Source organism: Leuciscus leuciscus (assembly GCF_965113295.1).
Source record: "Leuciscus leuciscus genome assembly, chromosome: 9".
Classification (NCBI taxonomy): domain Eukaryota; kingdom Metazoa; phylum Chordata; class Actinopteri; order Cypriniformes; family Leuciscidae; genus Leuciscus; species Leuciscus leuciscus.
Genome location: NC_138733.1, coordinates 16,927,565 through 17,140,253, shown reverse-complemented (window position 1 = coordinate 17,140,253; position 212,689 = coordinate 16,927,565). Strand labels below are relative to the sequence as shown.

General features: G+C 37.2%; 8 protein-coding genes and 4 long non-coding RNA genes across 30 annotated transcripts in view; 6 read left to right on the top strand and 6 right to left on the bottom strand.

Annotated features, from left to right (window-relative positions):
* Positions 1 to 2,022: 2,022 nt before the first annotated feature.
* arcn1b (archain 1b) lies at positions 2,023 to 9,640 on the top strand. Its single transcript, XM_082181034.1, has 10 exons — positions 2,023 to 2,226; positions 3,704 to 3,967; positions 4,052 to 4,231; positions 4,339 to 4,541; positions 4,621 to 4,785; positions 5,429 to 5,594; positions 5,774 to 5,921; positions 6,011 to 6,119; positions 8,263 to 8,467; positions 8,557 to 9,640. The coding sequence occupies exons 1-10, from the start codon at positions 2,224 to 2,226 to the stop codon at positions 8,644 to 8,646; spliced, it is 1,533 nt and encodes a 510-aa protein (XP_082037160.1). The 5' UTR covers positions 2,023 to 2,223; the 3' UTR covers positions 8,647 to 9,640.
* A 3,546-nt stretch (positions 9,641 to 13,186) lies between these two features.
* Positions 13,187 to 96,469, top strand: phldb1b (pleckstrin homology-like domain, family B, member 1b). Of its 12 annotated transcripts, none has more exons than XM_082180998.1 (26): positions 13,187 to 13,480; positions 29,374 to 29,469; positions 32,426 to 32,549; positions 34,568 to 34,738; positions 44,647 to 44,772; positions 50,543 to 52,044; positions 69,568 to 69,849; positions 70,940 to 71,086; positions 71,284 to 71,421; positions 72,218 to 72,277; positions 74,087 to 74,215; positions 76,220 to 76,375; positions 76,455 to 76,565; positions 77,303 to 77,392; positions 78,963 to 79,088; positions 80,363 to 80,521; positions 80,725 to 80,868; positions 83,601 to 83,717; positions 83,894 to 83,996; positions 85,411 to 85,696; positions 89,285 to 89,375; positions 89,477 to 89,623; positions 91,130 to 91,349; positions 92,045 to 92,130; positions 92,338 to 92,367; positions 94,643 to 96,469. In XM_082180998.1, the coding sequence occupies exons 1-26, from the start codon at positions 13,454 to 13,456 to the stop codon at positions 94,781 to 94,783; spliced, it is 4,809 nt and encodes a 1,602-aa protein (XP_082037124.1). In that variant the 5' UTR covers positions 13,187 to 13,453; the 3' UTR covers positions 94,784 to 96,469. The 12 variants fall into 12 exon arrangements, with proteins under 12 accessions (XP_082037124.1, XP_082037127.1, XP_082037128.1 ...); XM_082181001.1 differs by lacking the exon at positions 13,187 to 13,480 and adding an exon at positions 14,345 to 17,088; XM_082181002.1 differs by lacking the exon at positions 13,187 to 13,480 and adding an exon at positions 22,097 to 22,119.
* On the bottom strand, positions 47,679 to 49,288 carry LOC309507013. The gene is made up of 3 exons (XR_014208989.1): positions 48,974 to 49,288; positions 48,287 to 48,363; positions 47,679 to 47,848 (listed from the first exon to the last, which is right to left on the bottom strand). It is a non-coding gene; the product is annotated as an uncharacterized lncRNA (long non-coding RNA).
* LOC309507014 lies at positions 58,977 to 61,505 on the bottom strand. Its single transcript, XR_014208990.1, has 3 exons — positions 61,369 to 61,505; positions 60,688 to 60,806; positions 58,977 to 60,193 (listed from the first exon to the last, which is right to left on the bottom strand). It is a non-coding gene; the product is annotated as an uncharacterized lncRNA (long non-coding RNA).
* A 1,372-nt stretch (positions 96,470 to 97,841) lies between the features above and the next one.
* On the bottom strand, positions 97,842 to 118,708 carry LOC309506963 (alpha-2-macroglobulin-like protein 1). Its single transcript, XM_082181006.1, has 36 exons — positions 118,592 to 118,708; positions 115,437 to 115,620; positions 114,949 to 115,105; positions 114,770 to 114,822; positions 114,506 to 114,526; positions 114,228 to 114,396; positions 114,056 to 114,140; positions 113,806 to 113,929; positions 112,713 to 112,818; positions 112,520 to 112,632; positions 112,145 to 112,312; positions 111,810 to 112,034; positions 110,915 to 110,978; positions 110,661 to 110,806; positions 110,401 to 110,550; positions 109,395 to 109,574; positions 109,229 to 109,304; positions 109,018 to 109,150; positions 108,632 to 108,857; positions 108,390 to 108,516; positions 107,736 to 107,857; positions 107,385 to 107,436; positions 106,580 to 106,663; positions 106,246 to 106,422; positions 105,787 to 105,868; positions 104,976 to 105,132; positions 104,098 to 104,172; positions 103,806 to 103,968; positions 102,222 to 102,415; positions 101,896 to 102,111; positions 101,520 to 101,638; positions 100,378 to 100,468; positions 100,212 to 100,280; positions 99,188 to 99,293; positions 98,807 to 98,855; positions 97,842 to 98,010 (listed from the first exon to the last, which is right to left on the bottom strand). Exons 1-35 carry the CDS (start codon positions 118,687 to 118,689, stop codon positions 98,815 to 98,817), a joined length of 4,353 nt encoding a protein of 1,450 aa, XP_082037132.1. The 5' UTR covers positions 118,690 to 118,708; the 3' UTR covers positions 97,842 to 98,010; positions 98,807 to 98,814.
* An 8,638-nt stretch (positions 118,709 to 127,346) lies between these two features.
* Positions 127,347 to 134,179, top strand: atf5b (activating transcription factor 5b). Of its 2 annotated transcripts, XM_082181043.1 has the most exons (4): positions 127,347 to 130,239; positions 130,990 to 131,209; positions 131,472 to 132,606; positions 132,819 to 134,179. In XM_082181043.1, exons 3-4 carry the CDS (start codon positions 131,477 to 131,479, stop codon positions 133,003 to 133,005), a joined length of 1,317 nt encoding a protein of 438 aa, XP_082037169.1. In that variant the 5' UTR covers positions 127,347 to 130,239; positions 130,990 to 131,209; positions 131,472 to 131,476; the 3' UTR covers positions 133,006 to 134,179. The 2 variants fall into 2 exon arrangements, with proteins under 2 accessions (XP_082037169.1, XP_082037170.1); XM_082181044.1 differs by lacking the exons at positions 127,347 to 130,239; positions 130,990 to 131,209 and having other exon boundaries at positions 131,216 to 132,606.
* Positions 134,180 to 139,425: 5,246 nt separating this feature from the next.
* On the bottom strand, positions 139,426 to 148,554 carry LOC309506979 (uncharacterized protein). Of its 2 annotated transcripts, XM_082181033.1 has the most exons (11): positions 148,240 to 148,554; positions 146,219 to 146,340; positions 146,103 to 146,127; positions 145,976 to 146,022; positions 145,258 to 145,862; positions 144,471 to 144,576; positions 144,235 to 144,381; positions 144,091 to 144,151; positions 141,646 to 141,809; positions 141,472 to 141,555; positions 139,426 to 141,296 (listed from the first exon to the last, which is right to left on the bottom strand). In XM_082181033.1, exons 1-11 carry the CDS (start codon positions 148,424 to 148,426, stop codon positions 141,276 to 141,278), a joined length of 1,569 nt encoding a protein of 522 aa, XP_082037159.1. In that variant the 5' UTR covers positions 148,427 to 148,554; the 3' UTR covers positions 139,426 to 141,275. The 2 variants fall into 2 exon arrangements, with proteins under 2 accessions (XP_082037159.1, XP_082037158.1); XM_082181032.1 differs by having other exon boundaries at positions 139,426 to 141,555.
* A 12,871-nt stretch (positions 148,555 to 161,425) lies between these two features.
* Positions 161,426 to 171,923, top strand: pou2af1 (POU class 2 homeobox associating factor 1). 2 transcript variants are annotated; one of them, XM_082181075.1, is made up of 5 exons: positions 161,426 to 161,544; positions 167,454 to 167,569; positions 169,362 to 169,404; positions 169,479 to 169,750; positions 169,841 to 171,923. In XM_082181075.1, exons 3-5 carry the CDS (start codon positions 169,365 to 169,367, stop codon positions 170,159 to 170,161), a joined length of 633 nt encoding a protein of 210 aa, XP_082037201.1. In that variant the 5' UTR covers positions 161,426 to 161,544; positions 167,454 to 167,569; positions 169,362 to 169,364; the 3' UTR covers positions 170,162 to 171,923. The 2 variants fall into 2 exon arrangements, with proteins under 2 accessions (XP_082037201.1, XP_082037200.1); XM_082181074.1 differs by lacking the exon at positions 161,426 to 161,544 and adding an exon at positions 162,176 to 162,591.
* Positions 171,924 to 199,767: 27,844 nt separating this feature from the next.
* LOC309507017 lies at positions 199,768 to 201,621 on the top strand. Its single transcript, XR_014208993.1, has 2 exons — positions 199,768 to 200,048; positions 200,432 to 201,621. It is a non-coding gene; the product is annotated as an uncharacterized lncRNA (long non-coding RNA).
* On the bottom strand, positions 201,474 to 206,866 carry linc.pou2af1 (lnc RNA pou2af1). 4 transcript variants are annotated; one of them, XM_082181066.1, is made up of 5 exons: positions 205,729 to 206,866; positions 203,146 to 203,243; positions 202,850 to 202,898; positions 202,185 to 202,411; positions 201,474 to 202,032 (listed from the first exon to the last, which is right to left on the bottom strand). In XM_082181066.1, exons 1-5 carry the CDS (start codon positions 205,733 to 205,735, stop codon positions 201,706 to 201,708), a joined length of 708 nt encoding a protein of 235 aa, XP_082037192.1. In that variant the 5' UTR covers positions 205,736 to 206,866; the 3' UTR covers positions 201,474 to 201,705. The 4 variants fall into 4 exon arrangements, with proteins under 4 accessions (XP_082037192.1, XP_082037193.1, XP_082037190.1 ...); XM_082181067.1 differs by having other exon boundaries at positions 203,146 to 203,240; XM_082181064.1 differs by lacking the exon at positions 205,729 to 206,866 and adding an exon at positions 203,648 to 203,882.
* LOC309507015 lies at positions 204,441 to 207,641 on the top strand. The gene is made up of 2 exons (XR_014208991.1): positions 204,441 to 204,570; positions 205,678 to 207,641. It is a non-coding gene; the product is annotated as an uncharacterized lncRNA (long non-coding RNA).
* The window catches only part of pou2af2 (POU class 2 homeobox associating factor 2), a 13,093-nt gene continuing 7,423 nt past the window's right edge, over positions 207,020 to 212,689 (bottom strand). The window contains exons 4-6 of one of the 2 annotated variants that reach the window (XR_014208984.1): positions 212,284 to 212,585; positions 208,264 to 210,386; positions 207,020 to 208,228 (exon numbers count right to left, since the gene is read on the bottom strand). Coding sequence is in view for 1 of the 2 variants with exons in the window: in XM_082181059.1 (XP_082037185.1) it covers positions 210,006 to 210,386; positions 212,284 to 212,585 (683 nt within the window). In the remaining variant the exon portion in view is untranslated. Of the gene's footprint in view, positions 210,387 to 212,283; positions 212,586 to 212,689 lie in introns of both variants that reach the window. The other variant, XM_082181059.1, reaches the window with a different exon arrangement.

Below are 212,689 nucleotides of genomic sequence, written 5' to 3'. Positions count from 1 at the left end.
TCTGTAGTCCCCTAGTAATCCAAGGGTTTTTGCTAAAGCTATCCTTATATCTACATTGCACATATGGACAATGCCTTTCATATAATATAAGATATTTATCTAGAAAAGCTTCATATGCTGCATTTACTTCCCCGACATACACCTCTTTCCAGTCTTGCTCACTCAAGTCATTTCTAAATCTACAAATTGCCTCATCTGTCCTTTTTCTAACATATTTAGTCCTACAGCCAGCTTCCTTCTCATTGGGTATTTGACAATCCAAAACACAAAAAACAGGTAAATGGTCGCTTATATCATTGATCACCAAACCACTCTTGATTTTACTTTCTAAAACATTTGTAAAGATATGGTCGATCAATGTCGAACATGTTGTTGTTATCCGAGTTGGTTCGGTGATCAATGGAAACAACCCTCTACTGTATAGCATCTGCAAATAATCACTAGCTGCAACTTGTCTATTCACACTCAACAAATCAATGTTTATATCCCCACACAAAATATAGTTTTTCTTTTCATTCAGCTGACATAACACCTTTTCTAGCTGTTCATTAAATGTTTCAATTTTTGACCCAGGTGTTCTGTAAATGCATGTAACAACAACATTCCTCTTCTTTTCCATATCAATCTCCACTGTAATACATTCAAATAAATCATTAAAGGCTGTTGTCATACATTCTACAATTCTGCATTTCAAATCAGTGATCACAAATAGGGCAACACCGCCTCCCCTCTTATCTCTTCTACTGCAATGATATAATTCATAACCTTCCATACAGAAATCTACACCTCGAGCTTCATTAACCCATGTTTCTGACAGCGCTATGGCTGAAAATTTGTGTTTTAAAGACCTTAAGTATTCCTGGATCTTGATAAAGTTTGCATACAAACTCCTACAATTAAAATGTATTACTGAAAAATTACTGTCCAGGCTAACTGTCTCATTAAACTTTTCATCTGTATAGTAATCACACATGGAATTAATTGTATTAAAGCAGTGATTTTCTGGATCAATATTGCTTTCAAAATCATACAACTTGTAGTCTATATATTTAGCTCTTAACAGTGTGTAGCCCCTTGTAGGCCCAGAGAAATCAGTCTGAGTCATCATTTTCAATAAGCAAACAAATTAAATATATAAAGTGTATATTTTTCATGGGTAGCCTATAAACAGTGAACATCCCCCATATTATAAAATATAATCATATTTTAATATATATATAAAATAAAATAATAATATATATATATTACAACAAGATGTGAATTTCACATACTAGGCCTAGACCTTTTAAAAAAAAGTTTAGGGTTGTTGTTTCTTAAGTTTTTTAAAGAACTCTCTTAAGCTCACCAAATCTGTATGTGAAATATTATTACAATTTAAAATAACTGTTTTCTATTTTAATATATTTTAAAATATAATTTATTCATCATGGCAAAGCTGAATTTTCAACATCATTACAGTCACTTGATGCTTCAGAAATCATAATCTAATATGCTGATTTGCTGCTCAAGAAACACTTATTATTATCAATGTTGATAACAGTTGTGCAGGCTGCTTAATATTTTTGTGGAAACCATGATACATTTTCCAGTATTTTTTGACGATTAGAAAGATAAAAACAGCCTTTATTTGAAATTTAAATAACATTATAAATGTATTTACCGTCCTTTTTGGTCAATTAAATAGATACTCTTTTGAACGGTAGTGTATTTTCTTCTTTCTTATCCAGCATCTCTACAAGTGTATTGTTGTCATGCGCAGTAACTGTTCTCCGCCGTTAGATGTCGCCATCTCTCCTGCATCAACTCTCATCTGATTTAATTGATCATTAAAGTGTGTTTTGTGTGTGAGTGTTTATTTGAGGGGAATGAGTGTTATGTAAGTGTAGGAAAGAGAATGGACAAAGTTGTATTATAAGATCTATTATCTGATCCATATTCCGGAGCAGAGGGGGGCGGTAATGCACCAAAAAGCTGGATGCCAACCGCCGTAAAATTGGAAAGAAGAAGAAGAAGAACTCTCATCTGCTTCTGACACGGCGCAACTTTTTCCGGTTGGACTCTGGAGACGTGGCTCTGTTTCTTCAATATTACGAGTCAAGCTATATGCTACTGTTAAAACAGAGCATTAGTCAACACTTTGACATTTTCTGTTTTTGAAAGAGTTGGACAGACAGTGTCCGTGACCGAGCCCGCTGACGGATCCTCGTGTGAAAGGGAACAGAAATGGTATGACTGGTTTGTTTTGTGCATTTAGCATGATGGGGCTAGCAGCTAGCGATGTAGCTCATCGCTCACACAGTCTGAAACTCTTTTCGTTTTTTTAGTGTCAGTTACTAAACAGTGTCTATTCTATCTGTTTTTTGTTTTAAAAACATCTTACACGTAAGGAAACTTTGCTAGGTTATGATATCTGATACAGCTAGCCAGCTAAAGGTTAGCCAGCTAACTTATTGCCTTCAGAATTAATAACAGTTTAAGTAATTAACGAAAGTAAATAGCTGTTATTGTTTATATGATAAAATATTGATATAATAAATTGCTATTTTTTGTATTGTTTTATCATTTAGATATTGAATGTCTATGCAGATAACAGGTTGTATTTAACTGACTTTGACAATCCAAATGTTGACTTAATATAAATGATCTGTGGATCATGAAACATAAAAAACATAAATAATTATATTATTATGATTATATTATATATAAAATGTATACAAGTAAAATTTTGTATGTATGGCAGACCTTTATTATCTTTATTAACAGTAAGAAAACATTTTTTAGTCATGTTTACTGTATCATGTCAACCAATGCAGTCATTTGAATGCTTTTTCGTATCTTATAGCTGATATGCAGAATCTTTTTTTTTATTTAGTTTTATTTCTGGTGTTTGTCAATCAAAAATCACTATACAATAAAACATTGCATGCATTTGTGTGTGTAATATTATTTATTCACAATTAATTATGCAAATCTAATTGATTGATTGCAAATATATTTTGTCTTTGTTTTGTCCCATGTCTTACTGTTAAGCATACAACTTTACATATTTCTCATTTAAGAACTTGTTTAGTATTATATACTATTATAGTATTTAAGCATATTTGGAATTAACTTAATATATACAAATATAATAAATATAAAAAGCTTTTATTTTAGTGACTTTTTTTTATGTGCCTTTAACATTTCTATTTAGCTTTTTCCAGGTTTAGTGATTTTAATTCTTTAGATTAAACTTGTTTTATTTCAGTTAGTTTCTGAGGCAACATTTTTGTTTGTTTGTTTTTTATGCATCTAATATTAATATTTTATATCAGCTAAAATCAATTAATAAAAACTTTTCTATTGATTTGTTATTTTAATTATAGCATGTAAGAAATGTTTACACACACAAATTAAGTTTATATACTATTGAGTGCATGCTACTTCATCTTAAATGTTTTGATGCTCCATTTGTGTCATTTTATTATTTTCACTAGTAATGGTAAATGGTAAATGGACTGCATTTATATAGCGCTTTCACAGACCCAATGGCCACCAAAGCGCTTATGCAAGTTAGTAATGCAAGTTGATCATTTCTGAAATAAATGTTGTGCTGAAGTCTAATTTCTGAATGCAGTAATCATCATAATGATCAAAAATCCCAGTTTTCTTTTTAATTGTCCTTTGTCCGATTAAGTTTTGAATGTCCATGAAATCTTTGCAGGTGCTCTTGGCAGCGGCGGTTTGCACTAAGGCAGGAAAAGCCATAGTGTCACGACAGTTCGTAGAGATGACGCGAACCCGCGTCGAGGGCCTTCTGGCTGCCTTTCCCAAACTGATGAATACAGGCAAGCAGCACACTTTTGTGGAAACAGACAGCGTGCGCTACGTCTACCAGCCCCTGGAGAAGCTCTACATGGTTCTGATCACTACAAAAAACAGCAACATCCTGGAGGACTTGGAGACACTAAGGCTTTTCTCCCGAGTGGTAAAGCTTGCTTTTTTTATTCTCCCAATTATTGCGCTTCTTTGATGTATCTTGAATAAGTGATGGGTTTCCATATTTTTTCAGATCCCTGAATATTGCAGAGTATTGGAGGAAAGCGAGATCTCTGAGCACTGTTTTGATCTCATATTTGCATTTGATGAGATCGTAGCCCTGGGCTACCGGGAGAACGTTAATCTGGCCCAGATTCGCACTTTTACTGAGATGGATTCTCATGAAGAGAAAGTCTTCAGGGCTGTCAGAGAGGTCTGATATTTGATGAAACATCCAGGGTAAAATTACTCTCCGTTTTAAGTTTAAATCAAACACTAACTCAAATTTTCTGGGTTTCTCTCAATTCTGCACTTCAAAAGACCCAAGAAAGAGAAGCAAAGGCCGAGATGAAACGCAAGGCCAAAGAGCTGCAGCGAGCAAGACAAGATGCCGAACGTGCTGGGAGGAAATCGCCAGGCTTCGGAGGTTTTGGAAATTCAGGAATGAGCAGCTTCACATCAGCCACCATCATCACGGATACTATAGAGCCAGAGAAGCCCAAAGTGTCTCCTGCTACAGTCAGGTATGAGCTTTACCTGTGGGCCATGATACATGGAAATATATAAGTGTACAGAAGTTAATCTGCCCTGTTCTTCCTCTAGGCCAAGTGGTTCAAGCAAAGCACTGAAGCTGGGTGTCAAGGGGAAAGAGGTGGATAACTTTGTGGACAAACTAAAGTCAGAAGGAGAAAATATTGTCACATCCAGTGCAGGAAGGAAGGCATCAGAGGCATCTAAAGTCCTTCAGCCTCCAGTGAATATAGAGAGGTATTGCTTACTGAGTTTATTTCTGTATTTGACACATTCTACTCCCTATATTGTTATGCACCCTACCGTTCAAAAGTTTGCAGTCGGTAAGATTCTTTTTTTATAAATACTTTTTTTTTTAATTAAGTTAATTTTTGTAAATTTGTAATTTTAAAGTAAATTTTGTTAATCGAAAGTGAAAGTATAATGTTAAAAATTACGGATTTTTTTTACTTTGGTCATCAAAAAATCCTGAAAAATGTATCACGTTTTCCACAAAAATATTCAGCAGCACAGCTATTTTCAACATTGATAATAAAAATAATCAGCATATTATAATGATTTCTGAAGGATCATGTGATACTGAAGACTGGAGTAATGATGCTGAAAATTCAGCTTTGCCATCATAGGAATAAATTGCATTTAAAAATATATTAAACTACAAAACAGTGATTTTGAATTATAATAGTATTTCACAATATTACTGTATTTTTTTTTATCTAATAAATGCAATCTTGGTGAGCATAAGGGAATCCTTTCAAAAACATTTATTTAAATCATTAAAATCATATCAACCCCACACTTTTGCACAGTAGTGTATTTTATGATATTATTTTCAGCGTATGTCTGTTGTTAATGGCAGTTAATGAACTCTGTTTCCCAGTGTACACCTGAGGGTGGAAGAGAAGATGTCTCTGACCTGTGGTCGGGATGGTGGACTGCAGAACATGGAGGTTCTGGGCATGATCACTCTGAGAGTCACAGATGAAAAAAATGGCCGCATTTCTATACTCCTCAACAACAATGACAAGAAAGGAGCACAACTACAGGTGTGTGAGACACAACACAGCATGTCATGGTCTCAGCATGTATTTTGAAGGGGAAGTTGTGGACAGTATGGGATTTTAGAAAGATAAACTATGTTCTCACTCAGTTTTCCCACTGATTTAGATCTTCAAAAATCTTTCGTCTTGACCGTGTGACTCACATTCTTTCATTTATCCTTCAGACTCACCCTCATGTTGATAAAAAGCTGTTCACCACCGAGTCCCTGCTTGGTCTGAAAAACCAGGATAAGTCCTTCCCTCTCAACAGTGATTTGGGGGTGCTGAAATGGAGGATACAGAGCACAGATGAGTCTCTCATTCCTTTAACTAGTGAGTCTTATTTTCATACTTAAGGATTTTGTATGGCAGCACTTTCATGAACATGTCAATCATGCATGCATCCCATGTTGTCCTCTCAGTTAACTGTTGGCCATCAGAAAGTGGAAGTGGCTGTGACGTCAACATTGAGTATGAACTTCAGGACGAGGGACTCGAACTCAATGATGTTATCATTACTATTCCTGTGCCGTAAGTGCATTATGAATCATTCCCTTTTAATATTGTTTTATGTTTTTGTTTTTATTGTGTAAACATTTAATTATGCACCAATGTATCGACCAATAATTTGCAGATAAAGCAATTTTTTCATTTATTGGCCAGTGGCCGATTGTTTAAAAACAGCCGATGATCAGGGCCAATCAAAAGGGGGCAGAAAAATGTGTCGGACTGCAACTGATACTGTGTGCGAAGAAACTGTATCTTGTGTTGAATTTAAGACTGTCGAAGTTAACGTGACAATAACGCATTAACACTTAACATGAAAATTTCACTTTGAGGTTTTTTAACATTAATATGAGTTCCCCTAGCCTGCCTATGGTCCCCCAGTGGCTAGAAATGGCAATAGGTGTAAACCAAGCCCTGGGTATCCTGCTCTGCCTTTGATAAAATGAAAGCTCATATGGGCCAATCTGGAATCTTCCCTATATGTCGTCATATGGAGAAAGGTTGCCTCCCCCTTCTCTGCTTTGCCCGCCCCGAGAATTTGGCCCGCCCATGAGAAAATGAGCTACGACAGTGCTAGCACGATATTGTTTTTTCCTCGAGAGACATCATGGCTTGCAAACGAGCGAAGCATGGCAGTTGCTCAGTGTTTGGATGTATAAATGAACACAAAAGTCTTTTTTTAGTTCCTTCAAGTAATAATGGCAGAGGTCTGACTAATATAGTGGTGCTGGTTAGTGTCTGTAGCTGATATTTTATATATATATACATGACAGAGTGGACAAGCAGGTGTTGAGTAGAGGTTAATCTTCAGGAGTAAATCATGGGTTATGTGTAACATGACTTCAATATACGTGGACATGGAGAACTTTGTCATTAAAAAATGAGCCAGAGTAGTCTTCTCTAAACTACAAAGATTACTGATATAGATGCTAATACAGCCTTAGAACGATAGCAAATCAGAGCAACATGAAAAGCCAACAACGTAGGCTACCGTTAGCTACAAGATAATAACTGTAACAGCGCACATAAACCAACTAAATTACCGTATCCAGACACAATATTTTAAACTAACCATTCGGAGACGTCCTGCTGTAGCTGCTGAGTTGCAACTTCCAGGTGCTTCTCCATCCAGATCAGATTCTGGGTCAAACTGAGCGTGTCTACGAGCCATTGCGATACATCCACTGTAAACATAACCGTGGGCAAGCTGGTCAAGACCACACCCCCACCCTCCACCTTGCCCCGCCTCTCTCCTCCTCATTAGTATTTAAAACTACACAGAAATGGCACGTCCTAAGGAAAGCTCATTGTGGGACTGGCTCGTAACGCCCACCACACACCAGCTTACTGGTGGAGAGGAGACAGTATATAAAAGCATCCAAAAAGCAGCATGTCATAGGACCTTAAAAAAAAAAAAAAAAAGCGATGTTAAAGCAGGCTATATTTGACCCTATGGAAAGCTCAAGCCAGGGTTGCCAGGTCCGCTTTTTTTCCCTATACCAAACATTATTTGTAGCACGCCTCCCATGGGGCGATATGACCAAATTCTTGTTTCACGATATGATATGTATATCACGATTTAGTTATTTTATCTAATTTCTGTTATAAAAAATAAGAAAAAAGAAGCAAATTACAAACGTATTTCATCTCTCTGAAGTGTAAATAGTGCTATAAATTTACATAACCCGATATACACGATACAGCAAAATCTTTAACGATAGACATTTTATACCATGGTAATGATATATATCGTCATACCGCCAGGCCTAATGCCTTCTTTCCAATAATACCTAAGAGCTTTTTGCTATGTTACTTCTAATAAGAAACAAAGTCTCAGCTTTCAAATTCTTTCCATTTTATCACAAAATTCAAAACATAAATGGTGTTTTGACGCTCTTAAATGTGACATGACAGATTACTGTAGCGCCTCAGTTCAAGCAGCACCTACTTATGTGTAACTTGAAAATGAATAATCGGAGACCGCTGTCAGCGGAGAAATTTAGTATTGGTGCATCTCTTTATTTATTCATTAAAACTATGCATAATAATACAAATATATTTTAGAATATATTTAAAATATAATCTATTTTAGACTGATTTAGGATGTCAACTTTGTAAAAGGATTTCATTCTATCTACCATAAACTCTGGCTCCTCTGATTATGCAGGTCAGGTGTTGGTGCTCCTGTGGTCGGTGATCTGGATGGGCAGTATAACCATGACAGCAGGAAAAACTTATTGGAATGGTCACTGCCCGTTATCGATGAGAAGAACAAGAGTGGCAGCCTGGAGTTCAGTATAGATGGAAAACCCAACGACTTCTTCCCAATCAACGTTTCTTTTGTCTCCAAGCGTAACTTTTGTGACATTCAGGCAAGTTATGCTGGTTTATCTATGATATAATGCAACAAAAATGAGTCCTAGTGAGAAAGGAAATGACTACATATCGATTGTTTCCACAGGTGGCCAAGGTGACATACGTAGGGGGAGGCGGTCCAGTCAAATTCTCCTTAGAGACATCATTTGTTGTGGATAAGTATGAGATCCTGTAAATGTTTCCTGGTGGAGGATCGTTTTAACGGATCAGAGAGCGTGCTGTACGTTAACAGAGCGCTCAAAACATTCTCTGACATGGGCTGCAGTACTTCTGTGTGTGTTTGTCTTAAAGGAAAATAATCTACTTTTATATAAACTGGACTTTCAGCTGCTCAGTACCAAGTGCAGTCAGACACACCTGCCAGGAAAGACAAAAGAATAAAATACAGCACTGCACCTGAAGACATCAAGGGAAGATCAGTGTCATCCTACAGCAGATGTATTATAAGACCATATGAACCCTTCTGACCCTTCAAAGAAATAGAATGAAATTGGAAAATTATGTACTTGTCGCATAGGTTTTGTACAGAATTGCGATATAATTGACTTTTCTTTTTTTCAAACCACGTGATCTGCCCATTAGCAATTTGGATTTATTTCTAATTATCAAGGTTTTCTAATATGGAAACAGACGTAATATTGTAGTACCCAAAAAATATGTGGATGATGATCATAGCTGTGCTTGTGCAATTAGAACTGACACTGCATTAAATGTGCATACTCCAAATTCACACAATTCATCTCTTTAAAATGGCATTGATTTAACTGTACATCAACACAAAGCGCAAACGCTATTTGCCTTTTAGTATCTGCCCTTTTTTTTGTTCTGTTTATATTTATGTAATCATTAGTTTGAATATTAATCTTAAACAGGAAGATTTTTCATTCTCGGTTGTTTTGTAAGTAATGTTACACATAATCTGTTTAAATGTTTCTGGCTTTTTATTCATTGCTGCATTTATTTGGCTAAACAGGAAAATATATTCTCCCTGGCTTCCCAGATGTTATTAAGAACAGATTTATTTTTTTTGTATTTCCATAACGTAAAATACATTTATCAGCGCACACTCGATGATTACGGAACGCCAAGGGGAGGGTTACGACATTCCATTCTGCTGTAAGATACTTATGAATACCTTTAATCAATAATAAAGTCAAATTTAAATTAAAGTGTATTTTCTGAGCTCTTCCTGCCTCAATATGTGTTTTTGAATACTGTGCATGGTATATGTATTGGTGGTTCATGCTAAGGCAGGCTTCACTATTGCTTATGCTTAGAGTTAAGCTTTGTTTAAATCCCTAACCCTTTGTATTAAATTTAAATCAACCCGCACCAGACATGAATTATGCCTCAAATCATGTGACTTGTTGAGTAGTGGTGTGTTTAAGCACCTAGAACACCCCAGCAACCGAATAGAAAGAAACAGTTAAAAACCTTTCAGATGGTTGATTGTTTTGGTGTAAGATTTGTGAGTATTATTTGTAATGATAAATTGACTGCCCAGCCCTGGTTTGGTGGACTTCATTAGCTAGTGGACTGGGAGTTTGTTGTGGATTATACAAGCATGTGAGGAATCTCAGAGACAAGGCAATGGCATTCAGAGTTGATAATGCATTAGGTATGCTTGAGTAGAGGAGATTCCTGCCAATGAATCACTTCCTCAGCCAATTACTCAGAGAAATCATTTACATCTGCTCTGACGTGGCTTTTTGAAATACTTGACTCTGACTAATATTTTTGTATAATGATGCTAAACTGTATATTTTACTTTGTGCTTTGAGAGACTTAAAACGTCATAGCTATGTAGTTATGGAGCCCCTAAAGGGACACGATGATGGACACAAATATGAGATAGGAGAAAAATAAATAAAATTGCATTCCCCAGAGAAACTTGAGTTTGTTTGCATTCCACCGTGAAAATGTACGTTCGCTCGCAAAACTTTTAAGTTATTTGCGAGTGAATGCAGAGTTTCTCGGGGTAACGCAAAAAGTTTTGAGAGTAAATGCAAAGTTTCTCTGAACGCAAAATATTTGTGAGAGTGCTGTCAAATCGAATAATCTAACATAAAAGTTTGTGCTTATATAATGTTTGTGTATATATGTGTGTGTATGTATATACAGTGGGGAGAACAAGTATTTGATACACTGGCGATTTTGCAGGTTTTCCCACTTACAAAGCATGTAGAAGTCTGTAATTATAGGTACTCTTCAACTGTGAGTGACGGAATCTAAAACAAAAATCCAGAAAATCACATTGTATGATTTTTAAGTAATTAATTAGCATTTTATTGCATGACATACGTATTTGATGCATCAGAAAAGCAGAACTTAATATTTGCTACAGAAACCTTTGTTTGCAATTACAGGGATCATACGTTTCATGTAGTTCTTGACCAGGTTTGCACACACTGCAGCAGGGATTTTGGCCCACTCCTCCATACAGACCTTCTCCAGATCCTTCAGGTTTTGAGGCTGTCGCTGGGCAATACGGACTTTCAGCTCCCTCCAAAGATTTTCTATTGGGTTCTGGTCTGGACACTGGCTAGGCCACTCCAGGACCTTGAGATGCTTCTTACGGAGCCACTCCTTAGTTGCCCTGGCTGTGTGTTTCGGGTCGTTGTCATGCTGGAAGACCCAGCCACGACCCATCTTCAATGCTCTTACTGAGGGAAGGAGGTTGTTGGCCAAGATCTCGCGATACATGGCCCCATCCATCCTCCCCTCAATACGGTACAGTCGTCCTGTCCCCTTTGCAGAAAAGCATCCCCAAATAATGATGTTTCCACCTCTATGCTTCACGGTTGGGATGGTGTTCTTGGGGTTGTACTCATCCTTTTTCTTCCTCCAAACACGGCGAGTGGAGTTTAGACCAAAAAGCTCAAATTTTGTCTCATCAGACCACATGACCTTCTCCCATTCCTCCTCTGGATCATCCAGATGGTCATTGGCAAACTTCAGACGAGCCTGGACATGCGCTGGCTTGAGCAGGGGGACCTTGCGTGTGCTGCAGGATTTTAATCCATGACGGCGTAATGTGTTACTAATGGTTTTCTGTGGTCCCAGCTCGCTTCAGGTCATTGACCAGGTCCTGCCGTGTAGTTCTGGGCTGATCCCTCACCTTCCTCATGATCATTGATGCCTCACGAGGTGAGATCTTGCATGGTGCCCCAGACCGAGGGAGATTGACCGTCATCTTGAACTTCTTCCATTTTCTAATAATTGCGCCAACAGTTGTTGCCTTCTCACCAAGCTGCTTGCCTATTGTCCTGTAGCCCATCCCAGCCTTGAGCAGGTCTACAATTTTATCCCTGATGTCCTTACACAGCTCTCTGGTCTTGGCCATTGTGGAAAGTTTGGAGTCTGTTTGATTGAGTGTGTGGACAGGTGTCTTTTATACAGGTAACGAGTTCAAACAGGTGCAGTTAATACAGGTAATGAGTGGAGAACAGGAGGGCTTCTTAAAGGAAAACTAACAGGTCTGTGAGAGCCGGAATTCTTACTGGTTGGTAGGTGATCAAATACTTGTCATGCAATAAAATGCAAATTAACTATTTAAAAATCATTTAAAAAACGCTAAAGCATTGACATACAATTTTTCCTCCGTATATTTTTCCTCCCATCTCATATTTTTTCCATTACCATGTCCCTTTAAATAATTTCAACGTAATCTTTTTGTCCATTTATTTATTTTTCATGTAATTGTGTATTGAGAGGGATGATGTGCAGTCAAACTAAAATGACTAAAAACTGAAATAAAAAATTAAACTAAACAGAAAACAATCTAATAAAAATATATAAATTTATAAAAAAAAAAAAAAACGAACTATAAAATTAAATAAATAATACTAGAATAACAATGGTTGTGACGCTTTCCCTTTGTAGCATTACAACCCTTGATATTGTTTAATTTATTTATTTAGACAAATTAGTAGAGAATTTTAATATTGCCTGTTTATTGGTATATTTATTGGTCAAAACTTTGCAACAATAGACTTTGAATATCGGTGCATCTCTATGATAGCGCCAGGTTAACTGTTCTTTGTCGCTTTTATAATCCTGTCTTTAAATGTATAACTTTATACAATCTTTCCTTGTTGACTATCATAAATTTGTCTCTCTGCATATTTTACAAAGTCAAAGTCATGGTCACTGACCACAGCTTAAGTCCGTGAAATATGTGACCCATATCTACAGGGGATGATCTGAATGTGAAACACGGTCTTATCTGGTAGAATCTGACTCTATGTTTGATGTTGACTCTAATCCACGGGGAAAGTTTAGGGCGGGCTGAGAAAGCAGATTTAACATCTGATTTGTGGGTTTGATGAAGGGACTGAAGGGTGTAGGCTCAAAGAATAGGGATCATATCTGTGCTGACCTAATTTCCTATATGATTGCTCGCAATGGAGAAAAAAAACGAGGTGAAGTCTGGGGGGAGAGATGTGTGGACAGTGATTGTGATGGAGGAGGGAGTAAAGGTTGATATACAGACAGTAGTTCTCACACTGTCACAGTCAAATCAGTAGGTGACCATATGGTTTCCTTGAGAGGAGAAGAGGGGGTGTATCCCTCTTTGGGGTTGAGAAAAAAGAGGAGGGGTGTTAATGACCACTATCCCGGTCATAAAAGAGGGCGGGTCTTTATTTCGGATGAATGAACAAACAGATAAGTACTGAGCCAGGCTTTGTTAAAGGGTCACATGAAAGAGTGAGTGGGGGCAGAGGAACTAGCATGGGTGAAGAACTTACATGGTCACATGGGATTTTGCTATCAATCTGAGATTCATTAAAAACTTTATTTTAATTATTTACGACGGATTAAGTTTTTGGAGTTAATGATTTATGAGTTTTCTGGGGGTTGGTGATTTGTCTCGGTCTGAAATAGGCCATTCTTCCAGGTTGGCTAATATGGAATACACCATGTTCTGAACGTTCAGGATCCCAACAGACAGCAGTAAAGCCTTCACCATCCAGGATTCTAACATGTTGCTCAAGAAGGTCCGATTTCAGGTTAGTTCCATTATATTTCTGAAACCTAGTCACAAACTCTTAACAGTGATGTCAATAACTGGACACGTGCTTTTAGGTTTATGTATGATGTGATGTGTGAATCTGAATGCATGATTTCTGTTTTCTAGATCTAGTTAAAGTATGGTTTCCTCAATTTCTAGCATCTTTGAATATTTATATATTTGGAATTTCAGACAGGATAATGAAGTGATGTGATTTGCCTATATATATATATATATATATATATATATATATATATATATATATATATATATATATATATATATATATATATGTATATATATGTGTGTGTGTGTGTGTATGTGTATATATGTGTATGGGTCAATGACATGGCGTGTCAATTCTGGTGTCCAAAGCATATTCATAATATTAAAAATGTATATATTTTTAAATGCACTTCATAAAGTGTCTCAACTTCCCCCTCTTTAATTACTCATGTGAGAATTCATTATAAATAATTAATCTTTAAGGAGCTCAAAAGTCCCAAAATGTCATTCCGGGTAACTGTCCCGGCTTAAAATCTGAATACAAAAATCCGACAAAAATGTATGTATGTATATATATACATATATATGTTTCTGTGTATCTATGTGTGTGTGTATATATTTATGTATATGTAGCCTATATATATGTGTGTATATGTATTTATGTATGTATATATATATATGTGTGTGTGTATTTGCATTTTATGTAATGTAATATACATAAATATATTACAAATTATATAATACATAAAAATATAACTAATGTATACTTATATATAACTATTATTATTATTACTACATTAATTAACACTTTATTTTAAGGTGAAGTAGTTGTTACTACATGTACTACTTACTATAGTAATAATATTAAATGCATAATTTTTGCATAATTACAAGTAACTAACCCTAAACCAAACCCTAACTCTACAGTAAGTACATGTAGTTAATTAATATTACTCTGTACTTATTTGAGTAAGCACTAAAATAAAGTGTAACCTTACATTATCATTATAATTAACAGCATAATTTGTCACTATATCACAATAGTGAATTCAGTATATGTGTCTTCTGTGTGCTGAAAAATACTTCAAAAGCCAGAAGCTGATTTACAGTTTTTAGGGCCTTAAGGTGCTGACTAAATAATCCCATTCTTACAGAGGCCATCTCAGGGATGTTTTCCCGCAGTAAAAGTGAGAGCGAGAGTTAAGATCTTCCACACCTGTCATAAGACCCTCCAGCTGCCCTGCTTTCCCCCCACCGTGGTGACAAGCCTTTGAGCTGGACCTTTAACATGTGAAACACAGGAGGAAATTAGATGCATTCTGAGTGAGCATGAGGAATTTCCTTAGGAAGAAACAGAACAAACAGCAGTCTTACTGTCCTAGGAGTTGCATGGGTGCTTCTGTTACAGGCTTATTTGACACTTACATGTTATGTAAGGATAGGGGGAAGAGTAAAGTTGGCCAAATTTAAGCTGTATTTAAAAGTTCAGGATAGGCTAATGTTACTTTCTAGATTACTTGCATTAAGATTGCCGTATGGATTTGATGTACTTACCAGGTCCATTTATTGGTATTATGTGATTTATAGGTGATCAGTCACTAGAGGGCACTGTTGTCACATCATTCAAAATTGTATAAGCTGACACAATTTGCATCGCTTTTGATTGTGAAAATGTGTATTTTGAATTGTTCAATCATCTAGGGCAGTGTCTCTATTTCACTAATTAAAAACAAACTAAGTCTCAAAGGGAAATTGCTCAAAATGAGTCTCACAGATGTTTATTATTGAACTCAATAGGCCTAAAATCGCTCAAAGCGAAATTGTTTTTCTGCATAACAGTCAATCTCTTGCAAGGTTTCGTGTTCTTATCAAACATAAGCAACTTAACCTGCTGATTTGTCAATTGTGAAGATCTTTTTAGCACGGCATTTTTCTTGGTACATCAACAATTTCATTCAGTGACTTTCAAAAGGCTTACCTTTTCTGTCAAATTTCTTTCCAAGCAGTTCGCTAACCGCCAACTATAGCCTATGTTAAAGACATTTTAAAACTTACGTTTTTGTGAAGATTTCTAAATCTATCAGAACTGACAAAATAACGAGTTTGTGTGTTTTTCCAATTATCCGACACGGACACCATTAGCCTACCATTATCTGTGAGCATCCTTTTTAATCTTACTTTCGTGTTTATTGAAATGTTTGCAAATGCATTTAACATTTACTTTAAGAAAAAAAAACAAAAAACTTTACATTTGGCTAATTCAAGCCTTAATTACCCCCCCTCCCCCTCACAAGTTCACTTTCACAGTAAGTTCAAATAAATTGTGTTTCCCCAGGGACCTTATTGCATGAGACCACATATAATATTTCTTAATTTGTAAATATGGTGCTGTTGTGTAGGTTATAGCCTAAAAGCCAATTTAGTACACCACATAAGAAAAAATTTATCATAATTATGACATAAAAGTAGAAATTATGAGATACTAAGTCAAAATTAGCCAAAGATAAAAAGTGAAAATTATCATACACTAAGTCATCATGACTTGCATCATTATAGCTATATTTCAACTTTTTGTCATAATTGTCTTTATATGTCATCATTTCAACTTTTCATCTCATAATTATAATTAGAAAACCATAAAGAATTATGAAAGCGTAAATGATAAATGAAAAGTCATTTTCAAGAACTCTTCAGAAGTTCAGAGTGAATTCAGATGACACCACAAAACCCATACTTTTGAATTACTTAATCTTCATCCAAAGTGATAAATAAACAAGTGAGACGAAAGCCAACCTTTTTTTAAAGCATTCCTCATAATCTTTAAACATCAAGCTCTTATTGGCTGGCTTAGAGCCAGCAGACCACTTCAAAACACTCGACGTGCCCCTCCTATTGGAAAGGGGATAAATTATGCTGTGAATCGAAACAGAGAAAGGAAAAGAGTCAAGCTTGCAAATACAAACCGATGAGAAATAGAGCGCACTCAGTTGGAAGAGGACTAGTGTGTCCTATTTGAGAGAAGCACCTGATCCTGCAAGAGCATGCTTTTCTTTGGTGTAGTGCCAGTGAGAGTCAGGACTGACACAGGACTATACAAACAGTGACAAAAGCCGGACTGACCTCAGGTCTCCAGTGCTCTGGCACCTTCCCAAGAAACCCTCAGAAAGAGGAACAGCATTGTGGACGGATGCCACTGTCTTTTTGTGCACCTTCTGCAGAAAAGTGAGTTTCAGCCTTTCCTGAAATTGACTTATTTCTGCAGCAGGGGTCTCTGCAAGGTTGGTGAACAAGTGAGAAGTTCTTTGACTGAAAGAATGAGTGCCTTGTGTCAGGCTAGGAGTGGTTGGCAGAACAGGAAGGCAGAGAACGAGTGAGAGGGGGAGAGAGACAGTCACTGAGGGAGACGACTTTTGTCCCGTGCTGGGAAGGAGAATCTGCTGTGTGTCTGTGATGTTTGTGGTCGAACGTGTGCCAGGAAGAACCTCACAGCCCTCTACTATCCTCAAGACTCTATCCATCTTCATAATGTCTTGTCCATGAGGAACCATGTGTTTGCCTACTGAGGGTCTTGTTTCATAAGCTGCCAGAAAGTTCTTACAGGTAAGGTCTCCTGTACGGCTTATAAGAAACTTCACTTTTTAGACTGTTTAAATAAGTTTACTTGGTGGATGACAGTAACTGCTCAAGGGCAACTATTTTTTTTTTATGTTTTGAACTTCAAAATGTGTCTGTTGTTGGATATTAAGAACTTGTGTCTATGTAACACAATCTACTTTTTCAAGATATTAAAATTGTTGAATTTCATGAAACCTGTCAATAACATATGCAAAGTCCAATTTCTCCACAGTCAAAAGGAAAACTAAATAAATGTGTGTGTATATTTGAAGAGTTCAGATGCAAAAGCCTCTAAGTGCCATCTGAAATTTTCTTCTAGAATGATAATTTTTATCAAGCTTGTATATTTAAGTTCAGTAATTTCACTTAAATGGCAATGAAAATTACCTATGAATTGTCATTTAAGTGAAATTACTGAACTTAAATATACAAGCTTGATAAAAATTATCATTCTAGAAGAAAATTTCAGATGGCACTTAGAGGCTTTTGCATCTGAACTCTTCATTTATTTATTTATTTACTTATTATTTTTATTAAAAAGATTTTTTAGGGCTGTTAAGAGTTTTTTTATTATGCAAATGTATCCCTTTTTTTTTTATTAACATTTTTCCTTAAATTTTTAGCAAATACTAATGATTTTTTTTTTTTTACTTTTGAGCTTTTTGTTGTTGTCATTTTCGTTATTCTTAGTGGACATTTTAATATCATAATTTTTTTCCCGTATTGCAATAAGAGATCCTGTAATGCAATGTTTTTTATTTAATTACTAAAGACATTGAACTAAAGACAGCAAATACTAACATTAAGTATTAATATTCTCAATTAAATTTACATTTTAATTATAAGTATTTTTGACATTACAGGAATGACAATTTAAAATGGCAGGGGACATTTGAATAGCTGTCATTAAAATAATTTCTTAATGCAAACAAAATTTTAAAATATAGGCTTCATTTTATGTATGCAATCACTTTTGGGTGATTGTATACATAATATGTCAAATATTGACAAAAACAATCGTTGGGTTTAAAAATGTAACTGTTGGTTTGTCCATATTTCAAACAACCCAGCATTTTTTAAGAGTGATATAATTACTAATTTTGTCCTAATGTTGAGTTGAAATGACCTGGAAATGTTCTTGGCTGGATTTGTGAGATTCTGATCCAGAAACCTGGTCCACTCAAATCAGCTGTGATCCAAACATAGGTTGTTAGTTTTAGAAATCATTGCTGTTTAAAAAAATATATAAAACTATCAGTCCATGTGGAATGATGTTTTTCATAGCAGATATAGCATGAGATCCTGAAAGTTTTTCACTGCCAAATGCAGGCAAAATAAATGAGCTTTGTCCTTGTTTTTATCAGCGCTGACGACACAACTTAGCCCACATTGTGAGAATCTCAGACTATAGCCACTGGCCTCGGGAAAACAACAGAAATAGTATGAAAACAAGGAGGTGACAAGATCTGTGCCTGACCTTTCATTTACTAAGAGGAGAACAGATAGAAAGAGACCAGAGGCACCACACTGGAAGTGCCACGTTAGTAGCTCTCTCTCATCCTGATCTCCCACCCAAAACAGAGCAGTCCATTGAGCCAGTACAGAGACACAGGGAGAGGGGGAGAGTGGGGTCTTTCCATGATCACTTTAGAGGGTCAGTGGTGAGTGAAAAATGCTTCACTGGTTTTGATAATCAAGCCTCTGTTGTCCAGGTCATCTCTGTTTCCAAAAAAAAAAAGAGAAAAATAAGAAGAGAAATCACAGGGCTGAAAATGAGGGCTGAAATCACAGTCCCTGCCAATGACCGTGTGTTTTATTGGAATTGATTTGCTTGGAAGTGGAATACAGACACGTTCATTAGTCGTGTTTGCTAAAGCAAGCAGAACGATTGCTATTGCTCACTATGGTTAGGGACTTGCTTATTTAACTGAAGCACATAAGGGGCCATTCACACAGAAAACGTAAGATTTAAAAATATATTTATTTATTTTATCTTGAGCGCTGTGTCATTAGCAAAATACTGGAAAAGACACAAGACGCAGGCACAACAGTCAAACATGTCCTTCTAGCCAGGGCCTATAAACTAACTTTTTGCCACACCTGCCAGTGGCTGGTGAATTTACAGACCATAAATACTTTTTTACCAGCCATGAAACATTCATGTTTTCATTTTTAGATACCAGTGATAATTCACAACTCTCTATTCCAATTTCGATATACCACAGCTAAAACTACTATAAATTTAAAACATTATTAAAGATAAATAAACAGTCAGGAATAGCACAAACAAATACTTCAGAACAAAAGAAATAACCTGCTTTCAGGTACACACATAGTCTTCACTGTATAAATGAAACATAGATTCATTCTTATTAAAGTTCAAAAAGTGTATTCTGATTTTATCTGTCTTTTGTTGTTTGATTAACATTATACATCTGACACTGACATATTAACACTAATACACAGACAACAGTATAGGAATATTAGGCTGCTGTCACTTTAAGACTTGTATGTATCCAATAAACTGATACTTTACACGTTTTCTTTCTCAACTATTTACGTTCACTTAAGACATAACCGACTATGGTAACTACCTTGTGTAAATTTGTTCTTTCAAGCACAAGAAGACGTGAAAGAGAGCTAAATTCAATATTCACGTGTAGTCTGAGTCACAGCTTTCTTGGCGCGTGCTCAGATGTTTGCGCATATAAAACGTCCCACAGTGAGCGAGTAACAGATTGAGTTCCCTCGTGTCTTCTTGCGCTTGAATATTTAAATGATCAAGGCTCAAACGTTCGTGACGACACAGCACTGGCTCGTCAACTGTCCCGGCGTTGTTCATGTTCCAATAACTTTGCATTGTTAGAATTAATAAAAAATGTACCAGCCAACTGGTGATTGGTTTCAAATACTCGCCAACGCCGATTTTTACTCGCACTTGGCGCTTGCCGAGTGTTAATTTGAGACAATTTTACATAGAAAAACTATAGAAAAGCAGCACAATGGAATGCAAAGCATGCTCCGTGAACGACCCTTTAATTGTAAATAATAGGTTACATCAAATTGTGCATCGTCATGTCTGTAACACAACAATGTGCTATTACTTTCAGAACAGGTAATCAACCACTTAGAAATATCTCAGAACACTGTAGCAGCCGCATGTGCATGCGTGTGGCCCCACGACAACATCTGCACTTCATGATCGATTTTCCAAGATGTTCTTTCCCATGTCCTGCACTCGCTCTTCCTCTCTCTGTCTGAGATTTCCTCCAGACACTTAAACACATTTTCCTGAGCATCATTATTCACTGCTAACACTCCTGTGCTCAGCAGCCCTGTGTGGAATTTCATTTGGGATTTGAAAGAGCTCTCATGGAGATGGAGCCAGGGTCATTTTGTGAAATGTATTTGTTATCGGACTAGCATAATGGCAGGTCAGAATGAGAGTAAGAATGGCTCCAGCTGCGGTTAAAAGGTGGTGGCTGGAAAAGCTGTGCAATTTGGGTGATGTCATCCTTTTTTCTCACTGTCTACCTCATGCATTTACACTAAAACAGCAAAAATGTGACTTTAGGCTGGAATACACTTCACAACTTTTAAAATCTAAGCTGAAGCTAAAAAATCTGAGTCTGTGCCCATCATACACTAGCAGAACCTGATTTCAGCAAGTACAACATGATCCTGGATAAACATCTTTGTTGACCCAGGAACAACATTCCAATCAACAAATCAGATTTGAGGGACAAGTTTACAGTTTATGTCAAGTTTAGGCTTACAACCAGGGTTAGGTGCTTCTATATCATTGTTATTCAGTTATTATTTCCCTCTGATTTTAGAGATGAGTTATGGGTAGTGTTAGGTTTAGGGGTAGGACAGGAATGTTGTTGCAAGATCAGCAAAATATGTTGACCCAGGAACGCGTCTAACTCAGTGAAATCAAGCAAGCCATAGACTACGATATTTTCTGCAAAATCGGTCAACTCTGACTATCCATTATCTGCAGATTGGCTTGGACTTTCAGCAACTAGTGTATTCCAGCCTTTACTGAGATATAGTGAGTCTGAGACAAAAGAAGGACTGGAGGAAGGAGGTTGTTGACAATATTTCCATTAGGCCAAGAGATTTCCAAAGCTGTTTCCTTTTACTCTGCGTCCACCTCCTCCCATTCACTAACTCACAGCCCTCCTTCAGTTACTCTCTGGGAAGAACTCTGGGAATACACACTGTAGACCAGCTTTGGTTGACATCACGGTTTCTATGCATAGTTCTTGTGCATAGATCATCTGATGTCTGGGAGAGTGTGGAGAGACGGGACCCAGAGTCAGGAGGAGAGGGGTGAGTCTGGGACGCTTGCTTTGGCAGCAACCCATTGTATCTCAACAGCTTTTAATAGCACAGCAAAATGAGGTGTTGACGTCATTCTCCTTCTGCCTTGAAGCATTGAGGCCCTGCATGTTAGCCACTTTCTGCCACTTTCCAGCTGAGGTGAAATTCTTGGCTTTGAGCTTCTCACATTTTTGGATGGAGATTAAAGAGGTGATCTGAGCAGTTTTGCCAAGGAGTTTAGGGCTGGACACTGGCACCAATGCCTCACGCACCTGATCAAGGTCTGACATTATAGTCATGTGAATCTCTTTCTGACCCAAGGATTTTAAATGATACAGTACAAAACAAAGCTTTTGAACTGGATTGGCTGGCATTAGGCTTTGGACAAGGCATTGGAAATTTTGAAGAGCTGGTCGTGGCTTTGGAGCTTCTGTTTAGAGGATACAAGCATGTGTAATGTGCTAGCTTCATTGCTTAAGATCCAAATCAACATCTCTGCAAAGGTAAAGCAATTATTTGAGTATGAAAATAAAGAATTAGGTCTTGAACACTGACCGTGTTAAACAGGGCTTTTCTGTATGCTTTTTGCTCTGCGTAGGTGCTTGTGTCTATGAATTTGGAGTTTGGGTCCTGTGGTCCCCTGTGGAGGAGAGCCAGGCCCCTTCGCCACTCCTCTGCAAGGATTAAACGGTGAAAAGAACTCTTTGTGCCGGCTGCACTGGAATGCCTGTTGAGCCCAGTGTCTTTAGGAAACAAACAGCCAAAGTCAACGGAACATTTGAGCAAGTGCCTGTTGGAATATTGTGTTCACTTGAGCCCCTGCCCTGCGCAGCCCCCTCAACAGACCAGAGAAAGAGTGACTCACTCTCAATAGTAGCCTTCAAGCCAGGAAATTATTAGTCTGATGATGCGTTATTTGCAACCGAAAGTCAGTGTGTGCTAAAAAAAAAACCCCACTCTTTAAGGTATGCTATTTTTGCCTAAAATAATTGTGATTTATAATCTCAGAAATTAATTCATTAATAATCTCAGAATTGCAGCGCTCATTATGTAACTTTATTTAATGTGGCTTTCAATTTTGCAATTGTGACTTTATTACTTACAACTTTATCCATCAATTACAACTATATCTCATACCTTAAATTTTGTAATGTGGCTTTCAGTTCTGCAATAGTGAAACTGGCTTCCAACCTTGCAGAAAATGCTTCTAAATTATTGTGCTTTATGTATTTCGAGTTATGAGTAGGTCCTGAAATCATCTATTAATTTATTAACATTTTTCTTTGCTGATTTGAGGGGAAATTCTGCATAGTGACTTTAAAAAATAGTCAAATTACTTTGTTCGACTAGTGGGAGACAAGATAAAGTGTTTAAGACCTGTTACGAACAATCATTATTTTTGCAATTCTATTTGGTTTTATGAATTTACAAGCAAAAAAAGATTAAATTATTTCCTTTGAAGATTTTTGAAATTGTTTGACATTTGGTCTCTGCCTCTGTGAGAAGACATGGAGTGGTGTGCCATTCTCTGACTGCCTCATCCCACAGGAAACTCTCTATCCGATAGGAAGTCTACATATAGACTCAACACGCAGCAGTGGTCCTCCTCTACTGCCATCCTGTTTGTCATGTTTCCTCTCTACTGTTTAGGGACATCTTTAGTGTGATCTCCCCAGTGCCCACTTATATTGTTAATGACTGAATTATCACTGATGTTGATGCAGTTAGAGGTGCTACTATGTGTTTAGATGAGCGGTAAACTCATGTACTTGTGTCAGAATTTACCCTGCTGGGAATCCAATGATTTGGAACATGATAGCTGGTTTCCTAGACCAACTTAAGGTGGTCAAGCTGTATTTTTGGAATGTGGTCAATGGTCCGCTTGTTAACAACTAGCAAATTACCATCTTAGACCCGTTAGAAACTAGCTACCATGTTCCAAAACAACATCATCTTAAACTAGATTTTTCTCCAGTGTATGCCTGTGTAACCCCACCTCCTCTGGCTGGTTGTCAACAATACAGCTCTTTTTTGTTCTTGGATTCTTATCTCAGGGTTATATATTTCACTGACGCTGACATGAGCATGCACAGAGGCCTTTGATGGTGTTCTGGTGACCTTTGCCCATGTGTCTTCACTGTGCAGGTGGTCTGCCGGTTATTAGCTTGTAACCAAGCCTCTGCCTTTCTCAACACAATGAGTGATGGAGAAACCAGCATACCACAGATTTTACACAGCACTTTAAAGCATCCCACAATGCTAAATGATTAGGGCGCATCTCAATCAGCTCACTAGCTACCTAGGTTGTGAATCATATATCATGTACACACATATTTAGGCACTCATAAGGACCCTGGATCTCTACACATTGGGACACTGATGACTATTTTCAGCACCTTTACAACACCTTTGATGTACAGCTGGTATTTATGAACAACAGCAGCACTTATATCTTTCTCACATTACTTTTTTTTTTTAAAGCTAATTAAAGTACATTGATAAATAATTTGGGATTGAGATATTAGACCGGCCTTAAAATGGCCGACTCCCTGATTAGTGCCCCGACTGTTGAACTAGGGAGCTGATTGAGACGCATCCTAAGAGTATTAGCAAGATTAGCTTCTGATTAGCAATTTATGAGTAAGAACCATGGGCATAAAAAAAAAATTCAATTGGCGTGTTTAGACCTCCAGAAATGTTACATAATTTGAGTCTTAATTACATTGGGTGGGAGAATTTCTGCCCACACAATGCTATTTTAAGTCACGTTCTATAGCCCAGTTCATTTTCACATTCATCTACTTTGCAACATTTTTGTGGCTAGGTCTAAAAATGGAAGAAGCTATTTAGTCGGCCACATCCATCGCTGTGTTTGTCTGTGGCCATAATCATACACATTCACAGAAATGGCAGGATTTCTCATCTGCCTCTCAATTTCCTGTCTAGATATGCGTCTGTATGCTGCAGCACATATGGCCTGCTGCAGGGACAGATCTTAAACATGTGGGATGTTTTCTTCAGTAACATCCTCTGAAGTTTGGCATCTTTGGATGTGAAACGGAGGCCTTCGGCATTGTGATCACGGATGTCGTGCAAATCGAGTTCAGTAACGGCAAATAGCTGATAAGACATTTGTTTATTGTTACAGTCTGATATACGAAACTGGCAACATGTTGCAACCAGTTATTCTGTGTGTGCAGCAAATGACTGCTATTTTTCATGTTTAGCAGAGATTATATAATTATGTTAATTTTATGCATTCAGCATTTTCCCCCTGTGTTCATGACCCTATACCAGAACAGACCCAGATTTGAGAAGCACAGTATCTCAGAGCTTACCACCAGGTGGAGTTCTCTGAGCAGGCAGCTCACATAAGACAACCAACTAGCTATTGAAAAAGCTTATTATCTTCCCCTTTCTCTTTCTCTGTCCCTGTACTTTTAAGCTCAACTAAAATTCCACTGATGAATAATCCACAGAGCCTCAAGGCAGGAACTAGAAAGCTGTTATTACCCTACAACAGTCAGGACTCGCTGCAAGCGTCTTTACCACATTTCCTCACTCTTATAAACCAATTACAAATTTCTTCTCCTTCAGCATTTCCTGAGCATACAGAATATTATCTTCAAGGGAAATCCTTTAAATGAACCTCAGCAATATGTATGAGAGTGTAGATCACATGTGGTGGAACATCTACATTCCAAAAAGCACCATCATGTCTTTCCATTCAGAGATGTATCTACCATTAATCCGTGGCCTCCTTCCAGCCCACAGTGCTGTCATTTTGAAGAGCTGAATGTTGTGTCATCCACCTTTCAAAACAATCCAACATCTCTTCTCTAAACTTGATACTTAAGGATTATGAAAGCAAGCCAACCCTCAGGCATTGAACAAGTTTGAAAGAATAGTGTCACTGTAACATTTTCTTATACTTTCTTTCTCGTTTAACATTTTTTTTATGGTGTCAAGTATTTTTCTGACTTTTTCATATAATATTATATTATATATCGCAAATACACCCAGACAAGGGTGATCAGGACCAATCTTGCATCACCCTGAAGAAGTTTATTCTGCAATAAAAACCAGATGGATGTAAATTATTCCACTTATTATACGTCTACTTGCCACATAAGTAAATAATTAGGGGTTGTTTACACAACACCGTTTTCAACTAAAAACGTAAAACTTTTAATGCGTTTTGGCTATTCGTTTACACGCCAACATCGTTTTGAGTGCCTGAAAACGCAACATTTTGAATACTGGTTTCAAAGTGCAAGTTTTTTAAAACTGTCTCTGTGTAAACAGAGTCTCTCTGCGAATCTCTGAAAACGATGACGTTATGCATATGCGTATTACGTGTTCAATCCATAGTGTTTCATTGCCATCTAATGGCCTGGCAGCAGAATACAGCGTTTTTAGTCGTTTTCGTGAATCCGTGTGAATAGGGATCATTTTGACAATGGTGTCGTCAGTCGATTTAAGCATATCGTTGTCGTAAAATGTCATGTTGAAATGTTTTATTAGGTATTTAAATGCAAAGCTTCCGCAGAGAGAGCAGTTGCTAGCAAGCGGCAAGTTCAAATTATATGGACATTTGAGGTAGCCTGGTTAAAACCAGACCATTCTAAGAAGTAACTGAGTTATGGTCTGGCAAAGCTTCATTAATAACTCATTTCCAAAGGGGCGTCACCAACGGACGTCGCTCAAATGCCTCTGGGCGCAATTGGATAGACCTAAAACCAATCAGAGCGATCGTCATCGTGTAAAGCCATATGCTGCGTCCCAATTCGCCTAAGTTACACTACGCCATAAAATGTACTCTTTTTGTGAAGAAAAGGTATTTACTTTTGAATGTGTAGCAAAAAGGTAGGCAAGCTTTGGGACATACTACTTCGTCATTTTTATCGGACGGATCTGTCGCGTGCATCCCGTCACGTAAACTGCCCTGTCAATCATCTTGTCACAGTTAAAATCCTCTATTAAATCTAATTGAAATTCCTTCCGTTTCGGAGAGAAATGTAGTAGCAAGTTCATCTGCCAGTGGGTCTTTCATGGAGACTGTCCTCATGTGTTTGCAATTTGAATATAATAATGCATTTAAAAGTTGGTGCGCTTCACCAATGGACGTTGCTCAAATGCCTCGCAATTGGATAGACCTAAAACCAATCAGAGCGATCGTCATCGTGTAAAGCCCGCCTCAAAGTTTCTGATTGGTGCCTCGATTTGGACGGATTAGAAATCGGCTTGAATGGGCTCTTTGCCAGACTACTTGCAGAGCAAATCTAAATTTGCCGGAAGTTTGTCTGGGTTTTCCCAGGCTACATTTGAGGGATACGGTACAGTCATTCCATTTATTACATGACATTTTGCCACATAAATTAATTTGGGGATAAGGGATTTTGATTTGAAACTGTTTTAAAATCGTACCCGACTGTTATCTTATAATCCATTACAGTGTACAAAACAGTTCCAAAATGGTAGCAACTGCGTTTGTATGAAACGAGAGCGAGTCCGCGATACCCAAATGACATAATTAAATTATTGTACACAAAATATTGATTTGAGTTTTAATATTGTATTAGCTCCCCAAACAAAAAACTTCCACAAAGAAAAATCATTCCAAGCAAGCGTATAGCACTGAGTCAAGTAACCCGTATAAGCCTGTGCTATCAGTTTTTACCGGTCATTATCGGGAAATAACGTACCGCTGGATGGCGCGATTGACCAATCAGAATCAAGTATTCCACAGATCTGCATAATATAATATAATGTAATATAATAATCAAACTTTTTTTATTTATTAAAATCACTACACAAATTAAAAGAATCAAGATGATGTTTCTATGTAGATAACATAGATATCAATTAGAAAAAATATTTTTAGAAGCATGGATCCAAACATAAGATTTGTTCCTTCGCTTAGTTACATGTGAGCTACTGTTTGGAGTAAGTGAGCAGCTACATGCCGATCGACCACATCTCTTCATCTTTTTTCCATTGCGCTCTTCAGGCAGTGTCCACAGAGAGTGCTTTCCTATTTAGAGAGACAATCCCAGCCTTTATGCTTCAATTGGAAAAATGTGCTGTCCTTCACACTGTTTTGTCTGGTAATATGTGAGCGTTTGCAAATTGGAACAGATTCAAACTCTGTATAAAGGCACTAGAAGGGAAATGTGACTCAATGCCTTTTTATATTGTGCAAATTGGCTTTGATGAGCTAAGAGGCATGTGGCAATACCAGAGTTTTGGAGTGTGATCAAACCCAATCTCAGTCTGTCAGATCTTCTGTCTGTCTGCCTCATAGTCTTTGTATATTTCCCACATGATATACATCAATTATTACTCACTTGTGTTTGCTTCAACTTGTTAGGCTTCCTCTCTTGTTCATCTTTCATTGTAATTCGCCGTCTTTCTTTTTTCTTTTATGGAGCTCCATCTTTTTATTGACCAACGCAGTAACATCTGTTATCAGGGCTGTAGCCAACAGGCAGGAATGTGGGATTTAGCTCAAAGCAGCATGTATAGGCAGGTCCGTGCTGTTTTGAATAGGAGCAGGTATCCTCTAAATGAAGATGTTGAGAGACTAGAGAGACAGAAAATAGCAGTTACATTTTCTGAGGACTTTGATGCTGTAAAAGCTTGATCTTAATGCTCAAAAATGGATGCGTTGTGTTTGTTGGACACCTGGAAGAAGGTAAATTTGTAGAATTTATTTTGTATTTCACCTTTTAAAAAGGATATTTCTTATTTAATTTTTTTAATTCTTGATGGATACATGCTCAGTTGTTAAATATTTAAAACCTCATCAGAATTTCATGAGCAGGTCATTTAGTTTGTAGATCCAGTTTTTGAATTATAAGGCCTTTTTGTTCAGGTGAAGTGGTTTCAAGGATAAAAAGGTTAGATTTGTGTGAAATTTGATTCAGTGCCGAGCAATTTAAATTCTCCAGCCTTCAAAAAAGTGTTTTTGTATCTCATAACAAAGGTGCTATCATCGAATCTCACAGACTAATTACAGTAATTACCTCAGATTATGCAGTTCTGGGTTTCACTGAATTCATTTCACCACAAGCCTGTTTCTAGATCCTAGGATGCAAAAGTTACAATACATAACGCAGTTCCGCATGTGACTAGCCAACAGGTAAATGTATAAATTTAGCCATGGGAGGGATACGTTCTGCCCTGGTTGAAGTCAAAGCACAGTGAGTAAGAGCACTGGAATGTCAGGGCAGGAAGGTCTGTGCATGCGTGTATGTGTCAGGTCTCAGAGGAAAAGGCAGCTTACGGCCGATGAGAGTCAGTGCGAGTTGGGCCGACGGGGTAAATCAGCGTTATCTGTTTGTAAATGCCATTTGTATGAGTGCAGGCTCTATTCGTCAGGGCAGTGAGTCAGCTGAGGATGCAGACGGGGAATGCCGGAGGCTGCATGTCTCACACTTGCACTATTGTGTGTGTACTGTGGATACTTGCCTGGCATAGCATAGTTGTTATGTACTATAATTATAATTATAAAATAAAAAAATAATTTTGAAGGTTTCAAAACATCTTGCCGAAGGACTGCAGTTGAAAATTAGCCAGTAGGCTAATACTGGCACATTTACAGTAATGTTGATCAATGTGTGCTGTCCTTATAAAAAAAAATGAAAAAAAATACTATAGACAAGACACCAATTAATGAGAATATATGTGAAATAATGTAAAGTGGATCCAAAAAGGGAACGCTCACCCACAAAATTAAAATTCTGTAATCATTCACTCGCCCTCGAGTCAGCCGAAACCTATGATCTTCTTTCATGTAACACAAACAAAGTTAGTAGAATGTCCTAGTTGCTGTAAGAATAAGAATTTACTAACAAAACCGAGAGATATACTGGTGAGGATTGTAAACTGATTCGTTTGATACGATTTGTAAGGTCGCATCAACACTGTTTTTGTCTCTTGCAGGATTCTCATGTCCCCGAGCGAGTAAGCGACACACTGGTCATGGATAGTTTGAACCAAAATCTTAGCAGTGGACATCAGTCTCATCAGCTGCTCCAGGTGAGATCGAACTTTATTTAATATGTGTGACAACTAAAACATTCATACTCTTATTTGATAAGTAATATAAAATATGTTATATATATACATTTATTAAAGAAAATAGGCTAATACTTTTATTCAGCAATAAACTGATCAAAAGTGACAGTAAGGACATTTATAAAGTTACAAAATATTTATATTTCAAATAAATGCTGTTCATCAAATAATCCTGAAAAAATTACTACAAAAATCTAATTAACCCTATTAATATTGATAATAAAAAAAATTTCTCTAGCACCTAATCTCTCTCACACATCACACACGCACACACATATATATATATATATATATATATATATATATATATAAAACATAAAAAATTGTAAAATGTACATTTAATATATATATATATATATATATATATATATATGTAGAAATGTTTATTAATATGCACTGTCCCTGTAATAAAAAAAATAATAAAAAAGATTATATATATTATTTTTATATATATATATATAATTTACATTTTATTAAAAAAAAAAATTATATAGGCCTACACATTTATATACAGTATATATGCATGCGTGTATGTGACTGTGTTCTCGTATATATAGTTTATGAGGTCACAAATATTTATAATGACATGGGTATTACAATGTAAACATGTTTACACCTCCTGTGTCTTCGTAAACCAAAAAAATAGTGTTGTTTTTGTTGTTGTTTAATTCAAAAGATGCATAAAGTTTTCTGTGATGGGTAGGGTTAGTGTAGGGGATAGAATACACATTTGTACAGTATAAAAACCATTACGCATAATGGACAGTCCCTGTAAACCACATATTCAAGTGTGTGTGTGTAATGCTATTTTTGTACTCGTTTATTTATACATAAAGAATAGAACAAAAAATATTATATATCGTTATATATATTTTCTATTTAAATTTTTTTGGTATAAGCAAAACTTCAGCTCAAAGATTTTTACAGTTTATATGACAGTAAGAAGGTAAATCCAGTTCTAATAGCGACACCTTTGTTCAGCACAGAGGGAGCTTTTGTCTGACAGAAAGAACTGAGTGTTCATAATACGATGTGACAGTCAAAGTGTGAAACAGACCCTTGGGGGCATCATTGCCATCTTCACCTTCTGCTTCAACATGGCTGCTAACGTATTACTCCTCGTGATAGATAATCCATGGCAGATGTGTTGATGGTCTTACTTATGAAACACAATGATCATCTCTCACTCACATCCTGCAAACTCTGCCTTAACCGATTACACTAATTACCTCCTGCTAATCTTGTTTAAGCAGCCGGATTTATCCTAAACTCAAGCATATACCGCAGCCCTGAGGTGATGATATGTCTTTAGCAGATATTTGGGAAGGTGGGTGCACAGCAATTATCTGGAAGGCTGGTGTACGGTTAAAAATAATATGCCTATATTGCATAGGTCTGTGCAAAATGAAATCCTGTGCATATTTACATATCATCATGATTGTGCATTGAGCAGAATTTACCATCAAAACGAGTTGATGGATTCAGCTAATTTTCAGTTGAAAAATGATGTCATAGCATGATAACAGAATTACAGGGTATAGTCTTCCATTCCCAGTCATTACCAGTTCACCCTGTTGCCATGACAACCTCCCCCTTGCTGAGCCTTTAAGTTTCCACGGAGGTCTACTCTCAAGATGTAACTGAAGGTTCTTCTCTCACTAAAGGGTTGAAGTATGAGCACCTAACCGCCTGCAAGAGCTCAGCTAGAATTATTACTTCGGAACTTCTTATTGTTGTGAAATATCAAATCATCGCTGACTGTATTTATAATGTTTTTTATCAGCAGTGTAAAAAAAATGGCTTTTACCTCTCAGATCAGACACGAACATTAAAAGCAGCAATTCTGACTCCATTTTTGACCACAACATTTAAAGGCCTCATGACTTTTCCTGTTCTGTGTGATTTACTGAAAAAGGATTATGGATAAGGATATTAAAAATATATATTTTTGAATCATAATTTCTACCCAATACTCTATTTTAGTTTTTAGCAGTTTTAGTAAAAAAAAACTAATGCAAATAGAGTTTTACCATTTTATTCATGTACATGACTTTTCCAGGTCTAAATATCACTTTTAAAATTGGGTTTCCTATATCCAGGTTTTTCAAGACATTTAAAAGGAAAAACTGAATTCAAATAGAAATATCTTAATTTTTTGTTGCTTAACTTATTTTAATGCATGTATTTTATATCATGTTATATTATTTTACATTTATATGGAAAAGAGCAGCTTGGACATTCTACTAAATAAATCCCGTTGTGTTCCACGCTAAAAAGAAATGCTTGCTTCTTTATACACTATACAAAACAATTATGCAAAAAGAGTAAATCAGAATACAAAGTATCCAAAAAAACTGTAGGTGAAAAGTTCATAGATGACCTACGACTTCCACTAAGGGAAGTGCGCATCTGTTCGACATTTTACTATCCCATGAGGCCACGGGAGAGGAATTGTGAATGGTGGATAAGCCCATCTATGGATAAGCCCATAGATATCTATGGATAAGCCATCCACCTTATTTTGCAATGCGGAAGTAAGCTATTATCTGTGAATGTGTGAGATTTCAAATTCATTTGGTAAATATCTATAGGTAAATAACTAGAAGAATAAATAAAATGCAGTAGACTGTTTGCACAAATCAGTGTGTGTATGATTATGATAATATGATAATAATATGATAACAGAATATCAGTTTGCAATGTCAGGCAGCATAACGGACTGTTTTTGTACAGCTAAAATAACGGATGTCACCGGAAGCCTTGCTCGTTCAAGTAACAAATGGCCGCACCCGCTCTAACATTAAAAATAAGGTGTAATCGAGTACCTACCCAGACTGTCAGAAGTCAAAGTTCTATGGATTTAGAAACACATGAGGATGAGACAACGATAACATTTTGAATTTACGATACTTTTTAGAGCACTCCACTGGATTTGTTCGAGACCGGGAAAGCACTGAAGTTCCAAGCAGAGCGCCCCCATTTGGTCAGTCTAGGAAGTGGCCGTCTCAGTACAGCCATCACCCTCTTACCCCTGCCCGAAGGTAAGGTTGTTATTATATTGGTATATATTTATATGTCCACTCTTTAGTTTAGGGTCCGATTCTCTCTGTTAACTAACTATTAACTCCGACGTTTGCCTCAATAAACTCCTAATTACTGCATATTATAGTTAGTAAGATAGTTGTTAAGTTTAGGAATTGGGTAGGATATAGAATATGGTCCTGCAGAATAAGGCATTAATATGTGCTTTATAAATGCTAATAAACAGCCAATATCCTAGTAATCCCAATATCCAAATATCTGCATGCTAATAAGCAACTAGTTAATGAGAATTGGACTTTAAACTAAAGTGTTTCCATTCATATTAATGATATTATTATATTATCATACTATAAGGTACAGTTCTTCAGTGGACTGACTTTTTCAAAATGTTTGCAATCGTTTCTCCAAGCTTCTCCGTCTTTACAAACTTAGAAAGTTTGGGGGAAAAGTAGAAAGTTCTCAAAACACGATCCAATAATGCAATTGTGTGGGAAGAAATACAAACCTTTAGTATAATACATATAGGCCTATATACACAGATGGTCAAATCCCCTGCATCACCTCTGTGTTGTGATTGAAAAGCTAATAACCCAACCCGGAGCCTTAAGCAGCATGGGGTCTTTAAAAACACCCTCTCTTAATTAGAGAAACCCCCTCCTTCGCTAACCTCCCACCATCATCTCCACCTACTTACTTTCTCTGATACTGACAAGCCATTCATACCAGTGTCTCCTTTATCAGTGTCCATCTGCCTGAATTCCTCAGAGACACATGGAGTACTCTTTTTAGGCTATGAAAAGGGCACAGGAGAAGAGGTTTTGAATGCTTATTTAATTTATATTAGTCACTGTGCACTGTATTAATATTATAAACTGATACACTTAGCTTGTGTGATTCTGAGGTCCTCTCAGTTCACAGGCTTTTATCTCGTGCCTGATAACAGATGAGGGTGGACGGGGGCAGATGGGAAGCGGGTTGAGGAATGTGGTTCTTCTCTCTGACAAAGAGCAGGCCAACATCAGTGATTTCTCTTCAGTTTCATTTAACATTATAGGCATCACACTCTGCTGGAAGATGATCAATTACACGTACTGTTTATGTTTGAAATAATATATAATTGTTATTTATGGTTGTTTCTTCAACTATTTGCACGTTACATCTCTTAAAACATTATTCACACTCTTACTAGTTTATTGAATGTCCACTCACAACGTCTAACAGTGAATACATTTATTATAATTATGTACATAATTCACATGCGTCTTATATCAAGCTCTTCACTGACAATTTCATCTTCGTAGTAACTTAGTACACAAAATTATAATAAAGTTATAATTAAAAAAAATCTCTATTAAGATTGTTTGTAATAGACAAGATGCCATAGTCTATTTCTGTAAAAATGTATATAAATCATTTTGACACAATAAATATCGCTAGATATTTTGTTAGATTATTATTACATTATACATATTGTTATGCTGCATTTTCATTGAACATCTGATGAGTGTTAAGGCAATAAAATCTATGCAGATACCGTTCAAAAGTTCAAAAGGGTCAGTCAATTAAAAAAATTGCTGTTCATTGAAGAATCGTGAAAAAATGTATCACGGTTTTCACAAACATTTTAAGCAGCACAACCGTTTTCAACATTGATAATAATAAATGTTTCTTGAGCACAAATTCAGCATATTAGAATGTGATGCTGAAGACTGGAGTGATGTCTGCTGAAAATTCAGCTTTGCCATCTCAGGAATAAATTACATTTTGAAATGATTAAAATACAAAACAATTGCGATATTACTGTTATTTTACTGTATATCTGATGCAAAAAAACATCAAAAAATCGTACAGATGACAAACTTTTTGAACATTAGTGTAGACATAACAGTGCCTGGGTTTTCATTGACCGCTCTCCAAACTTCACCTGAGTTGTACTTTCAACCTGAAAATTTCACTAGATGTTGTCGAGAGCAAATAATCTTTGAAATCAACATCCTGTGGGGATTGTTTGTTTTAGGCAAGACTACTCTGGGTCACGGAGCCATGGACATCAGCATCCAGGGCCCAGGGATCGCAGCTCAGCATTGCTTTATCGAGAACAGGTCTGGAGTTATCACTCTGCACCCCTGTGGAAACCAGTGCAGCATGGACGGACTACTGGTCGCCAAACCTGTGCGCCTGTCTCAAGGTAGCTTTTGTTCATTTACATCAGTTCAGTCCTTCAGGACTTCATTCAAATCAAACATGGCCAAGAATTTCAGTCATTACTTGGTGATCCGCATCAGTCACGCCAAAATTCAAGCATGATTCTGAAGTGTAAATTCTATGAAAGGGAAACAATGCACCCAAACCGAAAGAAAGTATGCTCCTCCTCTGAGTCTTTTGTCTGAGGGAACAATTTGACTAGACAGGTTGGGGGGAGGGGTGTGTTTAGGGTAATCTTCATTGTGTGAGCTTCTAGTGTTTCACTATTGTTCAATACGTTTGCTCTGAAATATTTCATTTAATGATCATAGTAAAAGTCTCATTTAGTGCAGCCCGTGTTTTTATGATCTTCTATGTGTAAAGTCATAAAAGAGCAGGAACCTGTGGAAAGAATGTTAAATGCAGTAAGTGAACAGAAACCCCCTCTTGCCCCCCCCCCCCCCCACCCACCCCCCTGACATGCAGAGATTGGAGGCTCTGACTCAGGGGTGAGCAATTACACCTCCTCCTTCCCATCCCTAATCTGAGAGGGAAATTTGTTGCACCAGTGACGGAGACAGCTGTTCAACTTTACCACCCATCAGTGCGAAAGCGTGCAGGGGTTCAGGGACTTCAAAAGTGCTCGGATACAATACACCACCTCTGGGTTGCCATTCGCTGGACAGGATTATATTTCTGTGGAGATGTATGGTTTCTAGTGGAAGCCTCCTCACTACGACTGCGTGCGCCGGACAGCTGTTTGCACTGTTTCAAGTTAACGATAAAGAAATCTTATAAAGCATGGGGAATAATTGATGAATACTCCATGAACAAAGGATTTACCACGACCAAGCAAGTCAGTCTCTGCATGCTACAGTTGTAGTATAAAACCATGTGCTTTCCCATTTAAAGGGACAGCTAGCATGTTACCTACAGATGGGACGGGAAGTTGACTGTTTGGATTTAAAAGTAAGTGTATGAAGACCTGATAAATTGAGTAGTGAATAATTCAAAATAGATATTTAAAAGCAGCATTGCTGCAGATATAAGCTCTTTATTAGATACGTTGCCTTTACAATGTAGCATTGCATTATGTTGTTGTATTAACAATACTTTTATTCAGCAAGGAAGCATTCAATTGATAGTGCTAGTAAAGAAATGTATAATGTTATAAAAGATTTATATTTTAAAATGCTGTTCTTTTGAACTTTAGTTTAAGAATTTAAAGATTTCTGAAGGATCATGTGACTGAATCCTGGAGTGATGATGCAGAAAATTCAGCTTTAACATCACAGAAATAAATTACATTTAAAAAAATATATGAAAATAGAACAATTGCAATAATATACAATATTGCTGGGTTTTTTTTATCAATTACATGCAGTCTTGGTGAGCATATGGGATTTTTTTTTTTTTTTTTTAACATTTATCAAAACAGAAAATTGATGGATGATAGGAATAAGATAACTATAACTACACTAACATAAATATAATATTATAATATTTGAATACACAGGACGCATAATCCACAATAAACCGGTCCAAATCATGCAGAGAGGTTTTCTCTTCCATGTTGGCCGAGGCATGAGTGTGTGTGTATAGTGTTACACTTCTATTCCTGGTCAATGTGACCCAAGAGTGCTGCTAATCCTGTTTCTATGCAGCCCTTCCTCATTCTCCACACACTGTTTGCTCAGTCTGACTATCCACACATGCTTTTATTTGTCCTGAACGTGTACTGGCAACCCTGCTGGAATAGTTGACGGAAAGATAAGGCGATTTCTCCTTATTATTCTGCTTTAAGTACCCTGTTGTCACCGTGTTCATACATAACCTCCTCTGAACTAAATGTAAAACCATCTGCTCAAGAAATGGCCTCCATCTAAGAGGTTGGTCCATGTCTTGAAACTTGAAAGTCTTTTTTTGTGTGTCATCTACATTTTACATGCAGAATGATTTGTTACAATGCATTTTCATAGCCTTCACATGAGATTAAACACTTGGTGTCGTGATCATTGTGATTTATCTCATTTATATTTATCTTTGGCACACATAAGCTGTATCATTTATGGCTGTGAGCCACATGATTTCTGGTATGTGTGGAATTGGGGAAAGGTTAGAATGAAAAACTGGGTTGCTTTAGTTTTTGACCTTTCCAGACGCAGTAAAACTTATTGCCATGGCAACCGTTGAGCGTTCTTTTTGGCATTTTTGTCTTGACGTCTTCTGTCTCCTGTTCACATGCCTGTGTTTTGAGTTGGAACGATTTGGGACCCGTGACTCACCATTCTCTGTTCTGCCAGCTTTATTGAGATCTAAACAATAATGCAATAATTTATGCATTGGGTTTGACACAGATCCAGCACTTTTATTTTTACTGAAAGTGCATGAGGCAGATCTGTACTGCTCTGTTATCTGTGGTTTGGATAACAACTGGTGTGAATAACTCAGTCAAAAACGACCAAACTTTATATGCAGCCCTTTTCATCGCTGTGATATAACAAGTCAAGATGAAGAACTGGGTCTCTGAGTCACTATTGTTTCTTTTAGAAGAAATTTGAACTCTATCCACCATATTTGTGATGCACTACTGTTGTGCTATACAGTAAGGTCATCTGTTTTTGTATTGATTTCATGTGTTAAAAAATGAAGAGATATGGCATTTTTAAACTTATTTGGAAAGTTTGGTCTTGCCTAGCTCATAAAACACACTTAACATTGAAGGATAAATAACTAATTTGTAAACTAAATTGTACTTAAACTCTCTAAAATGTTACATTATTTATATTTGGGGTCTAAGAGATTTATAATAAATTATACAATTATAATAACAATATTAGTACTTAATTATATTATATAAAGATTTTTTTTAATTACTTTATATACAATTAATATATTGTAAATAATATATTATAATGTATTTAAATATATACTGTATATTTAAGTATTTTAACTAAAATAAAAATATAAGATGAACAAATAACAAATAATCTTTATTTTAAAAAATGACCTTCATTGCTATGTTTTTTTATTACGTTATATATAATTAATATATCGTAAATAATATATTATAATGTATTTAAATATATACTGTATATTTAAGTATTTTAACTAAAATAAAAATATAAGATGAACAAATAAACAAATCTTTATTTTTAAAAAATGACCTCCACTGCTATGTTTTTTTTAATAACGTTATATATAATAATATATTGTAAATAATATATTATAATTTATTTAAATATATACTGTATATTTAAGTATTTTAACTAAAATAAAAATATAAAATGAACAAATAACAAATAATCTTTATTTAAAAAAAAGACCTTCACTGCTGTTATTTATTACGTTATATATATAATTCATATATTATAAATAATATATTATAATTTATTTAAATATATATACTGTATATTTAAGTATTTTAACTAAAATAAAAATATAAGATGAACAAATAAACAATCTTTATTTTAAAAATGGCCTTCACTGCTATGTTTTTTTAATTATGTTATATATGATTAATATATTGTAACAATATATTATAATTTATTTAAATATTTACTGTATATTTAAGTATTTTAGCTAAAATAAAAATATAAGATGAACAAATAAACAAATCTATTTTAAAAAATCACCTTCACTGCTGTTTTTTGTATTATAATTAATGTATTATAAATAATATACTATAATTTATTTAAATATATACTGTATATTTAAGTATTTTAACTAAAATAAAAATATAAGATGAACAAATAAACAAATAATCTGTATTTTAAAAATGACCTTCACTGCTGTTTTTTTTAATTACATTATATATAATTATTATATTGTAATAATATATTATAATTTATTTAAATATACTGTATATTTAAGTATTTTAACTAAAATAAAAATATAAGATGAACAAATAAACAAATAATCTGTATTTTAAAAATGACCTTCACTGCTGTTTTTTTAAATTACATTATATATAATTATTATATTGTAATAATATATTATAATTTATTTAAATATACTGTATATTTAAGTATTTTAATTAAAATAAAAATTTTAGATGAACAAATAAAAAAATAATCTTAATTTAAAAAAATGACCTTCACTGCTATGTTATTAATTTATTAGTCTTGTCAGGTGATTTTGGCATGGTTACACTTGCACTTTCTTTAATGAGCTTGGCTTCTCACAGTGCAGTTATGGCTGTTTAAGAGGAACGGTGGGGAATCAATCTCTCTGATTAATGTTGGGGAGACGGGCTGTGCATGGGGAACAGACACTTTCCTGCTGTGCTTTCCAGATTCACGCGCCTCTCTCCTCTCTTTGTCATGCGCCAGTGAGGCCTGTCTTCTTGCAAATGGCCTCATGAATTTGATTACAAAATGGCTCTTAGTCATGCTTTGCTGGGGATGTCATCTATGACAAGGGGAGGTTATTTAGTGGTTTTGCTCTTCAGAGCAAGCCACACTGTTCTGGAAAATGTGTCTTATTTCAACAGAAATGTAAAAAATGAGTCATCGGTATGCTTTATACTTTTTGCGCAATATTTTTCTATTACTCCAAAGTTGCTGCAGATATTTAGTGGTTTTGAAATAGAGGAATTCACTATGATAATGGAACAATAAGTAAACATGAGTCTTGTCAGTTCACGATTCCTTAAATTTTTTTTTAAAGATTGTGCTTCTCTAAATGATTTGCATTTTTTAAAATGCCCCTATTATGCTATTTTAAAGGTTCCCAATTTTATTTTGGAGGTCTCCTACAATATGGTTATATGCATCCAAGGTAAAAACAAAACAAAAAGCTTTAATTTTCCCATTATATTGCACATCATCTCTTTTCTCACTGTAAATTAAGGACTCGATAAAGGATTCAGTCTCTCTAAACCCCTCCTCTCCGAGAGCCTGCTCTGCTCTGATTGGTCAGATGGCCCAGTCTGTTGTGATTGGTCTACTGCTTACAGTGTGTCTGGGAAATGAAACACCCATTGCAGATTCTTAGCTACAACTACAGTGTTTGAGGGCAGGACAAAGTAGACATTGTTCGCGGGCAGCCAAATGAATACCATAGGCTGACATTATGCTAATTTGTTACAAACTTACGTAGATATGTTACGGAAGTGAGACTGGAATTGCTGAAGATTCGTTTCGGCAGTTCAGAATACATTTTTTCTTTCAGGAGACAATAACTTTATTTGTCATGCACTTTGATATTTAATACTTTGCAGACCTTTTACATTCACAAACAGCTATATTACGCATTGGGTAATATTCAAGAGGAATACAAATTCTCTAAACTGCATGAATGGACCCTCATGCATTGTTTGGTGTGCCTCTCGAGATTCAGATTCATGATTTGCAAAAGTAATCTTTAGACCTCTTTGCAAACCAGTTTTAAGGATTCAAAGATTGATCAATTGATCTTTGGCATCACACAAACGCACAAAAATAAAGAAATATATACTAGTATAAATATAAACTGAAGGGAGATCTCAAAAAAGTGCTGATTCAAAGTAACCGAACTGAACAAAAGGTTCACTGATTCACTGAAGCTTTACTACTGTTAATTTCTTGCACTTTCCAAACACAAATGTAAGGAAAAAGGTCTGGATAAATGTATTGGAGTAAAAGACAAAATTTTCTCTTTAAAATACAGTGAAGTAAAATTGAAGTTAAGAAAAAAATTGTTTAGTAAAAGTAGAAGTCAAGTGAATAAAAATGTGTAAAGTAGAACTTTCCAAAAATACATATAATAAATGTATTTGTAGGCCTACTAAGTTACTACGCCTCGGTTTTAAAAATAGGTAAAAAGGCTTCATTGAAAGCACCATGATCACACATTCATACCTGCGGCGAGGGGCAGTGCCACAGGGGGCTGAAATCGTTATTCATTACATCTCCTTGACTTCCAAAAATATCTGTGTTAAAAGTATCCATAATGACTGGCAGAGAGAGGCCATCTATAAACAGCAGGGGAAACACTGTCCGTGTTTAACTTTGGATTTTACCCCTATTGGTTTTTCAAACTCAGTGCCCCCTTCAGAACAGAATCATCTGTGACTGGGCGGTTTGTGGGCTTGATGTCTGATGTTCTTTTGAATATTGTAATTGGGCATCATTCAGTAGATGCTGGCAGCACGTCTGAAACGCATGGCGTCCGCAGCGTAGATCGATGGATAGATTCCCTCCTCAGCAGGTGTGATTCTTGGCTCATGTATTTTCCCTTGTGTGCTGTAGTGTTGTAGATTACCCTCCATCGCTGCACTCCATAAATCTACTTTCAGACTCTTCACTTAGCATTGTGGGTAAATCCATCAACCTTTGAGGCACTGTAGTGGCCAATCTGAAAATATATAATGGGTTTTCAGTGATTTTCACTGACACCTAAAGTGTTAAAATGCAGGTTGGTCATTCACTGCAAGCTATTTTCTTCTTCATGAGACATTGTGTGTATCATATTAACTTATGTAATATTACTGCACTGTTCTCAGTATGGCGGACACCATGGGGATTTCTTACCTCCTGTTTTACTGTTGGTATTACTCTATCAATCATTTCGTGGATGCCAAGACTATAAACACAGACCTTTTCGCTTTCTGCCACACATAAACAAAGACATTATATTTGATATCCCACTGTTCTCTGCATAATAGGAGCTATGTGTTTATGTGAAATGTTGCACTGAAAGAAAGCTTACAATAGTGCTCAACCACTTCCTGGAACTTTGCTCTTCATAGTGATAAAAGGTAACTGATATACATAAATACTGCTGAACTATGCTCTGCAAAGAATGTTGCTGCCTTAAATGTTTAAGTACAATCAACTTGGATGTTTAAGTCATTTAACTTAAATTACATTAAACTGACTTAAAAAATTATTTGAATCTTGTATAACTTAAAAAAAAATTGTAAACTTATTTTGATGAGTCAAAGAAAAGTAAAAACATGTTGTCTTAACTTATTGATCGTAAAAATTATTTTCAGTGTGCCTGAGTAGTAATGAGGGTTTACATGGTTAGTAGATCTTAAGGGCGAATCTGCTACGTTTTTATAGTCATGGGGCAGTCGTGGGTAGAGAGTCAGACTAGTGGTTAGTCTAATGGTTAGAGAGTCAGACTAGTAACCCGAAGGTTGCGGATTTGATTCTCAATACCGGCAGGAAACGACTGAGGATCCAATTGCTCCCCGGGTGCCACATCAAAAATGGCTGCCCACTGCTCCGGGTGTGCGGTTTGCAGTGATTCTGTGTTCACTCACTGCTCCTAATGTGTGTGCACTAACTTTTCACTTTCTTTTTCTTTTTTTCCTTCTGTGTATTGATTGAATTGCAGTCTGAGCTGTGGTCTGGAGCTCATTTGAGCTCTGCTTACTGCTGGTTTCCCTCATGGTGGAACAGTGAAGCTCAGCTATGACAATGCATGATGTTTATTTCGTTCAATGTAAATTTGGGATATTTTGAGGCCCAGATAGACAGATAGATTTTCATTATTGGAGTCAGATGAAGTAACAAGGTAATGCAAATGAGAAAATGTATTTAATGTAATCTTGTCGTGTTGTGTGGTAGATAGATACAGATGGATAGATACAGATAGATAGATAGATAGATAGATACAGATAGATAGATTATATTATATTGAACTAAGTGTTTTCAATATCTGAATCTAGCCTTTGTTAAACCAACACACCGGAGGCTCTGATCTAGTGGAACACGTGTTTCGGGTATAACTCACTGTAATTTTAGAGTTTTGCAACCATTTCTCTTACAGCAGTGCAGATGAATTGCTCAAGCTTGCTTGCCATCACAAGCACATATTTACCACATTACTTAAATGCTGTGCATAATTTTTAATGGCACATTTGTACAATCACAATTTGAGCACAACGCTTGTAGTGTAAAATAGGAAGGAAGTGGAGCTGCTGTCGGTTTGTTATTTGTTGGCTTGTTAACATTGATTGAGCTGTCCAGAGCGGTTCGTGCTGATGCAGTGGATGCCACGGTTACTGTCTGTAAAAACAATCAAATATGATTTCGACAAGGACCAAAACATGACATATATGAAACAACATTTGGCTGATGTGGTTTACACCACAGACCTCAATATACTGTTGCTTTAAATAAAACATTTTTTGAGCAGGCATGTAAACAAGTCTTTTCATTAAAACACTACACTGTAACTTGTCTGTTCTACACGTGTGTTTTGTGTATTATGATTTTCTTGTTTATTTTCACCGATAGTTGACTTTGAATGTGCAGAGCACGTCAAGACTTGAGCAATCCTCTTGAAGAGTCTTGTTGACAACAGCCACCATCAGTTAACAAATCCATATTCTTTTATTCACTAACAACGTGAAAGAAAACACATCGATGTGAGAATAAGTACACAATTCACTTTACTTGAGCGGTTCTTAGTTTCATTGTGTGCTCTAAGCGTACCTTGTCCTGTCAGAACCTGAGGGGTAATCAAATGTTCTTCCTGGAACAAAAGGGCATCTGGCACTGTGCATTCATCACACATCTGCTACGGCTGGAAAGGTTTCCATGAGACCTTTACCTGCCTTCAATAAATACGGTGATTGGCCAGAATAGATCAGGCAGATTTATAAGTGTTTTTTGATGTTGTTGTTTTTTTGCCTTGTATAATGTGTTAACAGTGTTCAGGACTGATAAATAATAAAACAGATAAATGACAGATGTTATTGTATACTATAATTACACTGAAAAAAACAACAAGTAAAATTTACTTAATTTTTCTTTGGCAAGTTTTTGCACAGATATTTTTTAAGTAAATTTCACACGCATATTTTTTAAAGAAACTAAGTAATTTTATCCTGGTTAGTAAAAGGTTGAGTAATATCTGTTTAGTTGAAGTTTCCTTTGCAATACATTTCACTCAAACAATATAGCATTGAATTAAACCACACTTTTAAAGTATATGCTTTACTTACAGTAGAAACATCTAAGTAATTAAAACAGTAGATATTGTGTGAGACACCATATCTACATATCAGAAGTTATGCGTCATGTGAACGCAGAGACCTACTTGGTTGACAATACACAATGACGGAAACATTTGATGGATCGTCATTATTTATTCAAGGCCCAGTGCATGATGGGAACACCAGTGTCAGAAAAGTTGAGTAATTTAATTAATTATATAACGTTGATATTTACGCTTTCATTTCTACATGCTTGAATTGAGTACTGATATAGAATTTACTTAGTTTTTTTTATTCTTGCCTGAACTAACTTTTTCATGTAAATTACATTGTTTTTTTCTGTAGTATTTACTTCACCACAAAATCATTTTTATCAGTGTATGTAAGTAAAGGTAATCTAAAAAACAGAGAGAAATATGCATTCACAAATAAATATGCAATATCAATACATATTCAATATTGACAATACAATAATTAAAAAAAAGAATTGACCAATATGGTACTGATATATTAAAAACTTTAATATACAAGGCTTGATTTGACCTGCCGGAAATTAATTTATTTGTTAAAAGTGATCTTTATATGACAGATGGTTGGACAGAAGCGGCTCAAAAATAAGAGGCATTGGTGACATCAGCAAAAAAAGAATTATAAGACCAGAAACATGTATTAAGAAAGTAAATAGGGTTAATTTAGATCTCATGTTGACTTTAACTTTTTACACAGAGTTTGGCTTGTCTAATTTTCCCCTCACTCACCAAGCCAGGAGTCTGATCCGACACCAAAGTGTGAGATGTTCCTGCTTGTTCATGTAAAACGATGGCAAATATTCATTTCCCCCCTCCGTACCTCCCACATTGCGGTACAAAACTGGTTTAAAACTTCCAAGATCATTTGAAATGCTTTCTTCAGGCATATGTTTGATGTAAAGTGTATACACGTTCATTCTCAACTTCATAATAGTTGTTTTGGTTTGTGTGCAGGCTGTATGCTGTGTTTCGGCCAGTCCGCATTCTTCCGCTTCAACCACCCCGAGGAGGCTTTCCGAATGAAAAGCATGATGCCTGAGGGAGGACAGAAAGCCAGTGTGAAAAACTGGGCCCTCACAGGTAACGCAATATCCCACAGGAGAACACAACACACCATGACTCTGGCATGAATTATCTAACGCTTACCTCAAAGCCTGGTGTTAAGTAGAACGTCATTTGTGTGGAAAAAACATTCCTTCAGAGCTTAAAAACCTTGTGTGTACTGTCTGGAATAATAATACAAAAGAGTATGTGACATCTATGACATAATTGCATATAAATGTGCTTTACGTATGTATCATGTTTAAAATCAAAACAGAGAAAACAAGTGGTGTAAGAATAAGAAACAGATCCAGATTTACACATGGGACATTTATGCAAATTTGGGCTTACAGGGTGTTGCCACATGGCTGAATGGCAAGGTTTGTTTCAGTAGCACAGGTAGCAGCTTTCAGCTGGGCCCTACTGCATTTCCGTTTCAAACTGTTAGCAATACAAGCCTGCCTCGATCCCGAGTAGCACCATGCAACTTTTATGAGAAACTCATTCCTGTGGGTCTCCTGACAGAGCACTCTACATCTTCTACTCCCACTCACAGTGCTACACAGCAGCCAATGTTTAAACAGAGCATTTACAATATTTACTGAGTTGTTTTCCTGACTTTTCCTGTTGTGTGGCAGAAAAGGACACGTATAGCATATAAACACAGCTGGTGCAGTGCATTTCCTGAGCTGGTAATAAATTCTCTCCACCATGAAAGAAATTATTTTTATAAACAACATACGGCATTCCCATTTACCATTTATTTGTTCTTATTTACCCAGTGTCTAAATTATATATAAAACTACATAGCTAAAATATTTTTCAGACTTGCATAAAGCTGTTCATGCGCTTTTGGCATCTGATATTTCTTTATAGACTGATTTATAGAGGAAAAGAACCCCCTTCACACTTTCTCTGTGCCAGAGCTATTTCCTCTTGCATCTCTTTTCCAGTTCAGACAGCTTTGTTGGCCATGCTCTGCTTATTTAAAGTTGAGGGGTATCTTTTACAATATCTATTTTTATCTTGCCACCCACCCTGCTCTCCAATCCCCTCCTAACTGTTCCCCTCATATTCCCTCAATATCCGGCTGCCTCGTTCTACGTTCTTGATGATATCTCAGTATGACTCAGAGAAGCATGCAATATTTTATTGTTGTGTCTGATTATCCCACTTCTTCTTTGGCTACTTAACATAAATAATAATAATTATATTATATTATATTATATTATATTATATTATATTATATTATATTATATTATGTTATATTATATTATGTTATATTATATTATATTATATTATAAACTAGTATATACTGCATATCAGCTACCAGTTTGTGTGAGAAAAAAAGGAGCCTTTTTTATTTAAACCCACAGCCACATCAGTGTCCATTTGAATATAGCATGAAAATGTGCACTGTCGCTTTAAGAGTGTAGGCCCCGCCCCTGCAGCCAGCAGTCAGTCACATCAGCACCGTGGACAGGGGAGGGAGGGGGACTCAGCGATGGTGTAGCGGCGCCAGGCTCACCAAGCCCGGCTGGAATATCTCATCTGCGGCGTTTTACTCTTGCCTGGGTACCGTGTGACCGGCACCGCTGGTCTAGGTCTACACTCGGAATGCGGGAGCAGTTCTTTTGAATCTGAGCTCGGTTATGGGTTATAAACCAAACGCAACGGCTTAGCGTTTCCACAGGCGTGTTCTCATCTGTAAGTAAGCTACTGATCATTATAGACTAGAGGCTGTATGTGTCAGGTCGGCATACGGACGTATAACATATGTATCTTTTTATAGTCGAAGCTGACGTGTTATTTTGTGACATGGAATAATTAATGTATTATCTTCATCTTTGTGTTTGTGTATTCTTAAAACCGTTTCTTGTTCAGTGGGATTTTAATGGAAAATTAAGCCAGAGGCATCGTCAGCTGCTCTGACTTATTTCTAAACCACGATGACTATAAAAAAATAATAAATAACACTTGGAAAGGGGGTTGTGTTTTATGCATTATTTGTGAGGAGTTTGAACAGAGAGTGTTTTGTAATCAAGACAGAGATTTGTGGGTTAAACGAATTAGCTGGTAAGAGCAAGATTGATCAAGTTTTGGATGTTGTGAAATCTGTTTTGTGACTCACAATCTTATACAGACTATAAAGCACAAATCTAATGAGTTTGATAAGTGTTACATTTGGGGTGTCAAATCAAAAATTATTATTTTGTTCCAAATTGACAGGGAAAAAATCACAAGTTGGGCATTATTTTAAGTATTGATTAGATCAGAGGTTTTCAAACTTTTATGATGCCAAGGACCCCCAAATATTACGATTGTTTTAGGGGCCCTTTCCTAAAATATAAAGGATCCCTGTATTTTATACAGGCCCATTTGTAATGTGAGAAACATCGTTAGCATGATATTATAAAACATGTTGTCTAAAATTAAACAATTGACTTTTGTTTTGTAATTCTACTACAGCCAAGCAAATTATTAGAAATTATATATAAAAATTATTTAGAAATATAATAACAAATATATTTACAATAATCCCCACCCCCCCACACACTATTATACACTCTAAAAACTCCTGGGTCAAAAATAACCCATAATGGGTTATTTTTGACCCAACTCCTGGGTTAAAAAGGGACCAACTAATTTATGGGTTATTTCAACTCAGAAAATTGGGTTATGCTTTTTGACCCAAATTATGGGTTAAATACCTGAACCAAATGTTGGGTTTAAAAAACCCAACATCTGGGTAGAAATAACCCAAAAATTAGTTGATCATTTTTTAACCCAGGAGTTGGGTCAAAAATAACCTAACTTGGGTCACTACCCCAGTATGCCTTATTTCAGAAAATAAAACTTTGTTTTACATTATATTACACACTTCAAGCACTTTTACATTTTTATTGCATTAAATAAAAATCTATAAGAAAAAACACACACTTGGACATGTTTATTTTCATATTTATTTTAGGTCACACTGTAATAACAATATTAGAAATAAAAAATAGAAAAATAAACAACAATTCTCAGAAGAGCCTCAGGAATTTAAGCCAACTTTGGGGACAAGATTTTTGATAGTGTCCTCATCAAAGAGAAGAAATGCCTCCTCATCTATCTGAAAGACAGAAAACAAGACAACATGAGTATTGTTAATAAGTCGAGACAATTGTGAACCACTCACCAGACACTCTTTCATTATCAAGCTAACAAATAATCACTTTTAAGGTAATGCAGTGGCTTTTTATTTTATTTATTTATTTTTTTACATGGCCCAAATTGCTAGTTAACTAATGTGGTTCTTTTGCAGCATTAACATTACCCATTTTGTGTGAATGACATATTTTCTTTCTTTAAAAAGTGTAATGACAGCCCATTCTTATGCATAACAGCTTAAAGACAAGGCACAATAATATTTTAGGGTTGTACATACCCCACTGTCGAAGAAGTTGTGACTTTCACAAAATCTTGCACTGACACATTTAAGTCTTATAAAAAAATAAAAAAATGTAGGCATAGAGAGATGATATAAGGGCAATAAGAGTAAAATGCTCACCTCTAAAATTCTCTGTCAGCTCAGACAGCTGCCACTCAGTTAGCTTATCAGCGACAAAACTGTCCATTCAAAATGACCTGGAGAGCAATATAGAGGTTAGCAACAATTTGAAGACTTGACCCGCTTCTTTAACTCTCACTACTTCAGCCAGTAGAGCACTGTATAATATGATAAGCACGGCACAGCTGGTAAACATAACTCAACTATTGTGTTGCCTCGTCGCTCTGTAGCCGCGGCTATGGGGCTCGCACACCGGACGAGAAGCGCTGCGTCGCGTCTAGGACAACTCGAGGTATCGCTCACCGGACGTGCACTCTCTCAAGGGGCTCGCACACCGGACGCGAAGCGCTGCGCCGCGTCTTTAAAATTCGAACACATTATTCTCTATGAGTGTAACGGACACACACACACACACCGGCGGTCTGTCCGCGGCACCCAGCAACGGCTCAGGACCGTGTTCAAAATCGCGTCCGGTGTGCGATAACGTTACCTCGAGTTGTCCTAGACCTAGATGTTGTCGTGATAGCCGCGGCTACATGCCAACCACAGAATTACCACGGCTAACGCTAGTCTCAACGTAGCAACGTGTTTATTTATTTATTTTTTTAGCAAATGGTGCTAAACTAGCAACAGGGACATGGACACAGAAAAGTTAACATTACATCAACACTGAAAATACTCTCTTACCTTGAATATAGATGAAGTTGCACCGATGAAGCACAGGCCAAAACGGATCGAGCGCGAAGCGACGGTTATTTCAAACGACTGTTGTGAGAAAATTCCAGAACAACTGCGAGAGAGAGAGAAAGCCAACCCTATAACCCAGAACATGGGTTACTCTTTGAAAAATAACCCAGAAACCCAAACAACCCATAAATTGGGTCAAAATATTAGCCCTATAACCCAGAAAATGGTTACTCTCTGAAAAAATAACCCATAATTTTAACCCAACACAAATAACCCAGAAAATGGGTTGAAGAAATAACCCAGGATTTTTTAGAGTGTACTATGTTATTTGTATAAACCTGAATTTAAGTATTTCCCCAAAAAACAAAAAACATTTTGTTTAATCAAATGTATTTTAATTGAATTGTCTTTCATAGTAGAAATTGTTCCAAAGCAGCTTTACAAAGAACGTTACCATAATATTACCTTGCAGCCCCCTAGCTCCCCCTTGCAGCACCCTGGGGTTTCCGGGACCACAGTTTGAAAACCCCCAGTTTAGATAATTACCATCTTTAGTTTGTAGGTCTGTCTCAGTTTTAGCAGATGAACCATTTGAGATGGTCAGTTGCCTGAGAGATAGATTGAATTACCAGCAGGGCTGTCTGTGATTTAGCTATATGAGCACATATTCATTTGACGTTTATCCTCTCAGACTGGAGCCTGGCAGACTTTTTGGTAGCCACTTTTTCTACTTGAGCATTCGTCTTCTGTGGGATTGGCAGCAGTGTTAAACTTGGAGGTTGTTGAATGGGGCTAATGGATTAAATGCATCTCTGCAGTGCCAAAAGAGCTGCAGGTACTTGCATTAAAAGCTCAGGTGTAGTACTGAGGATAATAACTGGGGTTATGTGAGGAGAAGAAGCCAAATGCATCCACTTACTCTTAAGTGCCTTTCTCGTTTTCTGTACTCGGATTGGCTCATCTGGCTAGTGATGGGAATTCATTTTGAGAATTGATTATTTTGAACCGGTTGTTTCAGTTAACAAGTTCAGCATTTTATTTACATCATGTAATGATGTCATTTAGACACAAAATATTAAATGCTCCAAAACTTTGTCCCAGTTCAGTTTAGTTTGTTGCATGATTCAGCTAATAATAAACTAAATATTATTTGTTTGTGCAATAAACAATACTAAAATTAATTTACATTTATTGGCTGAAGCTTCTGTAACTCATTCATTAACAGTCATTAACATATTTCTAGTATGTTTTTTTGTAACATTTCTGCTATTACACTAATGTAACTTCCTTTTTGATCCGTCAGTCAAAACCTTAAATACTGTCCTAGTGCTCATTATCAGCTCACCTAATAGTTTGAAAGAGACTATTCTCGATTAAATTATTTGGTGATTTGTCGACAAATCGTTCAGACTGGCTTTGTAAACCATTTTCACTGATTCACTGAAAAGATGGAACGGTTTAATCATGAAACAATTATCAATCTACACCTGAACTGTTCATAACTGTAAAAGATATGCCTTTTGATTTTTGTGTATGGCAAATCCTTATAATTGTTATCTTTTCCTTCAGATTCTGAGAACTTGGTCAATGGGAACCAGCCGTCAGGAGCGCCAAAATCTCACTTGGTCTCCAACGAGAGAGTGCGCCCTGAGCACAGTGCCATTGTCAGTTCCATTGAGAAGGACCTTCAGGATATTATGGACTCATTAGTCATGGATGACCCTCAGCCCTCTTCCTCTGAGTCAAAGAAGCCCTCTGGTCATCCTATCTCCCAGTCTCCCCTGTCCCCCATGTTAAATGGAGGGGGCCGCTTCCTTCTCTCACCCCCAACGAGCCCTGGTGCTATGTCTGTGGGCTCCAGTTACGAGAATAACTCCCCTCCTTTCTCTCCACTCTCGTCCCCATCGGCCGCCAGCAGTGGCAGCTACACCAGTCCCTCGCCGAGTGGTTGTCAGGACCAGTTTCACACGCTTCCTCCTGTGCCAGTGAGGTCTTCTAGTTACAATTACACCAGCCAGCCACCCATACCTCAGCCACGGACCATTCTGCCCAGCTATTCCGGTGGCAGCAGTGGGCCAAAGGTGCCTGAGAGTCCCAGACTCCAGCGAAAGGCTCTTTTAGAAGCACCGCCAAGCCCAAAGCCAAGTCGTAGGGGGTTGAACCAAGACAGCTTGGTGGCTAAATCCCCAGACAGCCCCATACAGACTCACATTCTGCCCTTAGTCTCCATCTCTACTGCTCTGTCTGATGCCCCATCTGTCAGTCGGGTACCAGTTCCAGGTAGTCCCAGATTCACCCCCAAATTCTCCACCACATCCCCATCCTCCTCACCCTCTAGTCCCAGATCCAAAACTGCCATTGTTCTCCAGGATCGCCCCTCAAGTCCTTTCCGGGAACAGCCTCAGCCAGACCGCTCCTTGACGTCCAGCCCCTCTCACCAACTCTCCCCACCCTCGCGATCTTTCCAGCCCCCCTTAGACCCCATTGTCCACATCATTCAGGGTGGACCTCCACACCCGCATCCTCGCACACTACAGCCTCCAGAAAGTCCGCGGCTGGCCCGCAGGAACCTTGAAGGGAGCAGTATGAGGGAACTTCCCCCTCTCAGCCCCTCTATAGCCCGCAGGGGGGTTCCTGTGCTCCCAGGAGCTCTACCAGGAACCCTGCGAACTCCAGAGATTCCATGCCCAAGAATTGTGCCAGAGAGTCCCAGACTCCGACGGAAAGCAGGGTCTCCTACGGAGGAGCCGTTCAGTCCTCGTGGTGTGCGTGCTCGTAGTCCTTCACCCACCTCCGGACTGATGGGGGAAGGCAGTGGACGGAAGGGCAGTTTTGGGAACTCGCTGTCTTCGGCCTTCAGCCTGGGTTCTCTACCTGGGTCATCGCCCCGATCCAGTCCCAGAAGCCACCGGAAGATGTCAGCAGGCCACAGGGACCACCGGATGCCTCACCCAGGCATGAGGGAGCGCAAAAACAGCATTACGGAGATCAGTGACAACGAAGATGATCTTCTGGAGTACCACCGACGCCAAAGAGAAGAGAGACTCAGAGAGCAGGAAATGGAGAGGCTGGTAAGTGAGATGCACACTTAAAAATACATGCATTTATATAACAAAATATAAAACCAAGTGAGATTTATGAGAAATCTGACTTCACATATCCACTAAAATGTCCTTGAGACCGAAGTAAAGTGCAGTTAGCTCTGAGGAAATGTCTAGAGTCATTTGTTTGCTGATGCCCACTTGAAAGCCACATCATAGTATAAAGAATCTGTCTAAGTAATATTCCCCGTCTCTGTTTGTACATGTCATGTACGGTGCTGCCTCTACATGCCTTCGGATGATATGTAAATTGCAAGTTTCTGCAGTTAATATTTTCCAGAAGAGCTCCTCAGTGTACACTGATGGCTGAATCTAATCTTAACACACCTAGCAAGCATTAGCATTTGTGCTTTTGGTGAGAATGCAGGACATTTGGAGGAAATGCTACTACACGTCTCTGGCAGAACTGACACACTGACTAATCCGCTGTCATGCTGAGGCAGAGGGCTCTGATTTTACCATGGCAACCCCATTGTTTGTTGTCTCTTTTATTGAGAGGTGGGAGGGAACAGTAGACATCTTGGTCCGGTTTGCAGCCCAGAATGAAGCCGCTGAGACAAAGGCCCCTGTGAAGTTTTATATGTGTTTGTGTCTGAAACGTCCCTTGTCTGTTTCCCTTGTAATTACCCATTGTGGCTGTTTATTTCTCTCAGAAAAGGAGGTGATCTAATTGAGCGTACAAAGTTATGCTTCAATACTCACAACAGAGAGTATCTAGTATGTTATTTGCTAAGCATGTGCAGTTCTAGTAGATGCATTTAGTACGTTTATTTGGCTTTTTGCCGGTTAAATGTGCTGGAATAAATGTAGAAAGAATGAGCTAAAACAAATGAGCTCAACATGCCAATGACCTCATCCCCACAAATGTGCTTTCTCCAGAAAGGTTCAGTACAAAATAAGTCAAACAAAAAATGACCTTTGATACAGACCTTGTTCTGAAATATTTGCAAATTGTTGAGTGTATATAGCAAAGAATGTTTGCTTGGTGAAGTAAGATCTGACTTTCTATTTATTTTTAATTTTTTTAGTAACTATGACTGTCAGCCATTACATCACTCATTATCAGAACCATCTGTCTTGTGAATTGACTTTCACATAGATATTTTGACATGATCTGGTGGCTTCTGTGGTCCATTAACAAACAGCCCTCATCTGTTTAGGCGGTTATGTATCTATACAGCAGTTTGCATTTCAATAAAAAAACATCAGAGTGTGATGCATCTGACATGCGAATCAGCCACGTTGAGCTCATTTGACTGCCCGGTGGCTCTTGTTGAGAAGGAGCGGGAGACTACCTAGCATGACAAGCAGAAATGTGCTCCAGGGAGTGTTGCACTGGGTTTTGATTTTTGGGTTTTGACAGCTGACTGTCATACAGAAGAGAGGCCAGCCCAGGACTGTGGCAAAACATCACGTAGCATGGCACGGCACAGAAAGCATGTTCACTGCAGGAATCAGGAAGGAGACAGTGGTGTTGACCGCAGTCTGCTGACTAAATCTTAGCCTCCATGAGCAAAGGTGGCAGATTTCAAATCGGATACTTCCAAGGGGTCCCACAACTAGCTATGCAATGAATTTGAATGCTAACGGATTGGTTTTTAGTAGTAGGGGTGTACAGTTAGCTATTTACTAGAACATTTTTGAGTAATGCACCTGGATTTTTTTTTTTTTTTTTATGAAACACCGACACCGAATTACATTTTTTTTGGGGCTGAAAATGTTTGGTTGCCAAAATTTCAGTGCAACACTAATTTTGAGTAACTAGTCACTGGATTTTGTTGCATAAAATCTTTGAACAATACTCAGATCAAAATTACAAATATCTGCGTATTACGATTTATTATTATTTATCACAAAGTCAGATGCAACTAAACAGCAAGAAAAGGGTTTTCTTAAAGACTAATTGTCAGTAGGCCTTTATGTTCAGGATAAATATGATGTTAATGAGCTCTATGAAGGACACCACTTAGCAAACTAAGAGCATCTAAATTATTTGGGTTTTTTTCCAAGGAAAATAAATCATGAGTATGTCTCAAAACTAAACAGTTTTTGTAAGTATGTAAGTGTATAATTTTTCTTCATTTTTTGCATGTACAGCTGAGTGAATGTGAGCCAGTTCGGTGTGCAGTGCATAATTTATCATCCCTAAACTGCCACAAGGCTCCAGAGGCACACATGGTTACCTTAGATACAGCCTTGGCACACACACACTTGACATATGGCGTCAGTCACTAGAAGACTTTTCTGTCAGTCAGCTCGAGTGCCATACTGATGCCAGCCCTGCTAAAGATGACCTCGTTTTTTGAGAGCTCCCACAATGACATCACATTTCCATTACTCTATAAAACTGACATTTGCTGCACAGTGAAAGCAGAAGTGTCAGTGAGGATGCATACTGTTTTAGAGAGATAAGTTTATTTACTTAAACAGTGGATTTTTTTAAGGGGACATATCAAATTGATTAATCACGATTAATCGCATCTAACAAGTTTGTTCACATAATATGTCAATTAATCAATTTGACGGCACTAAATGTATTGTATTACATTATTTAATTTTATAATAAATATAAAATAATAAATATAATATAATGAAAAAACCTCTTTCATGATATGTCATGATAAACCTGAATTCAACCTGAATTCACCCTATATATATATATATGCACTGTATATACACAAACATTTATTATGTAAACAAACTTTTATGTTAGATGTGATTAATCGATTTGACAGCACTAATTATATTATATTATCAGGAGAATTTATTAGGATTTCTATTTGTGCTACCCTTGCTGACATTTTTAATTACACACACACAAAAAAACATTATGATATAACTCCTTTAAATGAACTGGAATGGTTGTAGGTTTATGAGGGATGATGACAGATTGATTGTAAGCTGTTCTACTATGAAGACATAACCACCTCCACACTGTTTTTAGGGCAGACACGGGTCATCTGCACAGGAGACACAAGGGGGTCTGTATGTCAAGCATCTGTCCCACTGCTCTCATGGATTAGCACACTCTAAATATATCAACTTTCACTGGCCACATTATGCAAAAACATCAGTGTTTGTAGCTGATAGACGGAAGAAGAGACAAGAAGTATCTATTGTGATGTGTTAACCCGGCATGCAACTGCGTTATGACCCAGTAAAGTGCAATTAGAATCTTTCGATGAAGATAAAAGCTGTATCCTCTGACACAGCAAGACGCATATGAGCTCCCTTTGGAGCATTTTGTAGATGGTTTAATGTGTTTGCTTCCTGTGCTCTTGCAGTTCAGTGTAAAGTGAGTTATCTGCTCCGGGACGGACGAGAGAGAGAGAATTTGGGTAAAAGAGACAGTTAACTGACTTTCTGTGGTGCTGATTATCTGGGTCAGTGGCAGTCTTTACTCATTCTGACTCGGCTCTTGTAATTAAGACAGTGAAGAACAACACTGAGTGCTCTTAGCAACAGCACATTTTGTTATATAAAGCAATGTTTAAGGATTCCCAGAATGATCTGTTCGACATCTGTGCAGGTGACCATGTAATCCTAAAAGACACAGCCATTGATTCTAGAGTTTGATGCTTTCATGAAGGGTTTTGTTTTGGTTAGATGTAGGCCTGTCACGATAACAAATTTTACTGGACGATAAATTGTCCAAGAAATTATTGCGATAAACGATAATATTGTCGTTCGAGACCATTTTCATCTAATATAATGATAATGGCATGATAATGGCATAATAATGCAGGTACACCTTTTCAAAGATCTATAAACTTTTATTTCTTAAGAATAATAAACATTGAAAACGGAAAACATTTTAAATGTCCACAAAAAATGAACAAAACAACCAAAAACAATAAAAGCAATGTCTGTTAACAAAAAAATTCACTTGAATAAATACCAAAAACAATAAATAAAATGGATGTAAACAAAATTGCACTTCAAAAATTATTAAACATTAGGCTCAGACATAAATAGTGATACATTCCATAACAGGCAAAACTGCCGGTTAGGACATTTGTAAACAAATTTTAAAAAGCCTCAACAGGCCATATCACACCATTTAGCACTGTCCTCCTGTTACTTTGTCGACTAAACAAACGCCCGAGTGATTGTGTAACTTACTGTCGGGAAGACGGAGATGCACTTTATTGCGTGTATATGCTACGCACTGAAAATACTTGGTTAGGATTAGGGGTGAGGAGTGCGTGCGTATTACACGCCATAAAGTGCGTATCATATGCACGCAAAAACTATTTTTGGCGTATAAATCAATATTGAAATGGCACGAGAAATAACATTCGTGGTATAGATACGCATTTTCATGAGATCGGGCTCGCTGTCGCGTTTGGCTTTGAAACCAACTCACAACTAGCGTCTTCTCTCTCTGCCGGCGCTTTCCCCTACAAAGACCATGTGACTGACAAGCGCCGCGGCGCCGCCTCCCCACACAAAGACCATGCAACTGACAAGAGGGTTCACTCCTCCTATACGCTAAGGAACCGAGAGTGGTCATCCAGTCTCTTTGGTAGAGAGAGAGAGAGACATGAGGAAAACAAACAAGCATGCAAATGGAATTATCGCCGCCGGAAAAATTATCGAGCTCATTTTTTGTATCGTGCGATTAATTGATTTATTGACTATCGCGACAGGCCTAGTTAGATGTTTTTATCCTATACTGTCCATCACCTTTAGTGATTATGTTCCCATGATTTAGATTAATAAAGACTAGTGACTTCATTAGTGGTGCAAGTATCACTATGACTGTTGCTTTCTGCTTATGAACAAACTCCAAACCCCAAGTATTAAACATCATTGCATAGATCGTCCCACTTGTTTTGTGGTACCACCACAAATGAAACCTCAAATAGTACAATTCGTGGAACACACTAACGATTTGTGGAGGATAAAAAATAAAGTCTCCATATCTACAGCCCAAAATATCCTAGATATCATAAAGCCAACATTCTACTTCCAAGAACACTCTAGCAACCACTTAACAACACTCTATACAGCAACTGCTCAGGAAACGCTAAAACTATTCAGAACACCTTAGCAACTACTTAGCAGTACTCTAGCAACTCACCAGGACACACTAACACCATGTGTACACCGAATGTAACAGCTTGATGCTGTCTACACTAAACACGACAAAGCGACCATTGTAAATCCATTTGTTCTTCATGTCAGAAGTTGCGCGAGTGCTTGAAGTATGTCAGAAATAGAATGGGGCATCAATTTGTTGCATCGCACCGCATCCAGTGTAGACCGCATCACTGACAGCATTGTCGCACCGTTCGCGTCTGGTGTAGACACGGTGTAAAACTACTCTGAACACCTTAGTAACACCCTAGAAACAACCAAGAAGACTGTTGAAACTTTTTGGCAACACCATAGCAATCACCCCAAACAACCTAGCAATCACTTAACTATAGCAGTCATCCAGAACATGCTGAAACAAGAAATGCAAACAGTGACTATTTTTGAAGTAGTTTTTATTTGTAAAAACTGTAAATTCAGAAATAATAATTGTCTTTTATTTTTTAGGATTAAACTTTGTAGATCATTTCGTACTTCCCCATGCAATATTACTGTAAATCTTTTTCATTTTTACAGTAAAAATGCTACAGTAAAAACCTGTTATATGGTTGACTGTAAGTCTTACCATATACTGTATTTACGGTAAAAAACAGAAGTCCCTGCATGACATCACACAGTTATAGTTTATATAAAGAAGTTTCTTCTAATTTTATGTGAACAGTGATGTATTTGAATAATATTTAGTATTTATTGCATTATTTTAGTGTCATGTGTTACCCTGGTGTTTCGTCCTTGTGTGTATGACCCTGTGCACCCTGAGTATATGCCATGATAGGGGATTCTTTTTTTATTTAAAAATTTTTTTTATGTCACACATATAATGTAAATGTGTGAGATAAAATTCTAATTATTCTTGGCCCCTTGTGCAGAGACCCTCCTCTCCCTCCGCAACGGTGTTTTAGATAAGAGCTGACAGTGAACTGTAACTGTTCAAAAGCGTGCCAGCCTGCCAGGGGATTCACACGAGAGACGGTTAGTTCTGTCCTCTGCTGCATCTCGATGATCTAAGCTTGGCCATGAAGCGACTTGGGGTGGGAATCTCTATAGGCACCTCACGATTCGATTTGATTACGAGTGCTGCGATGCGATGATAAAACGATTATCGATGCATCTTTCTTTTCTTTTATATATATATATATGCTACAGATTTTCTTTTTTCTCACTGTGTGACTACTTGGTATGTGGTTTATAACAGAATTCTGCGCCAAATTTGAATGCTTCCAATTAGATCTCGCTGCGATGTTATTGATTCTGCTGTGAATTCAAACGCGTTCTCACTGGATTTCCCAGCGCTGTGTAATAACAGTGTCGCGTAATTGAGATCGACCCACGAGCAAACCTATTCTGAGCTCGCGCCATGTCATGTTCATGTTCTCAACGTTCCGCGCAGCGCCGCTCAAACGAATAGTGCGTTTTCGTTTCACTTTCGTTTCGTTTGCCGATTGATGTTTCTCGTATGTAACAGAAGTTGCAGCTCTTATCAATTGGACAACGTGGTGGTCACACGGTCACACCAGTGCGACCTCTTGTCGCCCATTTGGTCGCAGTCTGCCCACCCAGCAAAAACTCGTTGAAAAGACGTTGAAAAGACGACATTGCCAGACGTCTAAACAACGTTAAAATTTGGTTGAAAAGTGAAAGGTGAAAAGCCGTCTTTTTCAGGTCGTTGAAAAGACGCCAATAAAAGGACGTCCCAATCGCGTCTAAATTAGGTTGTAAAGTGAGTTGAAAAGACGTCTTTTTCAGGCCTAATGTCAACCGTGAATTTATGATTATATTTAATATTCATAATAAGACAATTCATAAAAGATTTGCAAACCATTTATTGACACATCAGATACATCTTTCACATAAAAAACACTTTCCTGATCACATCTTAAGCCTGCATTTGATCAAGCATACTCTAAAAACAGTTATATTGTGAAATATTACTACAATAAAAATAACATTTCATAAATATACATGTAAATATATAGTAATGTGTAATTTATTCATGTGATGCAAAACTGAATTTTCAGCATCATTACTTCAGTCTTCAGTGTCACATGATCCTTCAGAAATCATTATAATATGATTTGATTATCAAAAAAAAAATATTATCAGTTGTACGGCTTCATATTTTTGTGGAAACTATGATACAGTTTTCAGTATTCTTTGAATAGAACTTTCAAAAGAACAGCATTTATTTGAAACATATTTTTTTTTTAAACAATTATAAAGTTTTTACTGTGACTTATCAAATTTTTCTTTTCTGTATAAACATTTTTTCAAAACAATAAATCTTAAAAATATTGAAAATGTTAATAAAACAGAACAATGACCAATTATAACCACATTAGAAAACAGTAAAGGGATAGTTCACACAAAAATGTAAATTCTGTCATTAATTACTTTGCCTCATGTCGCTCCAAACCATAAGACTTTTGTGGAGAACACAAATGAAGATATTTTTAACAGATGCCTTGTGTGTGCAAACAATTACGTCTTTATTCACAAATGATGTATCTCCGACGCATGTTGCGCCATGAGATCGCTGGCTCTCTCGCCAACACAACACTGATGAATCGTGGTGCTCCGTGAACTCGTGTCAGAGATGTATTTGTGAATAAAGATGCAATGTTTTTTTTTTGCACACACAAAGCATTCACTTCGCTTCATAAAGTTGAGGTTAAACCACTGGAGTCATATTGATTAGTGTTATAATGTCTCTAAAGCTTGAAAGTTGTAGTTGCATAAACTGTGAAATGGAGGGACAGAAAGCTCTCAGATTTCATTAAAAAGATCTACATTTGTGTTTCAAAGATGAACGAAAGTCTTACAGGTTTGCAACGACATGAAGGTGAGTGATGAAAATGTTTGGTAATGTTTGACGCATTAGGTAAATCAGTTCCTCAGGGGCACCAGTAGATCTCTGACTGATCTCTGATCTTCTGCTCCTTCCACCATCCCAATCCTGGATTATTGAGCCACGGCAGAAGTTTCCACTTTGAATGCTTTAGCCTGGCTGTTTTTTCTCCAGCATCTAAAGTGAGAAAGAAATCAATAACCAAAATGTAAAAAAACAATGGTTGTCCAAAATGTGAAGTATACACTTGAGTTTTCCCTCTACATGTACGTGTTTGCTTGATTAGACATTACCTGTCTAGCGACGTATGTTTATGCTGAAATATAATATTGGTTTGTGTTTTAAAATCACCTATCACATGTCATTTTGTAGCGAACTTGAGTAGCAAGTTCAAAGTATCGTGTGATTAAAGTTTTGAGCTTCAGAACTTCCGATAACATAGTGAGTTTTTAGGGAGCGAATGTTTCAGTGCACTGTAAGGATTTTGTGATAAAGACAGCCCTTAACCACTGACTACTGAGCTAGAGACCTGAGTGATATGCACCCAGAGTTATGCACCTTGATTAGCTTGTTCAGGTCAGGTGTGCTGGACTAGATTGGAGTAAACCTCTGTATGTAAGTGGACCTTGAGAGACAATGTTGAGATCTCCTGCAATATGTTCTGAACTTACAACACTGGTGTCCAGACCAAAGTTCTGCAGAGTTTCTGGTGATCCTGGATCAGCTGCTCAGGTCTGCTTAATTGGGTTTGGAGCTAAACTCTGTGATCAGGACTAGATGGCAAACAATACTGTAAAGGGGAGAAGACAAACAATATTATTATGCTATAAATAATTTGTTCTGTGTTCATCTGCTTACCTGTACAAAGTATGCATCATGAATAAGCGTATATTGAATTTGATCTTTTAATTACACTGTTTTACTACATTAATACTAACTACAAACCTGATAAAAATGACTGGGCAGTGGAGGAAAGCCTTATTTTGCCCTCCAGGTGGGCGTAATGGTGTGACGTCACGTGATAACTATGAATTAACCATACAGTGTGTACTTAGGTTAAATAAATTAGCTTATTTCCATGTCAGCAAAACCTTTACAAAACTATCAAAATCTCTCATCTAGACTACACATAAGATGTGATTAAAAGCCCAAACTTACAGCTCAAGTCTACAGTTAACCTAACATAACGTTACCTCTAGTTAGCCTAACTGTTGAGATGCTAACGGACTTTTGTGAAGACACTAAACCATTTCTATAAAGTAAATATTCAACCGAAGCGAGTCATTTACATGAAAGAAAGTGTCAGGAACATTTGTATGTACTATTTGTGTAATTTTATGCTCTAAACTTACCTTAAAGTAGTTAAAACAACAGTGAGAGACGGAGCTTCGCTGATTGTCAGTTGAGCTGCCCTCGTTTCCATGGTAACGCCCTCCGTTCCAGTTCAAATGCGGCTTGAATGTACAGCGCGCGCGCCCATTGAAACATGTAGAAGTCATGCACGCAGCATTTACATACATTTAGATTGATGGAGTGAATTATATGATAATCAGCTAAAATATCCTGAAACCTGATACATTATTAAGTGGATAGTAGGCCTGTGGGCATTGCAAACTGTAAATGGAATGAGAATATGAAAGCATTGAAAATGTAAAACAATGTTTGAAGTCATTTATAGGCTATATAGGCTACATATAATATATAGGCCTACCTTTAGAAATGGTAAACGTGGTGTAGAAACAAAATAGCAAAAACTACATGATATTTATGAACAGATGTAACACGAGGAACAATTAAGCTTCATGTTCTAAGTATTTTTAAATGTATTTTAAATATACAAAATGTATTTCAATATATTTAACAGTGCTGATATGTGAATATATTAATATGCAGTTATTAATAGGCTATTTAAGTGCTGTTGTTTATCGGGGTCTACGGTGTTTAAACTACTGTGATGTTTACTGTTTTTATGGATGCATTATAGACATATTTAATGTAGGCTAATTGTTAACAAATGTTCAGAAATAGGTGTAATAATATTCAGCACAAGCGTTTTCCAACTAGATATGAACCACTAGGGTGCACTTTTTGCTGGATTTATGCCAAATCATGTAGGTATGGTTTGCGAACGTATAGGTGCTTACAAATAATGTATTCCTGGGATGTGCAGTGACACGTAACTTTGAAACTATTTCTACAATCTATTTCTTCACTTGCTACAATAGACTTTAATTGTATTTATGCTATATTAGGGCTATATGTGGTCTTGGGCTAAATAAACAAAGCCAAATTGTCAACATATTTTTTTGGGGCTAAAATTGGACCAAATCAGACGGACCAAAGTCACCAAACAAAGCCCAATTTTCAACGTCTATGTTTGGGCTAAATTTGGACCAAACCAGACGGACCAAACAAAGCCCAATTTTCAACGTCTATGTTTGGGCTAAATTTGGACCAAACCAGACGGACCAAACAAAGCCCAATTTTCAACGTCTATGTTTGGGCTAAATTTGGACCAAATCAGACGGACCAAACAAAGCCCAATTTTCAACGTCTATGTTTGGGCTAAATTTGGACCAAATCAGACGGACCAAACAAAGCCCAATTTTCAACGTCTATGTTTGGGCTAAATTTGGACCAAATCAGACGGACCAAACAAAGCCCAATTTTCAACGTCTATTTTTGGGCTAAATGAAGACTATGACGGGCCGACTTGATTTAGCCCAAAAAACAACGTCTTAATGACGACTGGTGCTGGGTGGGTGGAGCCCTACTTGCATAAAGTGTGGCTCTTGTCCAGGTCCTTTTTCCCTTTAACTTCATAGAAGCCAAAGTTACGCTAGATTTTAATGCAGAGGGTGCCGGTCGGATTTCTCGCTCAACCTTGCGTCATGCGTCTCTGTTACGTGCACAGCTGCACGCCACAGACTGTGGCATTACGTCATCAATTAACATTTAGAAAATCGATTTTTTACATTTGTGATTCGATTCAGAATCGTCCACATCCGCATCGCGATGCATCTAATAATCGATTTCTCCCCCACCCATAGAAGCGTCACAGGGAGTCAAACCGATAAACCGGATGAGGCCATTGACCACAGGCTGATATCCTCACCTTTTTAATGCATTTGTACACATAACAGTCAAGGTCTAATATAAACCACTATTTATGGCTTGTTCTTTTGCCAGGTATCTAAAGGCCCTTAGAGAGTGTCCTGTTTTCACAGAGGATATTGCATCCCTCATGTGAATTATATGCCATATTCTGTACAATAGTAGAGTCAAATACTCAAGTTTACTGTATCTTGAGCCTATTAGAGCACAAATAGACCTTTCAGTCTACTTTCAGAAACACAAGCGAGAGTACATAATGACAGAACTTTCATCTTTGGATGAGCTGTTCCTTCAAGACTAAAATTTTAATAAAAAAATACTAATTTAGAACGTTTTTATGGTTTATCTCAGGCCTGATGAAGAAAAAGCAGACCGGTTGTTCATGCGTAGCTGTTTGTTTAGTCTAGGAATAGAGCTTTTAACAGCTTCTGTCAGATCTGAGAACCAAGTTCACGGTTGTGTTTACGCTCTTTGAGGCTATATGACATTTCCTCACAACCTTATTTAGTTTCTCAAATACTGCGCGTTTATTGATGGAGTTATCAATGAGCTGAGGACTAATGTAAAAACTCTCCATTGCATTTTTGGACTCTGGATGCTTCATTTTGAGGGTGAAGCAAGGTCCCCATGTTTCACAACTGCGTACGTCTAGAATTTTTTTTTATATTCCAAAAATGTAAGCTATTTTCCTCAAACTCTGTGTGAAGTTAGAGGTTCCCATCATGCTGAAGTGCAGCATGAACAGATACATCTGGTCCTGTCGACTTAGTTTGTCGTGTTTTTTTCAAACATATTAAATAAGAAAGCAGTTGTTTATGCTGGTTGAAATATCACATATTTCAGTAACAGAAATGGCATCCCAGGATGTTTACTGGAGGGCTTAAATTTACTGTGCTTGGTTTAGTCTGTAGTCTGTGTTTGAAAATATTGGGTTTTCTGCAGGCAAGCTTTGAAAAGAGGGAAGAGAAAGATTTCTTTAAAGGAGAAATACACATTTTGTTGATGAAAACAAAAAAACATGCCAGGTTAAAGTTGTCATGAAATGAAAGTTCACCCTATGTATTTGCTAAATGCATGCTATAGATCTTATTGTGAACAGTTAATCTGTGCATATTATTATTATTATTGTGCATGAATTTTATTGAATGGAAAATGTGCATTGTGCAATAGCCATGTGCTGGGAGATCACAATATCACGCTTTAAAATCTCTTGGATGTTTGTTTTGGATGCCCAGAACGGAAGCGATTTAAGTCTGTCTGGTTTAAGGTATTCTAACAATCCAGGCACGTCACAGCAGTAAGAGTGGCACCCACATTGACCCCGTCACACATTTAGAGACAGAAAAAGATCAGGAAGAGCAGGGGGAGAGGCTCCGACATGGCAGGGGGTTTGAGAGGCTCTGACAAAGGATTTGAGTTGCGTTTGTGTGTCATTCCAGACTGAGGGAAGACAGTGGAATGTAAGAGCTGGGATCATAAGGCAAAGCCTGTGTCTCCTGAGCTCTGATTGGTCGATGTGTGGTTGGAATGCATACAAATGAGTGAGCAGAAATGAGAGAGCTGGAATGTTTCTACAAATACCATCTCTTAGTTTTTGTTTGGGGTTCCAATGTTGCTAATAAGCATCCGTGTAAAATACTGTACCATTTAACTTCGGATACGTTCACACCACCGTTGAATGTGGCCCATTTTTTTCTTCTTTTTTTTTGTATGCTGTATGAATCAGACATTTTTAAGTCCTAACAGTGCCACTTAGTAATTCAGCAGTTATTCAGAATATTTTCAATGTTTTTCTTCTTCCTTTAATTCAGTGAAACTGAACTGAAAAGTTTTATATTAATGTTCTTATGGGAGGTCCATCATCTCGGATCACCCTCAGTTCAAACACTGTCTATCTGATTCAATCTGTCAATCAGTAATTTCAGAATTAATAGGATTTTTTTTACATCAGTCTACCTGGGCATAATATTAGGCTTGATTTACTTCTAAAATAATTTGTGAATTTTACTTTATGAAAGATTACACAAAAAAGTGCAAATGTATATTTATAAAATATATTTAGATTATACAATCATTTATATTTATTATATAAAATGTTTGTTTATTTATTAGTATTATTATTTTTAACTATTTATTAGATGTACATTATGGATATACTGTGACACTGGCTTTGAATAATGGCAGAAAGTGATACTAAAAGTTGTTAGACAATAAAGAGCAATGAATTGAGATTTTATAATTTGATACAATAAGAAAATATGATATTATATTATTGAAATTTGAACGTTTGAACGAAATTTGAAATCATGCCAATGTAGGGTGATCATTAAAAGGTCCTTTGAACAACTTTTTTTTCTTTTTTTTTTTTACATTTTCCTAAACTGGATTTTAGTACAAAATCCACTTTGACTTGCGATGTGATTGTAACATTTGCCGTTTTCCCCAAATGGACACACACCTGAGTGAGAACTTTGCCTTCAAGACACACGTTCACCAAAAAACTCATAGCTGGGAGATTTGTAAACAGAGGGCTACGTCTGTTCACTGCTGTCATCTGGAAAGTATGAAGCGCTTAACGGTTATCCTACATACCGGTACAGTGGAAACCGTCTATATTTTTCCGTCTGGGTTTCAGCATGCAGTGAATAGTAATTTTCACATTACCGGTATTTCTCCATCTGAGAGAACATCTGACCAGCACCCACGCGAGCCATGTTGTTTAGTGAGCACTGACCCCTGAGTGGGTTTCAATGAATGCCGTTTAAACTGACTGTGTTTGTTTTAAAGCCTTGATAGATAAAACAAGCCATCCACTTCAGTGAACCTCTGTGAACATTGATTCATATCATTAGCAGCCACCGGCACAGATGTAGTGCGGTTGCTTTATGTACCTACCGGCACAAACTTTGAGAAAGCAGACCAGAGAGTGTATGTGTGTGTGTTGGAGGCGGAGGGACTAGGGGCTTTATTTGTTCATCTGTCTCCGTGTGTGTGTGAGTTCTGGAGAGCTACTCAATGAGGAAACATCTGAGAGAACCACAGGACTCGAACTAGTGTGCGACTTTTAACACGTCACAATGAGGGTGAGTGAGTGCTTTTCATTGCATTCTTTTGTCAAGGTTAGTTTTATTGTGCATATAAAAGTGTATTTAAGTCTAAATGTACCATAAAACTAGTGTTTGATTACCATTATTGTACGTTTAAACATATTAAACTGCCATATTCAGTCAGTGTGCATATTCAGTAGTCTGTTGTTATTCAGTCAAATGTGTTATGTGACCAGGGCTTAAACAAATTCCTTCATGTGTTGAATTTGTGCTCCTTTACAACACAATTAAACAGCATATTGCTTTAGAAGTGTTCAGGTAGCCCCAGTTTTGATTGGAAACACTCATGAAGCTTGGCTATAAACTCTGGGATCAGAGGCTTAGCAGGCCTGTATGGAAACAGATCAAATGATTATATTCCCTCCTACGGTTCCTTCAGCCTCTGTGTGTTTCAGAGCGCTTTTAAAACTCAGGGTGTGCCACCATGATCTTAAACAATTTCCTTCCCCTGGGGGACCTGCTAATGATGACAACTACAGAGGGACCCTTTAAACTCATAAATGAGTGTTGTGCACATTGGGGTCTGCTGAAGTCCTGGTCTTAACTGGGACTAAACGTCTCTTTTAGAAGTGAGAGCCTCTGTGTTCAAAAATCTCTAAAATGGGTTATGTTGCTGTTGGCTTTAGTGGAGTGGCGTGAAGTGGAGATAATTAGCTGTTATTGTATACAGCAGTTGCTGGTGCAAATTGTAGTTGACAAGAAGTTTTCTGTGATATCACCCCTTCGGTATTAGAAGAGCCTGGAAGCCTGAGGAATGAAAGCTTTTCGTGATTCAGACGTGTAATTTTCTGGATGAGACACCGCTGTCAGGTGAAGACATGTTGATGTGATTCTGATGTGATTGAAAGTTCTCCTGTTTGAGGAGCTGTGGACTTTTAAAGCAATTCATGTCACAGTTGATCAGTTTCAATGGTCTCTCTGAGCCTAATTTAAACCAAAACACGTTGGCTCAAAAATGTATATTCAATCTTGTGTGCACACAGCTCTGAAAAAAAAAAAATGAAGAGACCAAAATTAGCATGTATCTGTTTGAGTCAAATGAACAAAGCCAAGCTGCTTGAATTTTTTCGCCAGGAGTGGCATAAAGTCGCTCAACAGCAATGTGACCGACTGATAGGGAGCATGCCAAGGTGCATGAAAGCTGTGATTTTAAATTAGGATTATTTCTCCAAATATTGATTTCTGAACTCTTCCTAGGTTAAAACAGTATTTTGTTGTTTAAAAATGAATATGCACTTGTTTTCTTTGCATTATTTGAGGTCTGAAAACATGGGATCTTTTTTTGTTATTTTGACTAGTTGCATTTTCTGCAAATAAATGCTCTAAATGACAATATTTTTATTTGAAATTTGGAGGAAATGTTGTCAGTAGTTTGTAGAAGTCAAAAATGTTCATTTCACTCATTATACATATAAATAATAAATCCAGAGAAACTGCTGATTTTGCAGTGGTCTCTTAATTTACAAAAATTATATAATGAGCTAGTACAACATGAATCCATTTTTCAAACCGTGTTTTTGTCTTATCCTGAATCACTACGGTACACCTATAATAAGTGTTTATATTCGGACTATTTTAGACTGGTTCGGGTTGCACTACTGCAGAGTTGGCCAGTACCTACGTGACTCGTCATAGACATAAACAGCGAGAAGTAGCTCCGACTACAATGTTCTTCCACAATGCAGCTCTGTTTATTAACTGCTAGAGCGCCAAAAGTTACGGACTGCAGCTTTAAAGCACTGATGGGAAAGAGCCATGGGAACAGTCTGAACTGATTCTCTGCCATGTTCCTCCTCTCAGTGTGATCTTGGAGATTTAGTGGGCTGATGATTACAGGTTGGGCTAATTAAGGGTTTGGAGAATACTCATCACAGTGCTCCACAAATCACACTGAGCTCATCGAGTCTCTAGAGCACATCAAAGAGAGCACACACAACCTGCTGGAATACCAGCCTGCCTCTTTTTGTTTATCTTCCTTTTCTGGTGTAGATTTAAACATGTGTAATTATTTTACCTCCTACGGCAGGGTTTCCTAGCCGGGGGTTTGTGATGGAGTGGCTTCTCAAGAGATTGAGATTTCATGAAAATTAAATATGTCTTTTTTAAATATACACTTAGTCTTTATACTCACCAAGGCTGCATTTGTTTGATCAAAAATACAGTAAAAAAACAATAATAATAATGTGAAATAGTACTGGAAATTGAAATAGCTATTTTCTTTTTTTATATACATTTAAAATGTAATTTATTCCTCTTTTTTTTAATGGAAACCAAGATAGTTTTTTCAGGATTTTATCATTAATATAAAGTTATTTGTTGGAAATAGATTTATTTGAAATAGTAGTCTTTTGTAACATTATAAAGGTCTTTACTGTCACTTTTGATCAATTGAATGCATCCTTGAATGCATCATTTTAATTTCTTTCCCAAAAAAAAAAACTTACCCTAAACTTTTGAGTATTGTATTTTATGGTATTGTATAAAATTAAAACAATAAAAACATGATATTACACAATTTACAATTGTACAATTCAAGATATTTATATGCTGATTAGCATTGCAAAAAATTAAGTAAATTAATAATTTAGGTCATAGGACAAAAGTTTGTAACCCCTGTCCTAGAGATAAAATACATTTTATAGGCAGCCAAATATTCACGTATTGATTGTCAGCCAATCACTGAATGATTTCAAATACATGCAAATTTCTCAGTGATAACTGGTCTCACAGTAATAATGTGCCGCAATTGCATTAATAAATTGCATTTGTAGGACCTAAACAGCATTTTTACATGCCTTATAACCACACAAAACATTACAGTAAGCATTTATAGATATTAACATATCCTGAAAACGGGAAAAGTTTATTCTTTCCATTTGTGTACCATATAGACTGTGCTTACACGGTCTAGAGCAAATGTCATGTAATGGTCAAAGGTCACACTGAGAATGTGTCTTTGAGGTGGGCTCGACTGCCTTAAGAGGGCAGCTGTTACCACATTCAGACCCCCCAGGCTGACACGACGTGAGTTGTGTGTAGTTGCATAGCGGTTTCCGTGTCTGCTGTAAGTGAGGGTCTGTTCTGACAAGCGCATTGCTCTGAGTGTTTGTATGTGCTGAAAACAGCGCCGCGTCCTCTCGCTTGAAGACAGGGCCCTGATAAGAGTCGCTCCAGACAGTGGCGCTTCTGTTTATTTCCTCTTCTCTCTCTTCAGATTGGCATCAGTTGGATGCTGAGTGCCAGAGGCTGGGGCAGAGGAAATTAGATAACGTGAGGGCAATTTTTGCCATCTCTGACTCATCTAATGTTGCTCCCTCTGTTGTGTTTTAGGAACGGCAGCGGCTGGAGACAATCTTGAACCTATGCGCCGAGTATAACAAGGGTGACGGGCCGGCGGGAGATCTGGGCAGGATGGGCGTCTCTGGGCTTGGCTCGAGGGACGGGCTTAACAGACGTCCTTCCATGGACAGTGTTAGCAGCGCTTCCCTGAGGGTGGCGCAGAGACATCGTGAAAGCCAAGAGGAGAACCTGAAGGAGGACAGCAGTAGCACTGAGAGTGCGCAGCAGGACCGACGGACCCTACCAGTTCTGCTAAATGGACAAAATGGACAGGTCGGACTCTTTTTCCTTAGTTATACCAGAACAGTTGTGGTTTTATTGGGTCATTGAATGCGTTTTCACCATTAGCAAAGTTTGTATCTACCTTTTAATCAATTCAACAATATTAATACTTATAATTGTATTATTAAACTACCATTTAAAAGTCTGGTGTCAGTAAGATTTTTTTTGGGAGGAATTTATAGTAAACCTATAGTAAAGTTACTGTAAAGACTTTTAGATTGTTACAAAAGAGTTTTATTTCAAATAAATGCTGTTCTTTTGAACTTTTTTATTAATCAAAGAATCCTGAAAAATATATATCATGATTTCCACAAAAATATTTACCAACACAACTGTTTTCCACATTGATAATAAGAAATATTTCTGGAGACTGGAGTATCGCCTGCTGAAAATTCAGCTTACATAGCACAGGAATAAATTAAGAGCCAGATTTTTTAAACAGGGCAAATTAGCGTGAGAGCGCAATTCCAAAAAAGCGCAGATGGGAGTGGAAAGTTCTGCGCGTGATCTACTGACGACACGCAAATGAAAGAACAGTCACAGCCGGATCATTTCCATAATGGCCAACACAATCTCCCGTGAGCAGCTCAAATTAGCGTCTGGTTTAAGACATGCCCAAAACGGGCACTAAATATGGCACAAATACCAGTAAATTGATGAGCTCAAACCTCAGTAAATCACCTTGCATGATTTAAATACTCTCCTACCATAAATTTTGTGTCTGAAAAGGGAAACCCCTACAAATGCATGCAATAAGGTCATCCGCAAAAATAACTGTCCACGCCTTTTCAAAGCTAATTCTTCACCGACAGTATATTTTTAACGCCAAAAGAGGGTTTGTGCTGGCGCAAGCTGTTAGTAAATCTGGCCTTTAATTAAAAATATATTTAAATAGAAAACAATTATTTTAAATTGTAATAATATTTCACAATATTTCACTGTAGTTTTGATCAAATAAACACAGCCTTGATGAGCATAAGAGAATTCTTTCAAAAACATAAAAAAATTCTTACTGACCCCAAACTGAATGATAGTGTACATAAACAGTAAATCACAAAAACTGAGTGTGATGTGTATTCAGGCAGAGGACTCTCTGGGATCGGGCAGCATTGGCCGTCTGGAACTGGGGTACCTGGAGGAGGAGCGGGTTCGAGTGCTGGCAAAGGTAGATGAACTCAAAGGTCGAATCACAGAACTGGAGCAGCAACTTCAGGAGTCCAAACAGGAGGTGAGGCGTTCTCATAAACATTTCTGTATAGCTGGTTAAATACACTGAAGAATATACAGGAAGTCCTTTCCTAATTATAGTGGATAAGAGCAGCAGGAAGTGATGCGTGGTGGAACAGAGAATGTCAGATGGATCTCTAGGGTGTGTTAATGTGGACTTTGTGAGAATTGCTGTATCTGACGTTTTGATCTGGACAGGCGGAGATGGAGAGAGCTCTGCTTCAGGGAGAGAGACAGGCCGAGCTGGAGCAAATCGAGGCCGAGACTGAGATTATCAACCAGCTGCAGCGCAAACTCAGCGAACTGGAGAACACCATCCAGAGAGAGAAAGACAAGGTAGGACACTCACACCACATACAAGCAAACAGAATGTAATTGTTCAATATTCAGACACACATTCCACAATAGGACATTTACCTTGCTGAAAAATCCAGCATAAACCAGCTTGAATTCCATGTTGTTCCAGGCTGGTATAGAGCTGGTCTAGCTATCATCACTCCCGCTTCCCATGCTGGTAAACAGCAAACCAGCAACCAGAATACTATTTTGTTCCCAACATGCAAAACAAAAACTTAAGCTGGTGACCATCAATGCTATATTTTTCAGCAGGATATACATTCATTTGTCATTTAGATATAAAGGTGCGGTCATATTTATCATTGTTCTGCAAATTTTCCAGTAATAACAGTTACTTACATTTATGTCAGAGGTCGCACGCCTCTGGAGCAACTAGGGGTTAAGTGTCTTGCTCAGGGACACATTGGTGTCTCACAGTGGATTCGAACCCGGGTCTCTCACACCAAAGGCATGTGTCTTATCCACTGCGCCACCACCACCCCTTGAAAGTTACTTGTAAATTTCGTGTGATGCCGAAAAATTTCAGATTTTGCCACATGAATTCACTGTGTTGACCAACAAAGAGCTGCTTGAGCTGATTTCTTAATGAGCAGTGCTTCATACATCTACACTACTGACAATAGACAATTGGCCCTGTTTTGCCCACGTAATTTGTGACCGCACCTTAATTGTGAAGTGAAGAGTTTCAAATCCCCGTCTGGATTGTGTTTTTGTATTATACTGTTGAGCCTCTCTGGACTGAACAGCCTTTTCTGGTCTCTGACATTCCTTAAAGGCATGCCATTCTGCCGGATGGCCACTCAAGGCCCATTCTGGTCTCAATTGCCATCCCAAGGTAAAAAAACAAAAAAAACAAAGCGCGACATTGCTCATCCAAACTAGCCAACCTCTTCCCATTATATCTGGTCATTCTACATTCTACAATAGAGGATCTGAAGATGATAGTCACATTTAAATGCAGTTCACTGGTTTAGTTTGGGCAGAAAACCAAGATACTGTTTGGTAATCAAGCATTCATTCACAAGAGGTATTGTCTTTTTCCTCTCCTTTTGTGGTGGTTCTCATCAGGTCCTCTACAAAGCTTGGCAACACTAACAAGCCTTCATTAACCTCTAATCTCCTCACTGCTTTTTCTTTCTGCACTCACAGTCTCTCCGTTTCTACCGCTCGCCCCCTCGAGTTCAAAACTGTTTAGCTTAGCGCAAACTCAGGCTTTGGGATTAGCGCACTGGCTTTGAGGGACAATAGCTCCAGTGGTGCGAGACTCGGTGACTGACAATGTTTGTCTTTTAGAAAGCCTTTTCCTGCATGCTGTTTTGGAAATCCAGCCTTTATTTCTTCCATTCATCTTGTTCTGGGTTTCTCTGGGTATTTTAGTATTTTTCAATTCTGCCAAGTATTAGGCTCTTGGAGAAATGCTTAAAGTGATAGTTCACCCAAAAATGTTTAATTCAGTCAATATGACATTTTGTATGACTTTCTTTCTGTGGAACGCAAAAGGGCACATTTTGAACACAGTTCTTTTTGTTATTTTCCATGCAATTACAGTGAATAGGTACCAAAGCTCAAGTTTAAAAAAAGGTATATCCCATATGATAGGTTTGTTTGACAGACAGACAGGCCAAAATCGAAGTTCTAATTTAGAGTTGTAAGTTGTTATTAGAGCTGATTCAGGCTAATTTTTGAATGAATCATTCTAAACAGTTTTTTAACCAAATTAACTAGTTGAAAAATTCTCCTTTTGTGTTCCACAGAAGGGGAAAAAAGCTCAAATGGGTTTGAAATGACATGAGGGTGAGCAAACAATTTCCCTTATTGGGTGAACTAAGAATTATTATTGATATAAAAAGATAAAGAGTTTATTCAAAGACTCTGCATCAATCTTGATTGGTCCATTGTCCATTCAGGTCTTTATTGATAAATTTGTTTGCTTTGAACCCATTTCCCCCCGTGGGGATGGCTGCCAACTAGCTCATGTTACCAGTCACTGACCGGCTGTAATTTGTACTAGATTGATTCTTGACCGCAATCGATCTGTGCAGTGTTCGTGCAAACATAGATAATTCCCCTATAAACATTGGAAATGGCTTTTCTTTAAACAGAATGTTGTTCTGTCTGTGCTTTGATATATAGATTTTTTGACGTGCTATAATTTTGCTCATATTGGTCTGGAAGAGAGCACAATGCATGAATTCAATGTGCATTAGAGTATCTCAGCATATGTAGACATAGAACTATCTCAGGACTAACTTAAAAAAAAAATGTATCTGAAGCATCAAGTATGATACTATTGCAAATCTTTCTTTTTATGATAAAAGAAAGAAAAAAAGTCAGCTTCATACTAGCCAGCTATTTCATGCCCTCTGGTATGGCATAATCTCATCTAAACAGCACATACCAGCAGAAATTCATTACATCTGAAATCTTTGATCAAGAAATGCCTGAGAACAGAAGTCTGTTTGGCCCTGTTGACGGCCTACAGTCCAGTGTCACGTAGTTCATAGTGTTTTATAAGGCTTAGTGTTCATCCTTTCTGGCTCCACCCACTCTGTTGTGACCTCTAACCTCGGACGCTTCTGCATGGCGTGGATTTGAGCTGTGTTCTCTTTCTCTCCCCTTCCCGGATGGTGTGTTTTCTTTCTAGGAGAGGGCTAATGTTGACGTGGAGCGGGAAGCCCTGGAGAGGCTTCAGGATGGGTACAATGAGTTGAAGAGCCAGCTCCATAACTGCCCTGAGTCTCTGAGGGAGCAGTTACAGGAACAACTCAAGAGGGTCAGTGACCGTCAGGAACATCAGCACTTTTCCAACTGCTTCCGCCCCACAGCCCTGGCTTCATAAACCCCACCTTCCAGATACACAACTAAGTTCTATTGGGCTGTCTATGCACCAAATCCATCATGATGATCCCAGCAGAAATATTATTCCATGTTTATTATTATTAGAAATAATTGTCACTGGGAACACCATGTTTTAAATCTTGTCTGCCTTAGTTTAGTGCACTGAAGAAAGGGTCTATATTTTTTTTTATTAGAGGTAAACTGGTGTTCAGTGGTGAAATGTTGAGAACTTTGCATGCTTTTGGGTGTATTATTGAGGTTTCTTTAATGCTGCTGTCTGGTGCCAAAGTAATAATACCATTTAACTTCATACTAATCTATTAATGCAGAAACTAACATAGTGCTATAGTATTGTTTTGACACCTCTCACTTCTCTCACATGATTTTCCCCCCAATCCAGTTAAGCGCAAAATCTGCCCCACAGCCGATTTCATTGGTCAGTGCAATCACGCAGTCACCTGTCAAAGCAAGTTCAGATTTCAGAAAAATAATGGATGGATTAGATCAGATAGGGTAAAGGGTTAGGATAGGGTTAAGTATTTGTTTCAGTGTGATGTAGGCAATCAGCAGCACTGTGATTGACATGACCAATCAAATCTTTTGAATTGCTTAGGGTGGAGTTTGCGCTAAACTTGTCTTGGAGAAAATTGTGCACTTCTCTCTCTATATACCACACAGATTGACTTCTGCCAAAAGATGTTTTTGGGATGTATCTTCTTGATTTGATTTGTGTATGAAGACACTAAAATTCAAAGCAGGACGTTTTTGTTTAAAATATGAAGAAATGTCATATCTGCTATTTTCCTTTTGATTTGCATGGTCAAAGGAATCTCTTTGGACAGTGCTTGGGCAGTGGTTTTTGATGACTAGCCCTTTTTGCAAAGAGAAATATCCCAAGGGTTGCACGAGAGAGAAGAGATGTCATTTGTGCACTGAGCATTCAAGCTTTACAATGTCAGAAACGCTTTGATGAATTGACAGCAAGGGTTTGCCAATGTCCTTGAGATCTGTATATAGAAAAGACAAGACTTCCCTATATTATAAACAGATTTCTTTTGCCTTTCATGAGATTCATTAATGTTCTGAAGGAAGAAGTCTCATAGATATTCCTCATTTTCCAGTTTTACCATCCCAGCTGAGTGTTTAAATTTTATTTGTTGTACTTGGATTTCAGTTGGATGGTATTATATGATACGATAGATCTTGAAGGATTATGGTTGAGATTATTATTTCCACATAGATCTGTGTGTAGCACAAAGTTTTTCAACTGGACCCCTGGGAATCCCTGAAGTTACTGCAGAAAGTCTTTGAAATTATATGTACATGATGTAAAGCATATAGAAATATATTAAGAATGTGTAGAAATATTCTCTATATTTCAAAATGTTAATATAATGTTAATATTTTTGATTAAAATAATTAATAATTAGATAATTCATTAATTAATTACATATTTTTTGTTAGGGGGTCCCTGGGCTAGATAAGATTGACAGCCCATAGTGTAGCATAACGTTCCAATCAGTTCCTCCCTGTGGTTTCTTAAAGGGATAGGTCACCCAAAAAAATGAAAATTTTGTCATCACTTTCTCACCACCTTGTTGTTCCAAATCTGTATGAGTTTCTTTCTTCTGTTGAACTCAAAAGAAGATATTTTAAAGAATGTTGGTAACCAGAGAGTTGACAGCACCCATTGACTTCCATAGTATTTTTTTTTCCTAGTATGGATCTCAGTGGCTACCGTCAACTGTCTGGTTACCAACATTCTTTCAAATATCTTCTTTTGTGTTCAACAGAAGAAAAAAAAACTGAGTAAGTGATGACAGAATTTCCATCCCTTTAAAGTGGCTCAGCTTGGCTGCTGCAGAACTTGCTCAGTGCTGTCGTTAATGGGATGCTTTGATTGGTTATTGACCCCATGCTCGGATGCATGTGTGTGTAGGAAGCTGAGACTCTTGAGGCTGCGACAAAGCAGTTTGAGGACCTGGAGTTCCAGCAGTTAGAGAAGGAGAGCAGTCTAGAGGAGGAGCGTGAGACCATCAGCCAGCAGCTGCTGCAGGACAGAGCCCAGTACCACAGCAGTGTCGCCAAAAGAAAGGTAAATAGCATACACGCATATAACAATGCATGGAACCACCAAGAGCATCTCAAACTCTTGTCCAAATTGTTGTTTCCAGGACAAGGTTGCAGCATTGGAAAGCCAGGCCAGTCAGCTGGGAATACAAGCTGCTCAGGAGTGTGAGAGGCTGGTCAAGGACAGAAGCATCACCTTGCAGCTGCTACAGAAGGTACAGGAAATGGAAATTACTTATAATATACACTTTTAATGTTATTCCTCAATTTAAGAACATTAAAGGTGGAGGACTGGCACCAAATTTCACCAAAAGCTCTTTCATCTCAATGTTAATGTTGTCGCTAGGTTAAAAAAATAAAAGAATTATCATTAAAGGGAAAGTTCCCCCTAAAATGAAAATGAAGTCATCATTTACTCACCCTGGTGTTGTTCTAATGACATATGCTCTTTTATGGACCACAAAAGTAGAATTTTTAACAAAACGTCCTGTTCGCGCTCGTCCATATAATTGAGGTGAATAGCATCAAGGTTTTTAAAAAAGATGTAAAAGCATCACAGAATGATCCCATGCGCCACGTGCAGTATATTCCAAGTGTTCTGGTGGTATATGATAGGGTTTGGTGAAAAACAAACCAAAATTGTATGTTTTATTTAATGAAATTCTTGACCTTGGCCAAGACGCGACTCTGTTAGCGCTGCAGTTCACTCCGTCTCATCCAGAAAAAGCACACAAGTTGTGAGAACTATTATTTCTGTGATGGCAAAGCTGAATTACTCCATTACTCCAGTCTTCAGTGTAACATGATCCTTCAGAAATCATTCTAATATTCTGATTTGCTGCTCAAGAAACATTTCTTATGTTTATCAATGTTGAACAAAGTTGTGCTGCCTAATACTTTTTGGAAACTGTGATCTTTTTTTTAACTGATTGATTTGGAATCTGTTTTTCAGGAAAAGGAAAGGCTGGCCAGTCTGGAGAGAAGATACCAGAGCATAACTGGTGGAAAGACGTTCCCCAAAAGCTCCAACACTATAAAGGAGGTAAGCAGGATTGTAATCATAAAATGCTTGATGTGCCTGTTACGCGAGGCTACAGTAAATAACTGCTGAATATCTGCTCCTCTGCTTGAAATAAGAATTAATTTGATGGTTAACATATCTTCAAAATGTTGTTGAGCTATTTCTGTGTAGGATCCTACCATGTGACCCTAAAATGGTTGATGTGGACCCATAGTGTGTTTCTTTGCAAGACATTTTGCAAATCACCTTAGTGAACTTTGTAGTTTGGCTTTCTTGGGCTAGGAAAGCTATAAGGTTTAGCTTTTTAGCCATATGTTCCTGATAGCATATGCATCCCATGTGCCAACCCGTAATAATTGGGTTAGCAAAACAGGAAATTAAATATTTTAGGCTCAGGATATTGTTTGACTTATAAACCTCCGCCCAGGATGTGCTTCACATCAGCGAGGCTGACCTCTTAGAAGATGACCAGCCCTCCTCCTCCCCCTTTCATGCATCCTCATTCCACTCATATCCCATCATGCCTCAGGAGGTAACTTAACTAACAGTCAGAGCATGCAGCCTGGCGCATCTAAAACTGCCAATATTGACTAATACGTGCTCTGAGAACATGGCAGTACAAAATATCTCAATTTGTGTTGCATTATTGAGAGCACTTGACTTGTTGGGATCTCAAGTTTGGAGGCTTCCAAAGGCAAATCACACTTCTTTGGAAGATCTGAATGGGGTTGATTGATTTTGTGTGTAGCCAAGACACTTATAAATCAGTTGAAATAGATTGTATTGTTTGGAAAGTAACCAATAAGTGTTTTGCAAGTTCATTATCAGAATCACTGTAAAGATTTTTTTCTTTCTAGTTTCATTAGTAAATCTATTTCATTTTTTTGCCATCACCTTAATTGAGATCAGAATTGTTTTTGTTCCAGATACACTACCATTCAAAAGTGTAGGGTCGGTAATGCAGTAATATTGTGAAATAAATGTTTTCTATTTTAATATATTTTAAAATGTAATTTATTCCTGTGATGACAAAGCTGAATTTTCAGCATCATTACTCATGTCTTCAGTGTCACATGATCCTTCTAATATGCTGATTTGCTGCTCAAGAAACATTTCTTATTATCAATGTTGCAAACAGTTGTGCTACTTAATATCTTTGTAGAAACCATGATAACATGATTTTTTGATGAAAAGAACACTTATTTGAAATAGAAATAATTTGTAACAATGTAAAAGTATTAATTTCTATTAAAAAAACGTAGTGACCCCAAACTTTTGAACGGTATGGTGTATATAAATTGATAGTTATAAAACTAGATAAAAAAAGTAGATATTTCTAGAAGTGTTGTTAGCTACTTGTTTTCAGAGTAGCTACTTTAAAAAAAAAGTATTTGATTGTAGTTGGGCTATATGAAATTTGTAATTCTCAAGAGTTCGATGGAGGCACAACATTGTTGGTTGAGCAAGGCATACCGTCACTGTAGGTGTGAATACGAATATGACAGAGATGCTCTTATGGGGTTTGAATGTGAATAAACTGACAGCTGAACTTCTGTCCTGCGTGAATGGTTTGGCTGTTAACGTGTCTCAGGAGTACTTGAAGATGTCGGATGTTTATAAGATGTATGGGAGTGATTGCCATGACATCCAGCTCGCCTACGCTTCCTCACATGGCCTCTCGCTTGCCCTTGACCCAGCTGTAACTGCCCCCCGTGAGGTATCATAGCTGCTCTCTTCTTTCTGCTTCTCTCTTTTCAGCTTTTTCCCTTTAGTGCTACTTACTTTTGTGTTGTAGTTTTTTCTGCTATACAATCATATACATGACCATCACCAAGCATTATAGTAGGGTCATACTTCGAATCGGGTGCTCTTTCCATTTTGAGAAGATAATTTATCATAAACATTCTGACAAATAATGTGTTTAAGTGTTAATAAATTACACTAAGCCATCTCAATTTAAATACAGCGAATATATTGTATTATAATGTAATATGAATTCCGATTATTATCATTAACTAAAACTATTCAAAACATTTGTGTTAATTAAAACAAAGCAGAAATAAAATAAATTACACATTCATGAAAAACTTAATGAAAATGACAAATGTTGCCTTGGCAACTAACACTAAAATTACTAGCTTGACATATAATTACAAACTGAATTCAAATAATAAAAATAAATTAACATAAATAGTGATGTTTTAAAAAAGAAACTAATGAAAATGACATTCTCATTACAGAATTACAAAAAAAAATTAAGTACAATTAATATGAATAATATTATAGTAAAAAGGTAGTTATAGTATAGTTAATAAAAACTGTAATAGTATATAAATAATACTAGATTAACACTGGTTTGGATATAATTATGCTTTCATGAAATTTCAAGGAAGATACAGTATGTGCATATAAATAATAAAGATAGAATATATTTTGCCTTCATTCAAATTTGCAAGTTGGAAACAGAGGTGGGACAGATAAAAAAAAATAAAGGGACACAAATGGCACCTGCTTTATAGAATGACCAAATATCTGATAAATCTCTAGGCTTGTTGCAATAAGGCTATCTCTTACATGTTAGGTTTTGTCCAAACCAGCTGCATTTTGTCATTCATTTTTCTGTTTCTGTAACATTGTTATATAGTTCTGCCCATAGTGAAATCTCATTGATTGAAATCTCACTCCACATAACTGTATATTAAACATCAAATATGTTCTAATTAGCTGTTTTCATTTTCACTGTGAACAAATAAACTACCCGCCGGTGGAAATCTGCCGCGTTGCACCTGGTTAGGACACAGTATAAGGGATGATGTTTATGTATTAAGAAATAGGGAACTGAATGACTTTGTTATAGTTAATTATGTATTCTAGTTACTTACATTCTTTACAGATGCTAAACTCTCCATAACACGTTGTCTTCTCTTTCCTGCTCTGCTACTTCCTGTTTTTTCCTCCTGCCTGTGTCCGTTTGTCACTCCTGAATTTCAGGAGTATGTGACCGTGGGCCAATTAAACCAGATCTATGGGATGCCGAAGGTGGAGTCTTCCCCTACCTCACCCATCCAATTACTTCAGCCTTCTCTCGCAGACTCCGCCTTCTCCTGCCTCCCCTCCCCTCATGGCTCCTCCCTCACTCTCTCCTTTGAGGTGTGTGTCTTCTCCTCTGTTCTCTCTCGTTTGATTCCTTGTTAGGGCTGGGTGTCGCCAACTACCTGTGTCATTCTGTCATTGTACAAATCATTCAGTTGCTCATTAACACTCTTCTCTTTCTCTCTCTGGCATTCCACCGTCCCACCTTTCTCTCTCCTGCTCATGCTCTCTGTACTAATGGATGTGCTGCGTGTGTAAAGCGTCAGTCGGACTGGGGCAGGCCTCAGAAGCCCGCTCTAGATTTAGATCGCTGGTACCAGGAGGTATTGGCAGCTGGAGATGTAAACCAGCTCTGCCCTCCTGCCCTCCCGGCTAAAGCTTTCTCATCACGCAAGCCTGTGCAGGTAACAGCCAAAAGCTCAGCTGTCATTCACCTTCTTCTGCTCTTCCACATTTTCATCTTCATATGTCCAAGTAAGGTTTTTTTGTGAGTTCCATGTTATTTTGTTTGTTTAGGCTTTTGGCTGTTCTTCATCTTAAGGTTTTCTGCCATCATCTGTTGTTGTACTATAATGCAGGGGTGCCCAATCCTGTTCCTGGAGATTGACTTTCCTGCAAAGTTCAGCTCCAACTTTGATTAAACACAACTGAACCTGCTAATAATAATCTTCAGGACAGAGATTGTCTTATTATTGGGAGATACGAGGGTCCATGGCCCTACCATTGGAGAAAGCATAACGGTTTAACTTGGATCACGTGTGCCTTGATAACCAATCACATTACAGCCTTGACGTCATTGAATTGTGCGACAATCAGTCGCTGTTTGTGGATACCACACTGTAAAAAAATTCTAACCCTCCCAAATCAAAAATTTCAAGTGACCGATAACATCTACATTTTTCAATTGGCCCAAGTGAAATTCTTGTTGCAATAGTCTGTTAACATTGGCTCAATGAGAAATAATACGTCAGACTAATTGAAATATTTAGATGTTATCAGTCACTTGAAATTTTTGACTTGGGGATGTAATTTTTTTTTACAGTGCATAGAAATAAATGAGAAGTATCATAGCACAATTGTCTGTGACTTATCTTAAAAAATAGCCTTTTTTTTGCCGTAAACTCTAAAAATAGATCAATCCAAAATGAATGTTTAAGAGCAAACATGTTGAAAATGAGCAGATGGGCTGTGGATTTGCAATTTATTCAGCCTAGTGAAGCCTCTCCTCCATTGGCCTCTTGTCTCCTTCCTCTTTTTTGCTTTTTCTGGCTAAGGTTGCAGGCTTGCCTTCAAGTGGCTTTGCTGATAATTATAGTCAAGTGTGTTGGATCAGGATTGGATCTGAACTGCAGGAAGCTAAATCTCCAGGAACAGGATTGGGGACCCCTGTACTGTTATGTCGAGAACCATCTATAGAAGAAAAAGGCCTTTTGTTAAAGTAATAGTTCACCTGAAAATGAACTTCTTTTTTACAAACCCTCGTGTTGTTACAAACCTGAACATTTCTTCAATGGAACACAAAAGGAGAAGTTGAGCAGAATGTCCGAGCTGCTCTCTTCTATTGCAATGATGAGAGTGTTTGGGACCAGAAGCAATTGAGGTTCAAAAAGGACAAAAAAAACACTTGCACTATGTAATGACTTTGAGGAACAGACTGAATTTTAAGTCATTATGCTTTTAAAATCTTGCTTGACAGATGTGATCACCATTCACTTTTATTGTATGGAAAAGAGCAGCTTGGACATTCCGCTTAATAACTCCCTTTGTGCATCATGAAACATAATTCTGGGGTGCGTTTCCCAACAGCATCGTTAGCCAACTATGGTCGCAAGTTTCGTTGTTATCAGCATAGTCCAATGATTTTCCCGAAACCATAGTTCCAACGAACATTCGCAAGTTCGTAAGAGTGATGTAAGAGAGAACCTGTGATTGATCTGGAAATAAAACAAAACAATGGAGAACAAAAATTGCAAAGCAGACTTCAGATGCCATGTTCACTATTTACAGCAATAATCAGACATTAATTTGATCTCGAACTGATTAACTAGCAGACGTTTTATACGTGACATTAATATTAACTGTGTTGAACGACGGATGTGCAATGAAGTTATAATGATTTCGGGAAACAGTCGTTACTAGCTAGTTAATTTCTCCAACGATACATCTTTCCATTGTGGTTAAGCGGCGAGTTATGCCGTTTTACCAGAAACGCACCCCATGTTTTGAAAGATATGAGAGTGAGTGAATGATGAGAGAATTAAAACAATTCTATAAAAAAGTACAAACAAACTTTTTACTGGTCATGCATGTTTGTTAGTTGATTGTTCAGTGAAGTGTGTTAAACTATACACAACTGTTAAAATGTTTTAATGTTTTTGAAATAAGTCTCTTATGCTCACCAAAGCTGGATCTATTTGATCCAAAATACAGTGAAAACATTAATATTGTGAAATTGAAATGTAATATTAAATATTACAATTTAAAATAACTGTTTTATACTTTTTTATACAATTTACTCCTATGTTGGCTAAGCTGAATCTTCAGCATCATTACTCCAGTCTTCAGTGTCACATGATCCTTCAGAAATCATTCTAATTTGCTGATTTGCTGCTCAAGAAACATTTCTTATTATCATCAATGTTGAATACAGTTGTGCTGCTTAATATTTTTGTGGAAACTGTGATAGCCTACTTTTTTTGTGTGAGGATTTCGAAGAAAAAAAGCATTCATTAGAAATATAAATCTTTTGTAACATTTTAAATGTCTATGCTGTCACTTGACTAATTTAATGCATATTTCCTGAATACAAGTATTCATTTCTTAATATTTTTTAAAAATATTAAAAAAAGCAGTCCTGTTTAGCATTTTAACAATGTTGATATAAATAAAATCAAATTTTAAATGTGTAGTTCACTCAAGTTAATTTAATTTATTCTACAGTAGTTCAACTTTTGCAATATGTGTGCTATATCATACTTAAACCAGATAACGGATTGTTTGACTTGTTAAATCTTATACTTACATTCAAATGTGCAATGAGTGAATGAAGGCTGAATTTTGTGTTGAACTGCACCTTTACTCTGTTTAGTAACTTGAAAAAGCATCACTTCAACTCACGTTAAGTTTTGGCCTGCAGGTGTACCGCTCTCGACTGGACAGCGATACCAGCCAATCGTCACTGAGACCGAAAATCAGCGCTGGTCTGTCCCCCACATACACTTCGGCTACGCTGGGACGCAACACTCCTGCCAGGGTAAATACTGCATTGACCTCTTCCCAGGGTAAATTCTCTGTTACACCCCTGCCAGGGTAAATAGTGCATTTACTCCCCAGTTATCAGAATCTCTTGCATCATTTAATGTGGCAATTTAGTCCCCTCCTTATTGTTAAATACGCTGGTGGAAATAATTGTTTGTTTTGTTTACCCAGAGTCCTCTGATGGTTGCCAACAGCACCGGGAGTCTCCCACGCAACCTGGCAGCCACCCTGCAGGACATTGAGACCAAGAGGCAGCTGGCTCTTCAGCAGAAAGGTAATGAGAACAACAGATTGACAGCGGATATTTTAGAGCAACACAAACAACTGATGAGCTGTCAAACTTCAAGAAATATCTAAACCGAAAATATCATTATTTACTCACCTTCATGTTGTTCCAAACCCGCATGTTTTTTTTAATTTCCACCATGATTTTTTTATTCTCATATTCATAGTGACCATGGGATGCCAATTTATCCATCTCTTATTTTGTTCTCTTCTTTGGTTTTGTTTTAACCTTGCCCTCAAACAGAATTCTTTCCCTCCATGTTTGCGTCCTCTTCCAGTACGGACGGTCCCACAGGTAGTAGCATTGGACTGCCGTTCATCATAATCATCATCCTCAATTCTAATTCAACATTTTGTGCACTTCCTCCCCCCATTGGAATGGGTTTGACAGTGTCCAAATGTTATTTCACCCCTAATGTTCTTTTTTCCGCTGTTGGCATTCTTTAGACTTATGTATGGGATTAATCGTGCATGGATTGGAAGATGATATCAGTGGTAATCTATAAATAAATAAATAGTTTAGATAAATGGTTTCATGCACTTTTGAAAGCTGCACTGCTAGTCAAAAGTTAACAGAATTTTTTTGTAATGATCTCAAAACCTTATGATTTAATTTGAGGGTTATGCTTTAATGCTTGAAATTACTTTTCATGCAAATATACATTGAACCTAATCCTATTTCTACTTATGAATGAAGACAAAACATTTTTCATTTTCTTTTCTTATAAGTTTGAATTCTAACAGTTTGATTCTGCTTTAAATAAAAATATTTTATTAGTTAAATTCTTTTTTTTTTTTTTATCTTTAATTTGTTAACTTTTTTGCAGTTACTACATAATTTCCATATCAAAGCATTTTATTTTATCAGTTTAATTTAGTTTTTTTCACTATTACTTAAAAAAAATGTGTGGTTACTACGTAATTCCCTAATCAGACAGAGAATACATTTTTTATTAGTTTATTCAGTTCAGTTATTATTTTAATTGTATCCATTACATTTTTTATTTGTTAAATTATTACATTTTGATGACAATGATTTATTACAATTATTATTTTTTCTTAGTTTTGATGACTTCAGTATTCTAAAATGTAATAAATTACGAGTAGATGAGTTTAAACTTTTGACTGGTAGTGTACAAATGGTTCTTGAATCATAGGTATTGCTTGGGCTTTTTATTCAGCACACATGCATTGCATATTTTATGTGTGTATGTGTGAGGCATGATGGAGCAAATCGTGGGCAAACTGTGCCATCCTAAATGGATGTGCACGAGTTTCAAAGCACTACTGTATGTAGTCTTGGCAGCTATCTTTGACCTATAAAATGCTTAGTTTGTTCAGTTTTGGGCACTTATATCCAGTTTGTTGATCTGACTCTCATATATGTGTTTTATCTCCATCAGGTCATCAGGTTATTGAGGAGCAGCGGAGACGTTTGGCCGAACTGAAGCAGAAAGCTGCAGTAGAGGCTCAGTGCCAGTGGGAGGCGCTCCATGGCTCTCAAACACATCTCAACATTCCCTTTTCCTCAACCTCGGCGCCAGTCATGCACCACTCCATCCTGCACCACACAGCGCCGTCTTCTGGGGAACAACCGTACGACACCCTCAGCCTGGAGAGCTCGGACAGCATGGACACAAGCATCTCCACTGGAAACAACTCTGCCTGCTCTCCTGACAATATGTCCAGGTTCGACATTTCCATGTGCTTTCCTAAATCATTTTCTCTGAACGCTTAGCCAATGGCTCTGTGACAGGAACTTGTGGCGGCCCTGTGGCTTTTCTCTACATGCCTGTCCCAAGATAAATTATCAACCATCTGCTTAATGACTTTTAGTGAGTACTCTCCAAATTGAGACTCCAAATCATATGAATCACATTTATTAGCATTTATTTTATTTTATTATATTATTAAAGCTCATATAAAATCAGTTTAATTATTTGTTTTAATTATTTAATTTTCATTTTTAATATGTAAAGCAAGGTCATATCATTTATTCTCATTTTAAACTGCATTTATCAGTAATTGTGAGGGTTTTATGTGAGTTTTTTGTGAGTATGACAAATTATATTAATTAAAATAGAAATAATACAGTATTTTTATATAAATATTGTAGCTTGTATAAAATTATAATGTACACTATTGTTCACAAATTTGAGGTCAGTGAGATTTTTTTCTTAAGTCTCTTATGCTCATAAAGGCTGCATTTATTTGTTAAAAAAAATACAGTTATACAGTTATAGCAGTCATATTGTGAAATATTATTCCAATTTAATATTACTGTTTTCTATTTTAATTTATTTATTCTATTTTAATTAAATTCTATTTTAATATATTTTAAAATGTAATGACAATGTTCAAAATTTGAAACCCGAAATCTTACAGTTTTACTGGGACTTGATCAATTGAATGTGCCCCTTGATGAATAAAAGTATTCATTTCTTTCGCACAAAAAATCTTCCTGAACCCAAACTTTTGAACAGTACCATATATTATTATAAATTTATATTACATTACATCCATGTGAAAATGTGTAAAATAATGTATATTTTCGATACATTCACATGGATGTAATAGCTCAGTGTGTAGGGAAGCTATGAATCATAATGCAGCAACTGTTCTTCATCCCGCCCACTTTCTTGCGAAAAGGAAAGAACAAATGAACGACTTTGATGCCTGAGGCTACAGATTAGTTTGTTTCTGGGTTAAACGAACTCTGTGAAGACACATTTAAGCTTGTAAGTTGTTGCTGGGTTAAACGGGCTGTGTAGAAACGGTCTTCTTGTCAGTTTCCACTTAACAGGGACAGTCAGAGCGCACATAGGACTAATTGGGCTTGCAAAAACGTCAACATCTGAATAGGCATCTTCCATAAACACATGCCTGAGGTTTTACTGTTTGTTGCTTAACCACCCTTCCTATCATAAATGAACTCCCTCTTCTTTTGTCTCTGCTCTTCATCAATCCCCTCTCTGCATATAAGAGTATAACCTTTGTACTTGTACATTCAGATATGGCAATAACGTGTCCTGAAATTTATAATTGACAGATTAGCAAAATGAGAAAGCAAATAAAGGTTTAATTGGTTGCAAAACCGACAATTAATGAGGTGCAAACACTGACACGTGACACCAAGGTTGAGCGAAATTCAGAATTCAGTTCATGAGTTTGATTTGAAGGGAGTTGGTCACGCCGCAGAGGATGTTAGAAAGCAATTTGATTTGGAATGACAGGAAAACGAATGCTCTAAATTGTAATTCAAAAAAAAATCAGTAGTCACATAACAGATTTTCTTCTTCACAAAAAATGCATAATTAATAAGGCAAGCCCGCTTTGTGTGTTTGTCTCCATTTTGAAGACTTCAGGGTAAATTAAAGCATTCTGTGAAATGTTGGGGATAAAGTGCATCAGGGTTTCAATACAATGAAATGCATGTATATGCATATACAGTATATAAAATGTATTTAAAAGCTAATTTATTGATTATTAATATTAATGATAATGATTAATTATATCAGTTTTTTGTGGAATTACCTAATATACTGTGTGTGTGTTTTGTAACCTTCATGGGTAATTCAGAAAATACTGAAAAAAAGAAATGTAATCTACTGTTTAAAAGATTAGGGTCAAAAGATTCTCCTCTACTCACCAAGGATTCATTTATTTAATCAAAAATACAGTAAAACAGTTATATTGTGAAATATTTTGCAATTTGAAATAACTGTTTTTTTTATTTAATATTTATTCATGCTGATCAGCATTTGTTTGAAATAGAAATAATTTTCTAACAATAGACGTCACAGTAGGCGGGAGTCACTGCGGTTACACCCACTGTGGAGCAAAAAGAGCGAGTGGCAGCATTTTGTGAATGCCGCGAATAACACACAAAACATCTAAAATGGAAAAGAGCTGTGCGATCGACTGTACAAATAGATTCAACAAGAAATCAGAGCTGTTTTACAGATTGCTGAAAGCTACAGGAAAGAGAAGCAAATGGATCGCTGCAATTCAAAGAAACTACTGAGGCAGAGAAACGTGGTTTTTGTGTCAGAGATATGTTACATTTTGGGGTAAAACCATACCCTAGTTCATATATTGTATTGACAATAAAATTCAATAAAAAATCAATTTAATACTTACCATCTTACATTCTGCGTAAATAAAGTTTTTGTCAGCGTTTATTAAAAAAAAACATCCATTATGATGATCCTTGTGTTCTACAAAAGGGGATGGTTAGATATTGTTAGACAAACCTATTTTTTAGGCTTTGCTTTATGTATTTCCCCGGCGTCTAAATCAATACACGTCAGGAAACACAATTTTTGGCAACATGTCAATGTCCATGGACCACTGGCTCTTTGGTGAGTTGTGAGGAACACTGTCGAGTCCAACTGCCTTTAATTTAAGAAGATGATCGTTTGTTTTCGCAGTTTCCTCTATTCAAAACTAGTCATGTTGCAGGATGTTTTGCCACTCAGTCCAGCGTGAAATTGATGTCAATGCATACCCTCTATATTAATGTATTTACTATCAAGGAATACAAGTATTTATTTATTTATTTAAAAAACGTACTGACCCCAAACTTTTCAACGGTAGTGTATTTAAAAACCTACAATTATAGCCGTAACATGAATTTCTTTGATGTCATTCCATTTTAAGTGTACTTTCTTATATTCATACCTGAATTTCAAAGGCATTCCCAATTCAGTTCTGAATGGCCCACAACCCAGTTGGACTCTGACATATTTTCTTAAGTTACAAGCTTTATCATGGGAAATGTGTGAAGATGTTGTAAACAAACGCCTGTAAAGTGCAGTGGAGCTGGACCGGGGCACAACGTCTTTGCAAACAGACGGCCTTCAGCTGTTTCTCTCTCAGGAGAGTATTTGTTTACTTGAAATGTTCTCGAGCTGTTTGTTTACTCTTGTCTTTATAAAGCTTCAAGCGAGCCTGGGATTCTTCTCAAGAGTAATCCACTACACATTTTCTTTTTCTGTGTTTATAGTCCACATGTGCTTCATTTAATGTTTCACGGCAGATGCTTGCAATCCAGCTGTATTTTCATATAGTATGACGAAATGTTTCGTAATCCACCAGTCTCACTGCTACTGGTCTCAATTCCATCATTCACCAAAGAGATGACCGAGGGGTAAATTCACTGAACGGTTGCGCAACGACTATTTAAATGGCTGGCTGTCTTGGTTCAAACATGCATAGTGAATTCCCCCCTCAGTATAGTTGATGGAGACTTTGACTGAAGTTTTATATGTTTCACAGTGCCAGTGGTATGGATGCGCTGAAGATCGAAGAGATGGAAAAGATGTTGAAGGAGGCACATCTGGAGAAAGCTCGACTCATTGAGTCCAGAGTGAGTCGTGCCATCTGTATACAGTCACTATCAACTAACAATATTCATCTTTCTTGACTTTCAGTCATGTCTAATAACCGCTGCCTTCTTTTGGCCCGCAGGAACGAGAGACTCAGACCCGTAAACTCATGCTAGAGGAAGAGAGGAGAAGAAGGGAGGTGGCGGAGAAGAGACTGCAGGAGGAGACGGTACACAGACAGCAGCTGATAGAGAAGGAGGTGAAGATGAGGGCCAAAAACTTCTCTCAGGTGAGTTTATTGGGATTCTACTTGGACTGACGATTTAACGGATTCATTTTGTGCAATTAGTTAATTAGGGGTTAGGGTTTTTAGAGATTATTTGAATTTCGTATGATTTTGAAAAACATTTATACCATTTTCAAGAAAAGATTACATTTATTGACTCTAAAAATGTCTAAACCATCAAGTAAAAAACAGTTTTCGTACACTTTACATGAGTGCATAAACATGCTTACATATAGTCGACAAGACGAAATGATATTGACCTTGACACACAGTCACCATGAGGGTCTGGTTGTTGTTGGTTGTACCTTGTAATCAGTGCTGGGAAGTAACTGATACTGATTACATGTAATCTAGATTATGTAATCAGATTCCAAAAAATTAAGTACTTGAAATTAGATTGTATTACTTTTTTCTTAAAAAAAAAACTATATCGCTTATATATACATATACAAAGTATTCTAGTTGTGTGAATTTGCACACACAGACCAGACACTTGTCAGGTGGCTATAATTATAGGGACATTGGACATTGGGAGGCCACAAATATTTGAACACTGGGTTTACAGAAATCATTTAACTTTTAAGGAGTGTTTTCACAACATTGCATATCGAATCAACTCCTGACGAACACATTAACTATTATGTGAATTATCAATGAGTAAGTAATTTAACCATGTATTGCTATGTTTTTAGAAGGCTTATGTCTATCAAACAAATTTATTGTAATTCTTTTTTAAATTTAATTTTTTATTTTTTATCCAGTCTGGGAAACTCTGACTTAATTTAATGTTTAATGCACTTCATGTTATTGATGATAAAGAATGGATTTTTTTAATACTTTTTTTTTTCATCTTGTATTTTTATATCAATATGGTACAATATTATCTTATTCAATTCAATGTGATAAACGAGTCACAAAGCAATCTAAAATTAATCAAAAAGTACTCCAATTATATTGCATAAAATGTGTAATGTAATGGGTTATGTTACTAACTACATTTTTTTTGTCATGTAATTTGGAAACAATAATTTCACTTTTTTTTTAATGATGCATTTAAAAATACAATTATTTCAGGACAGTTGTATCACCCTGACATGTTTTACCTTATGCCACACCAAAAAAATATCAAAAAGAATTTTAATTCAGAAAATTAAAAACATGTTCCTCATTAAAGTGGTGTTTTTAAATGATGGAATGTATGAACTGCATTTTTAAAAATAAATTAACTGGTAACACTTTACAATAAGGTTCATTAGTTAACATTAGTTAATGTATTAACTAACATGAACTAACAAAGAGCAATACATTTATACAGTGCATTAACTTTAACAAATACAACTTAATGTATGTCAATTTTAAAATTAAGATGAACTAAGTATTGTTCATTCTTAGTTCTTGTTAACTAATGAAACTTTATTGTAAAGTGTTACCAATTAACTGATAGGACAAAAAAACACATGTCATAAATCCTTATAACAAAAATATGAACCACATCTTGTTGATTTCCAGGCCCGTCCGATGACACGATACCTGCCCATTCGCAAAGAGGAGTTTGACCTCCGCTCCCACATCGAGTCCTCAGGTCACAGCGTGGACACGTGCTACCACGTGATTCTCACCGAAAAGATGTGCAAGGGCTATCTTGTCAAGATGGGAGGGAAGATCAAATCCTGGAAGAAGCGCTGGTTCGTCTTTGATCGCCTTAAAAGGACGTTTTCCTACTACGCCGGTATGTGTACCGCAGCGTCGCCTCCCAGCATCCTCCTTACTGTGCACTATGCTAATGCAACTCTGCAAACGTGTCGTTACGCTTTGGTCCCCCTGAGGTTGGGGAAAGAAACGAGGGCAGAACAAAGAGTGGATTGTGGGTGAATCCAGCAGTGGGGGGATACGGATAATTAGTAATTCTTAAGCTCACAGTGGCTGCCATGATTTCCGATAGCCTCGGGTTAGCTAGGGGCATACAAATAACCAGAAGCCCGTCCGCATGCTATCTGATGGTGATGAAATCTGCCGCAATGCTGAGGAAATCGTGCTCATCATCCAGCCGTGGCGCTCGGCAAAGCGTGAGCTCTCGCTCTTTATTTTTTTACGCGGACTGAAAATGAAGGGGTTGCACTGCAGTAACAAGGTCACATCGGTGCTTACCAGATCATTATTCTCGAGGGGAGTGGGGGCTTATTTGGTTTTGAAACCTTCGCTGTGCAAAACATTTGTGCTAATCAGTTGTTTTGCCTCGTTTTCCAGTAAAAATACATGGAAATGCTTGTTTTTCGGAGAACACGTCTTATTCGCTTTTGCTTTTTGGGTTAATGCATCTTGTTTTGATATTAAAAACACACTTTAGACGGAAATATTGCAATAAAATTCTTATTAAGAAAACGATTTTTTCGCAGCGTGACATCTCTGTTCTCCCGTTCACAGATAAACATGAGAGCAAACTGAAGGGCGTCATCTACTTCCAGGCTATCGAGGAGGTTTACTATGATCACCTGCGCAGTGCCACAAAGGTACGGCCCTCGATCAGACCCTCGCATAAGCACAGCTCACATCTCCCGCTGTTTTTCTGCTCTGCACTCCTATTGCACCATTTCATTTGATCTTTTTCTGTTAGCTTCTTTCTTCTCTTTTTTTTGTCTCTTGTGCTGTAACTCTGCTGTCAATGTTCCCCACCCTTCTTTTTCTTCATTCTTTTGCTTTGCCGACTGTTTTCACAGAAAGGATTTTTCAATCTGAATTTGACAAACGTACGTATCACTTCTCCACCACTATCGCCCTATCCTGCATGTTTGCTCAGTGGAAAAAATTGCTCTAATTCTTGCATTTTTCACACACTTAACGCATACCTTGTGTTGTGTTGTTTTAAATAACTGAACTATTTGCACTTTAACTGAGGCCAGTATTTAAAGTGGATATTTGTTTTTTTGCATAATTACTGAGGATGAGAGTATAATGTAATTTACAACCTGTGCATTTCCCTTAAGTGTTTCTCTGCTACTCCCACCTGTTATGAGATAAGTGTGTATATATAACATAATAACCCCACAGAAGCAGTTTTGTGGTATATTATACCCCATCAGCTTCACATTGTATATTGTGATAGCATAACATAGGCTAATTGACACTTTTTATTTCACAATTCAGATTTTTTTCTCACAACAGTAATTTTATATCTCGAAATTGCGAGTAATAAAGTCTTCATCTCACAATACTTTTTTTTATCGCAATTGCAAGTTTTAAAGTCTGAATTTTGAGATCAAAAAAGAAAAAAAATCTCACAGTTTGGACTTTTTTCTCGCAATTGCAAGTTTATAACTCGCAAATCTGAGTTATAAGGTCAGAATTGTAAGATATAAACACGCAAATAAAAAAATAATTGCGACCTTTTATCTCACAAATCTGACTAGCAATTGTGAGCTATAAAGTCAGAATAGTGAGATATAAACTTGCAATTGTGGGCAAAAAAGTCTCAAAAAAAACTTTTTTCTTGCAATTGCGAGTTTATTAGTTTATTAAATCTTTATTCAAATCGCAAGAGTTCAAATCTCAATTGTCAGTTATATAGTCTGAATTGTGAGATATAAACTTGCAATCGCAAGAAAAAAAAAGTCAGAATTTTTAAGATATTTCAAAAGTCCCAGTTACCTTATTATTCTGTGGTGGAAATAAGCATCTATAAGAATCCCTTTGTCATTTGAAAAAAAAAATGTTTTGCCTATTGAATGATGTAATATGGTCTGAAATGCACTTTAATAATGAGTGTTTTGTTGAGGAGAACTAATTATCATATTTTAACAAGCACCTCCTACTCTACTTATGCAGATGTGTTGAAATTAGAGAAGCTAATGATTAATCAATGATTATTAATTAAGTGGTATGACTTTCAATTAATCCATTTTAACTCAAGAGAGATCAGTAAACGCGTATCTGAGTGCACGCTGTTGCTTGTGCTGCATGTGACGTAGACATATAAGAAGCTTTGGCAAGCAAGCCCAAAGTAATCAGGAGCACCAATGTCATAATAGTGTGTTGGAATTAAACAGCTGGGTCAAAGGCAGTGCATCCAATCAAACACTGCAGCATTTTGGTGCCAATGTATCTGTCACTTGATAGAAACAGCCAAATTAGGTATATGCCAGCATGAATGTGACATGACCCCGTCCTCCAAAACCATGAGCAAAACTAAACAAGGTAAAAGAAAATACAACCATGACTACATTAAATGCAGGTTCACATCCAGCGAGGATAAACAAGCTTTGGTGAATTATTGAATGCCGAGAGCATGAAACCAAAAAAATTCAAAAGACATTAAAAAACAATATCAGTTTTACTACAATAAAACATAAACTTAAGTTGAAAATGTGAAATGTTATATGAAATATATAAATATTTATATATTTAAATGACTATATATTATTCAGAAATATTATATAATACACTTATCCATTCAAATTAGTATCAATACTTATAAAATAAGTAAATTATATTAAATGAAATTATACCGATTTGATTAATTCTAAATACATTAAAATACATTAAGATGAAAATACTGATACTTTAAATATCAGTACATTTGTTTAATTATATTAAAAATGTATATCATAAGTATTATCATTTTGATTGTAGTTATTAAATATATGTATTATAAAGTATAAATAAAACGAATATATTATAAAAATATGTACAAGACACATTATATAATACTTGAAAAATTATTAAACTATATTATATTAAATTGGATTCATACTAAATTTAAATGTAAAATGTATAAAAAAAAATGTATTATCAAAAACTATATTATATTTATTTGAATTGTAATTAAAATAGTGCATGTAGTATTTGGAGTCCTCCACATGCACTTTCCATGATTCATTAATTTTTAATTAAAGTCAATAAAAAAAAATCCTGAAAATCGGCATCCCTAATGAATAAATAGCAGATAATGCACATGCCTTGACTGAATAGAAGATGCGCTTCATACGTGGCTCCCTCACTGATCTGATTGTGTCTTTTTGAAAGCAGAGCCCCAACCCCTCCCTGACCTTCTGTGTGAAGACGCACGACAGACTGTATTTCATGGTGGCCCCCTCCGCTGAGGCCATGAGGATCTGGATGGATGTGATCGTGACAGGAGCCGAGGGCTACACGCAGTTCATGAACTGAGAGGGAAAAACGTACCCACACGTCAAAACGGAAACCGTTCGGCAGGGAGACTTTAAATAACCCACACCTGTTATTCCCAACGAGAGGAAAAACTTTATTTTGCTACTTCCTTTTTTCTCTTCTTCTCGTGTTTCCTGAAGATGTTATATATCCACTCAGCTGCACAGACAGATATCCACCAGAGGTTTTCCACGTCTGCCTGGATTGTAAAAGGGAGCCTCTAGAAGACGAAAAGACCCGGTGAACCAAACCTGCAGGTGGTGGCTCACTCGCCATCTACCAAAATGCCTTTTTGCCGTCAGAGATATTTTTCAGTTGCAGTTTATCTTGTCTGGATGTGCAGAAACATGTAATAGACTTTCATTTGTAACGTTTGTCCCACTATTTCTTTTCAAACATAATGGGAAAAATGCCAAATGACATCAAGCCATTCTGGAATAGTATTGCGCTAAAAAATGATATGGGATTGACCGACACGAAATGGCGAGAGAATTAACGTACGTTTAAGTGATGTTTTAAATTACATTTTCAAGAGTATACTATTCACATTTAAAGATCCCGTATCACAGAAACAAAGACTTAATCCACCAAAGCTCACCTACCAGCTCAGGAGTCTATATTTATTGTAGAGGGACATCAGCGACTCCTGTCCAACTGTATCCCACTGTGTTCCCAGCTTATTCTTTTAGATACAGAACCTCAAACACATGCACACACTCCACATACAACAGTAGAGTCTATTTGCCAAGTCCTGACAACTTGATCATGTGATTTGACTCCAAAGGGAGGCAGCCATCTCCTATCACTGCCAGCCTATGAGAGTTTGGGAATAATTGCCACAAACAGGAGAAAACGAAACAACATCATAATCATGCAAGTCATGCAGTGCCTTGATATTGTCCCATATTTGTCACTCTTAATATTTGAACTGTGACACTAGTGAAAAAATGCTGGAATCACATGCTTAAGGTGCGGTCACATTAGCGAAATTTCACTAAAAGGGTCAATTGTCAATAGTTGTAGCAATGTACGAAGCACAGCTCACACAGAAGATGCTTTCAAACCAGACAGCTTTCTGTTTGCCAATGTGGAAGATTCGTAAATCACAAACATTTTTGTGGGGAATTCTTTCGCCCTCATGCGGAAATTCCGATTGTGTGGATTCCTATTGAAATGACCGTATTTTGACACCGAAAAACTGCCAAACAACGGTAAATGTGACCGCATCTTTATTTCATGTGATACACAGTGGGCTTTACTGTTTTAGGAGATTGTGAACAGACACATACTGTAATTTAAATAAAGATGACCTATTTAAATCAGTCAGATACTGCTTTAATACAATTTAAGGAGCTATTCAAAGGTTTGAGTAGCTCTTCAAGTGTTATTAATGTTGACAGGTAGGCTTTTAACTAGTCTGCCCAACCTTGTGTTTGTTTTGGGGAAAATAAAAATGCTTATTTATGGTTAGCGAAGTTATCGAACAGCTATGACACTGTTTAAAAAAAAAAGACCAACAAAGTGTTCTGCTCTCTCCTGAAACCAAACGGAAATCTACAGAGAACTCAAATCAACGTGAATAATTAGTCTTCATTTTTGCGTGTAAAATGTCTGAGTACTATCACACAACTAGCTGAAAACAGTGTTGTAAAATGTTGAACATGAATACAGTCACAGTTTTCCTTGTTTCAAGTGTTTTTTGTGTTTATTTGCCTAATTATAAGCTATGCTAACACACACTTGCGGGAAAGACTGAGCCCAGAGGTCACAACTAAACTCGGACTTCAGATGTAAAAGGGCAAGTGATCCTCACTGCCGTAATTAACAATGCAACACAACACACGCAGAAGTCTTGCATCATAGCGACTGTGTTGTTTTCATGACACCAGACAAGAGAGTCGCATGCTAAATTAAAAAGCTGCTACTACAATAAGTTTAACCAAAGAAAGTTTGTTTTGATTGGACAACACACTGCATAACTGTTTCATAAATTAACCTTGAAATAAATCACTTAAAGAAGTGAAATATATTGCTGGCAGTGCGTGAAAATACTCTTTCATACACTTAAAGAAGTGAACGGCAACAAAACGTGTTTTTTTTAACAGCCACGACTAACATGTTTTGTAAGATACTATGGGGTGTGTTGTTGTTCTGGGGTGCAGTCAAAGCTAAATCAAGCAATTTACTTATAAGCCAAGTTCTGGCCTAAAAAGTCATGTTTAAGTTTGCATTAGGTTCAAAGTTATATTTTGCCGTATAATAATTTCAACAAATATGTGAAAACTGCCTTTCAAATGGAGGTTATCACTAAATATGGAGCAATTCGCTGCACGGTGGAACTAAAAACGATTTCAATCTCTTTAGAATTCAAACTTTGAGGAGAAAAAACTTAGCGAGTATCAGTTCAGTCTTTGAGCAATATGTAGGCAATACTTATTGAACTGTTTGGGGTTTACTGTACACTTTAGTCTCTGAAGTGAGTTGTTCGCTGATGCAATTTGTTGGGATTGTTTACTGAAATTATTTGGTAATTCCTGCAACGCTGGGAAACTGACACCATTTTAGTGGGCAGCAGTAGGAGAATATTCGCAATTAGCATTCTAACATGATATTACTGAAGTTAACAGGCATTTTGAAAGATGAATTCTTGCTGTTAAGAAGAGAGGATAAAAAATCGGAGTGGTTTTGAAGTGGTTTTTGACTGCTAATTTTAAAGACTCAAGGGGGAAAGCGGTACAAGATATCATTGGGTGTTACAACAGTAAACAAAACGTTTGAAAGCAGCTTTAATGTGTTGGCGATAAAATCTTGTTTAAAACTTCAGTTGCTGAACCAGAAGAAGAGATGAATTAATCCACAATGTCATATCAGTTCTACTTCTAAAAATATCAAGTGCTTTGAAATGTGGGTTGGGTTGTGATTTTCTGCTGTGATTTAATTCATGCATCAGATGGCTAATGCACCTTAAGGTCTAGTTTATTCTTTTAATATCCAGATATTTTCATATGTACAGTAATAATGATAACAGTAGATTATAAATAATAACAGGATGCAAATGTTTCAGATGCAAAAACTGTCAAATTGTTTAATAGCAACTAAAATGCATAATCAATTCTGCTATATTTTTGAAAGTTATAGAAAAACAGCTAAAATGATAGAAAAACAGCTAAAATAAGTATTAATTCCGTCTCTCCATATGCTCAGCCATCGGCACTTCAGATAATCATCTGAAAAACAACAGATCAAACTTTTAGCAAAGCCACATACATATGTGCTGATTTGGTGCTCAAGACAGTTCTTATATCAATGTTGAAAACCGCTTAAAGGGGCTAGAAGTACGAATTTTCATGAATTCATCATTTTTTATTGCCAATGTGTGATCCGCTTGTAATGAAACTTAAAAAAACTAGACCTTCCCTGACTTCCTAGATAGTCTATTGAAAGCCTGTAAATTTATTTTTATATTAAGGACTTGTGATATTTTTGCAGAGAAAATCAAAAGTATGTGACGTTTATGCGTGCTCCTGAGAGCCTCTTCCATATGACACATGAAACAAATGATTATGTTCAAGATAGGCCGAAAGAGCTATTCTGTACTGTAATGTCAATGTGTCATGCAAAGAGAAGGGATTAATTCAAACTATAATCTCAACTTTATTATCAAACTATCATAACAGTGTAATTTTAATGACCTCATCTGTCAACATGATGCCAGTGAAGCAGAATTGGGTTCAGTCTCTTGTATGTTACGGCATTAAGTTGCTGGCTGCAGTTCACTTAACGGCCACTGGTGTCGCTAATAACAAGGGTTTCTGAATTCTATATTTAGCCCCCTTTCTTATTTTTGTAGAAACCATGATAATATTTTCAGGATCCTTTGATAAATAGTTAAAAAGAACAGCATTTGTTTAAAATAGAAATCTTTTGTAACATTATAAATGTCTTTAAATGAATTTGGGTATTAAATTATTAAAATATGCTCATTCATTTTTATATAACCTGCTCAACAATTACTGTACTTACAGTGGTGTTTATGCACATGGGGAGGTGTAGTCAATCACAGCGAATTCACCTGGAGGTATAGAAACACAACATGTTTTTTTTTTGTTTTTTTGCACTACATTGTTGAGCTTGCCCCAATAAAATAAAAATGCATTATGCTAAGATTAAATACAGGCTCGTGAAACACAATTACACAACACATATATCATGATGTCACTAAGATTTATGTAAAACGAAAATTTCAAACATTAAAATGGAAATAGGTTTTCCCATTTTTTATTATTTATTTTTACTTAGATATTTTTTAAATGTATTATCATTTTTGATGGGTTTATAATAAAAACCCTCTATTGCATTTCCTTTCAGACTTTTTAGCGTGCACAGTGATGAATGAACACGTACTGATCTTGTAGTAATCATAGACTTTCACCACAGCTGGTTTCAGGTTCTGCACCGGGACGTCCTGCAGGAGCTGCAGGCTGACGGTCTTCACCTGCTTCTTTTTCAGCTGGACGAGAACAGAAAGTTATTTTAATGCAAGATTGCGAAGAGATTTATTTTCTATGGGGTACGGACATAAAAACATGTCAAATATACAGGGTTCATTTTGATTTCATATTGAATTTATCCCTTTTATTGTAACAAAAAAAAAAAAAAAAAAGACCATCTATGCCAAAATTTTAATAAAACATTTTGATGAAAGATTACGAAGATAAACAAATGTATAAGAATGTTACAATACGTGAACAAGGTTGATTTTGATTTCATATAGAAATATAGTGCATTTAGTGTCAATATCTACCCTGGTAATCCAGAGTTCTCGCGAGAGCACAAGTTGAATTTGCTCAGCGAGTTACTCTGGTGTCGAGTAATGATGCTCATTAAATATGCCCCTCTATCTGAGCTGCACCAATCACATCGGTTTATCTGATATAGGCGGGCCAGAGGCGAGCTAAACAGATGACGACAGCACGTTGAAGTCATTAGTAAACATTGCAAGATGGCTATGGATGAACACCAGTTGTTTGAAACGGCTTTGGCCGCTACAATGAACGAGTTAGACTTGGCTTTTTATCTAAAACAGGAACAGAAGATGCCGCTCGAATCGTTCCTTTGCAAGAAGGACGTTTTTGCTGTTTTACCGACCAGATACGGTAAGAGTATAATCTAACAGTTAGCTCCACTGGTAGTTAAGCGTATGGGGATTTATTGTTGTGATTGGTCGTAGTGTTATCCAATTGCGTGCAGTGAGATTTTCAAATGCATGCTTGGTGCCGCCCCTCGAGCTGGCCGATTTTCATTAGTCGACGCCAGACCATTAATCTTTCAGATTTAGGTCTGGATTTCCAGGCTAGTCAATATCAGCAATCCATCCCAAAAATGTTTCAAGCCCCTCAAGGTATTTGACTAAATCTAATACGCTCACCCCATCCAAATATATAATGACATGATCCTCGTCCAGATCCACTCGTTTGACGGTGGGGTCTTCCTTCAGCTGTGGAGACAAAGAAAGGGGGGATTGAGAGCGAATCAAACATTGCCTGCAGTACTTGAGTTCAAAAGAGTGCCAGAGCCCTTCAAGTGTCACTCACAGCCTTCAGAGACGTCTCATCCAGCTTAAACCCAGACAGAAGCCTGATGTTAATGATCACCATGTTGGTCTCCTCTCGTGTGCCGTCATACCTGTCATACAAGCGCTCCAACAGTCACAAACAGGGTTCACAACCACACATTGTTCGGCATGTAGTCTGACAGACAGCTAAGTCTATTAGGCCATTAAGTAGGTTCCATATTCATTCATTCTTTCTTTCTAGAATCAAATGTATACAAGTTACTAATTCATTTCCTTATACTTTACATTTAGCAGTATAATTCTAAATTGGATTATACATATACTCTATACATATATTTTATATTTTTATAGTCATTATCATTCAAAAGTATGATGTTGGTAAGACTTTTTACTTTTTTTATTTATTTAAAATTCTCTTATGCTCACCAAGGCTGCATTTATTTGATAAAAAATACAGTAAAACAGAAATATTGTGAAATATTATAATTTAAAATGACTGTTTTCTATTTTAATATATTTTCAAATATAATTTATTCTTGTGATGGCAAAGCTGAATTTTCAGCATCATTACTCCAGTCTTCAGAGGCGCATGATTCTTCAGAAATCAGTCTAATATGCTGATGTGCTGCTCAAGAAATATTTCTTATTAATATAATTTTGTAACATTATAAATGTCATTGCTGTTTCTTTTGATCAGTGTAATGAATCCTCACAAAGTAAAAGTATTAATTTATTGGGGAAAAAAACACTGATCCCACATTTTTGAACAGTAGTATATATTTTTCATATTTATAATTTTTTCTTCTCCTATTTTTTTGATTTGCATGCATAGGTAAATACTTTTATAGTGTTTTAGGGTGTATTACCTTATGTGTGTCACTATTGTTTTTTTTGTTGTTTTTTCATATGGAAAAGAGCTGTGTAAAAATATCTCTCACAGGTTTGAAAGGACATGATGGTGAGTAAATAATGACAGAATATTTATTTAATATCCCTTTAAATAATAATAGCATGTATAGTAAGTATTTAAATAAAAAGGATAAATAATGATATAACAAATAAAATTTGTTGCAAATAAGCATGTTAAAAGTGTTATACTCATGAGGGCTGTTGCCCTTAATTGAGACAGTAATAATTGTTTCTAACAGAAGAATGGCTCACCGGACAGTGGTGGTTAATGTAAAAGCTGCGTTTCTCGTGTTGTTGCAAACCCCAGTATTTGCTTTGACGCTGAAGGCCAATGAGTCTGGAGGAGGCGGGATATTGTAGTGCAAGGCGAACTGAGAGACAAATAACAGAAGGATTTCATCACTTACAGTAGCTTTTAAAAGAATAATTCACCCAAAAATGAAAATTAAGTCATGTACTCATCCTCATTCCGACCCCATATGACTTCCATGTATGATCCATACGAGAAGGAAGAAGGTTATACATGTTTGGAACAACATGAGGAGTAAATAATGACACAACTTTCATTTGTGGGTGAACTATCCGCTTAAGTTCTCACACTGTGCTTCATAAGAGGAAGCGCACAGACCTGCACAAACACACAGCCTTTGCCTTCTGCTCTGAGCTTGTATGTGCCAGTAGTTTGCTGAAGCTGTTTCTCCTGGTAAAGCAAGCGGTTGTTTCGGTTCACGGTGAACTGGTTTTTCTGGCCTGTGGGGGAGGTCACGGTGACGGTAATAGATCCTTCTGGATTGTAGGTGGCAGCACTGTACTTAGCGAGGGCCTGGAGTGCTACTACAGTATCCTGCTCACAGAAAAAGAGGGAGAGCAACACCACTTACAGTCATTAATGACAAAACACATAATAACAACTGAGAGGGGTCTAAAAAAGCTGCATGAGATGTATAACATTACCTGGGTAGAGGAGAAACCTCCATAGGCGTTCTGCTGCTTGCTTAGCCAGTGCACTATGCCAGCAGAGTAGTTTAGTCCAAATCCGGGTAGAGAGGGTCCCGAAAGCAGCGCCAGCAACACGTAAGCACTCATCTCTACCTCCACAGAGCCCATCGTCTGAGGATTATTAGCCATAGTCCAATATCGTCCAACACCTGAAGTGATAACAGCAAGAACACATAAGACTGGAACACCGAGGTCTTGTGATCGTGTTTTTAAAAGCTAATAATCTAGATCATGGGTTTTCAAACTGGGGTCCACAGAAAAAAAATAATTAAATAAAAATGAAATCTGTGTTTTCTCCTCTGTGAAAAACAAGGAATTGTGGACAAATTAAGAATTTGTTCCCTCAGTTTTGTTTAATCGTGGCCACAGTTTAACTACATTAAAACAAGGGAATGAATTACCACACTGTAAGAAACAAATCTATAGAAAAACAAATCATATTCTGGCAGAAAATTACCTATCCCCCGGTTTCACAGACATGGCGTAAGCCTAGTCCTAGACTAAAAGGCATGTTTGAGCTGTTTTAACTGAAAGCAGTTTGCACTGGCATATCTTTAAATATGCATATCTATAAAATATGTGCCATTGTTTATCTCAAGATGCTACCCGTAATGCTTTTTTTTCTAAGGAACGTCTAAGGAACGTTTATAAAAGTTACTTAAATGTCCTAATTAAATAAGGCCTAATCATGGCTTAATCTAAGCCCTGTCTGTGAAACCAGGCCTTAATGTAATCCGTTTTATGGACATTACCCTAAAACACAACGCAATAATTAAAAATACATGTAAAACACCTGTGAAAAATGAACATGAAAAATTTCTTCATATTAACATGAGGCTGTATTTTTACGCACTTTTTTCTGCAGTGTACAATGTGGCCATGATTGAACTAAAACAAAGGAATGAATATATAAAATATGGAAACGAAAAAATAAAAAGTGGCCAAAAATGAACATGTTGTGAGAATTAATTCTTAAAGTGATAGTTAACCCAAAAAATGTACTCACCCTCATGTCATTCCAAACCGGTGTGAATGACATGAGTTTTACAATCTCTTTATGAACTTTCTGAAGCGTCAAAATGGTAGCTGTGTAGCTGTCAATGGAGGGACAGAAATCTCTCAGATTTCATCAAAAATATCTTCATTTGTGTTCCGAAGATGAACGAAACGTATGGGTTTGGAACGACATGAGGCTGAGTAATTAATGACGCTTTTCATTTTTAGGTCAACTAAACCTTTAATTTGTGGCCACGATTATTTTATTTTTTTTCATGTGCTGGACTTCGTACTATAGAAATAAATTGAATTGAAATTTAATTGAAAATTTTACAGAAAATTAAAGACACAAGTAATAATTTTATTTCTTGGCTTCAATGAAGTATATAAGTTTAAGTAAATGTGGTAAATTTAGCAAATGCAAAATAGAAATGCCTTTAATATATGAAAAAATATAGGAACTTTCTATATATATATATATATATGTATATATGTATTTTTGGAAAATATACATTTTGCACATAATCTAAAGGTGAATGGTACCTTCTCTTCTGGCCTGCTGGTCCAGGTTGGAGAGGAGGTTCTGCCTCATCTGCACATCTCCAGCAAGAGTGAAGGTGTAGGACAGCAAGGCGGTGGCGTAAGTGTTGGTAATGTTACGCGAAGCCTCCTTTAGACACGCAAGGCTTCTCACCACCATGGCATCCTTACACAGCATACAAAAGACTTAATGAGTGTGTGCTTCCTTCATTAGTCACATAATCTATATTGAGTTAGAATGATCTGTAACTACAAGAGTCCATCCCTTAGGACCCATAAGGGGGGGTTTACTCACAGATGTCTGTACTCCTAATTCCAGTAGCGCTGCAGTGATGTATGCAGAGAGAGTGACTTCATCACTGATGCCACCCTGTAAGAGCAAAGCATCATCAAAGATCCTTCCCACCCTCAGCACTTCAAACTCCTCCACTTATTGCAATATAACTGACATTGCCAGAGTGTGAAATCATGGACCACCAGACTAAAAAGCCACTTTCCTCCCCATAAATGACTCTGATCCATTACCTCTCCCCGAATCATCTCCTCATCCCACTCATCGCTGTGACAGCTTTTCATCTCATCACATTTTTCTACCATATTTCTGAAACAGTATTTGATATTTATTTATCTGATTTTATGTAGAAGATCAGAAGATTTAATCGTTACTCTATGCAGATGACATTAGAACATCAACAAAGTTTTCTTAATCAGTATCAGTAGATTCGATGTTTTCCGGTTTAAACATCTTTAAAAAGAGATCTGAGAATAAAAAATGTGTTTAAAACAAAGGATACAGCTTATTATATAGCTTATACAGTGTATTTTAAACATGAACCTCACTAAATCCTGATACATAAACTCCTACTGCACACCGCAAAAGAAAAGCCCTGCAGATACCAATGTTCAGTTCATGTGTGCTGTCAACACCTATCAAATGAAACCTTGATGGATGGAGTTTTAATGGCTTGATTAAATATCTCTGCCTGAAAAAATAACATCTTGACTGAAACACTTTGATCACACTGGTTTTCCAGGCCAAAACTCTTATGAAATCAGGAAACCCAACCAGATAAAGTCCAGGTGAGGAGAACAACTAGACCTGATTAAACCGGCTGGTTTAAGATGTTTTTCAGCAGTAGATATAGGAACTGAGCACGACTCTTCTGTTCTCACCATCATCTCAATGTGGTAAAGCCTCCCAACAGAGGCGAAGCAGCCGTTGTCCATCTGCTGTTGACCCAGCCAATCCTTTGCCCTGTCGATGTTGTTCTGATCTATAAATATGTACCTCCTTGCCCCACCGAAAGTCTTCATCACAAATGCAGTTAGCCTGAGGAAACAATATAAATTGCTGTCAAATTCCTACACTTCAGTAAATCTTCTTTAAAGTCCTGTGGTGATCAAAGCTTTTAATGTTGTTTATATGTCTATGTGGTGTTTTTAATATGCTTTAAGACAAACCATGTGCAAATTCATAAGTCAACACCATTGCTGAGTATTTTCTCCTTAAAGGTGCATTGAACCAAAGAAAAGTCTCAAAAATGTGGTTTGGAATCTCTGGTGTTTCTGACAGATCACAAACTACCTAGTTACCAATAACGTCAACGTGTGATCGTCAATCAGTGGATCTCTGAGCTGCTGCGAGTGAGTGGAGGTGGGGCTAATTTGCATATTCATAAAACTGCGTATACTAAATGAGGCAAGTGGAGTTACATTCAAGCTATTTGCATTAAAAAAAAATTCAAGGAAAATAATGTTTAAATATGTCATTTTGGTAATCAAAGCTGAGTTTTAAAGAATACAATTTTGACTACAGGGGGACTTTAATAGTTTTCAGGAAGTTTCCTTGTGTATAAAGTCCATGTGGACTAAAAACACCTGACCAGAAAGGCATTAAATCCACATACGGGAAGCCAGAATCCACAGCACAGTAAGTCCTAAGTTAAGCAACTGAATGCTTTCATTGTCTCTGTTTCAGACTCACCAGGTGTTACCAGAAGGATCATTCATCCCAAAAGCGCTGTAAGATCCGTCATAATGCTGGTAAGTCAGCTCTCTCTGATAGCCTGCAACACAAAAAGGATGTTTTATTTTAAATTTTTTATTGGGGTTTAATATTTCTCTCATTAAGTTATGATTCACCCCTGAGTTTTTAATCAAATCCATCTGAGGAATGATGCAACGAGAGTTTTGGTGAGCTAGCTTGAAAAACGCTAAACTATTTAACTAATTGTCTACAAGTTGACATATTGTTAAAATATCAACATAGTTCATTTTTTATTTAAAAACTGCAAAAAACTTGACAGCAAACAATAATTTCCTAACAGTATTTATCTCTTCCCCAATAAATCTATTTAAACTTATGTTTTTATAAATAGTATTTACTGTTCCGTAAGATGCATTAATACACAATAATCTTTTATTTCATAACAGATTTTCTCACCGCCCTCCAGGAAGGTTCGGGCTCTTTCTTTAATCTCAGGAGTGAGTTGCCCGCTGCTCTCCAGGTACTGAAGGATGTAAATATTGGGGGCAAAAAGCAGCATGTTCTGCTCTCCACAGCCGTATGGCATAGCCAACAGATTACCAATGTTCTTCAAAGCACGACCCATAAGATCACCTAAGGTCCAAAGAGCCAAGGGCATACAACCATTAGTATGATTAAAAATCTGAAAACCTTCTAATGAGAGGAATTATATTTATTACATATCATTTCATATTTAAATGCTAATATGAGTGTACATCATGTACATCTTCCAGCATATCTTTAGGCTCACCCAGAACAGTGACGAAGCTTTTGGCAGAATCCTTGACAAAAACATTGGGTAGAGTGAGGGAGACGGATGTCTCCTGTGGACGGTCTAATGGAATAGAGAAAAAATGTCAAACACTTTCTCATGTTGTACTTTCATTTTCTCTAATTTCTTGTAAAAAAAACAAAACAAAAAAAACATGCAGTAGGGTTCAAATTGGAAGCTTTTTTGAAACTTTGAGTTTTTTAACATTTATCCATTGCAATACCTTGCTCTAGGCCCTGTTTACACCTGGTATTCGTCAATCCGATCACAAGTGGACGAGGCTAAATAAAGGTGTAAACAGTGTCTAAAAAGTTTTGAGCTTGTCCATTTTTTACCACTTCCAGAGGTAGTCGACAATGCATGATTCGAATGAATTGCTTTCGTAGTGTAGCCGCTCATGTGGTCAAATGTTTTCGAACAACCACAAAAGCCTGCCTGCCCTGCGCCTACTAACCTAACGCGTAAACATTATGGGAAGTGCGCTAGTCAGATGGGATTTTAACTTTCGTCCATTAGATTAAAAGATCTGAAAAAGCCCATACAAGAAGTGGTCGAAAGTGGACAAAAGAGACCAGGTGTAAATGGGAATGTGTCTCCCTCGTCTACTTGTGATCTGATAGACCACAACGCATCTTAATATCATGTATAAACAGGTCCATAGACTTGCACTGTAAGTACATTGCTAAAAAACAATGTTTGCTTATTTTTACAAAAGTGAAGATCAAATAATTCAAATTCTTTATTGATTAAAACAGACAACACAACACAGTGTAATGCCACTAACCTGTTAAGCAGATGAGTTCATTCTGAGTGACGGACTGTTTAGTTCCCTCCGCCTGAGATGGATGGATGGATGGATAGATTAATAAATAATAATACATAGAATAAATACATTTCACATTTGCATTCAATTACTGTTAACTATTTTACAAAGACCCAAAACAATATCCAAATAGCTATTATCTTAAAATATCCTTTAGAATAATAAACACAGTATGACAGATGAATTTGTGTTAGGAAAGTGATTATGTAACGTTCATTCCATGTTGACTTGTTAGCTTGTTGTTGGAGATTGAGTCACATGATTTCAGTAAGCCGGTTTTTAATAGCGCTCACATACAGTAAAGGCACGTACCTCCACCAGAACGCTCTGCATCACAGTATCAATTCTGCCTTTGTCCGGAAAAGTCACCACTTCATTGCCACACAGTTCTCGGGTTTTCACCGCCTCAGCGCGCACTGTAATGTTCACCTTTCCTGTAAAACACACACACACACACACACCAGTACACAATAATCCTTTGTGTGGATTTAAGTTACAGAAAAACAAAGTGCCCTGGGGCCTGCAATAATGCAAATATGTGACAGTCTAGGCAGGACCTGTTAAAGGGATAGTCCACCCAAAAAGGTTTCATTCTGTCATAATTTACTCATGTCCTGTATGATTGTCTTTGTTCTGTGGGACATAAAAGAAAATATCTGAAGAATGTTGGTAACCAAACAGTTTGGGTTCCCATTGACTTCAAGTTCCATCATATAGACAAAACCAAAACTGTGTGGTTGCCAGCATTCTTCAAAATATCTTCAGGTGAAAGAAATAAAAACAGGTTTGGAATGACATGAGTAAAATTAATGACAGAATTTTCACTATATCCCTTTAAGACATTCCTATTTTAAGTGTGATACAAAGCCCTGGTGCAAACATGAAATAAACTTTTCAGTTTGTGGAACCAATTTCTGTTTGTTTTTGCTCATATACAGTACATGGACGTTAAAGTATCTGGCTTACCCAGGGCAGAAGGCGTAACAATCCACTGAAAGGTTTTGCTCTCTTCAGAACACACACACTGAGTGTATGTGCAACCTTTACACGGCCGAGCGGTGAACTGCTGTGAGTCTGCCAGCGTGACCTTCACCTTTATTAAAAGACACATAGATTTTGTATGGTACCAGTCTACAGGAAACGGTTTTACTACAAACGCTTGCAAAACCACTCCAGGGCATGCAGGTAAACAAATTACCGGGCCTTACCATGATACATTTGGGGAGGTAGTTGAATACAGAGGCTTTGAGAGTGAATGTCTCCTCACGGATAACAGAGTAAGGGAGGGAAAGGCTCACAAAGAAGGGCTTGAAAGCAATGAGATTGGTGTTGGGGGCCAGTCCAAACCCGGCAGGGGATGTGCAGAAAGCCCCTGCTGCCCATTTAGTGATGGTGTCCGGGACAGTCTTTGCAACATCCACAGATCCTGATCTCCTGGTGAATTAAAAAATATATAGTGCTTCTGTATAATTTAAAAAGACTGTGCCGTATATATGGTTTACAGTAATCCAAATTGGCAAATAGTTCCAAAAGAGGGCTGCACATTATGAAGACCCCCCCCCCCCCCCCCCCCCCCCCCCCCCAAGATACATACCCCACAGGGATAAGATCCCATATCCAGGTTTCCGGAAAGAATTTGCGGATCTTCCCAGCAGGATTTCTCATATTTCCACCAAAACCCGATCCCGTCGGGGCCATTTCAACGCGCTCACCATCACCCACTGCAGCTGTTCGAATTGATAGTTTGTAAATCCAATATATAAAAAAGGGCATTTCTAAATCCTAAACAAAATCAAATTACTTACATTCCCTCATCAACATCTCAGTACAAACAACAGGTGCTTTCACATCCGAGTTGGTAGCGATTCTGATTCCAACTTCCTAGAAGAAAAGCAAGCTTTATGTGATGGATAGTGTACAGTGAGGCTGACATTGGAAGACCTCTGAAATAAGAAGTGTTGTTTATCTTACTCTAAAGATGTTGTAGACATCATCTCCGATGCTGTAGTGAGGGTAATAGATGCTGCGCCTGCTCCTCGCAAGTTCAGCAAATTCCGTCTCCAGAGGACGCCGGCAGGGGTAAGGCTCCATTATTTCCTCAATGTTGTATGGGTACCCCCACAAAAACTGGACTGGTAACATTCCAAAGACCTGTTGAATAATGATAAGATATTGATTTGTAGAATTGACAATGTTATCTCCTAATAATCCCTGAAAAACATTATTAAATTGCCATAAGAGTGTGAATAATATGAATAATATAAAAATCCAGTTTAAAGCACATGTTGCAAGTTCTTAGAGATGTACTTGTATTCATGTTTCATGTGATTTTGTGACATTTGTTGCACTTTCAAAAAACAATTTTCTATTTAATAATTAATAATTAAAATTAATGTAATTTGGTGTAACCAAAAAGTACAAAGTAATGACATATTTTCCTTACACTACATGCATTTTGATATTTTTTTATATTAATAAGCAGTGAAGCAGTTTTGTTAAATTCTTTTTAAAATATGTTAACAATATTTTAATATTAAAAAATATTTTATCAAAAATGCGTCACTTATTTATTACTGCAAATAATATTTCTAATGTCATGTGCAACCATCAAGTAATTGTTTTAAATATTAACAACCAGTGAAGTAGTTTTGTTGAAATATTAAAAAAATATTTTAAGAAATAATTATAATTGGTTATGCCAAACTACTAAGTTTCTTTTCAAGAATTGATTTCTTTTAATAAGGCTTTTTTTTTCATTATTAACTTGTTTTATGGACAGCTGTATCACTAAAAAAATGTACATCATGAGCCCCCAAAAATCTATCTAAAAATCTGAATTTTAACTGGGAATTTAAAAACATGCTTATTATGGATTGGAAGAAGTGTATTCAAGTGTATTCTTTTTTTTTTCCAACTCATTCAACTGTTGAACTCATCTATTAGTTATAGTTGTAATGTAAGTTATGATGTAACATACAACGGCTGCATTGAGCTCAGCCTCTGGCCTCAACAGAAGCACACTCTGATCGATGGCCCGAACGGAGCACAAGGAGCCAGGACTGGCTTTCAGGTTAAGAGATGTCTTCTCTCCAGGTAGCGCCGTGGGAGACGAGAAGTTTAAAGACACCTGTAAAAGCACAAGCACAGTCTCATCACACATTCATGATTAAAAAAATACATCAAAGCTTGAAGGGCACATTGAATTCTGAAATGGGAATTCATGTGGGATTTTCTGACCTTGTTTGGCAAACATTCTTCAATGGGGAAGTTCATACTGTCTGCTACTGCTTCTCCGCTGGGAAGAACTGTGTAAACCAACACCTGAGCGAATGGAGTCAGAGCTGCTGTCTTCTTCAGTGAGAATGTCAGCTCTCCTTTGTTTTCTATTATGAGAGAGAGAGACCATTTATGAAAGAAAAAAACAAAACAGGCACCATAAAAATACACTTGTACCCTATACAGAACAATGTTATTTAAAACAAGCTGTGTACCTTTTCCAGTCTTCACACTCACGGACAGACGACCATTTAAAGCCATGCTGCCTTTGGAAAGGACCTGGAAAGCAAAAGGTGGATAATTGCTAACAATTTATGCAATGCTATACAGAGCTCTACAGCTTGATTAACATTGCGATATTTTTCATCATCTTTTCTCTCATAGTGTAAAACAGAGTCACCCTGCAAAATTTAGGAAACCTTCAAGAAAAATTCAGTTTCTCAACCAAAAAAGGGGCAGAAACACTGATATTAAAATTCTGGCCAATTATTTTCATATTATGGCAGCAATGGCTGATATTAAAAGTCTAAAATCTTTTTGTCTAAATAAATTCAAATTAAGCATCACAACATTATACTCTACAGTATGAAAAAAATGGTTATTCATTTTGAGATTAGCTAAAGATTACATTTATCAATGTTTTTGGTGTTTTTTAAAATAAAATTTAAGTGAGCATTAATCTAAATGTAACATTTGGGGAAATAAGCTTGGACAATTAAATTATATAATATAAAGGTTATATTTAAGGTTCCGATATAAAGCTGTACAGATAAAAGTATGAAAAAATGGTTATTCATTTTGAGATTAGCTAAAGATTACATTTATCAATGTTTTTGGTGTTTTTTTTTATTAAATTTAAGTGAGCATTAATCTAAATGTAACATTTGGGGAAATAAGCTTGGACAATTAAATTATATAATATAAAGGTTATATTTAAGGTTCTGATATAAAGCTGTACAGATAAAATAATAAATCTCTAATATTGGCTATGACTAATATGGTACTGATATATCATGCTTCGCTGAAAAGGTCAAAAAGCTTGTTAACAATAAAACAAAGGACCAAGCAATAGATGGACAAATAAAAAAAGAATGTCAATATTAAACATACAATATAGAAGAAATCCAAGGTGTTCTGGCCTGGTTTCAGAGCATTGCCCTGAATGATGTAACTGGCCACCACAGTTGCATCACTGTTACAGCTGAGCTTCCCTGAAGCCTTCTTCAACATCAGGAAACTTTTGCTTTTGGAGTAAAAGGGTCTTATGTAGAGATAGCCTGATGGATAATATCTATTACCCCAATAATCAGTCCGCTCTTCTCCCCTATGTTGGACCTAATAAAAAAAAGTTTGCAAATAATTTTACTGCACATGTGAAATGTTACAGTAAACTGCATTATATACATACTGTAAACATCACGTTATAAAACAAAAACATTACTAACCTGTAAAGACACCGGTTTTTCTGACCACGCAGAAGTGTTGAAAGAGAAAATGGCAGAACCAGTGCTGTCTGTCATCAGTGTCACATTAACAACTTTTTCACCATTATCAGCAAAGACAATCACTGGCTCATTTTTCATCGGACTGGACTGTTGATTAGTGACCACAACCTTTAAAAAAAAACATGAAAAGAAAGATAAAAATGATTAGCTCACAAACAAATGTTACACTTCCTGTACACAGTATCGCTATGCTAACAGCTAAACAGGTTGTTAATGCTAATGCTGGTACAAACAGTTATGGTACTACAATTAACTTTATTCTAACTTTATAAAGATACTTCTGGACTGCAAAGTTACTTTTGGAGCAGCTGTTACCTTTCCCTTAAAGAGCAGGCCAGGCCTGTATGTTTCTGATGTGTCCTCAAAGTTAACATTGACATAATCACTGGTAAACGTGGCTGTTGTAGTAGTACCCGACACAGTTATGCCTGGAGGAACAAAAGACCATGTTTCATTACTCTGTATAGGAGAATTAAAATAGACAGCTGCGGTTGTTCTACACTCTCACCTGTTCCAGACTCTTCCACATTAGAATTCACTTCGAAATTTCCTCTGAATTTTAAGCCAAATTCGGTCACATTGACCACCCATGACCCACAGCCAGTCTTGTCAGTCTAAATAAGAATTAAATTAAAACAGTAATTTAGACTTTTAAAATACTAACCCTTGTAAAAAAAATAAAAAAAAGAGAAGTATACTTTAGCAATAAAAAAAGGGTACTTATTACAGAAATAATATACTTTTATAATATACTGCAATGTTTTCAGACATTTTGTATGATAATTGCAATTGAATGAAAGTCTATTACGGTTTCAATTTATATTAAATGCTAATAGCTGAAAAAGTGCTTTTTGAACCACTTAATATGACTTTAGTTTCATAATTACTATTGTTGCCAAATATACTGAGAAATATTATGGAAATTGAAATTTAACACATTTAAAATGTATTAACTTTAAATGTAATATTGAATAACATACTACAGCTAAAATTATATTCAAGGATTTTACATGTGCTTTAGTGTGTTAGCCAACATAATTATCTAAATAAGTTCACTTCTTTAAAGCATGAAAAAAGATTATTAAAAAATAGATATATATGTACTTTAAAGTAAAACTTTTAATTTGACATTATTACAAAGTTTGCTTTTTAAAAGTATACTTAAGAGTGTTAAGAAACATTCATGAAAGTGTACTCTCTTTCAGTACAGTATACTTAAGTGGCCTTTTATTTCATTAATATTATATTATCTGCAAGTACAGTTTACTTTTAATATTAGAAGTACACTACAAGTGCAAATTCAATACAACTAAGAGCACTGCTTCTTCACCAAGGGATAATGGTGTAAAACAGAAGTTTTTATATAGCATAATGCTGTTTATAAAACACTAGCAATTTGTGTCAGAAATACTGTTCACTAAGAAATTGCATAGAAAATGATTATCAGCTATTATGGCATTACTATTAGCTCATTGTTATTTCTTGGACTTGGGACCTTATGAAATATAAAGATGCTTAATAGGATACATGCTAATTAGTACAGTGTTTTTAGGATTACAACCCAAAAGGTAACGGTTTTGTGTGTGCAGAAGGTAACTCACCATCATTGAATACGATTTGCATATGTCATCCGTTTCATAAGGGCGTCTATAATGATAGTAATACCCGGAATTCCCACACACTTTAGCATTCACAGCCCCCTGCACAGGCTTCCCATAAGTGTATCTACAGACAGTGGAAAAAAATTGATCTTGATTTTTTTTTTTTATCAGGCTGAACATATCACTGAAACAAAGGTATGTGCCTAATTTTTTCTGTAAAGAATTTAACATTATTTGAACAAATTCTTACTTTGCACAAACTTTCAGAGTGACCTCTTTGTCCAGGGTGGTTATTACAGTTGGAAAATTGATGTTCACTTCATATTTTGGCAGAACTAAAAGAGACATGTGGGAAAAAAACTACTAAATATAATATCTGATCAATATTGGATCGCATATAAAAGCTGATTTCTAGTTCTGACCATATTCTTTAATTTCAAAGGTGTGTGATGTTTGTTGGTTCTTCTCATCCCAAGCAGTGATTGTGTAGAAACCCTGAGTGGCTTCTGGAGATACGGAGTGGAACAGGTCCAAAATTCCAATCCTTGTTGACTGATTCAACCACTGACCAATGCGATTCGAGTTAGGGTCCTAAACAACAGTGGCACATAATGAAAAAAAAAAAAACTTACAGTGCTTTTGCAACTGCATTTAAGTAACAAACAATGAACCAATCCTGGCTGCTTGAAGGTTTTTATACCTGGAGTTCTACAGTTTGAAACTGCAAGAGAAAGACAGAAGAAAATTATTTCAGTTAGATAGAAAATAAATACATTTATTTATTTAAAATAAAATAAAATAAAATATAAAATAAAATAAAATAAAATAAAATAAAATAAAATAAAATAAAATAAAATAAAATAAAATAAAATAAAATAAAATAATAAATTTTGTATATATATATATATTATTATTATTATTTTATTTATTTATTTATTTTTCATGTAAACTGAATTAAACCTACCACTTGATTGCGAGGCAAGAAATTGGAATCCAGAGACACAATGCGAAATTTAACTGGAGAAAATATGAGAGAATATTAACATGCAATACAGAAAGATTCACAGGTTCAGATTAGTAAATATGAGTACGAGTACTGACAACTGAAGCTATTGTGGAATAATTTGGATAGAGAAATATTACTTGTTTGTCCTGGCTTGTAGATAGGCCTGTCTGATTGGATGAAAATAAGATTTTGGGGGGGGTTTATGAGGATCTGAGTGGTTTTGTTCAGGGATATTGTGCCTCCTCGGATTGCAATGTTGACGGATGCCACAGATGACACAGTGACTAGAGGGACCTGGAAGATACAAAATAAAATAGGGAACAAGTACAACTCCATGATATAACTCCGCTTAGTGAATTGAAAACATCAGCAAGACTGCAGGGACCACGGAACAATTCCTTAGTGAAAAGAATGTGCAAAATGAATAATAAATGCAAGTTTTAGGGTTTTAGTTGCACAATAACGATATTTTATATCTCATCATGGATATGCTCTTTAACACTGATGTCATTTTATAAGTGTTGTTCAGACATGATGTATACAAAAGGCCTCTATAACATAGCATTACCAGATACACTCCAGTACACTCTGTTTTGTTAAGCTATATTGAGTAGCCTATACCAACCTTAAACGGGACGCATTTGTAGAAATCCTTTGTAATGGAGCCCTGTTGTAGAATGGTCACATTTCCACTGTCAGACCTCAAAGTTACCACTAAAGAAAGTGGTTCTTTGGGCTCATGGATCTGTGCACACAGAGTCTCTGTGCTGCCACTCACCGCCTGGGAAGTGACAGCCACCAGGTATATGCTAAAAAAAAGACAAAACACAGAGAAATATAGACTTACGAGTTTGGTTGATGCCGTATAAATGTGGCACTATGAATTACCTTAGAATTCAAAAATAAGAAGTATTATATTTAACCAAACAATACATTGTGCATAAGACAAGACATAAGTATGGAGTAATTACAAAAAAAAATTTAAATAGCATTATTTCAATTATCTTTTGTAACATCATAAATGTCTTTATTGTCAATTTATATTTCTCAGCAATTTAATGTGTCCTGGTGAAATTAAAATTCTTTAAAAAAAAAATGTTGGTAATGTTTCAGTTTCCACAGAAATTTTAAGCAGCAGCAGCACAACATTGATAATAGTAAGAAATGTTCCCTTTCAGTCAGTCACGACGAGTTACGTCAGTGACTGACGAAATGGGGGTTTCGCTAGAGCCCTATCAAGTCAAGTCAAGTCAAGTTTATTTGTATAGCGCTTTTCACAATACAGATTGTAGCAAAGCAGCTTCACAGTATTAAATTAAAATAATACAACAAAGTTTGTTTCAAGAGGAATTTATTGATTGATAAAATTAGATTAAATATCCACAAAATATCCCCAAGTATCACCTTCGAGTTATTAGAAAACGAGCCAATGATATGAAAATACCATGGGTCTGCGGAATTTGCATCGCGAACTCCGCCCCACCGCGTGGGTATAAAAGGAGCCGTGAGTGCAATCTCGCATTATGTTTCTTCTTCGGAGCCGAAGTGTTCTGTGTGGCTTCTCTTCGCCTTCGACAGCAACGAGCGTCTCTCTTCAGCAGTGTTGGTGTGACGGCGCGTTTCAGCGGGTTCACGTTCCTGCTGCTCGTCTGTGCAGTGACTTTGCTCATGGCTCGTGTTCTCCCCTGGGCGATTCGGCACTGCTGAGAGAGCTTTTCTTTTTCAAAAAGACGTCTTTTTAAAGATGTCTCGCCCGTGTTTCTGGATGTGGGCGCATGATCCATCCGGCTGATGGTCACGAGCGCTGTCTAGCGTGTTTGGGCTTTAATCATGCTCAGACAGCGCTCGTGGATGAGTCATGTTCTCATTGCGGGAACAATGACCATCGCGGTGTTAAGATCAAGACTCAATTACCTCCGTGGGAGTAGAGTCCCCTCTGCCACACCCAAATCTATCTCTTCCTCGAGAGGGGATACTTTGGCTGGTGGCCAGGGTGATCTGAGGGTTACAGTGTGGAATAACCCGACGAGTCTTCCTCGGGCCACACCCCCCTGCACATCGCCGTGGAGCTTCCGGGTGAACCTGGTTCCTTTCGGGGACCCAGTGCCAACGTTGCCCGAGTCGGATCCAGAGCTGATGGCCATGCTTGCCCGGGCAGCTGAGAGCATCGAGTTGGAGTGGCGCCCGCCGCCCTCCCCCGAGCGTTCAAGGCTGAATGATTGGTTCCTGGGGGTGGCGCGTGCTGGCGCGCTAACAGACATCTGTAGAGCTGCAGGCTGGGCGACACTGACCCTGAGTTCCTCCCTACACTGTTGATGCCATCACCAGAGTGATGCCCGCTTGGTCAGCCCTTGTGATCTGTTAGGCGCCTCTATGTGCATGGTTCCCCGGTTGGGCAACCCCCACATGTGTATTTCCACGGTAAGTCTCCTCCGAGCACGTGTTTTCCCTCTGCAAAAACCCTCTTGCCATCTCGAGGTTGAAACATTCCACCCTGCGGGTTGGTCAGGATATCTCTGAGTTCTCCATATGCATCCCGTACTCGGGTCATATGTGTTTTCTAAGTCCTCCCTGCAGATAGGCACTGTGTCACATATTCCATCTGGGATATGCTAACGTTACCCAGCATACCTTGGTATTGCTTAGCCTGGCCCTTCACTCGTACTAACTTCCACGACACTGGAAGACAGCCGCATTGGCGAGATTAGATTGGGACCCCCATTTCGTCAGTCACTGACGTAACTCGTAGTGAGTGTGACTGACTGAAAGGGAACGTCTCGGTTACGTATGAAACCCTCGTTCCCTGAAGGAGGGAATGGAGACGTTACGTCCGCATGCCACTGCCTCTGTACCGCTGAAATGGCCGGGGCGCACAGTCTTGGCTCCTCAGCAGAAACAAAATGCGAGATTGCACTCGCTGCTCCTTTTATACGCACACGGTGGGGCGGAGTTCACGATGCAGATTCTGCAGACCCATGGTATTTTCATACCATTGGCTCGTTTTCTAATAACTCGAAGGTGATAGAGCTCTCTAGCGAAACCCCCATTTCGTCAGTCACTGACGTACGTAACGTCTCCGTTCCCTCCTTCAGGGAACGAGGGTTACATACGGAACCGAGACGTTTCTTAAGCACTAAATCAGCATATTTTAATGAATTCTGAAGGATATTTAAAAAACATTTATAAAATCTTAATTATTCCAGTCATTTATTATTCCACTGTATGTAGTTCGTTATATATTTAAGTAAAAAAAAAAAAATTTAAGTAAAAAGTAAAGCTTTACAATTTATGAGGGAAAGGGCATTCCCAGAATTTCCTGCACACAAAAAAAATCACATTTTATTCTATTTAGCATTTTCAATTATTTAGTTAACATTTTAGCATTAGTTAGTGTTGTGTGAGACTAGTGGTGTTTTATGTTTGTATGGGTAACAGCGGGCTCTCTTTACATTGTTACTAAGTTGCTGGAGAGGCCAATATTGATATTAGCTCAGAGATTTAATAGATAAAACAAGCTGCCATTTTATAATACTATTTAATGTAAAATACGGTGACCAATGCTCGTCACAATGCTTTTTCACCCCCGTAAATAAAAAATAAAAAAAAATAAAAAAATTACAGAGTGAGAACACAGTGCAGTTGTTCTAAACTTTTCATCAGTGTTCACTGTAGTTGTGAAAGACGCGCTCGTGTAGTCCTCGACCTGCAGTTTTCCTCTTTACTCTACCTTCGGTTATCTGGTAGCCTATTTGTGGAGATAATAATCATAAAGGTTCTTACGGATCAGTGGCTCCACTCGTTAGGGAGCATTGAAGCAGCAGCAGCGACAGTAGCGAAAGCAGCAGCATCCTGACTCCTGAGCAGTTATTCCGGCACATGCGCAGAGAGCTCGCCCACTGATCCTTTCATTCAAGTGCGCACTTTTATACACCTCTGCCTCCTCCCTGTCGACCCCACCAAGGCAAGGAAAGTTGTGCAACTGGTATGAGTTTGATAAATTGGGAAAAATACCTCCTGTGTTGTGTAACAATAAATTGGAGTGATTCATTAAGGTCAGTTTTTGCAAAGAGGCTGAATGGGTTAGCCTACACTTTTTTTGTTGTTTGCAAAGATTACTTTGACAAACAATCTGTATTGATCATTCAGTTATTTGACACTTGGAAATGTTATACATTGCAAACAATAAAATAAAATATAAAATAAAATAGTTAAAGGACTTGTAATCTTTTTATCAGGCATACTATTTATTCCAATGACTTTTAACTCTTGTCCATCAAGCTTGACAAACCTTAAACTATTAGAATACATCATAAAAATACTGTTACTGTGAGGGTAAGAAAATAATCTTAGGACATTTTCTCTTCATCCACATGTTCATTGAGAATTCTATAATCATCAATATTCAAGTTGCATCCCACACAGAAATAATCCAATGTTTAGTATAATGTGTAGATTAATTTTTTTGTTAACACAGTATATGTTTCATGCACATGTTACAAAAATATCATTACTTTTATTGGTTGACAGTTACAGGTGTGACAACATAACAACCACTGCAGAAAAATCTGCATGTATCATGTTGAAGAACATTAGAAAAAATGCATGAAATATGAGCCGGCCACATACATTCAGTTTGAAATTGATGTCTTTGCAACCATATCAAGAGATTTAAACCCAAGTTTTGATTGTCATACATGGACAAAGACTCATGGCATTTAGTATTAGTATGTTCTGGAGCACAAACAGGGTGTGGGTTCTCACATGTGTATTTAGACAAATCTGGGATGGGGTGAAAAACCTTTGTTTCAATGACACCACCAATGTGGTGATTCAGTAACGGACTGGATAATTGGTAAGGTGTATCTCCTCCCACTTCCTGCTAAACAGGTTGTATAATTTTTTTTAATTTCTTTATGTTTGGAGATTAATGTGTAATTTGGAGACTTACAGAGTTTTTTTGTTGATGGCCATGCCAAACGACAGTGTTTGTTCTATTAGTCACAAGTTGTTCAGTACCAAAATGAATATTCAGCTAAACTCCCAATTTCTAAAAGGTGACGCACATGGGTCATTTCACAACAAGGAGCAGTTTTCCAAGCCAGAACCACCCACTGGTTAAATAAAACACATTTTTGTTGAGGCAAAAATAAGATAATAATCTATTTTGTATAGGTGCGAATGGAAATAACTAGATACAGCAGCAATCAATTTCTGTAATTACATGTTGACCCTTCCATCTTATCTTCTTAAACCTATCCATACCAGCAAACCTGTCCCTAACCGTACCCACATCCCACCTCAGAAGCAGCAAAAGTTTTCTGCACACATCTAACATTTCTGTTATGTACTATAAGTACATCTTGCCAATATTATTTGTATTTAATATTTAATACAAATATTGAAGTGTGACCATTTTAAGCATTTCATATTTTGTGTTCAAGTTTCTTTTTTAAGTGTTTATTTTTACTGTATGTTTATTCACTCCGGTGATACAGAACAGACAAGAACAACCACAACAAAAGGTTGGGGCAACCCAGGTTAAGTACAAATAACTGACTACTATGTTCTCTTCAGATCCTGCCCAACACTTAATCCTAAGATTTAACCTCTTAACCTCAACCACACAAATATTAATGAGGATTTACATTATTATCGAGTTGACTTGTGTTTGAATAATCTAAGCAGATCTGTTCATTGTAAACCAAGTGCAAATTTAAATAAGGACTATACAAATAAAATACAGATGAAATATACAATCAAGTTGTACAATTCATAATTCACAGGTGCAACCAAGTGCAAATTTAAATAAGGACTATACAAATAAAATACAGATGAAATATACAATCAAGTTGTACAATTCATAATTCACAGGTGCAGTTTTAAGTCATTTAATTACAGAATATTTGGTGATTTTGGTATTTTTCTACATTATTCAATTTTAAATTTGTTTTGTAACAATTGCATCACCAAGAAGCAGCTGTGCCATGGCTCCCTTATTAAGGATATGTCCTGAACTGTCAAATTCTGTGCGCGCGTGTGTGTGTGTGTGTGGGGTCCTGGTAAACCCTCTGTTATGGGGTCACAGATGTTATCCCCACAAAGATGGCTGTCACGGTGTGGTGCAGAAGAAGACGAAGAAGAGTCAAAAGTTCCAATGTAAACTTTTACTCACAATATAAATCAAACTGGTACATAGAAGACGGACAGAGGGTTCACACACACTTAATACAACATAGATCGGACTTTCTGAACAGATGGAATTTAAATACAAACACAGATGAACAGTGATTAACACAACACAGGTGAAACAGATGATGATTAACTAAACACAGGTGATACAGCTGAACCAATAACGAGAGTAACCATAGATACAAAGGAGTGGTGGGAAAAGAACAAAGGAGAACAGGAACCAAACAAAACTCAAACTGAAAGTCCAAAAAAACACTGACACGTGACAATGGCAATGTACAAAATCCATTTTTTTGATCCCCATGAGTGTCACATATGGTGGCTGTAATGAAGTGCACAATCACAAAGAATAGAACAAAACAATCATTTAATAATATTAGATTCATTATGGAAAACACTGGAGAATCACAGGGAATCAAAATAGCACAACCACACGAAACATCAATGACAACATTGAACTGAGGAAATGGAGGGCTTAAATACACAGGAAGTATAACTAAATAAACAACAGGTGAACATAATCAGTCACTAAGGGAAGAAACTTGCACAAACTAGCAAACTGGGGCTGCGTTTCAGTCCAAAATTGTAATGCCCTTCACTTGCTAACTTCCCTCCGTCTCGTTCACTCGGATGTACGTCATTGCGAGTGCCCACTACTGGCGGAAACTGCAATGGGCTGAATTGGAACGTCCTAAGCCCTTGATCACTTGGAATCAGCTATGTAGTTGATTTATTATTTACATTTGTTTTCCCTTTAAGAATTTGTTTAATGCAGCATCCAAATGTATATATGGTTTTTGGGTTGTTTTCAATTTAAAAAATTTGAATTAATATATCATAGAGTTGTTTGTTGTGGTGGTGATTAGACGAGATCTGTGGTGACGTCACAATCGTACTGCATTGTGGGACATATAGGTGCCTGAAGTGTACATATGAAGTAGACTCGCTCCCTCGGTCCAAATCGAGGGAACGAGGGTCTGTCCATCTAAACTTCCCTCGTCCACTTCACGAAGTGGAACGCACTTCAAAATGGCGGCGGGGATTCCCCCGAGGGGAAGTGCTTAGGGAAGTTCGCGAGTGCGTGTCTAAAAGTGGAATGGAACGCAGCATTGGTCAACTTACAATGACAGAGAACACAGGCAAACAGAAACAGGGAAAACAGAACCAGAACAAAATGTAACTAAACAGAACAGAACATACAAGACCATAAGGACGATGGCCCAAGGTGGAGTCGTGGGAGGGGGAGCCATGGTGGCTGATGACATCAGAGGAATGACTGACTGAGACAAAGCTGATGGAGGTGGAGACGGAGAGCTGATAGGACCACACGACACTGAAGGTTCAGGCGGGGCCACTACAACAAGAGTCCGAGGTAGAGCCATGGTGTCAGAGAATTGAGGCGGAGCCAGTAGGACCAAGTTGGAGTCGGAGGGAAGGCAAAGTCCGATTGAGCTGAAGGGGTGGATGGTGGAGGGTGGAGGGTCGAGGCGCAGCTGGAGACCTGGAAGTCCATGGCATAGGTAGAGCGACGTCTGACCAATACAGAGTCGGAGGGATGAGGAAGCCTGGTGTAGCCACAGGGGCCATGGTCCCAGGTGGAGCTGAGGGAGGGAGGAGCCAAGGTGGAGCTGAGTGGTAGCCGAGCTGAGGTGGAGTGATGGGCTCTGCGGCTGGAGGCGGAGCCATGGGATCCTTGTGCTGAGGTGGAGCTGGAGACAGGAAGGGCCAAGGCGAATCCAGGGAGCAGAATGGAGTCAGAGGAGGAGCTGAAGGGAAACTGTGGAGGGGGGCAGAGGAACTGGCTGTTATGGGCAGAAGAGGTGGGAGAGGGAGACTGGGACACACAGTGTTGCCGTTTTATGCACCTGGTCAGACTCTCTGTAGGGCTCATGCTCCGAAGTCCTCTTATCTGGCTCGTGCATCGCGGTGGGCTCAGATTCTCCATCTGCGGTGGGCTCTGGCGTTAGCTCAGTGCAGTATGTGGGCGGTGGCTGGCTGGGCTCTGGGTCCGGATTGTCATCACCTGATGTCATCCTCAGCAGGGCAGATGGTGAATGCGATCCGTTATTCACCAGCACCCACTCCAGATATGTCCCCCGAGGACCATTACCGGGTAGGCGTGCCTTGGTGCGTTCGTTTAAGCTGGTGAGATAGAATATGCACAGGGAATGATCTGTGAAGCTTGTGAGGTGTGCCAGATGTAGAAATCCTCTAGTGTGGTCCTCGAGGGATTGCTGCACCTGTTCCAGGGAGAGAACAGGACAGGAAATGGACAGCCGGTAAGTAAAAAAATTTTTGCGCACGATCACAAGGAACAGAACCAAAAAAAAAGTTTTAATAACAATAATTATTAGGGGAAAGAATGACTTCCGATGGGGCACTCCTTTGTTTGAGAGACTCGCTGTTAAAAGGCTCCGTTTGTGTTTTTTATTGGTTTTGGTTTTTATCGTCTGTCGCTTCTGTTTGGAATTGGAGTTCGACGCACAAGCTTTGCAAATTATTATGATGTGCGTGGATTGGAAACATTGGACACTGTTTTTGTGGATCTTTTTATGTGCTCAACCTGTTCGGGTAAGCTGAAAATCACTGCCAAATTAATATACCACTAACTATACCACTTATAAAGAATTATGCTTGGGCTGATCTTTTGTAATCAAGCAGGCATCTAAAATCATTGGGACCTCGCAGACTCAACCTTTCAAAAATGTATATCTGTGCAGTCAAGAGGAAAGCAGTTTCCATTACCAAATACCCCTCTCATCCTCTTTATTGCTTTTTTCAGTTACTTCCATCAGGTTGCTGGTTTAGAGCTCCTTTGGCCATAAAAACAAGGCTTACTGGAATTCTTTAATTCCCACTGCAATATCCATTTTAAATAAGGTTAAATAATTTATATTGATCTTTATCTTCTATTTATTTACTTATTTTTTAAGGTGTTTGCTTAAGAACAATTCTCTTTGTCTTTGTCTGATATATGTGATATGTATTGTATGTATCACAAGCGTTGCAAGGCAAGTTAAATAAGATCTAATCACAGCAGTATTCAGGCTTTATTTTAACAACAATTGCAACAATAGACAACTGAACAGAACCAAACACAGGGCTTAAAAACACAGAAAACAAAGGAGCTAATGAGATAATTAACAGGAACACAGGTGAATAGAATGAAGAGGCAAATCAAATCAATAACCTTGACAACCTACAAGGAGCGGGAGCATGGGAAATTTTCTAGCCATCAAGTAGCCATCAAGGACAGCACTACCTTCTCTGGGCATAGTTATGGGGCTTGAGTGACCTCCTGGCCGAGCTCTGGGGCTGGCGCAGACTCCTGGTTGAGCTCTGGGATGGGAGCGGACACCGGTGCTGACTCATGGGTTGGAGAGGGCTCTGGTGCAGACTCCGGGGCTGGAGCGGGCTCGTGACTGAACTCTGGGGCTGGAGCAGACTCGAGGGCTGGAGCGAACTCTAGACTGTGCTCAGGGGCTGGAGCCAACACTGGACTGTGCTCAGGGGCTGGAGTGGATGTGTGGGTGGCCCAGACACACATAGCAGCAGCAACATATATAGAAAGGACCACATCTTCTATAGCGCCAGAACTGGCTCTATAATTTCCCTCTTAGTGCAGGCTCAGGAACTTCACTCACTGGAACGGACTCGGAAATTTACAAACTGGAATAGGCTTGGGAATTTCCATCTCTGGAACAGACTCGGGAATTTCAGTCACTTGGCTGGTGGCTGGCATGCTGGTTCTCTCCTCGCTCTAGCTGATGGTAAAGGGGGAACCATTGCAGAGGAGTAGGTCCTCTGAAAAACACACACAGGCTGGAGTCATCATAGTGAACGAGCTCCTTCGCTTGCTCTGTGTATTAAAGCCCTGTGTTTGGTTCTGTTCAGTTGTTCGTTATTGTTGCGTTTACGTGGTTGTTCTGTCCTGTGAATTGTTCACAGGACAGAACACCCACGTAAACGCAACAATAATGGACAACTGAACAGATCCAAACACAGGGCTTAAATACACAGTGCAAGCAAAGGAGCTAATGATATAATAAACAGGTGAATGGAATAAATAATGCGGCAAATTAAATCAGTAACCATGACAACCAACAAGGAGTGGAAGCATGGAAAATAGGGTCAAACTAAACAGGCAAACTGAAACTGAACACAATGAAAACTAAATCAAAACAGAACCTAACCGTGAGAGTATGTGAGCCTTTTTTTTACCTAAGATAAATTTCTAGCATGGGTTGATAGACAAAGTTTTTGAATTTGAATACAATTTGTGCAGTATAAAAATCATTCTCTGTGGAATGTCACAATAAAACATGAAAACCCAAACGTGTGTGTGTGTGTGTGTGTGTGTGTGTGTGTGTGTGTTTGTTTGTTTGTTTGTTTGTTTGTTTGTGTGTGTGTTTGTAATATAGGATGGTAAAACCCGAAATCACCGTGTGGGGACCAGCCAGCAGTCCCCACGAGGGAAATGAATTGCTACACATTTTAAATTGTTTTTTGAAAACGTAAAAAGGCAGAACGTTTTCTGTGATGATGGGTAGTTTCAGGGTTAGGGGATAGAATATACAGTTTGTACAGTATATATCATTAATATCATTACGCCTAGAGATTCCCTACAATGAGTATGTGTGTGTGTTCAGAAATTACAATAAATATTACAGAGTAGTTTAAGTAACATTCAAGCAGAATTCAAAGAAAAAATGACTAATAGGAATGTTTAGTGATATTTATTATTCAATATTATTCAATATTTTGACCATGTGCATCAGAGAAAGAAAGCTGAAATATTTCCCTCCAAACTATCTTAATTTTGTCAAGCTTCCACAGAAAGCTTCTAAAATGTTATTCATAAAACAGGAGTATTATAAAAATATATTAGGCTATTATTAAAATATATTAGTATTTTAATATATTATGTATATATATATTTACTTTGACTAGAGCACTCTCTGCAGTTGTGAAAGGCAAATGTGAAACAATGTGTACATTTATAATCCAAATAATTTTTTTTTATAAACTTCACTTTCAATATCCATTTCAAACAACATTGTGTTTTCTACTGGTTTTTGAAGGAAAGCTCATTTATTAAGCTTAACAGCACATACTGAATGGGTGTGGAAAGTCACTCTGAATAGATTCTTAAGGATTCAGCAAATAATGCATGCTGGAAAACAAGCACAGCTCAGAGAACCAGAGTGCTTCATATAGACCTCGCACCTGCCAGCTGTCATCTGTGGAAAAGTGACAACAAAGAGCTGTCAAACACACTCCTACCTCACCTTTGTTTTGCAGGTTACATGCCTGAACACTGTCAAAGTGACAGTGACAATCCCTGTACCTTTGCTGCATGTTTGTTTTGCATTTTACACATCTAATGCAAAAAGAAGTCTTTTACATTTTCAAAAGTAAACTGTTAAATAATATAGTATTGCACTTTTTATTATAAAAAAAAAACTTCATTAGTGTCCATTACACAAATTACATGTACTTATTAATAACAGCATATTATGCATAATTACAGGCAAATGACCCTAACCAAACCCCAACCTTAATTATGTTGTTAATTAATATTACTCAGTATATATATTTGTATAATTAATTCATAAATAAAACATAAAATACATTAAAAAAATTATTTAGTACAGAAATCAGACGGAACAGGGTAACTTTTACCATTTGAACTTAACGTATGAGCTTCATTAGGTTACTGTTGATATATCTCTAATTCAGATTAAATAATAAGTAGATTAAATTATTGTAAAATAGTAGGAAAATGAGTGTAGGAAAAAAAAGCCTCCTCTGCCGAGTTTTTGAGAACATGACGTACTAGCATTTCCTTGTTTTACAGCAATTATAGAACACACCATAATTGATTAAGATTATGTACAATAAACATTTTAGAGTACTATGTGCACTTTTGTAATTCAAAAGGAGGGGTAAAAATGTATGTCTGTAAATGCCTCCTTCCAGTGGCAACTATGAAAGTGCATCAAGTGTTATTCAGGAATAAATATTCAAATAAAAGTTTTTACCTTTATATACATAAAGCTAAAAGACAAAAATTTAAAATAAACAATCTGGTGAAATTTTTTCGGCCACTCATTTGGCTTGGTATATGGTAAATAGATTGTGTCTGCACAAAGTCAGACTTCTGTGTCTGTCCATACTATATAAAAAAAGTGAGATGGCAGTTGTCATATCTGTTGAAATAAAATAATCTCTGATTTGTGTGTGTGTGTCTGTTATCATTGTAAACAGCGATAAGCAAAAAAAATTATTTTATTTTCTAAATCAAACCCTTCAAAATACAGTAAATCCTATGGAAAACAGACCACACTCCCACAGCGCTTTCAGGTCTCAAAATCTCACAGACTGATTACTCAGCCTTGATATATTCTCTTATTTAAACGCTATTTTAAAAAGAGAAAAATTATCATAATTTCCCACTAATTACAGATATAAGAGTATAACTGGCACCTTAGCAACAGAATTTCTTACAACCCATGTGTGCATTTCTAATGTTACCCCAGATAGAACATAAAACATTAATGGGGGCAGGATTCTTTGCAAGCTGGTGATGAAATTATGGTGTAACCTTTATCAATGTACCAGAGTCTTCATGGCAGCGAAGCAAGGATGGATATCACAAAACAGCTATTCTTACTGCAAATGTTGTTATGATGACAAATCACAAAGAATGAAATAAAATAAGAAATGGGAAAAGTTGCTAAAAAGAAAAAATTAAACATAAAAAGATTTTCCTCTGACAAAAGTGAAAGGCAGTGGAGTGTCATTGATAGATGTGGGCACTCAGAATCTGAGAATGACCTCGTTCTCTTTCAGAAAACACATGATTATATAATGCATATTTTACAATATACAATACATATTCTACATGAGCATTCAGAACATACTAATAAACTTTATCCAGACACATGATGCACTCAGGAAATATTCATTTTTAAAGTCTTGTATGCATATACAGATTGATCATCCATTGCAATAAAAAAAATTTGTAAAATTGAAGATGATCAAAAAACCTTGAAGAGGGTGAGAAAAGCAGACAGAGAGAGCAGTATTCATTTTGACTTGGCAACAGGACAAGAGGAGGTTCAGTCAGTTATATTAGTTTCACACAGTGAGAAGTGTGCAATGAATCCAAGCATGAGGTCGTATCTGTGTGTTAAGGTAATGGAGTAAAACTGAAATGTCAGATATGTGATCTAAAAATTCATGCTTTAGAAATTCACCATTTTTTCACCACTTAAAGATTAGTTTAACTAAATGTAATGTAGATAATAATGCATCAGAATACCATAACAATCCATTTTTTTCTATTTTCTACACTTTATTGGAAACTGTGACAGTGGAAATGAATTAAGGAGAATGTGGCTAGAGATACTTTTTACTACAGTGAATATTTCTATATAGACACAAACCTCACAGTCGCAAAAACAGCCATTGAACCTTTCCACCGGTACTGGCTAAGAAAAAAAAAAAAAGTTTATTATATACATGTTGTAGCGCTATATGATGTAAGTTGTCACAGTGAAACCTGCAATTAAATAACCTATAAGAAGCTTTTCAATAAAATGTGCAGTAAAAACAATTATGAAATGCAAAATGCATGAAAGATATTTTTTTAGAAGGAAACAAATAAACACACTACCATTCAAAAGTTTGAGGTTAGTAAGATTTTATAATAATTTTGCAAGATGTCTCAATATGCTCTCCAAGTCTGCCTATATTTGATTAAAAATATAGTTAAAAAAAATAAAATAATATTGTGAAATATTAGTACACTTTAAAATACGTTTTCTATTATGAATATATTTTAAAATGTAATTTATTCCTGTGATGACAAAGCTGAATTTTCAGCATTATTACTCCAGTCTTCAATGTCACATGATCCTTCAGAAATTATTATATTATGCTGATTTGCTGCTGTAACAATTCTTTTTAATTTTGTTCTTAATATTTTTGTGGACGCCATGATCATTTTTTCAGGATTCTTTAATAACGATCGAAGAACAGCATTTATTTAAAAAAATAAATAAAATAATAATCAGTGTACAAATGTTCAATTTAATGCATCACTTAAATCTTAAAATCTTACTGACCCCAACATGCATTGCCTATCGATTTAAAATAAAGGTGACACCTTTGCCCTAAGAACAGTTCAGTTAAAATGTGCCTTCATTCTATAGTTGTCTGAATGTATATTCAACTGCTACAGAATAAATTAAATACTATAATTTTAGTTTGGAGGGCAGAATTCATCCACACACAAACACAATCTAAGACTGATTTGATGTTTAAAACCAACATACAAAACCACAGCTAGAGCAACACATACATTCTTGTAATTGGACTTGTGAATCAAAATCCTGTTGTTACTGAGATACAGCCTTTGTGACAACTCAGTGTGACAACTTCTCAGTGTGACAACTAGCCCCGGTCTCAGTTATACAGAAATGGAAGTGTGGTGCAAATCAAAACAAGCTAATGAGAGTTTTCACAGCAAAAGTCTTGACTTTTTTTTCCCCCTCCTTTGCAAACAATGGTCTTAAAGATGAAACCTCATTATACATGTCCAAAGCATAAACGGATCAGGACAAATGTGGCAACAAAGTTTCAACTCGGGCAACATTCCAGCAGGTCTGATGCAACAGGGCTGCAACAAGAGTTACATCTCCATAGTGTAATATAGTGTCCTTCCTCGTCGCATGTGGTTAAATAGTGCTTTACATGGGTCTCTGTGCTTAGATTCTGTGCTTAGATATACATCCAGTCTGGTTTTGTTCAACTGGACCCACTTAATAATCATCAGGATTTACTTACCCTCTACATTTGGAAAGGAAATACACGTATAAAACGCGTATGCAGACTTTCTTCGAGATCAAGCGGGAAATCACATAGCTCTAAATGACTGATTTGTGGACTCGAGGCTGAAGTTCGGATTGAACTTGTCCCGTTTCGAATTGGACTATACGCTGAGGGGCGAGGCGGCGGATGGATACGAACTCGTGTGATGCGGTTAGTGTTTGGTTTGACGTGATACTCCTCTGTTCTCCAAAACTTTTGAACGATTTATCGTGTAACCGATCAGCCTCGACATCAAATGAAGAAGAGTGAGACAATGTTCTGCTAAATTGAAAACGTGAGCTCCTCCACTGCGGTTTCCTGCGCTCACAGAAGCTCTTCAGACCTGACCACCTCAACACGATGGAGTAAGTGTCAACTTCCATTCAGACTTTTATATGAGCTACAACTTCCTGTGACAGTGTAAATCTCAGTTTAACTAGTTTTCAGAGTTTCTGAACTAAAGAATAATCTGCAGAAATCTACAGAGATGAGTTTTTATCATGACATTTGTTATAGCTTTGTTTGAAATTGCATTTAAAAATGCAGAAAAAATGCTTGGTTTTTGACATATTTTCTGTACTGCTCACAAGCTTCTTTTTTAACAATATTGTGTAAGGCTCTATTTTCAGGCACTTTTGACCTTTTGATGTTTCTGAGTGGATTTATAAATCATAAGATCTTTTATATTTTAAAATTAAGTTTTCATTTCTACAGTATAAACATGCATTTAAATTTTACACTGTAAAAAAAAAATCCTTTTGAAATGAATATTTTAAGACTTTACTTTAGCCTCTGTTTTACATTTGGCACTGAACCTGACTAGAGGCATCATATTACAGCATACTATATGAGCTCTAGCTAAAGGTCATTTTCATTATGTTTAGATTTTATTATTATTATTTAAATTATTAGAAAATATTGCACTCTATCTTATCAATTCAGTCAATTTAACTTATATATATTTTTTAATTAATCATTTTCATGATAGTCTATGAAACTGTGCATCTTTTATTTGGAAAAAATGAAATGTTTGAGTTTGTTTTTATTCAAATTTTTTGACACTTGGAAAACTGAATTAACAACTGCTTTTTACATGTTTTTTTATTTTAATATAGGTTTCAGTTTTTCACATCTCTTTCCTGTATGAGGCATTTCTTCGATTCTAATGCGTTGTACGCAATTCACCATTTCAATCGAAATTGTGGCGGCATTGATTATTCCCAGGAATACTCCCCTCATTTGCACAGCCGGCTTAAGAGCTCCCTCTTTCCTACTGGCTAACGAAGGCCAATCATAGGCGGAGGGAGGAGTCTGCACAGACGGAGGACTAAATTGGTAAGCAGTACGGCACTTTTATTTTGTCCGATTGTTGGTGGGAACCACACTGCAGCGTATGTGTTAATGGCGTACAGTAAGTAAAGCAAATATTTTGGTCATCCACATCGTTTCATCTTTTTTTTTTTTATCGCTACTTGCATGTATTGTTTAACAGGAAAATATATAGATATTTGTAATTCAATGTTATATTTGCAACCATGCATATGCTGAGATATTCCATCTGTATGTTGAAATAATGCTGAATTGTTTTTCTCAACAGATTGGATGACAAAAACTTTTGACGCTTACCCAAACTCAGCTTCCACGGAATCCTCTCCTGGTTCCTCTATCCCACCCTCACCTCTGGAGCATGACGTCCAAATGCCCTCCGACTTGGAGGTTATGACCACTCTTCTTAAAGAAGAACTGGCTCAACTGGAGGATTATTACCTGTATGAATCAACACCTATGAAATTGGAAAAATGGCAAAAGTGTGACAAAAGCCTACAAGCTATGGCTACGCAGTCATACTATCAGTTACCCTGCGCTTCGTATAATGTTAACCAACCTGAAACAAATCCCAGGCTGGTGTCTCTGGGGACTGGAGAGCTCGACCTACGAGGCTTCTGCGGGGGCTCTATGAGCCGACCGAAAATGTCTAGACCCAGCCCCTACAGCTACATTCGGACACACTGCAATAGCCAAAGAATATCAGCAAACGGATGTAAAGATGTTGAGGTGTTCGAGAAAGAAACGTGGACTTTCAAAGGGACTCATTCAGGTTACGCAGAGTTGGGTTTTGACCAGTGCTCTGTCGACAAATCCTTCGCAAAGAACCACGGCAGCGCAAAGAAGGTTCGAGAATGTGCTTTACTGTTGAAGGAAGAAGAAAAAAGTTGCTTCACGGAAGACGTGTTTTACCGAGCGGAGATGATGAGAAGTTACGATCTCGGTGGGTCCCTGGAGCCCCACCACAGGAGAGAGGGCCAGAGTCACGGGATGAAGATGCTTGGCCACGACGGGATTGCCATGCCGATTTTGCAGTGCGCCGAGAGCGAGAGCTGTCCGCCGTATAAACAATCCGAAGTAGCCGAGTGTTACTTTCATCAGATTACTGCCAATTTAGAGCCATATCACGGCTACATGAATGAAATCGATCAGCCAATCAGAACTGGGGCTGTTGATACCCAGAATAATGTCTACTTGCACCATGAATGCCTTGGGGATCAAAGCTTTGAATGTCTGTCCGGTGACAGTGTTGAATCCTCTTTGGAGTTGCCTGTCCAGAAGCCACTACAAAGGTCACGGGAAAGTCAGTGTGTGTTTAAACCAGATGTTAAAGTAGGTTCTTTGGAGAGAAACCATGGAGAACGCAAGCAGAAGAAGAGAGACCAGAACAAGTCTGCTGCCCACAGGTACTGTAGCCATTTATTTATTTATTTTTATCTGGGGATAAATAATAATAAAGTTGTTGCATTGGTCAGTTAGTCAAATGAAAGCGCTGGAATATTGCATGAGCTAATAAAAATAAGTCAATTAAGAAAGCATGTTTTTTGTTGTGGATCATACGAGCAGAAAAGCTGAACCATGCTATTTTATTCCACAAATGTTGCCATAAAAACAATAGGTACCGTCAGCGTAAGAGGGCGGAGCAGGACTGTTTGGAGGAGGAGCTTCATGGTTTGGAAGGGCGGAACAGAGAACTTCGGGACAAAGCAGAATCTGTAGAGAGAGAGATTCAGTATGTGAAAGATCTCCTGATTGAAGTCTACAAGGCTCGCAGTCAGCGCTTAAAAGAGGATTCCAGTGCCTAAACCTCTGTCTCTTACCAGCATTTCACTTTTACCAGGCTCTGACAGCATGTTTTTATGCTCCGAATAGTTAGTGAACCTCAACAAAAAAAAAACAAGAGCTCATGTATTAAAATGGTTTTGTTTTTCCAAAGCGAAAGCCGCATGGTTTCATGAAACTGAGAGCATAATATCTGAAGCACTGTGATGATAGCCTTGAATACATTCTAATGACCTTGCTTGGTATTTGAATTTACAGCGATATATTTAATGAAAAGCTGCCCATCAAGATTTGAATGAATTTCACATGGGACATTACATTGTTTTAGTGTACAAAATAAGATTTCTGTACAGGCTTGCTCCGTTCTTTATTTATCATGAAATATCATGCTTACTCAACAGCACAACATAATGAGAAATTGTAATAATGTAGCGACATGGTCGGAATTCTTACTAATATTGTAATAATGCAAAGCACTGCAATGTAAAATGTCACACATTTTTTGTTGTCTTTTTTGCTTTATTATTTCATGTATTTCCTTATATTTCTCCTTTATTTGTGAAATATCTCATGTAATTATATATAAAATACAGGAGAAATAGTGCTTTTGCAATGATATTTAAATTGCTTTAAAATATATTTTAAACTAACGTTTATAGTATATTAATGACTGATTTTTTTGGGCTCAGGTATGGAATGCATGTCTAATACATCGAAAAGCATGTTGGGTTACAATTTATTGCATGACCCCCAAAATAAGAAATGAATGCTTTTGTGCATTATGACAATATGTAGAATTTTTATTTTGCCCTTTTTTTTTTCTCTCATTAACATTGTGCTTTAAAAATGTGCTCTTTTGTTTTTTATTAATTTATTTTTATTAATGTGTAATCCGTATGAGATATAGATTGTTTTTATGCAGGTTTGCGGAAAACAATCACTGTCATTTGATACAGGACTTTAAAATTCTGAAGAATTTGAATGATTTCAACATTTTTGAACAGGTGCACATTACTACAGTAGTATACTGTGCCTCTGAAAACCGACAAGCGTAGCAAATCTGAATGCATTTATTTCTGCAGGTTCTAATGTGTTTCAGAATCTACCGACACTTGATTAATAAATACAAATTATATTGTGCAGTAATTCTTATTTTTGGTTGATTAAAATGTCAATAAATGATTCTTAAATATTTTATGAATATTGTGATGAATACTTATTTTGCTTGTTTACACCTGCTGATATAAATGAATATTTATGCTGATAAATGTTCAAAGAAAAAGAACAGTATATCAGCAAATAAACATCACTGAAAATAAAACATTTCAGTAATTTTTCCAAGCAACTAAAGGCAAATTTCTGATAATGATTGATGAAAATACACTAGAAGACGATCAAAAACATGTTTTTCAATAAATTTTTATACTTTTTAAAATACAAAGGTATAGGCTACTTTACAGCTGTTGAACTAACATGTTTACATTTCTTTAGCATTTCTTTGATATGAAAAGCTTTTGGAATAAAGGATAAAAAAATATAAATAAAAATAAAAAATCAAATAGGCTCTGTGATGATAAATTCGCCAGTCCACCTTTTCCTCTTTATTAGTGTTACCTATATATAGCTTTATTAACATTTATTGTATTTTTTATTGTCATTAAATAGGCCTGGTTTTATTAATTATTATTATATATATTTTAAGTATTCAGGCTAATGTGCTTATAATCATTTTTGTTTTTGAGCAGAAAACTGACAGAAAAAACTGAAACGTTGTATTCTTTTAAGAAGCTTTTCATTATTATAATAACCCATTATAATTATGAGTTCATAGCACATTAGACACGACAGCTGGTTGTAATGTGTGGTGTGGCCTCACGATGGCATCAAAGGAATAAACGAGACGGCAGGCAACGGGGTTCCTGTTCTGTTTGGTGAGTGAGAGAAACCTTGCCGGTTTATTTCAGTCTAGATCACAGCGCTCAGAAGCAAGTGCCGAATGTACTTCAGATTTGGCCCAGACTCAGTTGCTATCTGGTCTGTATTAGCCTTCAGTTTTTTTATGAACAACATAGGCTACAGTTACGGGAAAAAAAATATGTGACCATTTTATTTACCATGGATTTTTGCATAAATTGCTCCTAAAATTTAATCTGATCTCTATTAACAGGATCGTTTATTTAAATATCACGCAAATAACTTTTTTCTTTTTCATATTACAGAATTGTAAGTCACTAGTCTAATAACATCCAAAAGCTAATCAGGAATCAAACAAGAGTCCAAATAAAACGTCTTAGTGTGTGAAAATTATTATATTTACTGTAGGCCTACCCCTTTATCTTCTTTTTCTTTTCTTTTTTTAATTTATATATACAGTATATATATATATATATATTTACATATGGATGGTGCAACATCATCATGTACACAATGATATCATATCTAAATATATTATTATTTATCAGTTCTTATTGGGGTGTCCGTGTCTTAATACTCCTTCCTTGTGTGTTTGAAGCAAAGTGTGAAGTCAAAGAGTCTCTATAGTGCATAATCATTAAAAAAAAAGAGAGAGGAATAATTGCAAACATATTTTTGATTGATGTTTTTGACAGCCTTTCGCTCTTTAAATCTGAATATGCAAACCAAGCATTGTGCAAAACCATAACATACAGTTAGCTGAACAATATTTTCACATTATCTTTGAATAATAACCCCCCTCCCTCTCTCTCTAAAATAATGAGAGGGAAAAATGGAGGAGTGTAAATATTTTCAGAGAGAGAAGAACATAGTGGATTTTTTTTATATATATTAAATCTTAGCTCCATCATTCATGTTTAATTTCAAGCACACCATTTACTAGAAATTTGGCAACATTTTATTTCTGGAATCTCGAGTCAAGTGTAAGTCAGATCACACCTGTCGTCTTTATTTCCAGAGTTCCAGAGCTTGACTTCTAAAGACACGCAGCTGGGGAATGCAAGCTGAGACAGTGTGCGTGAGAAGCTTAGAGGCGTTAACTTGTGGCCCTCAAGGCAAAGGGCATTTCACTCAGCAGTCTGTTTACCTTCCAGCTTACTGAGCCTGAAGGTGTAGAAGAAACTCCTCTTCAAAGAGACAAACCTCACAAATCCTTCAACGCTGCTTTTGCCACAAGTAAAAGTGATTCTTATCAATTTGGCAAGGGATAGTTCAGTCAAAGAATGCTGCCATCATTTACTTACTCTCATGTCATTCCGTAAATGTACATATTTATATCATAAGTGAAACACAAACAGAAAAACTTTGTGCTGGGGACTGGAGCTTTCAAAAGCAGAATTGTTATTGTTAACTAAAACTATTAAAAATGAGTTTCCGTTGATTAATATAAAGATGAAATAAAATATATAAATATTTGATGGAAACATTAAACTTCAAATTAAATTAGAAATGTTACCTTGGCAACTAAATGAAACAAAAGTAAAATAACAAAAAATTAATTGAAACGAAATGAAAAATCTAAAAATGACAAAAGTACAAAAATTATTCAAGCTTTCGGGCCTCCAAAAAGATGCGAAAGAAACATAAAATAGCGTTAAAGTGGTCTGTACTTATAATCAAAGTCACACAACAGCTTTGTGTGAGGTACAGATTAAAAGGCATAATTCAGTGAAACTCTTCCGCTCCAGCTGTATCCGGATCAACCAGTCAGTGAGCTTAAATTGAAAGATCAGAACAGTCATCTCTTGTGAACTCTCATGAACTTGCTAAGGAGAAAAATGTAAGTTACTTGCTCTAAACTTGCATGAAAACACAAAAACAGCAGCAGTCAAATATAACAGCTTTATTATTTTTTTCCAAACACCATCAGCATGTATATGTAACAGGGACTGTGTCTTCTAGCAAGACTTATTCTCTCTGTCTCTAACAGGGTCAAGATGAAAACAACAAAGCAACAAGATAATTACACTGGTATCTCATCTGTACAAACTTGCCCCATAATGCCTCTGGCACAGACCTGTAAGATAAGACTGATGGGAGTCCAAAAACTCATATTTTAAGTTTATGAAAACGCCTCTTCTCACAGTAATACAAAAATAACAGCAAATACCAATAATACAAAAATCTCTTCCATCTATGCATGATTATAGATAATCGCAGACATGGCCAAACAACTTTTGTTTCCACAAATCATTGACAATTTGGCTACGTCCAGACTGCAGGCAAAAGTATCCCAAATAAAATTTGACTCAGATCTGTTTTTGTTATATATATATATATAGGCCTATATAAACGTTCAGAAAACTGTCTTCTCATCCTCGTCTTCTTTTCGCCTGTGAATTAACAGCTTTTCGCAGCACATCAGCTTATAAATGAATGCGCTGATTTCAGTGTCCTCCATGTTGTATGCCGTCTATTATAAATCTTTTGTGTATCAGCTCACACTCGAATATGACACTGGCCACATTGAGCAATAAATCAGAATTGTGAACGTATGGCCTTTGTGACCTCATACTTTATCTGCAGCACTTGACAGGTAATTTACTTGGAAACAACATGCATTAGCAAAAAATAATAATAATAAATTGTCCTATAACTAACCCTTTTATCCTCAATAAATAATTTGCCACATCAATAATTTTTTTTTTTTAAATATGTATTTAATTGGCTTAAGAATGTCTGATATAAACTCACATACACCCTAACTTACAATATATACTATTAACTGATATGAGCACACATAAAAACAGTTGCAATCACAATTATTCAACCTGCAAGACATTTTGCTGCTGATAATGAAATGTTGTGGTAACAATTCAACAAAGACATCAGTAAACTATGAAAGTTTATTAATACACATTTGTGTAAACGTAAAGTTGATGAAAATGAAAACTGAATGGCTCTAAACATTCATATATAAAATTATTTAACCCACAAAGGTCAATTTTTTTGCAGAATATTTGATTCTTTATAGCCTCCAATAAACACACCTTGTTAGTGCTTAGAAGCTTCTGTAACCTCTCTACTGCAATCTTGGCCCATTCCTCACTTGAAAAAGCTTCCAGATCATTGATAATCTTTGGTCTTCAAATTCCACCAAATGTTTTCAATGAGATTTAAATCTGAAGACTGTATGGGCCTGTCAAGAACATTCTAGGAATGATCCCTGAGCCAAGCTTAAGTAGATTTGGATGTATCCTTTGGGATGGCTGTCCTGCAGTAAATATTTCTACTTCATGCTAAAGCAAAGCACCCCCCTAACAAGACTTGGACCACCTCCATGTTTGACCATGGAGATGGAAGCACTCAGAGCAGTCCCAAGTCAAGGAGAAAAAACAATCCCCTCCCATCCCTGGTCCCAATTCCTGATCCCAGGGGCTGACTTTTAGAGGGTTTCTCATACATGCTTGCATTAAACCCTGAAGTTCTGACAGTTTGGCAGGGGTGATGATTGCAAGATGTTTTGCATTCATAGTCTTGCTATTTGAATCCAAGATTTTAATGATTTGCTCCTAAGTGACTTTAAAGCAGACTAAAGCTGGGTGCACACTTTATGATTTATAATAGTCCTTTACGATTGTTTCTTGTCAGAATATGAACATGATCATCGCTGTAAGTCATGTCACACTGTAAGATCTCAGTTGTCAATGTCAGACTGTACGGCAGTTTAGACGCGTTAAAAACGGATGCACGCAAGCGTCTATATCTTGAGCTCTTTGGCGCATTCCTGAGCAGTTTGTAGAGCGAGTTTGAGTTCCCATTCAAAAGGGAAAGTCTCAGATTAAGGGGAATAAGACACTGCATCTCCTTGCCATGCTCCATGCATTCCTGTGCATTTCTAATTAATACAAAGAAGTGGATGACGTGTTGTACAGGTGCCGTTATATACACTTGGTCGCACCAGTAGGGACGTCACAGGCTGTCACTGGCCAGTGTTAATGTCATTGTCGCGTTTGGATGCAAGCTTTAGACACCAGTCACCCCGAAGGCATTCCCCCATAGTGTCCTCTAGGGCAGTGGTTCCCAAACCTGTCCTGCCGGCACCCCAGCACTGCACGTTTTCTTTGTCTCCCTAATCAAACACACCTGATTCAACTCATCAGCTCATTATCACATGGGTTAATGAGCTGATGAGTTGAATCAGGTGTGTTTGATTAGGGAGACAAAGAAAATGTGCAGTGTTGGGGTGCCGGCAGGACAGGTTTGGGAACTACTGCTCTAGGGGACGCAGTGTCTCACTCCCCTTCTCAGGGAACCATGGTTAGCTGCGTAACCTGAGACGTTTTGTTAAAGGCTTAATTATGTTTGAACAATTTTGTACAATACCATACAAATAAGTAACTTAAAAACAGCAGCGTTGAATAAGCGTTGAATAATCATGACATGTATTAAAATCGTATAACTCAAAAGCATTACAATATATATTGACATTATCACACTTAATTTGCCACTAAACTGTTATAGATGCAATTGTTAAACTTCATATATTTAGAAAAGCGTACATTTGTAAATGATTACAGTCTACAGGGGTTGAATAGTTTTGATTGCAACTGTAAGTATTTATAATTAAAAGAGATTTGGAAAGATGACCAATAATGAATAATCAAAGTATCTCTCACAGAACAAATTGCAGCTATAATTTCTAATTTATACCCACTCCCATTAATATGCTATGTGTCTATTTTGTTTTTAAAACCATATTCATGTTAAAAAACTTTAAAATAGAGCATAAACAAATCCCTAAATATGTCATATAGCCTACATACAGCACCCATAATATTTTTGCTATGCAAGATATGAATCACCCTCTATGTGCCCATGTAACATTAACTGTGTTACATGGTGCAGGTTTAATAATGTAAAACATTTTGAGATATACTAAATATAACTGTTACCTAATACAAAAATATGCTAAATACAATGTTGTTGGAAACACTAGTAGATGGTGAACTATCCCTTTAGGAAAAGTTTAAATCAGGGTCACACTCATGACTCTGTATTACTGGCTTATCATTAATACAAAATACAACATAAAAGCTTCTCACCTCAAATACTAACATATTCCTTGTAATTCATATAATTATATATATATTTTTTTTTAAGTCTCATGCTCACCAAGGCAGCATTTATTTGATCAAAAAAATACAGTAAAACTGTAATATTGTGAAATTACTAGATTTTTATATATAATTACTATTTAATATTGAATTTTCAGCATTGATCACATGATCCTTCAGAAATCATTCCAATATGCTGATTTGCTGCTCAAGAAACTACAGTAGTCAACATTTGAAGTGGATCAAAAAAAGTTCAAAGTTGTCCTAAGACAAGAACGGGTATTGTTAAAAATGTATGTGTAACTTTGATAAAAGTTTTTGATCTACTTCAAATGTTGACTATTGTATTATTATTAATGTTTAAGATTTGTGCTGCTTAATATTTTTGCTGAAACTACTAAATAGCAGAATTTATTTGAAATAAAAATCTTTTGTAACATTCTAAAAGTTTTTACTTAAACTTTTGATCAATTTAAGGCGTCCTTGCTGATATATCATTATATCATATCATATCATATCATATATCATATCGACTTTTCTTATTGAACAATAGTGAACATCAGAATTCACTTACACCTTTGCAAAATGGAGACTAAAACCCAGCAATAGGTGTATATTGTTGTAAAAAGCTATTGTTCAACATATATTGTTGTGCAAAAGCAAAATGCAACAAATGCATTTTGTCAAAATTGTGTCTCCTAGATTCAGAGAAATGGAGTGTAAAAATTCAACAACAACAAAAAATCAGTTCCATTGTTGGCACAGCTTCTGCATTTTGCTATTGTACGCCAGTATATGTAATCATGACAGTCTCCTCCATATCACATCTATTTACTCTTGGAGTGAATAGGAACTGTGGCATTCGACAGACTCATAGGTCTTTCCACATTTTTTTCTTTTTAAAACATTTTGCTACTCGAACGTAACTAACAGTGGAAGTTTCATAGAAACCAGCTAATGAGCAACCATTGTGTTATTGCACAGCGAAACACCTCACTTTTCGCCTGAGCACTTAACAAAATCTATGGTTGCATAATACATAGCTTTACCTTGCCCTGAAGACTTTTCTCATTATCCACAGAAAGAAAAAAAAGTAACTGATAACTAAAATATGTGTGTGTATCCACATGTACATATTGTCTTCATTGGCAGGTTAAAGCTTGTATTCACTCAAAAACATTTACTGTCAGTTAAAAGTACTGCGTGGCCATGCAGAGAAATCAACTCATGCTAGAAGCAGCTGCAAATGAGCCAAACCACTTCTAAATCATGTTGTTGAAGGCCTGAAAAACAAGAAAAACAATTCAATAACCACATGGTTTAAGAATTTGTGCCGTGAACAAAACATGTCAGATATATTCGTGCAATGTAACAGGTTAAGTGCATCAGTTTAACACCATTTCAATCCCTCCTGTCTCCATAGCACATCAGTCATCTAATATTAAACATGCCTCTCACCTTGATTTTATTTGACTGAAAGAAGGCTGCTTGTCCACACGGCTTGGAATCAACACTGTTCATCGTATTGAGGCAACCATGTTCCTATATGAAGAAAGAAAAAAAGAATTAAACTCCTACGCATTACGCAAGTGAATTATGTTGGGCCAGGGCATGTGCGTATGTCATTCTCACCGGAGCATGTATAAAGCACTCCATTTGAAGGAGGCACTCAAGCGTTTCCATCATCTGCTCCTTGCGAAGAGTGTGCAGTCTAAGATGGCCTGCAGATTCGTACAGCTCCAGTTCACGCACAGTGTGGTTAAGAGCTACTGCTGCACATTGCAACGCACTGAGTCCTGCAAACAAAATACCATCCATAAATCCCTGTTCTCTTCACATGCTTTAGAAATACACTTCCACTTAGCATATGATTTGATCAAAAGCAACTTCAATGAGTGAAAGCTCATGGCCAGGATCCAAAATTATTTGTCTGGTAACTTTATCAAGAAATACAACATGTTAAATCACGTAAACTGCAAGAACATTGCAGTTTCTCCATCTGACATGCAAGTGCTCTACTGAAGTGACCATCTAATAATGCGTGATATTACTTTTTACAACCTGAACTTACCTTGTCATTAAAATAATTAAATTGATAGTTGTATACAAACAAAAAAATACAAAAATAGTTATATACAAACTAACACGCCGTTTAAATATTTATGAATTAATAGACAAAAAGTGCCATTGACCCATATTAATTCTGCTGTCTGGAGGGGATATTGTTTTTAATGACCCTACAAGTTTGATTAACCCTTGTGTGGTGTTCATATTTTTGTTACTCAGCCAGTGTTCGTGGGTCTGGTGGACCCGCTGCATTTTGGGTTTTTTAATTCAACACAATCAAAAATGTTATGTTAAAATACTCAACAGATGTTTACTTCATCCCAATTACAAGCAATATAAACAGCATATATGGTTAATATTTTCTCTTTACCTTTGTTAGATCACATTTAAGAATTGCAACCTCGTGTGGGAATGGCAAGAGTAGAAACACAAAACTCACTCTTGCACTCTTTCACACTTACACACAATCTCTCTCTCACACGCACGCACACACACACTCATGCACACACACACACACACACACACACACACACACACACACACACACACACACACACACACACACACACACACACACACACACACACACACACACACACACACACACACACTCACTTGGATATGTGGTGTACGGTCACTCTCCATAGGCATAATGGTTTTTCTAATGTACAAACTGTATAATCTATCCCCCTACACTAACCCTACCCCTAAACCTACCAATCACAGAAAACTTTTGCCATTTTTTGAATTTCAAAAAACACCATTTAGTATGTTTTAGTATGAGGACACAGATGTCGTCATAAACCATGTTTACGTTGTAATACCCATGTCATTATACACATTTGTGTCCTCATAAACCATATACAAGAACATACACACACACACACACACACACACACACACACACACACACACACACACACACACACACACACACACACACACACACACACACACACACACACACACACACACACACACACACACACACAATAACAGCAGGCCCTGACAGGAGGAGGACAGAGTAAAGGTACACAGGACCTAAAATTTCCACACTTTTATTAGCCCCGGGTCCAGTGGACCCGAACATCCTGTGTGTAATATAAATGTGTAGGGGGGGGGGGGGGGGGGGGGTACAGTGTGTTTTCATTGAAAATGTGTTCTGATATATATTCCTCACAGATAATGAGCCAAGGCCAATGAGTCTCAGTTTGAAAAAATCATTAATTGTATCATTTTTCTTTTGATAAAAAATGAAAACGGGTCCAACAGACCCGAACACTATACAAGGGTTAAACCATTACAATATGAGGAAAATACGTTACTTTATATATATATATATATATATATATATATATATATATATATATATATATATATAAATATGAGGGAAGAAAAAAACAATGAACTCAGTTAAGGTATTCATCTAACAAAATTATTGGGCAAAAAAGGCTTTTTTTAAATGCATAGGCAAAACAAAAAGCTCACAGGAAACTAAACTAAAGACTGGACTTTGCTTCAACTACAACATAATCAGTTATTCATATTTTGTTGGTTCTCTCTTGTTTTTGCATGTGTTCTTAATTTCTTTGTATGACAGCCTGGCCAATAATGTATGTCCCCACAATTTAAGAAATATTTATAGCTGGTACATTTTCTTAAAATGTATTCATTTGCAAAAAATTAAAACAATCTTTCAGCTACTCGCCCAGATCTTTAACCAATAAACCACATCACTTCTAAGACTTCTAATGTAAATTCTGATTACAAAACAGTAAAATGAGGCACCTCTTTCACAACAGGATTATGAAACGACAAAGTTTGTGACTAGTACTACAAGATTCTTTCTAAGGTTGAAGCCACAGCCTTTCTCAACATTGCAAAACCTCATAAAAGATTTGGAAAATGCGGATAATCTGGATGACCTTTATGGAAATGAATGGGGAAATAATAACTGGTCCCCTAACGCACAATTACATTATTAGCATAAATAAATGAAACTGAACATACCATTTGCATCTCTTTCCTCCAAATTAACATATACGCCAATTCTCATTAAACCTTTCAGGACCTGACAAAAAATAAATGTACAGTATGAGTGAATGTGTAGAGGTGGGATCTGTATGCTAATATTCCAGCACCACATCAATTTACCTCCAAGACTCGAATATATCCATTCTCTGCACTGAGATGGAGACATGTCTTTCCATATCGGTCCTTCGCATTGATATTTGCACCAAGTGACACCAAATCAGCCACCATGAAGTGTTGATTCTTCTGTGCAGCAAGATGAAGAGCAGTCTAGGAAGAAAAACAGGCCCATGCAACATTTATGAGTGTTTGCTGAGTGACTGACACTCAGAGAATATGCATGTATGATTGTTTGTCACCTTTCCCTCTGAATCTTTGATATCTAGTTTCTTCAGAGCCATCATCCTTCTGGCAATAACATACACAAGGGATCTCTTTCCCTCCTCAACAACTCTGTGTAAAAGACTGTGGAGAGAGCACGAAAGCAGTCACTTTCCATTGCATGATCTGTTCGCTTTTCAGTGTCAGGGAAAAGCTATTACTAATTGTAAACGGCTGTGTTCAATAGGTGGAGTTCTATTGGCCTATTCCACGGAAAGGTAAACAATGCATCATCTTTTAATGAGTCAGACATAGTTGTTATTTCAACTGGTGTAGTCTTTCAGGATGTTTGTCAGGTTTATGTGTAAGGTCATATCAATTACCATTGTTCCAATTAATTCTGTGTGCGAGAGGGCTTGTTTGAAGACCCTCTGTGACATTTTTGTTGGTACTGAAATGCTTCGAATTTCAACCGGGTTCCTATGCGAGCCATTCATCTCTTTTATTCTGCCCTGCTTGAGGAGTTAATAATGGGGTTTGTCATAAAGTTGTGAGCGGAAAACTAATGCAGCCACTTATTGAACGTGACAACAACGATGGGTGACCCAATTTCGTTTCTGTATTTCATAAAAAGTTTCAAATGATAAAGGTGGCACTACAAAAGTACCCTTGCAATTCTTGCTACTCGAAGATTATTTTCAGAAACTGCATTTTCTTCATTTTTAGAAATTACAGCCGTACTTTGAAAGATAACCCATTAGAATCTGCATGAAGAAACCATCTGCAATGGTTTCAGTGAGTTTTTGAAAAGTAAAATGATCTTACATCTTTCCGTTCTCGTCTACAGCAAGAAGCTCTTGGTCAGATATCTCCTTCAGCAGATTCTCCTCTCTTTCCATTTGAGTACAGAAGAAGGTCATACCGCTGCACTCCTCCTGCTGAGATTGTGGCCCTGGTGGACACTTCATCTTTTGTGGAGAGACCTCCCAGACTTCTGGGTTGGGACTTGCATGGAATGATTCTTGTGGGAAGGGCACTTGGTATTCGCATGAGTTTGCAGCAGAGCAGCTCATTCCATTTAGATCATCATACCTGTACTTATCTGACTCATAACTGCTATATTCTTCCTGATTCCCAAAGAAGACATCGGTACCCTGGCTGTAAGTTGGGGACGGGTAAGAGCTGCACACAGAATGGACAGGCGAGGTTTCAGAGGGTACAGAGTAGCTTGGAGATTGAGGTATCTCATTCTCCTGACCGTATGTGTTCATCAAACCCGGTTGAGATGCTTCTTCAACCCAGAACTCTGAAGAGTATGAAGCTGAATGGGTTTTGTTTGGTGATCTGTATGACTGACAGGTCTTAAGATCCTCCTCCAACACTTCTACTATAATAGCAAGCTCTTCAAGACCCTTTGTTTGATGTTTCTTCTGTAGCAGACAAAATATTTCTCACAACCAGCCATATGTACCAAGTAACCAATCCAAAAATGTTTTTAAAAAAAGTTAAAAAAAGGAGCTATAGTTCTGCCGTCGTCACTCACCAGAAAATGTCTCCGGTTTCCACCTGTAGTAACTCGTTTCTTATCCCCTTTGTACCAAAGACATTTCTAATTAGAAACGTAATGAGGTTAAAATTATCATGCTAACATTTACATATTTCAACCTTACCTTTAGATGCCTTAGATTTTTTTCCCTAAAAAAAATACAGTCAGACCATGATCAACATGCCTCAATGTGATTGTAAATAAATGGAAGAAGAAACATCATCAGATACATAATCATACCTGCAGATCTTTATGGTCAATACCCTTGGCAATCCGTATATTTCTGAGAATGTCCCGTACTGGCATTTTCACTCTAACTCCGAGGTATTTCTTTTCAGATGTGGACTTGTGTTTTTTCAGTCCTAAAGGAATACAGGACAATTAGAGAAGCAGTGGGCTTTATATCTGAAAATATAGGCTATATATATATATATATATATATATATATATATATATATATAAAAATGTATGTCATTCTGGAATGGACATACCTAATGTGATCTAACAGCACACAGACCCATTTCAAAATTCAGCAAGGAATTAATTTATGATAGATATTAGGGGTGTGCAAAGCAGCCGGTATTTGTATCTGTATTTGTATTTGTTGAGAGAGGAAAAGTATTTGTATTTGTATTTGTATTCGAGTAAATTTCAAAATAGGTGTAAAAATCCATTTTTTTTTGCGTTACACTTCTAATTTACGTTATAGTGTAAGTATTCTTTAATTATATATCAATTATAATAATTATGGATATGCAATATTGGTTGATGTTTTTCCATAAATCCAGCAATGAACATGTAACAAGGAACGTCATTGAAAAGAAAATAACATAACAGCCATTACCTACGTTAATGTTACTCTGTCAACAGCATATTGTCTAAATTACCAAGCTAACAGAGCTACTAGTGTTGTCACGGTGCCAAAATTTCAGTATTCGGTACCAATACCTGTGAACATCCACGGTTCTCGGTAACAATTTCGGTAAAGCTTAATTTAGATTAAATTTACATATATTAAAGTTTATATCACGGTTACAAAGATGGAAACTGTAGTATTAAAAACACTACATTAATATTACATTTGTTAGATAACAATAGATAAAATGACCTAACAATAAACAATAGTTAGGCTATATACTGTCGCAATTATTCTCCTTGGGGTTCATTTAAAAATACATTTTTAAAATCAAAAGTTAACATTATTTATGTTAACATTATTTAATGCACAATGAATGAAGTGAACAAACATGACCAATCAAGTGTTTGTATTAAATAACATTCACAAACATTAATGTTGTAAAAATATATTGTTCACTCAATGTGTTGATGTTAGATGCGCATTAAGTAATGTTAATGAATGGTATCTTATTGTAGTGTTACCAAACAGGAGATAAAACATGTTTTATTTGACTTGACTGTACTTATATTTAATCCAAAACTGCATTCATATTTAATTTTAAAAGAGCTTTTTAAACCTGCTAAGAGTTATCCAGCCAAGAATAAGCCTAGAACTGCTTTTCTGACGGACTGATATTAATGACAAAATGACGGCTTTTTTATTTCATTTCTCATCTCCATAAATATATCTAAAGCTAATGCAAGGGCTAGAAATCAATTAATTCTTTGCTGATACTTCGTAATCATGAAGAGCGCAGTTCGCACGCTTTCTCCTTTCCACAAGCGCTTGCCCTCCCGTGGCGTCTGTCGTTGCTATGCAGCGCGCTTGCCGCGCGCCTACATTTGAAATCTGCACGCGCAAAAAACGCGCTATGTGAACTACCCCTTATGACAACGTGACATTAGCCTAATCCAAAATATTTCAGCCACCACATCAGCAGCACCGCCGGTCGCCATGTCTCATGAGGAAACGTAGCTTTTTGATATAAAGTTTTTCTTGTTCCCGAATACAAATATTTTTAAAAGTATTTGTTCGAAATAAGTATTCGTAAAAAACACATTATTTGTGCTTTCCGAATACCGTATTCGGGTTCGGCTCCACCCCTAATAGATATATATATATACATATATAACATTTATTATATAGGCCTATGTCAAAATGATTGTGACATCTTAAACCAATTTAAAACGGGTTTGATGGTTTTAGCTGCTAAATAGGCCTTGCTAGGTAACGTTAATAAGACCATATTAAACCATCTAAGACCAGCAGAGCACACCAGCTTAGGCTGGATAGACTCAAACCCAGTAGGGTCACAATGATGAATCTTCTCCTGGACATTGTTCAGGAGATATTTTGTGCCCACCTGTTTGGCAGCCCTTCTTGGCGTTACTGTTGTCTGACGGTTTCTGCGTCGTTATCCGTAGATTCGCCCCACTTCCATTTGAAGGAGTTTCTGCTGGCAGCGGTGACTCGTCGCACGAATAGTCGCGGCGTTCGGTGTCTTCGGGCAACATTTCTCGCCCGGTGGCCTCTACCTGACTGCTCACCATCCTGTTATCCGGTTATAAAGCTGACTAGAAAGTGCTACGCGTTTATGATAACAAACATAAAATGGTCGAGTAATGGGCTGCTAGTCCTCATTCAACAGGTGTGTTATGAAAGAGACGATGTGTTTTCATGAACGTTACCTGACTTGAGGAGGCGGGGCAGTCAAAGTATCTTTGATATTTTACCATGCGAAAACAGTGAACCCATGTGGAGCAAAGATGTTAAGTCGAAGATGAGCTCTTTAATCACATGTAGACTAACTCAGTTCTGTTGAACAAAATAGAATAAAATCAAGAAAATGTAATCCTAATATAAATAAATAGCCTAAATCTTAAATGTAACCTCTAATCTATTCTGAGGCTTATAAAAACATTAATTTTGTAACTCTTTTTTTCGTCCTCTAAATAATAGCCTATAAAGCAATAACCTTAATAAAGCAGAGGAAAATATACACATCCTGACAAACTTTTGCAGCGTAAAACTATTATTAATAAAATATTTTCATTATTAATCACTGAAAAGCAGCGTGGGATCTTCATCCTACAAGTTTGGAGTTTGGAATGTCAAACTCAATCCATGACGTCCAGAGAGGATTCTGGATTCCATTTGGCTCTGCGTGCCATATTAAATCATACACTGACATCTACCGACGACACTCAAACATACACACACAAGTCCGCTTCAGCTGTATATTAGTCTGAATCAGGTCAGTGACCAGTTGACATGTCTGTTCTTCCCATGTGGAGTATATCTAATTATTATAGTAAATCCTTCAGTTTAAAAGTGCTTATGTGAACAGCCTGTATGCCTAGCGGCCTACTACAGTAGTTATGTTGTGTTTGTTTAATGTTTGTTCTGAGAATAGACATGCCTACACAACTTGCAATATTCTAAAACTACATTCGGAGGCAATAAATAGCTTACCACCTTTCTTATACTGTCTATGCTTACCACTAGGCAATTCTTGGTTGAATGTACTAAAGTCTGTCATCATCATTAGAGCGCCACCCTCAGGCTGAATAACGCAAGGACATTAGAATTCTGCCAAAAGTGTTGTTCAGCGATTAAAAAATAAAGCTTACAAAATGTTGATCATAAACTAGCATTCTAGGTAAATGCATTCACCTTATAAATCCATATTTACATCTGGCAAATAGGCTACCTGTACTGGATCATCTTAACGCCTTATTCGAAATATAGGCCTATGCTTGTACATTAATTTGTGCATGTTATTTACCTCTCACTTAATTCTTCATCACTTTGATGATATATTTGTGATTTTTTTAACTAATAAATATTTATAATAAATAGTAGGCTATACACTTTTTTTATCTGACGATGTTGGCACATATTGAGTCATAGCAAGAGGGGAAAAAAGATGGAAACTAGAAGAAATAAGACTTTGCACCAATCTGAATAGTAGGCCTAGGCTATGTTTCGCAGATTAATCCACAATAATTAATTGGTGCATTTTTTAAGTCCCAGTAGACAGGAATCATCGTATGATATTGTTTAGTTATAGCTATTGTAACTAATTAGATTTATGTAACAAAAAAACACATTGATTTCTAATTATTAATTCAATGAACGCGGTATCAACACTAGGTGGCAGTGCTGCACTGCCTTGCAGACCCCACAGTATAAGCCACCTTTGTGTCTTTTGTTAGAAATCATGTAATAATCTATGATTCAAAATATCCAATGTTAATAAATTCCATTGTGCTTTCTTAATCTAAATCAATATAAATATATGTTAGGATATAGGTTGCAAACGGTGGGCTAACAAACAGTTTCATACCATAGTCCCATAGGTCTTTTAACGTAATAAGGCAAAGTGATTATGAACATAATTAAAAAGATGATATTTATTATTTTTAATATAGTTTCATCAGAGATAACATTTTAAGTTTATCCCCTTCTAGAACATAATTTAGCCTAGAGTATTGAAAGGATCATTTTCATTTCAGTCATTTGACACATCTTCATGTCTACAATTCAGTGTTGCATTTTTTTTTTTTTTTTTTTTTTTGTTGTGGCAAACAACGGTTTTGTGCTTTGCTTTCAATCATTATACAGTGAACCTAATCTCACATCTATTTTGTGCACAAGTTCCTAATATATCAAGTAACACCTGATTGAAGCCCTGATAATGGATAATGATGATGAGGGGCAGGTGGTCTTTTTCTACTTATTTTTATTCATATTCATATTTATTTTTAACATCCCAAGAAGTATCTGAGTTTAGAACTGTCTGAGAAAGATGTGTGAATAGCATGGATGCGAATCGATGATCTGCATGCCACATTCCTGACAACGTATGGATCCACGAACAATAACGTTGGAGCTACAATTAATCTTGTCACCTAATCTTGTATACATTAGCTCAAGCCCACACTTGTACTAGGCCTATTAGTCAGAAAATACTGAGCGTTAACTTGACCTTAATTTGACAAACTGTTTTTCAAAGATGTATGAACTTATTCAACTCATATTACCATGTGATCCACACATTCAGAAAGTGTTTAAGATCAAGAAATTTTCCACATAATCAGGATTGGGAAGGAGACCCAGACTCCTGAGAAATCGGTTGACCGCTCCTCTGAATATTCAGTGTGCTTTTCTTGGACATAAGTAATGATGACAAAATAGATTTATCATCCTGTCATTTTGTTTTTTCAGATAAGGGGGAGATATTAAACTCACAACTTCTGATTAAATGAAGAATAAGGGAATTCCAGGAACATGTTCCTTGGAAGAACTGGACCCGTCCTTTTACGGAAAGATAGTGTTTAACCAAGATAAGCTTTAAAAAATCCCTGGCAAGAAACCATTTGCTGTTTATTCACAAAAGAGGAAGTATGTCACCGTTTAGGCCCATTAAAACAGAGACAGCAAAGTTTATATTTTTCTGAAATGGTTAGCTGTTCAGTACATTTATTGGGTTAATGTTTAATCACAGTGTTACATAGCTCTAAATTATTTATAACAATTAGGCTAATCCTTGATTTAATTGACTGGTTTAGTTGAGGTTTAAAAAATACACTGAAAAGGACACTTGACTGACGCTTCACTGATAGATGAAAGAAATTATGCCATGCGTTAATACTGATGCAAAGATCACATCAAGTTTATCAGATCGACGATTCCTTCCCATGAACAAATAAATGTCTACTTAACAAAACATTAGTCACCAGAACAGGTGAAAAGATATCACCAGGAGCAAGTTTCAGTGTAGGCTATCTGTTTGGCACATTTCCATCTAACTGGATATCGTTTCGTATCGGATAAGTTAATGTTTTAAAAAATTGTTATGGAATGCCTGTTTATTGACCTTGAAATTATGTGTCATGAGGGTTCATATGTTGGTTTCACACACACACACACACACACACACACACACACACACACACACACACACACACACACACACACACACACACACACACACACACACACACACACACACACACACACACACACACACACACACATTTTTGAAAATGTTCATTCCACAGGTTTGTTAGTCTAGTTTGTTAGAAAACATTTTCAGAACTGATGAATATGGCAACTTTATTTAATGCAGGTTATGTTATGATGCATATTTACAGTAAGCAGCAATGCTGTGAATTATTGCAGGGGTATTTTTTTTTTTTGGTACATTGGTACTTTTAATTTTCATTGTCAATTTTCACTGAAATGATTTGGCAAAAATATAGCTACAAAGAAAGTCCAAAATCTCAACATTGCTTTCGGTCTGATGTACGCCAGGGTCTTCTGTGTTTGCTCAAAAGGAAACAGCTTTTATGATAAACTTATTGGGTAACTGAAATACATTTTGAAAGGTTGCTCTATTTTCATTACTCATCCTGCAGAAAATGACTAAAAGTGTTTGTAAACTGGCCAGCAGGGGCGTTCATTCATCCCGTTGAGATGATGCTTTTGAAGTCATCACTACAATTCTGTGCCTGATCAAGATAGAGAATAAATGCAGTTGGTCTTAGATCTGGCTTTGGCAGTGATGGATAGGCGTACGTTCTGCTCTATTACGTCATCAACTGATTATTAACAAGTCAATGGAGTCACCAGGTTCGATGGAGAAGTCTTTCTCTTTATGTAACTTCACTGTTTTTTAGAGCTTGGCATCACTTTATGTACTATGTGTAGTAGGGGAAATCTTTAAAATGTAAAGTTCTGGATGTACAAACGTACAATTTTAAAACATTTATCACGGAATAAAACACAATCAAGACACTTGCACCTGCACCTGCACCTTGGACTTGGACTAGCTTTAAATAATGAAAATAACACTTTTATATGTGTAATATGAATTGCTTCGTAAAATGCTCAGTATGGTGGTAATGACAGCAGTATTGGAGACAGATATTATAAAAAAAAATTTTTTTTAAACTGCAGGCATTTTATTGTATTTCGGCTACGTGACCGTCCAGATTAACATAGGCCCTAGTTATCCTATTGTGCATAAACCATTCAGTACTATAGGCTTAAGAGATGTATGTAACCAGTTTAGATGAAAATGATCTCAAGCTGACTAGCTGAAGATGTTACTGTAGCTTTACCATTACTTTACTTCCTTGAAAACAAATTCCAGTACAATGCTATACAACAGCCATAACAAAAACAATCCATCACAATAGATGATGATTTACAATCAACTCTGTTAGAGCTACAGGCCTAAGTCAGTTTATCTGTTCAATAAAATACCTTTCTCCCTGGCTATAGCCTATATATATATATATATATATATATATATATATATATACAGTATATACCACCTATAGCTACGTGTGATTTAGAGAACGAACTTATGCACAAAAAACGTGCATACGCCTCTCTTCCAGAAGTGAAATTTATAAATTGCAAATGATCTTGAATTTTTGCGCATGCTGAATGGTTTCCGATCTCCGCTTTGTAAACTCCACCTAATTAATATCAATAACATATAAAAGAGCAACAGTCAACGTCCAAAACCTTTACTTGAGAACGGTCAGCGGCAAGAATTGCTTAGATTTTCAAATACATGCAGTTCTCCAACTTGTCTGCCACAAGGAAAAGTGTGTAGTAGTTTGCCCAGGCCCTGACGTGGTGCTAAGCACTTTTCCACGTCAAAGACCACTTCTATGAATATAAACATTTGCATGGATTTTAGCTTACACACACTGTAAGATCAAATCTGCGCATACGCTCGCTTTATAAATGAGGCCCCTGTTGAGTAATAAAACGCCATCTCTGCATCGCTTTTACAACATTTAAAATCTCCCAGTTCTCTCCATCTCTGAAAAGCCAAGTCAATGTTGATTCTTGTTTTATTACAAACTCTGTCCTGTTCTCTTTTTGCCAGCAGACTCTCAGTTCTGCGGGGGGTTTTCTGCAAAACTGCAATGGAAACAGTTTTTGCGCATTTACAGGTCACCTGACGTAGATGACGCAGTATGTTTGGACAGAATATGAGATAGAGTTCTTTATTAAATTCATAAAAGAAAAAAGAATTACAGGAATACTGTATTCTAAACCTCAAAGAAATGCCACAATCAAGCCCTTGAAGCAGATATGAGTGAGAAACGCCCAGAAACATCAGCCGCTCCAAGTATAAGGGTCTTTCTTAACCATTATTGCTTGGATAACACACATACGTCTTCTTCGATTAATAATAATGGCCAGTGCAGTGGCTGAGATGTACGTAAACCTACCAACATCCGTCGCCATGATTTTTGGAATGACTTATCGTAAGAGGAAAAAATTACGCTTTAGTCGCATAACATCGATTAATGGAAATGCCGTCATTTCGCAATCGTTTTTTGTCGACATTTAGAAAAAAACGCAAAGGTTTTGTGCATATCTGTAATGGAAACGCGCCTTGTGACACTCCCTCAGATACACCAGTCAAAGTAGCCGGAGCAACTTTTCTCTATTTACGGATATAAGGAGACAAACAAGGGCGAATTACATATACACACTTTCCAGAGGAAATTTCCATCCCGCCCGGGCTTAGTTAATCAGGGATGATGATGTTTTAACTCGTTATTAACATTTTGTTAATTTTGAACAAAAAAGTTACATAGTGTACCTTTAAATTAGAACAAAAGGAATTAATAGACAAAAAGGTATTTTAATCTAACCTTTAAATCCATGCTTGATTGATAAATAAATAAACTTTTTTATATTGATGTTCAGCCTTGTAAATATATGTGGATGTATGTAATTAGTAATTTTCTATCTATTTTTTTTTACTCTTGACTTTAATAAAACAACTAAATTCCATCTCATGCCAAAATGTTCCAAAAACATCAAGTTCAGTGTCTGCCTCGACCTATTTTTGTGAACGCATCTCGTGCGATTGGTGTAGAGCTGTTGAACAAATGACCCAAGAGCAATAATTTACCATGATCAGTTCAGAGACACATAAATGAAGATGAATGTCTACCAATGATTGACGATGTCCCATTTGCGATAAAAAGATGATTAACTTATAAAAAGTCCACTGAAGACAGAGGTCAGTGATGTTAATCCAGTTCTGAGATGTTTTTCTAAAAGTTTGAAACAGTGAGGCAGTGAAGAAAAATAGAATAAGATGACATGTAATGTGCGCTATTTGTCAATGCTGAATTGCCCATTTATATGCTGGAAAGGATGAAAAGGATTCGAAAATCGTAAGGAATTTTATTATCGGCATTTAAACAAACAGTTTTTTTTTATAACAGCTTGAGGTGTTTTACCTTGGCAAGTTGCAACCAAATGTGGTTTAAAAAAACCTGCACAACCATAATATTGAGTAATTCCTGTTCACAGCAAAGTCAGCTTTTCATAATTGCCCCTTAATTAGACCGTTCGATACCATATTTACCATATTGCATGTCTCTGCGTTTAACAATAACTTGATATTGGCATTTCCCTGCAAAGTACTTGCTGGTGTATGTCAGGGAGTCTTATCATCTCATTCATTCAAGACTACAGGAATTTGGTCCTGCCGCCTCAGGCACTGCACTCTGCTCCTGTCTTCATCCTTTTGTTCAGTTGCTCTTACTCATTCAGTCTCTCTTAACCCTTAACTCGTCCCTCCCACCCAGCCCTCATTACACTTGTAAATCTACAGTGTGACTTTATGGCTGCAGATGAATCCTTTGACCTTTTGTCTTTTCATAAAAGACTTTTGACTATTGTTGTATTGTGTATTAAGTCCTTAAAGTTTTTCAGGATGCTTTTGTTACTTATCTATTTAGATGTAGCTTTTACTGCAGCCTGAGCATGTGCAACTACATGCCCCTTTGTTCTGCAATACTTACAATACGCCATATGAGACGTAATCAATGGCTCGAATTTGTATTAATTTTTTCACAACAGGTCATGTCCATACTTGAGTTCAGTTGAGTTCAGTACACATAAGATGCATTTGTCAATCTCTTGGGATTAGTTTTGGGTCTCCTGCCCGTGTCCACCATGGGACAGAGAATGTGAGGCAGGATGCGTGCAAGGAGAGCGCACGTGAGACAAGGGCTGTGTTTGGTGTCTGTTCCTTCATGTATCTGTTAAGTTTGTTGATAGAGTTGTGTTGGTTTGTTTGTTCAGCAGGCCCTTGCCTGCTCTGGCACTCTGAGAAGTGGCATGTACACACAGGCTGTAACCTCGCCTGGCACATACGCTAAGGTTTCAGTCTAGCCTGCAGGCGAAACCAAAAACTAACTTTTTTAAGAAAAAAATGCAGATGTTTGTTTTGTCAATGTCTTTTTTTTTCTTTTTTTTTAAGTTGATGGGATTGATATATTATTGATTCATTTACAGTATTCTGTAGTCTACTGGAGACAACAAACTACTTGGACATAGTGAATAATAATATATGAAAATATCATAATTATGCAAAGCTTGATTGGTTGGCTGATGATATTATTATTTTTTTTATAATTATTTTATTCAGAAAAGAATAACATCAAAAGTTATAAAAAATGTCAGCAAAGGTATTTATATGTTGAATAAACGTATTTATCAACAATTATTTAATAACTCTATTTATCAAAGAATCTTGTATCACAAAAATTTTCGACAAAAATATTAAGCAGCACAACTGTTTTCTACAATGACAATAATAAGAAAGGGTTATTTAGCACTAAATCAGCATATTATAATAGATTATAATATAGAATATAGTGTTGAGTAAGTTACTCTAAAAAGTAATTTATTTACTAGCTACAATGTAATTAGATTACTGTACAACTCTCTCTCAAATGTATTGCATTACTTCTTATAATTACTTTATAAATCCTATATCAACCTCGACCATTTGAACTATAAGGAAACGAAACTGCATGTTCTTTTAATTCTTTCAAATAAATAATTATTCTAAAGTTTCTATCTATCTATCTATCTATCTATCTATCTATCTATCTATCTATCTATCTATCTATCTATCTATCTATCTATCTATCTATCTATCTATCTATCTATCTATCTATCTATCTATCTATCTATCTATCTATCTGTCTGTCTGTCTGTCTGTGTCTATCTATCTATCTATCTATCTGTCTGTCTGTCTGTCTGTCTGTCTGTCTATCTATCTATCTATCTATCTATCTATCTATCTATCTATCTATCTATCTATCTATCTATCTGTCTGTCTGTCTGTCTGTCTGTCTGTCTGTCTGTGTCTATCTATCTATCTATCTATCTATCTATCTATCTATCTATCTATCTATCTATCTATCTATCTATCTATCTATCTATCTATCTATCTGTCTGTCTGTCTGTCTGTGTCTATCTATCTATCTATCTATCTGTCTGTCTGTCTGTCTGTCTGTCTGTCTGTCTGTCTATCTATCTATCTATCTATCTATCTATCTATCTATCTATCTATCTGTCTGTCTGTCTGTCTGTCTGTGTCTATCTATCTATCTATCTATCTATCTATCTATCTATCTATCTATCTATCTATCTATCTATCTATCTGTCTGTCTGTCTGTCTGTCTGTCTGTCTGTCTGTCTGTGTCTATCTATCTGTCTGTCTGTCTGTCTGTCTGTCTGTCTATCTATCTATCTATCTATCTGTCTGTCTGTCTGTCTGTCTGTGTCTATCTATCTATCTATCTATCTATCTATCTATCTATCTATCTATCTATCTATCTATCTACCTACCTATCTATCTATCTATCTATCTATCTATCTATCTATCTATCTATCTATCTATCTATCTATCTATCTATCTATCTATCTATCTATCTATCTATCTATCTATCTATCTATCTACTGTATCTATACTCTTCCACCAAGGCAAGTTCACGAACATGTATGGGACATATGCCCATCTAGATACATGAAAATGTATTTAAAATTAAAATTCTAAATAGCTCCGTTGAAATGGTTTAAAATAAAATACCAAATACTGTGTGGAAAATTTTATTTACTGTAAATACAAACAATATTTTGTATTTTGAAAAAACATGTAAAATTGGCCATTCAGTGAAGGTTCACTATTGGCCTGAAATCTGTCTGGAACTATTCTGAATGTAAAGAATATTTTGGTGTGTACAACTGCTTAGAAACGTTTGTTTGCATTTCACCTATACCTCTACCACCAAATTTTCAAAAAGACTGTGTTTAAGGTGTCATCTTTGTGCCATTTCTATAGCAACTTATTTCTGAGCAGGTTACTCTGCAGCTTATTACTTGTGGTGAACACTACTAAGGCCCTGTCCCAAATGGAACCCTAACACCTCGCTCTCTTCCTCCGAGTCCACTACACACTTTCGTGACATAATGCCGATTTGTCCCTGTCCCGAATGGTATACTTCACATGCACTTGCGGTCTTCTGGACTTGCAGTGGACCCAAGACCATAGGGTGTTCTAAAAAGATGACAAAAAGATATTTTAGCACATATTTTCGCGTCGATATGTGCCATCAATGCACACTTTTGCCGAGACTGCACTGAAGCGAGCTCCACAGCAAACTTCTACCCAACATTCAAATGTCACAAAAGTGTGGAATCTTCCGGTTATCCATGTTTTTACGGTTATAAAGACAGTCAAAACACAGGTGAAGAATAGGCAGAAACAAGTGACAGGCCCTGTCCCAAATGGCACCCTAAGCACTCGTCGTCTTCCTAAGAGTCCGCTTTTTCGTAACGTAATGCCACTTGGACTGTCGGGAAGAAGTCTGCTGCGGACCTCTCATTAGTGAGAGCTCGGCAAAAGTGCGCATCGAGGGCGCATGTCGACCGCAAAGGGGGCGCTCACGAGCACCCTTCTGAAACCTAAAATGAAAATAAGTTAAGGGTCATGGACTTAACGGACACGCACACGTGGCAGCCATTGTAGGTCCACAAGACCAAAAGTGCATATGAAGTGTGCCATTTGGGACAGGGCCATATAGAAGATTGCTTACGCGGATGTAAAATAACAAGATCATCAAACCTTAAACAAAGTTCAAAACTGCCTAAAGTTACTGAATAAAATGTTGAACCCATGAAGAGGAATCGACTGTGCTTTGGGGGTGTTGATGGACTAGATCTACTCCATTTGTGTTTTGTTTCTCATTCTGAATACGATCAGGACGTAGGCTATTCTTTAACAAAAATGCGATTCTCTTTTTTTAAAGCTACACTGTGTAATTTTTTAAGTTGATTCTTAGCAAAAAACACTTTGTTCTTTCAAAATGATATGTGCTCATTAATGTGTAATTACTTCTACCAACTAATCAAGTATTCTCGTAAGCGTAGAATCTGCCATTTAGAATACATACGAGCGAGTCGCTCGAATGGCGGCAGCCATGTTGCGCATCCATCTTGAAAATACATTAGCCAAAGAGGGACATACCTGGAAATTCAAGCTTCGCCTTTCGCGTTTTTACACTCAGTGGCACCGTGACGACTGCGAGGGGGAGATTACTCACGACTGCCGGCAGATTTGAAATAATACGGCCACCGTAGGAGTTAAAACGCCCTCGGAATGGGAGGGGCTAGAAAGTAATATTCAGTTGGTAGTCATAAACAATTTCACCGCTAGATGGGAGAAAATCCTACACAGTGTAGCTTTAATGAAACGTACCCACATTCAAGTGTTGATCACAAAATTTGTGCACACGATTTAATATTTCGTTCCCTCAGTTTGCTAAATCTTGTGCACAATTTACTATTTTGTTTCCTCGATTTGCTAAATCATGCGCTCGATTTACTAATTCATTCCCTCAATTTATAAATCATGCGCATGATTAAGCAAACGAGGGAACGAAATAGTAAATTGTGCGCATGATTTAGCCTACTATTTTTTTCCTGCATGTCATGATGTGCAGGACTCCGTACCGTAGTAGACTAGTAATCTATCAGTATACCTAAGTTTACTTGTAGTATCGTTACAGTTCTAACGAAAAACTTAATTGTAAACTAGATGTGTACTCAAAGTTGGCTACTGTTACACTTAAAGCATACTAAAAAGTATACATTTTTACAGTAAAAAAGTTGGCCAATTCAGTCTCAAGTAGTATTGAAACACAATTTCATCATGTATTTTCTAAATAAAAAATACTGTATTTGTATTAATACTTTTTTCCTCTGCACAGCAAAGTTGGTATTTCATTTTGATACAGAGTATACATTTTGATATATTCAACTGAGACATTTTCTATTTTATTTGAAATTTGCATGTATGCCCATCTCTTTATGTATATATGCCAAAAGGTTTCTCGTCTCAATAGGGACAGTGTTCGTAAATGATGACAAATTTTTGAATGCAATGGACCCAATTGCCATTTTTGTACACTATTCATGTTGTTCTAGAACCATCTTGACAATGAATTAAGAATTATGAATTATGTTGTGAAACTAGCTTATTCATATTTATTGACTTTTGGTGCATATTGTGTGGAGTACATTAGATGTTTGTGGTGTCACTCCTATTTTTCCACTTGGAGATCTTTAATTTGGTCTTGTATTTGTATGGTTTAACCTCTGGCATTAGACATGACCTGAACTATTGCCTCTAGTGGCCAATAAATTGTTTTTGCAAGTGCCAGAGTAGCACACATGAAATCAATGCAACTATAAGAATGGCTTGATTCTGTCTGTTTGTTACCAACTCCCTGATGAAGGCCACTGGGCCGATACGCGTTGGTGTTTTAATGTTTTGGCCCTTTAAAACAATAAAGGCTTTTTAACTTTTGCATATCACTGAGTGCCTGGACCTGGATTTTTTCCAATTACATGTACATTTAATCCTTCAAAGAGCACCAGAGGATACAAGAGATACCAGCAGCGCTCCAGCTCCCCTTTGTCTATGTCAAAAGGTTTGTTGATAATAAAACATTTTTGAAAAACACTATAAAAGATGAATGACTTTTTTGCACAATCTTGCTTTGTATCATTATTTTTCAAAACTGTATTTTCAGCCAAATATATCACTAATATGAACAGTCACTCCATATTTGGCAGAGGCCATCACTCCCGACCCCAGAGGCTGTTTTGTGGTATTTGCCCTCATAGTAAAATACACACAGGAGCACGTTTTGTCTGCAGTTGAGTGTATGACAGTGACCCCTGCCCTCATATTGTTACTGCTTTCCAGCGATGCTCCAGGTGAAAGATGAGCGAGGATAAGACTCTTTCCTTTCATCCTTCACCGTTACGCTCGACACGTCTTAAATGAAGCTGAACCTAAAACCTAAAGTAACTGAACTTGTAAACTAGGATGCCTGAAGCAAAGCTGTATTCGTTTCATCGCTTCCTCTTTTCTTTAGTCACAACTTTCAAAAATAAACTGACATATGTGATTTTAACATTACACATGGTTGTAAAGGTATAGACAACAGTTCTAAAGGTCAAGACCTTATTTCCTCACAGACCTCATTGACTCTAGGTTGAGCTCGTAAAAACATCTCAGTGCTTTTACTTACAGAACTTCACAAGGTTTCATGCTGTACTCGAAAATTTGCAGTAGAAAGAAAAAAAAGTTTCTTCAAAAACTTACTGAGGCCTATTGAAAATTGCTTCTTTTGCATTGAGCCCACACTGTAGTTTGCATTAGAGAATGCTTTCATGCATTAACCGTTGGCACTGTGTTGTATCTCATTTACACTTTGTTTCTCATTTAGAAGGAAGATCTGTCTTCTCACACAGGGGTGAAGTAAGTCTTTTTAGCTTTTTGACTTTTTCCTCTCACTAATACGCCTTTTGCAGAGGCTGCTTCAAATATTGATGAGCTGAGACCTTTGAAAATGCCTTAAGTGTCAGCTTTATTTGAGCTCTAACTGTGCAGTGTGAAGTGATTACATTATAGTACATTCCAAGCAGATGTATTTTGTTATTTTGTTATAAAAAGCTGTTCCTTGTTTTTGTTGCTGAGATGTGTGATTGTTTGTGTAATAATAGAAAGAACTGAGCTGAGAAAAGGAACATGATGAGTTTCATGGCTTGAGTGGTCAATGAAGCTCAAAGTGCGTGCAGGTGTTTCCTTTAACACTAATAAATTGACTAGCGTGGCAGTTTCAGATAGCGTACATCAATTCTCAGCAACCTAATTTTGGACTCAACTGCACCCAGAAAGAGCAGTAAAGTTAATATAGATCATATATGTTATATAAATGAACTGCTTCTGCATAGTAATCATAAGACATATTTATGAACAGAGCATGTAATGTAATATTCAAAATAATGGGAGTATAGAGACTTTACATTTTTTACATATAAAAAATAAATTAGAAAAGACTTATTCGCTTCACAGGCATGGATTTAATAATAATAATAATAATAATAATAATAATAAATTAGTGCTTTTTAAGAGTTTTGGTAATTTTGGTCCTGATCATTAGAAGAAAACTGATTGTACAGATGAAAACAGATTTTCTACATGTGTCCTTGGAACAAATATGAGATAAAGACAAAAGGGGAATTCACCAGTTTACCAAAACCCTCTCTGCTTTCATTATAGAGCAGTTATGGACATAGAATTTGTGCTAAGCTGAAACTTTAAATTCTGGTAAACTGAATTAATGAGGATAGCGGCTTCCCTTTGTGGTGACATCACTTGAATGCAGTTGCTGTTATAAGGCAGCCCACTCAAGCGACCGCTGTAAAATTATGAGATGATCTCAGGAAGTAATAAAAGAGTTTTTGACTTGATATCATATAAGAGTTTAGATTGTTACATATCAGAGTGTGCACATGGGAAAATGTAAGTACAATTTCTGAATATCAATACAATTAGATTTGCACATTTCACATGCACTATGTTGCAGTATGCAAATGTAAGATTATTTACTTATGAAAATTAAATGCACTGCAAAAGCCTGAATCATCAAGAAAATATTCATTTATTCGATTAAATTCAGACGCATTCAGACTATTAGCATATGCTATCATTACATTATATGGATGGAAACCAATTGATCGTTGCTGTCTTGGCACATTATCTGTTCTGATAAGTGTGATTAATTAATATCTCAGTGTTTGCCTTTTCATCATTCACACGCATTATATAAACACTGGCGGTGATAATTTAACACTGGGGCCTGTTCTTTGGCAGTTTGACAGAAGCTCTAAATGTAATTTTGGGGTCATTTTAATATCTTGAAAAATATACTTAATATTTAAGTATCACATTGATGCTTCATGATTTTTCTTAATCTTATGAGGATTTTTTATAAGCAACATTTCACTCTTCAATTTTTTCTCTTTTGTCCTCCATGAACAAAGTTCCATTACTTTTTTTGAGGGGATGTAAAACATGAATAAATGCAATTATCACATGATAAAGTTCAGACTGGTGCTGTACAAGCTCAAGATATACTTCTAGTGTTGCCATTTTATTGATTTGAAGCCAAATTAAACCATAAAAGAAGAAAAATGTTACTTGGATGTATACTGTGTGCTGAAAGACAGTTAAAGCATCAGAAATCAGGGTTATTTTAGGGTTAGTTAACAATAAAATCAACATTAACTGAAATAAAATAAAATGATAAAAATATGTAAAAATATATATTTAATTTCACCTATTACATTTCTCATATTAATTTAGTTGAGTTTGAAGTTCTACAGTAACTCAAACTAAAAACTGAAACTCAGAAACTATAAATACATATTTAAAAAATAGAAATGACCAAAACTTATAACAAAATGACTAAAACTTTAAAAGTAAAATGTTAAATATATCAAAATAAAATCTAATTCAAAGTATAGTATCTCGGTTGATACAACAAATAACAGATGGATGGACTTAGTTTAGGGGTTCGTTTTTTATTATTACCGTTTTTAATTCCACATGCACTCACTGTGTCTTCGAGATCTTATCTAGTATTAAATGTAAATGAGCAGTATGAACAGCAGCAAATTATAATTTTTCGCAAGAATTCAAACGTGGGGCTATACCTTCCACATTCAGCTTTAAATTACGAGGTGAAAGCAGATAGGAGGTCATCACCATGTTTATTGCCAGTAGGTTTTTCCCTGCTAGACTGGTGGTTTATTACTATACTGACCTCTTTGGAAACATTTCACCATTTCAGAAACCAGACATACTGTGGAGTGGCTTCATCTTGATATGTAAAACTCTTCAATTGCCCTCCTCCTGACAGAAAAGACTTCACAGCTGCATAGCTTCCTCTTTTTCAACTTTTTAAATCCTGCTGTGCTTGTATTGCACAACTGTAGCGGCCTCTTTGCTTTCATTGTTATATATTTCGAGTGGCTGTCTCTGTGAATGTTAAAAACTGAATTAGTTTCTGTTGGAAATGCATAAATTACAAATCCCAAACAATGTCTATTCTATGAGAGTGCAGTGACTTAATGAAAGGATTTTTTTCATTGTTTGCAGAATGACAATATATCAGACATTTATTAAAGAAAAAAAGACCTGACGGTTGTTTTGTCAAGGCTATGGAGAGTTACAGGTGGTTAGATGTCGGCCTGTTCTAACATAGACCAGTGTGTGTTGTGAATCTATGATGAATGGCACAGAACAGGTACATTACTGATACATTATTTGGTGATTAAACATTGAGACTTTAGCCTTAAGAAGTAACAGTTGTGCGAGAATGGGGTGTGGAGAGTGTGAGAGGCTTATACGCAAACAGTGTTTGGCAAACAGAGAAAGCGATATCAGATTTTCACATCAAAGGATGATTCTTTGACTCTCAAATGATTGAATCATCAGTCACAAATGTTGACTTAAGAGATGCATTAATTCATTGATTAAATTATACTCAATTTTGTCCTGGGGTGCATAAATGAAATGTCTGGAGCTTTATCAAGGATTTTTAATTTTTTTTTGGATTGAGCACAGTTAGGCAATCAAACATCACCAAACAATCACCTCCTTAAGTACACAGTGTGCACTGCATGCAGCTTTCTTTAGAATTCACTGTTAGCCAGCAGCTGCATATGTGTAGATTCACGCAACTCAACTTATCATGCCATGCAAAGAACCTGCCTGTTCATGCAAAAAGTAAATATATCTTTGAGATGTACTGTTAGAATCAATCACTTTATGCACTCTTAGAAGAAAAGGTTCTATATAGAGCCTTAAGGGTTCAGATATTAGGGGTTGCCATCATGGGACCATTATGGATTTCATTTTAATTAAATATTTTTGCTTTAATTAATTTTTCATTTGAATTACATTTTATGAATAAAATATCTCATAAACATACTTTATCACTATATAAAAAATGTAAAATAATCTGTTGAACATGAAAGTATAATGCAGTCATTTAAGACATTTATAGAAACTTTTTGGCATTAAGCGTTTAAAAAAAAAAAAAAAAATTTTATTGAGTTAAGAACCCTAGGGTTCTTCATGGACATTTTGAGATGAGCTCAATGTTGGTTGTTATGCATAACTGCATTACTAAGTAATTAATTACTGTAATTTAATTGCTTTTCCCTTGAAAAGTAAAGTAAGAGATTAATCTTAATTTTTCTGAAATTTAATTACTGTTACTTCTGATGTAATTGCATTAAATATGGTATATAACAATTCTATCTTTAATTTTTTTTTTGTGGATTTAACATCAAAATTTAATGTCTAATGTTAAAATGTATGCTTTGAATGTAACATTCTCTCTTTAAATACTTTGGTCAAAAATATATGCAATTTTTATATTATTCATTTGGAAGAATTAAAAGTGCAGTTTCATTTATATCCTTGTATTGTTTAACTGGTTGAGGTTGATATAGGATTTAGAAAGTTATATATAAGAAGTAATGCAATACATTTGAGACAGAGTAATTAACCAAAGTTAATAAATAATGATAAAAAGTAAGAAATGGTACTGTTCATTGTTAGTTCATGTTAGCTATTTTACTAAAATTGAACCTTATTGGAAAGTGTGATTGGAAAAAAATTGCAATTATTGTAATGTAAAATGATATAATTTAAAGCAAAATTTTAATTTGCAATGAAAAATATGAAATAAAGTTTCCAGATGCCCTTACATAATGCATCACAATTAATGCATAATAATTTATTAGTAAACTTATGTTTATTTTTATTTTATGTACAATACTGTTGAAAAGTTTGGGGTCGGCAAGACTATTTTTAAGGAAATTAATATTTTCAGCAAAGACACATTCATTTGATCAAAAGTGACAGTAATAATGTTACAAAAGTTTTCTATTTCAAAGAAATGCTGTTCTTTTGAACTTTCTGTTCATCAAAGAATCCTGAAAGGATCACAGTTTCCACAGAAATATTAAGCAGCAACTGTTTTCAACACTGATGATAAGAAATGTTTCTTGAGAAGCAAATCAGCATATTATAATGATTTCTGAAGGATCATGTGACACTGAAGACTGGACAAATGCAAATCAGCTTTTCCATTACAGGAATAAATTACATTTTAAAATACATTAACATAGAAAACAGTTATTTTAAATTATAATAATATTCCAAAATGTTACTGTTTCTACTGTGTTTTTGATTAAATAAATGCTGATAAGTAAGCCTTTTTTCAAAAACTTTGAATGGTGTACATTGGGATGTTTATGTTACATTTTATATTTGTGTAATTAATTCAGTTATTTAGCTTTATTTGAGTGTTTTGTGTGAATACTGTTCACCACACAAACTTGTTCAGTGGACTTGTTCAGTTCATGGATAGGCCAGTTTTTATGACCTTCTATTTTTCCACCTGTTTCATGACATGGCCATCGGCATATTTTAAAGTTCAAAGCAGATTTAAGTAGTCCCAGTAAGTTAATATATTAACATTATATAAGAAAATGACATATGCAGTTATGAACTGTAAAATGTTCAGCCTTCCATAATGCCTAAGACACCCTATTATCACACTTGCTATTTATTACTGTAAATGTATCTGTACGGAGGGGTTGGAACAGATGTTCGGTGGTCACGTTCAAACAATGAATTATATAGTCATCCAGAAAACAGTGAAACTCCAGTGATACTTCCTTAAAAAAAGGTTCACATGGAGTTCCCTAACATGGAGAGACAAGCGAAAGAATTTGCTCCAGGGTTTCAACACGTCAATAGTGGAGCTGCCAGTGCAGTTCTCATGAAATTTACTACCACCATGTTCCACCATCATAGCTGAGGCACACATGGGCACAATACAATGTTTGTTTTTGTTTTGTTTTTTATTGAAAAACAACCCTGTAACGTAGTTATATCTGATTGGCTGCTTTATTTGAATAGATTAGGAAGTGGGATTTGTATAATTATTTCTACAAATAAGCAGAGTTCAGTGTCACTCGGACTGACAAGGTCCACACTATTCACTAATGACTGAAATTGAACAAGAAAGAGTTTGAGTGATTACTGTCTTACAGTAGCTTTGTACGTCCGATTACACAAAACAAAAAAGACGAAAGGTCCAAATAAAAGAGGTATCTGTTGAGTGACTGAAACTTTCACCACTTTCTGCCCCACCTTGTTTGACTTGGCATGAATAAGAAATCCCTACATGTCTACATGGTTTTTAAAGTGCAATAGGAGTAATAATAGAGCTTTTTTTTTTGGTCACTCATCACGAGGCATGCTCATATCTTTCAAGCGTGTTCATGGTGTGTTTTTTGGTACAGCACTGTCAGAGGCGCCCTCATCCAAGCCGTACCAGGGAGTGAGGGTCAAAGACCCTGTAAAGGAGTTGCTGCGGAGAAAAAGAGGAAATGCTTCCAGAACGACGCCCCCCGGCACAGTAAGAACTACAGCCCACGTGTGCACACACAGGATATATGGTTTTGATTGTACAAACTATTCAACTATTCAACATTATCCCATTCATTACTCATTCAAATCCCTTAACTTTTCATTTATTTTCTTTATCTAATCCATCCAATGCACAGTGAAGCTCTCCAAATGTGAGACCCCATGAGGATTGAAAACTTAGAAATTGAAAGGATTGCGAAATATTGCAAAATCAATGTCAGCTTGAATTTTACTAGGCATTATTTAGTGCACGGCTCTCCAAACTCCAAGGGGATTTTATCCTTATATAATCCAGGTGTTTTTCCGTGACAGTTAAACTATTACCCCACATAGCCCGAGGGGTTGGGCATAGGGCCTATGCAAATCCGTTTGTTGATCTGCCAAGAGGCTTGCCTACCAACCTTAAAATTGTACCTGACAACACAACATAAACACACACTCTGCAGCCATTAAATTCTCATAAAAATTAGGTTGTATCTTTAGCAAACTTCTTGTGAATCCTCTTCGACTCTAGCAATGGCATCTTGATTGCTTATAAATGCTCATCAAGCTATTCTGCTGAAGCTTACGACGTGAGTCAGTGTTAGGCGAAACCACACAAAATGTGCTTATCTTTGTCTGTTATTTTAGGTCAGCTAGGTTATCTGTAAGCCAACCCCTCCACGTGCTCTCTGCCATTCCACTCAACACCTCTCTCAGTACGGAGATGGGGTTTTTAAGCAGCTTTAACATTATTGGGCTGGGGGCCACAGCAGTAAATGCCTTGATCCAATCTACCAGGTGTAGGTCTCAGACAAAAGTCCCTGTCATCTGTTTAAGTGGAATTTAAGTGGAAACACTTGTCCTGACATGTAATCCATTCTACAAAATAATATAATTGTGCTACCTTAATTGTTTTTCTTTTGTGTAAAACAAGCTGGTCTTTATCATTGTTATATCAACTGACTTGAAGACGAATAACTGCACAGTATACTGCTTATTAGATGTCTACTTACGAAATAAGAACAAGTTTGTAGCTCTTTTAATGTTTTCATATTCTTGCTTGGGACTCTTGAGATTCTTCTGTCAAAACTTCACACTAAAAACTTCAGTATCCTTTTTAATATATGGTGAGCACACCATATATTAAAAAGGATACTGAAGTTTTTAGTGTTTTAAGTGTTTGTTGTAGCCATGTTCCTTTGGTCAATATTCAATGAGATCCCAATCCTGATTGCAGAAAAACAAAGGTAATGGCTCCGGTTTTGGACAGTCCTCATTGAGATGCCAGTCCTGATTGTAGAAAAACAAAAAGGCCATGGCTCCAGTTATTGGACCCTCAGGGTGGAATAGTTCTAATAATTGTCTGTGTAAAGCAACAAGAAAAATGTTAATGTTTAATAAAATGAAGTGTAAGAGCAGGTTCTAGAATAAACTATTTTCTAACTACCAAATGTGTGTTAAAATTAGAAACTACATTTCATGCTTTAAGTTGTGTCTTTAAGTAGTCTGGCTAATGAGTGACACAAGCAGTTCAAATCAAAGACGTGAGCCATCTAACTTACTATCATGTATTGTGTGTATTCTGCTTTTACTGAGTAAGATCTCACTTCACTTCTATCAATTCCTGTCCCTCCTCGAATTGTCAAACAATCAAACAACAATCAAACAATAAGACACATTAATAAACTATACAAAATAATCAAATATGTTACATCTATTTTATTTAAATATTATAGCATTATATATAAAAAAAATTAAACAATGTATTATAACTATATTTCCATTGTTATTTTTTCAAGTTGATGGTTCCCAACAACACTTTTCCGTCATACACACACGCTGGTAAGTTACATATGAATATTTTGGTTTTTCATTGATTGCGCAAAGATTCTTATGCTCTTATTCCTCTCTAAAAGGGACTTCTAGCTTTGTAGAAGCCAACCAGAGTGGTCTTAATGATTCATTAGTGGATGTCGGTGGGCTTTGCACAGGATGGATTGCCCAGACCACCAGCACATCTGCTCTCCAGCCTTTGAGCCACTGGACTACCCCAGACTGCCAACACCACGACCCTACTATCTCATCCCACGCTGATATGTATGTCCAGCCGATCTGTCCCAGTTACACTGTGGTGGGCCCTTCCCCAATGCTGACGTTTGCGCACACACCTCTCTTCACCAACCTTGCGGTGAGCCACAGATGCAAAGTCACTGCTATTGTTTCAGGTCACTGCTATTGTTTCATATGCTAATTAGTCTCTTATTTGGTTCCCTCTTAGACCGTGAGCACTTCCAGCTCAGCCTTGCCTCCGGTGGAGATCCCAGACTCCTCCTTGACATACATTCCGTGGGCTCAGCCTTTATCCACCATCTCCAACACCGTCATGCAGTCCCCCTCTGTGCAAGCAGCCCTGTCAGCCTCCCAGCTCTTCCCAGTGCCTCTGACCTTGCCAGTAATCTCACCAGAACCTGAGCCTAGGCAGGTGGAGCCTCCCCAGGCCCCCGAGGGCACTCTGGCCCTTGAGAAACTGCTGGAAGACGATGAGGGCCACAAAGAACCCTACATCTGCAACTCCTCACTGTTTTCAGAAGACATTTAAGATATTTGTAGATTGGCACTCTTTTTGCGCAGCTTTTTACCTAATCAAGATTTCATGGTGGAGCCAATGTAGTCCTACATTGAATAAGCCCTATCTGAATGAGCCCCAGTATGAGCCCTACATGGGTTTGTCCTTGGGTTCTATGTCGGAACCCATGACAAGTATGGGATCATTCAAATAGGCTGACACAGAACCCATGGGCAAACCCATGTAATGCCCATACATCAAGCCTATATTGTGCTTACATTGTCTCCACCTTGTAATGTTGGCTGGCTCATGGCCACAAACACACTGTAAAGTTTTAGGAGTGACAACCGCATTGAAATACAGAAGCTTATTTAAATGATCATTTCCGAAATTGCGATGATTGACACTGTGGTAACCATAGCAATATTCTGGCATCTCATGTGTTTGGTATCCACTATTTTTGACCAAAGTAATGTTACAGTGACTAAAGAACTGTAAGGTTCTGCAATTTTAACTAAACCACTGTCAACAGAGGCGTTGTGTATTGTTTATGCTGGGAAGGCTGCTTAGCAGAGGACTCCTTGCAGTGTTGTTATGTCCACTTATAAGCGTTTTTTGGGCTTGTTGTTTGGGCTTGGCTTTTAAAGCGATCAAGTTTATAGGATTAAAGGGAGAGTTCACCCAAGTTTCTTTATTCTGTTGAACACAAAATATATTTTGAAGAATGTTGGTAATCAAACAGTTGACGGTAGCTATTGATTTCCATACTATGGAAGTCAATGGCTACCGTCAACGTTCTGGTTACCAACATTCTTCAAAATATCTTCCTTTGTGTTCAACAGAAGAAAGAAACTCATACAGGTTTGGAACAACATGAGGGTGAGTAAATTATGACAAAATTTTCATTTTTGGGTAAACTATACCTTTAAGAAAAGTGGGAATTAGCGGGTCACAATATTTTGATGTTATTTTCAATATGGATTTATATTTATTTTGGTCTATTATGTGCTTCTCCTTTTTTTCCCTAGCACGATCTAGCAACGCAAATTGGTCGTACCTCTTTCCCTGTGGTTTTCATACAAAAGAGAGACTTCTGATGCACATTTAAAAATGTTTTAAAAACTAGTTGTTCAAGGCAGTTCCATACACACTGCGTAGAATTTTTCTAAATGCAGTTGTCGCTACCTGAATTTTTCGAGAGCTAATTTGGTTGTATAATTCACTCCTGTAAATTTCTGAACTTTATGTGTACAGAATAGATTTAGCTTCAGTGAGTACATGGCCAGTAGGATTTGCCAGGCTGAAACTGATGTGAGGCATTTCAGACAGCATTTTGGCAGCTCTTATGAAAAATGAAATCTGGAAGAAATAACACATCTGGAAACAATTGTGAAGGGATAGATTAATGTCCCTTTTTGCTGGCTTGCGTAGCTGAAATGTAATGCAATTTAGTGTGCAGAATCCTGGCTGTTGCATGATTACAATGGTTAAAATACTAACATTTACAGAGTGCTCTTCCTTGTATACAGTTCATTAAAATGTCAGTTAGAATTAGAAAGGCATCAGTTTTCTGAAAGTTGGAGAAATCCCCTGTGGATGTTATCATTTAATCTACCTGTGCCCAAGACCCACATGCTTAGTTGTATCTAAAGTTAACATGTTCCCTAATGAGATGTTTAAACAAGGGTCTGCTCTGTGCATGCTCTACCATGAAATCTGCTTTTTTAGAGCTTCTGTGCATAACATATCTCCCTCAAACGGGTATGACAATAAAGCAAACGTGCATTTGCAAGCATTTTAGTAAGTGTGTGATTTGGTGGTGGGGGAAGGGGTTGTGTGTATGTGTGTGAGAATGTTTCTGATGTTTTTTGATTGCTAATTTGGCTTTAAAAGTATATTCAATTCAATTTCAATTCACATTTTTTTGTATAACGCTTTTCACAATACATATCGTTTCAAAGCAGCTTTACAGAAAAATGCTTGTTTCCATTTGTCAAAAAATTTACAGTTCTAAGATAATACAAATCATGCAGTTAGCCAATGTCATGTATTCATTTAGGGCGGAACCAATGATCTCATTAAAGAAATGATTACATGTTGTGATCATAATGATAACAACGTGGAAAATTTGGAAGTTGTGTGTTGATTTAGAGTTTGATTCCTCGCAGGGGTTGGTGTAATCTTTTCAAGTCAAGTATATTTGTATAGCGCTTTTCACAATACAGATTGTATCAAAGCAGCTTCTCAGTATTAAATTAAAATAATACAACAAGGTTTGTTTCTAGTGGAATTTATTGATTGATAAAATTAAATTACATATCCCCAAAATATCCCCAAATGAGCAAGCCAAAGGCAACAGTGGCAAGGAACCGAAAAACTCCATTAAGTGACCTAATGGTGACCTAAAGCTCCATCAGGTGACCCAATGGAGAAAAAAAACCTTGGGAGAACCCAGGCTCAGTCGGTGCCAGTTCTCCTCTGGCATTTATGAACTAGAGGCCGGATTTAACTGTAAATACTTAAAATATTATATGAATGCCTGGCTGAAGAGATGCGTCTTTAATCTAGTTTTAAACTGGGAGAGCGAGTCTGAGCAACGAACAGTATCAGGAAGGCTATTCCAGAGTTTTGGAGCTAAATGTGAAAATGCTCTCCCTCCTTTGGTGGATCTGGATATCCTAGGTATGACCAAAAGCCTCGAATTTAGTGATCTTAAAGAGCGCGATGAATTATAGGGCGATAGAAGATCCGTTAAATAGACTGGAGCTAAGCCGTTTAGGGCTTTATAAGTCAGTAGCAATACCTTGTAATTAATACGGAATTTTATAGGTAACCAATGTAGTGATGATAAAATCGGAAATAATTCCAGAAATATTTTCTTGACCTAGTAAGAACTCTAGCAGCTGCATTTTGGACTAACTGTAGCTTGTTTATTGAGGATGCAGGACAACCAGCTAATAAAGCATTACAGTAATCTAGTCTCGAGGTCATGAATGCATGAACTAACTTTTCTGCATCAGAAACTGATAGCATATTACGTAGCTTAGCAATGTTTCTAAGGTGGAAAAAGGCTGTTTTTGTAACATATGAAATATGATTTTCAAAAGACAGGTTGAAATCTAGTATAACACCCAGGTATTTTACTGTAGAGGATAAAGTAACAGGACATCCTACTATGTTAAAGTTGTATTGTGAGAGGTTTTGTGGGCGGTTTTTTGAACCGATAAGTATTACCTCTGTCTTGTCTGGATTTAATAAAAGAAAATTGCGCGTCATCCAATCTTTTATATCTTTAACACACTCTGTCAATTTCGATAATTTAGCGTTTTCATCCGGCCGTGATGAAATATATATTTGAGTGTCATCAGCATAACAATGGAAACTAATTCCATGTTTCCTTATAATATTTCCAAGTGGCATCATATATATTGAGAATAATAGAGGGCCCAACACAGATCCCTGCGGCACTCCATAGTTTACTGAAGTTATGATCGATTTTTCTCCATTTAAATAGACAAAATGGTAGCGGTCAGATAGGTATGATTTGAACCAGCTTAATGCTTGTCCTTGAACACCAGTATAATTTTGTAGTCGATCTAAGAGTATTGTGTGATCTATAGTATCGAACGCAGCACTAAAATCAAGTAAAACTAATATTGAGATACAGCCTTGGTCAGAAGCTAAAAGTAAATCATTTGTGATTTTAACGAGCGCAGTTTCAGTGTTATGGTGCGGCCTGAATCCAGACTGAAACTTTTCATAGATGTCATTTTCTTGTAAGAAAGAGCCTAGTTGAGCGGACACCACTTTTTCTAATATTTTAGACATAAATGGTAGATTTGAAATGGGTCTATAATTTGCTAGGTTATTATGATCTAATTGTGGTTTCTTAATGAGTGGTTTTATAACTGCCAATTTAAATGTTCTTGGAAAATGACCTAAAGATAAAGATGAGTTAATAATATTGAGGAGAGGCTCTTCCACAATAGGTAACACTTCTTTCAGTAGTTTAGTTGGTATAGGATCTAATAAACATGTTGTTGTTTTAGATGAAGTGATACGTTTATTTAACTCTTTTTGTTCTATAGTTCTGAAGCACTGTAATTGTTCTTTCGGGGTGATAATTGAGGCTGAATTATAAAGCGCGATTGAAGATTGAACGTTTACAATTGTGGTTCTGATGCTTTCTATTTTCTCAGTGAAGAAGTTCATGAAATCATTACTACTAAACTGTAACGGGATATTTTGTTCAGGTGACGTCTGTTTATTTGTTAATCTAGCCACGGTGTTAAATAAAAACCTTGGATTATTTTGGTTATTTTCTATTAGTTTGCGGAGATGCTCAGCCCTGGCCGCTTTTAGGGCCTTTTTATAACGTGACATACTGTCTTTCCACGCGATTCTAAAGACCTCTAAATTAGTTTGTTTCCATTTACGCTCTAAATTACGGGTTTCTCTCTGACCTTTTTTAATTTAATGGGTGCAACAATATCCAATGTTCTAGAGAGAATGGTGCTCATAGTGCTAGTTAGTTCTTCTAGTTCATCTGTTTGTTTGGGTTCAGGCCGCAGCTGAGACAGATCAGATAAGCAATTTGAGAAATGATCTATGGTGGATGGAAGGATTGTTCTGCCTGGTCGATAACGCGGCGCCGCATTACATATTACAGCAGTACGTTACCATGTAATGGTCAGTGACATCATCACTTTGCGGTATAATATCTATATCGGTTGGATCGGTTCCATATGATATAATTAAATCGAGTGTATGATTTAGACGATGAGTGGGACCAGTGACGTTTTGCTTGACCCCAAAGGAGTTTAATAAATCTGTAAACGCAGCCCCTAACGCATCATTTGAATTATCTACGTGTATGTTAAAATCTCCAACAATTAATGCTTTATCGACGTTGACCAATAGATCGGAGAGAAAATCTGCAAACTCTTTTAGGAAATCAGCGTAAGGCCCTGGCGGTCTATATACGGTAGCCAAGGCTAGAGATAATAGGGATTTATTTCTTACATCTAAGAGCGTAACATTTAGTACAAGTACTTCAAACGAATTAAACTTGTCACCTGTTTTCTGGGTAACATTAAGAATATCTCTATAGATTGTTGCAACACCGCCGCCACGACCAATCAGACGGGGCTCATGCTTATAACAGTACCCTGATGGAGTAGACTCATTTAGACCGAAATAATCATTTGGTTTAAGCCAGGTTTCAGTAAGGCAAAGTACATCGATGCTATTATCTGTGACTATTTCATTTACAATAACTGCCTTAGGTGTGAGTGATCTAATGTTTAGAAGACCTAGCTTTAGAAATTGTTTTTGTTCACTAATAGCGAGATTTTCTGTTTTAATAACAATTCGATTTTTTCTAGATCCTGCAGTAGATTTATTATTTGATCTCACTAAACGAGGAATAGACACAGTTTCTATGCAATGTTCTACACTAATATTTATATCAATTAATTTGGTGCAGCAGAGACTGTAATTTGGACTTTTGGTTACTAGTCAAACGGTATTTAACATCTTATTTCACAGGAATAAGTTCATCTGAAATCTTCGTAAGAGGTTGGATCCAAACTGGAGCTGGCATACTCTCTAGATATGATAGACATCTCGCGGTAGAGACAGAAAAGCAAACGGAAAATAATTAGCATAGCTGTTCACAACATTTCAAGCAAAAGATAATTATGTACATTTACTCTGATATACTGGAGAACAAGATTATGAGGTGCATAATGTGCATGTTTGGCTAAAGAGATTTGTCTTTAATCTAAATTTCAAAAGTCCAGAGTTTTGTGACCTTCAAGAGAGTGATTGTGTGATAGAAGATCCAATGCTATCTTACGACCAATTCGTACGAATTTGTACGAGTGATTAAAAGTTGGCTAATTCGTACGACCTCACTCGTACGATTTGTCTAAACCCCAGTGATGGGTAGGTTTAGGGACGGGGTCAGGGGTAGGTCATTCGTACAAATTCATACAAATTGGGCAACTCGTAAAATATGTACGGTTTAGCAAAAATCGTACTAATTCGTATGAGTGAGGTCATATGAATTTGTACGAATTAGCCACCTCGTAAAATTCGTGAGATCGGGTTAAGAAGGCTTAACCATTTAGGGCCTTATAGGTCAGTAGCAATATTTTATATCTTTAACACACTCTGTTAACTTGGATAATTTAGAGATTATTTAGAGATTAAGTGAGTATCATCAGCATAACAGTGGAAACTAATTCCATGTTTTCTAATAATATTACCAAGAGGCAGCATGTATATTGAAAATAGTATATAGGGCCTAAAACAGACCCTTGCGGCACTCCACAATTTACTGGCGTTAATTTTGACAATTCCCCGTTTAAATAAACAAAACTGTAATGGTCAGATAGGTACTATCCAGACCACCATAATGCCTGTCCTTGAATTCAGATGTAATTTTGTAATCGATCTAAGAGTATGTCATGATCTACAGTGTCAAACACAGCACTAACATCAAATAAAACTAGTAATGAAATGCAACCAAAGCTAGAAGTAAGTAATTTGTAATTTTTAACGGTGCCATTTCTGTGCTATGATGGAGCCTGAATCCTGGCTGAAATTTTTCATAGATATCTTTCTTTCTTTTTTTTCAAGAAGGAGCACAATTGAGCGGACACAATGTTTTCTAGTATTTTTGACATAAATTGAAGTTTTAAAATGGGTCTGTAATTTGGTAATTCATTTGTATGTAGTTGTGGTTTCTTAATAGCTGCCAGCTTGAAAAGAATTGGGACACGACCTAGAGATAGAGAGGAGTTAATAAAATTGAGAAGAGGCTCTTCTGCTACAGGTAACAACTCTTTCAGTAATTTAGTGGGTTTGGATCTAATAAACAAGTAGTTGGTTTGGATGCAATGATAGGGTCATTTAGCTCTGTCCTATAGTTGTAAAGCACTGCAATTGTTCTAAAGAGGACAATAATTGAACCTGAATCATAAAACGCTGTCAATGCTTGTACATTTACAAATACAGAGTTCTGGCATGAAACTCTAGATGGTGCCGGCTAATAGGTCCTTTTACTTACCTGTTCTTAATCACATCGTTATCTATAGAGCGCAGCTGATTGGTTCCTGAAGTATCAGTAGCAAATGAGCTCGCTTCTCAACCTTCAAATACTTGGGTAACATTTGTGTAGCCTGTGGATTTGGGGTGCTCTCTTTTCCCTCTCTTCTCCCTCTTTCTCCACCTCTCGCTCACTTTCACTCTGTCCCGTATTGCTACGTCACCTAATGTGGGTGGGAGAGGTCGGCAATTAAGTGCAGGCAGGTGTATAGGCACCTGGGGTCCTCATGCCGGTAGCCATTCATTGTAGCTAGCTACTGACGCGTTGGAGTGCAGCAGTGTTCCTGGGTGCTGTTTGTTGTGCAAGGTATGTCCAAACTATCTGTTGTTGATGACTATAATGGTTATTTGGGTTCAGTGCACTAAGGGAGGTTTTAATGTTTTCTTGATGGGCTAAGGTGTTACCGAGCGATTGCCAACGGCGCTACTGTTTTGTGTGTGTGCATGCGTTTCCAAAACACGTTGGGAATGCCTAGAGTGACAAGCGTAGAGAAGGTACCCTTTTATTCTATCTGTTTTAGCGTATCTTTGTTGGTTTATTACGTTAATTGTAACGAGGCTCCGTTGTTATGTTCGCCAGCGTCCAGTGACCCTGGTGAATGCGTGAAGCACGGAACACTGTCTACTCACCCAATCGCTAGCTTGCAAAAAGGTATGTTATGGCTTTAATTATAATGTGTTTGGTAAAAAGCAAAACGTGTAATAAAGTTATGTGCTTCATGGTCTTTGCTGAAAGAAGTAATGGTAGAGGGTTTTTCTTGCAGTAAATCTACCGGCTTACGTCTGGTTAGGATCTAACAGTATTTAATTTATGGGTCTTGTGTTTGCCGTGTGTGCGCGTGCATTTAGTAGCTATATGTAAATAGACTGACTGATGATGACTCTTAGGCGCACAGAGCACTCAACTGGGTCTCTTGTTTCTTTTTTGTTTGTTTGTTTGTTTGCTTGTTTTTATAGAGGCTACAGCAATCAGATTGTCGGCTGCTGTTCTCTTGAATGTGTTTGAATGTGTATGTATGTGCAGGTGCTGCTTCTTAGACACTATTCCGTTTGGTTTATTGATGTATTGTATTTTTCTTTTTTTCTTTTCTTTTACCACTAGCCGGCGGGCTGTAAGAGATGTGTATTAGTGAACTGATGGTGGCCACCGGCTAGCGGTTTCTTCTCTTTGTTTGTCTCCCCCCCCCCCTTCCCTATTAATAGCCTAATATGGATTGGGCCCATAGGATAGATTAGCCTACCGGGCTCTAGTCTGGTTTCCTTAGAGTGTTTCACCCATTTGGAACCGATGTGTGCAGTGTAATGCTGTGAAGTGTGCATCTGTTGTAATAGCTCAACTAGCAACGTTGCTGTGGTGTGTAAGCTGAGTTTGTAGTGTTTGTTCTACTCTAAAGTGGTGTGCCTTAGCTCACGTGTGGTATCGAAACCTAGGCCTGTTTAAGCTTACATTCTGGTGGCTCACTCTACTATGGCTTATCCCTGTTAAATGATGAATTTGTGTGTTATTTATTGACTATCTAAAGCGACTCATTTTTAACTAAGATAAAATAAACATTGTATCTTTCTACTTTGCTAAACCAAGCCTGTGCGTGTTTCTTTATAAAAGAGTCCCCTTGCTCTCACCAGTCTTGTCCAAGGGGTGGCGTAGTCAGCACTGCCATCGCCCCACCAGGGGGCAACAATTGGCGTAGTCGGCAGGATAGCATTTGTGTCGCTAGGTTAGTTTATTCAAGCAGCACCTGTGTGTGTGTGTGTGTGTGTGTGTGTGTGTCTGAGAGAGAGAGTACGTAAGTGTGTATAGAGAACAGCAGCTGGCAACAAAATGAGTGACGGAGAGGAGTCCGCGGTGGAGTTACAGCAGCTGCGACGACGTTTGGAGCAGCTCCAGGCTGAAAATGAGAGACTTTCGGGGGGAGGGACAGCGGGCAATGCTAGTAGCAGTACTACTAGTACCCAGCCTGCTCGACGGGAGCAAGCGCTCTTTATACCTCGAGAGCGGCGATGCCCGAAGTTTTCTGGCTCTGCAACTGCAGGGTCTTTGTCTGTTGAAGAATGGATTGAAGAGGCAAAAAGTTGTATTCGGGCAACACATATGTCTAATTTTGACAAGGCCCTGTTTTTGTTTGATCACTTAGAGGGTGAAGCCCGAAATGAGATTAAGTACCGTCCTATAGCCACACGTGAAAACCCTGAGTCGATAATTGAAGTCTTAAGGGAAGTATATGGGTGTGCTAAATCATATGTGTACTGGCAACAGCGTTTCTTTAACAGAAAGCAAAAGGACAATGAAACTTTGTTTGAGTTCTCTCATGCTTTAATGGAAATGTTGGATAAAGTAAAACAGTCAAATGAAGGTGCCATTAGGAACCCTGATATTGTTTTGCGAGACCAGTTCTGTGAAAATGTTTGTGATCCTATGTTACGCAGGGAACTCAAGCGACTGGTACGAGCAGATAGTGGGTTGACTCTTCTAGCCGTACGGAAAGAAGCTATAAGGTGGGTGCAGGAGGGTCAGTCCAACCGAGACCGTAACTACCGTGCTCCAGGTGCAAGCAGTGAAGCTCAGGTTGTGTCGCAATGTGTTACAGCCCCCCAGTCATCGGAATTCATTGAATTAAAAGACTTAGTCCTTAAGCAACAAGCTCAGTTAGACATGCTCGTGAGGCAGTTAGGACACCATAGTGGTAGATTACAGCCCCCTCCACCACACCGGGGTGGGCGATACAAACGTGCCCCCAATGGTCAGCCCATTTGTCTACGGTGCGATCAGCCAGGCCATATAGCCCGCTATTGCCAGGCAGTTCCCCCCACCCACAATAGTAGGTTAGCTTCACGTTTGCCCCCTGATATCCCCCCTAACCAAGCACCGGGCCCAGACAACCTCCCTAGTCAATCGGGAAACTAGCAATTCCCAGTGTGCAGAGCCACACGCTGGGAAGGGACGTGTCTGGCTCAATTTATTCTCAATCATATGATAAGTTAGTTCAAACTTGCCCTGTATTGTCTGTTTTTATGGGAGACGTAACAGTTCCCTGCTTGATTGACACTGGGTCAATGGTGACCACCATCACCGAGAGTTTCTTTCGAGAGCATTTTCATCATCTACAAAAGAAGGATTGTAGATGGCTTGGGCTTAAGGCCGCTAATGGTTTAGACATCCCCTATATTGGTTACCTAGAGTTGGATGTGGGGGTACTGGGGCAATGCATTCAGGGGAGGGGAATTTTAATTGTTAAAGACCCAGAGAATAGCACTCTTAAAAACCGTAAGCTTGTAACACCCGGGATACTGGGAATGAATGTAATTGGGGAATGCTATCAGGTCCTTTTTAAACAACATGGGTCACAGCTCTTTCATTCCCTCCCTGTGAAATCGGCGGCACCGGCAGCCCGACGTGCGTTGAGACACTGCGAACAGATCCAGGCCATTGTAAATGCACAGAAGCCGTTCAAAGTGAAAGTCCATGGGAAAAGGGCAGTCTGTCTGGAGGCAGGAGCCCTAACCATGGTCCCGGTTACATGCCCCCAGCTTGAGTCCGCAGAGTTTTTGCTGGAGCCCTTGGACTTTGACGAGGAGCAGTTGCCCGAAGGCCTACTAGTGTCCCCTACCCTGGTGCCGGCTAGGAAGGGTTTTCTATATGCACCTGTAGTGAATGTGGGTAACACAAAGGTATGGTTGCCCCCACGCCGCCCTATTGGCACTGTACAAGTTGTGGCAGCAGCTGTAACAGGAACAGCTGCCTCTATATCCGTCGACCCTTCATGGGAACAGTGTCAAGCTTATGTCTCCACCCAGGAGGTAGTTGAGTGCTGCAGTGTCCCTGAGTTCATGGCGCCAGACTTTCCGGGGTTGACCCAGCAACAAGCTGCTGAGGCCAGGGCCCTCCTTGTCCAGTATAGCAACATCTTTTCCCAAGGGGAGGGAGACCTAGGATGCACGTCCTTAATCAGCCATGAGATTCCCCTGTTGGACAATGCTCCTGTTCGACAGCCATATCGTAGAATTCCACCCTCCCAGTATGAAACTGTAAAAGCGCACATCCGACAGCTCTTAGATAGTAAAGTCATCAGAGAAAGTAGCAGTCCATATTCTTCTCCTATAGTCTTGGTGACTAAGAAGGATGGGAGTTTGCGCCTTTGTGTAGATTACAGGCAGCTAAATGCAAAAACCCGCCGTGACGCATATCCCCTTCCCCGTATCGAAGAATCGTTGGATGCACTTTCAGGAGCAAAATGGTTCTCCACCTTGGACCTTGCAAGTGGATACAATCAGGTGCCAATGGTGGAGCAGGATAAACCTAAGACCGCCTTCTGTACGCCTTTTGGCCTATTTGAGTTTAACAGAATGGCATTTGGACTGTGTAATGCGCCTGGAACGTTCCAGCGTTTAATGGAGCGCATGTTTGGCGATTGCAGATACCAGTCCGTTCTACTGTACCTGGACGATGTGATCGTCTTTTCAGCCACCATCCAGCAGCATTTGGAAAGACTGGGAGAGGTGTTTTCCCGTCTGCAAAAACAGGGACTAAAAGTAAAACTGTCAAAATGCCGTTTCTTCCAGCACCAGGTTAGTTACTTGGGGCATGTGGTCTCCGCTGAGGGAGTTGCCACGGATCCCGCCAAGATAGAGGTGGTTAAGGAGTGGAGACGCCCTGGACATCTGGCTGAATTACGATCTTTCCTCGGTTTCGCGAGCTATTATCGGCGTTTCGTGGAGGGATTTTCAAAGCTGGCAGCCCCGCTCCACCATCTGGTAGGAAGACTCAGTGGACCTCGAAGGAAGGGAAAGACCCCCCCAGTTCCTCTGGCCTCGGCCTGGGATGAAGGATGTGAGCAAGCATTTCTGTCTCTGAAGGAGCGACTCACCTCGGCTCCAGTGCTGGCTTATGCCGACTTTAAGAAGCCCTTCATCTTGGAGGTAGATGCCAGCCACGGAGGTCTTGGTGCAGTCCTCTCCCAAGAACATGAAGGGAAAGTACGTCCAGTCGCATTTGCCAGTCGGGGACTCAGAGCTGCTGAAAGAAATATGGAGAACTATAGCTCCATGAAGCTCGAACTACTTGCGGTAAAATGGGCAGTTACGGAAAAGTTCCGTGAATATTTGCTGGGGAACCATTTCACAATCCTTACTGACAATAACCCCCTGAGCCATTTGCACACGGCAAAGCTGGGAGCAACCGAGCAGCGGTGGGCTTCTCAACTGGCATCATTCAATTTTACCCTCAGATATCGTCCGGGCAAGAGCAATCAGAATGCCGACGCTCTTTCTCGTCAGTATCTGGAACGCTTCACCTTCGGGACAGAGGTCCCCGCGTTGGGCGCATTGACCAGCCTTGGTCCGACGCCGGCCATAGAGGGCCAATGCGAGGAGGTGGTGGCCTTACCGGGGCGTACACCTCAGGATCTCAGCTCGCTTCAGGATGCTGACCCAGTTATCGGGCCCGTGAGGAAGTACTATCAAGAAGGGCGACGGCCAGGTGCAATGGAGCGTGAAGCGTTACCCAAGTCCAGCAGAGCCCTGCTCCGGCACTGGGACCGCCTAGTCAACTATTAGGTCCAGAGACTCTCCAGCTGTTGCTGCCTCAGTGCCTGCAAGCCGAAGTTCTACGGAGTGTCCACGATGAGCAAGGGCACCAAGGCATGGAAAGAACACTCCAGCTACTCCGAAGCTGATGTTTTTGGCCCAGTATGACTAAAGATGTTGAACAGTGGTGCCAGCAGTGCCAGCGATGCGTTCTGGGGAAGGCCGTCCAGCCCAAAGTCCGTACGTATTGGAGCACGATGCAAGCCACTCGACCGAATGAAATCCTGGCTCTTGATTTTACTCTGTTAGAGCCGGCCAGTGATGGACGAGAGAATGTCTTGATTCTCACAGACATATTTACAAAGTACTCGCAGGCTGTCCCTACTAAAGACCAAAGAGCTCCTACTGTGGCCAGGGCCTTGGTGCAGCAATGGTTCCATAGGTTTGGTCCCCCAGCTCGTATACACTCTGATCGAGGGCGAAACTTTGAGAGCCTCCTGATCCAGCAACTGTGTCAGATGTACGGTATACAAAAGAGCCGCACCACTCCGTACCATCCTCAAGGGAATGCCCAGTGTGAGCGGTTTAACCGCACACTCCATGACTTGCTGCGCACACTACCTGAGACAGAGAAGCGTCGCTGGCCACATCATCTGCCTCAGCTCACCTTTGCCTATAATATTACCCCACACCAGACCACAGGGCATACACCATATTATCTGATGTTTGGCCACCACCCAAGATTGCCAGTTGATTTCTTGCTTGGGATCAGGGAGGCTGCTCCAGACACCAACACCCTAGAAGAATGGGTTGAAAAGCACCAGCAAAGTGTCAGGATGACTCATGAACATGTCAAGCAGAGATCAGAAGAACTGGCCCTCAGGCGGAACCAGAACCATAATGATCAGGTGAACGATGCCGGCTTCCAAGAAGGAGATTTGATCTATCTGCGGAACCACCCACATGGGAGAAATAAAATCCAGGACTACTGGAACTCTGTGGCCTATCGAGTTGTACGCTGCCCTTCTGGAGCAGGAGCGGTATACACTGTGATCCCTGTAGATGCGGGTGGACCTGTTCGACAGGTGCATCGTTCTGAGATGCGCGCCATCCCCATGGGATTGAGGCCCGGGCCAGGTGGTGTTCCTGGTCCAGCTTGGGAAGAGGAGACCCTCAAAGATCCTCCTGCCTGGAACGATAGTGATGCCCGAGATGTGATCATTTGGTATGGGGAAGAACAAGAACCTCAAGCTGTACCTGCGCCAACCGGCACCTCAGCATCTGAAGAAATTGACAGCGAGGATATGGCTGAGGTGCCTGAGGACAATATTGTGGCTGTGCGCCGTTCAGCGAGGTCTACAGCAGGGCAGCACGCCAATCTCTACCATCTACCCCGGCCGACTTGTGGCAGAAATGATGGTCCATCAGGAATAGAGGGTGAAGACTCCTGGGCATGAGGTGTCATCGTCGGGCCGCCGATTCATTTGGAGGGGGTGGATTGTAGCCTGTGGATTTGGGGTGCTCTCTTTTCCCTCTCTTCTCCCTCTTTCTCCACCTCTCGCTCACTTTCACTCTGTCCCGTATTGCTACGTCACCTAATGTGGGTGGGAGAGGTCGGCAATTAAGTGCAGGCAGGTGTATAGGCACCTGGGGTCCTCATGCCGGTAGCCATTCATTGTAGCTAGCTACTGACGCGTTGGAGTGCAGCAGTGTTCCTGGGTGCTGTTTGTTGTGCAAGGTATGTCCAAACTATCTGTTGTTGATGACTATAATGGTTATTTGGGTTCAGTGCACTAAGGGAGGTTTTAATGTTTTCTTGATGGGCTAAGGTGTTACCGAGCGATTGCCAACGGCGCTACTGTTTTGTGTGTGTGCATGCGTTTCCAAAACACGTTGGGAATGCCTAGAGTGACAAGCGTAGAGAAGGTACCCTTTTATTCTATCTGTTTTAGCGTATCTTTGTTGGTTTATTACGTTAATTGTAACGAGGCTCCGTTGTTATGTTCGCCAGCGTCCAGTGACCCTGGTGAATGCGTGAAGCACGGAACACTGTCTACTCACCCAATCGCTAGCTTGCAAAAAGGTATGTTATGGCTTTAATTATAATGTGTTTGGTAAAAAGCAAAACGTGTAATAAAGTTATGTGCTTCATGGTCTTTGCTGAAAGAAGTAATGGTAGAGGGTTTTTCTTGCAGTAAATCTACCGGCTTACGTCTGGTTAGGATCTAACAGTATTTAATTTATGGGTCTTGTGTTTGCCGTGTGTGCGCGTGCATTTAGTAGCTATATGTAAATAGACTGACTGATGATGACTCTTAGGCGCACAGAGCACTCAACTGGGTCTCTTGTTTCTTTTTTGTTTGTTTGTTTGTTTGCTTGTTTTTATAGAGGCTACAGCAATCAGATTGTCGGCTGCTGTTCTCTTGAATGTGTTTGAATGTGTATGTATGTGCAGGTGCTGCTTCTTAGACACTATTCCGTTTGGTTTATTGATGTATTGTATTTTTCTTTTTTTCTTTTCTTTTACCACTAGCCGGCGGGCTGTAAGAGATGTGTATTAGTGAACTGATGGTGGCCACCGGCTAGCGGTTTCTTCTCTTTGTTTGTCTCCCCCCCCCCCTTCCCTATTAATAGCCTAATATGGATTGGGCCCATAGGATAGATTAGCCTACCGGGCTCTAGTCTGGTTTCCTTAGAGTGTTTCACCCATTTGGAACCGATGTGTGCAGTGTAATGCTGTGAAGTGTGCATCTGTTGTAATAGCTCAACTAGCAACGTTGCTGTGGTGTGTAAGCTGAGTTTGTAGTGTTTGTTCTACTCTAAAGTGGTGTGCCTTAGCTCACGTGTGGTATCGAAACCTAGGCCTGTTTAAGCTTACATTCTGGTGGCTCACTCTACTATGGCTTATCCCTGTTAAATGATGAATTTGTGTGTTATTTATTGACTATCTAAAGCGACTCATTTTTAACTAAGATAAAATAAACATTGTATCTTTCTACTTTGCTAAACCAAGCCTGTGCGTGTTTCTTTATAAAAGAGTCCCCTTGCTCTCACCAGTCTTGTCCAAGGGGTGGCGTAGTCAGCACTGCCATCGCCCCACCAGGGGGCAACATTTGTCTTAGCAGTGCAGCATGCTTTCAGAAACCCTCCACCTTCCCCAGCTCCACCTGTATAGATCTGCTACAGGTAATTCATGTACGCTATATTGTACAGCAGCAGAATGTCTTACTCACTCACAGCACCGTGTTGTGTATGTATTGGCAGTAGCAAGTCCCGTTCTTGCTCTGCCTCAGCAGCAGCAGCAGCAATAAAAGCAGCAGCATCTATTCGGCTAAGACCAAACATACAACATTGTCATATCCATTACCATGCCAATCACTCCGAGAGTTGTTATGACAGAATTGTATTTCTGATGCTTTAGATTTTCTCAGTGAAGAAATTCATAAATTCATTACTACTAAACTGTGAAGGACTATTCTTTTCAGGTGACGTCTGTTTATTTGTTAATCTATACTAAATAAAAACCTTGGATTGTGGTAAAAACCAGGATCATGACAGACCCATGTTTTGTGTGCAAGCATGGCCTTTTGTTTGGGCCATGTGCTTGTGTTGTCTCGTTCTCTTGCCCCGCCCCCTTGTTATCCTCGTTTTGTCATTATTGCTTTACCTGTGTCACCTGTTATGTTATCATTAGTCTCCCTATTTAATCCCTTTGTGTTTGCTGTCCTGTGCTGGTTCATTATCATACCTTGTGAGTATCCTGTCAAGAGTAAGTTCTGATTCTGTATTTACTGTTTGTTTATCGTCTAGTTATCTGTCAAGTCATATCTAGTGTAGTCACTCCTTGTCCTGTCCATGTTTTGCCCCCTCGTGGGTTTTGTTTTCCCTGTTTTTTTGTCCATAAATAAACTGTCAAGCATCCTGTCTGCGCTTGGGTTCATCCTCAAATTCATAACACTATGAGTTTGTGAAGATGCATGCCTTTTATAGTGGGACATACTGTCTTTCCACACGATTCTAACGACCTCTAAATGAGTTTGTTTCCATTTGCGCTTAGGGGAGTTTTTCTCTTGAGAGCACGAATACTGTTGTACCATGGTGAAGTACTTTTCTCTCTAAACTTTTTTTTTTAATATGATGGTGCAACAGTTTAGAAGATAGTTCCCATACTGCTAGTCATTTTATCACGTTCATTTGTGTTTATGGGAACACTGGGCAGTTGAGACAGATCAGGTAGGTTATTTGAGAATCTATAAATTGTTCTCAAACATAGGCCTACGTATGTTTGTCAAAAGGTTGTGTTTGCTTTGCATTGCCAACAGTCACATGCTTCAGGATCATACAAGACTTTTTCACTTACAGTATGTTGCACTGGAACTTAATATCATGTATTTCTGCATGTGAAAAGCTTGGTCATATCAATTTAGACTAAAGACAGAAAACTATTTTGTTTTCTGTCTTGCATAATACTAAATTTCAATTAATAAATTTTAGTAATTGAAATTTAGTATTATGCAAGACAGAAAACAAAATAGTTTTGAGGCCATGACAATTGGTGTTTTCAAACCATAAAAAGCACTAAGAGTGAGTTAAACCAAGTAAAACACTGACACCTGTGCTCTGTTTTTTTTTTTTTCTTGAGTGAACATTACCTTTGTGCACAAGATTCTTCATAACACACCATGCTGCCAAGATGTTGCTTCTTACTTTTAAGGAGCCTCTGAATCGGCCCAACTGGATCCAGGGGCATGTCTGCACAAATGTTGAGAGATGGAAGGGAAAACAGTACAAGGTGTGACTGTCGAGGAGAAGCAGGGAAAGTGTGTGTGCTGGAGGGGGACAATATTTGGTATTTAGCTGTGCAGAATGAGAAAGCAGTGAAACATGTCAAAGTTAAATACCTGCTTATATTGCACCAATTACAGTCCATGCAGAAGTGTGCACAGAACTAAGCTAATTACTAAGCTACATTTTTATTGTAAGCACTATCACAACCACCATATGAACAAAAATATGTCATGTTTTCATCTCCTATGGGGCATAAAACAGTTTGTATTTATTTGCAGATTTCATGATAAATCATTGGCAAACATGAACAGTATCAAACATGGCAAACATGAACATCTTTATATGACAATACATTACAGTTTTCGTTCGGTTCAACCATGTCAATGCACAATCCTCATTGGTCTTTAGAATTGTATATTGACTTGGCCCTGCAACTGAGCGGCTCAACTTTTACTGTGGGTTTGGTGGACGAGGAGCCCCGCAACCCCACAGTACCTGCCAAGTCTAAGTGTCTTCACGTCAGTCCTGACAAGCATGAGCTTCTTCACGTCGCGTCTGCCAAGCCAGAGACTGTTCACGTCACGTCTGCCGAGCCAGAGACTGTTCACGTCGTGTCTGCCGAGCCAGAGACTGTTCACGTCGCGTCTGCCAAGCCAGTGTCTCTGGACAAGATGGCCGCCTGCACTGCTTGCTCTGCCCTGGCCGCCTGCACTGCCTGCTCCGCCCTGGCTTCCCGTCCTCCCAGACACTGGCGTGGTGGCAGCCACATGTCCGGAGACACTGGCAGTCTCCAGGCCCTCCATCCCACCCCCAGGTCTGCTTCCGCTCCACCACCCTCCTGGACTGTTTCCTGAGGAGCGTCTGGAATCCGCTCCTTAAGTGGGGGGCTGTTATGATTCCTGTCTTGTGTGGACTTGTCATTTCCTGTCCTGTGCCATGTTTTGTAGTCCTTTGTAGTTTTTCTTGTTTATTCGCCTCCCCAGCTGTTTCTAATTAACCACGCCCCCTTGTTATCTAAGCCCTGTGTCTAGTTCAGTCTTTGTGAGTTCTTGATGTTTGTTGTTCTGTTCCTGAGTCCAGGGGCTCGTTCTTCGTACGTTGCTTATTACATCCGAGATCAAATGACACATCCAAGATAATATCATCGTGCTAATCATGATCTGGCTAACTCGGTTCTTCGAACACACTTGCCGGATAGGATTAGTATCGCTGGATTGAGTTATCTGAGATAATTGCGCGTTCGTGCGCTGGGTTAAAAGGGGATATGTATCGATAGTAGAAACATTGATCAGCAACGCTGCTATTGGCTGTTCAGCATGGCCAAAGAGCGCGCACAGTTTTTCTCCGCAGCAGAGCAAGAACTAATAGTCGAAGTTTATTCGGAATTTTAATGTTTTAATGCAAAACGCCAGGGAACACCTCAAAGTCTGCAAAAGCCAGGAGAGAGTAAGCCTGGCAAAAAGTAGCAGACAATTTAAATCCGTTAGAAGTGGCCATGTTAGATGTTTTTTTTATCACTTATTAGCCTATATTTTTGTATTTGAATAATTGCATAATTACTTTGTTCATTGTAATGTCAGAGTCACCACACTAGAACATGGGAACAAACAAAAGTGAAGTACAAAAATATTCTACATAATGGTAATTTTTTTGTTATATTATAGTCTCTTTTATAAAAGACACTGTTAAATAAATGGTTGGCTGTTTATAAAAGCAACCAAGAAAAAGGCTGAGCAAAAAAAAAAAAAGAAGAAAAGATCTTAGTAGCCTACACTGTAAAATAATTTTTGCTGCATTAAATTAAGGCTGTATAGTCATTTCAACTGTTAAATCTTGAGTAATGATGAATTGCTTTGACTTGTGAAAGTGAAAACTAATAAACTTATATTAATGTAAAAATATTTTTCCAGAGTGTAGTTCATATAATGACATTGTGTTTTCCTCTTTTGTGCACTTTTACATAATACACCAACACTTGTATCTGTTCCCAAGAAAGTGGTGGCTGAAATATGTGCAGTAAGTGGACATTTTTTTTATAACTTTCCAAAGGAAAGAAAGTATAAGACTTTGTAATGTCCATTTGTTTCCATTTCACTGGACAGTGAATAAACCCTCTCAGATAACTGTCATATGGAGGAACTAGCCTACCTGCAAGTGCATAAATAACTTTACTTAATTTATACTTGTATGCTTTATGGCAGCAATATAAGTTGCAGGATTCCACATCTACAGAAAGGCCTACAGAAGAGTCTGTACAGACAGAGGAGACATAGGCCTACAGGTGGGCAGTGTATAGCCAACTTTTCCTTTTTATTTGTTGCATGAGGCATGTGTCTAATATCTCTTGTTGCAGGCACTTGAACACTGGCTTTTCTTTACAAAGAACAATTGAAATAAAACTCAAGGAACTAAGTATATTGGTCTTTTATTAAACTTTTCATTATATTATAATGAAAAGTTTTTTTTTTTTTTTTTTTTTTTGGGCAATGTTGTGTAATATGGCACATGCAGCAATGTCACAGGCCCTGTCAGGTGTGCAAACCTCAGACTTATCAGACACTGAAATCTTCCCTTTAGTTAGCCAAAGTTCATTTCATTGTGTGCCCTTGTCCTGGCTACTGCATTGTAACTGGTTTGGGTCAGGGAATGGGGTCATAAAACACCTGTCTGCAGGCAGGAACATGTCATAATCACCTATGAAGAAATGCAGTTCTGTTAGGATCAGCATAAGTGTATGTAATACAGTGAGCTTGATATTTAATTGTGGAACTTTCCTTACCACTTTCAAATAATGTGCATAAATGTGAATCTATGAAAATTCTTAAGTCATGCACAGATCCTGGCCATTTTGCTTTCACATTTGTGATATGGAAGATTTTAGTCAACTGACTTTTTTTATTTGATATAATATTATTAATCTGGAATATTAAGACTCCCAATAGTAACTGGGCTGCACATTTACATTGTGAACCCCCTTTCTGTTCACATAATCCCCTTCATTGAGGCCTTGATGGCAGTCTATGGAAGCCTATAGTCTATGGTACCAATCACGTTAGTGAAGCCTGAGTGACATACTGTAATCGGCATGGTCATGAATGCATGATCTTCATAAAAAATGATAGCCAAAAAAAAAAAATACAAAAAATAAAAGCTTTAAAAAAACTGCTTTACAACATTGGGTCTTAAAAACCTAAAACTGTTTTTTAAACCTAAAAGCGCCAGGTAAACTCCGAATGACACGACAGACAGCACTTTCCATCAAGTTCTCTGCTCCAATAGTGTAAAGGAAAGAGCCACTCGCAAATAATCATAGGGCAATGCAAACAGTTTGTGCTGTAGTTAAAGCCCGACTCCGACAAGTCGAAAATAAGTGTGCGTTTCCAACAAATTAATAATGTAAACGACAATCTCACGAGTCACGAGAAAAAAATTTCAATCTCAGAAAGTGCACTATCGCGCGGCGCTGGACTTCCCGTATCAGCTCCGCTTATGAAGCCGGGATCTAATCCTGTTTACATGAAATAAGCCTGCTCCCGAGCAGGTTCAAGTTTGCGCACCTGTTGCTATGACAGCAAGTCCAGGATGAGCGTCGAAGAACCAAACAATCCAAGATCATGCCAAATCGTCAACAATCAAATCCAGCTAACTGAGTTAGCGACGTACGAAGAACGAGCCCCTGGGGCCCGTTCTTCGTATGCTGCTTAAAACATCCGAGATGATATCATCGTGCTAATCATGATCTGGCTAATTAGGTTCTTCGAACACACCTGCCGGATATGATTAGTAGAGCTGGATTGAGTTATCTGAGATAATTGCACGTTCATGCGCTGGTTTAAAAGGGGATATGTATCGATAAACATTGATCAGCAACGCTGCTATTGGCTGCTCAGTGTGGCCAAAGAGCGGGCTCAGTTTTTCTCCTCAGCAGAGCAAGAACTAATAGTCGAAATTTATTCGGAATCTTAATGTTTAATCAAAACGCCAGGGAACACCTCAAAGTCTGCAAAAGCCAGGAGAGAGGGCTGGCAAAAAGTAGCAGACAATTTAAATCCGTTAGAAGTGGCCGCATGTTAGATGTTTTTATAACTTATTAGCCTATATTTTTGTATTTTAATAATTGCATAATTAATTTGTTCATTATAATGTCAGAGTCACCACACTAGAACATGGGAACACTTAAAAGTGAAGTAGGCTACAAAAATATTCTACATAATGGTAATTTTTTGTTATATTATAGTCTCTTTTATAAAAGGCACTGTTAAATAAATGGTTGTCTGTTTATAAAAGCAACCAAGAAAAAGGCTGGAAAAAAAGAAAAGATCTTAGTAGTATAGTCATTTCAACTGTTAAATCTTGAGTAATGATTAATTGCTTTGACTTGTGAACGGGAAAACTGATAAACTTATGTTAATGTAAAAATATTTTGCCATGAGTTATTGATCACATTTTTCCCTAGTGTAGTTCATTGTAATGACATTGTGTTTTCCTCTTTTGTGCACTTTTACATAATACACCAACACTTGTATCTGTTCCCAAGAAAGTGGTGGCTGAAATATGTGCAGTAAGTGGACATTTTCTAACTTTCCAAAGGAAAGAAAGTATAAGACTTTGTAATGTCCACTTGTTTCCATTGCACTGGACAGTGAATAAACCCTCTCAGATAACTGTCATATGGAGGAATAGCCTACCTGCAGGTGCATAAATAACTTTACTTAATTTACACTTGTATGCTTTATGGCTGCAATATAAGTTGCAGGATTCCACATCTACAGAAAGGCCTACAGAAGAGTCTGCACAGACAGAGGAGATATAGGCCTACAGGTGGGCAGTGTATAGCCAACTTTTCCCTTTATTTGTTGCATGAGGTATGATTGTGTCTAATATCTCTTGTTGCAGGCACTTGACCACTGACTTTTTTCTTTCTTTTTTTTGGCAATGTTGTGTAATATGGTACATGCAACAATGTCACAGGCCCTGTCAGGTGTGCAACCCCTCAGACTTTTCAGACACTGAAATCTTCCCTTTAGTTAGCCAAAGTTCATTTCATTGTGTGCCCTTGTCCTGGCTAGAGCTGCATTGTAACTGGTTTGGGTCAGGGAATGGGGTCATAAAACACTTGTCTGCAGGCAGGAACATGTCATTATCACCTATGAAAAAATGCAGTTCTGTTAGGATCAGCATAAGTGTATGTAATACAGTGAGCTTGATATTTAATTGTGGAACTTTCCTTACCACTTTCAAATAATGTGCATAAATGTGAATCTCTGAAAATTCTTAAGTCATGCACAGATCCTGGCCGTTTTGCTTTCACATTTGTGATATGGAAGATTTAAGTCAACTGCCTTTTTTTAATTTGATATAATATTACTAATCGGGAATATTAAGAATCACAATAGTAACTGGGCTGCACATTTACATTGTGAACCCCCTTTCTGTTCACATAATCCCCTTCATTGAGGCCTTGATGGCAGTCTATGGTCTAGCCTATAGTCTATGGTACCAATCACGTTAGTGAAGCCTGAGTGACATATACTGTAATCGGCATGGTCATGATTGCATGATCTTCATAAATTATGATAGCCTAAAAAAATTTAAAAAAATTTAAATAAAAATGCTTTAAAAAAAATTGCTTTACAACATTGGGTCTTAAGTGGCTTGGAAATGCCACAAAAAAACCCAAAACTGTTTTTTAGACCTAAAAGCGCCAGGTAAACTCCGAATGACACGACAGACAGCACTTTCCATCAAGTTCTCCGCATCTCCAATAGTGTAAAAGAAAGAGCCACTCGCAAATAATCTTATAGGGCAATGCAAACAGTTTGTGCTAAGCCCGACTCCGACAAGTCGAAAATAAATGTGCGTTTCCAACAAATGAATAATGTAAACAACAATCTCACGAGTCACGAGAAAAAATATATATCTCAGAAAGTGCACTATCGCGCTGCGCTGGACTTCCCGTATCAGCTCCGCTTATGAAGCCGCAGTCTAATCCTGTTAACATGAAATAAGCCTGCTCTCGAGCAGGTTTAACCTTGCGCACCTGTTGCTATGACAGCAAGTCCAGGATGAGCGTCGAAGAACCAAACAATCCAAGATCATGCCAAATGCCAACAATCAAATCCAGCTAACTGAGTTAGCGACGTACGAAGAACGGGCCCCTGTTCCCTAGTCTGAGTCAGTCTTTGTCAAGTTTTGAGTTTGTTTAAATAAAGTGTGCAGCACGTGGATCCTGCTTCCTCCTATGTTTCAACCGCAATGTTACACAGTGCCACTCTAGTTGCCCATGTCTTTGTCCATGGTATGACTATGAGGGAGGCTGGGCAACGAGTACAGCCAAACTTGAGTCATTTCACCGTTGCATCAATCATAAGAACCTTCAGGGAGAAAAACAGGTACAGTAGATGTACTTCAGACTGCTCTCTAGTACCAGATTCAAGCAACATAACTTACCAGTTTTGGAAATGTTGTTTTGAATTTATTGCACCATTGTGTAAGACTATGTTGTAGTGTGTGTGTTTGTGAGGGCTTGTGTGTGATGTCTGAGGGCAAAGTTTTTTTTTCAGCAAGTGTGAATGGTTTTGAGTGTAGAGCTTCATTTTGACCTGAAAATAGGATGTTTGGGGAATTGGGTGAGACATTATGGATCTATTTTGAGAATACGAGGCAAAGTTTAAAGAAATGTGTTTGAACAATCGAGAAAAACTATAATAATTTCCAGACACAATCTTGAAATAGGACACAGGATCATGACTGAAAAACCCCCACCAGCATTTCCAAGCTCCTCCTATCAAATGGCCGTTATATAGTACAAATATCTCACTCTTACTATTTCCTTGGGGAAATTGCTGAAAACCCAACATACTGGTTTTAAAGAGAGAAGGGAAAAACTCTAAATGAACTCTTTAGACCAGGAGTCGTGAGAAACTTCTAAGACTTGGAACTGTTTTACTGAAGACAGCCTGTGGAACTGAAGTAATGAAACATGGTAATTTGACCTATCCCCATTTTTAGGTTTCTGGAGATTTGGGCTGCTGATGGTCTCTGCAGGCATTAAATATATTTTGACACTTTAGATTAGGGTCCAATTCTCACTATTAATTAACTATTTACTATGACTTTTGTCTCAATAAACTCCTAATTACTACTTATTAATAGTTAGAAAGGTAGTTGTTACGTTTAGGTATTAGGTATGATTAGGGATGTAGAATAAGGCTCATGCAGAATAAGGCATTAATATGTGCTTTATAAGTACTAATAAACAGCCAATATCCTAATATGCATGCTAATAAGCAATTCCTTAATACTGAGACTTGGACCAAATGAAAATGCCATATCCAACCAGCTTGTCTTACCATCTGGGGGGTTGGGTCCCTCTCGGTTGAAATCGAGTTGGGGGAAGGGGGGGTCCCTGCACAAACAGGTCTAGACCAATCCATGTTGGCAAAGAGTCTATGAGAAAAACTTAACATAAACAACTGAGGGCGTGAAACGACATGCCTTCAATTTCTCTAGGAACAGAGTTACTACTGCCAAAAAAAGAAAGAAAAAAATGGGTGACATGCCATGTAAATTGAATAGTACTAATAACAAATATACCTTGCAACATTTTGGTGTAAAACACATCAAGTTGAATAACTGAATGTTCATTCTATTGCCGTTACTTTACATCACAGGATAGATTTCCAGTTTCAGCTGATTGCTAAAGAGTTTCTAGAAAGATGTGTCTTTTTCTCATAGCTGTTGTTTAACTGACTGTATCTTCTCCTTGCTGTTGACATAAACCATGACCTCTCACTCCTTATAATGGGAAAGTAATTTATACGATAGTGTCATGCAGGAATAACCATTACTGGTATGTTAAAGTAGATGTTATGTCACCTGATTTTTGCTGAATGCATATGTTTTTCTATGTAAAAGAAGGATAACAAATAGGCAGTCTATCAGTGACATGTAGTCAACTCAAATGAGGACAAAAAAAGCCCCTTCTCTAGAATTTAGATGTTTTTAAGTATTTTTAAGCATATATTTCAATTTCATTTTGATGTGTATTGTCCATTATTTGGAGGCACTTATGTTTCTGAGAAACATGAACTGAAGACTTATCTTTTTCCTTTGGCTTTTTTTTATCTTTCTCTCTCCTCTTCACACAATTGTTATGTCTTATATGGGTCAAACTCTTAGTTAGTTATTTTTTCAGTATTCTTAATGATAGGCTATTATAACCTCAAACAAAGTTGATTCAAAGTTAGAGCTATTATTTGTGCTATAACTGTGCATAACGTTGTTGTTTTTTAAGAGGTTGTAGACAAACATAAAGTGTATAGCAGAGATCAGGTTTGCTGCCTATAGGGCATAATTGACACAGGGTTCAACACTGATCATAATTCAGTGTTGCCATAACAATGTAACACTTTCATGTTTGCCCTTTTGACCTAATCATTATTTCTGTCGAGAGTCTTTTACACCAGATTTCAATTTCTTCCTCTGCTGGTGTTGACGAAAGGTTTGGCCCTATAGTTTTCCAGAGAATTGGTTTTGTTGCTCAATGTCTAATATTTCATAGCTCACAGGAAGTTCACTGTTATGTTTTAAAGACTTCAGACTATCAATGTTTCTCATAAAATGAGTTAAGGGGGTGAGAAAACAAATGAAAATCAGAAGACAACAGTAAATTTCTTTGCTGTCCATCTAAACTAATTGGATTCAGATGGAAAAGGCACTATGTGATTATCAATTGCTGAATGCCTTCCTCTTTTATTTTATTTTTTAATCTTTCTTGTTCCCAGTATCTCATTAAACCGGGGTTAGACACTCTTGGCACACAAAAAAAGGTTCAGTAATATTTCATTGTTCATTAACCTTCTTTAATGAATCTAACATAGCCACAAAAAGATTTATTCAACCGCATTTCCTTTTTTTTCCTGTACTAATTAACCAGCAGACTTCATGAGCATAACTAGTTTCCTTCATACTGAATTATTAAGGGTAAATATAAATCTGACTTGCCAGACCTTTGCATCAGAAATATTACACACAAAAAAACGTAGATAAATCTCAAGTGTAAAACACCTCTAAATGAGAATAGATTTAGATAAAGCTGCTTCAATGTTTCCCTGCTGAATTGCAGTCAGCCTGTTGTAACAGAATACTTTCAATGTTTGTCTTAAACAAGGTGTGAAACTGTTGAAAATGAAATCATTCAAGTATTTTTGCATCCCTGCAGACACCTATGTGTCTGATAGTGGTGTTATCTATCATCAGATCAGTACCTGCCTCGACACTCAGATTAACCTCCAAGACGAGGACTGTGCCATTAATCCTTATAATGTTCCACTGCAGTCCACAATGTTCTTGTTTAAACTAATGAATCATGGTATCAGTGATGGTAGTGTCATCAGAAAGGATGAATATGCTACTTCAAAAAAAACTTAGCCTATTTTCTGTATGGCAACTTGGCAGATCACGCTGTAGGCCTATATCCTACAAAAACAGGGTGTGGGGAGGGGAGGGGGAGTGCATTTTTTTGGCTTTTTTCGCAATATCTCAGTTTCGTCTGCGGTTCGCTTCACTTTGTCGCAACACGCTCAGTGTGAAAGGGCCTTAAATGTTTCATTTAAAAAATATACATTCATATGAGACATAATTTAAAAGCATAATAACAACTGTGTGGATTATGCAAATTGAATTAGTTGGTGGAAAAATGATGTGAAAAGAGTAGTAGGTCCAAATTCAGTTTCTATGGATGGTAGAGGATTTAAAAATGCCACTTAAGTGACTCAAGTTTACAACTATGGTAATGACAGAAAAAAAATATGATGTAGGCTATAGGCCTACAACTTAAAGAGGATAGACGGGTGGTGTAACTAAAGACATTAATCAGTGTTTCTGTGAAAAAGACTATAGGCTAATGAGATTTAGAATTCTCTAAAGTTTCTTAAATGTAAAATTTGTTTTGCAAAATTCAATTTAACAACGACTTACAATAGTCGCATTCACGCGGTTTTCCATTCCAATGTGCTTCTTTTCCATTGTTTTTAAACACGCGTTAGACGGACGTGTATAACCGTTGCGCTCGCGTCTTGTGTCTTTTTCAAATCAGTCAAATCATCTTGCGTTTTTCCCGCATTCTGTGCAAACCAGCCCTTAGATGCATGCAGTCACATGATAATGACAACATGGCGAATGTAGTATGCCCAGACTACATAGCCTGTACCATAGATATCATATAATAAAGGCTACATGTCTCGTCCGCGCTGCTGGCCAATGGAGGTCGACGTCCGCACACTGCGGCCATCTTGCCACAGGGAGCTCGCACACTCGTAACATTGTGTTTTAATGGTGCGTGTACTTTTAAATAACCATAACTTGCTCAGTTTTCTACAAAATTTTCAAACGGTTTGGTTTGTTATCAACGCCAGAGATGTAGTTATGACACTGCATACATATGAAGAATTAAGAAAATCTGCAATTTCAACATGTTCCAGCGTTCAGAATTATAGCCACGTTAATAACGTTTGTAAGAAACCAAACCGTTTGTAAATCCGTCAAGATTTCAGCGAGATAAGAGGATTTGTGTTCGTGCTGATCACTCACCTTACTTCAGATACCACAGAGCTCGCCAGAAAGCTTCCCTGTGACAAGATGGCCGCCGGTGATGCTGTTCGAGACTCCGCCTTAAGACATCTAGCCTGATATGGATATCTATGGCCTGTACTACACATATTCATACTATATATAACGTACTTTCTGTAACTCATTGTAGCAGCTGCGCTTTAAAATATGCTGACATAAAAGAAAAAATGGCAAAAAAAAAAGAGAAACTGAGACAAACGGTGCGGTGAAGGTGGGTTCAGTGTAAATATACAGACGGGGAACGAGCTGATTAGTTGAGGCGTGGCCTTGCTCTCGAACGTCAATTAACTTGTTAACTACATTTAAATGTTTAACATGAGTCAAGCCACATTATTATGATCACATGACTTACAACATTTTTACAAAGTTTAATTTACATGGGCCATTGGTGCTTGGACCCCGATGATTGCCGCTTTTGATTTTAATTATAGGCTAGTGTAGATTTTATATAGATGATATAGTAGTCTATTAGCTTGAATGCTTGCTTTTTTGCTTGCTTTAACAGCCATTTTACCTTGAAGCCCAAGACTATTGCTGAAGCTAAGCAGGGTTGAGCCTGGTCAGTACAGGATGCCTCTTGGGAAAACAAGTTTGCTGCTTGAAGAGGTGTTAGTGAGGCCTGCAGGGGGTGCTCACCCTGTGTGCACACAAACCCATGGGTCCTGAAACCCCAATATAGTTATGGGGACACTATACTGTCAAAAAGCACCGTACTTCGGATGAGACGTTAAACCGAGGTCCTGATTCTCTGTGGTCATTAAAAATCCCATGTCCTTCGGAAAAAAGAGTAGGGGTTTAACCCCGGCATCTTGGCCAGATTTACCCATTGGCCACTGTCCATCACCATGGCCTCCTAATCATCCCCATATACTGATATACTTCATCACTCTATCTCTTCTCCACCAATAAGCTGGTGTGCAGTGCGTGTTCTGGCGCAATATGGCTGCCGTCGCATCATCCAGGTGGATGCTGCACATTGGTGGTGGTTGAGGAGATTCCCCCCCTTCCATGTAAAGCGCTTTGAGTGCAGAGAAAAGCGCTATACTGTTAATGTAACAAACTATTAATATAGTGTTGCCGCCCCTCACAATCCTCATGCCACCTCCTTGCCATCCAGGCCTTAATAATTTTCTAGATCTCCCCCTGTTTGACTCCAAGGGATTGTTCAGCCAAAAAATTCTGTAAATAATTACTTATACGACTCATGTCGTTCCAAACCCGTAAGACTTGTGTTCATTTTCGGAACACAAATGTAGATCTTTTTTTATGAAATCTGAGAGATTTATGTCCCACCTTTTGCAGCTATGCAACTTTGACGCCTTAAAAAGTTCATAAAGAGATCGTAAATCTAATCCATTTGAATTGAGCGTTTAGTCCAAATTTTCTGAAGAGACACTATCACTTTATATGATGAACAGATTTAATTTAGGCTTTTATTCACATATAAACATTGATCAGCGAGCATAAACAGAAGCTCAACCAAACTTGCTTGACACACATGAACAAACCTCTTGCAGAAGCTCAAACGAGAATGAACCCTATTGGTTCTTGCAAGTCAAGCGATCATGCTTGAGCTTCCATTGGTTTACCACAACTTATGTGTGAGTTGATGAATGTTTATGTGAATAAAAGCCTAAATTCAATCTTTTCATCATATGAAGCAACTCTTCAGAAAATTTTGGACTAAACCACTCAATTCACATGTTTTAGTTTTACATCTCTTTATGCACTTTTTGAAGCCTCAAAGTTTCAGTTGCCATAGCTGTCTATGGAGGGATAGAAATCTCTCAGATTTCATCAAAAATATTGGGATTCATTTGTGTTCCAAAGATGAACGAAAGTCTTATGGGTTTGGAACGACATGGGGGTGAGTAATTAATGACAAAATTTTCATTTTGGGTGAAATAACTGACTTAACTTAGCTGACTTAACTGCTAGACGCGCACTAATAGAACTCCATTCTCATAGGCTTCATGTATTGCCATTCAAAAGGGAACATTGCGCAATCACAGACTCACATGATCCCGTTACATTTGCAGTGTCGTCCTTTTCATTGCCCAAAAAATATAACCAGTTTGAACTGGAACCTCAGACACTCCCCGGACTCAGTTCCTCGTCCCCCAGCCCTTCACCTTAGGTAGTAATTCTGGGTTTCATCTCAATGGAAGTGTCAGTGTCAGTTTGTTGGAAAATACAATATAAGACTGGACCTTAATTAGAAGAATAACAATTCAATTTTTTATTTTTCAGAGTCAAAGATAACATGAGGAGAGGTCAGAGTAGTGTATGCTGGAATCACTATCGCAATCAGAGAACACGTTGTGCAGAAGTGGGAGGGACGCAGTTCATGGAAAAAAAAAGCCAACGTGTGGGTAAAGGAAAACTTCCTTGTCCTTTGCTCTTCCCGAGGGGATTTCCAAGTTGGAGCGCAGCAGGCACGAAACATGTGCGTGTGCCAACTGTACACACCCTTCTGTTTGACTTCAAAACATTCCCTGTTTCTGTAGTTAATGAATAGAATACCATTGCGTGACTGTTAAATGATTAAGTCGTGCCATGTTCCGAAGTTGAAAGAGACACGGGACATTTATTTTAAATGAATAAAAACAGATATCCAAGCATGAATTAAGTTATTTTCTATTTCTCATTTCTAAAGACTTCGTTGACACTGCAAATGCACTGCTTAGTTTAGGACTCGTATTTCAGATCAGTTGATAAGTATAAGATTATTCCTAACCTGTTTAACCATTCCGTAGCCTGTGGATTTTTGAACCTCGTGAGATAGGCTTAAGTTATGCAATTCCTTTTCTTTATTTTAATTTTGCATAGTTAACGGTGCAGTTAACGGTTCTGCGTTTTCCTTTCGATTTCATATTTTGGTAAAAGTGTGTGATAATGAAAGTTCTTGTTCCACGATAATGATGATGATGAAAAGTTCAAGGCAAGCTGTGATTTTATACTTAAAAAAAAAAAATAAGGCAGCAATTAGGCTAAATTTATGTTTTCAATTTCAGTTTTTTCAGTGTTGTTAGGAGCAAAGAAAAAATATATATAACAGTTATGAACTATAATAAATGCATTGTTGGATATCAAATATGTTTTTATATAGCCTATATGCTGTGTAATCTCTTCCCCCCTCCTATTTTCCTGGTGTTGAAGGTTGATATGCAAAACAATAATCGTGCCCATTGTTATTTTAAACTGTCAAAGTTCCTATACATTTCAAGAGTGAGAAACATACTGAACGTTCCCATTATTAATACATCTAAGCAATTTTAACAAAAGATTCCAGTAAAATTATGAAAAATATGTTTATTGTAGAAAAGATAAATGAATATTTTGTAAATTATACTCACACATAGCTCTCTGCAATCAACCTTGTTGCTTAAAAACAACTCCTAAACCTAAGCCTAATCATGAAATCAGTTTTTTTTTTCTTTGATCGAAACTAAAATACAACAAATGCATTCAAATGCATCAATTATGACACTGAATTTTCGCGCAAAGTGCTTTAAAAATGCATTTTATAAGTAACACATCTCTGAGTTTGAGGTATCCCTTCTGAAATAACTGTCGTCGCTATATGAAAACAAACAGTCTGAAGAGCCGTAGGGCGCATACTCCGAATTTGCCATGCCTTCATGCGCATTGGACCAGTGCGACAGGCAAAAACAATGCTGAAGGCTGCAGTGCTGATAGTGGTAATTTTCTGGAGAGAAACTGGAGCTCAAATCCATCCGTGTCGGGGAGCTGTAGCAAGAGGAAGATGAAGAGTGGGACTGAGGGGGAGAGTAACTGTTGTAGTCGACTGGACTGGGGAGATTGAAGGAGTCTGAGGGTGACCTGGATACCTGAGGAAACAGATTGCAAAAGCACGAAACACTTATTAAAAATGCTGCACGCATGATTTTATTAATTTGAGAAAACATATATTTGACCATTAGAACTGTTCAAATGCCCCCCCTAAAAAAGTTTTATGAAAAATGAAAAAACAAACACGTACCAGGCTAGTACCATAGAGGTCCGTATTAGAAGGCATATATCCATTAGACCACTGCGAAGAAGTGGGACACACGAAATTACTGCCGCTGAAAGTCTCAGGAGGCATCGTGTGTATCATCTGTTGATGATCATAAGCATTCTCCATCGGGATGTTGACATTTTCGGTAAAGGGACGTGTCTGGAAATAGGGCTCTGGAGCTTGCATTCCAGAGAAGACATCAAGGTGGGCTGTTGGGAACACAGAAGAAAATGCTGGCTTGAGCACAGGAGAACATTTAAATTAGGCCAGCAAGACTTGGGATGATGTCACGAGACCATCAGCCAACAGCTAAATCACATTTGAATAGTAGTTTATAAATAGGAGATCATTCCAGGATCTGTAAGGAACACCTATAGATGTAGGTGTCATTGTTCTTTTATTTATTTTTTGATTTGTTCTCCCCCTAGAATTGTAGATGTAGAGCTGATGCCTGACGGTGGATGAAAATGGTTTCTATTTTGGAGTAGAGTAAGTTGCATGCTGTCAAGTATACTTTGTTTTGTCTTGTTCTCATGTTTCCTGGTTAAATTCAAGCTCTTACATGTAGCTTAGTAGGCAGAATGTTTATCTTTGTTTTTTTCACTGTCAGTTATCGACGTCTAGTTCATTCGTTATTTTAAACTTACTATTCATGGTCGTAGAGCAGACATCGCGACCAGCCATGGCTTGTGATTTCTACAGGATGAAATGTAAGAGAGAGAAGCAAGGTGAAACATTAACCTTTATGTTCGTTCAGTGGAAAACAACAGAAATCTTGTAGTTCTAATATGTGGTATCAACTGAATCTGTCTTGAAGCAGGCCTGAAGGGGCGTGGTGCTTTAAATTTGGTCTTGACTGACCACGCTTCACTTTACTTCGGCTACCACAAGTCAATAGTGTCTTCTTATGATTTTTATTGTTTCCAACAGCTCTATTGTTTACCGTTGCGGTTTTCTGTGCCTGCAGGGCTCTGTGCTTCTGCAGTAACTCCTTGACAGTGGTCTTCACACGCACACCCTGGTATACCTTGGGTTTATCTGCTGAAAAACAATTTTTTTTCATTTCAGTTTATTTTCATTCACCAATGACGTATGCATTTATTTATTTATTTATTTAAAAAAATCATTTGAATAAAACATTTTTATTTGCCACAATAAAAATCCTAACGGATTTAAATCATAGTTTATACATAAATCCCTATTTAAGACAATGGATCTACTACGTTGTTCAAAAATGCACACATATTTTTGAGGTGCTTTAAAGATGTAGTAGCCTACCTCAACTTTTTTAAATTTATTTTTATATATATATAGCCTTTATAGGCCTATATATATATATATATATATATATATATATATATATATATATATGCATTTGTGTGTGTATACATCAGTGTGAATATCAGTGTGGCTTATCCAATAAGCAATGAATTTAATTGTTTTACCTTGAAAATGTGTTTTGACATGGTTGTCAAAATAATGAAGTTGCAAGGAATGTATTTGAACACTTTTCACTCTTAAATATTTCTTTATTGGCATCGATGCATGAAGAACCTTTAAAATGATTGTAATCTTTCCACTGGACAGAAGGTTCTTTACAGTGATAAATATTCTTTAGATTATTAAAACATTCTTCACACTGAGAAGGAAAAAAAAGGTTATTTTAAGAACTGATCAATGAAAGGTTCTTTAGAACTGATTTTTTTTATTTAGACTAATGAAGAGTCATTAAATCAAAATATTTGTATAAAATGTTATGCATGTTTTTCAAAAAATGAACGAAACAACAGCAATACAAAGATTAGGTTTCTAAGACCAGCACATGTAGTCTATAATAAGATCTTTGAAAGATTTCTCGGACATCCTTATTTGTCATTGTCCCTCTTGTTCAACCACACAAATAACTTTTGCATTTTCCCCATTTGCCAGTAGAACATAATATATATAGCCTAAGTAAATATATGTAGGCTATATCAGTTAATAAATACAAGATAAGATATCCCTCAAGATTAAAACAACTATGCTCGTCTTCCCAGTTAACGCTCCAGTGGTCTGAGGGCACTGGTGATCCGGCAGTGAATGGGTTAGTTTTCGCATTACAATGGACAGTAGTGAATTTCGAGAAACATGCTCTCCAGCCATCTTTGTCGCGGGGCGACAGCTTTAAATTGGAGTTTTAAACCGTTTATTTTCATATAGCCTAGCTGTAAATTAAAACCCGACTAAACTGGAGAGTAGCCTAATCTAATTATTGAGCGTTTCACTGGAGAACAGAAGCGCTCCAAGTTGCGGAAGCGCTGCAAAACACTGCACGCGAGCAAAGGAGAAAGAGAAGCTTCCTCGGTCGACGCCACTACAAGTTACAGACGTAAGTAAAATACTCTTATTATAGCTCATAGCAAAAGCCGCATACAAGCGGACAGAGAAAATACATCGGGGAATAGACTAGATGTTGAAGTCATTATCCAACAGAAAACCCGATCAGATTTGTTGCAAAAAAAAAAAAAAAGCCCGATTTCTTTACGAGCGCGTTGTCGATTTAGCGACAATCTGTTGTTTAAAATGTCCTAAAAACGTCCGGAGTCCAAGTTGGTTTTCGCGTTCCGCTCGCCAGATGTAAAATGATTTCTTGCCAAAGTTAAAGGGCAGTCCTCGTATCTCTTCCTACTGGAGTAAAGCCGCGCCTAATAACTTCCTCCCAATATGAAATGTGTAAAAAATAGATGAAAAAAGTTGTCCTTCTTTTCTAATTTTTTAATTGGTTGTTGAGCCTATACATACACAGTGGGACGTCTTCCTGATCCGTGTTAATATAGCTATATAAAATTATGTCGGAACATTAGTGATGATTCCAAACAACGCCACGCCATGGTTGAGTTCATGGAGGCAGTTGAGTTTACAGAGGGCAAAAAAGTGCGCTGATGTTAATAAGATAGCAAAAACGTCCTTCGGCAGTGTGTTGATGTGCTCGTTGACAGTTAAACCTATCTAATAAATATTCATGTACGCTCTGAAGCAAAGGCATGAATTCTGGTTAAAATGTCCAAATTAGATTAAGTCATCGTTTACTGTTGGTTATTCCTAAGCACTGCATTCAATGACACGCTGGTCGAAAACGTAAAGTCTAAAAAGACACAGTAAATAAATCTTCAGATTCAGTTTTGCTTGAAGAAAAGCTGAGTAAAAATACAACCAGACAGAAAATTCAAGCTATCAATGAAGCTCGAGCTCTAGCCTAATGAATCACCAGAGATACCGTTCCCTCAAACGGCAAGAAATTGCATGTAGCCCAATTAATATAAAATACATATACATGTAAAATTCACCAATTTGTTTGAATTGAATCCTTCACATGTGTTTGCTGTTTTAAGAGATTAGTAAGGCTGCATCATTTGAACTACACATTTCCAAGCAAAGTTTACCAATGTATTAAATGATTTTAATTAACATATTTTTTTTTCTCAATGTTTTTCAGGTTGCTGAAGACAAAACATCTTAAACGAAAGAAAAAAGAAAATTTACTTACCAGACATTTTGGCCTGAAAAGGAGGAAAACTCTGGAAGAACTACAGTGAAATACCCCAACGTCACTTCTTTGCTCTATTATATGGGCAAGAACGAATTATTCACAAAAGTATTAAAAAGTCTCAACAAAGTAACCTCAAAACACTCTCAGGACATACAATTATACAGTAATATAGCTAGGGATATTTTAGTTTGAGTTTTTCTCCCCTCATCCCTACTATTTAAAACCCCAAGAACTCAATGATTTGACAATGATTTGATTGCGCGATACTTTCAATTTGAATATTCAAAGGCTTCGTAAAAATACTTATTTCTGAGTGATATTCGCTATTATAATGCATATATTAACATCTCTTTTAATAGAATGTTGTGTTATTTCACATTTTGACATCAACCAAATATATATTTTAAACATTTTATCATCCTTTTGGTGTTGGTGGTTGGAGTCTCCCTTAGAATCACTATTTCAACTTTGCAGTGAGACTAAAGGCACAAATGAAGCTTTACATTCCATTACACATTATAAATATCTTCCCTAATATGTAGTCTTGAAAAAAATAATTATTATTGTGTCGTGTAGATCTTAATTGTGCAGTATTTTAAGAATTATTGGAGTTGTGGGCGTGGCATAAGATAGCAGCCATGTTTGTCATTAGAACAATTGGGACGTATGCTAAAGTTAAGTTACTGGGATAGTGGGAACAGGTATAAGAAGGCTAAATATGAAATTTAGTCACTTATATTTATAGGCTATATTTAATTCAACGGGTCAGTTGCAACTGCAGATCCAAAGCAAGTTAACTGAAAGCGATTTTCACAATACTATTAAGGCTATTAGTTTACTTTCTCACGGTATTATCTTTTTTAATGCAATAGTTTCGTTAATCAATGCATATTGCATATTTATCATCATCGTCAAAATCATCATATTGATCCCCAAAATAAGTAGGCTGATGCTGAGGGATGCTGATCACAAACAGAATCTCACACCTGACTTTAGTTACTTTTTTTTTTTTATAATAATTTAAACGAAAAAGTTCCAAGTGGAATATTCTACGAAACCATAATGCAGTTGTTTATTTACGTGTTTCATATTTAATGGTCGCGTGTTTAAGAAGACTGAAAACAGGCTGAATGGATGACATGCAGGTGTTCTTTGTCTTAGAAAAGAAGTTGGAAAACGGGTCAATGTGACATGATGTAGGCTAGTACAGACAAACTGAACATTTCGTTCGCAAGTGCAGAATAATTCGAGATTAAAGTATTGAGATAAAACATGGGATACTTTATTAATTCGTCTGTAAGCATCTTGTTGTAGTAGCTGAAGTCCGAATGCAACTTTCTTGGTGGGATTTCTAAGTTGTTTGACTCCTTTGTGAAATCGGTTTGTAATGTTAATCCGCTGCAAACAGACCTCCTGTTTCAAAATATTATTTTCTTACCAGTCTCTAATTATCAGTCATCTTTATGAACAGATATTTCAATGTCCTTAAAAAAATCTCTAAGAAAGGAGAGGTCGGTCGTTACGAGATCTGGCCAGTTGAATGTCGCCCCCTGGTGATTAAACCGAGGAACGCTCAGGTCCTGTCACAAGACCTCAAGCTGTATTTCATCTAACTAGGCTGGTACGACACTGTTTATTAAAGGGATAGTTAAGTTCACCCAAAAATGAAAATTCTGTCCTCATTTACTCACCCTCAAGTTGTTCCAAACCTGTATGACAGAATTTTCATTTTTGGGTGAACTATCCCTTTAAGAGTCACTTAATGCACTCAGTTTGGCAATAAATGTAATAATAGCTAATTTCCTCTTTTTTTCTTTGCAGAGGTAAATTGTACTGGATCAAAGATATAGAGTAGAGGAAGCCTAGACTGTTGACTCATCAGTAGCCTATACAAAAATATAAAAAAAGAAGAAGCATGAAATGAAACCTGTGAGGTTTCAACTTGATAGCAATTTTTTATTTGTTTGTTTCTCATTGTTAAATGTATTTTATTGTGAAATAAGGCAGGTGTTCTGGTCTGATTTAAAATATATTTATTATAGTAAAGCATATGATATATCATTTGTTGTCAATTTCTTAATTTCAGTATATTTTTATACATAAAAAGTTCCCCAATTCCTGACTTCCTCACTTTAGAATTAAAATATCTCTTGATTTTCTTCCTTATTTTATATAGATTTTTTTTTCTCCTAATCCTGTAATGTTGTATATTTGAATATACGGTACCGGTCAAAAGTTTGGAAACATTACAATTTTTTATGTTTTTTAACAGAAAAACAGTAATATTGTGAAATAATATTACAATTTAAAAGAATGGTTTTCTATTTTAATATACTTTAAAATATAATTTATTTATTTGATGAAAAGCTGAATTTCCATCAGCCATACTCCAGTCTTCAGCGTAACATGATCCTTCAGAAATCTTGTATGCTGATTTATTATGATGTTGGAAACAGTTGTGCTGCTTAATATTTTTTTTATAAACTGTGATACTTTTCTCAGCATTCTTTGATGAAAAAAAAAAAAAAAAACGTTTTTTTGTTTTATGAAAAAAAAGAACAGCACTTATTTAAAATAGAAACCTTTGTAACAATATACACTACCGTTCAAAAGTTTGGGGTCAGTAATTTGTTTCTTTCTTTTTTGAAATAAATTAATACTTTTACTTTTAAGGATGTGTTAAATGGATAAAAAGTGATAGTAAATATTTATATTGTTAGAAAAGATTTCTATTTTGAATAAAGGCTGTTCTTATTTTATTCATCAATGAATCCTGTAAAAAGTATCACAGGTTCCAAAAAAAATATTAAGCAGCACAACTGTTTCCAACATCGTTAATAATTGAGTATCAAATCAGCATATTAGAATAATTTTTGAAGGCTCATGTGACACTGAAGACTGCAGTAATGGCTGGAAACCATTCCAAAGTGAATAATATTTAACAATATTACTGGGGGTTTTTTTCTATATTTTTACATTTCTGTTCTCATTTACTCACCCTCAAGTTGTTTCAAACCTGTATGATTGGTAACCAAAACAATTGATGACACTCATTGACTTCCATAGTATGTTTTTTCCTAGTATGGATGTCAATGGGGTCCATCAACTGTCTGTTTACAACATTCTTCAAAATATCTTCTTTTGTGTTCAACAGAAGAAAGAAACTCATACAGGTTTGGAACAACTTGATGGAAAGTAAATAATGGCAAAATGTAAATTTTTGGGGTAAAATATCCCTTTAAATCTGAGAGACCTCTTTCAAAAACATTGTTTGGGAAAGTTCGCAAAGTTCGGGAGGTTCACAAAGTTCGGGAGGAGCACGTTCAGATAATGAACCTGTTTAACACGAGAGGAGCGCAGTTAATCAACTCACTAAACGAGATAAGAGGTATATATACAGCAGACTTACTCTGTTCATTTACAGTTTATCACCACCCCATCTCCTCACTTCTAGTTCTAATATCACAACTGGGGGGAGAACTCTGGGTTTGCCAAATATGCATTACTGTATTTAATTATATGTAAGTGTGAACTTGTGAAATATAGTAAAGATTCCAAACTTTTGACTGTTACTGTATGTCTTATTCATATGAGAGGATAACTAAAAACTGATTTTGTTTTAATTGTTGTCTTGAAAATGTTTGTACATTTCATTTTTAATAAAGGGCTTGAGTTTTCATTGCATGTAAAGTTGTTTCTGTTGTGTTCACATTAGGCGCTTGTTTTTGCCTCGAATGCAATACTGCATCTGACCTGTGAATTTCATTGTGCCGTTGAGTCACAAGAAGGCTTCTTTTTTCTTTGCTTTTTTTTTGTAATTCTAGTTTATTTACCTTAGAGACAGTTTTCACAACAGACTTTCAAATGAAACAGTCACAAGAAGATAAATAGGACTAGCTAGATATTACACATCAACTATAAATATTTTAACACTTAACGTTTGCTGATAATATACATTTAAATAGACTCACAATCACTTAATGTGCCATAGAAGTAAAAATTCTGATATACATGCAGTCTCATACTGATTATTATCCTAATTATGCTGAGTCAATGTAACTTGTGATGACTAGAAAAATCAAGATAACATTATAATAAACGATACAAATAAAACATTAAGATACAATGTAGTCATTTTTGTTCCCCAATGTTAAGCCTTAGCTTTGCTAAGTAAAACTGACACAGAGATTTTAGTGCTAATTGCCTTACTTGTGTTTTGAAGAAGTGTTGATCTGCTAGGCTTGTAAGCCTTTACTTCCCTATACAGTTCAATCTCAGAACGTCCTCCTGACCTCATACTGTGACCAAGTGCTACCAGTGTCCTCTTTCCCCCATACCAGACTGTCACTCAAGGCTGAAGGGGCACTTTCTGTATCTTCTGATGGTAGAACTGGCACTAGTTTGGTCAAAGGCTCAGTCAAGAAAGAAGGGGGAGCAAAACTGCCGGACGAGGATTGAAACGAGGAGTGATAATTGACTTCATCCAGCGAATGGAGAGAGTATGACTGTGAACCCCGGGAAGATGAGCGGAACTGGGTCGGGCTGGCGGTCTCGGGGTTGACCAAAGAACTGGGTGTAGACAGGGGCACGGGAGCCAGACCATCTCCACACAAACCCTCCACCACCTCAGTCCCCGCGGGCTCCCAAGAGTCCCTCTGCAGGCGACATAAGCAAAAACTCATTACCCTCAAAGGAATAGTTCACCCAAAAATAAAAAACAATTCGGTCATCATTTACTCACCCTCAAGTTGTTCTAAACCTGTTCTATGTTGGTAACCAAACAGTTGACGGGCCCATCAAATGTTTGGTAACCGATATTCTTCAAAATATCTTCTTTTGTGTTCAGCAGACATAATTTTTTACTGTGTGCATACAGGTTTGGAACAACTTGAGGACGAGTAAATGATGACAGAATTTTCATTTTTGGGTGAACTATCCCTTTAAGAACATTCTCAAATGACAAGACACTACATTTACAAATTGACTGAACCTCCTTGCACTAAAGCCAATATCCTTTACAACCAGATGAATACAGAAAGTGGGAGAGACAACAGACAATTAGGTGTAATGTATATTGCAATGTACAGAATATGCAAAAGAATGGCACAGAGACAAAACCAGTATGATGTTGTCAAGGCCAGAATAAACCTTTGTAAATACTGTTTTCTTTTTCAAAAAAAAATTAAGGAAGATGGGGGGAAATGCCCCCCTTAAGAACAATGTATTTAATGTAAAATTTTAACATATTTAGATATTAGTTTAGGATGTGCATGTGTTATAGGAAACCTATAGGTATTATTGAAAGCAACAAGTTCATAATTTCAGTTTTATAAAAATATATAAAAGTATATAAAGTATATAAAGTTTGCAGATAGTATAGGTTTTTAGAATAATTAGGCTACATATAAAAATAAAAATATATATTTAATTATATATAATTCTATTTAATTATTTAAAAAACATGTACTGTTTGCAAACTTGTTATTCAATTTATTGATTTTAATTTGACATTTGAACTGTGCCAATGAAATTAAATTAAATGAAATTACAAAAACATTTCTTCTTTCCCCCCTAAAAACCTAGGCTATAATACTTGGATGAAATGGTTTTTCTACAAATTGTAATATTTTTATTTAACTTTTCAGGGGAAATACATGAATATATATAATATATTTAAATATAAATAAAAATAGAAAAATATATTAAATATAACTATATAAAATTTGACAAAAATGTTTTTTAAATTATGCAATTGTTAAATTTTTTGGTTTCACTTTATTTTGAAGGTCTCTTTAACACATTCAGGTGACTATAAGTAACATTGCACCTACACGTCCACAAACTCTCATTAGAGTGTTAGTAAAGTTTTAGTCGACTTACAGGGTTTGGATTAGAATAAGTTGACATGTAGTTGTAAAGTTACTTCTAGTTAGTAGAATGTCTGTTGGGGAGCATCACAATAAAGTGTTAGCAGATATTAAGCAGACAGTCTACTAATACTCTAATGAGAGTTGCAAAAAAAGTTGCTTAGTCAACAGAATGCTTAAAAGGGACCATCAAAATGAAGTGTGACCAATTTTTGAAAACTCATACTACTTGTATGAAACAGCAAACATGTTATTTTATTTATTAATTCATTTAAACGTTGTCCCATATACCCGTAAAAAAAATATATATTAATATAATTAAATATAGAGGAGTATAGAAAATATAATATGAAATAATATTAAAATATTTTAAAATGGTTTAAAAATGTGTTATATAAATATTTTAATTTTGTTTTGTTTTGTTTTGTTTTCTAAAAACTTGTGCTACTTGGATGAAACAGCCTGCAAACATGTTATTTAAAGTATTGATTCATTTGAACTTTGGCCCACATGCCCATAACATTTACATCACTTCAGACAAATATTCCCAATATAGCTTAAAAATATTTTAACTTAATATGTCCAACGCAACACAGCATAGACTTTCCCCCCTACCTAGACTTTGACTACACTTCACAAACATCTTTTCTGACTGTGCCTTCTTGCTCGATGTGCCAGATCTTACCAGCAAATAATGTGAAGGGTCACTGGAGTAAGAAGGGTGTAAAGAAGACAGTGCAGATGGCGAGAATATTGTACTTCCTCCGCCGGAGAAAGGTGTGCTGCGGTAGTCTCCAAAAGACTCCGGGTAGTAGCTGTCTATGAGAGAGGAATAACCAGACACGCATCCGGTGTCGCATGACAGAGACTTTCCCGTTAGCGATGAGGGGTAGACATCAGTAGAAAATGGTTTCGTTGAGGAACAAAACTCTGTGTCTGAAATGAAAGGTCTTCTCATGCCGTAGTAACTTGGAAGCATGTGAGAACCTGAACAGATCACAACAATTTTGATTAATAAATAATTCATGACTGATACATTATTTACAGTATCTAGATGTGGCATTGCACATTTGCTTACAAAGTGTTGGAGA

Coding starts and splice junctions, on each gene's coding strand:
- pou2af1 (XM_082181074.1), top strand. Junction 167,570..169,361: donor GAACGACGCCCCCCGGCACA/GTAAGAACTACA, acceptor TATTTTTTCAAG/TTGATGGTTCCCAACAACAC. Junction 169,405..169,478: donor TCCGTCATACACACACGCTG/GTAAGTTACATA, acceptor CCTCTCTAAAAG/GGACTTCTAGCTTTGTAGAA.
- atf5b (XM_082181043.1), top strand. CDS start 131,477: ATGACAAAAACTTTTGACGCTTACCCAAACTCAGCTTCCACGGAATCC. Junction 132,607..132,818: donor AACAAGTCTGCTGCCCACAG/GTACTGTAGCCA, acceptor TAAAAACAATAG/GTACCGTCAGCGTAAGAGGG.
- arcn1b (XM_082181034.1), top strand. Junction 3,968..4,051: donor TAAGGCTTTTCTCCCGAGTG/GTAAAGCTTGCT, acceptor ATATTTTTTCAG/ATCCCTGAATATTGCAGAGT. Junction 4,542..4,620: donor GTGTCTCCTGCTACAGTCAG/GTATGAGCTTTA, acceptor TTCTTCCTCTAG/GCCAAGTGGTTCAAGCAAAG.
- linc.pou2af1 (XM_082181064.1), bottom strand. CDS start 203,741: ATGCCAATAAAGAAATATTTAAGAGTGAAAAGTGTTCAAATACATTCC. Junction 202,899..203,145: donor AGGCACAGAAAACCGCAACG/GTAAACAATAGA, acceptor TTCATCCTGTAG/AAATCACAAGCCATGGCTGG. Junction 202,033..202,184: donor ACCTCTATGGTACTAGCCTG/GTACGTGTTTGT, acceptor CTGTTTCCTCAG/GTATCCAGGTCACCCTCAGA.
- LOC309506979 (XM_082181032.1), bottom strand. CDS start 148,426: ATGGTGAGCAGTCAGGTAGAGGCCACCGGGCGAGAAATGTTGCCCGAA. Junction 146,341..148,239: donor CAAGAAGGGCTGCCAAACAG/GTGGGCACAAAA, acceptor GTATTCCTTTAG/GACTGAAAAAACACAAGTCC. Junction 145,863..145,975: donor GAAACCGGAGACATTTTCTG/GTGAGTGACGAC, acceptor TGTCTGCTACAG/AAGAAACATCAAACAAAGGG.
- phldb1b (XM_082180994.1), top strand. CDS start 28,088: ATGGATGCGTTGTGTTTGTTGGACACCTGGAAGAAG. Junction 69,850..70,939: donor TAAATGGACAAAATGGACAG/GTCGGACTCTTT, acceptor ATGTGTATTCAG/GCAGAGGACTCTCTGGGATC. Junction 92,368..94,642: donor TCAATCTGAATTTGACAAAC/GTACGTATCACT, acceptor TTTTGAAAGCAG/AGCCCCAACCCCTCCCTGAC.
- LOC309506963 (XM_082181006.1), bottom strand. CDS start 118,689: ATGTGCCGGAATAACTGCTCAGGAGTCAGGATGCTGCTGCTTTCGCTA. Junction 108,517..108,631: donor ACCTCCCCAAATGTATCATG/GTAAGGCCCGGT, acceptor CTTTTAATAAAG/GTGAAGGTCACGCTGGCAGA. Junction 104,173..104,975: donor TTTACCACATTGAGATGATG/GTGAGAACAGAA, acceptor TTGCTCTTACAG/GGTGGCATCAGTGATGAAGT.